The following is a 288,358-nucleotide window of genomic DNA, read 5'->3' on the forward strand; positions in this document are numbered from 1 at the left end:
AGTGAGTCAGACAGAATCTGTGGGGGAAATGGACAGAGTATGTTTTGGGTTGAGACCCTTCCTCTGCATTCCAGGTAAAATGGAAGATGAAGAGCTCTCAAGCTGAAAGTTCATTTCCCTCCTCAGAAGCTACCTGACCTGCTGAGTCCTGACATCAGTTTTCATGCTTGTTTATCAACTGCACCAACCACGCTCCCCACCCTATCCTGCCATTGCTTTACACCATGCTTGTTTGGGAAAACGTCTGACTGCCATTTTCCTTAGTAAATGAGGTAACTCACAAAGCAAACCTCATAATACACTGAACTCACAACAGTATGTGCTGTAGTCGTATGGCTGCAGAAGAGTTGAAAGTTCAATCCAGAATTCCTGGCAAGTGATAATTGGCTAGTGTCCTAATAGGGGTGCAGGAGATAGTAAAGTTTGTAGCATCTGATCGATCCCATATCTTAGGATACATAATGAAATGATAAGCGACTGTGCTAAGCTCACTAATGATGCGAACATTCATTATTAGATCTTCCAATGACTAATGCTTCAGCAAGGAGCTGGAGGGCAATTAACACGTATTTGTAGATCTGTATCCAGCATGAAGTCAGAAGTTTTAGATGGAGGGGTGAAAATGAGGGAAAAGTTTGAAAATAAAGTGTACTTAGTTCACAACTTACTTCTGGCGGTGCAAATGCTAGAATGATGAATACGTACCAGCTGTAAACGTGTTTAGGCTGTAGGTAGTGACTAAGTTTTAGAGAATGATAGAGTATATAGAGCTGATGAGTAATTCCTGTCAAATCAAGGCTACACTGTATTAAGATATTATGATTGATTTTATTTGTACACTTTATGTGTCATTACATTCCAGGCACAGTAATTTTCTCGAAAAATAACCTACCGTTTTAAGGAATTGCTGGAATTTCTATTTCTTTTGTTTTATAAACTGAATTAGTTTTTTAAAAGTAAATTTACATATTTACTATAGAACATGCTCTACTCTATCTAGATCATAGGGTGATGGGATACTGTCAGTAAGTACTCTGATATCTTTAACCTCAAACTACTTGGAATAATTTTTGGGCTGATTTAATAGCAATATGCTTTATAGTTTATTTCTATTTTTTGTAGCTTGTAACCTAAATGTTGTTGGTGTATAAATCATCAACATTTAAATTCTTCTTGTTCACAAATATAGACTTCCAAAATAAAAATGTACTAATTAAATAAAAAATATTTTTGTCTTATTTATAATGTCTGACATAGGCTCTATCTATTACTTATGACACATTTGCAACTTAAATATGTAACTGAAGCAAAAAGTGGATTCAAGCATGTTTTTATCTTCATAGCTTAACAATTGGAAAATATTCAGTGTCAGGATGTACCTTAAGGTGATCAAGAAGTATTTTTGTCTTTTTGGATTGTATTGTACCAATTCTTGCTCTGTGGGGGAAGGGCAGAACTAGTATTGAGCATGTGTTCAACCCATGTTCAAAACCAGCCTGAAATGCAAGCCAAGCCTTACCCAGGCCATGAGATAAGAGCTGATGGAGCGTCAGAAAGCAGTAATTACATCTCCTTCAGAGGAGACCAAGATTCCAGCCTCTACCAACAGCTGCATAAATAGTCCTACATTGAGGAGGAGAATATGGAACAACAAAATGGATGGCCCACCTCAGGGATGTGTGCTTAGCCCACTGCTCTACTCTCTATGTTCACCTGACTGTGTGGCTAGGCATAGCTCAAATACCATCTATAAATTTGCTGATTATACAACCATTGTTGATAGAATCTCAGGTGGTCACGAGAGGGCATACAGGAGTGAGATATGCCAACTAGTGGAGTGGTGCTGCAGCAACAACCTGGCACTCAACGTCAGTAAGCCGAAAGAGCTGATTGTGGACTTCAGGAAGGGTAAGACAGAGGAACACATACCAATCCTCACAGAGGGATCAGAAGTGGAGAGAGTGAGCAGCTTCAAGTTCCTGGGTGTCAAGATCTCTGAGGATCTAACCTGGTCCCAACATATTGATGTAGTCATAAAGAAGGCAAGACAGCAGATATACTTTATTAGGAGTTTGATGAGATTTGGCATGTCAACAAATACTCTTAAAAACTTCTATAGTTGTACCGTGGAGAGCATTCTGACAGGCTGCATCACTGTCTGGTATAGAGGGGCTACTGCACAGGACCGAAAGAAGCTGCAGAAAGTTATAAATCTAGTCAGCTCCACCTTGGGTACTAGCCTACAAAGTACCCAGGATGTCTTCAAGGAGCGGTGTCTCAGAAAGGCAGTGTTCATTATTAAGGACTTCCAGCATCCAGGGCATGCCCTTTTCTCACTGTTACCATCAGATGCAAGGTACAGAAGCCTGAAGGCACACACTGGAACAGCTGTTTCCTTCTGCCATCCGATTCCTAAATGGATATTGAGTCTTTAGACACTACCTCACTTTTTTTTAATATACAGTATTTCTGTTTTTGCATTTTTAAAAATCTATTCAATGTATGTAATTGATTTACTTGTTTATTTATTTTTATTATTTTTAAAATTTTATTTATTTTTCTCTCTCTCTGCTAGATTATGTATCGCATTGAACTGCTGCGGTTAAGTTCACAAAGTTCACATCACATGTCGGTAATAATAAACCTGATTCTGGAGGGATGATTTAATAAATCCTAACAGCCATTAGAGACTCCAAAGGAGCTCAATAGGTTCATTTAATGTCAGAGAAATGTATGCAATATACATCCTGAAATTCTTTTTCTGTTGGAAGGTGATCAATCACAGAGAGGAAGAAGTTGCATGTCTGGAGTTACTGGTGTTCGAGGGGTTATGGGTATTTAGAGACAACTGGACCCACTTTCACTGCATTCACTTTGGTGAGCAGTGGCCTTTCCTCTGTTGATTGTCAAGGAAATCACAATTGAAAGAGTGCAACACGGGGAAACGAAATCCAAAATACACCAAACAATGAAATGTAGAGGCAGCAACCAAATGCTAGGTTCTGATGAAGTGTCTTGGTCCAAAATGTTGACTGTTTACTCTTTTCCATTGATACTGCCTGGCCTGCTGTGTTCCTCCAGCATCTTATGTGCACTGCTGTGTCCCTCCAGCATTTTGTGTGTGTTGCCAGGTACAGCATAGCATCCAGCGTACCCTTGCTCTGATAATTCTGTTTCTCTAACCATGAAGGCATGATCTAAAGGATATAATCTGAAATTCCAATCAGAAACAAAGCAATGCTGCTGACTCCACCACAAACTGAACCCTATATAAAATCACAGCCACTGTCTCAGCCTTGGATAGGTATAGTAGTTCATGCATGCTTTGGGTTTGTTGATATGAGGTAACCAGCTCAACTGATGGCACTTTGAATCATGTATTTACAACATGACAGGTTAAGGACTGCATACATTAATAAGTGCAGTGCAAGAACATTATGCAAAGTGTTGAGACCTTGGGATACCTTAACAAGTTCGAGGTTGACTTGTTGCTTATCCAGTCATGCACAGGTGACAACTGGAAAGTTATATGATCAAATCTGCAGTTAAACAATGCTGCCTCCCTCTCCTTTGTCTTGCTCATGTATTGTAACAAACTTTGCTGAGTTCAAGGAATGGAATTAGGAATTAATTATGAAGGAACGTAGGCTCCAAGCAGGAGGAGCACCCATGCTAAAAATCTCCCTGTAAGTGAACATTGTCATCATCTCCTGCTTGACACACAAAATTCTAGTGGAACACAGCAGGCCAGGCAGCATCTACAGGACCTGCTTGAATCCAGATCTGATTGATGACCATTGATGACCTGTTCCATTTGGCTTCCGAGGCCAGAGTTAATGGCTCCAAAGGTGAGACCAGTGACAACTGATACATGTCATCTCCTGTTCCCTTCATTGTCAGTTCAGATAGAACATATAACTAAGGTGAAGTAGAAACTGGAATTGCAGAAGCAGCACTTACTCTTGCCAGGATTGCCTGGCATTCATATATGATGTTTTGGTGTGACCTATCATTAGCAACTGCCAGCAAAGCTATTTTTTGTTATATCTGGTGCATGAAAATAGACCAGAAGCATTGGGGCACAATGTGCAAGTCTCAAGAGGAGGGGTAAAAATTGTACCCATTGTGGCCTCTTTTCACGCTTGTCTTTGTGTGTAGCTACAATGAGATGTTTAAGTATCATGGGGACATAAACACAAAATGCCACCATTTATTGTGCAACCTACTGTTTTGAAGGGTGGCTCTGGTCATGTGCCATGGCATGGAACATTCCTTGCAGCTGCAACTGCTCTGTGCGCTACCACCTGTCCCTCATTGAAATGTTTGTGCAGAAGAACACCTTTGGTCAATCTTCCTGATCCTTACTGGTGATCCTCAGCAAGATCCAGGACTAGGTGCTCAGGGAGGCTTAGTGCCAACATCACAAAGGATGTTGTGGAAAGGTGATAGTTTATGGTTCTGCCACCATTGCTGACTGAGAAATTCAAAGTTTAAAGTTCAAAAAGGAAATTTATTATCAAAGTACACACTGTATATGAATTGATTTGATTTTAATTGACTTTATTTCTTACATTCTTCACATACACGAGGAGTAAAACTCTTTACGTTACGTCTCTGCCTAAATGTGCAATGTGCAATCATAGTAATTTATAATAATTTGTAATAAATAGAACAGTCAATGTAACATAGAATACACTCAAGTCAGCGTGAGTTAATCAGTCTGATGACCTGGTGGAAGAAGCTGTCCCAGAGCCTGTTGGTCCTGGCATTTACGCTACAGTACCTTTCCCAGATGGTAGCTACTGGAACAGTTAGTGGTTGGGGTGACTTGGGTCACCAATGATCCTTTGAGCCCTTTATTCACACTTGTCTTTGTAAATGTCCTGAATCATGGGAAGTTCACAATTACAGATGCGCTGGGCTGTCTGCACCACTCTCTGCAGAATCCTGCGGTTAAGGGAGGTACAGTTCCCATACTAGGCAGTGATGCAGCCAGTCAGGATGCTCTCAATTATACCCCTGTAGAAAGTTCTTAGGATTTGGGGGCCCATAGTAAACTTTTTCAACCATCTGAGGTGAAAGAGGCGCTGTTGTGCCTTTTTCACCACACAGCTGGTGTGTACAGAACACATGAGGTCCTCAGTGACATGGATGCCGAGTAACTTAAAGCTGTTTACCCTCTCAACCCCAGATCCTTGATGTCAATAGGGGTTAGCCAGTCTCTATTTTGCTTGTAATCTACAACCAGCTCCTTTGTTTTCTCAACATTGAGGGAGAGGTTGTTTTCTTGACACCAACGTGTCAGAGAGATGACTTCTTCACAGTATTGTTTAAGATAATTGTCAGCAAATTAACAGATTAGAGATGTGGGTGGCGACACAGTCATGGTTATACAGGGAGTAAAGGAGGGGACTTAGTACACAGCCCTGAGGGGTTCCTGTGCTGAGAGTCACTGGGTGGGAGCCCATTCTTACCACCTGCCGGCAATCTGACAGGAAGTCCAGGATCCAGCTGCACAAGGCAGGGTCAAGGCCAAGGTCTCTGAGCTTCCTGTTGAGCCCAGAGGGAATTATAGTATTGAATGCTGATCTGTAGTCCAAGAACAGCATTCTCACATAAGCATCCTTCTTCTCCAGATGTGTAAGGACGGTATGTAGAACAGTGGCTATTGAGTCACCATATACAACCCTGAAATTCATTTTTTGTGGGCATATTCAATAAATCCATAACAGAATAATAACCATAATAGAATCAATGAAATTTGGGCATTAAACCAATGTGCAAAAGACTACAAACTATACAAACACACAAAAAATTAATAATAATAATAAAGTAAGCAATAAATATCAAGAACATGAATGAAGAGTCCTTGAAAATGAGCCCATTGATTATGGAAATATTTCAATGATGTGGAAAGTGAGGTTGAGTGAAGTTATCCGCTTTTGTTCAACATCTTGATGGTTGAGAGGTAGTAAGTTCTCCTGAACTTGGTGATGTGGGTCCTATGGCTCCTGTACCTTCTTCCTGATGACAGCAGTGAGAAAGGAGCATATCCCGGTTGGTGGGGTCCATGATGAAGGATGCTGCTTTCCTGTGATAGCATTTCATGCATGTGTGCTTAACGGTGGGGAGGGCTTTTCCGTGATGGACTTGGTCATATCCAGTGCTTTTTGTAGGATTTTCCGTTCAAGGCTGTGGTGTTTTCATATTAGGCTGTGATCCAGCCGGTCAATATACTCTCCACCACATATCTGTAGAAGTTTGCCAAAGTTTTAGATGTCATGCCGAATCTTCACAAACTCCTAAGGAAGCTGAGGCACTGCCGAGCTTTCTTCATAATTGCACTTACGTGCTGGATCCAAGACACGTCCTCCAAAATAATAACACTGAGGAATTTGAAGTTTCTGTCTCTCTCCAGCTCTGATGAGGACTGGCTCATGGGCCTCTGGTTTCCATCTGCTGAAGTCAATAATCAGCTCCGTATTCTTGTTGACATTGAGTAAGAGGTTGTTGTTATGGCACCACCACTCAGCCAGATTTTCAATCTCCCTCCTATATGCTGATTCATCACCCCTACAAAAGTGGAGTCATCAGCGAACGTGAATATGGCATTGGAGCTGTGCTTAGCCACACAGCCGTAAGTGTAAAGTGAGTAGAGCAGGGAACCAAGCACACAGTCTTGTGGTGCACCTGTGCTGGTGGAGATCATGGAGGAGATGTTGTTGACAATCTGAAATGACCGGGGTCTTCAAGTGAGGAAATCCAGGAACCAATTGCACAAGGCGATATTGACGCCAAGGTCCAGGAGCTTATTGATTAGTTTTGAGGGGGTGATGGTATTGAATGTTGAGCTGTAGTCGATAAAGAGCATCAAGATGATGTATGCATCTTGCATGTCAGCCTCAGAGACTCAAATCATAGGATCATTAGGGGCACCTCTTCGATTGTTTGCACAAGAAATATATGTAAAGGAAAATTCCATACTAATGGAATGTAAAATGTAAATGGAATGACTGTTCTGTGAATGGCAAGATTGGAATGGATTGTATTATACATTTGTCACTGATATGTGAAATATACTCCTGAAAGCAAAAATTAACAGTGCCTGCTGTCAGTTATAATTTCCAATACTGGTTTTATTAATAGGAGATACTGATCATTGTATTTTCATTTCTTACTAAGTGTTACGTACCCCGTAACTGGGTTGCCAAACCAGCAGAAATGGATCAGTCAGTTGGAGTCTCGGCTACTAGAATTAAGAAAGTTTTATTAAAGAAACAAGCAACACAGTACTCTAATCAAAAGGATAATAAATGCAACAGTTCAGCAATGATAAACACACATGTACACAGAATTAAGATAACAGGATCAATCAAGCTCTATCATCGTCTAGGGGTAAATGACCAGTTTCAAAGTGACGCAAAGTTCAGTTCAATTGAATTCAGTTCAGTTCGCAGTAATCACTGCCGTGGGAGATGGACAGTGGGGGGAAGGAGAGAGAGAGCAAAACGAATGAATATTCAAACGGCTTCCACACAGACCTTCGATATTCTTCGCAGTCAGCTTTCAGGCGAGCCCTTTGTGATGTCTTCTGAGGTCACCGACCATGACCCCGCCGTTTCCAGATACGATTGTTTTCTCTGCGGTGAACCTGGCACTCAGGCAAGGGCGGACACACACCAGGTTCCCGCTGATCGTGCCTCTCCACCCTGTGCGTCTATGGCTTGCTCCCGCGACCAGCCTTCCAAAACTTCCCACCGACTTGTGGGAGGCGCACCGCTTCCAGGGTCTCGTTACCTCGGGGTGTCGTGTGCGTTGCCTTAGTGAACCTGTCCCTTTTTATCCCCCTGCTGGGGTATCGCCTGTCCATCACTTCAAACAGTTCAGGGTTCAAAGGGGGAGCCGATCTTGACAGCTCTCCTTCCGTTAAACTCTCCCGTCCCTTCATTAACATCTCCAAATGCTGCTCCATTGTTTTCCTTATCTCTCTTTCTCCTGAAGACAGGTGGCAGAACAACTGCTGATCCCACTGGTGCCAGCACAGGCCGGCTAACATCTTAATCTATGTGTATTCTCATCACATCTGCCACTAGATGGCAGGAGGACCCCAGACAAATACTAAAACAGGAAAAAGAGATGACAATGAAGATAAAGAAAGGCAAGCAGGCAACTCCCAAGGACATATGTGCAATGCAAGAGCAAAGTTTAATGACCTACCTCACCCAGTTGAGTTTAGGGAAAAAAATCTTCAAATGTCGTCACCCATCAAACACCCTAAAAACCAAATTTTCTCCATCACTCAATTATCAATATAAAAATCATTGAATTGTTCCAGCATAGAAGGTGGCCATTTAGCCCTGCTTGCATGTGTTGGCTCTCTGCCAGATCATCTCAGCAATTCCATATTCTCTGATCCCTGTTCCTTAAACTTGTGAATTTGCTTACAATCTCCACCAACCAGAGTTCAGACTGAACACTTATGCACCCTATTATACTGTCACTTACACAGTATTAGTCCACACTTCATGCACGCATCTCACTGCATATTGTACCTGCCTACATAGCCAACAATGGCTGGGGCATCAGTCAAACATTTGAATGAGTCTAAGACATACATTCATCTTCTCTGCTGGAAGAGGTGGCACACAACCCATATTGGCAGAAATAATCCTGCAGGGAACACACACATCCAGTGGTCTGCAGGAGGGAGCGCAGGACATTACTGGAGCAATAGTCCACACCTGTGGGAAGCGAAGGAGCAGAGGTGATTGTGAATGATGAAATCTCACAGCCTTCCACTTCCTCATTATCCCAGTCCCTTTTGATGATATGTTGCACATAGTGTAAACAGACTCTCCCACCCATCTCTCCATATGATTACTTCAGTTTGTGTTGTTTCCTTTCAAGTGTGCTCCAACCAGTGGAAATAATGATCAAGGACTACACTTCAGTGATCTATAGGATGCATTTGTGGTTGGCACGATTTCATTGGGTGCAGGTATGTTCCCTTGAAGAAGACCTTTGTACTTGAGTTCAAAACAAAGTAGAGAAAAGGAGTGAACTGATCTGGGAGTGACTACTCTTTAATCAAGCATACTTGTGATGACAAGATGTCAAAGTGGAATGTGGTAAAATTAGAGTTCTGTGGGTGTTACCTGTACATCAGGCAGTGGCCAACACTATCCTTTGGGAATGGTTGTAGACTAGATGTACATTCAAAGAGTGAAATCCCTCCAGCAATATTTCAGAATTTGAATAATGCCCCATGACGGTGATATGATTGCATTTAATGGAACCCTGGACCACTGGAAATCATGCAATCCTCAACGGTTCATGTACGCTTGTTCTGTGAATCTTAATTTTGAAGGAGCAGGTGATGAATTCTTCTCTCCTAAAGTGGGGATTATTTGTGACTTGTGCAACAGCTAATGTATATCAGAAGTGCTATCTGTGTGGATCTTTCAGTGCATATCATTGTTGGCCTTTGAGAAGTAGAGACTTTAGTCTGCCCCTTGCTAAAGTGTGTAGGAGAACTATTTCCAAACATCTCATTATAAGTAGGGTTTCAGGCTGAGAAAACCTTGCTTATTCTTCATTCTTTTTGGCTTGGCTGAAGCCGAGAAGGAAGAGCCAATCACCCTGCAGATTTCAGAAACACTACCAAAACTTCCCCACAGCACTGTACAGACAAATCAATCATCAGCAAACCAGCAAGAAATCGATGATCGTTTTAAATATTGCACGGTTTTCTGGGTAACTTGAAGACATGAAATTTGATGCACTGTTTGTCCACTTTAGCAGTACTGGACTGAATACAGCAGCGCAGGAGAATTTGTATTCTGTTACCACATCTCCACGTACCTAATGGGGCATACAATTAATCATGTGGATCTATACCCTTCCCAGTAGAGCACACAACATATGCTCAAAACAAACCCATGCATTGTCCAGCAGACTTAAAACAAATTAGCATCCATTATGTTCAAAAGGTGACTACCACTAAGCTGGATTTCATATCCATAACATTTGACAGAGGGTATCACAGAATTCTAGGAAAGCTATAACCATACATTGGTCTCATGTGGATTAGCATCAGTGTTGTGCCCTATATAGTACTAATTCTATTTGTTTTTAGTCTTTACTGTAGTCCTTACACAACTATTTACTGTTGTTTATTTATTTATTTCTATGCAACTTCTTTCTAACATGCTCCTTTTATTAGAGAGTTGATTTTGCAAAATATTAACTGGCAGCTTACTTTCTAGCAGCTTACAGACCAGCCACTAAGTGATTGACTTTTGTACTAGGTTTGATAGGCTGAATGGCCTGCAAATGTTTTCAGTTCTTGTAAGAGATAAAAATGAGTTTCTGATGGAACTCTAAGTGAGTGAACATCCAAATTTTAAAAAATGCAAGAAAGTTCTGTTCTAGATTTATTTGATTGAAAGCAGCCTGTATAGTCAATAGGGCCAGGTACCTTACATGTAAGGAAACGAGAAAAAAAATGCTAGGATGGCAATATACAGATAGGCACTTTTTTGAAATATTTATCTTAATCCTAAGCTAGGAAGAAAGTGTTTGTGTAAATGTCATTGCTCTGAACTCAAGTTTGCAAATGATTTCTGATCTTTAGTTTATATTTTTTATCTCTTCTTTACTAGCGAGTTCTTAGTTACTGCTAGGTTTAATTCAGATATTTAAGTTATGGGTGTTATTTACAGAATAACTTTCATTAAGTGTTGTGTGGCATTCGTGGGCGATAGTTTGTATATCTCTGGAAATTGTAAATAAGCTGTATAATCTTTGGTGGCTCCCTATCTGCATTTGGAAACCTTGCTTCGGGCAATTTATTGCTGTCTCACTCACATGGTTCAGGAGAAAAGAAGTATTGTTTATGTAGGGAAGGGGGGAACATTGTATTGACTGTTTGAGAGTTACTCTGCCATACCTATCATTATGGATGTTATAAGAATCTTTTGAGGACTCAGAGAACAATGTAACTGGGGTCCTTAATCTATGGAAACAACAGAAATCTGCCACCTGCAGACTGACCTCTTAAATTCCCATCAAAGAACAATCTCTTAACCTAGGCTGTTTTATTTTATTTAAAATACCAATTAGGTTCATTTTAAAATCCCAAAGTTAAAAAGGACCAGGGAAGAAATGTTGCTAAATTACTTGCTTGTAATTCAATTCAAATATTCAAAGATTAACGTACATTTATCATCAAAGTATGTATGCAGAACACCACCTTAAAATTTGTCGTCCCCACAGACAGCCATGAAACAAACAACCATAGCACCAACCGATTCAAAGAAAAAATATCAAACATCAAACATCAACACCCGCTCCCCAACACACGAAAAAAATCATGCAAACGGTAACAAAATAAAAGGGAAAACACAGAACATAAAACAGAAATTCCGAAGGCATATTTCAGTTCAGTTCAGCTCACTACTCGATATCTACAGGCTGCCCCGATTCAAAAATCACTCAAAAGTATTAACAAAAAGAGCGATCATAACCAGAAGAATTTGAACACATCATAAATCTGAATTCAAGTCCAAATCTACAATCCTTGCTCCAACACCATCCATCGACAGCACTGAGGAAGAGAGAGATCACTCAAACACGGGGAAGCAGCAAGCGAGAGAGAGCGAGAAACCGCCACACGCAGGCATCTTCTCTGGTAGCAGTAAGCATGAGGCTGGTAGATTCTGCATATACCGTACTTCAGGAAGTGAAGGTTATGAAAGCAAAAAAGGCAACTTTTATATGCTGCTTACTTTAAGAGGGAAATTTGCAAGGCAAGCAGCAAACTCCCCTGGTTAATTACACTCCAGTTGATACCAGAATTTACAGAATATAGAGTTTGACTTCTTAAAGGGGAAGAAAGTGTTAAATATGGCTTTTGAAATCAATGTTTTAAAGATTACTGTATATTTGCAGTAATACTTCATGATGTAGATCTTAATATCTATATTATATTCTACTGTGTAGGCTTTAACTTATATGAAGAAAAAGAAAAGCATATTGGACTTTACCACCTTATGCAGGCACATTATGCAGTCCATATACATACACTTAACTATGGCATCTCAGAATCAGGATCAAAATAAAACTTGCAATATTTCAAGAAAATATCTGGGAAAATTCTTCTATGACTCCCCAATGTAATTGAGTAAATCTCAAAGAACGTGCTGCTTCCCAAAGCTGTACACAAACATTACTAAATTATAAATTGCCCTGCAAAAAATTGGAAATGCCAGCAGGCACATGCATTTGAAAACCATATATCACAGTGCTCTTTCAAGCAAAATGTTAGCTTTTTCTCTCAATGACACCAGTTCAAAATAGGTTGTTGGCATGGTATCTAATGGAGCATCACTTTCAATTGAATTAGCTTTCTGCAAACAAGAAATACTCTCTTCCTCAACAACGAAGTTTTCATAAGCTTGCAAAGGTAATTATAAAATGTGCTAAAAATCAGCCTGAGTTGCAGCAGAAATAGTTGGCCACAGGAGGGAGAAAGAGTTTGCCTGAAACTAGGAGAGTTGGTAGTTAACATATTATCAACTATAAGACCAGCAAGTCATAAATGACAGAAGCCTATGATTAAGGTAAGCTATTTACAAAGATGGCATTTCTTTATTTCAAGAGATTGTTACAGTCTTTTAAGATACATATCCTTGAAACACATCAGATGCTGGAAATGGGAGCAAAAGAACTGCTGGAGGAACTGAATGGATCAGTCAGCATTTTTGGAGGCATAAAAAGTTGACATTTCGGGTTGAGATGTTGCATCAGGACATGAAAGTATAGAGAGGAGATAGCCAATAAAAAGGGGTGGGGTGAGGCTTGCAAACGGTAGGTGGAATCAGGCGAGGAGGGTGATGATGGACAGATGGAGCCAAGCAGGTGGTGGGGAGCATGGAGATAGAAATAGTGGAAAGTGGAGACAGCTAAGGACTGCATATTCGAGAATCTAGAATGGACAGATGGAATGACGGGGGAGAGGAAAGCACCAGCCCTTACCACCAATACCACAAACCGCACCCCCTCCCACCACCGCAGCCAGTTCATTTCCCTTCCTCCTTCCCTGGAAGCCACTTCTGGAAACACTGCGCTCTGTTCTGAAATGCTGTCACAGTGGTGTTAAGCAGTGATATAGACCCAGCATTTATTTATGCCGAAGTCAGTAAGGCATGTGTATTGAGGGGGAACTTACAGATAGCAGCTTTCTCATGTGCTTGATATTGTAGCCCGAGATGGTAGAAATCATAGTTTTGGAAATGCTGTTAAATAAACACTGACAAGTTGCTGCAATGTGCATTGTAGATGGAACACAATTATATCATGGTACACTGTCAGAAGAATAACTACAGCATGTAATAACTCTGTGGTAAGTGACACTCTTTCTGACTCACAAGACACTTTGAGCATCTAAAAGGCCACTCATAAGTGTGCGGGAATTAGAGGTGAGTGCAACTCCAGCCATCCTTGCTGCGGTTCCATAAAACTTTGGTTAGACTGCACTTGGAGGACTGCATGCTCCACTTGCATCGTCCCAGCTCAGGAAGGATGTATAGAAACACAAGCATGAGAGAATCTGCAGATGCTGCAAGTACAAGCAACACACACAAAATGCTGAAGGAAATCAGCAGGCCAGGCAGCTCCGATGGAAAAGAGTAAACTGTCGATGTTTTGGGTCAAGACCCTTCAAACTTTGGAGAGGGTTCAGAAGAGGTTTACCAGAATGCTGCCTGGATGAGAGAGGCTGGACACATTTGGATTGCTTCCGCTGGAGCATCAGAGGCTAAGGGAAGACCTGATAGAAGTTTATGAAATGATGACAGGCATAGATAGGGCAGAGGGACAGAATCATTTCCCCCCTTTGCTATTTTCTTCCCCCTTTCGCTGGCTAGCTCTTCTCTATACACTCATGTCCTGATACAGGAACTCAACCTGAAATATCAATGATCTCTATGCTTCCAAAGATACTGACTGATCTGCTCAGCTCCACCAAGAGTTGTTCTTAGCTCTCAATTCCAGCATGTATGACTAATACAACAGGACATAGCTTTAAGGTAAGAGGGGGTAAGTTTAAAGATGTGTAGGGCATGTTGAAGCAGACATGATAGTAGTTTTCAAGAGGTGTTTAGACAGACACATGAATATGCAGGGAATGGAGGGACATGGACCATGTGCAGGGAGAAGGGATTTGTTTCATTTGGCATCATGCTCAGCATAAACACTGTGGGCTGAAGGGCCTGTTCCTGTGCTGTACTGTTCCATGTTCCATATTCTGCTTCTGAATATCAAAGTGATCTGTGACACACCATCCGGCTGAATGGGCACTCCAGATGTGAAGCTGAACTTTTACACCCCTGTCACAGCCAAATTGTGATGGCAATCTATACCTCTTATAAAATGCATTGCACCAAATCACCAAAGTTTCCATGATAGCATCAACCATGCTAATGACCTTTATCAATTGGTCAAAGGCTTGAGCATTTGGGAAAAGGACAATTGCTGCAAGTTTCCCTTCAAGTCATCCCTCCTTGCAAATATACCATTCTTCTTTCATCATCATCAGTTAAAATCCTGAACTCCCGACTTGGTAGAACTTTTGGAGCATTTTAGACATGCAGTCTGAAATAAAACGGGAAATGCTCTCAGCAGGTCAGGTTGCATCTGGGAAAAGAGAAGCACAGTTAAATATTCAATAATAGGTGGCACGATAGCATAGCAGCTGGCGGAATCACTTTACAGTGTCAGCAGTCGATGATTGGAGTTCGAATCCCACCACTGTCTGTAAGGGGTTTGTATGTTCACCCCATGACAATGAGTGTTTCCCCCAGCTGCTCCGGTTTCCTCCCACATTCCAAAGACGTAAGGGCTAGGGCTAGCGAGATTTGGGCATGCTATGTTGTCACACTTGCGGGTTGTCCCCAGTCTAGTCCTCGGACTGTGGTATTCATTGACACAAAGCACGCATTTAAGCGGAATGTTTTGTGATTCAATGCACATGTGACAAATAAAGCTAATCTTAAATATAAATCTTCCATATTAATTTGAGGACCTTTCATCGGACCTGTCTCTCCTGTATTATTTGTTTTTTTTTAGATTTTATCATCAGTTCTAGTTTGAGAAGACTGCTCACCTTCTCATTCTCAAGGATAATTAAAAATAGGAGTTAAATATTGATCTAACCAGCAGGACTTACATCACTTGTTGTTCCTCTGCATCCCTCTGGTGCATTGCTGGCAACCTTGCTGCTTCTGTAGCATTTGTCTGTTTTTTTTTAAATATGAGGCCGAGCTGCTAGCTCGATAGTCAACCCATCATGGATGGAAAGCATGCAAGCAGCCGGCTGGATTCAAACCTGGGCGACTGCATGCCTCGAAGTCCGGTGCGAATGCCATTCACCACCAGCCGTCTTTTACATCACTTGAGAACAGTAAAAATACACTCACTCATTGAGAAAGCACATAATGATCAGACTAATTAATTCAGAAGTTGTACAGTCCAAGGGAAAACACTGTGCATTCACTCTATCTGGACCCCTCATCATATTATACACCTCATTCACTGATACTCTAATGAATAAAGTCCTAGTCTGTTCAACCTTTCCTAATCATAGTTCAAGTTTAATTGTCATTCAATCATACATGAATAAAGTCAAATGAAACAGTGTTATTCCAGGGCCAGGTTGCAAAACACAGTACCAACAGCCACACAGAGCACAAGGCACATATAGAACATATAAGATAGCAAGCACATATAGCGTATCAGTAAAATGCATTCACATGAAAAAAGTACAGTCCAAGACCCTGAATCCATGAATGTTGCAGCAGTCTGCTATCGAACACAATATGGCTTGTCTTCTGCTGAGTGAACACGGTGGCGGGGTGGGGTGGGAGTTGGGCAGCACAGGCTTCAGATTGGGCACTGTGTCACACCACTCCCAGCACTCTGGTGGAGCACACCATCTTGAATGCTTTCCTTCCAGGCAGCTGTAAACAGGCAACACAGTGGCTTGAGGCCTAGTCCTGGCTATAACAGTGGCTACACAGCTTCCCCGCTGTCCACCCTTGCCGTCTGTCAAAAGAACAGTGACTTGGACTTGCAGCATTCCACATTAATAATATCCAACAGGTCCTGTGATCATAAGAAAGGTGACTAAGATGATGACTCGCGGTTAGACTGAGTCCAAAACTCTATAACTTAATCCTTTGAATCCTGGCAAAATCCTCATAAATCTTTTCTGCACTTTTCCCAATTTAATTGCATCTTTCTACAGTAGGAAGACGAAAGTTGAACACAGTACTCCATATATGGCATCACCAATGTCCTGCGCAACTTAAGTGGCTACAGTAATATCTTATGTAACTGAGAGAGGACATGGTTTAATACAGGCAGGTTCAGAGTACTCATTGCTCTTGCCCTGCTGAATTCAGTTAAACTACAGAACTCTCGCTGTCAAATTCAGACAATGCATTGTGCAAACATTTCTCAGTTCGGAGACTGCAGAGCATTAGAGTATTGAGTTAAGGGAATATATTGTGCTCCCACTGCTGAACTCAGAACATGCTAGTCTTTGTCAGTTAAAGCAATGTGCCTGTCAGGACCTGACTCACAGACAATTCAAATCATAAAACTTTCAAACTGAAAATATCTAGAAGGGATGAGTGGAAGAGGAGATCCATATCAGATTGTTTACTCACATTTTTCTCCCTGATGTCTTTTCACAGCCTGAATTAGCCCAAGCTAGTAAATCTAATACATGACACTTCGCATCACTCTCCCCTTGATTTAGTCAGTCCATGAAAAAGGGACTTTCATCCAGTGATATATTTTGTTGAAAGATCTTCACTAAAACATAATGCCATTTCATTTTCTTACTAATCATTGGGGGATCTAATGTATGTTCTCATGACTCATTTTTAGATATCTATACTAATTTACAGAAATACATGTTAACTGAGAAATAGACAACATACTGTTTACTTTAAGGAAAATGATAAGAAAAATTTTAAACAGATGGGAAATTGAGAAGTGAGGTGATATAGAGTTTGTTAAAGTATCGAAGAGATATGAGCTAGTGAGTGAACAATGTGGGAAAAAGAAGTTTTCCGCTTTGGTAAAATGAATATAGACACAGCATATTTTTAAATGCTGGTCGCTAACTAATAAAACAGGTGTTTAAATGGATCTAGCAGGAGATATTGGTTTCGAGTATAGCAAGCCTGAAGGAAAGGGAATGTTAGCCTTCACTGCAAAAAGGGTTGGGATGTAAACATAATACTGAGATTGTAAAGTGCTTTGGTGAGGCCACACCTGGAATTCTGTGTGTAGCTTTTGTCTGTATTTGGAGAAGGATATGCTTATCTTGGATTCAATATATTGCAGATTTATAGTACTGCTTGTTGAATGATAGATTATCCAATAAGGAAGAGGCTGAGAAAGGTAAGTCTACATTCACTAGAGTTTTGTGGAGAGACAGATAACCTCATTGAAACCTACACATTTCTGTTTTATAGGTACTTTATACTTTATACTTTATACATTATTGTCGCCAAACAATTGATACTAGAGCATACAATCATCACAGCAATATTTGATTCTGCTCTTTGTGCTCCCCGGAGTACAAATCGATAGTACATATTAAAAATTTAAATTATAAGTCATAAATAGAAAATAGAAAATGGAAAGTTAGGTAGTGCAAAAAAACAGAGAGGCAGGTCTGGATATTTGGAGGGTATGGTCCAGATCCAGGTCAGGATCCGTTCAGCAGTCTTATCACAGTTGGAAAGAAGCTGTTCCCAAATCTGGCCGTACGAGTCTTCAAGCTCCTGAGCCTTCTCCCGGAGGGAAGAGGGACGAAAAGTGTATTGGCTGGGTGGGTCATGTCCTTGATTATCCTGGCAGCACTGCTCCAACAGCGTGTGGTGTAAAGTGAGTCCAAGGATGGAAGATTGGTTTGTGTGATGTGCTGGGCGGTAAGATGCTGAATGGTGGGTTCCTCCTGTGGAACTGTTCGGACGTGATCTCAGGATAAGGTAATGACTGTTTAGGACCATGATGAGGACAAATTTCTTTTCTCAGAGTCATAAGTCCCTGAAATTCTCTACTTCAGAAGGTTATAATTTTGAATATATCTAAGACCGAGTTCAATATAATTTTGTATTAGGAAATTGAGGCTGTGATGTGAATGGTCTCGATCCATATGTTCAGCCATGATGTTAAAACTAGAACAATCTTGGGAGGATGTATAGTATTAGTGCACTCCTGCTTCAATTTCTAATGCTCTGCTAACAAGTCTGATTCAAGGGCTGGAAGTGCTGGAAATCACAAAGCAGTCACCAGATATCTGAAAATCAGAGCATTTAACATGCCAATGCCACTTTGTTAACTTGTCCTTGGTCTTTACACATGTTGTAGCATCTGTTTTGCTTCTTGTATTTTTGACTATTTCAGCGTCGCAGTGACTGCAGTTATTACCCCTTACTACGTTGAACGGTCTAAACTGAATTTCACCACTTTCTGTTGCATTTATGTTTATCATGATGCGGCAATCAGTACTGCAGAGAAAGAACAGCTTTTACACAGACTCTTTTCTGGGGAGCTTTGCCTCTTTGTTAATGCTGAGCCAAGATCTCTCTAGGTGGCTAACTTCAGCCATTTTGCAACATTAATTAGCCTCCAATGTATGAATGACATCCCATGAATCATCTTATGTGACAAAGCTTTCCACACTCCTCTGGCTGGTAGCACTAAGTGGTTTCTGGTATTCTTCTCCTTTTATATACAAGTCATTAGAAGTTTTATCTTGCAGCTTGTTATGACTGATGAAAGGTCTTGACCTGAAACATCGACTGCTTATTTCCCTATATAGATGCTGCCTGACTAGCTGAGTTCCTCCAGCTTTTTGTGTCTGTTTATGAATGGGAACAAGAGTAGGCCACCTGGTCCCTTAGGAATATCCCTGCGATCTTCACAATTTCTTCTCTAAAAGGTGTTGCATCTCTGCAATTCTCTGCACAGAAAACTTACCGTTTTAATCATTGGAGGCATTTAAAGAGGAAGTAGTTAGATATTTTTTAAATTAACAAATAATTGAGGGCTATGGGGAACGGGCACACAAGAGGAGCTGAGGCCAGATCCAGCCATAATTGTATTGAAAGACAGAGCAGACTTAAGGGGCAAGGTAGTCTACTACTGCTCCTCTTGCATTCTCATGTGTGGTACCTTATCAAAGGCCTTCTGAAAATCCAAATAAACAATAAACAGCGAGTTCCGCGTTCACCATGACGCTGAACTCTTCTTCCGCTGGCTCTGTCCTCGAGCCTACTTCTTCAGCAAGGACTCTCCCACCCCCACCGATGACCCCTTCTCCCATCTTCAACCCTCCTCCTCTTCATGGACACCCTGCTCTGGTCTTCTGCCTGCTCTAGATCTCTTTATTGCTAACTGCCAACGGGACATCAACCATCTCGACTTCACCACACCTTGTTCCAATTCCAAACTCACTCCTTCGGAATGCTCTGCTCTCCACTCCCTCTGCACTAATCCTAACCTTACTATAAAACCCGCCGATAAGAGGGGTGCTGTTGTAGTCTGGCTTACTGACCTCTATCTTGCTGAGGCACAGCGACAACTCACGGATACCTCCTCTTATTTACCCCTGGATCATGACCCCACTAAGGAGCACCAGGCCATTGTCTCCCACACCATCACCAACTTCATCAGCTCTGGGGATCTCCCATCCACTGCTACCAACCTTATAGTTCCCATACCCAACACTTCCCGTTTCTACCTCCTACCCAAGATCCAAAAACCTGCCTGTCCAGGTAGACCCATTGTCTCAGCTTGCTCCTGCCCCACCGAACACATTTCTGCATACCTCAACACAGTTTTATCCCCCCTTGTTCAATCCCTTCCTACCTATGTTCGTGACACTTCTCACGCTCTGAATCTTTTCAATGATTTTAAGTTCCCTGGCCCCCACCGCTTTATTTTCACCATGGATGTCCAGTCCCTATATACCTCCATCCCCTACCAGGAAGGTCTCAAGGCTCTCCGCTTCTTTTTGGATTCCAGACCTAACTAGTTCCCCTCTACTACCACTCTGCTCTGTCGAGCGGAATTAGTCCTTACTCTTAATAATTTCTCCTTTGGCTCTTCCCACTTCCTCCAAACTAAAGGTGTAGCCATGGGCACCCGTATAGGTCCCAGCTATGCCTGCCTTTTTGTTGGCTTTGTGGAACAATCCATGTTCCAAGCCTATACTGGTATCTGTCCCCCACTTTTCCTTCGCTACATCGACAACTGCATTGGCGCTGCTTCCTGCACGCATGCTGAGCTCGTTGACTTCATTAACTTTGCCTCCAACTTTCACCCTGCCCTCAAGTTTACCTGGTCCATTTCCGACACCTCCCTCCCCTTTCTAGATCTTTCTGTCTCTATCTCTGGAGACAACTTATCTACTGATGTCTACTATAAGCCTACGGACTCTCACAGCTACCTGGACTATTCTCCTTCTCACCCTGTCTCTTGCAAAAATACCATCTCCTTCCCACATTTCCTCCACCTCCGCCGCATCTGCTCTCAGGATGAGGCTTTTCATTCCAGGACGAAGATGTCCTCCTTTTTTAAAGAAAGGTGCTTCCCTTCTTCCACCATCAACTCTGCTCTCAAACGCATCTCCCCCATTTCACGCACATCTGCTCTCACCCCATCCTCCCACCACCCCACTAGGAATAGGGTTCCCCTCGTCCTCACCTACCACCCCACCAGCCTCCAGATCCAACATACAATTCTCCATAACTTCCACCACCTCCAATGGGATCCCACCACTAAGCACATCTTTCCCTCCTCTCTTCTTTCTGCTTTCCACAGGGATCGCTCGCTACGCGACTCCCTTGTTCATTCGTCCCCCCCACCCCTTTCCACTGATCTTCCTCCCGGCACTTATCCTTGTAAGCGGAACAAGTGCTACACATGCCCTTACACTTCCTCCCTCACCACCATTCACGGCCGCAGATAGTCCTTCCAGGTGAGGCAACACTTCACCTGTGAGTCGGCTGGGGTGATATACTGCGTCCGGTGCTCCCAATGCGTCCTTCTATATATTGGTGAGACCCGACGCAGACTTGGAGACCGTTTCACTGAACACCTATGCTCTGTCCACCAGAGAAAGCAGGATCTCCTAGTGGCCACACATTTTAATTCCACGTCCCATTCCCATTCTGATAGGTCTATCAACGACCTCGTCTACTGTCAAGATGAAGCCACACTCAGGTTGGAGGAACAACACCTTATATTCCACCAGGGTAGCCTCCAACCTGATGGCATGAACATTGACTTCTCTAACTTCTGTTAATGCCCTACCTCCCCTTCGTACCCCATCCCTTATTTATTTATTTCTGTTTCCCCCCTTTTTTCCCTCTTCTTTCTCCCTGTGTCCCTTTCACTATAACTCCTTGCCCATCCTCTGGTCTTCCCCCCTCCTCCCCCTTTCTTTCTCCCTCAGCCTCCTATCCCATGATCCTCTCCCTTCTCCAGCCTCGTATCCCTTTTGCAAATCAACTTTCCAGTTCTTAGCTCCATCCCTCCCTCTCCTGTCCTCTCCTATCGTTTCGGATCTCCCCCTCCCCCTCCCACTTTCACATCTCTTACTATCTCTTCTTTCAGTTAGTCCTGACGAAGGTCTCGGACCGAAACATCGTCTGTACCTCTTCCTATAGATGCCGCCTGGCCTGCTGCATTCACCAGCACTTTTTGTGGGTGTTGCTTGAATTTCCAGCATCTGCAGATTTCCTCGTGTTTGCATTTTTAACATCCACTGATTCTCCTTTGTCTATCCCGCCTATTGTTTCCTCAAAAAAATTCCACAAATTTGTCGGGCAGTATTTCCCCATAAGGAAACCATGCTGACATTGGCCTATTTTATCACGCGCCTCCAAGTACCCTGAAACCTCATTCTCCAACATCTTTCCAACCACTGAAGTCAAGCTAACTGGCCTTTCCTCTGCCTCCCTCCTTTCATAAAGAGTGGAGTGACATTTTTTTCAGTTTTCCAGTCCTCCAGAGCCTAGTGATTCTTGAAGGACCTTTACTAATGCCCCCACAATCTCCTCAGCTACCTCCTTCTGAACCCTTGGGTATGGTCCATCTGGTCCAGGTGACTTAACTACTTCCAGATGTTTCATCTTCCCAAGCACCTTCTCCTTAGTAATAGCAACATCACTCACTTATGCCCCTGACACTCGCATTTCTGGCATTCTGCTAGTGTCTTCCATAGTGAGGACTGATGCAAAATACTTATTCAGTTCATCTGCTATTTCTTTGTCCCTCATTACTACCTCTCTAACGTAGTTTTCCAGTAGTCCGATATCCACTCTCAACTCTTGTTTACTATTTACATATCTGAGAAAACTTTTTGTATCTTCTTAGATATTATTGGCTAGATTACCTTCATATTTCATCTTTTCTTTCCTTATGGCTTTTTAATTGCCTTCTGTATGTTTTTCAAGAGGAGCATTAGGCAAGGGTTTGTTTTCTCCCCTGATTTATTTAAACAAAGTTGGTGGTGAAAACATCAATATTTTCAGATATGCAGATGACACTGTGTTAATTGCAAGTATGGAGAAGAACTACAAAATTTAATTGATATAGTTGTTGAAGAAAGTGCAAAAATGGGTCTATCTGTCAATTGCAAAAAGACAGAATGAATGGTGATATCCAAAAAGAACGAGAATCCAATCTGCAGGCTGAGAGTAAACAGGGAAGACATTAAACAAGTACAGAACTTTTGCCACTTAGGAAGCTGGGTGACATCAGATGGCAGGTGCGACATGGACATCAAAAGAAGAATAGGGATGGCAAAAGTCACCTTTACGAGAATGAAGAGTATACTGACCAATACTAAACTAGGCATGACAACCCGCCTCAGAGTACTGAAATGTTACATTTATCCAGTTATGTTATATGGCTCAGAATGTTGGACAATATCTAATAACATGAAGAAATGAATTGAAGCAGCAGAGATGTGGTTTTTGAGGAGGATACAAAGAATATCATGGACGAAACAAATATCTAACGAGGATGTCATGAACAGAGCAAACACAAAAAGAGGAATAATGTATGAGATCATGAAAAGGCAACGTAACTTCATTGGACAAGTGATTAGGAAAGAGGAGTTAGAGTGCACGGTAATTATGGGAAAGATTGAAGGGAAGAAAGCAAGAGGAAGACAAAGACAAATGATGATGGAGACAGCAGCCAGAGAACTGGAAATGAATACCAATGAATTGATCCACTTGACCCGAAACAGGAGTGTGTGGGCCATGGCAGTCAAAGCTCAAACTGGGCATGGTACCTGATGATGATGATGATGATGATGCTTTTCAAAGCTTCCCAATCCACTACATCCTCACTAATTTTTGCGATGTTATATGCCCTCTCTTTTGCTTTCATGTTGTCTTTGATTTCCCTGGTCAGCTACTGTTGCCTCATTCACTTTTAAGAACACTTCTTCATCTTTGGGATATACTTTTCCTGTGCCTTCCGAATTGTTCCCAGAAACACCAGCCATTGCTGTTCTACAGTCATCTGTGCTAGTTTCCCCTTCTAATCAACTTTGGCCAGCTCCTCTCTCAAGCCCCTGTCATTCCCTTTACTCCACTGTAATACTGATACATTCAATTTTAACAGCAGGGTGAATTCTATCATATTATTATGATTATGAGGACATGCAGTCCCCTTTTATTGTCGTTTAGTAATGCATGCATTAAGAAATGATAAAATGTTTTTCCAGAATGATATCACGAAAACATATGACAAACCGACTTAAAAACTAACAAAAACCACATAATCATAACATATAGTTACAACAATGCAAAGCAATACTGTAACTTGATAAGAACAGACCATGGCACAGTAAAAGTCAACAAAGTTTCTTGAAAGTCCCATCATCTCATGCAGACGGTAAACCTCCAGCTCCGCCAACTTGCCGGTGCAGCATCATGGAAGCATCCGACTAGAGTCTAACTTCGAGTCCATCCGAAAAACTCCTAGCCTCTGACCCCTGTTCAACGCCGAGCACCGAGCACCATCTCTGCCGAGCGCTTCGACCCTGGCCCCGGGAACAGGTGATACGCAAAGCCGAGGATTTGGGGCCTTCATCTCCGGAGATTCTCGATCGCACAGTAGCAGCGGCAGCGAAGCAGGCATTTCAGAAGTTACTCCAGATGTTCCTCTGCGCTTCTCACGCCTGCCTCCATCAAATCTGGATTGTGCACGGCACCCCTAGTTACACATATCGATATTCATTCGGAACGGCCGCGCGCGCCGTATGATCACTGACTCCTAAGGGCTCCTTTCCCTTAAGCTCCCTCATCAAATCTTGGTTGTTACATAAAATCCAACCCAGAATTGTCATTTCTCTAGTGGGTTCAACCACAAGCTGCTCTAAAGCAGCCATCTTGTAGGCATTCTAAAAATTCTCTTTCTCATGATCCAGCACAAACCTGACTTTCTCAATCTACCTGCATCGTGAAATTCCCCAGGACTATCTCAACATTGCCCTTGTCACATGCCTTTTCTGACTCCCATTGTAATTTGTAGTCCACATCCTGGCTACTGTCAGAGGCCTGTATCAGGGTCTTTTCATTGCTGCAGTTTCTTAATTTTGTTACAAGGATTCTACATCTTCTGATCCAAAGGATTTTATTTCATTTTTTGCCAACAGGGCCACTCCACCCCCTCTAACTGCATATCCTCTCGATACCATGTGCATTCTTGGATGTTAAGCTCCCAACTATGAACTCGTTTCAGCCACAACTCAACGATGCCCACAACATCATACGTACCAGTCTCTAACTGTGTTACAACATCATCTACCTTTTTCTGTATACCATGTGCATTCAATTATAACACTTTCAGTCCTGTATTCATTACCCTTTTCAATTTTGGACCCCTGTTACACTTTAAGTCATCCCACTGACTGCAAATTTGCCCTACCTTTCTCACAGTCTCACCACACACTGCACCTAGTTGTATATTAACTGCCTCTTCCTCAGCCCTATCATTCTGGTTCCATCCCCCCGCCAAATTATTTTAAATCCACCCCAGCAGGTGGAGCAAACCTCAAGCATAAGAATATTGCCCCCCACCTTGAATTCAGGAGTAACCCACCCTTTTTTGTACAGGTCATATCTTCTCCAGAAGAGATCCCAATGATCCAGAAATCTGAAACCCTGACCCCAGCACCAATTCTTCAGCCAGACATTCATCTGCCAATTCATGATAGTCTTACCTTCTTTGGTGCCAGGTACAGGCAGAAATCCAGAGATTACTACCCTGGAAGTCCTGCTTTACAGCTTTCTACCCAACTCCCTGATTTATCTCTTCAGAACATCCTCCCTTTTCATACCTATGTCATTGGTACCAATATGTACCACGACTTCTGGCTGTTCACCCTCCCCTTTTAGAATGCCATGGACCTGAAATGAGATATCCCTGACCCTGACACCTGGAAGGCAACATATCATCTGGGTGCCTCCTTCACATCCACAGAATCTGCTGCCTGCACCTCAAATAACGCTGGACAACAAATTTTTTGCAAGTGCTGCTTCCTCAGAATTATTTTTGTTTATGATAGATCACTTGAAGCGAAATACAAATATAATTTCAGATTACTTACATCACGTACGAATTTGGAGAAACAAGAAATTAACTTTTACTGAATATTTAATTGCATAATGGCACTGATGCTTTGCACTAGTTCAACTGAGCTAAAAATGCTTTGTCGAAGATTTTGATTTGTACTCAGTGTCTGCAGCTTCTCACTTAGGTGCCCAACAATAGTAAGCTAGCATTGATAGATTCCAGTTGCCCAGATACCATTTCTCCATAACTGCAATGTTCTGGTGAAACATTTCACCATGTTCGTCACTGACAGCACCAAGATTTGCAGGGAGAAATTCTAAGTGGGAATGCAGAAAATGAATCTTCAGAGTTATGTTGCACTTAATGGTCTTGTATGCTTGAAGCATGTTGTCAACCAACTGCATGTAGTTTGGTGTTCTGTGGTTGCCAAGAAAATTTTCACCAACATCCTTGAATGCTTTCCTTGCAATTTTCTCCGGTTTTTGAATTGGTTGTCATTGATGAGCCATTTAACTTGTGGACCAACAAAAATGGCTTCATTAATCTTGGCATCAGTTACTCTGGGAAACATCTGTTACAAATATTTTAATCCTTCACAGAAATTTTTGTGTCTGGTGACAGCAGAATCCATCCTTGCAATCTTGAACCCAGTAATTCTGTTCTTGTCTTTGACAAACCCAAATCTCTGACCTGGTCATTTAACTCAGATTGAGTTATCAGATGAGGCTCACTCGACATAAAGGGTTCAAAATGTGTATCAGTATCAATATGTGTATCAGTATCGCAAGATCTTACATCTAGGGACTCCAGAGCCTGCCGGCCCCGACGCTAGCAGGCATGAACTTTCAACTGCGGCCCCTGTCATTGATCTCGGCGGCTCCAACACCTCAGGACATATTCAAAACCCGGACTCCAGCAACGACCATGGACACCTTCACAGCGATTGCGCAACCACCAACTGCAACTCCAGCCTTGAACTCCAGGCCGGGTCTTTATGTGCTGCTGTTGTGACTCCCGTCTCCCCTTCCCCCACCAATACTCTGCAATCCCATCTCCTTCAGATCCCATCGTCAGCTCCTGGGCCCTCAGAGGCTCCATCTTCCTCTCACCCCAACCCTCCCCTCTCCATTGACACCCCCAGCCTCCCCCCTCCCCCCTCTGATCCCAGCTCTCATCCGTGCCGGGTCTTTACCATCCCCTCCGACCTTCAACTGTCAGAGGCAGAACGCTCTGTTCTCAGTAAGGGCCTCACCTTTGTCCCCCTTCGCCCACACCTCAGTGAGTTCCGTGTTCGCCACGATGCGGAACTTTTCTTCCGCCGTCTCCGTCTCCGAGCCTACTTCTTCGGCAAGGACTCTTCCACCCCCACCGATGACCCCTTCTCCCGTCTTCAACCCTCCTCTTCTTCATGGACACCCCGCTCTGGTCTTCTGCCTGCTCTGGATCTCTTTATTGCCAACTGCCGACGGGACATCAACCGTCTCGACTTTACTGCACCTTGTCCCCATTCCAACCTCACTCCTTCGGAACGCTCTGCTCTCCATTCCCTCCGACCTAATCCTAACATTATTATTAAACCCGCTGATAAAGGGGGTGCTGTTGTAGTCTGGCGTACTGACCTCTACCTTGCCGAGGCACAGCGACAACTCGCGGATACCTCCTCTTATTTACCCCTCGATCGTAACCCCACTAAGGAGCACCAGGCCATTGTCTCCCACACTATCAACGACTTTATCCGCTCAGGGGATCTCCCATCCACTGCTACCAACCTTATAGTTCCCACACCCCGCACTTCCCGTTTCTACCTCCTACCCAAGATCCACAAACCTGCCTGTCCTGGCCGACCTATTGTCTCAGCTTGCTCCTGCCCCACCGAACTCGTTTCTGCATACCTCGACACTGTTTTATCACCCCTTGTTCAATCCTTTCCGACCTATGTTCGTGACACTTCGCACGCTCTTAAACTTTTCGATGATTTTAAGTTCCCTGGCCCCCACCGCTTTATTTTCACCATGGATGTCCAGTCCTTATATACTTCCATCCCCCATCAGGAAGGTCTCAAAGCTCTACGCTTCTTTTTGGATTCCAGACCTAATCAGTTCCCCTCTACCACCACTCTGCTCCGTCTAGCGGAATTAGTCCTTACTCTTAATAATTTCTCCTTTTGCTCCTCCCATTTCCTCCAAACTAAAGGTGTAGCTATGGGCACCCGTATGGGTCCTAGCTATGCCTGCCTTTTTGTTGGGTTTGTGGAACAATCTATGTTCCGTGCCTATTCTGGTATCTGTCCCCCACTTTTCCTTCGCTACATCGACGACTGCATTGGCGCTGCTTCCTGCACGCATGCAGAACTCGTTGACTTTATTAACTTTGCCTCCAACTTTCACCCTGCCCTCAAGTTTACCTGGTCCATTTCCGACACCTCCCTCCCTTTTCTAGATCTTTCTGTCTCTGTCTCTGGAGACAGCTTATCCACTGATGTCTACTATAAGCCTACTGACTCTCACAGCTATCTGGACTATTCCTCTTCTCACCCTGTCTCTTGCAAAAACGCCATCCCCTTCTCGCAATTCCTCCGTCTCCGCCGCATCTGCTCTTAGGATGAGGCTTTTCATTCTAGGACGAGGGCGATGTCTTCATTTTTTAAAGAAAGGGGCTTCCCTTCCTCCACTATCAACTCTGCTCTTAAACGCATCTCCCCTATTTCACGTACATCTGCTCTCACTCCATCCTCCCACCACCCCACTAGGAATAGGATTCCCCTGGTCCTCACCTACCACCCCACCAGCCTCCGGGTCCAACATATTATTCTCCGTAACTTCCGCCACCTCCAACGGGATCCCACCACTAAGCACATCTTTCCCTCCCCCCCCTCTCTGCATTCCGCAGGGATCGCTCCCTACACAACTCCCTTGTCCATTCGTCCCCCCCCCCATCCCTCCCCACTGATCTCCCTCCTGGCACTTATCCGTGTAAGCGGAACAAGTGCTACACATGCCCTTACACTTCCTCCCTTACCACCATTCAGGGCCCCAAACAGTCCTTCCAGGTGAGGCATCACTTCACCTGTGAGTCGACTGGGGTGATATACTGCGTCCGGTGCTCACGATGTGGCCTTTTATATATTGGTGAGACCCGACGCAGACTGGGAGACCGCTTTGCTGAACATCTACGCTCTGTCCGCCAGAGAAAGCAGGATCTCCCAGTGGCCACACATTTTACTTCCACATCCCATTCCCATTCTGACATGTCTATCCACGGCCTCCTCTACTGTAAAGATGAAGCCACACTCAGGTTGGAGGAACAACACCTTATATTCCGTCTGGGTAGCCTCCAACCTGATGGCATGAACATTGACTTCTCTAACTTCTGCTAAGGCCCCACCTCCCCCTCGTACCCCATCTGTTACTCATTTTTATGCACACATTCTTTCTCTCACTCTCCTTTTTCTCCCTCTGTCCCTCTGAATATACCTCTTGCCCATCCTCTGGGTCACCCCCCCTCCTTGTCTTTCTTCCCAGACCTCCTGTCCCATGATCCTCTCGTATCCCCTTTTGCCTATCACCTGTCCAGCTCTCGGCTCTATCCCTCCCCCTCCTGTCTTCTCCTATCATTTTGCATCTCCCCCTCCCCCTCCAGCTTTCAAATCCCTTACTCACTCTTCCTTCAGTTAGTCCTGACGAAGGGTCTCGGCCTGAAACGTCGACTGCACCTCTTCCTATAGATGCTGCTTGGCCTGCTGCGTTCACCAGCAACTTTGATGTATGTTGCTTGAATTTCCAGCATCTGCAGAATTCCTGTTGTTTGCATCAGTATCAATGTTGTTTTCTATTCCTGGCTCATGCATCATGGCATCTTCATCTGCCTCCTCTTAAATCCATGTCCTGTTTTTCTGAAACCTGTTCTGCCCTGCAGCATTTGCCCTGTCTAAGCATGCCCAGGCCTGCCTGGACAAGATAGGAAACTTTTCAGCTTACATTTTGAGTAACATTTTAATTGGTTTGAATTATGGATTGAAATAACATATAGGCAATTATTTTAAAAATAGTGTGTGATAGAGAAATTTCATGGTAACTTTCATGATCAGCAGCCCAAATCCATAGGAGGGAGGGAACATCGACTCAGACCATAAGGGGCCTGCTTCGGGCATTTTCATGCCTTACAAGGCGCAGCTTGGAAGTCTGTGTGGGGCGCCACTCCTCGCACAGACACTAGAGCAATGTGTGGTTAAGTGCCTTGCTCAAGGACACAAACATGCTGACACAGCTGAGGCTTGAACTAGCGACCTTCAGATCACTAGACGAATGCCTTAACCACTTGGCCACATACCCAACACAATCCATAAGATACACACAAAAGTATTCAGGAAGCAAAACCTTTGTTGTCTGGTGTCATGGAATCCTCTGTCCCTTAACTATACTGGTAAACTGAAGTGGATTTGGATTTATATGCCACCAATTTATGTCCCCTTTTCTGACATATATAACCCCTAATAGAACAAGCCTGCAGTGAATGGCTGCCATTTGGTCCCACCTGATGTGAACTTTATTTAGTGAATCAAGCTCTCACTGCTGTCTTTTCTTATAAGCTATGATCATATTTAATTGCATAATGGTACTGATGCTTTGCACTAGTTCAACTAAGTCCGGGATGTCACTGACCAGGTGCACGACATTCTGGTACGAGAGGGAAAGCAACCAGAAGTCGTGATACATGTTGGGACCAACGACATAGGCAGGAAGAAGGATGAGGTCCTGAAGTGTGAGTTTCAGGAACTAGGCAGAAGACTGAAGAACAGGACCTCAAGGGTGGCGTTCTCAGGATTGCTGCCAGTGCTACGTGACAGTGATGGTAAGAATTGGAGGAGATGGCAGTTGAATGCGTGGCTGAGGAGTTGGTGCAGGGAGCAGGGTTTTAGATTTTTAGATCATTGGGATCTCTTTGGGGAAGGTGGGACCTATACAGATTGGATGGGTTGCACCTGAACTCGAGGGGGACCAATATCCTTGCAGGTAGGCTTGCTAGCATGGTTCGGGAGGGTTTAAACTAATTTGCAAAGGAGTTGGGACCCAGAGCGATAGAGCAGTGAAGGAAGTGCACGGAGTAAAGCCAGATCTAACATATAGAGGGGCTTTGAGGAAAGAGAAGCAGCATAAACGGTGTAAAGACAGTGAGGTAGAAGGGCTGAAATGTGTGTACCTCAATGCAAGAAGCATCAGGAACAAAGGTGATGAACTGGGAGCTTGGATACATACATGGAATTATGATGTAGTGGCCATTACAGAGACTTAGCTGGCACCAGGCCAGGAATGGATTCTCAATATTCCTGGATTTCAGTGCTTTAAAAGAGATAGAGAGGGCGGAAAAAGGGGAGGAGGCATTACTGGTCAGGGATACTATTACAGCTACAGAAAGGGTGGGTAATGTAGCAGGATCCTCTTTTGAGTCAATATGGGTGGAAGTCAGGAAGTCAGGGAGCAGTTACTCTATTGGGTGTATTCTATAGGCCCCCTGGTATCAGCAGAGATACAGAGGAGCAGATTGGGAGGCAGATTTTGGAAAGGTGCAAAAATAACAGGGTTCTTATCATGGGTGACTTTAACTTCCCTAATATTGAGTGGCATCTGATTAGTTCCAAGGGTTTAGATGGGGCAGAGTTAGTTAAGTGTGTCCAGGACAGATTCCTGTCACAGTATGTGGACAGGCCGACTAGGGGGAATGCCATACTAGATCTAGTACTAGGTAATGAACCGGGTCAGGTCACAGATCTCTCAGTGGGTGAAAATCTGGGGGACAGTGACCACCACTCCCTGGCCTTCAGTATTATCATGGAAAAGGATAGAATCAGAGAGGACAGGAAAATTTTTAATTGGGGAAGGGCAAATTATGAGGCTATAAGGCTAGAACTTGCGGGTGTGAATTGGAATGATGTTTTTGCAGGGAAATGTACTATGGACATGTGGTCGATGTTTAGAGATCTCTTGCAGGATGTTAGGGATAAATTTGTCCCGGTGAGGAAGATAAAGAATGTTAGGGTGAAGGAACCATGGGTTACAAGTGAGGTGGAAAATCTAGTCAGGTGGAAGAAGGCAGCATACATGAGGTTTAGGAAGCAAGGATCAGAGGGGTCTATTGAGGAATATAGGGAAGCAAGAAAGTAGCTTAAGAAGGGGCTGATAAGAGCAAGAAGGGGGCATGAGAAGGCCTTGGCGAGTAGGGTAAAGGAAAACCCCAAGGCATTCTTCAATTACGTGAAGAGAAAAAGGATGACGGGAGTGAAGGTAGGACTGATTAGAGATAAAGGTGGGAAGATGTGCTTGGAGGTTGTGGAAGTGAGCGAGGTCCTTAGTGAATACTTCTCTTCGGTATTCACCAATGAAAGGGAACTTGATGATGGTGAGGACAATATGAATGAGGTTGATGTTCTGGAGCATGTTGATATTAAGGGAGAGGAGGTGTTGGAGTTGTTAAAATACATTAAGACGGATAAGTCCCTGGGGCCTGATGGAATATTCCCCAGGCTGCTCCACGAGGCGAGGGAAGAGATTGCTGAGCCTCTGGCTAGGATCTCATTGTCCACGGGAATGGTACCGGAGGATTAGAGGGAGGCGAATGTTGTCCCCTTGTTCAAAAAAGGTAGTAGGGATAGTCTGGGTAATTATAGAACAGTGAACCTTACCTCTGTGCTGGGAAAGCTGTTGAAAAAGATTCTTAGAGATAGAATCTATGGGCATTTAGAGAATCATGGTCTGATCGGGAACAGTCAGCATAGCTTTGTGAAGGGCAGATCATGTCTAACAAGCCTGATAGAGTTCTTTGTGGAGGTGACCAGGCATATAGATGAGGGTAGTGCAGTGGATGTGATCTATATGGATTTTAGTAAGGCATTTGACAAGGTTCCACATGGTAGGCTTATTCAGAAAGTCAGAAGGCATGGGATCCAAGAAAGTTTGGCCAGGTGGATTCAAAATTGGCTTGCCTGCAGAAGGCAGAGGGTCATGGTGGACGGAGTACATTCAGATTGGAGGATTGTGACTAGTGGTGTCCCACAAGGATCTGTTCTGGGACCCCTACTTTTCGTGATTTTTATTAATGACCTGGATGTGGGGGTAGAAGGGTGGGTTGGCAAGTTTGCAGACGACACAAAGGTTAGTGGTGTTGTAGATAGTGTAGAGGATTGTTAAAGATTGCCGAGAGACATTGATAGGATGCAGAAGTGGGCTGAGAAGTGACAGATGGAGTTCAACCCGGAGAAGTGTGAGGTGGTACACTTTGGAAGGACAAACTCCAAGGCAGAGTACAAAGTAAATGGCAGGATACTTGGTAGTGTGGTGGAGCAGAGGGTCCTGGGGGTACATGTCCACAGATCCCTGAAAGTTGCCTCACAGGTGGATGGGGTAGTTAAGAAAGCTTATGGGGTGTTAGTTTTCATAAGTCGAGGGATAGAGTTTAAGAGTCGCGATGTAAAGATGCAGCTCCATAAAACTCTGGTTAGGCCACACTTGGAGTACTGTGTCCAGTTCTGGTCGACTCACTATAGGAAGGATGTGGAAGCATTGGAAAGGGTACAGAGGAGATTTACCAGGACGCTGTCTGGTTTAGAGAGTATGCATTATGATCAGAGATTAAGGGAGCTAAGGCTTTACTCCTTGGAGAGAAGGAGGATGAGAGGAGACATGATAGAGGTGTACAAGATAATAAGAGGAATAGATAGAGTGGATAGCCAGCGCCTCTTCCCCAGGGCACCACTGCTCAATACAAGAGGACATGGCTTTAAGGTAAGGGGTGGGAAGTTCAAGGGGGATATTGGAGGAAGATTTTTACTCAGAGAGTGGTTGGTGCGTGGAATGCACTGCCTGAGTCAGTAGTGGAGGGAGATACACTAGTGAAGTTTAAGAGACTACTAGACAGGTATATGGATGAATTTAAGGTGGGGGGTTATATGGGAGGGAGGGTTTAAGGGTCGGCACAACATTGTGAGCCGAAGGGCCTGTACTGTACTGTACTATTCTGTGTTCTATATTTATGCCTGGAATTCCTTTTGCAACTTTTCAATACTATTTTCATCAGGGTTAACATTTTACAAGCCAATTCAAACTTACTATTCTGTGTTTTTAACTGATCCACTGGTCTTGTCAGCCACTGACAAATCTGCACCACAGTGCAGGGTTTCAGGGTTCACTGAAGTTGTATGTCAGGATAAACGCTTCAATGCAATAGTCTATTTGCTGACTATTTTTCCTGCTTGTTGAATCCTTGTGCCAATTTCGTCAGAAACTTTACCCTATCCAGTTTCTTTACCCTCTTTTCAGAGTTTGAAGTTTCCACATTCGGTGCTGCCAATCAGTAATTCTCAACAAGTTCTTCCAAAAGTTTCCCTAAAGCACACTGTTTCTAACCTCTCTGATTTTCAGAGTTTTCTTTACTGTCATGGCCATTGTAATATATCAGGAAGTGGCTCCTGAGTCATTATTGCAGAATATATGCCAAAGCTTTATTGAATTCTATTAAGTTACTACCTGGTGTGGTATGAGAAAGAATATTGCTGGAACTTGGACATAAACCCCCCAAACAATCACAATCATGTGGGCCATTGTGTAAGTCAGGAAACTGGAGATGCATGCACGAAGACTATTCCATTAATAAAAGAGAACTTTGTGCACAATGTGTGCAATGGGGTGAGCAATGAATTATTGGAACATATATCTGATGATTTTCTAAATAATTACATTGAGGAACAGATAAAAGAACAGGAGGCTATAGATTTAATATTGTGCACATGAGGCTGCCTAACAAGATAAGGAAAGGTAGTAGCATGGATAGACCATTGGCTGATTGCCAGGGGGCAGAGAGTGGGAATAAAGGGAGCCTTTCCTGATTCGCTACTGGTGTTCTGCAGGGGTCAGTGTTAGGACCTCTTATTTTTATGTTGTACGTCAATGATTTGGATGATGGAATTGATGGCTTTTTAGCCAAGTTTGCAGACTATACGAGGATAGGCAGAGAGGCAGTAAGTGTTAAGGAAACAGGGAGGCCGCAGAAAGACAGAGTAGGAGAAGTGGCAAATGGAATACGATGTCGGGAAGTGCATGATCATGCACTTTCGTAGAAGGAATAGAAGTATAGACTATTTTCTAAACGGGGTGAAAATTCCAACATCTGAGGTGCAAAGGGACTTGGGAGAGCTTATGCAGATCTCCTGAAGGTTAATTTGCAGATTGAGTTGGTGGTGAGGAAGGCAAATGCATTGTTAGCATTCATTTTGAGAGGAATAGAATATAAACAAAGATGCAAGGCTGAGGCTTTATAAGGCAGAAGTGAGGTCTCGCTGAGTATTGTGATCATTTTTGGGGCCCCTTATTTAAGAAAAGATGCACTGAATTTGCAGTGGTTTCAGAAGAGGTTCATGAGAATGATTCCAGGACTAAAAACTTATTGTATGAGGAGTGATTGATGGCTCTGGGCCTTTACTTGGTGGAATTTAGAAGAATGAGGGGGACCTCCCCAAAAGGTCAAGATAGAATGTATGTGGAGAGGATGTTTCCGTATGCTGGGGGAGTCTAGGAACTGAGGACACAGCCCAAGCATTGAAAGGCATACATTAAGAATGGCGATGAGGAGGAATTCCTTTAGCCGGGGGGGGGGGGTGAGGGGTGAATCTGTGGACTTCACTGCCATAGGTGGCAGTGGAGGTCAGGTCATTGTGTGTATTTAAGGTAGAGGTTTATAGATTCTTGAATAGTCATGGTGTGAAAGGTTACAGGGAGAAGACAGGAGATTGGGGTTGAAGGGGAAATAGATTGGCCATGATGAAATGGTACGGCAGAGAGGATGGGCCAAGTGGCCCCAACCTGCTCCTGTCTTATGGTTTAATAGCTCATTGAGGATGTGCAGCTTTTAATGATTATAATGATAGACTATCATCTTAAAATGCTTTAGTTCATTCCAGTCTTAAATGCTGATAGGCACTCTTGGAGGGCACGAGGTGGTAGATCCGATGGATGCCAGAAGTCGTAGAAGATAACATGAACCCATGAGTACTGCCTCATTAGTTTGCTCTCCTTATGCTCTTTATTTTTAAATATATTTCTTATTGTAACTTACGAAGTAATTTATTCATGACAACAAATTGCATGACAAATGATAATAAACCAGATTCTAATATTTTGATTATGATGAATCAAAAGGTAAGACAGTGGAAACAACAATGGTTAATGTTTAAAAATAATATATGCAGTAGTTTACAAGTAATATATACTCCCTTTAAGGCAAAAACAAGCACATGAAGAGTGTTTCACATATGGCTGCCAAGAGGAATTAAAATTAGATTAAAAGCAAAGGCTTAAAATGTTGACAAAAAGAGTAAGGCTGAGAAATGGGAACACTTCAGAAATCAAGAAAGGAAACTAAAATGATAGCAGGTTAATGTGAAACCCAAAACATATTATAGGAACTCCTATAGATTGTTAAAAATTACAGTTTAAATTAATGCACATCACTAACAGATTAAATTGGCAGACATTATATTAAGGCATGAGTAAGCATCAGAGGAAGTATACTCTAGTTTATCTTCAGCTTGCCGATATCCTTTGCCTCAACCTAAAGAAAGAAGCATTTTTTGTCTGTTTTAGGGAAGAAAGCACTGAAAACTTGATGTGAATGGTAGAGCTGTATAGGTCCAGATTAAATGAGGAATTAAAATAATCAGCATTTGTAAGAAACTAGTTTTGGAAACTAATGGACATTAAAAACAATTACTCTCCAGGATCAATTGATCTGCCCTAGTAAAGATACCTGCTAGTGCATTCACTATCTCCACAGGAACCTCTTTTGAAAGTGACCTGTAGAGATAATGAATGCTCTGGCATTCACCTTAAAATTCCACAGATACTTGAACAGTTTCCACAAACCAATAATAAAGAGAGGGGCAGAGGGGCAGAGGGGCAACAAGGACCAATTTTCCTGATGTCAAAAATAGGGAAATTGTTGGAATCTCTTAAGGATGTGGTAATAGAGCATCTAGAAAATAATGACGTGGGAGATAATGAAATTTGTCCAATATTGAGAGTTAACCATAATGACACCTGGGATAGGAAGCTTGTCCTATTAAGTACACTGAAGTTGTATTTAGTTCAGATTTCTTGCTTGGAAGTTTTTTTTTCATATTCCATACGGAGTAGCACAGTGGCCCAGGTTCAATCCTAATCTCCTGGGGGGTGGGTGGGTGGGGGGGAGGAGTGTCTATGTGGACTTTGTGTTCTATGAATGTGTGCATTTGTCAGTATTAAATATAATAAGGGTGGGGTGGGGTGGGGGTGGGGGAGTGGATGGTCATGAGAAGGTTGGGAAAACGAAAAGTGGAACTGAAGGATTTGTGCAAATGCGTGGCAGGTGTAGAGTTGATGGGCCGAAGGGCCTGTTTCCTGCTGTAACTTTCTATGACATTTACCTGATGATGAACAGAGACTAGCACAGCAGACAATGTGCTCTGTCCTCTCTTTTCAAAGGTCACTTACTAATATATGGAAACCTCTCTTCATCTCCATTTTCACCAGTGCTTTAAGAGATTAGAATCTCACAGATTCTTAAGTTAGAATGCTGAAATGGAATTGTATCACTTTACAACAGATACTCAAATGGTCCAATTTTATTTTAATTGTTGTAGAAATAAAATTCTGTGGCCTATTACTCAAACATTAATTGACAGTTTTTAACAGAGACAGGCCATATTTTTTTGAATCGTCCACAATTACTTCAGTATACCACGTGAACATGAGCAAACTCTACCTGACGGAAACAAATAAACATCAGTAACAGAGTCTATACAAAATCAACCAGAGACAGAGTCAATGGGCAATGCTTCAAGTAAAATCCCTGTTGTGCTGCAGTTACTAAGTAAATAAAAAATGTTTTAGAGATGATAGAGTACAGGTATTTTCTTCAAAACAGCATTTGATGCACTACATAGCATGCAATAATAGCTGTACAAACTAGCGAGCCAACATTGCCATTGCTAGAATAAACAGAATTTGGGGAAGACGTAGTTGACATTAGATTTGTAATTTGTGACTTGGTGGGCATTTCTATGTAGGTATCCAGATTGATGCAATAGTCTGGATTAACACAGGTGTCCAGTTCAGTGATATAGTTCGCTATATCAGCAACCGATTCACAAGTCTGCCCTGCATAGCACTGGCAAATAAAATTTTCAGCAAAGAAGATTATATCTTCAAAAGAAGCTTGTCCTATAACTATGTATCCTTTGTTGGTTCTCCTTATCCTGAAGTTCGCAGGGTTCAAATGCAGGTAATGAGCAGAGTCCCAGACCTTCCGCACACACCGCCCTTTGTTGAGGCACAGTATTTTACTGCAGAGCTTGGCTGCAGATGTCACATTAACAATGTAAGGATTCAGGACTTCTTTAACGTAGTTATCAACGGTCAAACACATCAGCTGTAAGATACAATTACAAAAGATTTCTCCCATGTTTAATCATGACAGACTATTCACGTATAGTTACTAAAATAAGCAGAAGCATCTACTTATTCATCATAAATCATTCAGAGAAAAGTTATCCCCTTGTTATACAATAATTTAATCAGACTGAACAAACTATCTATTTGAGTCCTGTCAAAGGGTCTCGGCCTGAAATGTCAGCTGAACTTTTTTTCATAGATGCTGCCTGGCCTGCTGAGTTCCTCCAGCATTTTGTGTGTGTTATTTAAGCTAGCTATTAATTTTGTTGCTATATTGGTTAAGTTTCCTCATATGCTAAAATGCGTGACTTAATTTTTTCCACAATAATATTTAAATCAGCTTACTTCTGGGAACTTTTACTGATGGCATGAATGATACAGAGCACTCATACAGGAACAGTATATTGTAATGAACACAAGACATTTTACAGTGGGACTTAGCAGACGTCTGTTTGGCCTAGTTCAAGGCAATGGAGTCTGGAACATGGAGCTACCTACAAGCAGGTCTCCCTCAAGAACTCTACTCAGCTTTGCTACAAGTTTAGGCTTCCCACTACCAAACCTCAGCCTAATCACCTATCCACTATCCTTTTACAATCCAATCCCTTATCAGAAACTGGCAGTGATTCTTTTAACACCTACTGAAACCAAGCCAACACTCAGGCCTTGTTACTCCATGGTCAAGGTCTTGTTACTCTATGCCATCACAACTGAATATCTGGTCTGCTCTCTTCCATCAGGATCTCACTTGCAATTCTTCTTTTCCCCTCACAAGGGAAGAACAGGTTGAAAGAGGCAAGACCTTTGTGGGCAAGAGGCTGATTCTATTCTATACAAAACCTGTAGCTTGTGAATAATTGAACACTGCGTAGGATATCCAGCTCTTACGACATGTTGGCGTTAGGCTTAGCACTTGGTTCTTGCTTTGGAGCATTTAAGCCAAATGCAATATACCTTCTGCTGTATTAAAAAAAGTATTAATATTGAAGTAGTAGAATAGATTCAGCAGTGGCTGGATGGGAGGTGCCAGAGAGCAGTGATGGATAACCGTTTGCCAGATTGGAGGCCGGTGACTAGCAGTGTGCCTCAGGGATCTGTACTGGGTCCACTGTTATTTGTCATATACATTAATGATCTGGATGATGGGGTGGAAAATTAGATAAGTATGCAAATGATACTAAGATAGGTGGAGTTGTGGATAATGAAGCAGGTTTTTAAAGCTTGCAGAGAGATTTAGGCCAGTTAGAAGAGTGGGCTGAAAGATGGCAGATGGAGTTTAATGCTGATAAATGTGAGGTGCTACATTTTGGTAGGACTAATCAAAATAGGACATACATGGTAAATGGTAGGGCATTGAAGAATGCAGTAGAACAGAGAGATCTAGGAATAATGGTGCATAGTTCCCTGAAGGTGGAATCTCATGTGGATAGGGTGGTGAAGAAAGCTTTTGGTATGCTGGCCTTTATAAATCAGAGCATTGAATATAGGAGTTGGGATGCAAGGTTGAAATTGTACAAGGCATTGGTGAGGCCAAATTTGGAGTACTGTGTACAGTTTTGGCCACCGAATTATAGGAAGGATGTCAACAAAATAGAGAGAGTACAGAGAAGAATCACTAAAATGTTACCTGGGTTTCATCACCTAAGTTACAGAGAAAGGTTGAACAAGTTGGGTCTTTATTCCTTGGAGCGTAGAAGGTTGAGGGGGGACTTGATAGAGGTATTTAAAATTATGAGGGGGATAGATAGAGTTGACATGGATAAGCTTTTTCCATTGAGAGTGGGGGAGATTCAAACAAGAGGACATGAGTTGAGAGTTAAAGGGCAAAAGTTTAGGGGTAACATAAGGGGGAACTTCTTTACTCAGAGTGGTAGCTGTGTGGAACGAGCATTCCAGCAGAAGTGGTTGAGGCAGGTTCGATGTGGTCATTTAAAGTTAAATTGGACAGCTATATGGACAGGAAAGGAATGGAGGGATATGGGCTGAGTGCAGGTCGGTGGGACTAGGTGAGAGTAAGTGTTTGGCATGGACCAGAAGGGCCGAGACGTTCAGCATGGACTAGAAGGGCCGAGATGGCCTGTTTCCGTGCTGTAATTATTATATGGTTATATAGTCCAGCAGAGGCCAGTTTGATGATTCAAAAATGATACCAAGTCCTGTGTAACCGTATTACCACATTAACCCACTGCTGAAATTGGGAAGAAGCCTAATCCCAAATAACTGCAGTACAAATAATGCACCTTCATCTCAAAAATTATCAGACTTCAAATATATTTACCCTTGTTTCTGTCATATTCAAACTGCCCCATACAACAAACCCAGCTGTTCCCAGAGCAGCACTTTCCCCAATAGTGTGGAGAAGATCAATCTGTAAAGAGAAAGTTCAAAAAGAAAAAGTTATGCTTCAAATTCCGTCAAAGAAAATATTTCCATATACATCACCCAGAATACTTTTGTTTTAATCTTTCTGCATTTTGTAACTCATGGCAAATTCTTCCATTTACAAAGCAACTCAAGGCAATTTACAAGGTACATTAACAAATGTAACACCCTGGTAAAGGTTTCACTGCTAACATTATAGGGTATTTCACGTAATAGTCTTTCTGTAGATTATGTATGGTTAGAGATAACGGATGCTTCAGAATGCGAGCCGTCCAATCAGAGGAGTGGCTTTTTTTTGTGTACCTGACAGCGGTCTGACCTTTGGTCTTTGTTCAGCAGGAAATGAAGAGAGAAAACGCTGGAGTGAACCAACTGCTCACACAAACCAGGTTTTGGGTGGGAGAGACGTCCCAATCTCACGGATTTGGCAGGACCGAGTGTGTATTCCCTAGACTTACGCAGCCCAAGAAAACAGGGGTTTCACAAAGAAAACATGCAGACAGATGACCAAATGTTTGGTCAAATGGATTTCCAAGAGGTGTTCGAGAGGAAGGAAAGGTAGAGGTTAAGATTCCGTAGTATTGCAGAGCTTAGGGATTCAGCAGCTGAAGGTACTAACACCAGTGACTAACTCTGGGAATGAATAAGAACAGGTGGTTGTTTTGAAAGGTTCCAGGTCAGAAGGATTTTATAGAAACATGCGAGTCATCTTTGAAAGGTGAAAACAATGAAGGCAATTTTAAAATCAGGAGTTACTATAGGTGGTGAGGGATGACTGAAATGTTGTGGGTGGGATAGGACAGGAAATACCAGATGATCTCATTTACAGAGAATTGAACAAATTGCAGTGGAATAACTTCTTCCCGAGGTAACACGGGTGTGGCAGAATGTTTCAGCAGCAGCTGATCTGAGAAAGGGCTGGACTGTTATGAAGGAGGAAATAAGAGAAATTAATGAAACCAGGAGGGAAAGGAACTTAATTTGCTATTTGTATGGGTGCATCACCGACAATAATGTTTAACCTATATGTAATGACTACATCAGCCACTTTCTTACTGACATGCCACATGCGTTCGGCACAGACTAGATGGGCCAAAGGGCCCATTTCTGTGCTGTACTTTTCTATGATTCCATGACCAGCCCATATGATAAACATACAATGGATGCAAAGTTTAAACTCAACCAGGGGTCACATGTGACATCCAGCTGTGAAAGGTCTTTTTCCATTATTGGACAGTGGCCAGCAAGAGGGAAGGAATCACTCACTTAGGACTGAAGGACTAGCTTTTGATCTTCCCAATGTTTATGTCTGTTCACCCAGTGCTTAATGTATTTTAGTAGTTAATGCTTTGAAATTGGGAATCTTGGATTTACTTTGGTAGGTAACTAAAGATTTGTCTCTTCTCAAAAGCCTGTTTCATCTTACCTCAGATAGATATTCCATGGGAGAATCAGTGAACACAGGGCGGGTGTAAACATACAGAGGAGGAGAGTACTCCTGGGCAGAAAGTACTGCCACACGCTTTGCTTCTTCGATACGGTGACGTACAAACTTAGCAGCAGCGACCGAATCTCGTAGTGTTGTCTGCAGATAGATGGATGGAAAAAGTGCTGTGCTTTCATTCCAAAGCCAGAGAAGTTCATTGTTTCTTGCTATTTCAATATCAGGGCATCTCCCTGTGTAGTTAACAACTGAATCCTTGTAGTTGTAATTATAACACTCTGGGTACAAGTAATATCCCCATAAGTGATTTGGTCTTAATGATTTACCCAACTTTAAAGTTGCTAACATTAATTCTCTTGCATGTTCTTCAAATTCATTCTTGGCAATCTCAGTTGCATCTTTCATATTCATTAAATCATTTTGTTCCATAACCAGCTTGATAGATTTTATTCTGTAAATATCTTTCTGGTCCCAATTTCTTATCCACTGTGGCCTCCAGTTTTCCCAGTTTATCACTGCTAGTCCAGGATTCACATCTGAAGGAATATAGTGCTGAAAATCTTCCTTCGTCTTTAATAGGTGATGGTATAAAGACACCAGCTGAGGTAAGCCACCATTAAAAGCTTCGTTAGTCAACTCATCATAATATGGATAATAGCCAAGTCTGTTGTGGTAGAATATTGTGATCTGTTGTCCTGTAGCGGATTCTAAGGGGCTGCCAACAACTTCAAACAGGCTCAAATCTATTGTTATACCAAATCGACTGTCACATAATTCAGTGGGTGCATTCCACAAAGCAGTGAAGGGGGAGATCTTGTTCAAGAGATGCACAGTTTGAGGTAATGGTTGGCTGAGGCAGCTGGAAGCAAGTAGAGTAAACTGTATAATTGCTATAGAGAGACGGTTGTTGTGGCTGCATTTAAAGTTATGGCATCTCATTATTGCATCAAGGTACTGTACCAAAGAAAACAAAAGATTTTTATTGCTAAGTAATTGTAGCAGCAAACTGTTTGATCTTCCTTAGATATCAACTCTAAAGGCACATTGAAATCCTGTTATTCTAAGGGGAGGAGATTTAACTTATAAAATAGAGAGGCTTTGATGGAACTCTAGATTTGTGATGACTTGAACCATTAACTACTTCTCTCCCCACAGATGCTGCCTGATCTGTGAGCATTTCCAGAATGATCTATTTTCATTCTAGATTCATCATACCTTCTTGCAAGTCCATGCGTCAGCTGATTGATTTATTTTACCTTTGCCATTTCAATCTACTTTTTTTTAAAATGCAAGCTGTGAATATCTTAATACCAGTACACTGACCACTATTGAAAATGATGAAGCCAGTTAAGAAGACCATCACTGTATGGCATGAGGTAAATTCTATACTTCAGGACTGTTTGAATAGACTAACTGGCTAACTAACTTCAAGGCAGCCAGAAACAGAGAAGACAAAGAGCTGGAAGGTTCTGAGGAGTCTGTATAGAGTGAATATTGCCAGGAAACTTCTTACTGGAAATCTTGAACTGAAAATATAAGAATTTGCCCATTTAAGACTGAAATAAAGCAGTTTTTTCCTCTCTTAAGTATTCCTGTATCTTTGGAGCTCCTGATTAATAGAAGCAAGTATTTACGGGGAGGTAAAGTCTTTAAAAAGCAAATGGGAGGAGAAATATTTCAGGAGGAGTACCGAAATACAGGATTGAGATTATAATCAAGTCTATTGAAAGAAAGGACAGGTTAGAGAGGCTGAATACCATCCCCCTCTTCCAAATTCATTTATTGGCATCTAGTGGAGATATTGTGGAGACAGATGCTGTTAAGACCTCAAAGTCAGCAATCAAAAAGTTGAGCATGGTGCAACTTATGTCCTGAGCAAGAAGTATTGTAGCAAAGGCAGATGAGCTCAGGGCATGGATCCACACCCAGAATTATGATATTGCAGCTATTAGTGAGGCATGGTTGAAGAAGGGGCAAGGACTGGCAGCTCAACATTCCAGGGTTCTGTCTGTTGTTTTAGACATGACAGAGTGGGAGGGATTGAAAGAGGAGGGGTGGCATTACTGGTCAAGGAAAATGTCATGGCAGTGGTCAGTCAGGACAGACTGGAGAACTCATCTAGTGAGGCATTATGAGTGTCACTGAATAATAAGAAAGGTATGATCACGTTAATGGGGCTACAGTGTATTGAAGACCATCTAACAGTCTGAGGGATTTAGAGAAACAGATTTGTAGAAATTGCACACTGTTGCAAGAAACACAAGGTTGTTATAGTAGGTGATTTTAACTTTCCACATATTGACTGGACTCCCATACTGTAAAATGACTAGATAGGATAAAGTTTGTCAAATGTGTTCAGAAAAGTTTACTTAATCAGTACATGGAAGTCCCAACAAGGAAGTGAGCGATAATTGATCTGCTATTAGGGAATGAGACAGGGCAGGTGTCAGAAGTTTGTGTAGGTCAGCACTTTGCATCTAGTCATCTCAATGCTATTAGTTTCCAAATATACAAAAAGGTAGGTCTGGTCCTCGGGTTAAGATTCTAAATTGGAGAAAGGCCAATTTCTTTTAATAGTATCAGAAAGGATCTGGCAAGTGTGGACTAGGACAGGCTGTTTTTTGGCAATGGTGTACTTGGTAAGTGGAAGGCCTTCAAAGTGAAATATTGAGAGAACAAAGCTTGTATGTGCCTGTCAGAATAAAAAGTAAACATAACAGCTGCAGGGAAACTTGGTTTTCAAAAGATATTGAGGCCACGGTTAGGAAAAAAAAACAGGTGCATAGCAGGTACAGGCAGGTAGGAACAAATTAGATGATTATGGAGGACAAGAAATGCAACAGAACACTTAAGAAAGAAGAAAGAAATCAGGAGGACAAAAAGGCATGAGGTTGCTCTAGCACGCAAGGTGAAGGAGAATCCCAAGGGATTCTACAGATATATTAAGAGCAAAATGATCACAAGGGACAAAATTGATCCTCTGGAAGTTCAGAATGGTAACCATGCGTTGAGTGAAAAGAGATGGGAAAGATCTTAAATGCATTTTTTGCATCTGTATTTACTCAGGAAATAGACAAAGTCTATAGAAGTGAGGCAAAACAGCATCAACTCCATGGACTATACAGATTACAGAGGAGGGAGAGTTTGCTGTCTAGAAGCAAATTAGAACATAGAACATAGAATAGTACAGCACAGTACCGGCCCTTCAGCCCACAATGTTGTGCTGACCCTCAAACCCTGCCTCCCATATAAGCCCCCACTTTAGATTCCTCCATACACCTGTCTAGTAGTCTCTTAAACTTCACTAGTGTATCTGCCTCCACCACTGACTCAGGCAGTGCATTCCACGCACCAACCACTCTCTGAGTAAAAAACCTTCCTCTAATATACCCCTTGAACTTCCCACCCCTTACCTTAAAGCCATGTCCTCTTGTATTGAGCAGTGGTGCCCTGGGGAAGAGGCGCTGGCTATCAACCCTACCTATTCCTCTTATTATCTTGTACACCTCTATCATGTCTCCTCTCATCCTCCTTCTCTCAAAGGAGTAAAGATCTAGCTCTCTTATTCTCTGATCGTAATGCATACTTTCTAAACCAGGCAGCCTCCTTGTAAATCTCCTCTGTACCCTTTCCAATGCTTCCACATCCTTTCTATAGTGAGGTGACCAGAACTGGACACAATACTCCAAGTGTGGCCTAACCAGAGTTTTATAGTGCTGCATCATTACATCGCGACTCTTAAACTCTATCCCTCGACTTATGGAAGCTAACACCCCATAAGCTTTCTTAACTACCCTATCCACCTGTGAGGCAACTTTCAGGGATCTGTGGACATGTACCCCAAGATCCCTCTGCTCCTCCACACTACCAAGTATCCTGCCATTTACTTTGTACTCTGCCTTGGAGTTTGTCCTTCCAAAGTGTACCACCTCACACTTCTCCGGGCTGAACTCCATCTGTCACTTCTCAGCCCACTTCTGCATCCTATCAATGTCTCTCTGCAATCTTTGACAATCCTCTACACTATCTACAATGCCACCAACCTTTGTGTCGTCTGCAAACTTGCCAACCCACCCTTCTACCCCCACATCCAGGTCGTTAATAAAAATCACAAAAAGTAGAGGTCCCAGAACAGATCCTTGTGGGACACCACTAGTCACAATCCTCCAATCTGAATGTACTCTCTCCACCACCACCCTCTGCCTTCTGCAGGCAATCCAATTCTGAATCCACCTGGCCGAACTTCCCTGGATCCCATGCCTTCTAACTTTCTGAATAAGCCTACCGTGTGGAACCTTGTCAAATGCCTTACTAAAATCCATATAGATCACATCCACTGCACTACCCTCATCTATATGCCTGGTCACCTCTTCAAAGAACTCTATCAGGCTTGTTAGACACGATCTGCCCTTCACAAAGCCATGCTGACTGTCCCTGATCAGAACATGATTCTCTAAATGCCCATAGATCCTATCTCTAAGAATCTTTTCCAACAGCCTTCCCACCACAAAAGTAAGGCTCACTGGTCTATAATTACCCGGACTATCCCTACTACCTTTTTTGAACAAGGGAACAACATTCGCCTCCCTCCAATCCTCCGGTACCATTCCCGTGGACAACGAGGACATAAAGATCCTAGCCAGAGGCTCAGCAATCTCTTCTCTCGCCTCGTGGAGCAGCCTGGGGAATATTCCATCAGGCCCCAGGGACTTATCTGTCTTAATGTATTTTAACAACTCCAACACCTCCTCTCTCTTAATATCAGCATGCTCCAGAACATCAACCTCACTCATATTGTCCTCACCATCATCAAGTTCTCTCTCATTGGTGAATACCGAAGAGAAGTATTCTTTGAGGACCTCGCTCACTTCCACAGCCTCCAGGCACATCTTCCCACCTTTATCTCTAATCGGTCCTACCTTCACTCCTGTCATCCTTTTTTTCTTCACATAATTTAAGAATGCCTTGGGGTTTTCCTTTACCCTACTCACCAAGGCCTTCTCGTGCCCCCTTCTTGCTCTTCTCAGCCCCTTAAGCTCCTTTCTTGCTTCTCTATATTCCTCAATAGACCCATCTGATCCGTGCTTCCTAAACCTCATGTATGCTGCCTTCTTCCACCTGACTAGATTTTCCACCTCACTTGTCACCCATGGCTCCTTCACCCTACCATACTTTATCTTCCTCACCGGGACAAATTTATCCCTTACATCCCACAAGAGATCTCTAAACATCAACCACATGTCCATAGTACATTTCCCTGCAAAAACATCATCCCAATTCACACCTGCAAGTTCTAGCCTTATAGCCTCATAATTAGGGTAGATATATCCCAGTGCTTGACCAGGTGTTCCCTCAGACCCTGTGAGAGGCAATTGCAGAAATTGTTGGGGCCCTAGCAAAGATATTTAAATCATCCTTTGTGACAAATGAGGTACCAGAGGACCAGAGGATAGCCAATGTTGTTCTGCTACTTAAGAAGGGCTATAAAATAAACCAGGAAATTATAGGCTGGTAATTCTGACATCAGTAGTGGGACTGGATATATGTGCATTTAGATAGACATCAACAGATTAAGGAAAGTCAGCATGGCTTCATGCATGGTAGATCGTGTCTAACCAATCTTATAGAGTTTTTCGAGGAAGTTACCAGGAAAGTGGATGAAGGCAAGGCAGTGGGGATTGCCGACATGGACTCTAGCAAGGCATTTACAAGGTCCTACAGGGGAGGTTGGTCAAGAAGGTTCATTCACTCAGCATTGAAGATAGTAAATTGGATTAAACATCGGCTTTGTGGGAAAAGCCAGCGAGTGGTAGTAGATGGTTGCCTCTCTGAGTGGAGTCCTGTGACTAGTGGAGTGCCGCGGGAATTGGTATTGGGTCTGATGTTGTTTGTCATCTATATCAATGATCTGGATAATAATGTGGCAAATCTGTGGATGACATCTGTTGTGTCTGTGCAAAACAACACATCAACTAAATAAAAGCATGCATGCGGGAGGTGGCTTTAACTGGTATGAGAGAGAAACAATGCAGGTACAGACAACAGAACAAAATGCAGAGCTAAGGGGAGAACCATTGCTCTAACAGAAAGAGATCCATACATTACAATACCAAGTTTGGGGGTGTAGTGGAGAGTGAGGAAGACTATCATGGCATGCAGCAGGTTCTGGACCCACTGAAAAAATGGGCAAACAACAGGAATTCTGCAGATGCTGGAAATTCAAGCAACATACATCAAAGTCCTGACGAAGGGTCTCGGCCTGAAATGTCGACTGCACCTCTTCCTACAGATGCTGCTTGGCCTGCTGCTTTCAGCAGCAACTTTGAAAAAATGGGCAGATGGAATTTAATGGAGACAAATGCAAGGTCTTGCACTTTGGCAGGACCAGCCAGGGTATTAATACACAGTGATACCCTAGGTGCGGTAGAACAAAGGGATCTAGGAACACAGGTCCATAATTCATTGAAAGCCGCTTCATAGGTGGATAGGATCGTAAAGAAAGCTTTTGGCACATTGGCCTTCATAAATCAAAGTATTGAGTACAGAAGATGGGATGTTATGTTGAAGTTATATAAGACATTGGTGAGGCCTAATTTGGAGTATTGTGTGCAGTTTTCGTCACCTACTTACAGGAAAGATGTAAATACTTTGAAAGAGTACAGATAAAATGTACAAGGATGTTGGCAGATCTGGAAGACCCAAGAAATAGAGAAAGATTGAAAAGGTTAGGACATTATTCCTTGGAACGTGGAAAACTGAGGGGAGATTTGATAGAGGTATACAAAATTATGAGGGGTATACATAAGGTAAATACCAGCAAGCTTTTCTTCATTGAGGTTGGATGGGACTACCACTAGAGGTCATGGGTGAAAGGTGAAAGTTTAAGGGAAACATGAGGGGAAACTCATTCACTCAGAGTTGAGAGAGTATGGAACAAGCTGACAGTGCAAGTGGTGCACTGGAGTTCAATTTCAAAGTTTTAGATAAGTTTGGGTAGGCATGGATGGTATGGAGCCCTATGGTCCCGGTGTAGGTCGATGGGAGTAGGCAGCTTAAGTGGTTCGGCACTGACTAGATGGGCCGAAAGGCCTGTTTCTGCACTGTATATAACTCTATATACGATATGTGCAAACATAATATTTAAAACACGCGCTTCTCTGCGTTTTGTCAGATCTTCGAACTTGTGAACTTATTAGAAGCCCGAAACCAAAAACGTTTTCTGCGGTTCTCAAACAGCGTGATTTAAAACTACAACCACCAAACAATATTGAAATTCCCTCACTGAATATGTAAAATTCACTCAGGCTACTGACTGGATTATAATTGATGCCAATTTTAATACTTACAGGTTACTGACATTTTTAACATATTGGAACCATCAGGAAATATGCTTGGCCAGTGAAAATGACACGAGCGATTTATGCAACATACATCAAAGTTGCTGGTGAACGCAGCAGGCCAGGCAGCATCTATAGGAAGAGGCGCAGTCGACGTTTCAGGCCGAGACCCTTCGTCAGGACTCGTCTCGGCCTGAAACGTCGACTGCGCCTCTTCCTATAGATGCTGCCTGGCCTGCTGCGTTCACCAGCAACTTTGATGTATGTTGCTTGAATTTCCAGCATCTGCAGAATTCCTGTTGTTTACGAGCGATTTATGCTGTGTTTCGAAAACCTTGCACACATGGGAACCCACACCACATGCTGAGCTTGTGTTTGCATCGGTGGTACACTAGCTACTCTCGTTGCCTTGGCAAAAGCAGTGCGATCACAAGACCGTAAACACATAGGAGCAGAATAAGGCCATTTGGCCCCTCGAGTCTGCTCCGCTATTCCATCATGGCTGATTCATTATCCCTTTAAATCCATTCTCCTGCCTTCTTCCCGTAACCTTTGACGCCCTGACTAATCTGCTGCATTAACTTCACCCTCCACAGCCAACCATGGCAATGAATTCCACAGATTCACCACCCCCTAGCTAAAGAAATTTCTTATCTCCGTTCTAAATAGACATCCCTCTATTCTGAGGCTGTGCCCCTCCACCACTACAGACAAAAATCCTCTCCACGTCTACTTTATCCAGGGCTTTCAATATTCGAAAGGTTTCAATGAGATCCACCCTCATTCTTCTAAACTCCAGCGAGTACAGACCCCGGGCCATCATCGCACCTGGTACGTTAACCCTTTCTTCCCAAAATTATTCTCGTAAACCTCCTCTGGATCCTTTTCAATGCCAGCACGTCTTTTCTTCGATACGTAATAGGCGTAAAACTGCTCACAATACTCCAAATGCAGTCCGACCAGTTTTTCTTTAGAAAGCCTCAGCATTACATCCTTGCTCTTATATCCTAGTCCTCTCAAAATGAATGCTAACATTGTATCAAAGTTGCTGGTGAACGCAGCGGGCCAGGCAGCATCTCTAGGAAGAGGTACAGTCGACGTTTCAGGCCGAGACCCTTCGTCAGGACAGGGTCCTTACCTGTCCTGAAACGTCGACTGTACCTCTTCCTAGAGATGCTGCCTGGCCTGCTGCGTTCACCAGCAACTTTGATGTGTGTTGCTTGAATTTCCAGCATCTGCAGAATTCCTGTTGTTTGCTATCATTGTATTTGCCTTACCACCGACTTAACCTGCAAGGTAACCGTTAGGGAATCCTGCATAAGGACTCCCAGATCCCTTCGCACCTCTGATTTTTGGATTTTCTCCCCGTTGAGAGAATCGTCTGTGCTAGTATTGCTTTGACTAACGTGCATGATCATACACTTCCCAGCACTATATTCCTGCCACTTCTTTGTCCATTCTCCTAATCTAAGATTTTCTGCAGACTCCCTGCTTCCTCGACACTACCAGCGCTTCCACCTATCTTTCTATCACCTGCAAACTTGGCCACACAACCATCAATTCCACCATCCGAAATGTTGATATATATCATGTGAAGCAGTTCGAATATCAGCCAACGAGAGGCGAAGGCACAATAGGTCAAAACCATTCGACAACAAAATCAAATAAGGACCACGAGAGATAATCTCTACAAACATGTTTGGAAATTAATCATTTAGTTCGGGGAGGTCTTTTAGAATCTCACCTACACAAAATTAAAGCTCATATTAAATTTCGCTTCATTGCTGTATTTAGGTCAAAAAAGGAATCTTCCTTCCATCAGAATTATTATAAACTTTTAAAAACTTTTATTTCTGAAACAACTGCCACGCCTTTCAATTTGTTTGCAAAATCGGCACTTACCTTCAGTCGGCAACAGACTCTACAGGTTCTTGGACGGAAATCTCTGCGAGTGCTTCCTGTTTTCTTTTACGAACTCGTGCTTTGATTTCACTTGGTGAGGTTTAATTGTTCACCTGAAATTCACTAGTAGATACACAGTAATTGCCTTTGCGGCATAGCCGCAGAAAAGCTGTTGTAAAGTTAAGTAAAGGTGTGCGCTGCCAACGTAATTCGACGTCGTTTACAAGCTTCGGTAAACCGGAACCATCCTGAAGATTTTTTTAAAGTATCAAATTGTGACCATTTAATGGCACTTCTCCCCGTAGTCATACAATCATTCCAAATTAGGAAACATCTCCCAAATGAATCTAAAAATCTGTGTTTTTTTAAAAAAAAATTCAAATGACCGTTCTTAACTTGGAAAGCATTCCTTGTCCGGTACCTTCATTTAGTTCTGCCCTGGCGGGAGACGAATCGATAGCACTAAACAAGCCTTTTACATCTTATACACAATGATACGGAAGAGGGTGGGGAGGTGAGAGTGGGAAAGAGTCATGAAGAAAAAAAATAGGTGATTATAGAGCCTGACTGTTTCCCCTCCATCGGGAAAGGGCCCTTTGTTTTCCTGCAATGAAAAGTGGTCTATTAACAAGCCGAAAGATTATGAGAAGGTATTTCATTTCCACTCTTCTCAAGATAAGGGCGGTATTAAAGAATACAATATGTTCAAAACTAATTCACAATAGAAGCATTTAAAATAGGTGAAATTGGTTATTAGAGTGTTTTCTTAGTGTTAATTAATGGAAACATGGAATGCAGTCTGTTTAAAATATATTATTAATGTTTTTATTATTGCTTGAGTTTCCACAAGATTTAGGCAACCAACAGATCCAGCACAATCTTGATTATTTTACATGTGAAAACAAAGCAAAAGCATTCCGCATATTTGGCAGAAAGGGTAAGATTTTATAATCTGAACAAATGCTTTGAGCACTTCTAACTTTAAAAATGGTTTGGGTGCTACGGAAGTAGAAATCTTTACTCACAATTTGCACTGTCGATAGACACTCCAGAGCCAGATGATTCTGGGACTGCAGCTGGTAACATAGTATTTTGAAGAGAATGCCATTAACATTTACCTGAGCATTTTTCAGTTTTCATTCATATCTTCAATAAAACATTAAAAAAATATAAAAATATTTACAGATATAAACAAAACCTGAAAAAAAACCCGGTCCAGGTTTTGATAGTGAGCCTGCCTGGGTTCATTTTTTTGAGATTTCATTCATAACTGCAATTTATTTATCTTGCTCCCTTGCATCCTTCATGCAGTTAGCTCACCAAATCTCTCCTGCCTGTTTCCCAGGATTCCTCTGGATGCACTCCTTTCCTCTCACATACCAAAACTGCAGGTTGACAGGTTAATTGGCCTTTGTAGGCACCACTTAATATGTAAGGAAACTGTTTCGCGACTGTGGAAGTAGTTTAGCTAACGCTTAGATCTAACAGACTTCAATTTAAATCATGGCTTTTACCAAGTTTTTAGTATGTTCCAAAGGAATCTGCAGCTCCGCGAAGTACTTTATTGTAGCAAATATGGTGGTCAGTTTATGCATAGCAATCTTCCACAATTTGTTCACAATATAAATTGGACAGCTATATGGACAGGAAAGGAATGGAGGGTTATGGGCTGAGTGCAGGTCGGTGGGACTAGGTGAGAGTAAGAGTTCGGCACCGACTAGAAGGGCCAAGATGGCCTGTTTCCGTGCTGTAATTGTTATATGATTATATATCTGTTTTAAAAATCTTGATGGACTTCCGGGGTCGAGTATGGAGTGAGTTGGTGCGTGTGAGTGTGGCTCCCGATTTTTATTGAAAATCTACCTGTTTATCTTTGCCGTATGCTCGAGATAACTGGATACTTACCATTGTGAACAACGCGGGACATAGCTGGACATTGAAATGGCAAGTAGAATGTACCTTTGAAGTAAAACTGGGGAAAAAGATAGCGAAGCCTCGAGCAAGAAGGCGGATGTTACAGTAATGGCGCCGTTGCACGCTGCTGGAGCTGGTCCCGGACCTGCCCTACCCGATGACTTGGAGAGGCTTCGTTTAGTGCTTATTACTGACATGACGCAAGCGGTGCATTCTGCCCTAAAAAGAGAACTTGAAGATGCTTTATCACCAGTGACTGCTACCATGGAACAAATTATGTCTGCTTACGAGACACACGACGAACGCATTCGTGGGGTTGAAGACGGCCTGAAAGATTACAGTGACCGACTGGTGAGCGCCGAAGCCGCCATTGCAGCGTTGCAGATCGAAAACGCAGTTCTGAAGGGAAAGCTTGATGACCTCGAAAATCGGTCGCGGAGATCCAATTTGAGAGTGGTCGGCATTCCTGAAAATTTGTAAGGTTCGGACCCTGTTAAATTTATGACCGAGTTTTTTGACGAAGCGCTGGGGGCAGATTTTTTCCCAAGTCCTCTCGTACTTTCGCGTGCTCACCGAGTCGGAAGTAAACCATCCGGTGTCTCTGGAGCCAAGCAAACGAGACCAAGGACGTTCCTGGTTTGCTTTCACTCCTTTCAAGATAAGCAACGCATCATCAACAGACGGAAGCAGGAGCTGTATTTCCGCGGACACCGCGTGTTTTTTTATGAAGATTTTAGTGCGGAGCTGGGTAAAAAAACGAGCAGCTTTCAAGGAGGTGAAATCCCTGCTTTACGGGAAAGGGGTCAGGTTCGGCCTCTTGTATCCCGCCCAGCTCCGGATCATGCATGAAGGTAAAAAGCATTATTTCGATACACCAGAGGCGGCCAAAGAGATTTACCATTCGTGCTGGGGAGAAGAAGAACGAGAAGAGCAATGACTTTTTTTTAGGTTATTCGTGCAGCATTGAAGGGGCCTCATGCCGAGGCAAACTGTCAATTTTCACAATCCACTTCTTTGTTCATTTTTTCCAGTTTAATTTGTGGAACGCGATCGGGTCGAACTGCTATGCTGCCGAAAATGATTAACAAAAACTTTCAACCAGCAAAATGTAAATATTTGGGATTTATATCTCGGGTGATTAAGTTGCCCAGTGTGTTTTTTTTTGTTTTTAATGCTTAGCTTGACCTGTGTCATCTTTACCCTATATGTTATATTAAAGGTAGTATAAGTGATAGGATAAATTTTAAGGAGGGGAGCCACCCTAGATTAGATTGAAAGTTGGGTTGTATGGGGAACGCCTTGGAAGTTTTTTGTTGGGTACTGCCTGCGATCATCCTCAATTGGGGAGGTAGATCTAGGCTTCGGGGGTTAATTGGGTTTTTTTGTTTGTGTAAAGGGGTGGGGGAGTGTTTTGGGGGATTACCATGGCAGTTTATTCTTTCGTGTGTTACGGATTGATCAGACTTTCTTTTCATTGTGCGTTATTGTGTGCAATTTATACCCTTGCACTGTTTTGGATTGTAGGCCCTGTGTGTCTTTTGATATGGTTAACGTGAGTGCTGCTGATGGAGGCCACCCTGTGAGGTTTATTTCTTGGAATGTAAAGGGGCTCAATGGTCCGGTTAAAAGAGCTAAAGTTTTCTCTCATCTGAAACAATTAAAAGCAGATATACTATTTCTACAAGAGACACATTTAAGAGTGGAGGACCATGATAGACTTCATAAAGCATGGATTAGTCAGGTTTTTCAGTCCAGGTTTAATTGTAGGTCCGGGTAGGGGGTGGCAATATTAATCACCAAAAGGATGCAGTTCACACCATCTGATGTAATCAGTGACCCTAATGGTCGCTTTATTATAGTCTCTGGCTCTCTCTTTCAGATACCTGTTATTTTGGTAAATGTTTATGCTCCTAATTGGGACGATGTCCAATTTGCAAATAGGGTTTTGTCATTAATACCTAACCTGAATACACATAAGCTAATCTTTTCCGGAGATTTGAACTGTGCTATTGACCCACTGCTTGATAGGTCTTGCCCTAGGGGAACATTTTCTGGTATGGCAAAGGCCTTCTCGATGTTTATGCAACAAAATGGTTATATGGATCCTTGGAGATTTTTGAATCCATCAGTTAGGCAATTCTCTTTCTTCTCTCATGTTCACCACTCCTATTCCAGGCTAGACTATTTCTTTATAGATAATTCCTTGATACCTATGATTAGACAAATTGAATACACTGCTATAGTTATATCTGATCACTCGCCCGTGAAACTGGACCTATGTTTTCCTTTAAACGTTAGAGAACGGCCTCTGTGGAGACTTAACCCCCTTTTGCTTTCAAATGAGAAATTTTGTAGTTATATATCGGCTAACATTGACACATTCTTCGAGACTAACAAAACTGAGTCGGTATCGTACTCTTTACTTTGGGAAACTTTAAAAGCTTACTTGAGGGGTCAAATAATATCTTATACTTCACATGCCAATAAAGAGCGTAGGAAGGAAATGCAAGTGTTATTGAAATCTATTTGGGACCTGGATAGAAAATACTCTGAGGCACCCGCTGCGGAATTATATAAAAGCCGGGTTGATTTGCAAGCGAAGTTTAATCTTCTATCTACAAACCTATCAGAACAATTAATTCTTAAGACACGTGGCCTCTATTATGAATATGGTGACAAGGCGAGCCGGCTTATGGCTCATCAGTTGAAATGTCAAGCTGCATCATGACTTATTCCTCAGGTAAGAGACATGCACCAGAACTTGACAAGCAATCCAAAAGAGATTAATAACATCTTTGCAACTTTTTATTCCTCTCTGTATGCCTCAGAGTTCCCCTCAGATAAAACAAATATGGAACGTTTTTTAGATAATTTGGAAATACCAACTCTTGAACCAGAGGAAGTGGAGAACCTAGGTCGGGCTCTTGGGCAGGAAGAGATTAATAATGCCATTATGGCTATGCAGAGTGGTAAGTCCCCAGGTCCTGATGGTTATCCAATAGAATTTTATAAGAAATTTAAGGATAAGCTCACACCGGTCCTTCTAGAAGTGTTTCAGGAATCTTTGGAGAATGGCTCCTTACCTCCTTCTCCTTCACAGGCAGCTATTTCACTACTTCTTAAAAAGGACAAGGACCCGATTCAATGTGGATCATATCGCCCCATCTCACTTTTGAATGTAGATGTGAAAATTTTGGCTAAAGTGCTTGCATGTCGTTTAGAACATCCCCTTCCCAAGATAATTTCAGATGATCAAACAGGTTTTATTAAAAATCGCTATTTTTTTAATATCCGTCGACTGGCTGATGTGGTTTATTCACTGAGTGATTCTCCAAGTCCAGAGGTTGTTATCGCCTTGGACGCGGAGAAGGCATTTGGTAGAGTGGAATGGGTATACTTATTTAGTGTTTTGGAGAAATTTGGATTTGGCAGAATATTTATAGCTTGGGTTAAGCTATTATACCACTCGCCTTTAGCATGTATACAGACAAATTATTTTCGATCTGACTATTTCCCATTAACACGTGGCACTCGCCAAGGCTGCCCACTGTCCCCTCTTCTTTTTGCAATTGCAATTGAGCCTCTTTCTATTGCAATTAAGTCAACTACATTATTTCAAGGTGTTAGAAGAGGGCACATGGAACACCGTGTTTCCCTATATGCTGATGACCTCTTACTTTATGTTAGCGACCCTATAGGTAGTAGTCCTGCTATTGTGTCATTATTAGGTCAATTTGGAGCCTTCTCTGGCTATAAACTGAACTTTCAAAAAAGCAAATGCTTTCCCATTAATAACTTGGCCCTACAGATCCGACAGGAATCCTTGCCCTTTCCTTTATCTCAAGATGGTTTTGTATACCTAGGAATACATATTACTTGCTCTTTTACATCTCTGTTTGAAGCTAACTACAGGCCTCAGGTTAGCCAAATGAAGGCTGATTTCGAGAGATGGCGCAGTTTACCCCTTACTATAGCTGGGAGAATTCAGTCAGTGAAAATGACTATACTTCCTAGATTTCTCTATTTGTTTCAGTGTTTGCCAGTTTTCTTATCTAAGTTATTTTTTAAATCAGTTGATCAAGCTATAACCTCCTTTATTTGGGAAAATAAGGTCCCAAGGGTTAATAAGCGCATTCTTCAAAGAGGTCGTGACATGGGTGGAATGGGTCTTCCCAGCTTTATTCATTATTACTGGGTATCGAACATTCCAAAAGTATTATTTTGGCTTCACCGGCCAGATATAATCTGGTGCCTGCTTGAGTCACGGTCTTGCCACTCGTCGTCTCTCCCAGCTTTGGTGTATTCTTCCTTACCATTGAAATCCTCTCAATTCACATCTAACCCGGTCGTGCTCTCTACCCTCAAAATTTTTAATCAATTTCGCTGCCACTATAAGTTCATATCAGCTTCAGTTTTGGGCCCCATTCATAAAAACCATTTATTTCCTCCCTCCACATTCGATTCAGCTTTTAGACAATGGGGTTTGAACGGTCTTATGCGCATTAAGGATTTGTATACTAATAACATATTTGATAGTTTTGATAACCTGCGCGGTAAGTATGGCCTTCCGCATAATCATTTTTTTAAATACCTGCAGATTCGCCACTTTGTCAAGGAAAAATTTCCCTCTTTTCCTGTTCTACCACCTGCTATGTTATGGGGAAAAATTCACTCTTAGCTTTAACAATAAGGGGCTGATTTCTGAACTATACTCTCAGCTGATGTCTTTGGGAGTTCAAGATCTAAACAAAACTAAGAGTACGTGGGAGGACGACCTCGGTATGGACCTTGCGGAAGAATATTGGGCAAAAGTATTGAATAGGGTTCAGTTCTCATCATCATGTGCTAGACTGGGGCTCATACAATTCAAAGTTTTACACAGGGTACATTTAAGTAAAGCCAGACTGGCAGACATATACCCTGGGACAGACGCTGGCTGTGACAGGTGTTCCTTCTCTCCGGCTGGTTTAATACATGCATTTTGGTCATGCCCTCGGCTTGATGACTATTGGGCACTGGTTTTTAAAATTATCAGTGAGGTTTTGGGGGTGACACTAAGACCTTGCCCGCTTATAGCTGTATTTGGTGTGGCAGATGATGATTTGGGTTTAAATGCAAGCCAGTCGGATATCATTGCATTTACATCGCTATTGGCCCGTAGGAGAATTTTGCTGGTTTGGAAATCTGCCACTCCCCCAACTGCTGCTGCTTGGTTAGAAGATGTAATGTTTTTTCTGAAATTAGAAAAGATTAAATTCACTTTGAGGGGGTCTGTGAAAAAGTTCTATTCGAAATGGGGACCTTTCTTATCATATTTTGGGAGTCTTAAGGAATTACCTACTAGTTGAGGGCATTTGATTGTACTTAGGAAGTTGCCTCCCATTTAACACACTTATAATTTACCTCACAGGGTGGTTGATGAATTGTAAATATGAGTGTATTTTGGATCATCTGACATGTTGCAGATGTGTATGAGCTGTCGTATTGAAGTAGTGTGGGGGTACGGTTGTGAAATGTCCGTACTTGTATTTGTGAATTGTTGTGTTGTAGATATATTAGCTGCCATGATATGTTCGGGGAGGGCGGGTGGGGGGGAGGTTTGTTTTGGGGGTACGATACTAAAGCAAAATGGAGGAAAATGTAATCCATTATACTGTATTGTGTCATTCCTTCAATAAAAATAAATAAATAAATATTTTTTAAAAAAAATCTTGTGTCAGAGATGCATGTCAACCAGAACACATGGGATAACCCTCCTCCTTCCTTTCAATGTACTGCCACAGGATGCTGTATATCCTCTGAAAGGGAAGACAAATTCCCACCTCATTCTGGCTTCTTTCCCTTTTCTTTCTAGACCTGTTGAAGGGTCTTGGCCTGAAATGTTGGCTCTTTATTCCTTTCCATGGATACTGCCTGACCTGCTGAGTTCCTCCAGCATTTTATGTGTGTTACAAGTTTTCAGGCTGGGGTCTCATCTGGAAGATGGTAGCTCTGACATTGCAGCATAGGAAGAGTTCCAGACTAGATGGTAATACCCAATGTGGAGACTGGCAGCTGGATTATGTCACGTTATGCGTGAGAGACTCCAGGATGGCTACATCATCAGCACCACGACAGCTACTGATGACTGTTGGACCAGCCACTTCCCACTGTTCTCTATAAAGATCAGTGTCAATTGTCACATTTACATTGAAATGTTAAACATACAATGAAGTGCATAGCGTTAACCACCTCAAATCGGCAAGGATTATCAGTCATGATTGAATGGCGGAGCAGACTCGATGGGCCAGACAGCCTAATTCTGCTCTTATGTCTTATGGTTTTTTGGATTGTGCTCGGGGTAGCCGCAACTGTCGCTACCCTTTTGGTGCCAACATAGCGTGCCCACAGCTTACTAACCCTAACTTAACTATATGTTTTTCGACTGTGGGAGGAAACTGGAACACCGAGAGCAACAAATGGGGAGGTTGTGTAAACTCCTTCTGGACAGTGTTGGGAACCGAATCCAGTCGGTGACTTCTGCTGCTGTAAAGTGGTGGCGCTGATCACTATGCCACCATGACAGATCTTCATCGTTCCGGTCCCAATGCAATGGTAAAACTGACATACAGCCATAGTTGAATCCACACTCAAAGTTTCAGGATGTAACAAAGAAAACCTTTCTCAGCCACTCCCGCACAGCTAGTGAGATGACTCCCAGCCAGCAGGAGTCACAGAGTCACATGGTGCCTGGATTATCCTGAGCTCCACATTATTAGCACCTGTAGAGAATCTCTTGACTTCTCCAAAGACACCAGCTGGACTTGTTTAATGACAATAACCAGGAGATCCAGGAATAATTAACGACGAAAGACAGTGTTCATCGATTGGAAGCTCATTTGTACCTGAAGAGAACAGAAGCAGTTTTACAGGCACATCGAGCTAATCATGAACTAGAGTCTATAAGCAAAGTAGTGAGTGGAGAGACCATAGGTGACCCAGCAACTTATTTTATCTGCAGTACTTCTCATCAGGATGATCTATGGCCCAAATGTTAAGTGATTCATGCCACTGAGAGCCAAGAATGGAGGACAGCTTATCAAAAATAAAGTTTGTTGGAAGGAACATTTTAAAAAACACCTCAACTGTAACTCTATCCTTGAAGTGAGTGTCCTTAATTTCACTATCCTACCAGTAACCCCATATGTCAACAGAGAAGCAACAAAGCCTCGAGTGAATGATATTTTCATTGAAGCTCTAAAATTTGGTATCAAACTTTTGACCTTGTCTCCTACATGTGGGAAGATGTGAACAAAAGTGTAGGGAGGAACTTTAGAAACACCAAAATTGTAAACATTTTCAAGAAAATATACAAATCCTGTTCAGGAAACTATGAAGTGGTCTCATTACTCTAGGCCACAGCCAAAGTTATCACCAGTTGCCTCCTCTTTGTGGTTGAAGCCTTGGTCCTGTCCATTAGGAGGCACAATGTATGTGATCTTCACCGTACATGATTTTCTTGATCTCAAAATAGTCTTCAATGATTTAAGGAGATAATGGAGAATACTCCTGAATCTTGGATGACAGAACTTCAGCTGCATGCTCACCTGTTGGATGGAGAAAGGCAAAGCTAAGATTTTATTCAATTTCAGTGTAGACCGGTATCAAGACTGATGTTATTTCTCTTTAACACTTACCACAATCTTTCTCACTACAATATGTTTTCTTTAAATTTTATGGATCCTATATTGTCCTCATCTGGCACTTCAGACTGATGAGAACAGAAGTTATCCTTGTCCCAGAAGGACTGCCTAGGAAGAAGGAACATTTCCTCAATTCTGGACTAGAATATCAGCTCATAGTTTTTTTACGAATAAGATTTTGGAGTGGAATGGGAATCCACAACATCTCTGGTATCTTTGTTTATGCAGTTAATTCAACATGAACATTGTATGGACCAATCAAAAGCTAAGTATTATTGAAAAGTCAAGCTGTGATTATGCCCCAATTATATTCCATGGAATTATTAGAAAAGATCCCTCTTACCAAAAATAACTTACTTGCTCTCAAAATTACTATACGGTGAATTCTGGTTAATTGGACCTTCAGTTTATCAGGGCAGCTGCTTATTTGGGACAATTCTTAAAGAACAAAAACTAATTGAGAAAATTTTTGGGATTCTATTCATTTGTTTGGAACACTGTGCCACTTAATTTGGGCAGGAGACCGTTGCCAAGCAGGTTCTAACTAGCATCAGTCGCACACATTTGTCTGGCCGTTAAATGGTACACTGTGCTTCAAGTGAATAATTTTTAAATTGCATCATTTACATGTGCTTGTGTTTAAAAAGCAGTGATTTTTGTCACTGATAGCTGGCAAGAAATAAGCAGTAAGACAATTCCGAATTGTTTTGCTCACTGCGATTTCAAGCATTCAGGCTTGGAGATGCCAGAAATGGCTGGGAGCGAAAATGAAGCCACTTCACTACCTCAACAGGTTAGGAATTATGAATAAATTGAAGATAATGACAATCATCTTGAATGTTACAATGAAAATGAAGATTTGGAGGATGCAATCATCGATAGCATTGTATGAAGGCAGTTCATTATCTACACTAGATGTCTGCGCTGATTTTGTTCATTGCGTATACTTGATGAATTCCTTCATTGATAACTAATAGAAACCAATACACAGTTTTATAGTACATTAGTAATGTTGGTAATACACTAATTTGTTCCGTATTTCATTTAAATACATAATTTGTACTCAGACTTTTTTTTTATACCTTTTTAGCTACTTTCATGAAACTTCGGTTAGTTGGGACAGCTGCTTAATTGGGCGAAAACGTACTGGCCTCTGATGTGTCCCAATTAACCGGAATCCACTGTATTTATTTTTTATTTCGATTAACTTAGTTGAAAATAACACCAGGGAGGGTTGCTAATGGTCAAGGTTGTACTGAGTGGCTGATACCGCCTAATTCCTGAAAAGGAAGTCAGAATGCCTGCTGAATCCTGAAAGGGTTTGCAGTTGTTCTTGAAGCTATTGAATTGAAGAACTGCATGGAAGTGTGCAGCATATTGAAAGCTGGGCATTCTTTTTAGAGCATTGTAAAGGACATTCCATACTCAAGAGAGGATATAGAAAATATCCTCTACAATTTGCCAAGGTACACTACAGGTGTTTTTATTTCTTAATGTTTATTCAGTCAATGGCAGAGTCATAAAGAAAGTAATATTAGTGGCACTTTTTCATGACTTTTCACTGGAATTTAATGCCCATCCCTAATTGCTGAACTGAGGTGGTAATTAAGAGTCAATCCTGTTTGTGGGTCTGGAATCAGTTATTGAGCCCATAAGACCATCGAGTCTGCTCCACCATTCAAACACGGGCTGATCCACTTCATCCAGTCATCCCACTCCCCTGCTTTCACCCCATATCCTTTGATGCCCTGGCTAATCAAGAAATCAAGAACCTATCTATCTCTGCCTTAAATGCACCCAGCTACTTGGCCTCCAAAACTGCTCGTGGCAACAAATGCTACAGATTTACCACTCTCTGACTAAAGTAATTTCTCCGCATCTCAGTTTTAAAAGGACGTCCTTCAATCCTGAAGTCTTGTCCTAGGATCCCCTACCATGGGAAATGACTTTGCCATATCTAATCTGTTCAGGCCTTCTAACATTTGGAATGTTTCTATGAGATCCCCCCTCATTCTCCTGAACTCCAGGGAATACAGCCCAAGAGCTGCCAGATGTTTCTCATACGGTAACCCTCTCATTCCTGGAATCATTCTCGTGAATCTTCTCTGAACTCTCTCCAATGTCAGTATATCCTTTCTAAAATAAAGAGCCCAAAACTGCACACAGTACTCCAAGTGTGGTCTCATGAGTGCCTTATAGAGCCTCAACATCACATCCTGGTTCTTATATTCTATTCCTCTAGAAATGAATGCCAATATTGCATTCGCCTTCTTCACAACTGACTCAACCTGGAGATTAACCTTTAAGGTATCTTGCACAAGGACTTCCAAGTCTCTTTGTCTCTCTGCATTTTGAATTCTCTCCCCATCTAAATAATAGTCTGCCCATTTACTTCTTCCACCAAAGTGCATGGCAATACACTTTCCAACATTGTAATTCATTTGCCACTTCTTTGCCCATTCCCATAAACTATCTAAGTCTCTCTGTTTCCTCAACACTACTCGCTCCTCCACCTATCTTTCTGTCTTCAGCAAATTTAGCCACAAATCCCTTAATACCATAGTCCAAATCATTGATATAAATTGTAGAAAATAATGGTCCCAACACCGACCCCTGTGGAACTTCACTGGTAACTGGCAGCCAGCCAGAATAGGACCCCTTTATTTCCATTCTCTGTTTTCTGCTGACCAGCCAATGCTCCCCCCACTCTAGTGTAATTCCATGGCTCTTATCTTGCTAAGCAGCCTCATGTGCGGCACCTTATCAAAGGCTTTCTGAAAATCCAAGTGCACCATGTCTACTGCATCTCTTTTGTCTACCCTGCTTGTAATTTCCTCAAAGAATTGCAGTAGGTTTGTCAGGCAGGAAATTCCTTTCAAGAAACCATGCTGGCTTTGGCCTATCTTGTCATGTGCCTCCAGGTACGCCGTAATCTCATCCCTAACAATCAATTCCAACAACTTCCCAACCACTGATGTCAGGCTAACAGGTCTATAGTTTCCTTTCTGCTGCCTCCCACCCTTCTTAAATAGTGGAGTGACATTTGCAATTTTCCAGTCATCCGGTACAATGCCAGAATCCATCGATTCTTGAAAGATCATCATTAATGCCTCTGCAATCTCTCCAGCTACTTCCTTCAGAACCTGAGGGTGCATTTCATCAGGTCCAGGAGATTTATCCACCCTCAAACCATTAAGCTTCTCAGTTGTAATTTTCACTGCTCAAACCTCACTTCCCTGACGCTCTTGAATGTCCGGTACTGCAGACGTCTTCCATTGTGAAGACTGATGCAAAATACGCATTCAGTTCCTCTGCCATCTCTGCATCTCTCATTACAATATCTCCAGCATCATTTTGTATTGGTCCTATACCCTTTTACCCTTTATATACTTAAAAAAGCTTTTAGTATCTTCTTTGATACTAGTTGCCAGCTTACTCTCATAATTCATCTTTTCTTTCTGAATGATCTTCTTAGTTTCCTTCTGCAAGTTTTTAAAAGCTCCCCAATCCTCTATCTTCCCACTGCCACAAGGAATTCTGCAGATGCTGGAAATTCAAGCAACACACATCAAAGTTGCTGGTGAACGCAGCAGGCCAGGCAGCATCTCTAGGAAGGGGTACAGTCGACGTTTCAGGCCGAGACCCTTCGTAAGGACCCTGTCCTGATGATGGGTCTCGGCCTGAAATGTCGACTGTACCTCTTCCTAGAGATGCTGCCTGGCCTGCTGCGTTCACCAGCAACTTTGATCTTCCCTCTAGCTCTGGCTTCCTTGTATGCCCTCTCTTTTGCTTTTACTTTAGCTCTGACTTCACTTGTCAGCCACAGTAGTGTCCTTCTTCCCTTTGAAAATTTCTTCTTATTTGGAATATATCTGTCTTGCACTTCCCTCATTTGTCACAGAAACTCCAGCCATTGCTGCTCTTCTGTCCTTCCTGCAAATGTCGTTTTCCAGTCAACTTTGGCCAGTTCCCCTCTCATGCCATTGTAATTTCCTTTATTCCACTGAAATACCGACACATTAGATTTTATTTTTTCCCTCTCAAATTTCAAAGTGAACTCCATCACTGTACCCTAAGGGTTCCTTAACCTTAAGCTCTCTTATCACCTCCAGCTCATTGCACAACACCCAGTTCAGCACAACCGATCCCCTAGTGGGCTCAACAACAAGCTGTTCTAAAAATCCATCCCTTAGACATTCTACAAATTCTCTCTCTTGAGATTCAGTACTGGCCTGGTTTTCCCAATCCACTTTCATGTTAAACTCCCCAACGATTACCATGACATTGCCTTTCTGACATGCCTTTTCTATCTCCGGCTGTAATTTGTAATCCATATCCCGGCTGCTCTTTGGAGGCCTATATACAATTGCCATTAGGGTCCTTTTACCCTTGTCATTTCTTAACTCAACCCATAGAGACTCTACACCATCTAGTCCTATGTCATCTCTTTCCAATGATTTAATATTATTTCTTATACATAGAGCCACACCACCCCCTCCGCCAACTAACCTATCTTTCCGATACACCATATATCCTTGGACATTCGGCTCCCAATGACAGCCATCCTATAGCGAAGTTTCAGAGATGGCCACAATGTCATACTTGCCAATCTGTAGGTGAATTTCAAGATCATCCATTTTGTTTCTTGTGCTATGTGCATTCAAATACAACACTCTCAGTCCAGTATTTATTGCTTTTCCCCTTCCTCAGCCCCAGTTTCCATCCCCCTGCCAAATTAGTTTAAACCCTCCATAACAGCTCTATTAAATGTGCCCACTAGGATATTGGAACCCTTTGTGTTCAGGTGTAACTCATCCTTTTTGTACAGGTCATACCTCCCCCAGAAAGGGCCCCAATGATCCAGGATTATTAGCTATGTTGGTCGATTTCCTTCTCTGAAGGACACCAAGGAAACAAGTACTGTATGTTTTTGTAATAGTCCATTGTAAACATCACAACCAATAATGAAATAAGTGATCAGATGGTGTACTACCAGTATCGATTCTGGGTTAAATGCTGCCCAGAACATTAAGAAATATCCAGCCTCTTGAATGGTATATGGGAACTTTATTGTCACCTCAGTGAAAATTCAAAATCTGAACCCACGACCAGCTGATTCAAAATACAGGCCAAGGAAGCCCCTCATTGTAGTTGAAATCAAGGTGGCATTAGGTTGTTCACAATAGAATGTTTGAAATTGTTGACTCCAATTCACTCATTAAAACCCTCATCTTGTAGGGCCCACAAATATGGACCCCTTTTTTTTCCAGTCCTGATGAAGGATCTTGGCCCGATATGTTGACTGTTCTGTTTTTTCCATAGATGCTGCCTGATCTGCTGAATTCCTGTGGTATTTTGTGTCTCATCTAAAATAACCTTGATTATCAGTGAGCTAAATTGCAAAATTTGATCAGGCTCTTTCAGATTTCTGTTAAATCTGGTGAACAATGTGAATATTAAATATTGGTGAATCTGGCTTCTATGGGGTCGGACTCAAGTGAAAATGATGTCAGTTTTAGTCACTTAGAGGACACCTGTGATCCTATACACAGTAAGCTATATGGTAGAAAATAAAGACAGAATATTTTTAAAAAATCATTCACTGCTCATTTTTATAGATCTTTATTTTACAAAACAGTACTTCCTTTTTCTGGATAATATCAGTAATTCACTAAAAGTCTTTCACTCTGCCGCAAGGAACTGGGAAATAAAAGGTTTGTGGTTAAGTATGTCATCTGAAAAAAATTCTTATGGTGTGAGCCATACTATCTTACATCCTTCTATCTTAATTGTTTCATTTTTATAGTATTTCTCTTAAACCCAACACCTGCAAATAACCACAATCCTCCCCTAAAGTCATGTGTTGGATCTACAGGTCTTGTATAATTTGACTTGTCAGTATGGCACCACAGACCTCTTATAATTAACATTTTTTCAGACTTGTAATTTCTGAAACAAGTACAGTATGTCATCTGAGTCTACACTCTGAAAGATGACTCTTAAAAAGTATAAATAATGTTGTAAACCTAAAATAAAAATAAAAAAAAGAAGTTCTGGTAATACTAATTAATGTACAAGAGCCACAATGTAAGCACAATCATTTCTCATCAGAAATGTAAAGTGTTGGAGCTTGTGAGGAAGTGCAGAAACTTGGATCCTGATGTATTTTATATTTGATGTATTTTACACAAAATAATTTTATTGTCACTGTTTCATGTCCCTTGATGTATCTTACATGCCATAAGAATGTAAGAAAAAGGAGTGGTCTGTCATTCAATAAGTTTACAACAGTTTGTATGCCTTGACTGCACTTTGCTGGTTGACCCCTGAATGCTGAAATTTCCATCTGTCTCAGCCAGACTATCTCTTGTAAAGAACACCAGGTATTTACAGCCCTCTGAATAAAGAAATCTCCCCTCACCTCAGTCCTAAATGCCCCCTTATCCTGAGACAATGGCCTCCAGCCAAAGAAAACAACCTCTTGGGCATCTAACTGGCAGTTCCTTAGACTTTTAAATTCTCAGTGTGATTTTAATTCTGAATTCAGTAGATATTTGACAGGACTAGACAATCAATTTTGAAATTGATTTAATGGGTCAATACCAACTCCAAGGTAAGTTTATCTTTCCTTATATGCAGACATCAAAATTAAAAAATGATATTCTGAATGAACCATCATAAAAACCTCATCAAGCATTGTGTACTCCAGTTTCTTACAATGAAGGCCAGCATGCCAATTGTTTTTCCTAATGAATTTATATATCTGCATATTTGTTTTTTGCTTACTGTGAATGTGTAGTTTCAAGGATTACAATTAGCAGGATTCAAGGATCACAATTGTATCTTAAGGTCTGTCACAAGTGGGTGTGAGTCCGTAACAAAATTTTTTAAAGAATTCCTCAATTGTTCTTTTATGATTCAGCAGCAAGTAGTGTCTGCAAACAAAGGTGGCATTGTACATGTATTCAAGTTATTAAGGTACTTTATTAGAGTATTATAAAAATACAGAAAGAAAGGAAACTGATTAATAAAGTAGTGAAAAAGACAAAATAATACTTAACAACCAATCACTAGCTCTTAACACTAGATGCAACCCAGCATAAGAGAAGACCCCACCTTACACAAAAAATTGTCCCATTTATACCCTTCAGTAGTTTGTCACGAGACAGTATCAAGCAGTATCTGCACCTGCAGAATGGTTTTCCACCCTTATCTGGTCTCAGAGCTGTGGGCAAGCACTCACACTAAGTTAACAAAACATTGCTGTGAACTGGTTCCTTTATACCAAAGGCTGATAGTTCCATGTTCCCTGTGGAACTCCTGGCTGCCAGTCAGCAAGATCCAGTTTAAACAGTTCATAGGGTCATATGGTCTGCTGCAGCTCTGAATATTTATTCTCATGCTCAACTCTCAAAATATGGTGGTTTATGAAAGTCACACGAAAGAGGGTAACTCCATGTTATCAAAGTCCATGTTATCTGATGGCATTTGTTTTCTCTCCAATAGCAAACAGATCCACCTGAGTGGCATCTGTCTGCTCCTGGTGGCAGGCAGCAGAACATGATTGGGATGTTCTGTGGCCGAACTGAGATGCATAGATGGCAACTGCCTCCCTCTGTGTTTTCATGGCAACAGAAGCTTCTTTCAGCTGTTGAACAAAGGGAGAGTCAACTCAAGGGAAGGCAGGTACTAAAGCGTCCATTCTTTCCTGATCAGAAATGACGTGTTTCTGGCTCCACACAGTCCTGTGAGAGGTTGGAGATGGACTCCACCCCACCCCGCACCACCCATTGACATTTCCCACAGCCAGTCATGTAGCTGGATTAGTGTATCAAACATACTGATGGCATCCAGAGCAATTCTCCTTCTATAGTTCCCTGACAAACTCTTTATCTCAGTCCACCAGAGCAGTAATGATGTGCAACTTTGCCTTCAGGGGAACTTCCCTGTCCTGCCGGCATAGCATATTCTAACTTCTTCAACCCTCGCAGTACCAATATTTACACCAATGCTTGTTGATGATGGAAGCAAATGCAGAACAAATGTATTGCTTCAGTGCTGCTATACATAGGCTGGGGCTGGGATCGGACAGGGGGCATCTCTGCAATGATCTAATCTTCAGTCTGACAGGCAAGTTAGCTGAGAATCAGAACCGGCCTTATTATCACTGACATATGCTGTGAACTTTGTTGTTTTACAGCGGCAGTGCAGTGCAATACATAAAATTGCTGTAAATTGCAATAAAAATACAGTATTTTAAAATAAATTAAATAAGTAGTTCAAAAACAGAGCAAAAATAATGAGGTAGTGTTCATGGGCTCATTGTCCATTCAGAAGCTGTTTCTAAAATATTGAGTGTATGTCTTTAGGCTCATGTACCTCCTCTCTGATGGTAGAAATGAGAAGAGAGGGCATGTTCTGTGTGGTATAGGCCCTTAACAATGGGGGCCTTCACCAGACTGGGCCCTCTTATTCTCTTGGAAAAAGGGCCCGGTCTGGTGAGCCTCTGGGGCAGGAAAAGTCTCTCTTTTCTTTTCTGGGAGAAGAGGCCAGTTTGGACCTGCACAATAAAGGTGAAAGGAAGTTCATATGGAGGAGTTGTTATTGCGTGATAAAAATTTCTACGAGCTTATGTGTGTGGGCGCCTTGTGAGTGCTCATGCGTGTGCACGCTGTAAACAGTAATCTGTATGATTTTTGCTTTTAAGGTCAAAGTTAAGTTTATTGTCATAGCCGTAAGTACATGTATGCACAGGTGCAATGGAAAGCTTACTTGGAGCAGCATCACAGGCACACAGAGCACGTGGTTGCTTTCAGCCCTCTAGTTAGAAATGTCTCTCCCTCGGTAGATTCTTTGTAACTTAAAATGAACTTTTCTCTCTTTAACAATTAGGTTAAACTTGAAACTCGATCCGTGCAGGAAGAAACCTCGATTCTGCTGCTCTTTCCACACGTGCTTCCTGATCTGTTGTGTGTTTCCGGTATTATCTGCATCTAGTTCAGGTTTCGGGCATCTGCAGTATTTTTGCCAAGCCCAGCGAATTTATGATGTATAGTTTCCTGCACTCCTTCGAAGGTCTGGTGAGCTGCTCCCAGCTCTGATCTCGGTGGCCATCTCCTGCTGGTGAACCTTTGTTTCTGGGGTTGCTTGGAGTGTCCCTGATGCAGAGCACATTCCATCCCTCCCCCTCACCGCTATTTGCATCTTCAAGTTGGTCTGTCTATAAGAAAGGGGCAAGGTGATCTCCATCTCCCCAGCAAATCATCCTGTACAACCATTTGCTCTCAGTACTTGTACTCCAGAGACACTTCCAGCAGCACTCTCGTTTAGCGGCCAGGAACTCTTTCAAGGATGTAGCCCTGACTTCAAATTTTAAATGAATGAATCCATTCAGGTGTGTAGTACTGCAGTACCAATAGATGCTAAGTCCATGGGAAGAAAATAAATGTAAATTTATGCATTTGTACTCTTCATTATTTATGAAATATACTTTATTCATGAAAGTAGATAAACAAAACCAAATACAATCTGTTCACATCTTTTTCTAGATTTAACGTGCTGTTGAAATAGAAAAGAAACCCCAATGCCACTTGGGTTTCTCTTTCAGCAGCACACTAATGAAGTATTTGAGAATCTGTTACACAGTACGCAACCCTTCAGTCTTCAGCAGCTGCAGGGTCCTTGACAGTGGTTCTTCTACACAGAGTCCTCTGACCGAGCTTCAGTTCAAATTTCTGCATCTTGGAATATGTCAATCAGCTGGTTTGGTTTATGGATCTTGTATGCATTTATACTTTAACTATGAATATCAAAAAAAAATTGCAAGTGATGGAAATTTTAAATAAAAACATAAATTGCAGCTCAGGACACATCTGTGGGAAGAAGAACAGTTACTGTTTCAGTTTGGGAAACCCAACAAAAGGTTTCAACCTGAAACGTTAACTGTTTCTATTCCCACAGATGCAGCCTAACGTACTGAGTATTTCCAACAATTTCTGTTTTTATGTACTGTACTTGAATTTAGTATCTTATTTGTTCTGGATGAATAAATGTTAATTCCCTTTGCAGGGCCAGTTTACAAGGACTGTTTACGTGATGGTGAACTTCTATGAAGTGTCCTCTAACCTGGACAAACATCATATTTTTTGAGAAGCTGGAGAAAATGCACCAATGAACAAAACACTGGTAGTTATATGAAAAAAAGGTGAGAGGAAGATGACAGAAGAGCAAGCATAGATTTTTTGAGATGAGTGGCCTGCTTCTGTGTTATAAATGCCACATAATACTACATTCTAATTTCCTGAAAAAGAGACAGAAAGGATCAAAATTTATTGATTTGTAGGATAGCACTGAAGTAATATTTGACTCTGAAAAATTGGCAGAGATTAAGACTATGACGTTTCCCAAATTGTATTTTCAATCCTTTTGCGCTTAATTTTGGGGTGTGGTGACAGGAAGTCAACAGGTGGCTTGCATGAGTTCTGGCTGCTCTAGCTATAAAATTGCTTGGGGACATGGCAAAGAACATTCAGTCCCTGTAAGATTAATGGTGCGCAGCAATGTTCAAAAAAGCAAATATGAGACTATCTCACAGTGATTTTGTTTAAAATCTAATAACTTTGTGTATGTAGGTTAAAAAAAACAACAGGTTACACTTGGGTAGAAGATTATTTGAAGTTGGTAGGTGATAAAAATTTTAATAATGTGTTTAATAGCACTTTTGATGGTGATAGACTTCAGGAGAACTAGGGCTCGTACAAGTCATGGGTAACTTAGTGTCCATCTGTGAAGAGGAATGTATTTTGGAAGAAATAAAAAGAGGACCCTAAATGTTTCTGTTTTTAAGGTGGGTGAATATAAGGGGACGTTGTTCTGAGTAAGGCCAGGGAGTCTTCCAATACATGTACTGCAATCATTGAATACAAAAGTGAACGTTGAAAAACTTTTTAAAGGAAGTGTATGGGGTACAGTGCAAACAAATTCGTGCCAAACATGTGCAAGGCTGATAAGAACTTGGCTGAGACACTGAGCACAATTCTGCCTACTACTCTTTAGGAAGAATATCAAGAAGGTAGCAGAGATGAGGGAGCTCGGTAGGATGAGGTAGTGGAGAAATTGACACAGTTTTGCCTGGAACAGAAAAGATATAGCAAAGGGCTAATAAAGTTTTAATAGGGCAAATAGTGAAAATTACATCATCAGCACATCAAAGATCTTCAATTTAAAATGGTAGGCAGAAAGATTGTTGGTGAAATGAAGATTGTGTTTCATGCAGAGGATGATTGAGATCCAATGAAAAGGAGGAATTGAAGTACATTAGAATTTTTGAAACAAAATGGAACAGGCACTTGAGAAGTTATAATTTTATTTGCAAGCTCCCATTCCTCAGCTGGAGGTGAATGAAATGGAATAGACAGCCTTCGTCTTTGGTTCTATATTTGATCTTTGACTTGCAATGATGTGGCTGATGTCCTTTTCCATTCACTGCTCTTGGGAATGGGAAAACTATTTTCAAAGCTGATCTGTGTATGTGTGTGTGTACATGCAATAGCTTTCTGGCTTTACATGTTCGTTCCCCGCACGGCTGAAGACCAATGATTTGTGTGTATGCTCTAAGTAATACTGTACTTTTGAAGTATGGCTCCTGCTGACACGGGTGTGTGGTGATGGCCCAAGTGCAGAGGGAAAGACTCCGAATGAACAGCTCACTGAATTTCAAATAGAATTGTGCAGAGCAAAAGGAAAATAATAAATGCTAGGCCAACGGGGCCACTAACTAAAACTCTCAAACTGAAAGATAATCTGACACTGCAGCTCGGAAGCCATAATACTAAATAAGTTCCGCTCCCCTACAGTGTCGATCTGAACGGTAATCTTCTTTCCCAGAACAAGGACAAAGGTGCATTGCCATCTTTGTGCTTTTGGTCAAGATCTGACAAGATTGAAACAAGAGGAAGGGAGTTAAATACAATCATAATGAAACACTAACTGACCAAAACGTGCATCGTCACGAACCTGATTGCCGATCTTGTTCAGCAGCCCACCTGCGAGGGCACCCAGACTCCACGGCAGAGTGCGTTGTTTGGACAGGGCACCTCTCCGTGGACTCCCGAAGTGCCACAGACCTGTACCTACTGGATGTTCCAGATGAGAGATTTGTCCAGCGTGTTCCTCAGGGCCATACCCTTCCCAGTCTACGAGATACTGGACCCTGCCCCATCCCTGGTGATATGCCCTGAGGCACCACACAGAACAGCCCAGGAACACATTCACCAAGTGGGGAAGAGGAGGAGAGGATGAGGTGAGTAGAGCAAGGGGCGAGGAAGTCATGGGCTTGAGTGGAAAACATAAAAAACTGGGTAAATCCTCATCAATGTTGGTCAGCACAGTCTGTGCGAGACTCTGTTGATAGCCTTCTCGACTACGAATGGTCCCACATAGCGTGGGGCCAACTTGTGGCTCTTAAATTTCAAAGGAAGATTTCTAGACGCCAGGTAAACTTTCTTCCCCGGCTTGAGAGGACTCACCTGTCAGCAGCCTGCCAGGCATATTGTTTCCAGGTACACAGCTGAGAAGGCCTGGCCGTGTCCACGTGCCCTTGTTCAACCAACTATTTGGCAGCAGGACCTGCCTTGTTAATCTCTTGGTCAGTGAAGAGTGGTGACTGGAATAGCCTTTGGGGGACATGCCAGTGGAGGACAATTGGGGGTTATGTTGGCAATCTCTGCCCAAACCAGTTGGGAGCTCTAGGTCGTGGGGTTGGAAGAGATAAGGCAACAGAAGGTTGTCACACCTGAAGGCACACACTCAGCGATTCAGGAACAGCTTCTTCCCCTCTGCCATCCGATTCCTAAATGGACAATGAAACCTTGAACACTACCTTACTTTTTTAATATATCTTATTTCAGTTCTTGCACGATTTTTAATCTAGTCAGTGTACTTATACTGTAATTGATTTACTTATTTATTTATAATTATTATTTTATGTTTTTTTCTTCTATATTATGTATTGCATCGAACTGCTGCTGCTAAGTTAACAAATTTCACGACACACGCTGGTGATAATAAACCTGATTCTGACTCTTTAGCTCCTGAATCACTCTCTTGATTTGGCTGTTGGTTTGGGGGTGGAAAGTTGATGAAGTTCCCAAAAGAGAACAGAAATAGGATATAAACTGTGGTCCTCGAACAGACGCTATGTCCTGGGAGAAGCTGTGCAGTCTAAACACATACTGTACCTGTGGTTGGCAGTTTCGTGAGCTGACAGGAGCTCGGGGAGAGCAATGAAATGCAAAGCATTACAGAATCAGTCCACAGCTCCCAGAAGGGTAGTGTTTCCCTCTGATAGGGGCAGTCTAGTGTTGAGATCCACTGAGAGGTGGGACCAGGGCAGTGAGGCACAGGCAGCGGACAGAGCAGGCCTCCAAGGCGCTGACATGATGTCTTGTTCTGAGCATACGTGGGAAAGACAGACACAAAGTTGTGGACATTTTGGGACATAGGTGGCTACCAAAATCCGTTGTCCAGGGTCCGTTGAATTCTTGGACGGCCAAAGAGATGGGAAAACGGACCACACTCCAACATTCTGGTGTACATAGTGGTAGCGACCAATAGTCTGTTGGGAGGACCCCCACCTGGGCCTGGATCTGACTGTGGTGCAGCTCTCATCTCTGCCTCTATTCCCCAGATCACTGGGGCAGCTCTGCACAAGTGAGGAATAATGGACCCTGGAGTAGCATTGCAATGTCAAATTGGCGGGAGAGAGCATTGGCACTGGTATTCTTACAGCCAGGATAGTAGGTGAAGATGAAATGGAATTGGGCTTGCCCAATGTAGAAGAGAATCTTGTGATCTGTCCACACCAAAAAGGGACGCTCTGTCCCCTCCAGCCTGTGTCACCATGCCAGATATTCTTGGTTCCCAAAATTCTAGTTATACTCTGCAGGAGTCAAGCGATGGGATAGAAAAGCACAGGGGTGTAGCCAATTATCTACAGAGGAGAATTGGGAGAGTACAGCTCCATTGCTGACATCTGATGAACCAACCGTGATAATGAATGGACAGGATAGGTCTGGATGCTGCGGCACTGGGGCAGTGGTGAAGCATTGCTTTAGTTCCGAGAATGTTTAGTCTGCTTCTCTTGACCAAGGGATTCCCACAGAGATCTTGGTGAGGGGGCCACGATGGAACTGAAGCTTCTGATGAAGCAGCAATAAAAGTTTGCAAACCCCATGACGCTTCTCACCTGTTTGACCATAAATGACTCGAGACTCTCTGTGACTACCTGAACTTTATATGGGCCTATTTGAACGGTGGAAGGGGCAAGGATACAGCCCAAGAACAACACCAGCTATTTGTGGAACTCACACTTCTCTGGCTTGGCATTAATGTTGTTCTCAAGGATCTGTGTGAGAACCCTCCAGACGTGATGGACGTGCTCCTGGCAACAGCAGGAATAGATAAGAATGCCATCCAAATACACAAAAATGAACTGATTTAACATCCTAGCGCAGATCATTGACCAGTACCTGAAAAACAGCAGGGGCACTGGCCAGACCAAATGGTATCACGAGGTACTCCATAGTGGCCAGTGGAGGTGTTGAATGCTGTCTTCTATTTGTCCCCTTCTCAGAAGTGAACCAGGTTGTAAGCATTGCACAGATCTACCTTGGAAAATATGGTTGCTCCCTGGAGATGTTCAAACGTAGAGGCAAGGGAAGAGGGTTGCCGTCCTTCACCATGATGTTGTTGCAGGCCCGATAATCAAAGCAGGAATAGAGACTGCCATCCTTCTTGCTCACAAAAATGAAGCCTGCCCCTGCTGGCGGGGTTAACAGGCAGATAAATCTGAAGGCCAATGCTTCCTTGACGTATTCTTCCATGGCCAGTGTTTCAGGACAAGCGAGGGAAAAGAGCTAGCCTTTGGGAGGGCTGGCACCGGGTAAGAGGTCAATAGGACAGCTGTATGGCCAGCGTGAAGGCATGGAGGTGGCCTCCTCTTGCTGAGGACCTCAGCATACTGAGCGGGAGCCCCAGACAGGTCCACCCCAGCAGAGGGCGCAGGAGGGGATACGCTGACAGGGTCTTGAGCCGGACCCAGACAGGTAGACAGGCATTCCAGTCTCTACTCTTGGAGTGCCTTTAAGGACTAAACAACCTGTGGGTTGTGTCAAGATAGCCAGGGAAGGCCAAACTCCAGCATCAGTTCAGGTGAATCAACAAGATATGTAGAAGGAGAGCCTTTCCCTATAGTTACCTTCTGGCACAAGTTGTACTGTGGAGAGGTGGATCTTGCCAGTGCCCAGACACCAACCACCCAGAGCCTTGGTATCAATATTCTCTCGCAAATGTTGAGTTGGAACTCCCTACCTTTGAGCCAGAGAGATATCCATGAGGTTCCTGGCTGCCTTCCTTGCCAAGGAAGGTGAGAGCATTATGCAATTAGGGGAAGATGCTTGCAGGGAGAATTGACCGGTCAGAATTCCCCTTCTTGCTAACTGGTGTCCTCTTTTTCTGAATGCTTGGGACATGATGCCCGGAAGTGTTCTGGAGTGCCACAGCAGAGGTAGCAACTTGTTCTTTGGCACCTATCTCATTCTTTCGGAGATAGGTGCACGCCCCAGCCTCCACCTGCATAGGCTCCTCTGTGAACTGCGTACTAGCTGATGAGAGAGCTGATGAAGACAGGTGGTGTTCTAAGATGTAGGAGGCTCAGGGCAGTCTCTCTCTATGCCACTCAGTTCCCAGTTGCTGATTCGGATGGCCAGGTCTATTAGGTTATCCAGGCTGTCCTGTTTGTCACGCACTGCAAACTTATGCCAAATCCCTGCGCTCAGCCCAAGTTAGAAAGCAGTGATGAGGAATACCTCATTCCACCCCATCTCAACCACAAGCGTGGAGATTTGCGGCATAATTCCTCACTGTCCCTTTCTCCTGACACAGGTCCAGGAGTTGGTGGGCTTCCTCCTGACCCCATACTGGAAGATCAAACACCCTCTTGAACTCAACCATGAATTATTGGAAGGACTGGGCTGCAGGGAAACACCGTTCTCGTAGAGCGTTGAACAGGCTGGTGCGGGGGGGGGGTCCACCTAGTGGCTCAGCATATAAACCAGCTTACGTGCATCATCACTGAACTACCCTGGCTGGACTTAAAAATTGAGCTCACACTGGGTAATGAAGTTCCTGGAACCATCGGGGTCACAAGAGTATCTGCCTGGTGGAGGAATACTCGTTTCTGATCTGGAAACTGCTGAGGGAATCAGGGCATTAGTGGCTGAGTCTGATGAGTCTGTCAAAGAGGAGGCTGTAGCTGATCAACTCACACAAAATGTCAGAGGAGCTCAGCAGGCCATGCAACATCTATGGCAGAGAAAACAGTCGACGTTTCAGGCTGAGACCCTTGGGCGGGTTCTGATGAAGGGTCTTGGCCTGAAACGTCAACTGTTAACTCTTTTCCATGGATGCTGCCTGGTCTTCTGATTTCCTCCAGCATTTTGTGTGTGTTGCTTGGATTTCCAGTAGCGGCAGATTTTCTCTTGTTTGAGGATGTAGCTAATGCTGGGAGTGTGTCTGTCCTGGCTGAACTGTGGCAGTGAGAGAATTAATAGCTGCCATCTGATTCTCGCTGTCTGTGGAGAGTCTCTGAACTGTTGCTGCGAGTGCTGACGCTTTACTTCAAGCTTGGATTGGGCTTACCGCTGTGAATGTAGTTGCCGCACTGCCTGATACACTTCTGTCAATCCAGTCTCTACTGACTCTAATTTCCTCCATAAACTTCAGTTTGGACTGGACTTGATGTTCTGCGAGTGGCTGTCGCACTGTGTGAGCCACATCCATCCTCCACTCTTCTCCTACCTGACCAAAATGTCAGGGCCATGGTCAGCTGTTCTCTCTGCACTGGGTCCATTCTGGAGGTCGCAACTTCCTGACACGGGTGTGCGATGGTGGCTCGAGTGCAGAGGGAGAGACACTGAAGTGGATCGAGCAGTTCATTGGATTTTAATACGAACTTTGCAGAGCAAAAGGAAAATAATAAATGCTAGGCCAATAGAGCCATTGATCAAAATGCTCAAACTAAAAGATAATGCTGACACTGCACCTTGGAAGCAGTATCCAACTTCCAAGTAAATTCCACACCTTTACAGTGTCAATCTAAATTCTAATTTTCTTTCCTGGAACTAGGACTTAAGGTAAACAGAAAGCATTGCCCTTGCTGTCCTTTGGACAAGAATCAACATGTCTAAAATGAAAGGAAGAGAGTGAAAGACAATCACAATGAAAGGCCAATTGGCTGAAACGTGCATACTCACAATCATGATTGCTGACCCCGTTCAGCTTCCCACCTGTGAAGGTGCCCAGACTCCATGGCAGGGTTAGTGGTTGTGACACTTACTGTGTCAAGGCCACAGACAGCACAAGATCTGGTACTTTGCTGGTCCTCTGGATTCATACCATACCGTGAGAGTTGGTCAGGCAGAATAGTAAAGCAGCTGTTGAGTCTGCTGTATTCAACAGAGAAAGATGTAGACTTGAAACTTCTCGAGCTTGACCAGAAATGACCCAGTCCCTTGTACAGTCGGTATTTCCACCTCAGGTCCCTCATTGCAAGCTGGTCATTTGCCATCAAGCGTTTTGTGCAAGTTTGTTACAGATTTCACAGTTGATATCAGTTAGGACTATCTATCTCTAATGCAGTTTAAGTATCTTAAACTACACTACAAAACAGAATTGATAGGGAAGGCAGGAATAAAAGTTGGCAAGACAATATTAAATACTAAAATCTGAGCTCACTGGCACCATCTTGTGTGTACTGTGCAAAGTGCAGGTGAATTTTCTCAGATTTATTTCCCAGACAAGAGGTAAAATCTGACTATTTCTCAATTTAATTTTTAACGGAATACAGTTTTCACTCTACATGACTCATAACTGTATGTAAAGTATAAGTAATGGTTGGGGTACAGGTAGGGAGATAGATATTGTTTTGTGCAGATGTGAGCAAAAGTAACAGAGGAGATATGGGTGGCTAAACTAAAAAGTAGAGCTGCAAGGATAATAATCCTAGATTATTTGTGACCATTGAGACAATTGGTGGAAATTCCCTCATAATCAAAAAGTTAAATGTTTGGCTCAAATATTGTTGTGGGGGAAATAGGTTCAATTCATAGGGACAAGAAATTCTGCAGATACTTGAAATCCAGAGCAACACACGTAAAATGCTGGAGGAACTCAACTGGTCAGGCACCATCTATGGAGGGGGATAAAGAGTCAACATTTCGGGCCAAGACCCTTCAACAGCTCTGGAAAAGAAGGGAAATCACGGAGGGAGAGCAGTGGGAGAGGGTCTCATTGAACTTCCATTGAAGAGAAGATTTAATGTTCTACATTGGAGAGATTTCTCGGAGGAGCAGCAAATCATACAAACAGAGATTCAGAGATTCTGCAGATGCTGGAAACCCGGAGCAACACACACATCGTTAGTGGACTGATTCCCTCCACAGATCCTGCCTGACCTACTGAGATCCTCCAGCATTGTGTGTGTGTTATTTTCAATTCATAGACAATTGAAAGAAGGAACTATTTAACTGGAACAAGCTTTACTTGAATTGAGCAGGGACCCGTGCCTTATCAATCATTCAACAAAGGTTATAGATAAGCAATTAAAATATACATTGTAGTTGGGTGGAGTGTTCTGGTGAGGGGTTATTTATAAAGTTAAATGACAATACAATAGTATAATACAATATAACCTTATAGTTCCCACACCTCGCACTTCCCGTTTCTACCGCCTACCCAAGATCCACAAACCTGCCTGTCCCGGCCGACCTATTGTCTCAGCTTGCTCCTGCCCCACCGAACTCATTTCTGCATACCTCGACACGGTTTTATCCCCCCTTGTTCAATCCCTTCCTACCTATGTTCGTGACACTTTTCACGCTCTTAAACTTTTCGATGTTTTTAAGTTCCCTGGCCCCCACCGCTTTATTTTCACCATGGATGTCCAGTCCCTATATAATTCCACCCCCATCAGGAAGGTCTCAAAGCTCTACGCTTCTTTTTGGATTCCAGACCTAATCAGTTCCCCCCTACCACCACTCTCTGCTCCGTCTAGCGGAATTAGTCCTTACTCTTAATAATTTCTCCTTTGGCTCCTCCGACTTCCTCCAAACTAAAGGTGTAGCTATGGGCACCCGTATGGGTCCTAGCTCTGCCTGCCTTTTCGTTGGCTTTGTGGAACAACCTATGTTCTGTGCCTATTCTGGTATCTGTCCCCCACTTTTCCTTCGCTACATCGACGACTGCATTGGCGCTGCTTCCTGCACGCATGCTGAGCTCGTTGACTTTATTAACTTTGCCTCCAACTTTCACCCTGCCCTCAAGTTTACCTGGTCCATTTCCGACACCTCCCTCCCCTTTCTAGATCTTTCTGTCTCTGTCTCTGGAGACAGGTTATCCACTGATGTCTACTATAAGCCTACTGACTCTCACAGCTATCTGGACTATTCCTCTTCTCACCCTGTCTCTTGCAAAAACGCCATCCCCTTCTCGCAATTCCTCCGTCTCCACCGCATCTGCTCTCAGGATGAGGCTTTTCATTTTAGGATGAGGGAGATGTCCTCCTTTTTTAAAGAAAGGGGCTTCCCGTCCTCCACTATCAACTATGCTCTTAAACACATCTCCCCCATTTCACATACATCTGCTCTCACTCCATCATCCCGCCACCCCACTAGGAATAGGGTTCCCCTGGTCCTCACCTACCACCCCACCAGCCTCCGGGTCCAACATATTATTCTCCGTAACTTCCGCCACCTCCAACGGGATCCCACCACTAAGCACGTCTTTCCCTCCCTCCCCCCCCGCCGCTTTCCGCAGGGATCGCTCCCTACGCGACTCCCTTGTCCATTCGTCCCCCCCATCCCTCCCCACTGATCTCCCTCCTGGCACTTATCTGTGTAAGTGGAACAAGTGCTACACATGCCCTTACACTTCCTCCCTTACCACCATTCAGGGCCCCAAACAGTCCTTCCAGGTGAGGCGACACTTCACCTGTGAGTTGGCTGGGGTGATATACTGTGTCCGGTGCTCCCGATGTGGCCTTTTATATATTGGCGAGACCCGACACAGACTGGGAGACCGCTTTGCTGAACACCTACGCTCTGTCCGCCAGAGAAAGCAGGATCTCCCAGTGGCCACACATTTTAATTCCACATCCCATTCCCATTCTGACATGTCTATCCACGGCCTCCTCTACTGTAAAGATGAAGCCACACTCAGGTTGGAGGAACAGCACCTTATATTCCATCTGGGTAGCCTCCAACCTGATGGCATGAACATTGACTTCTCTAACTTCCACTACTGCTCCACCTCCCCCTCGTACCCCATCTGTTACTTATTTTTTTACACACATTCTTTCTCTCACTCTCCTTTTTCTCCCTCTGTCCCTCTGAATATACCCCTTGCCCATCCTCTGGGTTCCCCCCCTCCCCTTGTCTTTCTTCCCGGACCTCCTGTCCCATGATCCTCTCGTATCCCTTTTGCCAATCACCTGTCCAGCTCTTGACTCCATCCCTCCCCCTCCTGTCTTCTCCTATCATTTTGGATCTCCCCCTCCCACTTTCAAATCTCTTACTCACTCTTCCTTCAGTTAGTCCTGACGAAGGGTCTCGGCCTGAAACGTCGACTGTACCTCTTCCTAGAGATGCTGCCTGGCCTGCTGCGTTCACCAGCAACTTTGATGTGTGTTGAGACAATACAATAGTATTTGGTTTACTATTGTCACATGTACCAAGATATAGTTAAAAGCTTTGTTTTTGCATGCCGTCCAAACTGATCATTCCAAACATAAGCACAACAACATAGTACAAAAGGAAAATCAATGACAGGATGTAAATATGGTCTTACTGTTTCAGGAAGGCAATAATGTGTAAGTTCAAATTCAAGTTTTGTCACAGCTGTGGACACTGCCACAGATTCTGGGTGCTTTTGCAAGTGGGCGGCCAAAATTCAACTGCATGTGAAAACGCACACATTCCAGCCAATTAGGGTTTCTCTGTAATTGTATTTAACTCTCTTCCTCTTTCAAGAAAGAGTTAGATAGAGCTCTTAAGGATAGCCGACTGAAGGGATATGGGGAGAAGGCAGGAAAAGGGTAATGATTGTGGATGATCAGCCATGATCACAGTGAATGGTGGTGCTGGCTCGTAGGGCTGAATGGCCTACTCCTGCACCTATTGTCTATTGTCTATTGTTTTAGTCTTGTAAGGTCTTGATTGAAGCACAGTGACGATGAAGGCGTGTCAAACTTCTGCAGATGTGTGGTGGAAAGTATGCTGACTGGCTGCATTACGGCCTGGTATGGGAACACCAATGCCTTTGGACAGAAAATCCTACAAAAGGTAGTGGATTCAGCCCAGTACATCATGGGTAGAACCCTACCCCCCCCCCCCCCCATTGAGCACATCTACATGAAACATTGCTGTAGAAAAGCAGCACCCATCATCAAAAGTCCTCACCACCAAGACCATGCCCTTCTATCACCGTAGAAGATACAAGAACCTCAGGACTTGCACCACCAGGTTCAAGAACAGTTACTACCCCTCTTGAATACTCACAACTGATGGTCTCAGTTTAAGAACTCCTTATCTTGTCATTTCAGGCTTGATATTTATTGCTTTTTTTAATATTTGCATTTGCACAGTTTGTTGTTCATTGATCTTGTTTAGAGTTAATAGTCTATAGATTTGCAAGGTATGCCCTCAAGAAAAAGAATCTCAGGGTTGTATGTGGTGACATGCAAGTACTCTGATAGTAAATTTTACTTTGAACTTTGAACTTCAAACTTTTTCTTCCTGCTTACCTTAATCCACATTCCAGGAAAGATTAGTGATTTAGATAGTTGCTGATAAAGGAATGGGTATTAGTTTAGTTCCGGGTTACTGCCTTTGAATCACAGTGATGGCATTAGTTTTTAGTTAGTTTGAGCATTTTAGTTTGTGGCCCTGTTGGCCTAGTGTTCATTACTTGCCTTTGCTCTGTACAGTTCTTATTACAGCTCAGTGTATTCCTTGTCTGTGTCTCTCCCTCTGCATGTGGGTCATCACTGAACTCCCAGCAAGTTTATTGTCATTCAAAATTCAAAGTAAATTTACTATGAAAGCACATACAAACAACCATAGGCAACCCGGAGATTAATTACCTTGCTGGCATACACAGTACATCCAAGAAACAGAACAGAATCTATGCAAGACCGCATCCAACAGGACAGACAAATAAATGTACAAAAGACAACCAACAATGCAAATACAAAAAAATGATGAATAAATAAGCAAAGTAAGCAATATAAATGTTGAGAACATGAGATAAAGAGTCCTCGAAAGTGAGTCCATAATTTGTGGAAGAAGTTCAATGATGGGGCAAGTGAAGTTGAGTTAAGTTATGCCATCTGGTTCATGAGCCTGATGGTTGAGGGGTAATAACTGTTACTGTGGTGGCTCCTGTACCTTCTTCCTGATGGCAGAAGTGAGAAGGGAGCATGACCTAGATGGTGTGGGACCTTGATGGGTGCTGCTTTCCAGCAATAGCGCTCTGTCCAGATGTGCTCAATCTTGGGGAGTGTAGTGTACTTGATATATCATTGTAAATATATTGATTGCTTAAGCATTCTTTGTTGTTTACATAATTCATAATTTATATAAAAATATGTGACTAGCATATGTCATTATGCCACCATGTCATATGTGCTGACCTTGACAAAAGTAAAACAAAGAACAGACACGAGTTATCTCCAGCTCGCCATGTTTTTCTTTCAATTAAATTTACGTTTCAGAGTTAAGAAACGTAACAGTGGCGACAAGTAAGTTTCAAAACAAATCCGAGATACTTATCTACCAGTTGAAGTGCAGCGAGATGTTTAAAAAAAATGCACAACATGTGCTTCTTCGGGAAGGGATAGAGATGGCCAAGTTTAAAAAAAAATGGTATAAGACAAAAAAAGTTCATGGGTCCATAAGCAATGAGTAAGAGGTGATATTAATAATATTTTAAAAAAGAAGAAATGGGTGGCTACATCGGAAAGATAGATGCATTTGATTGCAACTGAGTGATGTATACTGAATGAATTGAGCAGTTTTAGAAACATAGAAACATAGAAAACCTACAGCACAGTGCAGGCCCTTCAGCCCACAAAGTTGTGCCGAACATGTCCCTACCTTAGAAATTACTGGGGCTACACATAGCCCTCTATTTTTCTCTATGTACCTATCCAAAAGTCTCTAAAAAGACCCTACCATATCCGCCTCCACCACCATTGCCAGCAGCCCGTTCCACGCACTCACCACTCTCTGCGTAAAAAACTTACCCCTGACATCTCCTCTGTACCTACTCCCCAGCACCTTAAACCTGTGCCCATTTCTTGCAGCCATTTCTGCTCTGGGAAAAAGCCTCTGACTATCAACACAATCAATACCTCTCATCATCTTATACACCTCTATCAGGTCACCTTTAATCCTTCGTTGCTCCAAGGAGAAAAGGCCATGTTCACTCAACCTGCTTTCATAAGGCATGCTCCCCAATCCAGGCAACATCCTTGTAAATCTCCTCTGCACCCTTTCTATGGTTTCCACATCCTTCCTGTAGTGAGGTGACCAGAACTGAGCACAGTACTCTAAGTGGGGTTTGACCAGGGTCCGAAATAGCTGCAACATTACCTCTTGGCTCCTAAATTCAATTCCACGATTGATGAAAGCCAATAAACTGTATGCCTTCTTAACCATAGTCAACCTGCGCAGCTGCTTTGAACGTCCTATGGACTCAGACTCTAAGATCCCTCTGATCCTCCACACTGCCAAGAGTCTGACCATTAATACTATATTCTGCCATCATATTTGACCTACCAAAATGAACCACTTCACACTTATCTGGGTTGAACTCCATCTGCCACTTCACAGTCCAGTTTTGTATCCTTTCGATGTCCCACTGTAACCTCTGACAGCCCTCCACACTATCCACAACAACACCAACCTTTGTGTCATCAGCAAACTTACTAACCCATCCCTCCACTTCTTCATCCAGGTCATTTATAAAAATCACAAAGAGTAAGAGTCCCAGAACAGATCCCTGAGGCACACCACTGGTCACCGACCTCCATGCAGAAGATGACCTATCTACAACCACTCTTTGCCTTCTGTGGGCAAGCCTGTTCTGGATCCACAAAGCAATGTCCCCTTGGATCCCATGCCTCCTTACTGTCTCAATAAGCCTTGCATGGGGTATCTTGTCCATTGCTTTAGGTGTCATAAACAGAATCAAAAGGAAGCAGGGTCAATTTCAGCTTATGTGGCATTATCAGTTCAGTAATGAGTTAAAAAGAAAGAGGAATGATCTCATTGACATATACAAAGTTCTTACGGGTTTGATGCAGGGGTGATGTTTCCCTTGGCTGATGTTCTGGAACCAACCATTAAGCCAACAAGCCATTCAGGACGGAGATCAGAGAAAAATATTCACCCACAAGATGGTGTATCTTTGGAATTATCTACCCAAGAGGTTTATGAAGATGTGTGTGCTCAGTACCTTCAAAACAGAAACTGATAGATTATTAGATATTAATCGAAACAGGCTATCTGAGAATAGAGCAGGAAAGTGATGCAAAGGACGTGGAACATAAGGGTACAGCTTAGGAACAGGTATCACAATGTTGTACCAAACTAAGAGGTGACTTGGTAGAGGTGTAGAAGAAGGTACGAGGCATTAGACAGCCATTGCCCTTTTCCCAGGGTGGCAATGGCTATTAAGAGAGGGCATACCTTTAAGGGGATAGAAGAAAAGTACAGGAACGATGTCAGATATTGGTTTTTTACAGTGGTATTTAAACACATACTGAGGGTGGTGGTAGGGATAGGTGCTTAAGGGACATTTAAGAGAATCTTAGATAGGCACACTGATGAAAGAAGAAAATGGAGAGCTATGTAGGAGGGAAGGGTTTCATTGATCTTGGAGTAGGTTAAGAGATTGGCACAACATCATAGGCCAAAAGGCCTGTATTGCATTGTGTTGTTCAATGTTCTAATTAAACTAGCAATGAAATATGTAACAAAAGTAATACCTTTACCTAGACAATATCCATATTGCTTCATTTTCTACACAGGCAATGCATAGCCCTTAAATGTCTTTAATTGTATTTGGTTGAGGGAGAGCAGCTAGTCATGGAATCAGAGCCAGTGGACAAGCACCAGGTCAATAAATAGTGTTGATTGTGCAACTTAGATACTGAAATTGTGATTACTTTGTGTTCATCCTGCATCAGGTCACAAACTACAGATCTATCATGTTGGCTCTCCCACTGCGACTTCTCCAGGGCTTTTCAATTTATTCCCCAAAACATCTTTATAAGCAAACCACATCAAAGTTGCTGGTGAACGCAGCAGGCCAGGCAGCATCTCTAGGAAGAGGTACAGTCGATGTCTCGGCCCAAAACAAATGTGTGTTGCTTGAAGTTCCAGCATCTGCAGATTTCCTCGTGTTTGCGTTTATAAGCAAAGTCATCTCCTTATTCCTCACGGTGCTTCCCCTTGCTTCTGCAGGACCCATGTTTACTAATCCCTTTTAGACTTTAAAGGTTCTGTACGATTGAAGTTATTGTGGAAAGCTTTGATTTGAATATCAAGGAGTGCTCCACTGGTAGCTTAGCTAACAGCTGATAATGTATCTGATAAGACAGAGGTTCAAATCTGAGGCGTGGAAAGCTGGAGCTCTGAATATTGAACTTACCCTAAAATATGCAGAGGATAGATAACCCAGTGTGTTGCAATGCAAAACATTATTAATGCAAATAATAACTGAGGTGGTGTGAGGGTTAAAAGGCACTCAGGGCCTTTCAAAACTATTTGGCAGGCTGTAAACATTGCAAGCGATCATTTATTTGGCTGAGCGACGTAAGGTTTAAAAAGAGCTTGGGCCTTTCAGAAATTTTTGGTGGGCTGAAATCATAATGATTTATTAGGCTCTTGGTAAAGGACAATAAAAAGAAGTGAGGTAAAGGTGGAGCGGCCATTGTTAGAGTGGGCCAGTGTCAGAGTGGTTAGGCTTTGGCTCAACAGGCTTGGGCAAGAACAAATGTAGGTGCTAAGTAATTTTCTAGTATTTTTCTTTCTTGTTCGTTGCCTTTCAGTACCTGGGTAGTGCGATGAGAATGGGTCCAGGGCTAGTGGTATGTTCACTATATGAGATGTAGGGACTCTGCGATACCCCTTTCTCCCTGATAACTACATCTGCATGAACTACATTCAGCTACAGCTCCTTATAGACAGTGTTAAGGAACTGGAGCTGCAGCTTGATAACCTTCGACTCATTTAGGAGAACGAGAAGATAGTTGTCACCCCTAAGTTGAAGGAGGCAGGTACCTGGGTGACTGTCTGGAGAGGGAAAGGGAATACGCAGCCATTGCAGAATACCCCTGTGGGTAGTTCCCTTCAGTAATAATTTTACCACTTTGGATACTGTTAGCGGGGGGAGGGGGGCAAGGAATCCTACCAGTGGGAAGCTGTAGCGATGGTGTTTCTGGCACTGAGTCTCGGTATTCACTCAGAAGGTAAGGGGGGTGAAGTACAGTAGTGATAGGGATTCCATAGTTAGAAATAGAGACAGGAGATTCTATGGGGACATCCAGATGGTATGTTGCCTCCCAGGTGCTAGGGCTAGGGTTGTCTCAGATTGGATCCACAGCATTCTAAAGGGGTAGGGTGAGCAACTGGAAGTTGTGGTACAGATTGATACCAATGACATGGGTAGGAAAAGCAAGGAGGTCCAGAAGAAAGAATTTAGGGAGTTACATAGAAGGCTGAAGAGCAGGACCCCCAAAGTAATAATCCCTGGATTGCTGCTTGTGCCATGTGCCAGTAAGGGTAAGAATAGGATGATTTGACAGATAAATGTGTGACTGAGGAATTGGTGGAGGAGGCAGGCTTTCAGAATTCTGGATCATTGGGGTCACTACTGAGAAATATATGGCCTGTACAAAAAAAAGGGGTCCAATATCCTTGAGGGGCAGGTTTGTTAGAGCTGTTCGGGAGGGTTTAAACTAATTTGGCGGGGGGGGGGTGGAAACCTGAGTGAAGGGACTCAGGATAGGATGGAAGGTAAAAAAGTAAAGATGGCGTGCAGTCAGATTGTCAGGAAGGGCAGACAGGTGATAGGACTTAGTTGCAGCCAACAGGCTGAGTATCAAATCATAAGGAATGCAGAATCAGAAAGGATAGCAAATACAGTACTCAAGGTGATGTATCTAAATGTGCGTAGTAGAAGAAATAAGGTGGATGACCTTGTTGCAATATTACAGATTGCCAGGTATGATGTTGTGGCCATCACTGAATCGTGGCTGAAGGATGGTTGTAGTTGGGAGCTGAATGTCCAAGCTTACACGTTATATCAGAGAGATAGGAAGGCAGGCAGAGGGGGTGGTGTGGCTCTACTGGTAAAGAATGGCATTAAATCATTAGAAAGATGTGACATTGGGTCGGAAGATGTTGAATCCTTGTGGGTTGAGTTAAGAAACTGCAAGGGTAAAAAGATGTTGATGGCAGTTATATACAGGAGGCCTCCCAACAGTGGCTAGGAGGTAGACCACAGGTTACAATAGGAAATAGAAAAGGTGAGTCAAAAGGGCAATGTGATGGTAGTCATGGGAGATTTTAACATGCAGGTCAATTGGGAAAATCACATTGGTAATGGATCTCAAGAGAGTGAGTTTGTTGAATGCCTAAGAGATAGCCTTTTAGAGCAGTTTGTTGTTGAGCCTACTAGGGGATCAGTTATATTGGATTGGGTATTATGTAATGAACTGAAGGTGATTAGAGAGCTTAAGGTAAAAAACATTTAGGAACCAGTGATCACAACATGATTGTGTTTAACTTGAAATTTGATAAGGAGAAAGTAAAGTTTGATGTAGCAGTATTTCAGTGGAGTAAGGGAAATTATAGTGGTGTGAGAGAGGAGCTGGCCAAAGTAAATTGGAAGGAGCTGCTGACAGGGATGTCAGGAGAGCAGCAATGGCGTGCGTTTCTGGGAAAAATGAAGAAGGTGCTGGACATGTGATTTCCAAAAATGAACAAATACTCAAATGATAAAACAGTACAACCATGGCTGACAAGGGAAGTCAAAGCTATTGTAAAAGCAAAAGAAAGGGCATACAACAAAACAAAAATTAGTGGAAAGACAGAGGATTGGGAAGTTTTTAAAAACCTACAGAAAGCATCTAAAAAAATCGTTAGAAGGGAAAAGATGGAATATGAAAGCAAGCTAGCAAATAATAACAAATTTGATAGTAAAAGTTTTTTCAAGTATGTTAAAAATAAAAGAGAAATGAAAGTGGAAATAGGATCAATAGAAAATGAGAAAGGAGAAATAATAATTGGGACAAAGAGATGGCTGATGACCTAAATGAGTATTTTGCATCATTCTTCACTGTGGAAGACTCTAGCAGTATGCTTGATGTTGTAGTGTGTGAAGGAAGAGAAATGGGTGCAGTTACTGTTACAAGAGAGAAGGTGCTCAAAAAGCTGAAAGACCTAAAGGTACATAAGTCACCCAGTCCAGAGGAACTGCACCCCAGGATTCTGTAAGAGGTAGCGTTAGAGATTGTGGTGGCATTAGAAATGATCTTTCAAAAATCATTGGACTCTGGTATTAGCCTGACCTCAGTAGGAAGATGTTGAAGTCAATTGTTAAGAATAAGATGATGGAGTAGTTGGTGACACAGAACAAGATAGTACAGCGTCAGCATGGTTTCCTTCAGGGAAAATTCTGCCTGACGAACCTGTTGGAATTCTGAGTAGATTACAATAGGATAGATACAGGGAATGCAGTGATCATTATATATTTGGACTTTCAGAAGGCCTTTGACAAGGTGCCACATGTGAGCCTGCTTAGCAAGTTAAGAGCCTATGTATTATAGGGAAGTTACTAACATGGTTCAAACATTGGCGGATTGATAGGAGGTGGTGAGTGCGAATAAAAGGATCCTTTTCTAGTTGGCTGGCAGTGACTAATGGTGTTCTGCAGGGACTGGTGTTGGTACCACTTCTTTCTATGCTGTATATAAATGATTTAGATGATGGAATAGATGGCTTTGTTGCCATGTTTGAAGATGATATGAAGATTGGTGGAAGGGCAGATAGCATTGAGGAAACAGGTAGGATGCAGAAGGACTTAAAGAGATTAGGAGAATGGGCAAAAAAGTGGCAAATGAAATACAATGTTGGAAAATGCATGGTCGTGCACTTTGGTAGTAGAAATACATGTGCAAACTATTTTCTAAATGGGGAGAAAATTCACGAATCTGAGATGCAGAGGGACTTGGAAGTCCTTGTGCAGAGCACACTGAAGTTCACCTTGCAGGTTGAGTCGGTGGTGAGGAAAGCAAATGCCATGTTAGCATTTTCATTTCAAGAAGTTGAGAATACAAGAGCGGGGATGTGATGCTGAGCCTTTATAAGGCACTGGTGAGGACTCACCTTGAGTATTGTGAACTGTTTTGGGTCCCTCATCTTAGAAAAGATGTGCCGGCATTGGAGAGGGTCCAGAGGAGGTTCACAAGGACGATTGCAGGAATGAAAGGGTTATCATACGAGGAAAGTTTGATGGCTCTGGGTCTGCACTTGCTAGAATTCAGAAGGATGAGGGGGGGATCTCATTGAAACCTTTTGCATGTTGAAAGGCCTACACAGAATATATGTGGAAAGGGTGTTTCCCGTGGTGGGAGAGTCTGAGACAAGATGGCACAGCCTCAGGATAGAAGGGTGCCCTATCAAAACAGATGTGGAGAAATTTATTTAACCAATGGGTGGTGAATTTGTGGAATTTGTTGCCATGTGCAGTGTGGAGGCCAGGTTGCTGGGTGTATTTAAGGCAGAGATTGATAGTTTCTTGATTGGGCATGGCATCAAGGGTTATGGGGAGAAGACCGGGAACTGGGGTTGAGGAGGAGATTGAAAAAAAGGATCAGCCATGACTGAATAGCAGAGCAGCCTCACTGGGCCAGATGGCCTAATCCTGTTCCCATATCTTATGGCTGAGGATGGGGCCATTGGTTTATAAGCAGAGGCAGTGTGTAGTGAGGCAGGACGGGCAGATGATAGGATAGAATTACAGTTAAAGCGATGAGTTGAAGTGTAACATGGGGGACAAAATTAAAAAGAGTTATGAATAAAGGATGGCTGATGTTAAATTTGAATGCATGCAGTATACAGAATAAGGTAGTTGATCTTTTAGCATGCTTGCAGATGACTGGTATGATGATGTGGGCATCAAATGTTGTGGCTGAAAGAAGATCATAGTTGGAGGATTAACATCTAAGGGTAGGCATTGTATCAAAAGGACAGACAGGTAGGCAGAGGGGATGGGGTTGCTCTATTGGTAAAAAATGAAATCAAATCCTTCGAAAGAGGTGACATAGGATTGAAAAATATACAATCTATGTGGGTTGAGTTAATAATTTGCAAGGGTAAAAGACTGGTGGGAATCACGTCAGATCTCTGAGCCATGAGGTAGGTTACAAATTACAGAGGGAGATAGAAAAGGTATGCAAAGAGGATAATGTTGTAATAGTCATAGGGGATTTCAATATGCAGATAGCTTGGGAAAATTAGATTGGTGATGGATCTCAAGGTAGGGAATTCATAGAGTGCTTGTGAGATGGCTTTTTAGAGTAGTTCATGGTTGAACCCACCAGGGGAACGCAATTCTAGAATGGGCTTTATGTAATGAACCAGATTTGATTAGGGAGCTTAAGGTAAAAGAACCATTAGGAGAAAGTGATCATCATATGATAGAATTCACCCTGCTATTTGAGAAGGAGAAGCTTAAGTGAGATGTATCATTAAGGGAATTACAGTGCACAATAGAGGAGCTGACCAAAGTTGATTGGAAGGGGACACTAGCAGGGATAACAAAAGAACAGCAATAGCTGGAGATTCTGGGAGCTATTCAGAAAGTGCATGGTAGATATATCTCAAAGATGAAGAATATTCTAAAGGGTGGATGTCACAACCATAGCTGACAAGGGACATCAAAGCCAACATAAAAGCAAAAGAAAGGGCATATAATATAGCAAAACGTAGTGGGGAGTTAGAGGATTGGGAAGCTTTTAAAGACCAACAGAAGTAAACTAAAAAGCCATAAAGAGAGATAGGATGAAATATGAAGCTAAGCTAGCCAATGATACAAAGGAGTATACCAAAACTTTTTTTCAGGTACATAAAGAGTAAAAAGGGAAGCAAGAGTGGATATTGGGCTGCTGGAAAATGATGCTGGAGAGTTAGTGATGGGAGACAAGGAAATAGCAGATGAATTTAATAAGTACCTTGCATTAATCTTCACTATGGAAGACACTAGCAGTCTGTCAAAAATTCAAGAGTATAATAGGCTAAAATGCGTGTAGTTGCTATCACTAAGGAGAAGCTGGAAGGTCTGGATGTAGATAGGTCTCTTAAATTGACTGCACCCCAGGGTTCTGAAAATGGTGGTTGAAGACATTCTGGAGACATTAGTAATGATCTTTCAAAATCAGTAGATTCTGGAATGGTTCCTGAGGGGTGGAAAATTGCAAATGTCACTCCACTCTTTAAGAAGAAAGGAATACAAAAGAAAGAAAATTATAGGCCCGTTAGCCTGACTTCAGTGGTTGGGAGGATGTTGGAGTCGATTGGTAAGAATGTAGCTTTGGGGTACTTGAAGGCACCAGACAGAATAGGTTTCCCTAAGGGGAAATCTTGCCTGACAAATCCATTGGAATTCTTTGATCAAATAACAAGCAGGATAGATAAAGTAAATTTGTAGAATGTTGTTTACAGGATTTTCAGAAGGACTTTGACAAGACGCCATACACGAGGCTGCTTAGCAGGATAAGAACCCATAGTATCACAGGAAAGATATTGGCATCGATAGAAGATTGGCTAACTGGCAGGAGGCAAAGAGTGGGAATGAAGGGGGCCTTTTCTGGTTGGCTGCTGGTCACTAATGGTGTTCTGCATGGGTTAGTGTTTTGGACCACTTCTTTTCATGTTATATGTCAATGATTTGCATGAAGGAATTGATGGCTTTGTGGCCAGGTTTGCAGATGATAAAAGGTAGTTGGATGGGCAGGTAGTGTTGAGGAAGCAGGTGGTCTGCAGAATGACTTAGACAGATTGGAAGTATGAGCAAAGAAGTGGCAGATGGAATGTAATTTAGGGAAGTGTATGGTCATGTATTTTTGGTAGAAGGAATAAAAGTGAAGAATATTTTCTTAGGGAGAACTTTCAAAATCAGAGATGCAAAGGGACTTGGAAGTCCTTGTGCAGCATTCACTAAAGGTTAACCTGCAGGTTGAATTAGTGGTAAGGAAGGTAAATGCAACGTTGGCATTCATTTCATGAGGACTAGAATATAAAAGCAGGAATGTAATGCTGACGTTTTGTAAGGCATTGGTCAGTCTGCACTTGGAGTATTGTAAGTAGTGATATGAGTGATATGTAAGTAGAAAATATATGATGGCATTGGAGAAAGTCCAGAAGAGGTTCACAAGAATGATCCTAGGAATGAAAGGGTTAGCATATGAGGAGCGTTTGATGGCTCTGGGCCTGTATGCGCTGGAGTTTAGAAGGATGAGGGGGGATCTCATCAAACCCTATTGAATATTGAAAGGCCTACACGGAGTGGATGTGGAGAGGATAATTCCTATAGTGGAGGAGCCTAGGACCAGAGGGCACAGCCTCAGAATATAGGATATTCATTTTGAACAAAGATGAGGAGGAATTATTTAGCCAGAGGGTGGTGAATCTGTGGAATTCATTGCCATAGACAGCTATGGAGGCCAAGTCATTCGATATATTTAAAGCAGAGATTACTAGGGTCTTGAATAGTCAGGGTTTATAAGGTTACAGGGAGAGGGCAGGAGAAAAGAGCTGAGAGTAATAATAAATCAGCCATGATCCAATATCAGAGTAAACTTGATGGGCGGAAAGGTGCAATTCTTCTCCTAGATCTTATGATCTTTTGGACTTATCGTCATCTCTTCTATCATTTCCAACGGCTTTCTTCTCTTTTGCTATTTCACATCAAAGATAGGGGAGTCAGTTTACTCTTTATTTTAGAAGCTACAGTTCTGACAGATCAGAATTCCCTTATTACACCTTATACATGTTGGAATCTCAAGGGTAGGACTTCAATCATAATGTTGCGGTTTAGGTGAGAGTGTGATCTGCTAAATGAGAACCAGTACTCCTGTCAGAAAGAACAGTGGGTTATAAGGGCTCAACTTCACATTTCCAGGTGAGTGGATATACATGTATGTATGTATAAAATAACTGCACAGTCCACCACAGATCTCAAGGCTAATTTTTAATCCAGTCTGCTCAATAAGGAATAATACTGAATAGTAAAATGATTCACAAGACTTATTCATCATGATTCTATTTCTTCCCAAATTGGCATAATAAGCAAAGTACTTGGGGCTATGTAAAGGAACGTGCAAGGGAGATTAACATTAATGGACAAAATCATTATAATTGCATATTTTCAACAAGTGAGGTTAGGGCAATATTAGCACTGTAAAAAGATAGTAGCAAAACTATAAATGAAATGGAGGAAATTATAGAGTTCAGAACTGTATTTTCAATGAATTGTGATCGAGAAAGCATACTTGATAAAGTCCCTTGTGTTAAGTTTATAATTAAAAATCACAAACAATGATTTAAAATGTGTTTCAAATACCTTTGTGCTAGTGTTGTCAGCCAGGCTGCCCATTAACTGTCAAGTGACCCTTTTTATCTTCATTTCAATCATTGTCTGTATCGTCGGGGTTTGCTTTCTGTCTTCCTACCACCTGAATCACTAATTCCCTTTTTAACTTTGCCATTCTTGGGGACTTAAGACCATAAGATCATAAGATAGAGGGTGGGGTTAATAGGTAAAAGTGACTGGTGATGCCCCACAGATCTGCATTGGAGTTGGAGTATTCACCATATTTGTAAGTAGCATGAAAAAAGAATAAAAATAAAAATAGAAAACCAACACCTGATGCACAAGAGAAAGAAAAGAAACACAAATTATGCAAACAATTGAAATGAACACCAACATTCCAAACCAAAAATGTTTCCTCAGACCTGAACCCATAGCAGCCAGGAGTAGGCCCAAAGCCTCACTTCTGAGTTCATCATATTAGTGGGCATGGAGCACAGGAGCTAGGGTAGTCTTCCTAGCTTCAGCACCATGGAAACAACCATTGTGGAGACCAAGCGAAAGCGTCTCTCGTCCTGACTGACACACTGCCTTTTCAGTCTGTCTGGGCCGGCATTTAAATTGACCCAATGACAAAGCAGTGAAAGGCTATGGCGCCCTGGAGAGAGGAGTGAAGGTTGCGAAGAGTGAGTGAAATCAGCTCTTGCCTCTAATCTGGGCCAGCATTTAAATTGTCTAAACAGCGTATCGTACCTCACACTAGGACCCAGGGACCACTGCTGCGAAAGGCTTCAGGCCTAGACCAAGCCAGCCAATGTATCGTTCTGGGCCTAGATTCCATTGCCCAGCCTGAAGCCACTCTCAAGCTCTTCAGAGCAAACCAGCCTCACATCCAGGCCAGTTGAATGAGCATTGGAACTTCTCTGCCTGGGTCCCAACTTCTCCTTTCGGTGCCCAGAGTGATTCAACTTCACTCCTGGGACAGCTCTATGGGCATCGGAACTCCATCTTCAACGATTCTACAACACATCATCTCGGCTCAACCCTCGAACTTGCCTCGACATCGCTCGCTCGTTCACTGTTTGCAGCAATAACTTAACACAATTTACCTCAGAAAAGGCATTTTTAGTGATGTTTTTAGTCAGATTTCTTAACTTTTTGATTACCAGAAGCTGTTGCACACGTTCAGTAGCACCACTTTAACTGGAAGTCAAAGAATAGGGCTTATAGTATGTCTGAGTTAGATCACATTTGGATCTCTGTTAGAGATTTTGATTAACGCATCATTGGGTTTTGATTAACACATCTTTAGAAAATGCACTGACAATGGATGAAGTAAACATAGATAAACAGAGATAAACATAGGTTTATCAGGTTGATCTCTGGACTCAAAGCATTAGATAACAAAGAGTGTATTTCATGGAATTTCAGATTAAACAACCATTTGAATGTTTTCCAATATTATGACAAACTCTTGTGGATTATCATGCATGCTTCTTTAAAGGAGTTGATGATGACTTGAAGCGTGTACATTGAACATGTACATAAACTTGCACCTACTGCATATAACATCTTCACTATGGAGGCTGGGGTGATCTTGATTTAAGACTGTACTTGCTGAAAAGTGAGTAGTTTCCCATTGCTTCCATTCCTATAGGAAGATTGTTAGAGGTGAAGGACTGTGGCAATAAAGATTGAAAAAATTATCAGGCAATAGCGCAGCTTTATTTGACATCAGCTTTCACTGAGATTGATGTTGTTGGTTAGGGTCATGCCAACATTAAGCCATAACAAAATGGGGACAAATTTCTGTGGGCTATTGCATTTGTGGAAGTGCCCCACAGTCCCTACTAGCTGCTGGAGTCAATGGCTTTGGTGAGGTTGAGAAATGTCCTGAATGTGCTACTCCCTACACTTCCCATGAAGTTGGTAAGTGGTGAAGATCATATCAGAGATGGATGAAATCCAAACTGAAGCAGCTCTTCAGCCACTCGAAGGTGGTTGATAACTTGGACTGGATATACTTTTTCATTAATCCATATGCAAACTTATTTCTCAGCACTCAATCCAATAACATTCCAAATATGTAAAGCCAGGACAGATCTTTCAGAGCAGCAATCATCTCTCTCAATCTCCGACTGTGGATGCCAAACTTCAACTCTCCACAATCTCTGGTTTTGTTAAAATTACCTTGTAATTTCTCTGTCACTTCTTAAATAGGATATTGATCACTGTATGGGTATATTTGAAATTGTTGCATAAATATATGGTCCAATTTCTGTTCTGAAAGTGACCTTCTTGTATTTACATATATCCTAAATTCAAGCATCTTTTCCTTTGCTCCTTTTCACAGTAGTTATTTAACTGAAGAAACATTTCCATGTACAGATTAAAGGACTCCAGTTTCTGCCTAACTATCAAGGTTTTGGATGTAATAGACCAGTGATTGACTTAATTTTTTCCATTGTCTACCACTTCAACAAAGTCTACTTCCATTTTTAAAAAGATTTCACTCTCATTTTGAATGTTATACCCTTTTCTTTTGAGCTTGAATCTGTATCTCTGCAAATTATAATGAGCTTCACAGACTCACTCTGCCAGGTCAATCTTTAAGAGTTTTAAGAGTTTCTTCAGCTTTAATGGCAATGATGCTTCATTATCCTCATCGCCAGTGTCAACTACATGAGCTCAGTTGGTTCTTAACTTCCAACAAAGTCTTTTGAATTCACCTGGAATATGAAGAGCTGTAAACAAAATCTGGAGCTGGAAACAATGTAGTTTATTCATGGGTTTTCTTCAGACTGTGTCTGGAAACTTTTGTAAAACAATGCTATCACCCAACACAGTCCTTACCGTTCAAAGTTCAAAGTAAAATTTATTATCGAAGTACATATGTGTCACCAGAAACAACCCTGAGATTAATTTTCCTGTGGACATACTCAGCAATTCTGTAGAATAGTAACTATAATAGGATCATTGAAAGATCAGCCAGAGTGCAAACTGTGCAAATGCAAATATAAATAGATAGCAATAAATAATGAGAGCATGAGATAGTGAGATAAAGAGTCCGTAAAGTGAGATCATTGTTTAGGGGAACATCTCAATGAAGGAGCAAATGAGTGTAGTTATCCCCTTTATTCAAAATCCTTATGGCCGAAAGATTGTAACTGTTCTTGAACCTAGTGGTACAAGTCCTGAGGCTTTCTACCATAACACTCTCATTGAGTGAGTGGCTGTTATTATGATACCACTCAACCAAATTTTCAATCTCCCTCTTGTATGCTGATTCATCACTTCAGCCCACAATAATAGTGTCATCAACAAACTTGAGTCTGGTATTGGAGCTGTGCTCAGCCTCACAGTCATAGGTTTAAAATGAGTTGAGCAGGGAGCTAAACACACAGCCCTGTGGTTCACGTGTGCTGGTGGAGATCATTCTGGAGATGTTGTTACCAATCTGAACTGACTGGGATTTACGAGTGAGGAAATCACGGATCCAATTGCACACAGAGGTGCTGAGGCTAAGGTTTTGGAGCTTATTGATTAGTTTTGAGGGGGTGATGATATTCAATGCTGAGTTGTAGTCGATAAGGAGCATCCTGATGTATATATCTTTCTAGATGTTCCAGGATTGAGTGAAGAGTGAATGAAATGGTACCTGCTATGGACCTGCTGCTCCCGTAGGCAAATTAGAGTGGATCCAATTCGCTTCTTAGGCAGGAGATGATATGTTTCAACACCAGTCTCTCAAAGCACTTCATCATTGTGGATGTAAGTGCAACTGGGCGATAATCATTGAGGCAGATCACCACTTCCTTCTTTGGCACCAGTATAATTGAAGCCTCTTTGAAGCAGGTGGGTACCACACACTGCCAAAGCGAGAGGTTAAAGATCTTAGTAAGTGCACCAGCCAGTTGATAAACAAAGGTCTTTACTATTTGGCCAGGTACCCCGGCTGGTCTGGATGCTTTCTGTGGATTTGCCCTCCTGAAGCCACATCAACTTCGGATACTGAGATCCAAGGATCATCCGGAGATGTGAGGGTTCACCATGGTTCCTCCATGTTCTTATAGTCACAGAGAGCATAGAAGCCATTGAGCTCATTTGGTAGCAAAGCTCTGCTCATTTCTATGTCACTTGATCTAAATTTGTAGGAGGTAATATCATTCAAGCCCTGCCACAACTGGTGAGCATCTCTCATTGATTCAAGTTTGGCCCAGAGTCTCCATTTTGCCTGTAAGATAGCTATCCTGTGTTTCACTGGAATGGGGCTGCACGAGGACATACCCGATCAAAACTTTTCCGTGGATGGTTTCCAGACCGTTTGGGCTGACCGGAAGTGCACTGAGAGCGGTAAGCGTAAAGGAGTTGGGTGCTTACTGTTCTGGTTAACAACAGATGGTACAATCTTGGTCATATTACGATCGAGGAATGTGTTTGTAGACCGGATATTGAACTTTTTACTGTTGGACTTTGGCCATATTTCACCGAGATACAACACTGGGCGGCACGGGAGGTCATTCCTGCAGTGGCCATCGAACTTGCGGCTCCTCCCATGGAGAGTCAGACACCCTGAGCCAATAGACTGGTCCTGGACTTATTTTCCATCTGGCATAACTATATAACCATATAACAATTACAGCATGGAAACAGGCCATCTCGGCCCTTCTAGTCCATGCTGAACTCTTACTCTCACCTAGTCCCACCGACCTGCACTCAGCCCATATCCCTTCATTCCTTTCCTGTCCATTTATTTATCCCATTTAACATTAAATGACAACATCAAACCTGCCTCAACCACTTCTGCTGGAAGCTTGTTCCACACAGCTACCACACTCTGAGTAAAGAATTTCTCTCTCATGTTACCCCTAAACTTTTACCCTTTAACTCTCAACTCATGTCCTCTTGTTTGAATATCCCCTACTCTCAATGGAAAAAGCCTATCCACATCAATTCTATCTATCCCCCTCATAATTTTAAATATCTCTATCAAGACCCCCCTCAACATTCTATGCTCCATAGAAAAAAGACCCAACTTGTTCAACCTTTCCCTGTAACTTAGGAGATGAAACCCAGGCAACATTCTAGTAAGTCTCCTCTGTACTCTCTCAATTTTATTGACATCTTTCCTATAATTCAGGGACCAGAACTGTACACAATAGTTCGCATTTTGTTGTTTGGTTGTTTGTGGTTTTTGTACTGCTATATTTATGCTCTATTCTTGGTTAGTGTGGCTGTAACAAAACCCAATTTCCCTCGGGATCAATAAAGTATATCTATCTATCTATCTATCCTGAGATCATACCTGAAACGGGGTCACATCCTGAAAATATTAGTTGTCGTTCAGGGCTAATACAGTACTGCATATATGACACTGCAAATATCATATGAAGCTCCAAAACCAATTTGATGAAGTGACATAAAGACACTTGAAGATAAAAATAAAATTTGTGGGAACGGAAGGCAAATCATCTAACTGGCTGAGATATTAGTTGAGCGATTGGTGTCAGACAGTGGAGATTATTGGCTATATCTGAAAAGCGAAATCTCACCGTGATCTGTGTTGAAACCTGAATTATTCACCACACTTATAAACCAGTTAGATAGTTAGGCAGAAAACTAAAAAAGATGCTTGTGGAAAGTGTAAAGTAGGTAGCACTGTACAGCAGTCCAGGTGGAAACATTCATTTACAAAAAGATGAATAATTGGGCAAATGGGAAAATCTGTGCCAAATGAATTTCAATGGACTCAAATGTAAAGCCATGTACTCTGGACCTAAATAGGATAGAAAAGAGTAAAGATCATGTCAAGCAAAATGGAAAACAGAGAATATCAATTCACCTTAACCATGAAGCTGACACAGCTAGGTAACAAAATTAAATTAATAGGCCAAATGGACTATTGATACACAGTAGAATTTAGAAGGGGACTAGAACATAGGTTGTAGCTATATGCAGTCCTGGCTAAACTACACTGTAATACCACGAGTAGTCCTAGGATACGTTGGCATTGAAGTGTGTGGAGCAAGAATTATTGGAATAATAACTAACAGAGAGGAATGATTTCTGGCTGATTCTGGGTCGAGCGTCATGGGGAAGAATTTAAAAATTGGAGTCACTTTTCAGGAGAAAAATCTATAGGCACGACTGAGTGCAAAGGATAGTAGATGTTTACATACTTGTAGCTGATGTTAGGTCAATTGGTTGATAAATCTGTGTCCTAGAAAATTTTGTTAACTAGAGATACTAAGAGAAACAGAGAAAATCTAGCACATTCAGTTGGATCTCCTTGATTGTGGAAACTGTCTCAGGGGGCTCACTGACCTACTTCTCATCCAATTTACTTAAGCCCCTTATAATACTGGCATGATGTCAGCCAATTTGGTGTTGTTTTATTCACTCAGGAATGGAAATGGACTTCAAGCACTTTGAGCATTCTCAATTGAAAATTAAGAATTGATATGTTGCTCTATGGAGCCTGAATTTTGTGTGGGAGTATATTTTTACTTTCTGATTACTTTTCAAGGTTTTATTACACAATAATAGGTGTACTCACTATATTTGTAGGTTTATGTGCCCCTATTCTTGCTAAATACTGTCTCTGGAGTCTTGCATTTTAAAAATCATGCAGCAGTTCTATAAATAGTTGCTGTGCTTCACACATAGTTTATTAACTTTGTTGTCCTTTGGGGCTTTCTGAGAACATTGATAAAGTCATGATTCAGCTGTGGATAGCTTAAGTATAGCTGTTAATTTTCCCAGTGTACGGTCCTACAAGAAAAAGAATTAGTTTTAATTGAGAAGTACTTTATAAATGACTCCCTTTCTTTCTCCAAATGCCCAGTTCCAAACTACATCCCAAATCTTTATGTAACATTTTTTATTTTTTTATGATGAGTTAACCATTTATGAAATTTATGGATCCATAAAGCTTTAGTGCCACTTCCCAACAAAAGAAAGAGATTCTTGAAATGGGCTACTTAAATTTAATGAGTTTTGTTCTGTTGTGATTTCAAGTTTCAAGGATTTGAATACAAGATAAATAGAACTTCATTGAAAAGGATGTAAGGAAAATTTGCATTATCTGTCTTCCATTTTTTGCTTTAGATAGTGAAATGGTACACGAGATTACTGGCTAATTTTTCTTTTTTTTTCCTTCCAGATGGTTATATTTGGGTCTACAGTAATCAGCTGTCTTTTGAAGCTGATACATATTGAATGGATTTCACAACATGGGCTCAGATGTTGAACATCAGTAAGTTTTATGTTCATGTGAACTTGTTGTACTCAGATTACTGGTAAATAGAGGATTTTCTCCAACAACTTTAAAAGTATCACTTGGTGTCAGTTTAACTTCCATGGTGGGAAAAGTACTGGAATGAGCTCTGAGGGACAGTATAACTTATTATTTGGGAAAACATAGCTTAATGGAGAACAGACAATAAGGATTTGTTACTGAAAATTTCTGGATGGCCAACGTGATTGCAATGCTGTGGAGGGTCAATGAGTGAAACACATTCATGGATTTCTTTCCACAAGATCTGGATGGTAGGCTGAATAAAATTGTAAAGGGCCTGGAGTCCAAGGGAAAATGGCAAATTGGATCCAGATCTGACTCAAATCCAGGTTCAAGTTCAAGTTTAATGTTAATATCACAGACATACATACACAGGGTATAGACACAATGAAAATTAGTTTTTTTCACAGTGGACAGTGCATTACAAATGTGAGAAACACAAGTAGACATAAACTTAAATTAACATAAATTATACGTAACTTACACAACAAGGTAAACAAAATAAACATTACACATTTAGTTCACGTTAAGCGGGAAAGGGAGAAAGATATGTAGTCCGAGGTAGTGTTGGTGTTTTTCAGGTTGGCAGAAGAACCTGATGGCAGTGGGAAGGAAGCTGTTATTGAACCCTGAGGTGTGGGTCTTCAGGGTCTTGTACTTCCTGCCTGATGGCAGCTTCAGGAAGAGTACATGAGTTGGCTGTCGGGAGGAGCGGGATGTCCCTATTGATGGATGATACTGTCTCTTGTAGATGTCCTTGATGAGGAGAAGAGCTGTACTTGTGATGGAACTAGTTCAGCCTACTACTCTCTGCAGACTCTAGAGTTTGCATGCATTGGAGTTTCCATACCAGGTTTTGATGCAAACATTTGGAATTCTTTCCACGGTACATCTATAGAAATTTGTCGTAAACCTTCTTAAACATCTAATAAAGTAGAGACACTGAGCACTTTAATGATTGTATCTATATGGTGGACACAAGATAAATTCTGTAAGGTGTTGACAGCCAAGAACTTGAAGTTGCTCACCCTTTCCAATGCCAACTACTCAATGAAGACTGGTTTATGTTCACCTGACTTCCCCTTCCTAAAGTCCACAATCGGTCCTTGGTTTTGCTGATGTTGAGTGCAAGGTTATTGTTATTGCACCACTCAACTAGCTGACTTATCTTGCACCTTTACACCTCCTAAGCACCATCTGTGATTTTGCCAGCAGCAGTGGGGTCATTAATGAATTAGAATGCAGTGGAGGTGTGGTTAGCCACATAGTGTTGGTGTAGAGATGGTAAAGCAGGGGTCTAATCACATGGGTCCCACTGCAGATGTCTACAACTAATGCTATCATAATAAGGATCAGAATCAGATTTATTATCACTGACATACAGTATTTCGTGAAATTTGTTGCTTTGCAGCAGCAGTACAGGCTATACTTAAAATATATTATAAATTACAATAAGAAATACATAAACAAGAGGTTGAAGACACCTGCAAACACTCCAGCCAGTTGATCAGTGCAGGTTTTTAGCACTCGACCAATTATACAATCAGGCCTGATGATTTGCAAGGCTTCACCCACTTGGCAAATGTTATGGGTGCCAGCATCCAAAGCTGAGGTCACAGTTCGTTATGCATTCTGGAGACCCACACAGGTATTTCAGTAATCTTCCTCTCAGAGTGAGTATAGAAGGCATTAAGCTCATCAGGGTGACGTATCAATGCCACTTATCAAGGCCTCACCTTGAGTATTGTGAACAGTTTTGGGCCCCTCAGAAAATATATGCTGGCTTTGGAGAGGGTCCAGAGGAGGTTCACAAGGATGATTCCAGGAATGAAGGGGTTATCATATGAGGAATGCTTAATGGCTCTGTGTCTGTACTCACTGGAATTCAGAAGGGTGAGGGGGGATCTCATTGAAACCTTTCAAATATTGAGAGGCCTAGACAGCGTAGACATGGAAAGGATGTTTCCCCTGGTGGGAGAGTCTAGGACAAGAAGACACAGCCTCAGGATAGAGGGGTGCCCTTTCAAAACAGAGATGCAGAGAAATTTATTTAGCCAAAGGGTGGTGAATTTGTGAAATTTGTTGCCACGTGCAGTTGTGAAGGCCAGGTCGCTGGGTGTATTTTAGGCATTGATTAATAGGTTCTTGATTGGACATAGCATCAAAGGTTACAGGGAAAAGGCCGGGAACTGGGGTTGAGGAGGAGATAAAAAAAAGGATCAGCTGTGATTGAATGTTGGAGCGGACTCGATGGGCCAGATGGCCTAATTCTGCTCCTATGTCTTATGGTTTTATGTCTTATGCTCTGCCACCAGATTTCTGAATGGACATTGAATCCATGAACCCTACCTCACTACTTCTTTATTTTTATTTTTTGCACTACTTATTAAATATAACTATTATATATATACACTTAATGTAATTCACGTTTCTCTATAATTATGCATTGCATTGTGCTGATGCCACAAAGACAACAAATGGCAGGATATACTCCAGTGATATTAAACCTGATTCTGATTCATTTTCACACTGTAGAAGGTGATGGCATGCAAACCCTGCCACAGCTGTCGAGCATCTGTCTGTGTCTCCAGCTTTGACCAGAAATGCCTCTTCATTCTCACATGTTTGACTGGTGTATTTACAGTTGGACGGGTGTTGCCAATGGGATTCTAAGAGGCTCAGTCTCTTTTAATAGTCTATTTCATTTCTTTTTGTGTGTATGCATATTAATGATTAACACATTAAATGAAGGGGGCATGATTAGGATTTTGCAGATTATATACAAATTAACCAAAGAGGAAAGCTTTCAGGGATGGTATGGTTAGTAGGGCAGAAAAGTGACAAATAGATTTTGGTTCAGAGAAGAATGAGCCAATACATCTGGGGAGGTTAAGGTAATAAGTGGCAGGATATTGAGTAGCGTGGACATCAGTCTGTCTTGCCCTGGTATAGGACATCCACCTTCCCTAGAACTGTCCCGGTGTCTCAGGGATCAAACTCTCTTTCTCTGCACCATCTCTTTAGCCACAAATTCACCAAGCCGATTCTCTTGCTGCCTTACTCACTGACAGGTGGCAATAAAATCAATTCTGTCATTACTACCTTTGAGATCCTGTTCTCCAATTTTTCTTCTCATCACTCAAATTCATCCTCTAGAACCCCTTCTCTTTTTATATGGTCTCACAGGGACACAAGGCACTTAGAAACTGGTGAGGTGATTTTGGAGTCTAGTTGGGAATCTACTGTAGGGTGCACAGCATTCATTCTGTATACAGATCCCATAAAGTAAACTGACGGAGATAGTCTGCTTTTGTGAGATAAATATCAGTCAGGACACATTGGGAACCCCCTTGCAGTTCCTCAGCTATTGGGTAGCAAAGAGATAAAAAAAATCTATACTTTACTGTTGATTTTTCCTGTCTTTGATTTGATTGCATCAGACGCTTTTTTTAATTGGTGCTTACCGTTCTATTTTCATTTTTGGCTTTGCCATTTATCTGAGCAGGCGGTTAAATGTCTTATCCAAACCATGGTGCCTATGACAATGCAGCACCCCCCTTCAGCACCGCTCTGGCCCTGAATCAGATCTCCGGAGTAAAACTTGAGTCCGCAATAATGTTAAGGCAGGGGTGAGATTGTGTACAGTAATTCTTTGTATGTTTGCCAAGGTGTATTTACTGTCCTTTGCATCTGTTTTCTTCCACTGTGGGGTTTAATGCTGCATTAAATCATGCATTTATTAGTCATCTCCTTATTGTCGGCTCTGGGAGTTGACCAATGCAGCTGATACTTGGGTACAGTATCCCCGCCCACGGCGTTGTTGGGCAGCTGATGCGACGCTGCGCTCTCGCTTGACTGTCATATGATCGGTGGTTGCGGAGCTGAAGGGGAGTTAGAGCGCAGCCCGAGAGTCAGCAGAGCACGGGGAGCGAGAGCAGCGGCGTTAGCAGGAGCGGAGCGCGCAGACACACACGGGGATGAGCATGTTGGTGTTGATCAATAAGCTGCTGGACTGGTTCAAGTCTCTGTTCTGGAAGGAGGAGATGGAGCTGACGCTGGTTGGCCTGCAGTACTCGGGCAAGACGACGTTTGTCAACGTGATAGCGGTACAGTCAGTCAGCATCTTGTAATTAACCCGTGCCTTTATTTATTATTCATCGCCCCGACAGCTAGAAAGCGAGCAGCGCCCCCTCCCCCCTCAACCCTTCCTCACCCACCCGGATTTCAGGGCACAGCCACTTCTCTTTGGCCTTTTGATTTCTTTCCCCCCCCCACCCCGCTCCCTGTCATTTAGACCCACTCACTTTGCTTTGCAGCGTTCTGCCCATTTCTGGTTGCCCCTAATTTGTGTGGGAATCACTGGGGTCTGGCGCTGCCACCGGGGTCTGAAGGGTTGGGTACCTGCTGAGTGTTTGGGAGGAGCCCAGCTCTACTGAATCATGTCTCTGCCATGCGAACCTCTCCTGCAAAGGCAGGGTTATCATCATTTCCTGTGCAGTTTCTAGCTTGGCTTTTTATTCCCTTAAAAAAAATCGTTTTTTAAAACTAACTTCATCACTGCGAAAAACATTATAGATGCTTGTGTGTGTGATTTTTTTTGTACACGCACCTGCCATGTGCAGTATGGCTGCACCAGGTCTCCTTGTGTTACCAAAGCCCATCCCCGGGAAATTACAACCTCGATTCAGTCACATTATGTATAAATCACCAGTAACTGATTTTGGCCTACAAGTTCTACAGCTCAAACCATGCACTGGGAATTGATAATTGTATCCATCCTTCCTTTCGTGCCCTTTGACTTGATTCTACATTCATTTAAATTTAATTGTCATATGTTGGTTTGTCTTTTAATTTCCTTTAGTGGTGAAATACCTTCCTGTTTTCCAGCAAGCTGAAATGATTCTTAAATTCTCATAATTAAGCTGGATGTGAGAAATAGAAATCCCCTTTTCACTGATACAGTAAAAGTTTATCTTGCTGCAAAATTGCTCCTGCTCTACTGTAAGATGGCATTCATTACCATTCAAGAAACATGCTGTTCTGGGAAAAAAATTGCCCCCTTCCCTTCTTCCACCCTCTAGTGCTAAGTTTACAGTATAATTGAATAAAGTAATATGTAAAGTTTTGAAAATGTACTGAATCAATTTTTAAAAAGTTTATTTTTAGAATGTTAGTATTGTTGACAGGGCTTGCGATTTTTGGCTGTCTCTAGTTGCTGCTACATTGGTTAGTGACTTGTCACATTCCACTGTTGTTGTTCTTCTCATGATGGCACCCCTGCATTGCTGTTGGGAGATCCAGGTTTTGGACTCGGTAGCAATAAAAGAGCAGCAAAGTACTTACTAAGTCAGGATGGTGTTTGATTTGGAGGAGAATTAGCAGGTGGTGATGTTTGCATGCACCAGCTGCCCTTGACCTTCTTGCTAGGACAGGTTTAAGAGGAGCTGTTATAGTAATAGAGATGGGGTAAGCGTATTTTATGAATGCTATGGTTGTGACGGAATAATTATTCAAGGTAGTGGATAGGGTACAAATCTAGTGACCAATTTCTCCAGGATCATGTCAAGCTGCTTGAGTGTTACTGGAGCTGAAGTCATCCAGGTAGGTGGAGAATATTCCATCATACTCCTGTCTTGTATCTTGTTGATGTCAGAAGATGAGTCAGGATAGCCAGTCTCTGACCTGCTCTTGTTGTGATTGTATTTATTTTTCTGATCCAATTGAGTTTCTAGTTATTGGTGGCACCATGAGTTTGATTTCCTAAAGTGTGATGAGAGTGGCTCTCCTTAACAATAAGGCAATAGTAATGGCATTGAATAGCAAGGACCAGTGCTTAGACAGCCTCTAGCTGGTGATGTTAATTGTTTGGCATTTTACGGTGAAAATGTAGCGTGATAATTATCAGCCTGTGCCTGAATGTTATCCAAGTCATAGAGTCATACAGCACAGAAACAGGCCCCTATGTCCATGCTGACCATCATGTAACTATCTAAACTAACCCCACCTACCAGCACTTGATCTGTAGCCCTCTATAGCCTGGTTATCCAAATACTCATTTTAACTTTTGTAAGAAAAACACCTCCATCACCCTTTCAGGTCTTGGTGCATGCGGGCATGGGCTGCTTCATTTGCTGATGAAATATGAATTCCAGAATTATTGGTGATTATCCACACCTATGATGTTGTGAAGGGCATGTCACTGATGAAACAGCTGCAGATGGTTGGGCCTTGGATACTGCCCTGAGGATCTGCTTGAACCATCTCCTCAGGATGGGAAGATAGACTACTGATAACCAGAAGTATCCTTGTGTGAGGCGTGACTCCAGCTGTTGGAGTGATTTTTCCATGATACTAATTCCCCCCAATTTTACCAAGATTACTTGACGCAGTGGCTGGTCAAATGCTGGTTTATTGTCAGGGGCTCACGCTGATATTACTTCTGGAATTCATCCATTTGATTCGCAGTTGGAACAATCCTGTGAAGTGTTCTGGAGAATCAGAATCAGGTTTATTATCAGTGGCATGTGACGTGGAATTTGTTAACTTAGCAGCAGCAGTAGTTCACTGCGATACATAATCTAGCAGAGAAAATAAATAATAATAATAATGATAAATAAACAAGTAAATCAATTACATATATTGAATAGATTTAAAAAAGTGCAAAACAGAAATACTGTATATTAAAAAAAAGTGAGGTAGTGTCCAAAGATTCAATGTCCGTTTAGGAATTGGATGGCAGAGGGGAAGAAGCTGTTCCTGAATCGCTGAGTGTGTGCCTTCAGGCTTCTGTACCTCCTACCTGATGGTAACAGTGAGAAAAGGGCATGCCCTGGGTGCTGGATATCCTTAATAATGGACCTGATAAAACTCATAGAAATACTTTTTGAGCATATTATTGATTATTGGTGAATGTGTGCTGCTTGGTGGCACTGTTCATTACATCTTCGTTACTTGGGCGATTGTCAGTGTACTGATAAGATGCCACTAATCCAGCCTCGATTTGCTCTGATTTTTGTGAGCAGTATTGTAGATATGACTTATGTAATGTACTACAACTGCCCCGCTAGAGGTGCAGTTAGTTCTAGAATGTATGTCTGCAGTAACAGTCAGGTTTGCTGACATAGATTTAATATTTTAGAATGCATTTTTTATTGCATTTCTGTATTAGAGCTTTGCCAACATATTTTACGCAAACCAGATTAGATTTTAAATTGTTATTGCCTAATCTAAATGAGGTATAAATTTTTCATCAATTTTGACAAAGAAAAATAAAATCCTTGATGTTAATCATCCTGTGCTTTGTCCTTGTGACTTCTCCAATGTTTTCAGGGTTTTTTTTGTGGGAATAATTATTATTCCGTATTAATCTAGCAATAATTTCAGTTTTGCATCTTCTAGAATTTTGCTCAACAGAGTGGGAGAAGAAGAAAAAAAGAAATTGGCTGTCTGGACCTTTTCATTCTGAATTGGCTGTGTCCGTAATGAACTGTAGATTCTGGTACATCTCAAATTGGCTGTCTCCTCCAATGCCTTAGTTCTGGCATTAGCTGACCAAGATTGTCCTCACCTGATTCCATTCCTCATTGTTTTCATGCAGCTGGAGTGAAATCTAGAATCTTCTGAGGGTGTTTAGTTCTGTTTCTGTGTGATGCCTCCACACACACACACAGACACACACACACACACACACACACACACACACACACACACACACACACACACACACACAAAACCAAGGAAGTTTGGAAAAGCTCTTCTGAAACTTAACTTTTCACGTGTATTGTAAGAATGACTTGATGGTTTTCCAGCTTCACCAATCACACAGTTCAAGTCATTCGATTGGTCAGGCCAGTTTGACTGACGGTATTAACCCTTTGCTCCCGGATACCTTTCCTGAGGTTAGCACTATGTAAGCTACCCACTTGTGACGACGAGCAAAAATCAAAAGAAGGAAGGTAGGGAAGTAACAAAAAAACTGCTTTTGCACAGTTGATTGGCAAATGTAGTTTGGTCACCATCGTAGCCAATGATGCTCTCCAACAATGCTACTTTGTCGATACAGTACAATTGTTTTGTGTAGATCAGATTTTTCCCTTTCTCTGCTCCCACGTATATGGCAGTAATGCTAATAGAAGGTAACTATTTAGTGTCTCACTTTTATTTTTAAATTCCTTGTTTGAATTTGATAAATGGTTCACTTTTTTTTCTGGGTCATATCAGAATGAGAATCTGAATCAGGTTTAATATCACTGGCATATGTCAAGAAATTTGTTAATTTTACAGCAGCAGTACAATGAAATAATTGATAAATATTATATATATACATACACCTCTCAATATATATTTATATATTTACACGCACACAAAAATGGATCTATCTATCAATTGCAAAAAGACAGAATGTATGGTGATATCCAAAAAGAAGGAGAATCCTATCTGCAGACTGAGAATAAATGGGGAAGACATAAAACAAGTATAGAACTTTTGCTACTTAGGAAGCTGGGTGACATCAGATGGCAGGTGCGACTTGGACATCAAAAGAAGAATAGGGATGGCAAAAGACACCTTTATGAGAATGAAGAGTATACTGACCAATACTAAACTAGGCATGGCAACCTGCCTCAGAGTACTGAAATGTTACGTTTAACCAGTTATGTTATATGGCTCAGAATGTTGGACAATATCTAGTAACATGAGGAAATGAATTGTAGCAGCAGAGATGTGGTATTTGAGGAGGATGCAAAGAATGTCATGGATGAAATGAATATCTAATAAGGACGTCATGAACAGAGCAAATACAAAAAGAGAAATAATGTATGAGATCATGAAAAGGCAACGTAACTTCATTGGACATGTGATTAGGAAAGAGGAGTTAGAATGCACAGTAATTATGGGAAAGATTGAAGGGAAGAAAGCAAGAGGAAGACAAAAACAAATGATGATGGAGACAGCAGCCAGAGAACTGGAAATGAATATCAATGAATTGATCCACTTGACCCGAAACAGGAGTGTGTGGGCCATGGCAGTCAAAGCTCAAACTGGGCATGGTACCTGATGATGATATATATATTAAACAAATTAAGAAAAGTAGTGAAGGAGTGTTCATGGGTTCAATGTCCATTTAGAAATCGGATGACAGAGGGGAAGGAGCTGTTCCTGAATCACTGAGTGCGTGCTTTCAGACTTCTGTACCTCCTTGCTGATGGTAATAGTAAGAAGGGGGCATGTCCTGGGTAGTGGGGATCCGTAATGATGGACACCACCTTCCTAAGGCACCACTCCTTGAAGATGTCTTGGATACTCCTTGCATGTGAGAGAGATTCTTACAAAAGATGCCATTGAATTATGAATCATCTTCACAGTATAACATTTCTGGATTAACATAATGAGAAAATCATGATTCTAATTTTCTTGCAAACTAAACAATTTGTCCAAACCAATTTTTATTGATAATGTCAAGTGCTTGTTGGTTTTTCTTCTTTATTCATTTACTCACCATCATCAAATTTTCCCTTTTTAACAGGTGATATTGATTTTGAATTCTAACCCCAAAATATCATTGTGTTTACTCAAACCAAATTACAAGCAGACCCTGGGTTATCTATGTGTTCCATTACCTAGAAATGTCCATTAGTGATTTCCTTGTAAATCAGAAACATCTGTTTTTATAGTAGCCTGCATAGTATCACTCTACATGCACTTGCAAAACATTTCATTTAATAATCATCCAACATTCTCCTTAATTAAACTAATACAATACATGCAGCATCCTGTCATTAATGAATACCATGAAACATTTTATTGTTATTATTACTAGCTTAAAAATGTGTAGAAGAATTTGCATAAAAATTGCATTTGTAACCCAGGGAGCCTTAGAGTTCAGTTCTTAGATTGTTTCATTGGACTGAACTTCTTTTATTTGTATTAAAATATCAATCTTCCTATTTCTGTTAGTTTTCTATTTTGTTTGTTGATTTCCCTTTTTAATCACTACCATCACTGCAGTGCTTTTTCAAAAATTGGTTGCTGGAATATAAACAAAGCAGCACCTATTGTCCATAACTTTCTTTTTCTCTGCCTTGGAAATTTCCAATACTGATAGGGTCATAAGACCCTATCTACAAGAGAAGGGGCTGGTCATTTAAAATCCAAGTGCATAAACATTTCTGAGTGAAGAAATTCCTGAAATTCTCTGCCCCTGAAAGTTGTGGAGACTAGCTAATTAGATAGAAGAGGGGTGAATGGTAAGTTCATGGCCTAAGATAGAAGGAGATGAGTTATTAACTTCAAACTTTCTGCACAATCACTCAAAGAGCTGACCTGCATGTGCATGTAATGAGAGCTATATAACTCATCTCCTTCTACCGTAGGCCACAAACTTATCAATCACCCACCTGTGGACACTTTCTGGAGGTCCAAGATCCATATACTCCACGACTGCTGAACTAAGTGTGTAAATGTAGGAGGGGACTATGTTGAAAAATACATGTGCTAGGTTTTCTCAGATTGACCCCTCCTACATTAGGCCTCAAACTTATCAATCACCTCTTGTATTTTAGTTTGAGATAGGTAACTATTTGGAAGATGGAAGAGTTGAGGGTTTTGGGTAACTCACACAGAAGGTGAGTTGAGCCCAGCATAGATCAGTCATGATCTTATTAAATGTGGGCCAGGCTCAAGGGGCCCAGTGGCCTGTTTCTCTTATTTTGTTGCGTTAATGTGTTCTTGTGCTTAAAGTAGCTAGATCATCATTGCAGTTCATGCTGGAGGATTATTTTGGTCTGTACTTGCGTGTGTTTTACCTTTTGTGGTTCAGGTTTCACTCGTGACTTTAATATGTAGTGTGATGTGTGAGAGTTGTATTGATGGCAGTATTGTTCTCAGATGAGATTTCGAACAGATGCTCAGTCTATTTTCTTAGCAACCCATGACTCTGTTTGACATGAGTGTCTTGGTGTTTGTTCCTGTCTGTGCTACCAAATATAAATTTGTTTGCATTTTGCAGTACTTTGGCACATGTGATCTGGTTGCTTTACAAGTGCAAAACTGCTTTCCTGCTTCCTGTGTGAACAATTAGTTGTGTATTCATTCATTTTGCCAAGGTTAGCAGACCTGTATATAATTCCCTTGATGTATGATTTAAAACCTCCAAGTAAGTATATTATTAGAGTATGAATATGTCACCGTATACCACCCTGAGACTCATTTTCTAGCAGGCATTCGCATTAGGTACAAAGTACAATAGAATCAAAAGCTATATAGAAAGACAGACAACCACTGTGCAAAAGAAGACAAACTATGCAAATACAAACAGAAACTACTAATAAATAATATTGACAATGCAAGAGTCAATGATCCATTTCTCACTGCTCTCGTGATTAAAGTGTCGAGGAAGATTGAAGTTATCGAAGGCAAGACTGGAAGCCGAGCGGGTGTTCAGCACTATCCACCTGAGGGTGACCAGTCTCTGTCTCTCTCAAGATTCAATCGATGTGGTTTGTGGATTGCACTCTGTAGTTCACATTATGATCTGTTTCTGGTTTCTGATTGCTCCTCTTTTGTTGCTATTTTGTGCGATTTTTGATCTGGGCAGGCTGGCTCTGCAGCCTGAAGTTAATGAACACAGCATGAGACTGAACTGAACTGCCTGGACTGGGTCAATGATATGTGGTTTGGTGTTTTATATTCTGTATTTTTCACTCATTTTTTTTGCCATTTGCTCTTTGGGGAATTGGTGTTTTTCTTTGAACGGGTTCCATGGTTTTCTTTCTCTGTTCCGTGGCTGTCTGTGGGAAGATGAATCTCAGGGTTGTATACTGCACACATACTTCGATAATAAATGTACATTGAATATTTGAGTCATTGAAAGAGAGTCCATCGGTTGTGAAATCAGCTCAGTGTTGAGAGTGAAGTTATCCACGTTGGTTCCTGAACCTGGTGGTGTGGGACCTAAGGCTGTTGTACCACCACTTCCAATGGCAGTAGTGAGAAGAAAGCATGGCCTCGATGGTAGGGGTCTTTGATGACTGATGCCGCTTTCTTGTGGTAGCAGTCCTTGTAGATGAGCTCAATGGTGGAGAGGGCTTTTCCTGGATGTACTGGGCTGTATCTGCTACTTATTGTAGGTTTTTCCATTCATGGGCATTGCTGTTTCCACACCAGGCCTTGATGTATGTAATCAGTCAGGATACTCTCCACTATACATCTATAGAGGTTAAGAAAGTAAAGGCATTACCGAGCGCCTTCATATGAGCTCTTGTGTGCTGATCCCAGGTCAGAACCTCTGAAATGATAACATCAAGGTATTTCAAGTTACTGACCTTCTCTACCTCTGATCCCCTCATGAGGACTGGCTCATGGAACTCCAGATTCTTCTTCCTGTAGTCAATAATCAGCTCTTTGGTTTGCCTGATGTTGAGTGAGAAGTTGTTGTTGTGGCATCATTCAGCAGGTTTTCAATCTCCCTCCTATATGCTGATTCATCACCACCTTTGATTCAGCCAGCAACAGTGGTGGCAGCATGCAACTTGAAAATGACATTGGAGTTGTACTTGGCCTCACATTCATAAGTAAAAAGCAAGTAGAGCAGGGGATGAGGCACACAGCCTTGTGTTGCACCTGTGCTAATGGTGATTGTGGAGTAGATGTTGTTGCCAGTCTGGACTGACTGGGAGAGAAAATCGAAGATTCAGTTGCACAAGGAATTGTTGAGGCCTAGGTCTGGGAGCTCATCGATTAGTTTTGAAGGGATGTTAGTGTTGAATGCAGAGCTGTAGTCAATGAAGAACATCCTGATGAATGCAACTTCACTGTTCATGTCATGAGTGAAGAGCCAATGAAATGACATCTGCTGTTGACCTGTTGTCACAGTAGTCAAATTGGAGTTGATCCAAGTCCACTTATCTTAAAACATACTAAAATATAGTTGGTCTGGGTTATTACATGGTCTTTTCCTGATTACAACTACATAAAAGGTGTCATGAGTTGAATGGCTCCTGTTTTTTAGTCAACATTTTATAGCCAGTTGAACAGTAAGATCTGCATCGTCAATGGCCGTGGTATTGGAAATGGTGTTAAATTCCAGTCAATATACCCAGATGGTTAGAGAAAAGTGTCAAATTGTAGATTTCTTTTTACTAATGCACTCAAAGTAAAATGCGCCTTGTATGTTGTTAGTAAGAGCTCCAATTATCTATCAACCAGTTTTCTTTTAATTGTGTTTTTCTATTACTGGCTTTCCTTTCATGTTTTTTGATGTTGTTATCAACTTTCAGATCCTGAATGTCAAGCTCTTGAAATATAACTTGACTCATCACAGATTCTGACAGCTTATTTATTTTTTTTCTGCATTATCAAAGCCTAACCTTGTGAAGTATTAATGTGAATCTCTCAAATGCCTCTTGCGTGTCAGACAAAATCTGCTTCACTTTTGTATGTTTTCTTCTGCTTTATTACTTTGTTATTTCAGTCTTTTTTTATACCCACATTTCTTACTGAACTTTGCAATATAATTTCAATTTTTTTCTCTACCATCTGATATAAATAAACTTTGGCACAATTTTAATTTTGGCTTGTTTCAGTTGCCCTATACTGAATCATTTTAACTCAATCCATGTTTAATTAATGGAATTACAATTGTGTAAATAATATGGTATAAATTATTTATTGCAAATCTGAGAATAAGAGAGTATTTCTAAGAGAACTAGATGATCTCTTACTAGAATGCTGTTCTAAACTGATTTACCAGACAGTTGGAATTTCATCATCTGCATTTCTAGATCCTCCAGGATTCTTGTGCTCTTTCCCATTTGAGTAAGGTGTAGACTCATATCAAAATCTGTTATCCCCTGTGGGAAATACCTTGCTGTATAAATGTACCCTGGATTCAGATGGGATTGGGATAACATTTAGACAAATTTGGAAAAGCAGTTAGCTCAAGTCATGCAAATGCAACAGATAGAAGATAGATGGATTATGTTGATCATATTCTATCCATATAGGATGTTCTGTGAATGGCTTTCTGAGTTCCGGTTCTTGAAGCAGAATCAGGTTTAATATCACTGGCATATGTCATGAAATTTGTTAACTTTGAGGCAGAAGTACAATGCTATACATGATAAATATAGAAAAAATGAATTATGGTAAGTATATATGTGTGTATATCTATGTGTGTGCATGTATGTATGTATATACATTATTATGTGAATAATAAGAATGTGTTTTTCATATACAAAATTAGTTTTATATGTGAAAGGAGAAACTAAGACTGCTGCTCACAACTCTAATTCACCAGTTCTGATTTTTGTTGCGCAATCCCACTAAACCATTACCATTGTATTAGAAACAAAAAGCTGTCAGTGATTGCCTGAATAGAAAAGGGATTATTATTTAAGGAATTCAGCCTTGGTGAATTTTAGCATAGGTGAGATGGAGGAAAAGCATGATTTTTTTAAAAAAACGGTGAAATTGAATCTTGTATTTGAGTTTTGGGGTGGTAGCACATCAAGGATCTGGAACATTGACTTTACTTGAAATTGCAGGTCTGTCATCCTTAGCGGATTAAAATATCAAGTGATATCATGTGTATATGTAAAGAATGTTCTATAATTCTGGATGATATTGACTACGGACAGTATTAAAATATAGAGAGAGCCAATGATGCGGCATGGGTCATGCTGGAAGTGAGTTTCTCAAGATATGTTTTTCTGCCAACTTCAACTGACAAGTAATACATTCGTCTGAGTTAAAAACAAACTGCTGGAGGAGTTCAGCGAGTCAGGTGACATCCATGTTGGAGGCAGAGGGATGGTTGATGTTTTGAGTGCTGTTTCTTGGGCATCATTGGAATGGTGTGGGAGTGGGATGGAAAGTTAATGTGACTGCCGACTGGAAATTCAGTCTTGCAGACTAAATAGAGGTGCTTTGCAAAGTGGTCACATAACCTGTTAGGTTTTTACACTATAGGGGAGACTGTATTGCAAGCATTGAATGTAATACACTACATTAGATAATGTGTGGGTGAATTGCTTAGCTCCCTGGATGGTGGGGTAGAAAGACATGAAATGGAAGGAGCTGAATCTTTTGCAGCACTTTGTTTGGCACATGATTGAATATAGTGGATTCTTCATACCATATTTCAAGAAAGAGAATGTTGTTAATAGGATAATTCTCAAGGAAGGTGAAGAAGACAAACAAGGATGGTTATGAAATATGTGTGACTTGCCTTCTGTGAGGTTTGTGTGTCCATTCTATGAAGCTATGGAGAAGCATAGCTTACTGATAACCCATTGGATTTCACTGATTCGATCTTTTATGCTTGTATCAAGTGTTAAGGCTTCATACAATCCAGATGAACACTAGATTCTGAACACAGCAAGCCAGGCAGCATCTCTAGGAAGAGGTGCAGTCGACGTTTCAGGCCGAGACCCTTCGTCAGGACAGACCCTTCGACCTCTTCCTAGAGATGCTGCCTGGCCTGCTGCGTTCACCAGCAACTTTGATGTGTGTTGCTTGAATTTCCAGCATCTGCAGAATTCCTGTTGTGAACACTAGATTCTTCTGGGTTCCATCGTTTGATGATGTGAAAAATATAGAACCCTTTTTGCTGCAGGCAGCAGTCCAGGTGGCAGAAGTCATCCATTTTGCTGTAGATAACCTGCTCGTATTTCACTAAATTTGAAGAGTTGGTGAAACTAGTTGAATAGCATACATGATGGTTCACCTGCATTTCTATTTTTTTTTTAAATAACAGCTAGACTTACCTTCCATTTGAAAGTAATATTCAACTTCTGCTGCTGATTTGTGAAAATTGTTGAATGCGGGTGCATATCTGGAGTGGATATAGTATGATCTCATAGTTTATGCATAATTAGAAGAGGCAGCTTATTGAGAAGAAAAATGAACTCCAAGCAAGCACTTGATCTTGCTCAGGCAATGTATAGAGTGCTCAATAAAGTACAGGGTTTGTACCATCACCGAGTAAAGGTTCAGAGGTATTGACACCTTGGGGCTAGGCTCTTCGGCATCTTCAGGAAGAGGAAAGAACAGCAGGACATAACATTTGAGTTGACGGATGTTGTCACAGAGTCTGCTGTAATTGTATATTCAGTGGACATCTGCCAACAGTTCACTTGAAAGAAAAACAAGACCATGGTAAACTCAAGCAATCAAGCAGTACAAAGCCTTTGAGAAGTAAAGAGCTTTGTACATTTGAGCTGGGTGGAGCTGCTGATCTGGATGGATGGCAATCAATGTTCGTACCAAGAGAGTATACCTTTCTAATATTACCATACTTCTCTGATATTGGTATATGTTGAAGTAAAGGTAGTGTTGGTAGAAGCTATGTGTTTTGAGATAGAGACAAGCTGTGGTGGGTTGGTTAACCATGAGATGGGAGGTTGTGGAAGGCAGATCAAAATTAGATCATTGTTGATGTAAGTTGACACAGGTGCTATAGTTTCGGTGACGTGTGAATAGGAACTTAAGCACCATTGATGCAAAGATCTAATGATGCTCAGGATGTTACTTGCTTTCCTTTGTATCTAGACTGAAGAAAGAATCAAGTTAATCAGTGTGAGGACAGAATGAGAAGGGAGAGTTATGAAGCAAAGCTCTCTCTAGTTGACCAAGTGAGGAATGCAATTTGTCAGGCCATAACCAACGATCATAGATGAGGAGATTAGGAGTGTTTTAAATCGTGTATAAATTTTGTTTAAATGAGCTGTACTTGCACTCCAAAGTACTTCCCTGTTGAATAAAGAAGCAGTCAAAGTATGAAAGTCAAAGTTCATCTGAAGGAGATCAGTGCAGCCTGCTTCTTCCACGTATGACTTGCAGATTATAGCTTGGCTGGGTAGAAGCTGAAGTGACAACAAAGAGCGGGTATCATTGAACCAGGACGAGAGAATGTGCAGATGCTGGAAATCCAAGCAACATACACAAAATGCTGGAGGAACTCAGCAGGTCAGGCAGCATCTGTGGAAAAGTGTATGGAACCATTTCTGAATTTCTGGATTTCTGATGAGGCTGCTTTAATTTTTCCTGCCGCATAGACATGTGGCACCATTAAGATCTGAGGGGATAGAAGGAAATAGAGACAAAAATAAGCAGATGCCATGAACATCCGATTAATTTGTCTGCTTAGTTAGGAGGAGGAAAGTTGCATCGAGGCATATTCACAATGAAACTGGAGGGAAGGGAGCAGAGAAAAGCAGGAAAGGCAGATTCGGGGCCCATCCACCTATACCGAGAGTGAAGTTTGACCAATCTAAGTGCTAGGCCAATTTGGAAGGGTCAGGAACGGGCTGAAACATGGCATTAGGATCCAGACCCAGGTCTTAGAGCAAGGGACAACCCGATGTATCGACGATTTAAACGCCGAGCCAGACAGATTGAAAAGGTAGGGTGTCGGGACCAGATGTGAGGGTCAGTCCAGTTCTGCACCCTGATCCACGATGTTTACTCCACTCTTCGCTGCACTGAGCCTGTGGGGCTGTCACGGGGTTTGTGTCTGCAGGCTCCGTGACGTTTACTCCACTCTTCGCCGCACTGCGCTGAGGCTGAGCCTGTGGGGCTGCTCTGGGGTTTGTGTCTGCAGGCTCCGTGACGTTTACTCCACTCTTCGCCGCACTGCGCTGAGCCTGTGGGGCTGCTCTGGGGTTTGTGTCTGCAGGCTCCGTGACGTTTACTCCACTCTTCGCCGCACTGCGCTGAGGCTGTGGGGCTGCTCTGGGGTTTGTGTCTGCAGGCTCCGTGACGTTTACTCCACTCTTCGCCGCACTGCGCTGAGGCTGTGGGGCTGCTCTGGGGTTTGTGTCTGCAGGCTCCGTGACGTTTACTCCACTCTTCGCCGCACTGCGCTGAGCCTGTGGGGCTGCTCTGGGGTTTGTGTCTGCAGGCTCCGTGACGTTTACTCCACTCTTCGCCGCACTGCGCTGAGGCTGTGGGGCTGCTCTGGGGTTTGTGTCTGCAGGCTCCGTGACGTTTACTCCACTCTTCGCCGCACTGCGCTGAGCCTGTGGGGCTGCTCTGGGGTTTGTGTCTGCAGGCTCCGTGACGTTTACTCCACTCTTCGCCGCACTGCGCTGAGGCTGTGGGGCTGCTCTGGGGTTTGTGTCTGCAGGCTCCGTGACGTTTACTCCACTCTTCGCCGCACTGCGCTGAGCCTGTGGGGCTGCTCTGGGGTTTGTGTCTGCAGGCTCCGTGACGTTTACTCCACTCTTCGCCGCACTGCGCTGAGCTTGTGGGGCTGCTCTGGGGTTTGTGTCTGCAGGCTCCGTGACGTTTACTCCACTCTTCGCCGCACTGCGCTGAGGCTGAGCCTGTGGGGCTGCTCTGGGGTTTGTGTCTGCAGGCTCCGTGACGTTTACTCCACTCTTCGCCGCACTGCGCTGAGGCTGAGCCTGTGGGGCTGCTCTGGGGTTTGTGTCTGCAGGCTCCGTGACGTTTACTCCACTCTTCGCCGCACTGCGCTGAGCCTGTGGGGCTGCTCTGGGGTTTGTGTCTGCAGGCTCCGTGACGTTTACTCCACTCTTCGCCGCACTGCGCTGAGCCTGTGGGGCTGCTCTGGGGTTTGTGTCTGCAGGCTCCGTGACGTTTACTCCACTCTTCGCCGCACTGCGCTGAGGCTGAGCCTGTGCGGCTGCGCTGGGGTTTGTGTCTGCAGGCTCCGTGACGTTTACTCCACTCTTCGCCGCACTGCGCTGAGGCTGAGCCTGGGGGGCTGCTCTGGGGTTTGTGTCTGCAGGCTCCGTGACGTTTACTCCACTCTTCGCCGCACTGCGCTGAGGCTGTGGGGCTGCTCTGGGGTTTGTGTCTGCAGGCTCCGTGACGTTTACTCCACTCTTCGCCGCACTGCGCTGAGCTTGTGGGGCTGCTCTGGGGTTTGTGTCTGCAGGCTCCGTGACGTTTACTCCACTCTTCGCCGCACTGCGCTGAGGCTGAGCCTGTGGGGCTGCTCTGGGGTTTGTGTCTGCAGGCTCCGTGACGTTTACTCCACTCTTCGCCGCACTGCGCTGAGGCTGAGCCTGTGGGGCTGCTCTGGGGTTTGTGTCTGCAGGCTCCGTGACGTTTACTCCACTCTTCGCCGCACTGCGCTGAGCCTGTGGGGCTGCTCTGGGGTTTGTGTCTGCAGGCTCCGTGACGTTTACTCCACTCTTCGCCGCACTGCGCTGAGCCTGTGGGGCTGCTCTGGGGTTTGTGTCTGCAGGCTCCGTGACGTTTACTCCACTCTTCGCCGCACTGCGCTGAGGCTGAGCCTGTGGGGCTGCTCTGGGGTTTGTGTCTGCAGGCTCCGTGACGTTTACTCCACTCTTCGCCGCACTGCGCTGAGGCTGAGCCTGGGGGGCTGCTCTGGGGTTTGTGTCTGCAGGCTCCGTGACGTTTACTCCACTCTTCGCCGCACTGCGCTGAGCCTGTGGGGCTGCTCCGGCTGCTCCAGGCTTCGTGTCTGCAGCCTCCATGACATTTACGCCACTCTTCGCTGCACTAAAATTTGCATTTTACAGACTTAACTGCATCTAAAATTAAACAACAATTCTAAGGACTTCTTGGTGATAAGTACTCAGCTTAGACACTTGCAATACAGCAGATATTTGTGATGTTGCAATACTACAACATTTGGGATAGAAATATAAGAGATTGTAGATACTGGGACTAGGAGCAAAAAATGATCTAAATCCAGATGAAGAGCTGCAAACGTGAAACATGGATTGTCTGTCTCCCCCTGCAGATGCTGCCTGACCTGCCGAGTTTCTCAACTCAAGACACTTTTATTTTTGTTTCATTTGGGATGGGTCAGCTTTGAGTATTTTTTTAGATGTGGATGGTTTGATCCAAGGATTACCTTGCACTCAACATTAGTAAGACCAAAAAGCTGATTGTGGACTTCAGAAGGGGTAAGACCAGGGAGCGCAAACCAATCCTCATGGAGGGATCAGAAGTAGAGAGTGTGAGCAATTTCAGGTTCTTGTATGTCAATATCTCTGAAGTCCAAACCTGGATGCAACATATTGATGCACTTATAGAGAAGGCGAGACAGCAGCTATATTTCATTAGTCTGATGAAATTTGATTTGTCAACTAAAACACTCAAACTTGTACAAACATACTGTGGAGAGTATTCTGACAGGCTGTATCACCATCTTGTATGGGGGGGGGGATGTGGGCATACCACAGAAGATCAAAGTAAGTTGTGGAAACTTGTAAAATTAGTCGGCTCCATCATGGTACTGGCCTCTGTAGAATCCAAGACACCCAAGGCATTCCCTTTTCTCATTGTTACCATCAGGAGGAGATACAGAAGCCTGAAGGCACGCACTCAGTGATTCAGGAACAGCTTCTTCCCCTCTGCCATCTGACTCCTGAATGGACATTGAACCCATGAACAGTCCTCACTACTTTTTTTTATTTCTGTGTTTTTGCTGTACTTATTTTAACTTAACTATTTAATAGATATATATATAGTTCCTGTAAATCAGTGTTTTCTTCTATATTTATCATGTATTGCATTGTATTGCTGCCATAAAGTTAGCAAATTTCAAGGCATTTGCAGGTGATACTAAAACAGATGCTGATATCATAGGTCATCTTAATGAAATGTTGCTGTCTGGAAGGACAGCAGGAACATGAGGAGAATCTAGAGGGAATACTTTGATTACAAGATCCAAGAAAGTGTTTGCAGAATAACAAAGCCCACATTTTCTGCCATGACGTCTTGGTTATAAAATCGCTATTGAAGGACTGATCCATCTTAAGACCTTATTATTGCAGCTTTATATGCACTCTGTCCTGCAAACTTTGTCAGAGACCAATTAGGACTTCTGGACTATATAGGATGTTTCTTCCCACAAGTTATACAATTAGAAAACAAAACAAAAGTGGACAGACAAACGCAAAGCTCCATTGTGAAAATGAAAGCAGTTAACTGCTGAACTCAAAAGTTCTTCAGTGGATTCAACAAAGCAGTGGTCCTGTGTTTCATTTGGCTTTGTAAGGTTCTACCATTGCCATATTGAAAGTGGGGATGCATGATTATGTGCTTGCTTTTGAAAAGGATGTTAATGCAGAACCAAATAAATGTTATTCACAACTGTCATCAATAGAGTTTGACAAAACTTCATAAATGTTATGGACCACAACATCTATGGACCTATCAAAGATATTTTTAATGTATGCAAGGGGAGAGCTAGAGTGCAGAGATTACCATTAGCATTGTCTGTATGTGATTCTATTCTGAAGTCCAAGAACAGATGGTACAGCCAGAATGTGGGGGTGCAGGAGTGCATTTCATGTGAAACAAAAATACTGCAGACTACATCATTGGATTTCTTTTATTGGATAGTTTTCTTTTTCTGATATTTGTCAATTTGCGGCAAGACTTTCTTCAGGCATGCAGCACGTTATTGCTCAGTATAGTGGAGCATCATCTCAACATGCGAAGAAACCCCAAGAAATTGGATCTTTCTTTCCATCCACTTTGACAGTACACCAGTCAGACCAATCATTTTGCTCTTGTGATAAGATGTGACCTCAGCCTGTCCTGAGAACACAACCAGCTTGCAATGGAAGGAGAATGTGAAAATTGCAACCTGTTAACTTCTCACAGTTTAAAAAAAATCAAACACTCAGAATGGTGTGATTTATACCAGGGACCTAGAGTTGTTTCACCTATTATTCTGAAGCATCTCTGTGGATACTCAGGAATATCTTGTTGCCAGAGATTTTGACTGGTGTGCGGGATATGTAAGCATTTGGCAGATGCTATGGAGGAATATAAAAACGTGACCAGTATCAGAAGTGTTGCCGGACTCCTCTGGTAGCTCCTCACAAATTTTCTTCTGGCCAAACAAATCTTGCTCAGGGATACATTTGGATATTGCAAGATAGTTTATGAAAGTAAGATTGTGGCCATTGTCGCTGAATATTCTAAGTGATTGCTTCAGGTACTTTACTGCTTAAGTAACTCCTGCTTAGTTGGAAGACCATGCATAGCAAAGTTCTTTCTCAGAGTTGCTTGTGATGGATCCAACTTTCTAGCTCTGAATTTACAAAATCAAACATGTGTGCAGATCCAAATCTTAACGCCTCAAATAGCTGGTAGGAAAGACACCTCAGTCAGTGAAAGATGGAATGAAAAAAAAAAGTGATGAGAGGTGAAATTAAGACCAAAGTTACATTTTCTTATTTCACCTTTGGAATACAGCACATACCTGCAGAACAAACATAGGTAGAGCTCCCGATGGGCAGGGTTGTCTGGGGACATTCGAATTTGTTGAAACCAGACCTTAGCACTGGCATCCTAAGCAAGTGAGGTAGAAAGAACAGCATGATGCTAAAGCTAATGATCAACTTTTTATAGGATCGTTAATGCTCTGTTATCCAAGTTGTAGAAGGGAGCGTCTCCAAGGAAAATGTTAAAAAAATATAGATAAAGCAATGCATAGTAATTTATTGTTAATTAAACATCAGGTTTCTTTCATTGGACTGCCTTTTTTCTGATATTTGCCAATTTGCAGACCGACTTTTTGCAGGTATGCAGCACCTGTTCCTCAGTATAATGGAGTATCAGCTCAACACATTAAGAAATTCCAAGAAATTGGATCTTCCTTCCCATCCATTTTCACCAAACAATGTCTGTTCCAGTCCATGTGATAAAAATGTTACTCTCAAAACCAACAACCTTGCAAAGTATTCATGTGAATCTCTAAAATTCCTCTTGTGTCCAGACAAGATTATCCAGATTTATAGCAATTAATGTCTAATTTTTTTTGGCAACATTCTCACCCCCATCTGTTTGCTGCATGGCCTGATCTACATAACGGAGTTTACAGTGGGCTCCATTCTCTGATCACTTTATGAATCACACCAAAGATGTTCAAATACTTCCAAAAGGAGTTTGCATAGTTTCCCTCACTAACAACTCAGGTTAATAATTCCATTTAATGTATGCAGCCAATCCCTGGTTCTTGGGTTGGATTAAACAAATACATTTGGTGGTAACATCAACCACTAGGACAGCCTATTTTGATAAGCACATTGTTCACTGGTGTTCCAGGATGTGCAGATCAAAACATTTGTCAAACTAGTCTTCAGAAAAGTCCAACCTTGCTGTTTCTGGTGGAAACACTCCATTCACATATAAGTACTTTCAATTCTACGAGGAATGTTCGATAGCTCTGGTCTGTACTCACTGGTATTTAGTAGGATGAGGGGGAGGGAACCTTGTTGAAAGCTTTCGAATGTTGAAAGGCCTAGACATGGTAGATGTGGAAAGGATGTTTCCCATGGTACGGGAGTCCAGGCCTCAGCCTCAGGATAGAGGGATGTCCATTTAAAACAGAGGTGTGGAGAAATTTCTTTAGGCAGAGGGTGGTGAACTTGTGAAAGTTGTTACCACAGGCAGCTGTGGAGGCCTGGTTGTTGGGTGTATTTAAGGTGGAGCTTGATATGATAGATTCTTGATTGGACAGGCATCAGAGGTTATGGGGAGAACGCTGCGGAGGGGAGGGGAAAAAGGATCAGCCATGATTGAATGGCAGAGCACACTTGATGGGCCAAATGGCCTAATTAAAAAAAAAGAAGAAAAATCCTTTATGTGAATATGTAATTTCCAAACATGCCAATTACATGCAGGATGAGTCAATGTGAGCCAGTTGCATTTACACAGCACTTGGGGATTAACTTGTCTTTATTACTCTTAAGGCACATTATTCCATCTTGAATTGGAAGTGTTTTTGTTAGTAAACCCTTCCAGTTTTATCTGCATTATAAATCTAGTCTGGTTGGCACCTTTTTTCAGTGAGATCTGAGAGTTTTTCATGGAAGGTTTCAAAGGTACACTTAATGTCAGAAAAATATATATAATATACATCTTGAAATGCTTTTTCTTCACAACCATCCATGAAATCAGAGGAATGCCCCCAAAGAATGAACGACAGTTAATTGTTAGAACCCCGAAGTCCGCCGCAGCTTCCCTCCCTCCCATGCGTAAACAGCAGCAAGCAACAATCCCCCCCTCCCCCCACTGGCAAAAAAAAAGCATCGGCACCCGCTACTGAGCACCGCGTTGGCAAGGCAACAACAAAGACACAGACTTGCAGCACTCCAAAGACTACATTGTTCACCCGGTATTCAACATACCACAGGCTCTCTCTCCCAAACAAGGGAGAAAGGGGTGTCTCCGTTTCACAACGAGAGGGAAGACGTAACAAACAACTCGCTGGTTTACGATGTGAAAAGTCAGTTGCGTCACTTTTTCTGAGCTCTGTGCCCAAAGATCTCGGGTCTCTGGGCACACAGCCTTAGAACTTCCATGTCCTACGAGCTGTTTATTGAGCTACTTCAGAACCACTTTTTCTAAATCCTCAAAAATGACCTCATTTTATCATTTTATTTGACACACTATCTCAAAAAGGGCTTAATTGAGTAAGAAATTGATCATGGGCACACAGACAGAAATGGATCCTTCAGCCCAGCTAGTTCATAATTGCCAAAATGCTTATCCAAGCTATTACCATTTGCCAGAGTTTGGCCAACATCTTTCCAATCCATGCGCCTCTCCAGCTGTGCTTTAAAAGTTATTATTGTACCTGCCTCAACCTCTTCCTCTGTTAGTTCATCGCCCATACACACTGCCCTCTGTGTAAAAGAAAATCTGTCTTTCTCGTTCCTATTAATTTTTTCCCCTCTTACTTTAAACCCATGTCTTCTAGTTCTTGATTTTACCAGCCCCAGGGGGAAAAGACTGAGAGGATTCACCCAATTTGTGCCCCACATGATTTTATACATATTTATTAGATCACCTCTCAAACTCCTATGCTCCAAGGATTAAAGTTCTAGCCTGCCCAACCTCTCCCTATAACTCAGCTGCTCAAATCCTGCTAACATTCTTATAATTTTTTCTGCACTCTTTCCAGTTAAATACCACCTGTCCTACAGTACGGTGACCGAGAATGAACACAATTCGCCAATGGAGCCTCACCAGTATGCCGACATCCCAAGCTTTGTACTGCATGCCCTGACCAATGAAGCCCAGTTTGCCAGAAAACTTTTACACCACCCAGTCTGCCTGTCACTCAACTTTCAGGGAACTAGTGCCTAAACTGCAAGGTCCCTCTGCTCTAAAACACTCCGCAGAGCCCTGTTGTTTACTGCGAAATTCTTACTGTGATTTGACTTTCCAGTTGTACTCTGATACACTACATTTTAGCAGTACGTGCATTACCCTTAATGTAATTGTTATGTTTGTTTGCTTATTGAGATGCAGCACAGAATTAAGAGCATGTCCAGAACTCATGACTTGAGGAAAGAGGTTTTCTGAGGGAGTTATGGAATTGAGAAAATGGGGATCAGGCATTTAAACCTGGAGGATTTTGAAAGGCTGAGGCAATTGGTTGGGAATAGAATACAAGCTTAAACAACAGTAAAACAAGAACTATTTGAGAGAAGATGGTTAGTATGTAGATCTAATTATAAAATATATTTATTTAAATAAATTCTGTATTCATGATTTTCAAATCTCCTATGACAGACTGTGTCCATGTCGTATGAACTACTTACATTTTTATGTTGAAATGGAAAAAGTTGTGTCAACATCGAGAACATTTCTTTTTGACCCTCCTAATTACAGACAGCTTATCTAATATACCAAACTTATTAGACTTTTAAATCATTAGAGTATTGTAGCTGACCTCACACAGTGGTTTCTGCTTTGTAAATCTGACTACTCTTCATCATCACTGCTCATTCGTTCATTGCACACTTTAACGCCCTAGTGATACTCTCTTCTCCCCGAGGATAGTTTGAGGTCTTCTTTCTGTCTGCGGGCTAAGTGAAATTTTCTATGCTGGAATCCGCTCTTGGACCCCCTTCTTGTTATTTGTCTGTTTAAACAAATATCTCTGCCTCCTTGAAACTGTAGGTTTGGCTTCAGAAGGTTCATCCATCTTAATTTCATGATATGGATTACATAATTGATTTTTGTATCTCTCATTTCTCTGTCTCATGTCTGTGAAAATTAATGGCTGTGGTGCAGCAGCTGTTAGTGGGTGTAGAGCACTTGGTGCCATATATTTGCAGGATAGAGTGAGCTGCTCCTGTATGCAGTGGGCTGGAACAGACGAAGCTGCTTCCAAAGCATAGCTGGCTGTGCTTCGTCTAGTTCGTACAGTGAGCATGTTCCCTTCTACGTGCACTTTAATGGTTGTTGGGCTGGATTCCATGCACGTGAAGGCTGTGATGCAGAGTTTCGTTGATCAGCACTTTCATGGCCGAAAGATATTGTGGTCCTGAATGTCTGCTTAATTTCCATTGGGATATCAGTTTCATCATGACAAAAGCAAATCAAAAAGCACCAAGGACTGCTGGCTACATCCACCAAGTGAATTTGACATTACTCTCTTTCCTCACTTAACACCAAACCTGGCCTTTTCCACCCAGTAGGCTGTTGGCATCTCAAGCTCCAATATCTTTGCTGAGCCAAGTTGGAATGGCTGGATTGGGGGTCACAATGGCATATGGGTTAGCATTAGAGCTAGTAACTTGAGGGCATGCTATTTTGCTGCCAGAAGCATAGAAACAGTGCAGGCTGTCCCCAGCATATCCTCCGACAATGTTGGCTGTTGACACAAATGACTATTTCACTGTATGCTTTGATGTCTTGATATACATGTGACACATAAAGCTAATCTTTATACAATCTAAATAGTGCAGATCTTCGGCTAGAAATTCTCCAGGGTGTGCAATGACATGATAAATGTGCCACGAGAAGTGAGCCACTGCTTGTATTTTATGAGGGCACACTGCCACTCATGAAGGTGAAGGAGCTGCGTGCAATAGTGCAGGCCACGTATATTTAACACCGTCAAAGTCCTCTTCTCTGTATGCTCTGGTGGGGGGGGGCAGGGTAGGACAGGGTATTATTGATGAGCAGAATCAGAGTACTGGAGAGATGGGATCAGTGATTGAGGGGCTTGAATTTGGCCAATGAACTGACATTGTGGTGGTCACAATCAGATGGGTGAGTTGGTAAGTGTCACGATGTGGTTGGGGCTGGGTTGAGGTCAAAGTCAGATGGGGTACTTCAGAACGAGCAGCAGCTAAAGGTGAATTTTTAACTTGAAGGACACGTTCCTGGATCTGGTTCCAAAGTAATGAACTCCATGGGCTGGGCCCAGCTCAGGTGAAACCCCTCTGTTACACTAACACAGCGCTGTCATTCGTGTGAATTACGTGGGTTCCACATGCAGGAATTGTACTTCTGGAAGTGATGGCCACAAACAGCAATTCTCATTCATGAATGTATCTTGTAGAAAGTCACAAGGCTCCTTGTTTTATATCCCAAAATAAACAGGGTCATTTTGCACTTAGTATGCAGTACTTATACACCTGGTCAAATGGACAAGCACAAACTTGACAGGGTGGAGTGAGCGATGGTTCGTGCCAAGATCCATTATCCAAATCCATTTACCTTTTGACCATTTTAATAGTTGTGCAGAAACTTAATTCGAACGGTTTAGCGTAAATTAGTGTTTCATTTACTCCATGGTTCATCAACCACAGCTTTACTACTTAATTAAATAATTTTCTCACAGTCAAAACTAAATTTATCTTTTAGGTTTGCTTGCGTTAAGGTGAAAAGAGGGAACTTGAGCTTTTTACATTATATTTATTTATCTAAGTGATTTAGTCTCGCCTATCAACGGTCATTGGGTGTCACATCCAATTGTGTTAGTCCCCATCAATAGATGTCCATGGTAAGACACAGGAAAATAGGAACCAGTCGCCATATCCTGGGAGCGATAACTCAGCAAAGATAGTCGTGGCTGATAATATTCCCCCTTGTTCCTAGGGCAGCAGCAGAACCTTTGCTGCCTGAAGAGCCCTCTAAGGTCAAGACTTCAGAGCTTTGTTGTGCAATGATGATACCCACACCCTGTTGTATGCTTCATAGACATATCTACCTACGGCAGGTCCTCAGAGCACTGCGGACTCCCAGTCAATGTTGCTTATCCATTGCCGGGGCAGGTGAACATTAGCGTTGTCTGCAGGAAAACATTGTCAACATCAAGGTGCTAATTGGACCGTATGGACAGGCCATTCCATGCTCTGGGAGTAGGAATTGTGTTCTGAGCTCCATCCAGGCAGGAGATTACTAGGAGGACAGAAAACCAGTCAAGAATGTTGTCTAAGTCTTCCTGGAGAAACGTACAACAACCCTATTGACTTTTAGGAATATTTTAAGTTCAAGTTTAACTGTTATTCAACCATACCTGATTGTCGGTGAATACAGCCAAGCAGAACAGTGTTCCTCCGAGGCTAAGGTACAAAAAAAAGTACCAACAGTCATACACAGCACAGTTCACTTAAAGAATGTGTAAGGTAGCAGCATAGCAGTAAACATATATTGACACACAAAAATATAATATTTCCAAGTCCCTAAGTGTCATGTCTTGTAGATTGATGGTGCATGGATGCTGTCAGCAAGAAGCTCGCAGCAATCCATTTATCAGCTTGTGCAGCTGCAGACAAATGCAATCCAGCTTGTCTTCTACTGAACAAACTGGAGGGCAGCACAGGAGGGGCCAGACCACAACCCAGCATGGACTTCAGCGTGCCTGCCATGCCTTTGCTCTCTCCCATACCACCTGCAACGTTTCTCCCTTGGGTGGCTGCAACAGGTGACCCTGCAGCCTGAGGGCCTTGTCCGGGCTGCAACGGAGGCAACACAGCTCCCGTGCAGTCAGTCTCGCCAATGAACTAGTGAACTGGGCTTGCAGTAACAATGTCATCAGGGTCTTGCAATCACAAGAAAAATGCCCAAGACAATCACTCGCTGAATTTATTAGACTGCACACTGCCTCTGTGCACAGACTCTGCCCCTTCCTATAGCAGGTGGCAGCACAGTCTGCACCAAGTCCAGCTCCTTTGCAAATGAGCAGCTAGCTAGTGGGTTTTTAGGAAAGACATGAAGGACATAAAGTTACACTAGTTGGACCCGGAGTGGCAGCAGTGACCACGTATGCTGCCATGTTACCAGAATATGACCATTTTGATAAAATGAACAATGAAAGTGGAACAAGAGTATCCTAGAAGATGCTGTGAGCTCTCTTTACTTGGAAGCACATGGAAGCCCAGTGAAAATAATGGAAGGAGAGCACCACCTCCCTTATTGCCTAGCAGGGTGGGCACCATTTGTCCCACCTACAGCAGAGACTGAGGATCCAGTTCGCTCTTTAAGAGCAGAAGCATGTTATCTTCAATCCTGAAGGAATGTTTAAGAAGAGAAGAATTATTGTCAGGTCACTTAACAGGGGAAGGATAAATCTCTGTCAGTTTCCTGTCCTCATTCTATAGAGGGATATATGTTTTCCAATGGAGGAAGGGACTGGGACACAGTGATGGTACTGGATACAAAACAATGAAGCAACCCTGTGTCCGATTGGTGTCTCAGCAATGCAGTTTTCAAGTGCGTATAGTTGACTTGGTGAAGTAGAGCATTTGGCTTCTGGGTGAGTTTTCTCAGACATTGGTGCTCACTTGTGTAGCATTTCGAGGAACTTCACAAGAACATTATCAAACAAATAATGGTGCAGCATGAAGGGAGATAGTGAGGCGGTAACCAAGAGTTTTAAGGTAATCTCCCCAAAAGATGTTCTAGCACCTTAGTTTGGGAATGGTCAAGAGGCTGGTTATTTTGGAGAGATCCCTTTTTTAAAATCCACCCATCATAGTCAAGACACCAATCATTTGCTTAGCTCAATCCCATTAACTAAATTAAAGCATTTTTAGATTGATACACATTGGGTTTGTGTTATGGGAAAACCAAATATTTGCGGGTACGCTTCGTGTTTGTTTATGACAGGATCTTCATTGGATCTAAGATTCCATAAACCTGAACATCGTGATTTGTTCTGCTAGAGTCCATGGAATTTCAGCAAAGGAACAGACAACAGGGTGTGTGCTCGTCTGCTGTAATGGATTTATTGATGTACAACCATTTCCCCTACCCTCTCCTCATATTCTTTGATACCCTTGTCTTTACACAATTTTGATTTATTCTTGAACTCTGAAAATCAGCTCAACTGCTTGCCTTCTGTATTTTAATAATCCTCTTGTGAAAGGAATTCTGCCGGACGCTACATGGTGCTGATTTTAGTATACATGTCTACGTTTATTTCATTGATTGCCTAACTGGGAGTAGTTTTATTAAGTGATCAGTGAAACAGCCGTTCTCACTTGTCTGTGCTCAGCTGATACAGTTACACATCATGCTGGAACTGGATGTCTAAATAGCGATATCTTTTATTTTGTATCACTGAGATAAAATTGTAAGAACACAAGGAATATTAGCCAGTCAGCCTACCAGCATGTGATGCCATTCAGTCAGGTAATAGGTAATTTAATCTTTGGTTTCAGTTCAGTTTTCCTCTAATTTTGTCCTATAACTGATTTCTCTGCAGTTCAAGAATGCTTTAAATATAATTAGTGACTCAGCATCCACAATTGCCTGGGATAAACTGTTCTAAAGATCAATAATCCTATAAAATGAAAGATATCGATAAGAAAATTATACATTTTCTTTACAAAAACAAAAGTTTGTGTAAAAGAAAAATTACTTTTAAAGAGCAAAAGAAGTTTAAACATTGTTGATAGTTTTCTTTTTTAAAATATGAATTATTTTCTTTTTTTAAATATGAATTATTTTCTTTTTTTGAACAGTCTGGCCAGTTCACTGAAGATATGATTCCGACAGTGGGTTTCAACATGAGGAAGTTGACTAAGGGAAATGTCACCATAAAGGTAGGTTTATGGAGTACTTTGCCAAATGCTCTTTATTTTGCTCTGCAGCAAAACTAAGTTTTAGTAAGCTCTTGGGTGTATGCTGTTCCTCTGTCACTGAACAATGTACCTTTTTAATTTTGGTTCAGTAATAGATCACCTTTTGTGTGGAATGTGCTTGCTTTTGTCAGGCAAACTTGGGTTAGAATTTTTTTGCTTAGAAGAATGTATTTCTGTGCTACTTGCTTATCTGAAATGTGATTGAGTCTTATCAAAAATGTGAATAGAGCATTGAACAATACAGCACAGGAGCAGGCCCTTTGGCCCATTATGTCTGAGTGAGTACTATCCCAAATTATACTAAACCACTTTCATTTCTATATGATCCCTCCATTCTCTGCATCGTCATGTGTCTATCTAAGAGCCTCTTTTAGTCAGGTTCTGGTGTTAGTTAAAAAGGCTTGTTAGCAGGGAAGACCAAGCAGCTCCTCTTCTTGCAAGTAGATATGCCTTCAGTTACATGATGTTCACTGCCACCATTCATCTTTCTTGTTACTATATCCCAGAAGAAGGAGAAGAAGAAGGAGAAAGCCCTTAACTCCGAGTGGAGTCATTGGGACGCCGTCATGACGGTGTTTTTTATTTTTACGAGGCTGAGTTGCTGGCTCGATGCTCAACCCAGCATGGATGGAAAGCGTGCAAGGGAGCCGGCTGGATTCGAACTCAGGAGCCTTCGCTTCAAAGTCCGGCACTGATGCCACTACACCACCAGCCGGCTTACTATATCCCAGACCCCATCCATATATCTGAAACCCAACCACTTCTCTTTCAAGCCACCACTCTAGCTTGATAAGGTGTCCTCCCCATCTCATCACCACCCAATTATCCGTCTAGCACACTGATGCCTCTTTATTTTCTGGGGTCATTTCTTATATGGCCGCCACTTCTCCTTTACTTCTGACCCTCCATGCTTACCGCTGAATCCTGCCTAACTTTCTCCAGTAGTTGTGAAATTGTAGAGGAAAAGGAGGCAGGGTGCATTCATGACATTTATGAGTTAAAGACAATTACACTTGTTAGCCACTTTAGAGGTATCTCCTGTACCTAATAAAGTGGCCACTCTATGTTCATGGTCTTCTGCTGCTATAACCTATCTACTTCAAGATTTGACATGTTGTGCATTCAGAGATGCTGTTCTGCACACAAAAAAGATTGTACATTTATAGTGAAACTATATTTTTAAATCTTCTTTTGTGGTTGTGATCAATATGTGTTGCTGGATCACATTGTTCCTATTTCCTCCATGCCATCACTTGGCATTTCTATTGCTCTCCAAGAGCAATGCTGGTTACTAGTACTTCACATTCATCAATTTAATGCTACATATCCCTCTTCACTTGCTAACCTTATAGCAAAAGGTATTCTTTTCCAGGGTTCAACCCCACCCCCCTCACTCTCCCTTCTCTTATTTCCTGAAGGCATGACTAGAATGTGATGCCACAGAAATAATTTATCTGATGGGGCCTTGGCCAATTGTCTGCATGTCTTGTGTACATTCCAGAATACTAAACGAGCAGATGAGGAAATAGTGATGAATTAGTTGTCATAAAAATTATGCAACTGTTCCTGCAATCTGGAGGGTGACAGCTATAACCCATCATTTTTTTAAATAACGGAGAATGAGAATGGGTCACTATGATTTATTTGGCTTAATGACAAAAGAAGGGAAAGTTAGAAAGTCAATTATAAAGGATGTGCTGACAGGACACTTAAAAATATCCATGGGATTGGAGAAAGTCAACATGGATTTATGAAAAGGAAGTTGTGTTCCAAGTATCTATTGGAGTTTCTTTTTTGGGAGGATGTAATGAGAAAGAGCTAGCGTATGTGGCGACTTCGCATTTTTCAGAGGTTTTTTGGTAAAGTATCACATAGGAAAATGCACAAAATGAAAGCATATGGAAATGGAGGTAGTAAACAAGCATGGATTGAAAATCGGCTGACAAACACTAGGAAAAATTGCTACCTGACCTGGCCTGCAGAGCTCCTCCAGAAGTTTGTGTGTGTTGTTAGGAATAAATGGGTCTTTTTAGGGATGGCATGCAATGCCAAATGTGTTACTTTAAGGCCCAGTGCTTTAGCCCCAGCTTATGCACAGTATATATCAATGATTTGCATTATTAGATTTTGTTCATTATTTTCCTATGAAATAAAATGCAGTGAAAAGCTATTCTTGCACACTGTTCCTACAGATAGATTGCATTGAGGTAGAACAAGGTAAAACAGTAATAATGTAGAATTAAGTGTAACAGCTATGGAGAAAGTGTAGTGCAGATACACCACAAAATGCAAGATCAGAATGTGATAGATTGAAGTCAAGAGTCTATCTTATTCTACTAGGGAAACATTTAGTAGTCTTATAACAGTAGGGTAGAAGTTGTCCTTGCCTGGTGGCACATACTTTCAGGCTTTTGTATCTTCTGCCCAGTGGAAGAGGTCCAGCTGTATTGTTTCTAAATTAGGTGGGGTTGTGAATCTTGATGATTTTGTGATAATCTGTGTGAGGAAAGATTGGGTTGACTGGGATTGTATTCACTAGGGTTTAGAAGAATGAGAGGCGACCTCACTGAAACAGTTAAAATGCTGATGGCATTCAGCAGATTGGATTCACAGTGTTTTCTCTTGGCTAGAGGAGGGTGCCTAAAGAAACAAAGGTAACAATCTCAGGATATAGGGTACAATGCTTAATGATGGAGATGAGGTGTTGGGGAACCTGAGGCACCCCTGCCAGATGATTGGGTGGCTTTCTGACAATTCTAATAGATTTCAAGAAATACAATATTTTAAAGACAGGAAGATTAGATGACAAATAAAAACATAACTATAAAGATATTTTTAAAGCAAGCCACTTATTAATGAAGTCATCTATCTTCAATACTAGAGTAGGAGTGGGGCTATGTACATACACCAGTCACCCCGCTACAAAGCTGAAGGGTGGGGTGCTTGCATTCATCGCCCTATCAACTTGGCGATGAGTCCATTGATGGACAGGTGTTTGGCATCTGTGGAACCACTGGCCAAAGATTCAAAGTTTAAAGTAAATTTTATTATCAAAGTACACATGTCACCATATAAAACCCTGAGATTCAACTTGTTGTAGGCATACTTAAGAAATCTATAGATAATAACCATAACAAAGTCAGTGAAAGACTGCCGAACTATGGTGTTCAGCCAGAGTGCAGAAGACAACAAACTGTGCAAGTACAAAGAAGGAGAAATAAGTAAGCAATAAATATCAAGAGCCTGAGAAGAAGAGTCCTTGAAAGTGAGTCCATTGGTTGTGGAAACATTTTAATGAAAGGACGAGTGAAGTTATCCCCTTTGGTTCAAGAGCCTGACAATTGAGGGGTCGTATCTGTTCCTGAATCTAGAGGTATGAATCCTGAGGCTCTTGTATCTTCTTTCTGATGACAGCAGTGAGAAGAGAGCATGTACTGGGTGGTGATGATGGATGTTGCCTTTCAGCGATGGCTTTTCATGTAGATGTACTCAATGGTTGGGAGGGCTTTACCTGTGATAGACTGGGCAGTATCCACTACTTTTTGTAGGATTTTCTGTTCAAGGGCATTGGAGTTTCCAGTCCAGGCTGTGATGCAGCCAGGCAATATACTCTCCACTGCACATCTATAGTAGCTACCCAAAGGTTTAGATGCAATACCCAATCTCCACAAACTCCTAAGGAAGTAGAGGTGCTGCTGTGCTTTTTTTTCCCATAATTTGTGTCCTTTGAAATAATAACACCTAGGAATTCAAAGATGATCACCCTCTCCAACTCTAATCCTTCTGTGAGGAGTGGCTCATGGATATCCTGGTTTCCTTTTCCTGAAGTCGATAATCAGCTCCTTGATCTTGCTGATACTGAGTAAGAAGTTGTTGGTATGACACCACTAAGTCAAATTTTCTGTCTCCCTCCTGTATGCTGATTCATCACCACCTTTGATTTGGCCTATGACAGTGGTGTTATCATCAAACTTAAATGTAGCATTGGAGCTGTGCTGAGCCACACAGTTATAAGTGTAAAGCAAGTAGTGCAGGGGACTAAGCACACAGCTCTTGTGGTGAATCTGTGCTGTTGGAGATCATGGAGGAGATGTTGTTGCCCGTCCGAACTGACTGGGGTCTGCAGTCCAGGATCCATTTGCACAAGGAGGTATTGAGGCCATGGTGTTGGAGCTTATTGACTTGTTTTGAGGGGATAATGGTATTGAATGCTGAGCTGTAGTCAGTAGAGAGCATCTTGATGTATGCATCTTTGCTGTCCAGATGTTCCAGCATTGAGTGAAGAGCCAATGAGATAGCATCTGCTGTGGACCAGTTGCTCCTATAGGTAAATCTGAGCAGATAGATCCAAGTCGTTTCTCAGGCAGGAGTTAATATGTTTTATCACTAACCTCTCAAAACAATTCATCACTGTGGATGTAAGTGCAACTGAGTGATAGTCATTGAGGCAGGTCCCCATGTTCTTCTTAGGCACTAGTATAATTGAAGCCTGCTTGAAGCGGGAGGGTACCACACACTGCAGAAGCGAGAGGTCAAAGATCTCAGTGAACACACTAACCAGGTGATCAGCACAGGTCTTTAGTACTTGGCGAGGTACCCCATCTGGGTCGGGTGTTTCTCGTAGGTTCACCCTCCTGAAGGATGCTCACACATCTGCTTTAGTGACTGAAATCACGGGATCATCGGGGGATGTTGGAGTTCACGATGGTCCCTCCATGTCAGGCGTTCCCAATCATTTTATGACGTGGAAGCCGGGTTTGGAACCCCTGCTCCATGTTTTGATGGTCAAAATGAGCACAGAAGGCACATCCATGCCCTGCCATTGCCATGCAAGTAACCTGTGTGATATGCTATTGGTGGGAGGGGGAAATGTCACCTGAGAGGGCTGGTGCCAGAGAAATGCATTTGTCATTAATATAAGTTAAGTTCCCTGCTTTTTATATTATTTTGAGAGTTTTGCATAACAGCTTTTGAAACCTGATTGTGAGAATTTACCTAAATTTCTATTTATTTTTGCTGTGCAAATCCTTTTCCAAAGTCATATCCTCGAACAACCCCCTGATGTATGAATTTATGGCTTTATCCTTCTTCAATCTGTCCCCTTGGCTACTCCTCTTTCATGCTGTGTTCTTTGTAATCCTCTGAGTTTTGAAACTCTGTGTGGCTCTCTTCATTCCTTTGTTTTTTTTAAATATATTTTTATTATATACTTTTATTTGTATCCCCTTGAAGAGCTGGCAAGTGATTGTGTAATGACACAAATTTTTTTTTGCATAAGACGCAGGTGCACTGAACCAGGAAGAGGCCTGTGTCTGTGTGAATTCTACTGGCACAGTTGCCTGTGGTATCAGTGATGTGTATTTAATAAGACAGTGAGACAACTTGAGTTATGATGTGTAGAAGGCATTTGGTTTAAACTGTTTGTGAACACATATGTTTTGCAAAGCCGAGTGTAATTGTTGGGTGACTGCACAATTGAAGGACACTTCTGTTTCAGAGAGATTAGTTCACCTGTAATTTGAGAAAAATCTGAAAACAGAGCAGCTTTGTAAGAATGCACAATAACAGAATGGTTGATTGGACGTAATGACTAAATAAATTTTCAATGACTTGAGAAGGAGAGTGCTCATCTTTCAACACTAAGTTCTAAAAATCACTGTAAAAGCAAATTGAATTGGTTTATTTAGCCATTATATTTTGCAGTATTTCTTAAATTAACTCAATGGCTTCAGGTCCTCAAGACCATGGAGTATCTTGAGTTTTTCTTCCTACCTCCAGTTACATGCTTCTAAAATGATGCAAAGGGTTTTCATTGTTCCTTAATGGCATCATGCACTTCCCTATCCTTAGACTTAGTGATGTCCTGCTCTGTCATCTGCAACCTCTCTTTAAAAACGTCTCAGTAATAGTTTACAATGGGTTTAAAGCAAAACTATTGTACAACTTTGCGGTTATCTCAGAATGGTGGAGCCCTTCTTGGTACTTGATGTGTATTTAAGCTATTAGTAATATTTGAGTAATCTTGTAAATGTGTTGATTAAGCATTCTTTGTTTAAGTAATTCACTACAGCTTATATGTAAAAATATATGAATTGCATACGTCATGACACTACCATGTGATACATATGTGCTTCACTTGTTGTAAACATGAACTAAGTTTGACTCTTATTTCGGACTCCTGTCTTGTCCTGTTTGTTGGTTTAATGTTTTGGAATTACAAACATAGTAGTGGTGAATATTTTTACAACTAACCTGAGACAACTCCCTATCTGTGGAAGTGCAACTAGACATCTGAGTTTTTTTTTTAAAAAGCGATGCAGCACATGTTCTTCAGAAGGGAAGACATGATCAAGTTCTTTTTTTAAAAAATGGCAGAAAGTGGAAGAATTCCTCGGTTTCGTAAATAGTAAGTACTGTGTGATAATAATCATTAAAAAAAAAGGAGCAGAAATGGCTGGCTATATTGGCTAGGTTGGCGTGGTTGATTCCACAACAGATAACTGGATTTTGTATAGTGAATCAATTGAGCACTATTTTAAAGCAAATGGAATAGCCAATGAGAAACCAGTACTAATTTTGCTGAGTGCATTGGATTTGAAGGCACACAAATCCAATGACTGCTCCAACCAAACTGGCAGAAATTGCAGAAAGTTTTAGGTTTCATAAGCAGAACCAAAGGAAGGAGAGTCCATTTCAGCCTACGTGCCTGAATTGAAGAGCATGTCTGAACATTGTCAGTTCAATAATGGGCTTAATGATGCTCGTGAGAGATTGCTTAGTGTGTGGAATCTTACAAGACAACATTCAAAAACTGATATTAACTGAAGCACAACTTGCATTTAAACAGCAGTTGAAATTTTATCAATGGAAACAGCAGAGAGAGACACAGTTGAGTTGCAGTCAGGAATGAAAATGAGTGTTTACAAAATTGCAATGCCTAAACAGAAATCAGCCTGGCTGAACAAATTGTGATACTGTTGTGACAGGGTTCGCATATACCAGACCAATGCACGTTTAAAGGCAAAACTTGCAGAAAATGCAACAAAGTAGGTCACATAGAAAGAGCATGTTGGGCAAGCAAAAATAAATGGACTGCACAGGGAAGGGAAAAAGATAAAATCCCAAGTTGCAGTTTCAGATAGAGCACTAATCTGCATACTGTAGATGAAAAATCTAATAATGATGAGGGTGATGTAGGAATGGGTAGCCTTGAGATTTATAATGCGAAAACAAACAACAGACAAGCAATATGGCTTGCACCAGAAGCGAATGGAAAATTAATTAAAATAGAATTGGATATTGGCTTGCCTGTTTCCGTTATTCCACGACTTGAGTTTTAATAGCCTTTCAAATTGAGGCTTGCAGATATCCAGCTAAGGACTTGTGCTGGAGAAAAGAAAACTCCTGTGATAATGACATTAGTAACAGTGAAAAACAACAACTGACAAGCCACTTTGGGCTTGTATGTGGTAAAAACAGGAAGGACCATCAATGTGGTGTTGTGAGTGGCTGAGATAATTACAACTTGATTGGAGATCCATCTACCGTTTGCATGCCACATCCACTGTAATAAAGTCAACTTAGCGAATTAAGAAAGTTATTGGATGATGCAACAACTGTCTCCATTCTGTATACCATGAATTTTTGCCCACCTCTGTGCCTCTGATTGGAAAGTATATTGGACCAAGGAAGGACTATGCTGCTTAGAGGAATTGTGAAAGTGATGAAAGCAGTGGTCCAACTACAGCAGCTTTTGTCAGAGGCAATATATCTGAGAAAGCTTCTGATAATGTTAATCCTTTATAATTTATACTTTATTGTCGCCAAACAATTGGTACTAGAACGTACAATCATCACAGTGATATTTGATTCTGCGCTTCACACTCCCTGGATTACAAATATTAAATATTAATCACGCAGTTACTTGTGAAATGTGGTTTGGTTTTAAGCTAAAAAGAGTTCAAGGAGCTTCAGGAAAGTTGCAAGCATTTGGCTTTTGTGAGTATATATTTTAAAAAAGCAGATTCTGCTCTGTGTGCATTAAGGTTTTTGCACGGAGTTCAAAAAAAGATGCTTGGAAAGGTAGATGAAAAGACCAAAGCCCATCTTAATGAATAGAAGGCCAAAAAGAAAGGAGTCAATGGAGATACAAAAACGAGAATTTGTTGGGTGATGCACATAAAAAATACTGGAGGAACTCATTAGGCCAGGAAGCATCTATGGCAAAAGGTACAGTCGATGTTTTGGGCCAAAATGTCAGCTGTACTTTTTTCCATGGATGCTGCCTGGTCTGCTGAGTTCCTCCACATTTTGTGTGTGTTGCTCAGATTTCCAGTATCTGCAGATTTTCTCTTGTTTGTGATTTGTTGGGTGTTGTTATGGATGCAGAATCCATGAGGAGAGATCAGATTGCAAAGGGAGCAATAGAAGGATTAATAAAAGAACACTCCAGTGAACTAAAAGCACCTTCCCAAGATCGAGCTGTACAAACTAGAAGAAGAAAAAAGAAGAAGGGTGTCTAGAACTATCAGAACTACTTCCTGCAGTTCCAGAGTCAACTCCTACAGCCACCATTGAATCAGCTCCAGAACCTGAGATTATTTCGCAGCCCAAGTCTCAGCTGGCAAGCAGAGTTATTCCCCCCCTTGTCAGGAAAGATGTTATCCCACAAGAGTATGAAATCCTCAAGAGCAATTAATTCTTTAGGCCTGAATGGGACAACTTAAAATTTACTATGCTGTGGATGTCTTTATATAGTAGTTGTATTATATAATGCTATGCTGTGGATGTCTTTATATTATATTTACTATACTGTGGATGTCTTTATATAGTAGTTGTATTATACTGTTTATATAGCTGACATGTTCTCTCTATTGAGTTGGAGTTTATAGCTAAGCAGGGAGGAGTTTTGCATATTTAAGAAAATTTAAAGCATTGCAAGTGAAATATAAATTGGCTGCCTTATTTGTAGATATAAGAAGTATGATTAATGTGGAAAAGCCAATTAACAATATCTGGAAAAAGGCATTCAAATCTAATAGTGATGAAGAATTGAGATAGTATAGTTATTTTTAGGCCTGATTATCGGATCCTTTCAATGGATCAGCAGTATTCAAATATTTGGGGAAACTGGGAAATACAGATAAGGGAATGTAAAATATTTATGCACTTTTGATGGAAGAAGAGCTCAGTTTCTGGGAATGCTGACTTGCAACTTTGAGTTTTGCATGTTGAATTTTGGAAAATTCAAACTTATAGTGAAGCCATTTGTCCCATTGTACTTTTGTTGGTTTCTTTCTCGAATGTGTGGTCATCTTTACTCCTGAAGTCTTTCCTTTCCATTGATGACCCAGTAAATTTCTTAAATACTCCTGACTTCAAACTTTTTGTGGAATTGCTTCACCAGCTTTTACAGACTGGTCCTGACAATTGTGAGTGAACTAATTACGTACAGGGTACAGTGTTGTGAATGTTGGATTAATTGGCTGCTGGGCTATACTACCAGATTAGAAACATCTCTTCGCCGCAGGAAATGAATAATACTAACTTTATTTATTTTTAAATGGCTGAGCCAAAGAAGAAACGATGAGAATTATCCTCTTAAGATAGTACAGCAATGTTTTGAATTAAGAATCTCTGGATTTCAGTTTTCCAGTTATTGGTGATAATTCATACAAACAACAGAAGAATAGATGCTATAATATTTTAAATACCTCAATCCTTTTCAATTTATCACAGTGACTGAAAAGGCTATTGATTGAAAATTATTTGATAACTAGAATGAGCACTTGGTCAGCAATATAAAGCTTTGAAAATAGACTCAATAGTAGCTGAATGGTAGAAAGGTGCATTGGGACTAATTCTTGAAGTTCTACTAAAATGATTTTTGCAACTTTTGCCTCTACTCAATAAAGTGAAAGGTACCACTGTTTTACCATGTACTATATCTTGTCCATTGCCACAAAAAGAGTTAGTGTGAAGTATGTGCTATAGTCCTCTTCATGGATGGGAATTGGTCAGATGGAAATGTGTGAATCCGAGGGTAGGTAAAACCTTTTCAATCCATGTGGGGGTGGAAGCAAGTTTTTTTTGTTGTTGGTGATGATTATAGTTCGCAAAGATTTCCCATGAAGAGAACTATTTATCTAATTCCTTGTGTGGGCATGCCCTTACACTAGACCTTTCATCACTACACCCTAACCCCTGCCAGGTCCAATCAGCCTTGCATTTTGTCCTTCACTCCTGCTGCTCAGTACAAAGGTCAGGAAAATCTGACTAATTTAATATTTTTAGATCATTAATATGGACTCTTTGTACATTGATGATTGTGTTCTTGCTGAGTAGGGCAAGTGAGAAGTAGCAGTGAAGATGGAGGGGGTATTTGATGAAATGGAGGATGGGTGATGACAGTTGCTTGCTTTAAGTAGAACCACAATAAAATATTATTGTGGCTGTTCAGACTCAGTCCTCATCTTCTGCACCAGTTCCTCCAGCCCTCAGTTCCCTGCTATTTTAAAAATATCTCCTCTTCAAATACTTCCTGTGACATCTTCACAAACCTTTGGGGTAGAAAATGCAGTTTTAAATGACTCATCCCTTATCTTGTGACTGTATTCCCTTACCCAAGAGTCTCTGACTGGTGGAAATATCTCACCCGCTCATGCCCCCCTTAAGATTCGCACATTTAAGTGAGATTGTCTCATTTTCCTAAACTCTACAGAATGTAGATGGATATAGGCTAGAAAGACCAGTGCAAGAGGAATTGAGTTAGAGAAGAAAGGGGAACCTATGAATATGGGAGGTAGTGGTACTCTAAAGGATGGGTGAGTAGAAGAACTGCACGATACATAGGGCAGAGGGAAGGGGTTTGAGGTCTTTCTACCACTGAAGATAAATGAGCAGTAAATGGCTTGATTCAATGGAGGTTTAATTTTTTCATTGAAGCTATTATTCCACATTTTCTAAATTTCGTAGTTGATTAGATGGAATCCTGAAATCAGAAATAAGACATTTTAACATTGTTAAGAGGCAAAATGTCATCGCAATTCCAGTATCTCATTAGTATCCTGTAAGGTAGAGTCTTTTTTAAAGTCAAAAGTTGCATAACAAAGTTAATTATGGAAGGAGCGCCCATTCTGAGCCTGTCACCCCGACTGGAGGGCTGCCTGAGTCATCTATCTTGGGCCAGTCTTTCAAATTGTCCCCAGGTGTAGCCCATTTTCTTAGATCCTTCCTCTCCCAGGGACGAGGTCTTTGGAGCTTCTGTTGGCATTTCTGCAACTCTTTTTTTTCAGGATGGAATTTGCTAGCCCCATGCCCAACCTCTCCTCCTTTTATAGCTGGGCTTGGCACCGTCCATGGTGGAGTTGAGTCTGTGTTACCAGTGTGCAAATTCTGCTGTCTTTTAGAGCCTTACTTTATATCTTTTGTGAGTAAGTTCTGCAAATTGCTTTTCACCCTCAAAGGTTCGTCAAATGAACTCCTGCTTTCTCGTTCAAGCTGCATACCAGCACAATGTTTCATGATATATCGCAGGCAACATTGCCTATGATTTCCCGTTATGATTATAACAAGGTATTTATACATTTACTTTGGTAGGGACATTCAATGTCATTGATATTATATGCAGGAAGACTTTCTAAAATCCCATTGTGGGGCTGGCTGGTGGTGCAATGGCATCGGCGCCGGACCCGAGAGCAGGGGTTCCCGGGTTCGAAAACAGTCGGGTCCGCTCCCGAGTATGCTTTCCATTCATGCCGGGTTGATTGTTGAGATCGCAACTCGACCTCTTAAAATAAAAAAAAGGAAAAATACTGCAAAAAATGTCTTTGTGAGGAGTGGCGTGCCACACAGTCTCTCGCCTGCTCCTCGCCTTGTAAAAGCCATGGAAAAGACGACATCATGGACGCACGCACACACACACACACACACAGACGCACATGCAGAGACTCGCACACATGCAGGCACACGCCAAAAAAAAATCCCATTATTTAGAGTGGAGATCATCATGGAAAGTTACCTTTGAACCTGTCAGTATATATTGAACAATGTAACTCAGTGAGCCACTGAATTCGTCATTAAAATGTACACTTCTAACAGAATGATTTTTCCCAGCACCAAAATGAGTGGAAGTTGGTGATGAATATCTTGATGTTTAACGTGTTATGAACAGGATCCAGTAATGTAAACTCATCCACAGCGCTCAAAAAGATTAAAATTTATTCATAATTGTTAGGAGGGAACTGAATTCTCATTCCCAGAACTGGTCTCTGTGACATGAATAGGAAGCTGGAAGTGTGTAATCCTGTGACTATGAAATTTAATTGAGGAGCATTAAAGAACCAAGAGGTCATTTATCATGAAACAAGTACTGTACTATTTTACAAAATCTTATCAGTGTTAATCTAAATAAGCACGGTTGCCATGTGGACAGTCAGCTTAGTTTGAAAATTCAGATTTTTATCCATGAAACCACTGAATTGTGGAGACACTGGAGTAGAGATGTTAGGACTACATTGTACGTAGCTGATAGGTGGTGTCGTACCCCACCCCCTCTGTTCAGGGATGGGTTTTCCAGTTTGACAAAAATGGCTTTTTTTTTAACCCCTCTTTCAAACGACCTGTCCTCCCTGTCCAACATGTGCACATTGTTATCAAAGCAGTGTCCTTTGTCCTTTAGGTTTAGATATAAAGCCGAGTCTTAAACTGAGGTGTTAGCCCTCCTATGTTGGGCCATCCATATGTGAAGTGGTTGTCTTGTCTTGCCATGCCAATGTACAGATCTGTGCAGTTCTCATTGCATTGGATAGCATATACAATATTGCTCTGTTTATGTTTGGGTGTAAGATCCTTGGGGTGAATGAATTTATGTGTTTGTAGGTTTGAGAAACACAGGGATTTGGTGTTGGTTGAAAATCCTTCTGAGTTTCTCTGAACCTACAGCTACATCTGGGATGACAGATCAGTGAATTTACGGACAGATCAGCCGTGATCTTATTGAATGGCGGGCAGGCTTGATGGGCCGGATGGCCTATTCCTGCTCCTGTTTCTTATGTTCTTATGTTATGACAATGTTTTTCCGTCTGCTTTGCTCCTTACCTCTGTCTGTTGGGCTGATGCCCCCTGCTGGTTTTTGTTGCTACCTTGATGAAGGCCCAGTCAGGGTAGCCGCAAACTTTCAAGGCTTCTCTCAAATACTGTGCTCCTTGTCTTTAGCTGTAATATTGGTGGGCACATTCTTAGTGTGGTGATGTAGTACTCTGAAAACCCCCAACTTGTGTTCTCATGGGTGATGAGAGTCAGACCATAGATACTGATCTGTGTGGGCTGGTTTCCTGTAAACTTTAATATCTAGATGTCCATTTTCTTTGATAAGTACTGCACAGCCTAAAAAGGCCAGTCTTTTGTTCTCAACATCTTTTTGTGGCTTGTTTCTCATGGATTTTGATCTTCACCCAGGTGTTGTCCACATACCTGAACCAATGACTGGGTGATGTTTCATGGGAGGTGTTCAAGGCTGTCCTTTCTACTTCTTCCATGTATAAGTTGGCTACAATAGGAGACGCCGGCATACCCATGGAACATCTGTGTTTCTGCCTGGAGAAGACATCTTTGTTATTAGAAATGGGTGGTGTTGAGACAAAGGTCGAGTAGAGTACGTACCTGATCCGCGTTGAGTTTGGTTCTATTCTCCAGGGTACTATCCTGATGTAGCCATTTTCTTATTGTCTTGATAGCTTCTGAAGTGGGCACCTATCAGCTACTTGCAATACATCTCTACCCTGGCGTCTCCAAACAGTTCACACCTCCATTTATGCAAAGATGAGACTAATGACCCTCTCATTAGCTCTGTGACTTTTAACGACCCTCGTGTAATTACTATACCTTTAAACAACTCAGAGTTTATAAACCAGAAAACTACCCAGCATGGATTAGAGCTGAAGAAGCCTCTCGGATGAGTGGTGAAGTGTCTTACAGACAACACAGCAAGTCCAGTTGCTTTGATTTGCTATTGCTTGCAGATAAAGATTATTCATTATAAGTGACATTCTAAATTCCAAATACAATTAGCTTTTTTTAAAAAAAAATTAAGGGCTGTCATGATTTAAAATTTAATTTGGCAGCAATAAAAAAAATTAGTCATAAAAGATGAGGATCTCAGGGAGGTATTGCAGGGAAATGAATGGTATTTCTTCATCAAGCTTTCTGTTCGTTATCACTGTGCAAAATGTATAAGAGGTTACTAATATTAAGAACAACAGATGGTGCTATTTATGATTTAAGGGATGAAAGTGAAGGTGAAGTGGAAAGCAATTTGCATATGCAACACACAAAATGGTAGAGAAACTCAGCAGGTCAAGCAGAATCTATGGAAAAGAATAAATAGTGAATGTTTCGGGTCGAGACCCTTAATCATGACTGGAGAGAAGGGATGGTATCTTTTTTTTTCTAGTCCTGATGAAGGGTCATGGCCCAAAACGTTGACTGTTAACTCTTTTCCATAGACGCAGCCTGACCTGCTGAGTTTCTCCAGCATTTTGTGTGTGTGTGTTGCTTGGATTTCTGGCATCTGCAGATTTTCTCATGTTAGTAATTTGTGTATAATCAAAGCATGAGATGAAATGGTGAAATGTTAGAAAGAGAATGATATTCAGATTTGCAAATCTTTCCAAGTAGGACTCTTAAATAAAATAATTATCAGATGCTAGCTTTTAAAAGTAAGGAAACAGTACAAAGGAATTGAAACCATCATAGGCTAGGTAACATTCTATGGTTGGAATGCTAATTACTTATTAATAAATTGAATTAATCTAACTTTATCTCAAATACAAAAAAGTTCTTACAATGAGAAAATATACTTATTTGGCACTTTATGCATACAGAAATACTTTGTACAGTATTATGCAAAAGTCTTCAGCACATTTATGTCAAATATATGCATTTATTGATATTATTTTTCTGAGCACAATATTTAGATTGATCAAATATCCCCAAACCCTGATCTCTTGCAATATGACATATTCTCTAAATATCCAAACACATTGTTAAAAAAATCTCATGTTATAAAAGCAATACACACAAAATGCTGGTAGAACGCAGCAGGCCAGGCAGCATCAATAGGAAGAAGTACAGTCAACGTTTCGGGCCGACACCCTTCATCAGGACTAACTGAAAGAAGAGACAGTAAGATTTGAAAGTGCGAGGGGGAGGGAGAGATCCAAAATGATATGAGAAGATAGGAGGGGGAGGGATGAAGCTAAGAGCTGGAAAGTTGATTGGCAAAAGGGATACAGAGCTGGAGAAGGGGGAGTATCATGGGATGGGAGTCCTAGGGAGAAAGAAAGGGGGAGGGGAGCCCAGAGGAAGATGGAGAGCAGGCAAGGAGTGACAGTGGGAGGGACAGAGAGAGAAAAAAGGTGGGGGGAAATAATAAATAAGGGATGGGGTAAGAAGGGGAGGGGGGGTATTAACGAAAGTTAGAGAAGTCATAATGTTCATGCCATCAGGTTGGAGGCTACTCAGACGGAATATAAGGTGTTGTTCCTCCAACCTGAGTGTGACTTCATCTTGACAGTAGAAGAGGCCATGGATTGACATTCATCTTGACAGTAGATTATAAAATCTTGTTTGTATGTAAGCATAAATCACAGAATAATGACTAGTGGCTTCTGTACACCTGTATATTATAGGTTGCTTTCCTCAGTTACATGCTAAACTTGATAATAATTCCTTCAGGTGAATGGAGCAAAAAAAAAGATGTGTATACTTAAATCAGAAACAGAATGTGGGATACATCAGCACACCAGGGGAGATGTATTGGGGAGATATTCTAAATCAATGGTTTGGTTCAAAGCCCTGTCATCAGTGGAAAAGCATGTAGAGCAGTGTGTTTTAAGTTGCAGTGAAGGGGAGTTGAAGAGAACAGAGAGAATGTTACTGATATTGTGCAGACCAACATTCTCAAAGTAAAATTTACTTTAAAAATCACAGTTGGAACAAAATTAATAGAGAAACATTACAATTAAAACAAGAAAGGTATATCCAGATCTGTGAGGGTGGGGGGGGGCTTTTACTTTGTATTAAGTGCTAAAAACTGTAACCTCAGGATCTACATTTCTTGCCTTATTACCCTTTCTCCTTCCACCTTCCAGAGAACCAAACATTCCATTTCTTATTTTTAAAATAAACTTTCTCTTCCTTCCAGTGATTATCTAATATCACTTCTTAAGTTGAATTCCTGCTAGTGGGTCCCTTTAATCATTTTCTATAACAGGATTTATTTCTTAATGCATACTATTGTGGTTCATATGTGAAAATTTTAAGGATCTGGTAAGCAGTTAGGAAACTGAGTACATCTCCTTAAGTTTTAAGATGGCTGTAGATGAGGCTTAATGTGTACCATGTAGGAGAGTATTAAACTGGAGCAGGGCAAATTACAAGTGTATTAGGCAGAGAATAGGGAGAGATAATTTGAGACAGCCATTGTTGGGTAAGTTCACATCTCACATGTGTAAAGACCAAACGCACAGAATACAGGACAGGTATGTTCCAATGAGAAGCAAGGGAGGACAAGGATGGCAAGGTAAGAGAGCCTTAGTGACCAAGGGAGGTGATGAATTTAGTCAAGAAGGAAAAGGAAAAAGAAAAGCTTCCTAAAACTTAGGAAGCTAGAATCAGACAGATCCCTTGAGCATTATAAGAAGCTAGAAAAGAACTCAAGAAGGAAATTAGGAAAGCCATGAGGAGCCATGAAAAGTCCATGTCAAGTAGGATTAAAGAGAATCCCAGGGCATTCCATACCTACATCAGGAGCAGGAGGATAACTAGGGAGAGGGTGGGATCACTGAAGGATAAAGGGGAAACCATTTGCTTGGATGCAGTTTTACATCAGTATTTACCAAGGAGAAGGATGTGGAGGATAGGGAGATCAGTGCCAAGAGTATACTATGCTAGGGCATTTCAAAGTAAAGGAGGAGGTAGCATTGGGTCTCTTAAAGTACATTAAAGTGGACAAGTCCCCAGAGTCTGATGGGATTTACCCCACATTATAAAGGGAGGCAAGTGAAGAGATTGCTGGGGCGTTGACCAATATCTTTGTGTGCTCCCTAGCCACAGGCAAGCTTCCAGAGGTCTGGCAAGTAGCTAACTTTGTTCCATTATTCAAGGAGTGATCCAGGGATAATCCTGGAAACTATAGATTGGTAAGTCTCATATTAGTGGTAGGGAAGTTAATGGAGAGAATTCTTAGGGATAGGATTTATGATCATTTGGAAAACCATGGCCTAATTAGGGAGATCCAGCATGAATTTGTGCGGGTTAGGCTGTGTCTTACTAACTTGATTGAGTTTTTTTTTGATGAAGTGATGAGGGTGACCGATGGAAGTGAGGTAGTAGATGTTGTCTACGTGGATTTTAGTAAAACATTTGACAAGGTCCTCATGGGGAGGTTCATTCAGCAGATTAAGATGCATGGGATCCATAGCGGACTGTTGGATTCAGAACTGGCTTGCCATTGAAGACAGGGAGATGGTCAGAGGGACTTATTTTAGTTGGAGATCTGTGATTAGTGGTGTTCTTCAGATGTCTTTGCTATTTATGATGTATATAAATGACCTGGATGAAAATGTAGATGGGTGAGTCAGTAAGTTTGCAGATGATACAAAGATTAGTGATATTGGGAGAGTATAGAGGACTGACAAATAATACAGTGGGTTGTAGATCAGTTACAGATATGGATAGAGAAATGGCCAATGGAGTTTTACCCCAGCATATGTGAAGTGTTGCACCTGATAGGTCAAATGTAAAGAGACAGTACACTGTTAAGGGCAAGACCCTTTACTGTGATGATGAGCAGAGAGATCTTGGAGTCCAAGTTCACAACTCCCTGAAAGTGGCTACAGAGATTGATAGGGTGGTTGAGAAGGCATTTGGTATGCTTGTCTGTACTAGTTGAGGCATTGAGTTCAAAAGTCAGGAAGTTATGTTGCTGCTTTATAAAGCTCGAGTTAGGCTGCATCTGGAATCGTGCATACAGTTCTGGTCACCCCATTACAGGAAGGATGTTGGGACCTTGGAGAGGGTGTAGAAGATGTTTACCAGGATGCTGCCTGGATTAGAGCGCACTTGCTATAATAAGAGGTTGGACATTGGGTTGTTTTCTCTAGAGTGGCAGTGACTGAGCGGAGATCTGATAAAGATTTATGACTTTGTGAGAGGCATAGATAGAATAGACAGACAGTATCTTTCTCCCAGAGTTGAAATATCTCCTGAAAAAAGGTATGCTTTTAAGATGAGAGGACATAATTTCAAAGATGATGTGAGGGGCAAGTTTTTTTTTACACACAGAGTGGTGAGTGCCATGGAATGCACTCGCCAGGGTGGTGGTAGAAACAGATACAGTCGGGATATCAAAGAGACATTGAGATAGGCACATGAATGTGAGGAAAATGGAAGGATGTGGATGTTGTATAGGTACAAGGGATTAGTTTAGTTGACTAATTGATTATTAATTTGTTTGGTTTAATGTACACTGTGGGCTGAAGAACTTGTTCCCATGCTGTTCAGTGACCCATCCTTGATTGTGTACCATTTGGCACCATAGAATTACAGATTTGTTGCAGCATAGGAGGCAATTTGGCCCATTATGTCCATGTTGGCTGTCTGCCAGAGTAACTGAAGTTCTATCCGTTGGCCTATTCTCCTTGCAGATTTTTTAAAAAATCCCTTTTACATATTTATCAGATTTCTTGGAATCATCCCCCACCGCATTTACAGGTAGTACATTCCAGGTTCCAGCCACGAACTGCATGAAATATTTTTCCTTGTCATTTTAAAAAATCTCTTCATTGTCGTTTACTACCAGTAAATTCTTGTCCTTGGTTCCTTCACCAATGCAATATACTTTTCACTAACCACTCTACATTTTCTTACTGTTTTGTATTACTTCCATCAAATCTCCTTTCAGCCTGCCTTTGCCAAATAAAGCAGTCCCAATATCTATAATCGATCCTTTTAACTGTAATCTCTAATCTCAGGAATTATTCTGATAAATCTTTTCTGGTGCCCTATTAATGCTTTTAAATTCTTCTACAATGTGACAATCAGAATTCAACACAAATACTGCAGATGAAGCTGGATAAGAATTTATAATGCCTCAGCATAACTTTCTGAATTTTACTTTGTGTCTTAATTTATAGAGAAAAACAGTGTGCTTTCAGAATTCAGTTTCAGATTTATTTATTACATGTACATTGAAACATACAGTGAAATGTAATGTTTGCTTTAACAACACACCCAATGATGTGCTGGGGTCAGCCTGTAAGTGTCACCACACTTTCCAGTGCCAAAAAAATATGCCCACCATTCTGTGCAGAGCAACACAAAACAGATCATTGCAATGATTCAAAGTACATTTATTACCAAAATATGTATGTGTGCAGTTTACAGCCCTGGGTGTTGTCTTCCCCACAGACAGCCATGAAACAAAGAAAACCATGGAACCCATTCAAAGAAAAACATCAACCCTTCCCATGTAAATCGCGCAAAGGGCAAAAAAAAAGTGAAAAACACAAAATGTAAAACACAAAATGGGAAGAGCTCAGGCATATTCAGTTCAGTTCAGTGTTCGTTATCTGCAGGCTGCCCTGATTCAAATCACCCAAAATAGCAACAACAGAAGGAGCGACCAGAAACCAGAATCCCATCATAATGTGAACTACAAAGTCCAATACAGTACACAAATCACATTGATTAAACCTCGTGCGAACTCTGGCACCGTTCTCCAGCAGCATCGAGTGAGAGAGACACCATCTGAATGCAGGGACCTTCCTCTGGGAGCAGCGAGCAAGAGGAAGAGAGAGACTATCACACACAGACATCTTCTTTCGGCAGCAGTGAGTGAGAGGGTGGTAGACAGCGATGGATACTTACTCGCCTTCTGCACTTTTCCTCAATGATTTCAATCTTCCTCAGTGCTTTAGACAGAAAGAAATGGAGTCGATCATGGGCTTAATCATTGGAGTCAATAATGGCATTGACCGAGTGACAAAGCAACAACAGCAAAACAAGCAACTTTCCTTCCTCCCTCCCACCCACCTATGTACATACACAGCCCTTCAATCTCAGGTCAGGCCATCTTCTCCTGCCCCCAGTGGACTCAGACTCCTAGACATTGGGCCTTTTACTTCCACAGTGGACTCGCAAAGATTCGCACATTGGGGTTTTGGCCATCAGGCCTCGACTTCTGATCGATCCGGGCTTTGATGCTCTGTATCAATCAAGGACTCGCTGATGATGATGAAGAAGAACTTGTAATCCAGGCCTCAAGCACCGGACTTGGCCTGTCTTAGTGTGTCCTATGACTTTGAATGTTTTGTGCACAGTACCCCAGTGTTCCTTAGTTTCTTCAGCATTTTCAGAAGAGGACGCTCTATTCAACATTGCATCTCCTCATTCATCTTACTAAAAAACACAAATTTTCCAATTTAAATTACATCTATCATGTGCCTGCCTATTCATTCAGCCTTTTTGTATCTGTTAACAGCCTCTAACAGTCCTCTTTACAAGCTCATGACACTACCAAGCTTTGTACCATCTGCATATTTGGAAATTGTGGCTTATCCTTCAAGTCTGTACCACCAGTTTGACTCCTTCCAATTCTGCCAAAGATGAATTAAATCAAAATGCATACATCATAATCGGAAACAATGAGATTATTGGTAGTGAAGTGGGTACAGCTCCTTGAAAATAGGGAAGCAATAAGGAAATGTATGCCTTTCATTATGCAGGTGGTTATTTAAGGTTAAATTTAATCAGAGATGTAGTATTCGGTTTCAATTTAAAACTTGTCATCCTCATGCTTTTAATTTAGGATATTGCAATTTAAGATCCATAGCTCCCCATTTAGCAAAGTTTAAAAGTTAACTTTATTAACCTATAAATGCAATTCAACAATGCCACTAAATTAGTGAAGTTCTCAGATGACTGCTTAACCCTTTCCTTCCTGTTGAATATTTTGAACACCCTGAAGGAAGACCATGGAAGGGTAAATAAGATTATTTGCTAACATAACCCTGGTCTTTAGTAATGGGATTTATCAGAGAGGAAAATGGCTCATTCTCTAAAATATGGAAGGATGAGAAATTTGGGGATCTCAGACGGTAAGTTGAGAAACTGCACATTGGTCAGATTTGGCAAAATGGGAGGGGTGCAGGTTACAAACTTGACGTTATTTCTGAAAGAATGAATGAAGAAATCAGTTTTTTTTGTTAAGCAGATGGTGGTTAAATATTCTAGCAGAAATATGGGTGATGGAGGAATCCATACTATATACCATTTTTTTAACAGTAAGGAAAAGTGTGAGAGGAAATGAGATTATGTATTTATCATCTATCAAAGAGCAGATCTAGAGGAAGAGCAACTACTAAGAAAGCAGTTCTTGCAGTAGTGAAGTGGACAAAATGGACACTATAGCGCCTGATAAGAGTACTATTTGAATTCCAAGCGTACATTGCCAGACATCATTATGGTAATAGGATCACCTTAAAGTTAACAGAACAGGCAGATTGTGTCATCGTTCAGTGTACAGTAGCACCAGTTGTAAGATAGGAGTTCAATTCCTGCCGCTGTCTGTAAGAGTAGGTTGGCTCTCCCCGTGACCGCGTAGGGGTGCTCCTGTTTCTTCCAATGTTCCAAAGATGAATGGTTAAGGTTAGTGAGTTGTGGGCATTCTGTATTAGCACAAGAAGCATGGTGACACTTGCCCAGCACAATCCTTGCTGACTTGATTTGATGCAAATGACACATTTCACTGTATGTTTCGATGTACATGTGACAAATAAAGCTCATCTCTTTACTGTGCTGCCTTTTTTTTCAGAGCTCCAGGCTGTGTTTAACTTGGCATATGGATTCAGCAGCAGGGAGCACCTTTCCACCTACATCCCTCATGTCACTTCCATACCCACTATCATTTTTGTAAAGAAATCAGCAGTTTTGTTTTGTGTGAGGGTAATCTGTTTCTGCAGAAGTCCTGAGATCAGCACTTTAGCACTGTCACCAATTCCCCAAGGATTTTTGACCCTGGTAAGAACAGAATGCCAGTAAGTTATGTAGATTTATAGCAACGACCTTTGAATATTTTTGTCCATTCCATTGTTCTCACAAGTTTTCGATGTCTATAGGGAGTAGTGTGGCAACTAGTAAAACACTTTTGTGCTGATTCCAGTATTTCTGCTCAAACCCCTTGGAATTGAGGATGAGAGGAGAAGACAAAAACGTCAATGTGATATTTGTGGAGTAGATAGCCTACCTGCAGGACATCTGCTTTTCAGAAGGGAGGTAGTCCCGACATCTGCCAGCTACTGCAATCACAGCTCCACCTCTATGGACTATAATGCCCATAACTGTGCTATGTTGAGTTACTATCAAGTCCATACATAATACCTTGATGGTATGCATGTCAACTCTTATAATGCAACTGAATTGAAACAAATTCCACATCTTCAGCTTGTGGGATCATAGGCAGGTCGTGGTTCTGATGAGGGGTCTTGGCCCGATACTTCAACTGTTTACTCTTTCCTATATTGCTGCCTGACCTGTTGAGTTTCTCCAACATTTTGTGTGTGTTGCTTGGATTTCCAGCATCTACAGATTTTCTAATATTGATGGTTAGTATACTTACAATAGCCCTGTTTGCTGGCAGTGTTTCACTTACTGTAGCCAGCCAAAATGTGGCTGGAGCCTGATGAGGGTTGTCTGTGGACTCATAATACCAGCTTGCTGCTCATAGGTATATCACAAGAGATATAATGCTAGTCCAAACTATTGGGGTGCTGAAACAACAATTTCATGGTGACTACCGAAGAGGGTAATTGGCCTTGAGATGGTGCTATAGCACTTATGATACAACCTCAGCATCTTGTGGTGATAGTTTTTGCCATCACCTCTTATAAGACACCGAGGAGATGAGACAAGACTGAAGAGGATGGACAGTCTCAATATAGACTGCTCCTGTCTGCTTGGGTCATATAAAGGGTTAATTGTTAAAACACTATCTCAATTCCAATCCGCTCCCCCCCGCCAAATCATGGTCCCATTGCTACCTTGTCTATGACCGTACCACCATATTTTCTTCCTTTTGCACAGAATGCAGTCTTAACCTAATTCCTAATTAAAAATAAAAGAATGAATGACTTGCTAGATACATGACCCAAACTACTCTTCAGAGAGCTGTTTGTTCTCAGGTGGAGTTGCTCCTCTGAGAAGCCTGTCAGTCAGTTTACTTACAGTAGATGTTCACAAGTTGATAAGAAGATGAAGAGTGAAAGGTGTTCAGGGTGTGGCTGGTGGAGGGCTGCTGACCTGTGGAGCTGACAGCTAGAGGTGAACCTTGAGCAGCTCTAACTGAAGTAACATCTTCAGATTGCACCATTGCAGCAAGTTCAACAGTGGCCTGTTTGACCTGTTCAGTGGACAACAGCAGAGTGCATGTGGGATCACAAATACTGTCATCCTAAGAGAGGTAATGAATTTGTCCTGAGTGGAATTGCTGTTGCTCCCTAGTTACAGATCCTCACAATCCTGGTATCTGGTGAGCAGATTTCCCTATGTAGCCCCATGTCTAAAGGCGAGATAGCACCAGGGTGACCTTCTATTGTTGCACTTGTACTTCTAATGGAAACTGAAACTTCAGTCTTGAACACTGCATCATATTTAACAAACTGCAAGCATTGAGCTTGCCAGTAATACCGAGCTTTGCACAAGACCTTTGACTAAACTGTTTCCCAAAGCCTCCGTGTTCCTTGGGCCTCGTGGAGATACAACAGAAGTTCTGTTATGCCTTTATCAGCTTTCGTCTGTTGCCTGTACATCAAATAGCTCAGCGAAAGGACTTCTGTACAGTCTTGCCCTCCAGTGAGCTGATAAGTGCTTTATTCTTATCTACATTGGCCTGTAGCAGAACTGTATCCTCAGTGAGTGCAGATCTTGATCGTATGCTATCATCCGATGTACATGCTGTGTCACTGCTTTAGTTAGTCACTGCAAATAAACATGATTTTGTGCTATCATCAATTCTCTACTTTCCATCCCTCCACTGCCTGATGATAAAAGAAAAACATCTGCGGTGAGATGAAGGGAAGAAGAGAAGGTGGAAATGCATGCATAATGTCATTTGCCTCTGTGATATTACACGATGAGGGTAGTGACCAGAGCTGTGGTAATAATGCTTCCCAAATTGCTTGTGCCTTATCCTGTATAGCATGCCACTCTTTATCATAGAGCACTCTTCAGAACGATCTTAGCATCTCCAGTAGTCCCAATGTACTGTTTCACCAGACAATAAAGACATCATGCAGTTCCAGCGAGTTTGTAACATCATTAGGGCCACTGTCAGTCATTACAATTGAGCTGTATGGTTATTGATAGTTGTATGCCAGTTGGTTTAAATTTAACAACATAAGAAATGGCCTTACTGACATTGAGTGAGAAGTCATTGCTGTGACACCACTCAGCCAGATTTTCAATCTCCATCCTATTTACTGATTTGTCATAAGAACATAAGAAATAGGAGCAGGAGTAGGCCATCTGGCCCATTGATCCTGCTCTGCCATTCAATAAGATCATGACTGATCTAACCATGGAAACATCTTCACATATCTGCCTTTTCCCCTACTGTGTAAAAATCTGTCCAACCTTGTCTTAAATATATTTACTGAGGTAGCCTCCACTGCTTCATTGGCAGAGAATTCCACATATTCACCACTCTCTGAGGAAGGTAGCTCCTCCTCATTGCCGTCCTAAATCTACTCCCTCGAACCTTGAGGCTATGTCCCCTTTTTAAAGTATTTAAACTTTCATTTAGTTTTTCAGTTAGTGTGTAACTTGAGCTTTTCACCATGCAGTAGTCACTATAATGAGTCCAGAGATGGTGTGTTTCCTGCACGACATGGGGAAGTCGTGCATTATTATTTCTGACGCAGCAGATTTCCGATGCCGTCCAACTGCATTGATGCATGACCAAGAAAGTTCACTTGAACTATCCTCAGGAGGCTAATGAAATTTAGCATGTCCCCTTTGAACCCTCATCTATTTTTATTGATGCACTACAGAAAGCATCCAATCTGAATACATTGCAGTTTGGCCTGTGACCACACGAAACTGCGGAGTGTTGCCAACACAGCTTAGCATATCGTGGAAATCAGCCTCATCTCCACAGACTCTGTCTGCACTCCTCGCTGTCTTGGTAAAACAGTCAGCATAATCAAAGACCCAACCCATCGCAGATATTCTCTGTTCTCCCTTTCCCATCGGGCAATAGATATGAGCAGTTGAGAAGATTGACAGCTTTAAATTCATCAGAGTGAATATCACCAATAGCCCGCTGGATATTATCTCTTCTCCCTTCTTCCAGTGAGCAGAAGGTACAGAAACGTGAAAGCACATATGATCAGGCTCTACTCCACTGTTACAAGGCTATTCCCTAGTACATTTGGCCCTCCTTATCCGCAGGGGACTGGTTCAGGGACTCCCCACGGATACCAAAAAAACACGGATGCTCAAGTCCCCATCCTGTCTCAGTGCGGTGGACTTTAGGACCCGGCGGAGTTCTGAATCTGCAGTGTTTCTCTTCATGAAAATAATCATGGTCACGATTGAAAATAAAGTGGAAATAATAAAGCGATCGGGAAGAGGTGAAATGCCATCGGTCATTGGAAAAGCATTAGGCTACAGTTGGTCAACGATTGGAACAATTTTAAAGGATAAATTGAGAAAGGCCCTGCCCCAATGAAAGCTACAGTTATTATTAAACAACGCAGTGGTTTAATTATTGAAATAGATACGTTTCTTAAGTGTTTTATATGCACAGAAAGGTAAAATATGTACTATATACTAAGACAAACGTTTGACTAACTGACGCTAAATAATATCGGATGTACCTGTTCCGACTTACTTAGTAAGAGAACTTCTGGTTCTTCTTCGAGCTCGATCCGCGGTAACCTGCGCACATCCTCCCATATAATTTAAATGACCTCTAGGTTACTTATAATACCTAATATAATGTAAATGCTATGTAAATAGTTGTTATACTGCATTGTTTAGGGAATAATGACAAGAAAAAGAAGTCTGTACATGCTCAACAAGTGCTGGAGAGAGAGCTTCCGGGTTTTCCTGATCCGCGGTTGGTTGAATCCACGCATGCAGAACCCGCGGATAAGGAGAGCTGACTGTACAATATGGACTCTAGACCTCACTCGTTATTTTTATACCACCTTATGGTTTAACTGCACTGCACCTTCTCGGTAGCTGTTACACTTTATTCCGCATTGTTATTGTTTTGCCTTGTTCTACCTCAATGCACTGTGTAGTAAGTTGATCTCTAGTAACAGTATGCAAGACAAGCTTTTCACTGTATCTTGTTGCATGTGACAATAATAAATCAATTCCAATTCCAAAAGCTCGAAAGGACACCCCACTATGTTCAAGGACAGCTTCTACCCTGCTGTTGTAAGACTATTGAAATGTTCCATTGTACAGTATGATGACTCTTGACTTTGATCTACCTCACGATGACCATGCACCTTAATGACCACATGCAGACCTGCAGTGCACTTCTTCTGTAACAGTAACACTTCATTCTGCACGCTTGTTGTTTTACCTTGTACTACTTCAATACACTATTCGAATGAATTGATCTGTATGAACGGTATACCAGAAGAGAGACCACAATAGCACAGCAGTTAGTGCAAATTTATGTGGTCAATTTCGGACACCTCCCTCCCCTTTCTTGCTCTCTCTATCATTGGAGATAGCTTATCTGCTGATATATTTTATAAACCTATGTATTCTCACAGCTACCTAAACTAAACCTCTTCCCACCTGTCACTTGTAAAAATGCCATCCCCTTCTATCAGTTCCTCTGTCTCCATTACTTCAGCTCTCAGTTCTGGAGAGGCTTTTCACTCCAGAACTAATGAGATGTCCTCCTCCAAAGAAAGGAACTTCCCTTCCTTACCAACAATGGTGCCCTCACCCGCATCTCTTCCATTTTGCGCACGTCTGTCCTCACCCCATCCTCGCACCGTCCCACCAGGGATGGCGTTCTTCTTGTCCTCACCTATAACCCCACTAGCTTCCACATCCAGTGCATAATTCTCCATAACTTCCGCCATCTTCAATGGGATTGCACTACCAAGCATATCTTTCCCTCCCCTCCCCTCCCCCACCCCACTTTCTGCTTTCCACAGGGATCACTCCCTACGTGACTCCCTTGTCCATTCATCCTTCAGCATTTATCTCCCTCTGGTACTTGTCCTTGCAAGCAGAACAAATGTCATACCTTCCCCTACCCCATCTCCCTCACTGCCATTCAGGGGCCCCTAACTGTTCTTCCAGGTGAGGTAACACTTCACCTGTAAGTTTTTTGGGGTTATCTACTGAATCTGGTGCTCTGAGTGTTGGCCTCTTGTATGTTGGTGAGATACAAAGTAGGTTGGGAGACTGCTTCACCGAGTACCTACCAGAAAAAGCGGGATCTCCCAGTGGCCACCCATTTTAATTCTACTTACCATTCTAACATGTCAGTCCATGACTGCCTCCACTGTTGTGATGAAGTCTCACTCAGGCTGGGGGAGCAACACCTTGTTTTCTGCCTGGGTAGCCTCCAACCTGATGGCATGAACATTGATTTCTCAAACTTCCAGTAACTTTTCCCACCATTCCCCATTCCCGTTTCCCTCTCTCACCTTATCTCCTTACTTGTCCATCACCTCCCTCTTGTGCTTCTCCCACTTCCCTTTCTTCCATGGTCTCCTACCCTCTCCTATCAGATTCACCCTTCTCCAGTCCTTTATCTCTTTCACCAATCAGCTTCTCAGCTCTTTACTTCACCCCTCTCCCCGTTCTCCATTTACCACCTTTTCCCCCCACCTTTTACTCTGACTTCTCATCTCTTTCTCCAGTCCTGGTAAAGGGTCTCAGCCTGAAATGTTGGCTGTTTACTCTTCACCAGAGATGCTGCCTGGCCCGCTGAGTTCCTCCAGCGTTTTGTGTGTGTTGGTTTGGAATTCCAGCATCTGCAGATTACCTCTTGTTAGAGGTCATAGATTAATTGGTCATTGTAAGTTGTCCTGGGTGGCTGGGTGGCGTGGCTCATTGAGCCAAAAGGGCCAGTTCTGCACTGTATCTCCAAAAAGGTTTTGAAAACAAATTTATCACTATACCTCAGTACATATGGCAATAGAAAACCAATTTAAATTAGCCCTCCTTTTCTGTTGGCCTGTTGTATTCTAAAGCTGTCAAATGTTGTTTCCAGTGTTCTAATACGCGCTGTCAAGAAATTTGATCCAAAATCTGAATAATAAATGCAAACAGATATTAACACTACACATCTGTGAAAGTGTTGAGTAAGGATGGTCATTTGATGATTCATGAGAAGATGCAGTGTCAGATAATATGTGTAATGTCTATATTTAAAAAGGAGATAGAATGTTAAGTAAATTATGGACCACTCAGTTTCATATCCGTGGTAGAAAAATATAGAATATTTAGAGCATCTAGAAACAAAATGTAATAATAAATAGCAAGCCTTTTGAAAAGGAAGACCTTGCTTCACAAACGTTATTATCCTTTTTATGTTAAACCATCAAAATGCAATGTACGTAATTTACCTAGATTTTTCTAAAGGCCTTCCATAGATATCCCATAACTGTCTAGTAAACATGACGAAGTGCGGAAGCTGGAAGTCTGGATTGGTAGCTATTTTCAAGGTGAAGACAGTAAAACGGGATAGCAAAGGTCAGCTATTTGGAATGGAAAATAAATAATGGTGTTCCTCGGAATCAATGCTATGGCAACAGCTGTTCACAACTTAAATTAATAACTTAGACTTTGGCAACAAAACAATTTCTTAATTGGCAGGTGATGCAAAGTTGGGGTGTTGGTCAGAAACAAGAGGAATGCAACACTGTCTGAGGGACAGACTGAGCAAAAAAAATTGACAGGGGATTCAACAGATATAAAAGCCTGCTGTTAGGTTTTGCTGGGAAAAGCAGGGAAGTCAGTTATTACTTGGAAGATGGAATCTAGGAAGGGAAACAGAGATTTTGAACTCTGTGTGTGTGTGTGTGTGTGTGTGTGTGTGTATAAATAAATAAAAATGTGTGTATAGATGGAGAGAGGTAAACAAGAAAGCAGATCAAGTACATGGGATCATTACTAAAGGTTTAAAATTGGAAAAAGTAAGGAAGTAATGCTAAACCTTCATCTACCCTTGGCTTGACATTTGGGAGATTTGATATGTTTCTAGTTGCTATATTATAAAAATGAATAGATAGATTGGGAAAAAATACACCAAAGATTTACAAGGATGATACCAAGAAGACATAGAGATATACAGTATACGCGCGCGCGCGCGCGCGCGCACACACACACACACACACACACTAGCTTGGGTGCCTTTTCTCTTGAGAAAAGTAAATTTAGAATTTATAGAACTGTTTAAAATGATAATCTTGATGACAGGGACACATTGAGTCTGTTACAGTAGGAAACAATGTAGCTGGGAGCTGACAGCTTAAGAGAATGACCATGAAATGGAACGGGGAGTTACGAAGAGCCTTTTATCTGGAGTGTGTGGAGCTTACCACAGGGCAGCGTTAAAGTGAATAGGACAGATATGTGTATGAGGAGGCCAAATGATCCCTGAATAGTTCCACACTGTGGCAGCAAATACTGAAAAATACTTGTCTTCTTTTTTAAGTTTATTCCTGTACAGTATTTACAATTCTTGCATCATTCTCAGTTCAGTATTTACAAAATTTACATAAAATTTAAACGTTACCATTCTTGTCTTGGATGCTCCTGCACAACCCACCAGTTCCAGACGGCCTTCAGAGCGCCAGTGGACACTATGTGCTCTCTCGCTAGGGCTCTTTTGTCTTCAGAAAAGGTGCGGGGGATAGTGGACAGACAATCAGCTTGGTGTAACACTTGATGGCCTTCTGTGTGGACTTGTGAAGGGCCACCTTGGCCAGACCCAGCATAAGACTGACAACTGACTCCACACTACCTTCTCAAAGGTTAGGAGGTTGAAACAAAAGTACAACCTGAGTGTGAGGAGTGGTCCCTTCACTGTCGGACTGCTCCTCACACTCAAAGTGGGACTTCAGTGTTTCACATGCACATTATCTTGAAGTCAGTGCCCCTTATTGAGAGGCAAAAAGCTCAGTGCATACTATCCAAAAGGATCCCCCCGGTCCAGTCCTTCCTACCATCATCCATGTCACCTCAAACGCTCTTGATCTTTTCAAGGATTTTGGGTTCCCTGACCCCCATGATCTTATTTTTACCATGGATGTCCAGTCCCTATACATCTCTGTCCCTCACCAGGAAGGCATCAAAGCTCTCCGTTTTTTTTTCTGAACACCAGACCTAACCAGTTCCACTCCACCACCACTCTCCTCCACCTAGCAGAACTAGTCCTCACTCTAAGTAATTTCTCCTTTAGCTTCTCCCACTTCCTTCAAACAAAAGGGGTAGCCATGGGCACTCTTTTGGGTCTCAACTATGCCTGCCTGTTTGTCGGCTACATGGAATAGTCTATGTTCCAAGCCTACACTGGTGACCGTCCCGCACTTTTCCTATGCTATATCGATGACTGCATTGGTGCTGCTTCCAACAACCGTGCTGAACTCGTCGATTTCATCCACTTTGCCTCCAAATTCCACCATGCCCTCAAATTTATATGGTCCATTTCTGACACCTCCCTTCCCTTTCTCAATCTCAATCTCACTGTCTATCTCTGGAGACAGCTTATCCACCAATGTCTATTCCAAACCCACGGACCCTCAAAGTTACCTGGACTATACCTCATCACAACCTGCTACTTGTAAAAACATCATCCCCTTCTCTCAATTCCTCTGTCTCCACTGCATCTGCTCTCAGGATGAGGCTTTTCTTTCTAGAATGAAGGAGATGTCCTCCAGTTTCAAAGAAAGGGGCTTCCCTTCCTTCAACATCAACACTGCCCTCAACCGCATCTCTTCCATTCCACACACGTCTGCTCTTACTCCATCCTCCTGCCACCCTACCAGGGATAGGGTTCCTCTTGTCCTCACCTACCACCCCACCAGCCTCCACGTCCAGCACATAAATCTCCGAAACTTCCGCTACCTCCAATGGGATCCCACTACCAAGCACATATTTCCCTTCCCGCTCAATTTCTGCTTTCCGCAGGGATAGCTCCCTACGTGACTCATTTGTCCATTCATCCCTCCCCACTGATCTCCCTCCTGGCACTTATCCTTGCAAGCAGAACAAGTGCTACACCGACCCCTACACTTCCTCTCTCATTACCATTCAGGGCCCTAAACAGTCAGTCCACGTAAGTTTGTTGGTGTCATATACTGTATCCAGTTCGGCCTCATGTATTATCGGTGAGACCCGATGTAGATTGGGAGACCACTTCACTGAGCATCTACACTCTGTCCGCCAGTGGCCACCTATTTTAATTCCACTTCCCATTTCCCATTCCGATATGTCTATCCATGGTCTCCTCCTGTGTGGTGATGAGGCCACACTTAGGTTGGAGGAACAACACCTTGTATTCCTTTTGGGTAGCCTCCAGCCTAATAGCATTAACATCGATTTCTTAAACTTCTGGTAATGCCTCCCACCACCAACCCCCCCGCCCTTCAATAGTTCCCATCCCCTTTACCCTCCCTCACCTTATCTCCTTGCCCCACCCATTGCCTCCCTCTGGTGATCCTCCTCCCCCCCCCCTTTATCTTTCTTCCATGGCCTTCTGTCTCTTTCACCAATCAACTTCCCAGCTCTTTACTTCATCCCTCTCCCTCCAGGTTTCACTTGGTATTTTTCTTTCTCCCCTCCCTCCCACCTTTTGAATCTACTCCTCAGCATTTTTTCTCCTGTCCTGCCAAGGGGTTTCGGCCTGGAACATCGACTACTCTTTTCCATAAATGCTGAGCTCCCCAAGCGTTTCATGTGTGTTGCTCGGATTTCCAGCATCTACAGATTTCTCTTGTTTGTGAGTTGGTTTTCAACATATGCAGTAGATATCTCTGTCTGAATACAGAGATTTGCCACCTGGATTCAGATGCACACCAGCAAATGATCAGCCTGCCTAACCTGGGATACTAAATCTTGTTCATTTGTATGCACAAAATTGATTTATTGTATGGAAAATTTTGGGTTTCATGCAATAGAGTAAGATTCTGGAGGCCAAACATTCAAAAGGTGTGCTGTAACTCTGCCCAAGTTGACTATATGGCTTTACTGTATCTTTTCAGACAAGGTACATTTCCCAAGCCAATATCTTTAAAGTTGTTTTTCATTTCTTGTTTTTAATATTTCCAAATAGTTCATTAATCTGAATTCCATCAGGATATGCTGGTGGAAATGCTTTGGATGATAGCTGAAGAATGCCACGAGTTATCACCAGATTGTTGTGAGATAATTTGTCATGGGTACTGGTAGCTATAAAAATGATTAAGGTCTGCTCAACCTTACTGCAGCTCAGAATGTTTTTTACTCAGAGAAAATTTGATTAATCTCTGTTGCATCTTATTTTCCAATTGGAAGCAGTGTTCTTATTTTACCTTTTTAATAAGGTTGTGCTGAATGCATGTGTATACTCTTTCCCCCTCAGATTTGGGACATTGGTGGTCAGCCAAGATTCCGAAGTATGTGGGAACGTTACTGCCGTGGAGTCAATGCTATTGTGTGAGTTTACAGTCTGTAATTTTTATGATTTCAATATATAGAGCCTCTCCTCCACTTCTACCCTCTCCTAGTCCTCTTCCACTCCACCCTCATCTCCTCTTTGCCTCTTGTACCATCTCTTCAACTTCCTCTCTCCCTCTCCTACCTTCTCTCCTTTCTTCCTCTTATCCCCTCTTACCATAGAACCATAGAACATTACAGCACAGAAACAGGCCTTTTGGCCCTTCGCTATGCCGAACCATTTTTCTGCCTAGTCCCACTGACCTGCACCTGGACCATATCCCTCCATACACCTCTCATCCATGTACCTGTCCAAGTTTTTCTTAAATGTTTAAAGTGAGCCCGCATTTACCACTTCATCTGGCAGCTTATTCCACACTCCCACCACTCTCTGTGTGAAGAATCCCCCTCTAATGTTCCCTTTAAACTTTCCCCTTTCACCCTTAACCCATGTCCTCTGTTTTATTTTCTCCCCTAGCCTCAGTGGAAAAAGCCTGCTTGCATTCACTCTATCTATACCCATCATAATTTTATATACCTCTATCAAATCTCCCTTCATTTTTCTGCGCTCCAGGGAATAAAGTCCTATCCTATTCAACCTTTCTCTGTAACTCGGTTTCTCAAGTCCCGGCAACATCCTTGTAAACCTTCTCTGCACTCTTTCCACCTTATTAATATCCTTCCTGTAATTTGGTGACCAAAACTGCACACAGTACTCCAAATTCGGCCTCATCAATGCCTTATACAATATCACCATAACATTCCAACTCTTATACTCAATACTTTGATTTATAAAGGCCAATGTACCAAAAGCTCTCTTTACGACCCTATCTACCTGTGACACCACTTTTAGGAAATTTTGTATCTGTATTCCCAGATCCCTCTGTTCTACTGCACTCTTCAGTGCTCTACCATTTACCTTGTATATTCTACCTTGGTTTGTCCTTCCAAAGTGCAATACCTCACACTTGTCTGTATTAAACTCCATCTACCATTTTTCAGCCCATTTTTCCAGCTGGTCCAAATCCTTCTGCAAGCTTTGAAATCCTTCCTCACTGCCCACTACACCTCCAATCTTTGTATCATCAGCAAATTTGCTGATCCAATTTACCACATTACATCTTCTTGTCCTTTAGCCCCTTGTTGGTGTACTTCCTTTTCCCCCTTGCTCTCCCTCTCATGCTTTTTAAGGCTTCCTTTCACAGTGTACTTGACCAGTGCTCCTGATGCTTGTTTATAGCTACATGGTGGATGCTGCAGACTTTGAAAAGATTGAAGCTTCAAAGAATGAACTCCACAACTTATTAGATAAGCCACAATTGCAAGGAATTCCTGTAAGTCAACCTTTCTTTTATACTGTATGTTTAAATTGCTTTCCATATTGGCTGAAATGTAACACAGAAGGGCCCACTTGTAAGGTTTCGGAAACCTTGCTGTTGATTTTGGAATACTTGTGTATTTAATATAATTTTGTTCTAACTTTTGTGAAGATATAGACTTTCAGTATATCTTCCTGGAGGGCAGCCTCTTAGACTCAATGTAATTCTGAGCACCTGCAAATTACGGCATGGTGTCCTGTTAGTCCCCTGCACCTGTCTTGAAACCCTGCCCATGTTAGCACTTGCAAAGTGGAGGCTATGTCCCTTTCCACAGACAAAGCACAGGATTAAACAATTGAATAGTAAGCAATTCAAGAGGGATCCTTCAGTTTTTTTAGATTCAATAAGAAAACAGCCTTGAATGGAATTTGGAGAGCAAGGAAAGGAGAGACAGCAATGGTAAAAGAGATACCATCTGAAGTGTAAGCGTCCAGGAGCCACATTAAAGACGGTCGGGCCTTGACTCTGGCACTGATGTACACAAGGACTGTTAATTAGAAAGCCTGTCTTTGTGTAATGGCTTTTAAGACCCTGGACAGAGATAGGGAAGAAATGATAATGTCACCAGATAGTGGTATCATATGCATAAAAACTGGGCTGCACCTGTTTGTGTACTAAGCATTCTCGGCAAAAATCTTTTCGTTCATTAAGATGTCAAATTAGTGAAAAATGAGTGCAGCACAATTAGTACTGATGCTGAGCCCTGCTGAAGGGTCCCGGCCTGAAATGTCGACTGTACTGTTCTTCTCGATGATGTCTGGGCTGCTGAGTTCCTTCAGTATTTTGTGTGTTGCTTTGATTTCCAGCATCTGCAGATGTTCTCTTGCTTGTGCAGCACAATTAGTTTGTTTTCCCAGAAGTTGTGAGAGGCACAGTTTCATCTTGCCACCTTAAGTGCAGCAGAGCTGCTGACACTTAGAGCCGTAGAACACTACAGCACAGAAAACAGGCCATTCGGCCTTTCTAGTCTGTGCCAGAACATTATTCTGCTAGTCCCATTGACCTGCATCCAGTCCATAACCCTCCAGACCTCTCCCGTCCATGTACCTATTCAATTTATTCTTAAAACTTAAGAGTGAGCCCGCATTTACCACGTCAGATGGCAGCTCGTTCCACGCTCCCACCACCCTCTGAGTGAAGAAGTTCCCCCAATGTTCCCCCTAAACCTTTCCCCTTTCACTCTAAAGCCATGTCCTCTCACAATTATCTCTCCTAATCTAAGTGGAAAGAGCTTATTCACATTTACTCTGTCTGTACCCCTCATAATTTTGTAAACCTCTTACCAAAACTCCCCTCATTCTTCTATGCTCCAAGGAATAAAGTCCTAACCTGTTCAATCTTTCCCTATAACTCAACTCCTGAAGACCCGGCAACATCCTAGTAAATCTTCTCTGCACTCTTTCAATCTTATTGATATCCTTCCTATAGTTAGGTGACCGGAACTGTACACCTAACCAGAACTCCAAATTTGGCCTCACCAATGTCTATACAACCTCCCCATAACATCCCGACTCCTATACTCAATACTTCGATTTATGAATGCGAGGATGCCAAAAGCCTCTTTACAACCCTATCTACCTGTGACGCCACTTTTCAGGGAATTATGTATCTGAACTCCCAGATCTCTTTGTTCCTCCGCACTCCTCAGTGCCCTACCATTTACTGCATATGTCCAACCTTGATTTGTCCTTCCAAAATGCAACATCTCACACTTCTCTGCAGTAAATTCCATCTGCCATTTTCTGGCCCATTCTTCCATTTGGTCCAGATCCCTCTGCAAGCTTTGAAAGCCTTGCTCGCTGTCCACAACGCTTCCAATCTTAGTGTCATCAGCAAACTTGCTGATCCAGTTTATCACATTATTATCTAGATCATTGATATAGACAACAAACAACAATGGACCCAGCACAGATCCTTGAGGCACACCACTAGTCACAGGCCTCCAGTCTGATAAGCAATCATCCACTACCACTCTCTGTCTTCTCCCACACAGCCAATTTCGAATCCAGTTTACAACCTCTCCATGGATACCTAGGGTCTGAACCTTCTGAACTAACCTCCCATGTGGGACCTTGTCAAAGGCCTTACTAAAGTCCATGTAGCTGCACCGAGGTCAGGGAGTGGTGTTGGTCCTCTGGCAACCGGACAACAACAACAGCAGCATACAGTGGCTACCAAAGAGGAGAGGGGAGCTTTTCAAAGGGAGAAAGCCCCCAGAAAGTCTGAAGGAGATGTTGAAGCACTGATCCATGAGGGAGGATTCATTTGTCAAGGGAACCAGGGGGCAGCTCTGCGGCATCATGCAAAGGGGTTGGTAGGAGGGGGGCTATGGATTGCCATGTGTACTGCTCTCTCATACACTTGCATTTCCACACACACACTACCCTGTCCTAACCATCCAGCATTTTCACCATCACCATTGACGTTCTCCCGATACTTAGAATCAATCCTCTCAATATAGGGTTATGGAGAAGTAATTTTGTGAGCTGCATCTTCTCCATTTTGGGCTAAAACAGTGAGGAACAGATCACCGGAATGGCAGTGGGTTGGGGGGTGGGTTGGTCGTTCCTTGAGAGCAATGCCTCACTCAGCCGATCGAGGTGAACAAACTACCACAGCACAGGAGGAGTCCACACCAGCCATCAATCATCCACTTCCACCACTCCGACACTCATCCCGTTTTATTCTCTGAAGTTCCCACCAGATCCGCCCGTGAGTGGCATTTTACAATATCTAATTAACCCAGCAGCTTGCAGGTTTTTGAAAGTAGGAGGAAACAGCATCAAGTGGAGGAAATCCCTGCATGGATGAAGGGAAGAATTCCACACACACAGTAGTTGAGGTTGGGAGTGACCAGGGTTACTTGAGCTGAGAGGAAGGAGCAGTATTGCTGCATCACTGTGCCCCCCCCCCGCCCCACCACCCCGGTGGTTTATCACACTTTCTGAGGAGCTTTGAGCTAATCCCAGCAGCAAGAACCAGACCTTTATATTTTGGTCACAATTGTTCCCTTCAAGGACAGGACTTGCCCTGAGGGACAACTGCTTTCACGAGTGGAAGCAATACAAAATCTGCCAGGTATGCTTGTTAGCAGTGCTTCGTTATGATCACTGCACCTGCTTTTTTCTGAGTGATACCATGCGCACTGCTGCAACACTATAAGACTATAAATATGCTTTGAGTGTGACCACTGGAGTCCTCCTGCTCGCCCTTCTGCTGGGAGTGGGAGAGCACAGGGAGATTGGAGGAGCTGAAGGGAAGAGTGGAAAAAGCAGGAGGAGGGTGGGCATAGTGCATTGGCAGATTTCCCTTCCACAGGGCATTAGTAAATCGCCATGCACCTTGTCAGGTCAAATACTTGAGGTGGCCAAGTCTACCAAGGAATAGAGGGGTATAGACCATGCACAAAGAGGTATACGTTTTAAACTGGCGACATAGTTGTCAGAAACATCATAGGCTGAAGGTTCTGAGCCTGTGCAGTACTATTCTGTGTTATTGTGCAACTCCCCCAGGATTCTACTAGTCACCGACACACACAGGGCAATTGACGCTGGTTCATTAGCTTGCCCACTTGCTCATTTTTGGGATGTGGGAAGAAGCAGCATCACTAGAAGGAAACCAGTATGATCACAGGGAGAATGTACAAAGTCTGCACATACCGGACTGGAGGTCAGGATTGATCCTGGGTCTTTGGCAGTGGTTGGTCCAGATGTGGCACTTGGAGCCCCATGACCATTGGGCTGTGAATGCGAACATCTGACGGGTATTATTATTGCAGGATTCTTGCCTGCTTGTCTGTTCTACCACCCCTTTCATAGAGAATCTACAGGGGTTAAGGGGAACAGGCAGAGGAGTGGGTCCAGCTGGTTTGTTCAAAGAGAAGGTACAGGAATGATGGACCAAATGGCCTCCTTCCATACCATAACTTTATTTAAAAACATAATGTCAATCTCTGGTGAAGTGCTTCCCTGAGAATCTTCTGGATATGAATTCTTGCAGAGTGAGGAGCAAGTACTTGGTGCTGTTGCTTCCGTTATGCATGCCACAGGAGAGGGTGCAGAACGGATTCATGTGGACATTCCTAGGATTTGTTATTCAGTTGTGAGGAAAGTCTGAATGGCCTGAGTTTATTGGCCTCGCAGTAGTGGACAGCAAAATTCAATTTTTCCTGCTTATTAAAAGGTATTGGTTCGAGTTGAGGAGCAGGGGATGTATAGGGGATCAGAAGATTGTTTATTCATTGAGAGTGCAGTTGAAATCTGGAACGCACTGTCAAGGAAGTGATTGAAGTAACAGCTCGCACAATATTTAACAAGTATCCAAGGCATGGAACACCATGGACCAAGTGCTGATAAAGCAGGATTAGTACTAATCAGATAGTTGGCATGGACATGACGAGGATGTATGACATTCTGATTCCAGGAAAAATGGGGTTAGTGACAGCTGACAAATATAGTGGTCACATCTAGTTCCTGTGAAAAAGTGAAATGTGTTGCTTCTATTTCCCAAGACATTAGTTCTTTCCATTGTCTATCATGAACATCCACTATTTTCCTAGCCCTCTTGCTCCTTCTGCCTGAGGTTAGTGGTTCTCGAGAGCCTTTCAGTGATGAACATAACAGAAAGAGGAGGTGCAGGGTACTTGGCTCTTCAGTGCTCTCCCGGCGTCGCTTCTGTCTTTGTTTAAATACAATACAGTGAAACCTCCACGTGTTGAGTATATGAACATCTGGGCTGGTGAAGACAGTGAAGTGTCATCATGGGGAAACTAACGGAGGTCTCCATCACAACCTGAAAATCAAATGGAAATTTTTAACAACTGCAGATGCTGGAAATTTGAAATAAAAACAGACAGTTCTGAAAACACTTAGCATGCCAGTCACCACATGTGGAAAGAGAAATAGACTTAACATTTGAAGTCTGAAACCCTTCACTCTTGTATGAGTGCCTTTTGTATTTGGGTATGGTAGAACTGTGGGCAAGAATGAGAAGCCAAAGAAGGAGAGTCTAGCCCTTCTTTCTTAAATCAAAGTAAATGAAATTGTTCCTCCAGGAATACAAAGCTAGGCCAACCTTGCTATGCCTGTGATGACCAGCAAACATGTGGCAGAAATTTGAGACCATGAACTTGAGGGTAAATGTTCTAAAAGCCTTGGGTAAACCTGTACTGCAAAGCTATTGCTGGTAAGAGGGATCTGGGATGCCCCGTCTGTAAAGTCTGTCTGTGTATTTGGTTCTTGGATATGGATACTTCTGTTCCATCATCTCTGACCTTGCTGAGCCTTCTATGGTGACTTTGAAGCCTTCAGTTATGCAGTGGGATCACTGTTAGTTTAAACTGCCCTGTGGACTTTGGAAAGTGATTGCACTGTTAGTTCTGAAACTACCTACTGAGGTGGCCATTTAAGTATTGAGTTAAGCTGGACTATAGCACACTGTTCTGTCAAGCACCTTCACTCTGTCCACCGCGAAAGGCAGGATCTCCCAGTGGATACCCATTTCAGTTTGATTTCCCATTCCTATCCTGACTTGCCTGTCCTTGGCCATCTCAGATGCCGCAACGAGGCCACACTTGGGTTGGAAGAGCAACACCTCATATCACCTACCAGCTTGTACTCCTTCCTCTCTTTCCACCTTCTTTTTCTGACTTCTGGCCCTTTTTTTTTCCAATCCTAACAAATTATTCCATTCATAGATGAGTTCCTCCAGAATTTTGTGTGTGTTGCTCAAAGGTTTCCAGCATCTGCAGAATCTCTTGTGTTTACTTCCTTCTGCTGCTGTTGTGACTAATAATTGACATCATTCTCTTTGTTAAGTGACACTGGAAAAAATGTTAAGGGTGCTCAGTTAAATTTTAATGGAATGTGTCCAGATTAGTTTTACAAAGATCTTATGAGGGAATAATCACTAATACACTTTCCTCCAGATAAAATTGATCTTGGTTCATGTAGTGCTGAAAATTAAAAGAGCAGAATTTTCCAAGTTCATATGGTAGAGAAACATTGCAGATACGGGAAGTGAACACAGCAATAATTTTGAACTTTTGTCAAGTATTAAACGTGGTTTCCTAGAAAGCAAACTTGATAGATGATCCTCATTGATTTTTATTGATGAATATCAGGAATAGCCATTGGTCCCTAGTTTAATGAAGCAGGTCACATAATTGAATTGACTTTATTTCTTGTATCCTTCACATATGTGAGGAGTAAAAATCTTTACGTTACATCCCATCTGAATGTGCAATGCGCAAATTATAGTAGTTTGTAATAAATAGTATGTACAGTAAGATGTACATCAGAACAGTCAATATTAACAGAAATACAGTTGTTTCAGCATGAATTCATCAGTCTGATGGCCTGGTGGAAGAAGCTGTCCGGAACCTGTTGGTCCTGGCTTTAATGCTGCGGTACTGTTTCCTGGATGGTAGCAGCTGGAACAGCTTGTGGTTGGGGGTGACTAATGCCATATTTTATATAATATAGAATAGAGGACCATAGAGCCCCTTTGTGTCTGTCCCACCATTCAGCAGGGCAAGGCTGACTTCTATACCTCAGCACCAGTATCCCTTAATATCACAAAATTTGATTTCCATCGTGAATTCCAAAGATTTACTATCAGCTGAATTAAAAAATATATATGTTCCGCTGTGCCCTTTAGAGCAGCATCTCTGCATCTACCCTGCTCAGCCCCTTAACAATTATGTCTCTGCTGGATGCTGTGGAACTTGCCCGAAGTCATAACCAAGTCAGGTTCTTGAGTACCTTCAGACTGTGAAACAATGATGAATAAAGCTCTCTTGCAGCAAACTCAGTTTGTAACATTAAAATAACTCAGTCTGTGAAAAGTGTCTTTCCCCTCGCACTTTGTAAAGCAGTCATCCCAAGTAGCTGATCCTCATTTGTAGAACTGAATTTGTGCATCTGAAAGTAGATCACTTGCTACAGAGTCTGAAATATACTTTGCAGGCTGAATCTGAAAAGCTTTAAGCATTTTGCTTTGCAAAGTCTGTATCGAAGCAGTGATGAAAATTAGACCTGTCCATCATCAGTATCTTGCATTTCACTTTTGTTTTTATCTGCTTATTATGGCAGAGTCTGAAATGAACACAGTCCTTGAACACAGCAGGAGTCAGGTGGGGGTTAAATAGTGTCTTCCCTTTTTCCACGACAGACTCCTTTTGACAGAAATTTGCTGAATAAAGTTATTACGATTCTAATAGTGACTCATTCAGAGGAAAATTGACACAAGTATAGAAAGTGGCCAGTCAGAAATATTAAAATACGGAGATCATTTACTGGTATCATTCTCCGTTGTGGCAGTCAGTGTACTGATTCGAGTGCCACCCCTCCCCCCCCCAACATACAATAGCGTTATGTTGTTGAAGGGAACAACAAAAGCGATTGAGCATTAGTTTGCTGAGGTAAGTTTTCTGATGACATTTTATATAATATGTATTTATTCATTCTTGCTACGTGGGTATTGTTGGTTCTGTATTCATTTCAATTCCTACCATTAGTTAGACTTTCATCATGGAAAAGCACTGAATCAGACATCCAATTGTAGCTCTGCTTAATTCAACAGATTGAAGGCTTGTGGTGCAAGGAGTGAGAGGTCATTGAAACTGGAGTGGAAAAATTAATTGATAGATAAAACAAAATGTTGGAAGTATCCAGCAAGTCAGTCACCAGCAGAAAATAGAGGCCTGTCTTTCTCCTCTTTGATGCTGGTTGAAACATCATCTCTGTTTCTCCTACCACAGATGCTGCTTGGCCTGCTGAGTTTTTCTGGCATGTTCTATTTTTATTTCAGATTTCTGGCATCTTAAATTTTTTTTTATTTTCATGTGCTTCTTGAAAGTTCACTTAATTATTTCAGCATGTAGCATCAGCTGGAAGTCTTGTCATCTTTTTCTCAGCATCTTGCTTTTTATTTTATTTATCTTCCTTTTACTTGGGGGTGGCTTATGTGCCAACACTTACCTAGCCAAAAAGTATTTTGGATAGAGATTGTGGAGCTGTGATCCATTTCTAATCTCAGAGTTCAGAGTAAGTTTATTACCAAAGCAGATAACACGTCACCCTGTGATTCATTTTCTTGCAGACATTCACAGTCGAACAAAGAAACACAATGGAATCAATGTAAAATGGCACACAGACTGACAAACAATCAAAATGTAAAAGATGACAAACTGTGTGATTACAAGAAAACCCTAATAGTAATAAATAAGTAAATAAATAATATTGAAAACATCAGTTGTAGAGTCCCTGAAAGTAGTCCATAAGCTGTGGAATCAGTTCACTGTTGAGGTGAGTGAAGTTATCCATGCTAGTTCAGAAGCCTGACGATTGAAGGGTATTAACTATTCCTGAAGCTGGTGACATGGTGCCTAAGGCTCCTGTACCTCCTCTGTGATGGGAGCAGCGAGAAGAGAGCATGGTCTTGATGGTGAAGGTCTTTGATGATGGATGCTAGATTCTTGTGGCAGTGCTCCTTGTAGATGTACTCAATTTTGTTGTCCTTTAACACTTACAGTTGAAAACTTACAGTGGAACCAACAAGACCAAAGTCATTATGCCAAAGGGTGACTCCTTGATTTTCTTATTTTAGAAAGAAACGTTTTTATTTTACAGAGACTCATCATCTCAGGACATCTACTTTCACAGTCAACATTCCTTTGCAGCCTGGTCATTGTCGCAATACATTTCTGTATTACTTGTAAGTTTTCCCCACCTTTGGGGGAAAAATGCTCAATCTATTTGAGCACAGCAAGGAGCTTCAAGTAACAATGAGTTTAATGATTGCCCTGGCAACGTCTGGTTTCTGAATAATAAGTTTACAAGCAGAGCAAAACCCAGGGAGATATTAGCATGAAATATTTTTTTTGTCAGATAAAAGAGCACAGAAGACCAGTTTCCTGATGAAACAGGACTCGTGCTGCGCATTTTCAAGTTTTATCCTGAGTTTGTTGAAAGCTGCTTGACATTTTTAATCTGTAATCATATTTTAGGGAAAAAAAATGCACAGTGCTTCTAAAACTTGTGAAAAGTTTATTCTTGTGCAATTGATGCATCATTTGGTGCAGTTCCATGTTTACACAGTAATTCTGTTTTAAGAAGGCTTTTTTTGTTGGTTTTCAATGGTATCCAGTTTTGTCAGATCCACTAACACTCTTCAGCACATCACTCAAGTGGGGTTTCTCCATGGACACAATGGACACATCCGGATGGCATGTTGCCTCCTAGCGGCCAGGGTCAGGGATGTTTCGGATCATGTCCATGGCATTCTAAAGGGGGAAGGTGGGCAGCCAGAGGTCTTGGTACAAATTGGCACTAATGTCATAGGTAGGAATGGTAAGGAGATCCTGAGAAGAGATTTTGGGAAGCTAGGTAGAAAGCTGAAAAGCAGGACTTGCAAGATAGTAATCTCTAGATTGATGCCTGTACCATGCACAAGTGAAGATAAGAATAGGAGAATTTGCCAGGTAAATGCGTGGATGAAGAACTGGTGCAGGGGGCAGGCGTTCAGATTTCTGGATTGTTGAGACCTCTTCTGGGGAATGTATGACCTCTACAAAAGGGACAGGTTACATCTGAACCTGAGGGAGACCAATAAACTTGCGGGCAGATTTGCTAGAACTGATCGGGACGATTTAATCTAATTTGGCAGGAGGATGGGAACAGGAGTGAAAGAGTGAAAGGGTTGAAGGTGGGGTAGTTGGTTTAGTGGCAGTACTTAGTGACACTGTTAGCAAGCGCATCCCTGTATTACGGCTGAAAGAAGATTATAACTGGGAGCTCAACATCTAAGGATAAATATTGTATCAGAGGGGCAAGCAGGTGGGCAGAGGGGATGGAGTGGCTTTGTTGGTTAAAAAATAAAATCAAATCCTTAGAAAGAGGTGACATAGGATCAGAAGGTGAGGAATCGTTGCGGTAGACCTAAGAAGCTGCAAAGGTAAATAGACCATAATGGGAGTTGTATACAGAGCTCTGAACAGTAGCAAAGATGTGAACTACAAATTACAACAGGAGATAGAAAATGCATGTCAAAAGGTCAGTCTTACAATATTCATGGGGGATTTCACAATGCAAGTAGATTGGGAAAATCAGGTTGGTGCTAGTTCCAAAGAGAAGGAATTTGTAGAATGCTTACAAGATGGCTTTTTAAGAGCAGCTCGAGATTGAGCCCACTAGGAGATCAGCTATTCTAGATTGGGTGTTGTGCAATGAGCTTAAATCAATTAGAGAGCTTAAGGTTAAAGGAACCCTTAGGAAACATTAACCATATGATAGAATTCACTTGGCAATTTGAGAGGGAGAAGGTAAATCAGATGTATCAGCATTACAATGAAGAAAAAGGAATCACAGAGGCATGAGAAAAGACATGACCAAATTTTATTGGAAGGGGATACTAGCAGAAATGACTGCAAAAGCTGGAGTTTCTGGCAACAGTTCAGAAGGTGCAGGATAGATACATATCAAAGAAGTAGTATTCCAAAGGCAGGATGACAAGCATGGCTGACAAGGGAAGTGAAAGCCAATGGGAGGGTATATAATGGAGCGAAAATTAGTGGGAAGTTAAGATTTAAAAGCTTTTTAAAAAAAACTACCCGAAGGCAACTTTAAAAAAAAGTTATGAGGAAAAAGATGGAATATGAAGGCATGCTAGCCAGTAATATTCAAGAGGATACCAAAAGTTCCTTCAGATATATAAAGAATAAAAGACAGGCGAGAGTTGATATCAGACTACTAGAAAATGATGCTGGAGGGGTGGTAATGGGGGACAAGGAAATGACAGATGAACTTGAATATCTTGACTCACTCTTCACTGTGGAAGACACTAGTAGTATGCTGGAAGTTCGAAAGTATCAGTGGGCAGAAATGAGTGAAGTTGCCATTATAAAGAAGAAGGTGCTTGGGAAACTGAAAGGTCTGAAAAATATAAGCCACCCAGACCGGATGGTCTACACCCCAGGGTTCTGAAGGAGGTGGCTGAAGAGATTGTGGAGGCATTAATAATGATCTTCCAGGAATCAATAGATTCTGGCATGTTTCCAGAGTAGTGGAAAATTGAAGATGTCACTCCACTCTTCAGGAAGGGAGAGAAGCCAAAAAACAGAAGCCACACTCAGGTTGGAGGAACAACACCTTATATTCCGTCTGGGTAGCCTCCAACCTGATGGCATGAACATTGACTTCTCTAACTTCCGCTAAGGCCCCACCTCCCCCTCGTACCCCATCTGTTACTCATTTTTATGCACACATTCTTTCTCTCACTCTCCTTTTTCTCCCTCTGTCCCTCTGAATATACCTCTTGCCCATCCTCTGGGTCACCCCCACCCCCCTTGTCTTTCTTCCCGGACCTCCTGTCCCATGATCCTCTCGTATCCCCTTTTGCCTATCACCTGTCCAGCTCTCGGCTCTATCCCTCCCCCTCCTGTCTTCTCCTATCATTTTGCATCTTCCCTTCCCCCTCCAGCTTTCAAATCCCTTACTCACTCTTCCTTCAGTTAGTCCTGACGAAGGGTCTCGGCCTGAAACGTCGACTGCGCCTCCTCCTATAGATGCTGCTTGGCCTGCTGCGTTCACCAGCAACTTTGATGTATGTTGCTTAAACAGAAGCTATCGACTGGTTAGTCTGACCTCAGTGGTTGGGAAGGCGTTGGAGTCGATTGCTAATGATGTGATTTTGTGGTGTTGGAGGCACGTGATAAAATAGGGCGAAGTGAGCATGGTTTACTTAAGGGAAAATCTTGCCTGACATATCTGTTGGAATTCTTTAAAGAAATAACAAACAGGAGAGACAAAGGAAAATCAGTGGATGTTGTGTACTTGGATTTTCAGGAGGCCTTTGACAAAGTGCCACACCTGAGGTTGCTTAACAAGTTAAGAGCTTATAACATTACAGGAAAGGTAGTAGCATAGAGAGAGCATTGGCTGATTGGCAGGAGGCAAAAAGTGGGAATAAAGGGAGCCTTTTCTGGTTGGCTGCCCGTGACTAGCGGTGTTCCACAAGGGTCTGCATTGGAACCATTTCTTTTTACATTATACGACATTGATTTGGATGATGAAATGGATGACTTTGTGGCAAGTCTGTGGATGAGATGAAGATAGGTGGAGGGGAAAGTAGTATTGCAGAGATATTGCAGATAGGCTTAGACAGATTAGGAGAATGATCAAAGAAGTGGCAGATGAAATATAGTGAATACAGTGTCAGGAAGTGTATGGTCATGTGCTTTAGTGGAAGAAATAAAGGCAAAGACTATTTTCTAAATGGAGAGAAAATGCTAGAATCTTTATGAGGCACTGAGGAGGCCTCATGGAGTATTGTGAGCAGTTTTGGGCTCATCGATGAAAGGTTCCGCTAATTTTGGGGAGGGTTCAGAGGAGGTTAATGAGAATGATTCTGGAATTGAGAGGCTTATATGAGGAGTGTTTAATGACCATGGGGCCTGTGTTCCCTGGAATTCTGAAGACCGAGGAGTGACCTCATTGAAACTTATCAAATGTTGAATGGCCTCGATAGAGTGGATATGGAGAGGACGTTTCCTATGGTGGGGGAGTCTTAAGACCAGAGTTAAACGGCCCTCAGAATAATGTCTATTTAGAACTGAGATGAAGAATTTCTTTAGCCAGAGAGTGATGAATCTGTGGAATTCACTGCCACAGGCAGCAGTGGAGGCCAAGACATTGGGTGTACTTAAGATGGAGGTTGATAGATTTTTGATTAGTCAGAGAATGATGGGTTATGGGCAGAAGGCAGGCGACTGGGGCTGAAAGAGGAATGGATCAGCCATGATGAAATGGTAGAGCAGAGTCAATTGGCCAAATGGCCTAATTCTGCTCCTATATGTCTGCTCAAAAAAGGTAGTAGGGATAGTCCGGGTAATTATAGACCAGTGAGCCTTACATCTGTGGTGGAAAAGCTGTTGGAAAAGATTCTTAGAGATACGATCTATGGGCATTTAGAGAATTATGGTCTGATCAGGGACAGTCAGCATGGCTTTGTGAAGGGCAGATCATGTCTAACAAGCCTGATAGAGTTCTTTGAGGAGGTGACCAGGCATATAGATGAGGGTAGTGCAGTGGATGTGATCTACATGAACTTTAGTAAGGCATTTGATAAGGTTCCACACGGTAGTCTTATTCAGAAAGTTAGAACGCATGGGATCCAGGGAAGTTTGGCCAGGTGGATTCAGAATTGGCTTGCCTGCAGAAGGCAGAGGGTCGTGGTGGAGGGAGTACATTCAGATTGGAGGGTTGTAACTAGTGGTGTCCCACAAGGATCTGTTCTGGGATCTCTACTTTTCGTGATTTTTATTAACGACCTGGATGTGGGGGTAGAAGGGTGGGTTGGCAAGTTTGCAGACGACACAAAGGTTGGTGGTGTTGCAGATAGTGTAGAGGATTGTCGAAGATTGCAGAGAGACATTGATAGGATGCAGATGTGGGCTGAGAAGTGGCAGATGGAGTTCAACCCGGAGAAGTGTGTACACTTTGGAAGTACAAACTCCAAGGCAGAGTACAAAGTAAATGGCAGGATACTTGGTAGTGTGGAGGAGCAGAGGGATCTGGGGGTACATGTCCACAGATCCCTGAAAGTTGCCTCACAGGTGGATAGGGTAGTTAAGAAAGCTTATGGGGTGTTAGCTTTCATAAGTTGAGGGATAGAGTTTAAGAGTCGCAATGTAATGATGCAGCTCTCTAAAACTCTGGTTAGGCCACACTTGGAGTACTGTGTCCAGTTCTGGTCGCCTCACTATACGAAGGATGTGGAAGCATTGGAAAGGGTACAGAAGAGATTTACCAGGATGCTGCCTGGTTTAGAGAGTATGGATTATGATCAGAGATTAAGGGAGCTAGGGCTTTACTCTTTGGAGAGAAGGAGGATGAGAGGAGACACGATAGAGGTGTACAAGATATTAAGAGGAATAGATAGAGTGGATAGCCAGCGCCTCTTCCCCAGGGCACCACTGCTCAATAGAAGAGGACATGGCTTTAGGGTAAGGGGTGGGAAGTTCAAAGGGGATATTAGAGGAAGGTTTTTTACTCAGAGAGTGGTTGGTGCGTGGAATGCACTGCCTGAGTCAGTGGTGGAGGCAGATACACTAGTGAAGTTTAAGAGACTACTAGACAGGTATGTGGAGGAATTTAAGATGGGGGGTTATATGGGAGGCAGAGTTTGAGGGTCGGCACAACATGGTAGGCCGAAGGGCCTGTAATGTGTTATGCTATTCTATGTTCTATATCCTATGGTCTTAATGGGCAAAATACCACAATCTGTAAATAAAAATAATACTGAGAGCATGAGTTGTAAAGAGTCCATGAAAGCGGGTCTGTAGGTCATAGATCTTGATGACTGTAGGGTAATAATTGTTGCTGAATTTAGTGGTGTAGGAACCAAGACTTCCCTGCATCCTGCCCAGTGGTAGTAGTGAGAAGAAGATTTGGCCTAGTTGCTCATGGAGGTACCAAGGTCCAGGTTTCGGAGCTTAATGATGAGATTTGAGGGTATAATGGTGTTGAATGCTGAGCTGTAGTCAATGAAGAACATCCTGATGTATGCACCTTCATTGTTCATGCATTCCTGAGCTGAGTGAAGAGCCAATGAAATGGCATCTACTCTTGACCTTTTGCAACCATAGGCAAATTGTAACAGATCCAGGTCACTTGTTTTATGACCAACCTCTCGAAGCACTTCATCACAGTGGATGTAAGTGCTACTGGACAATAGTCATTGAAGGAAGTTACACATTCTTCTTAGTTGGTTGATGCCTGTTTGAAGCAGGTGGGTACCTCAGTCTGCCAAGAGAGAGGTTGATTAGCACAGGTCTTCAATACTTTGTTCTTTGCTCCTGGGAGGGCCTTCTGGAGACCATACCTGAACCTCTTGTATTTCTTCTGGATTGTCAATTCTAAATGCCACCGATTTAACCCTCAGCAGATTGTGAATCTCTTAATTCATCCACGGCTTCTGGTTGGGGAGACTTGGAATGATTTTATGGGGACACACTCATTCCTATGTGTCTTTGTAAAGTTGGTGGTAACCTTGGCTTACTAATTCAGGTCCTCTGAGTCTTTAAACTTGGCCCCGTCTACACAGTAGTCCAGTAGCCACTCCCCTGCCTTCTGTGACAATCCCTTTGTTGGCCTTGCCTCTAGTGCCTTACCATCGGTGGTAAAGCTGCTGTTTGTCGAAGTTATTCTGGTCTCTACTCCAATTCATATGGACATGTTAAAATAAAAATAATATTGCCTACAATGATTCATTGTTGATAAAAATCAAACTTAATTTCACTTACTATTTCCTGGGTAGTTTTGCAACTGCATTATATGATTAGCAGATATTGTCCATGGAAAAAGGATAGTGGGTGATTTGAGAATACTGTGTATATCCAATTTTTTTTCAGTCTGTATTGAGAAAACCTAAACATACAGTACAATAATGAGCAAACAGTGTATCCTTAACATCCGTGTAAGCGGAACAAGTGCTACACATGCCCTTACACTTCCTCCCTTACCACCATTCAGGGCCCCAAACAGTCCTTCCAGGTGAGGCGACACTTCACCTGTGAGTCGGCTGGGGTGATATACTGCGTCCGGTGCTCCCGATGTGACCTTTTATATATTGGCGTGACCCAACGCAGACTGGGAGACCGCTTTGCTGAACACCTATGCTCTGTCCGCCAGAGAAAGCAGGATCTCCCAGTGGCCACACGTTTTAATTCCACATCCCATTCCCATTCTGACATGTCTATCCACAGCCCCCTCTACTGTAAAGATGAAGCCACACTCAGGTTGGAGGAACAACACCTTATATTCCGTCTGGGTAGCCTCCAACCTGATGGCATGAACATCGACTTCTCTAACTTCCGCTAATGCCCCACCTCCCCCTCGTACCCCATCTGTTACTTACTTTTATACACACATTCTTTCTCTCACTCTCCTTTTTCTCCCTCTGTCCCTCTGATTATACCCCTTGCCCATCCTCTGGGTTCCCCCCCCTTGTCTTTCTTCCCGGACCTCCTGTCCCATGATCTTCTCGTATCCCCTTTTACCTATCACCTGTCCAGCTCTCGGCTCTATCCCTCCCCCTCCTGTCTTCTCCTATCATTTTGCATCTCCCCCTCCCCCTCCAACTTTCAAATCTCTTACTCACTCTTCCTTCAGTTAGTCCTGACGAAGGGTCTCGGCCTGAAATGTCGACTGCACCTCTTCCTACAGATGCTGCCTGGCCTGCTGCATTCACCAGCAACTTTGATGTGTGATCCTTAACACATTTTTTTTTATTATTGCTCCTGTGCTGAGAACTTCAACAGATGGCTTTAGAAGATGCATGTTTAGGGAACTTTCATATGGGGAGCTATCCAATGTTTTTCTTTATCTCTGCAATTTGTGTGCTTTGTCCTTATTTTCTAATTTATTCCCTTTTACCCACCCCAATTTCCTTCTAAACACAAGAAATTCTGCAGAAACTGAAAATCCAAACCAATACACACAAAATGCTGGAAGAACAGCAGGTCAGGCAGCATCCATAGAAATTAATAAACAGTCAATGTTTCGAGTTTCTTCAGGACTCGGTCTCAGTTAAAATCAGCGACTGCTTGCTCATTTCCCTGGATGCACTCTGACCTGCTGAGTCCCTCCAGCATTTTGTGTGTGTTGCTTCTAACTTGCTTCTGTTTTATTCCCATTCTTCTTCTTCTTCTGTTTATTTCACAGACTTTACTGATGCAACTTTTTTTTAGTCTCGCACTCCTACATTTTGATTTGTTTTTTTTTGCTTCTTCGGGTTCCTGCGGAGTTCAGGCTGCTAGCTGGCCCGGCTCAGGGCACGTGAAGCAACCCGATTTATACATTCTACATTTGTACGTATAGTATTGCTGACAGCCCTTTGTTAGCTGGGGTTGTTTTGCCCTCTGAACTTAGGTACATGAAGTGAAGAGAAGTGTTTCAGCCAGGTAGGTTTTCGTCATGTGTGAATGCAGACATTGGATGTGTTTCAAGAAATAAAGGAGGAAGTAGAGAACTGTAGCTAAAATAATGATTCAAATGCATCAAAAAATTATCCAGCAGGTCATCAAAAATATTAAGATCATAACGTGATATGAACAGTCAGATAGCTGTCTGAAGAATCTCAAGTGTGTATATTTGCAGTCACTAGAAATTAGTTGTGATATCTCTGCCTTGTGTAACATACTAGTGTGTATGTAATTAGAGGCTCTCTGCAGATTCATTTTCGAGGGTCAATTCACAAAACAAATATCATGGGGCCTGCAAAACCTATTTTGGGCTAGTGTTTGTAATCTGTGTTGATCTAAAGCTATTTTTAGAACAGTTTTAATGTCTTAGTCATCTCACCAAATAAGATCCCGTGGAGAGGATATGTAGAGGGGTTTCTGTTTGCTGGGGAATCTAGAATTAAGGATTATTGTTTCAAAATAAGGGTCACTTATTTAAGAACAGGATTTTTTTTTCTCTCCTGAGTGTAACACATCTTTGGAACTCTCTTCCTTAACTGAGATTGGGCACAGAATCACCGGATATTTTTAAGGCAGAAGTACAGATTCTTAAGAAGCAAAGGAATAGAAGGTTACTGCAAGTGGACACAGCTAGATGTGGTTTCAGTATCGAGCCATAATCTTACTGGAGAGTGATGCAGGTTTCAGAAGCTGAGTAGTCCACTCCTGGTTCTAGTTTTTTTTAGATCTTTGCTTTAAAATACCCATGATCTCAATTTCAATTTGAATATTGATTTTTTTTGGGGGCTAGTTAAAAAGATATTAAATTCTAAAATGTTAAAACTTAGCACCTATTAAACAATAAGACGAAAACTGAATGGCACCAACAGATGAGAGCTGAGGTGCCAGACTGGCCCTAAGGATAGTAGGATCTGACAGGTGAGAATTTGGACAGGTGCAAAGTGCTGTTCTCAGGGTTACTCTACGCATGTTAAACTTTAGTGAAACTTGGTAGTATTCTCTTTTAAAAAAAAAGAACAGTTGAAATGAACCTTAAAACGTGGACACCTGGGAAGTAAGTAACTTTAGTTTGAAGCATGCTTCAAGAAGGTGGTGTCCATTGGTAAGGGCCCTCATCGCGCCCGTCGGTAAGGGCCCTCATCATCTGGGATGTGCCCTCTTCTCATTACTATCATCGAGGAGGAGGTACCGGAGCCTGACTACCCAGAATCATTGACTTAGATATATCTTCTAAAGGAGCGATTACTTGATTACTTGTTTTACTCAAACTAAGCAAGTAATGTGGCAGGGAAATTCAAATGTTTAATGTTTCTGTTGTTTATATCCATGTATGACATTTCATAGAACTAATATCTCTTTTGTGTGAGTCATAAAACAGCAGCACACTCCTTCTGAAATCTAATTTATCCACTATCACTATCTATCATCACACTAGCTTCTCAAAAGATGTTCTTTTTGTCACAATCTAGCTCAGTCACTGACATGTAGGGAGACCACAGCTATCACAGCATGTTTGCTGTTTAATCTCATAATATTTCACTTTCTCTATTAGCTGGCCAAATTAAATTAATAGGAAATAACAAAGTTGCTAATCTAATTGTATTGAAGCCATGTGGGAAGATTATACTGGATATGCAAGTTTTAAAAAAACAGAATCTGGAACATTCCCTTTGCCAATCACCTGTCCAGCTCTTGGCTCCATCCCTCCCCCTCCTGTCTTCTCCTATCATTTTGGATCTCCCCCTCCCCCTCCCACTTTCAAATCTCTTACTAACTCTTCCTTCAGTTAGTCCTGACAAAGGGTCTCAGCTTGAAATGTCGACTGTACCTCTTCCTATAGATGCTGCCTGGCCTGTTGCGTTCACCAGCAACTTTGATGTGTGTTGCTGGAACCTGGAACATTGTAAGGGTTTACAGTGTGTAACCATTATGTCCACTGTCCTTTTTTGCCTGATTGCTGCCACACAAATATATGTTAAAAAGAAGCAACAGTTCAACTGTTCTTCCTTTCAGAAGCATACCACCAAATTTCACTAATCATTAAAAGTTAATTGTGTGCAAAGCTGCCGTGAGAGCAGCTCTTCACACCTGTCCAAACTCTCACCTGCCAGATCCTACTGTCCTTGGGTTCTGTCTGACACCTCAGCTCACATCTGTTGGCTCCATTCTGTCATTTGTCCGTTTGTTTAGTGGGTGCTAAATCCTTAAATTTTAGAATTTAAGCTTGATAGGTTCTTGATTAAAAAGGGCGCATCAAAGGTTATGGGGAGGTGAACAATTAGAATAAGGTTGAGGGGGCTTTTATGTCATATTTTCTGTAGAATTTGAAGTAGGAAAGACTCAGAAATTTGAAGCTTGTCTGATAGAATATGCTCTGAATACTGAATTGCTCAAAACTTAGTCCTTGGACTCATAACCTAAGTATATTAAGAGAACTACACTTACTACAGAGGGAGGAAAACCTCATTGTAACGTCAGATGTTGGAGTGCTGGAAATCATAATCAGTGAAAAGCCTAACAGTTTTGGTCCTGGTAGCTTCTTGATTGATCCACTCAACAAGTAGTGCAATTCTGAATCATGAATGGGGCAAAAACTTCTTTCAGTTTTAAAAAAAATGAATGCTCATGTGTTTATTAAAGGATAATGCAGCATACTTAGTGATGGTAGAGGAACCGAGAGAACCCCAATGAATGGGAGAGCAGAGATCATGACAGCACAGGGCCGATCTCTGTTCCATGATGTGTCAAATATGCCAAATTAAATCCTTTCTCCCTGCACATGTATCTGTTTGCACTACTACATTTGACAGCACATTTGTTTTTTTAACTTGTCCTGCAAAAACATTGAACAATATACTCAGTGTGGAACGAGCTTCCAGCAGAAGTGGTTGAGGCAGGGTCGATGTTGTCATTTAAAGTTAAATTGGATAGATATATGGACAGGAAAGCAATGGAGGGTTATGGGCTGAGTGCAGGTTGGTGGGACTAGGTGAGAGTAAGAGTTTGGCACGGACTAGAAGGGCTGAGATGGCCTGTTTCCGTGCTGTAATTGTTATGTGGTTATAGTATTTAGTAAAGTGTATGTCTATGTAAACTATTTTAGGGTCAGAAATAGAGTCACAGGGTTGTACAAGATGGAAGCCATCCCTTTAGCCTTAACCCATCCATGTTGAGTTGGGTACCTACCTGATCTAGTGTTATTTTGCCTGCGTTTGGTCCATACCCTTCTAAACCTTTCCTATCTGTGAACCTGACTTTTGAATGTTGTAACTGTACCTACCTCTAATACTTCTGGCAGCTTGTTCCATATACCTACCAGCCTCTGTATGAAATATTTTCTCTTCAAATCCTCTTTAAATCTTTCCTCTTTCACCTTCAAGCTTTGCCCTATAGTTTTAGACCCCTTTACTTTGTGAAGAATACTGTGACCATCCATTGTGTTCCTCATGGTTTTATAAACCTCTAAGAGAAAACTGCCTCAGCCTGTCTAGTCTTTCCTTATAACACAAGCCCTCCTAGCAACTTCCTTATCAATCTTTTCTGCATCTTCTAGAACTTAATTTTATCCTTCCTGTAGTGTGGTGACCAGAAATGTACAGAATACTCCAGATGCAGTCTCATCTACATCTTGTACATCTGCGAAATGATGCCCTAACTCCTCTATTCAGTGCTTTGATGAAAACGAGCATCCCAGGCACCTCCTTCACTACTCTGTATAGCAGTGTTGCCACTTTCGGTGAACTATGTACTTGTGCCCTTTAATCATTCTCCAAGATCCTGCCTTTCCATAGAACCATAGAACCATAGAAACTACAGCACAGAAACAGGCCTTTTGGCCCTTCTTGGCTGTGCCGAACCATTTTCTGCCTAGTCCCACTGAATTCGTTGTTTGCCTTGATTTATCTTTCCAAAATGCATAATTTTCACTTGTCTGTCTGCAACTTCTTTGTACACTTTCCCAGTTGATCCAGATCCTACTGTAAACTTGGACAACATTCTTCCCTGTCCACTACACAACCAGTTCTGACATCATCTACAAACTTCTTTACTCTTTCTCCAAGGTTGTCAGTGTTGGTAGGTACAACTGCTCATTAGGCACATTTTAGTGCCTCTGTCGTCATGTTGTAAGCATATTTTAGGTGCGTCTGCTGTGGGACGTTCAGAAAGGACCTGGGAAAGCTGCACCAAGTAAACTGGGAAGGAACAATTGTATATGGTAGTGGGGAGCTGTTTGGATAGTGTCAGCTGCAGATATTTGGATCTTGCACATTTTGCTCATAGGGGTTTGATTTCAGAGTTGGATCATTCATTGGAATGATCTGAGTCTGAATAGCACACAGGTGAGCTTTCACTGGAAAAGTGGATGGATTTTGACAGCATTTACAAGACGGTTTCGCACAGGAGGTGACAATTGTATGTGCTTCCAAAGGTGAAACCTCACTTACAGAGGTGTCAGCAAAAGTTAAGTATTTGACTGCAATTACTGGCTGAATTTCCATCCATCCCAGGACACACATTTGGTAAACCAGCCTCCCCATAATGCTCTTATTTAGGAGCTGCAGGTGCATTACATTTGGCTTTGTATATGACTCGCCGAGACTTAGTCACAGCAGGACTAAAAGTGTTCAACAACCAGTATGCCAGTTATCTGTCCTGGAATTCGAACTTTCACAATGCTGTGGAAAGACTAAGTCTCAAAGCTAGTGAAGAGCTAAACCTCTCTTTAAGTGGCTTGATGGAGATCGCTGCAATGTGTAAGAAGGGTTACAAATGCTGTCTCCAGAGGCCATTGAAGAGTCTCTGTAGCAGATTCTATAACTTTCCAAAGCTCTCACTCAAGGAACTGGGGCTTGCAGATCTGTTGTTGGAACTGCAAGCCGCAAGTAATGAGTGTTACCTATTAGAACTGAGTTTGGATACAGCAAGGGGAACAAACCCTACAGTGGATAAACTATCGAATAATGTGCAAAAACAGTGGCTAACTGAAGAGTTCAAGTATAAAATGAAGCATCATGCCCACTATCTGCCATTTTCATTCTTTGTGGAGTTCGTCTGCCACCACGCAGAAATCCAAAATGACCCTAGTTTTATGCTTTCAAATTCCAGCAGCACCTCATTCAAAGAGAGATCTCCAGCAAAAGCATGGAAGGACCAAAACCCCTATCATGGTCAACAAAATCAAAATAGAAAACTCTATCATGAATCCGGATGATGATATTATCCGGTTCATAAGAACCCTCACCCCTGAAGGTAACATAGAGGATTCAGAAACACACTGCTTGCAGACCGGAAGTGCTTTCTGAAGGAACGCTCAATATGTTTCAAGTGTGGTGCTTCAAAAGCACAACAGAAAAACTATGAGGTTACCATACCTAGTGACTAGCACATATCAGCACTTCATCCTGGGCCAGCACCTTAGGCTATGACTGGTTCCAGCACACGCGCAGCAGAGCCCGGCAGGGAGCCAGCTGAGCCTCCATTAGATGTAGCCACTTTCTCAGGTACAGAGGTAAGTGGGATAGGGTTCCAAGGCAAATTCTGCTCTAAGGTATGTCCAGCCAACATCTACCTTAAAGGACATACTGAGCAAAAAATAAAGGTATATGTGATATTGGATGACCTGAGCAATGTGTCATTAGCAAAGCTGACATTCTTTGACACATTCAGAATTCAAAGTTCTCTTTCCCCAAACATGCTAAAGGCATATTCTGAAACCTCGGAAGTTGCTGGAAGAAGAGTCAGTGAATTTGTCATGGAGTCAATAGGAGGGGAGGGCATTTTACCCTTGCCAAGCCTCATTGAGTATGATCATATTCCCAACAACAGGGACAAATCTCGACTCCTGAATGTGCATGCAGTCATTCACATCTTAAGGCCATAGCTGGCAAGATTCCCCCACTTGTCTCTTCTGCAGAGGTTCTTTCATTTGGCTGAGATACCATCCATGCACATAAGGTCTGTGAACAGCACAATGGCTGGCACAATGCACCTTACACCCAACAACTGGACCTGGGTTGGATCATAGTGGGTGAAGTCACTGTGTCAAACGCCCAAGTCATTTCAGACCCTGTGAGAGTAGATTGTGTATGAAAGAGAAGATTGTACGAAAGCAAACCAAGCACCGTGGTATACTTGTTTCTGCTGAACCAGATTTAGGCAAGCACTTGGGCAATGATTATAAACTGGCACCTTCCAGCGAAGATGGGGTCTTCCTTCAAATCATGAACAAACAGTTGGGTAGCTCCCCTTCCTTTCTGCTCTCCACTACATTTCCTACCAAATAACAGAAAGCAGGTCCTCAGTCAACTTGTGTCACCCAGTCATACATTGAGAAGGAAACCAGAAATTAAAGATCATCACATGGAATTCATGGAGAGACTCTTCAGGAGTAATCATGCTGAGTGAGCTCCTCCACCAGATCCCAACTAAGAAAACTGGTATTTGCCTACCTCTGGTGTTTACTACCCCCAAGAAACAAATGTGAATTGTGTTTGATGTAAGTGCGCATTTCCCCAAAGGCGTATCATTGAACGATGTGCTTTTCCAGGGTACAGACCTCAACAACTATCTGTTCGGAGTCATCACGCACTTCAGAACTCAGAATGCAGTGAAGGCAGAAGTCAAACAAATGTTCCAGAGCTTCCTAGTGAGAGAGGATCATTGAGACTACCTTAGATTCTCGTGTCTTTAGGACCACCATGGCCTTAAGAGAATAGCTATTGAGAGAGAAAGGTAATTCGGGATTGAAGTATGGAAATAGAACATAGAACATAGAAACATAGAAAACCTACAGCACAATACAGACCCTTCGGCCCACAATGCTGTGCCCAACATGTCCTTATCTTAGAAATTATCTAGGGTTACCCATAGCCCTCTATTTTTCTAAGCTCCATGTAACTATCCAGGAGTCTCTTAAAAAACCCTATTGTATCCGCCTGCAGCCCATTCCAGGCACTCACCACTCTCTGCGTTTTTAAAAAAAAACTTGCCCCTGGCATCTCCTCTGCACCTATTTCCAAGCACCTTTAAACTGTGCCCTCTTGTGTGCTGGACATTTCAGCCCTGGGAAAAAGCCTCTGACTATCCACCTGATCAACGTCTCTCATCATCTTGTACACCTCTATCAGGTCACCTCTCATCCTCCGTCGCTCCGAAAAAAGGCCGAGTTCACTCAACCTATTCTCATAAGGCATGGTCCCCAATCCAGGCACCATCCTTGTAAATCTCCTCTGAACCCTTTCTGTGGTTTCCACATTCTTCCTGTAGTGGGAACTGAGCACAGTACTCCAAGTTGGGTCTGACCAGGGTTCTATATAACTGCAACAGTACCTCTCAGCTTCTAAATTCAATCCCACAATTGATGAAGGCCTTCTTAACCACAGAGTCAACCTGTGCAGTAGCTTTGAGTGTCCTATGGACTTGGACCCCAAGATCCCTCTGATCCTCCACACTGCGAAGAGTCTTACCGTTAATACTATATTCTGCCTTCATATTTGACCTATCAAAATGAACCTCACACATATCTGGGTTGAACTCCATCTGCCACTTCTCAGCCCAGTTTTGCATCCTATCAATGTCCTGCTGTAACCTTTGACAGCTCTGCACACTATCCAAAACGCCCCCAACCTTTGTGTCATCAACAAATTTACTAACTCATGGAGAGCTTTTAAATACTTAGAGAGCTTTTTCTAAGTCGATGGTCTTGCATCATTTTCTACCGCAATAGAAGCAGTCAGCATGCTGAAAGTGGCGCAAGATGCATTGGTACAATCTAATCTCAGACCGCATGAGATTGCATTCAATAGTGCTGAGGTCAGAAATGTTTCCCATCTGAAGTTCTGGCCAAAGGTCCACAGAATTTTGATTGTGGACAGGACCTCACTCCTGTATAGTGCAGTCGGGGCATTGGAAGGGATCTGGTTTACCAACACCTTTACTTTCCAGGTTGCTTATACTGAAAGACCCTTTGCATATTGTGGTGTGCTATCGACTATCAGCAGCCTATTTGACCCTCTTGGATTTGATGCTTCATTCAATATCCAGGGATACTTCGTGTTAAGAGAGTTAACCTCAGACAGTTTAGATAGGATGTCCCTCACTCTAAAGAGAAACGTGAGCAATGGCAGCACTGCTGGTCTTCTTTTCAGGATCTTAAAGGTTTGAAGATTCCACAAACCTACCCAACTTTTCCACGATCTACAACCCTGAAGAGCCCATGGAACTGCATTGCTATTGATTTTATCTCATCTGATCATGCCACAAGAGGGCTCCAGCTCACCTTCTGCTCATGGTTAACTGGCCCAGCATTTCTTCCTGATCTCCACCAAGAACATCATCAAGGCTAGTATTTTCGACATGGGAGCAGATAAAGTCTATATAGTAAGGCTGTTTTCAAGACCAGTCTCTGAGACTGCCCTTCTTTTACCAGTTTGTGAAATGGTGTGTGAAATAATAATTTGACTTTTAGTTTCAGTAGTCAAGTGATTAGATTTGATAATTCCTTGGATTATCAATTTGGGTTTGACATCCTATGGTGTTCTGACTTCTAGAGGTACAGTTCATTTTGAACGGACAACATTTCCTTGCAGAGGTTAATTTGAATTTTGTTGCAAGCAGGTAGAAAGCCATCTATCTCCAGCCACTCTTTAACTGCCTTTGAAACAACAATATCTTTTCACAAGTAAGATCTCATTTAAAAACGCTGAAGAAAGTTTCCATCTGGGGTGATTTTTTTTTTGACAAGGAGTTTAACTCCCTGCATAGCACTATATATCCACACTACGAAAGCAGTAGATGTACTTTTTATGTAAATTACAGAGAACAATCATTAGTGAGGCTGAATAGAAAGAGGCTGCTGGCCAGTTCTGTGGAAAAATGGGAAAGGTTTTTGGTTGGTCACCAGTAATCCTCAAAAGCAAATTGATTAATGATTTTAGTCTACAGGCTTGCTCTTATTGCATCAATGAATGCTCATCTGTTTTAGGCTACTGATTTTAAAAAAATCTCTCTCCGCATCATTTCTGTTTGTTTTCTAATCCAGTATTTTCACCACTGGAGTAAAATAAATTAAAGCATGTGTCTGAAATATAATATTCAGTTCCTTGCTGAAGGATAGAGTTATAGGGATGACATAACATATCAGTAGTGGGCTAACGCACAATAGTTGTGTTAATGGACCTTTACCTCACATAGGCTGTGTTAAGAAAATGTAATTACCACACAGTTTTTCAGGATGTCTTTATTATGAGTTAATGCAAGGAAGAAGATTGGCAAAAGACACTTTTCTACCTCTAGCTCCAAGTCGTATTCCAGAAATCTAGTTGGGACAAGGAGCTGGATATGTTGCAATATCAATAGTTCCTGACTCTTCGCATCTGTTAACACTGATTTGTGAGATGTAGATTGAGTGCAACAGAATTTTAATAAAGTATAACTGAATTTTGATATTCTGCCACTAAAAATTGAAGCTGGAAAATGTTTTGTGGGCCTCAATGTGGAGTTTCCTTGCTATTTTCTATTAAAAAAAATGCTATTCCTTTTTCTCAGTTTCCAAGACACTGCTGCATCTGTTCCCAGGATGCAGCATTCCTTCCCAGACCATCAGAGTTCTCCTCCTTCAAAGAACAGGGTTGCCCTTCCTCCATCATTAATGCTGCCCTCATCCACATCTCCTCCATTTCCTGACCAAGGGACCTCACCAGTACAGAGGAGGCCACATTGGGAACGCCAGACACAATAGACAACCTCAACAGATTCACAGGTGAAGGGACTGCTTGGGGCCCCTAATGGAGGTGAGGCGAGGAAGGAGATGAATGGGCAGGTATAGCACTTGGCTGCTTGCAGCAGTAAATGCCTGGAGGAGGATTAGTGGGGAGGGACAAATGTACAAGGGAATGGCGGAGGGAGTGATTCCCTGCAAAAGGCCAGGTGGGGGGAGGATCCCTTTGGAGGTGGCGGAAGTTGCGGAGGATGATGTGTTAGATGTGGAGGATGATGGAGTAGTAGGTAAAGACGAGGAACATTAACATGCGCAACTTCTGCCATCTCCAAAGGGATCCTACCACTAAACGTATTTTGCTCTCCTCCCCCACCTGACTTTTTACAGGGAATCACTCCCTCCGCCATTCCCCACTACATTTGTCCCTCCCCACTAATCTCCCTCCAGGCATTTATCGCTGCAAGCAGCTCGAGTGCTATACCTGCCTATTCCACCTCCTCAATCGCCTCACCTCCATTAGGGGCCCCAAGCAGTCCCTCCAGGTGAGGCAACACTCCACCTGTGAATCTGTTGGGGTTGTCTATTGTGTCTGGCGTTCCCAATGTGGCCTCCTCTATATTGGTGAGGCCCGTTGTAAATTCAGGGACCGCTTTGTTGAGCACCTCCGCTCCATCTGCCAACAGTGTATTTTCCCAGTGGCCAAACATTTAAATTCCCATTCCAATTCCTGTTCCAAGATGTCAGTTCATAGCCTCCTCTTGTGCTAAGATGAGGCCACCCTTGGAGTGGAGGAGCAGCACTTCGTTATTCCATCTGGGTAGCCTCCAACCTGATGGTATGAATATCGATCTCTCCTTCCAGTTTAAAAAAAACCCTCCCACTCCCCTCTTCTTCGATTTCCCCATTCTAGCCTTTTACTCCTCACCTGCCTATCACTTCCCCTGGGTCCCCTCCTCCTTCCCTTTCTCCTGTGGTCCACTCTCCTCTCCTATCAGATTTCTTCTTCCCCCAGCCCTTTGCCTTTCCCACCCACTTGGCTTCACTAATCATCTTCTAACTAGCCTCCTTCCCCTCCCCCCCCACCTTTTTATTCTGCCATCTTCCACCTTCCTTTTCACTCCTGTAAAAGGGTCTCAGACTGAAAAGTCGATTGTCTTTTCATTTCCCTAGATTCTACCAAGTCTGCTAAGTTCCTCCAGCAATTTGTGTTGCTTTGGATTTCCAGCATCTGCAGACTTTCTTGTGTCAATGTTGAGTTCTGTTCATTTGGGAGATTCCAGTTACTACCCTGAAAATGCAGAGGTTTAGAGAGAAACATCATTGTTGGAGACTATTGACAGTCAAACTGGGTAGCTATTGTCATGTTGATCAGAATCAAGTTTAATATTTCTGGCACATGATGAAATTTGTTGTTTGTGGCAGCAGTGCATTGTAATACACACAAAAATCTGTAATTTACGAGAAATGTATTTTAAAAATTAAATAAGTAGCACAAAGAGAGAGCAAAAATAGTAAGGAAATGTTCCTGGGTTGGTTTCATTGTCCCTTCAGAAATCTGATAGTGGAGGGAAAGAAGCTATTTGTAAAATGTTGAGTGAGTGTCTTCAGACTCCTATACCTCTTTGGTAGTAATAAGAAGAGAGAATGCCCTTGGTGATGGGGGTCCTTAATGATGGATGCCAACTTTTTGCGGTATTGTCTTTTAAAAATGTCATCAATGCCAGGGAGACTAGTGCCTATGATGGAACTGGCTGAGTTTGCAATCCTCTGCAGGTTATGCCAATTCTGTGTAGTAGCCCTTCATACCAGACGGTGATGCAACCAGCAAGAATGCTCTTCACAGTACATCTGTAGAAATTTACTTCTCTTTGGAGACATATCAAATCTCTTCAATCTCCTAGTGAAATCTATCCACCCTTTCCACTGCTGATCCCTCAGTAAGGACAGATGTGCTAAGTCTGAGTCAGAACTAGATATTGCCCACATAACTATTAGAGCAAACCGTAAAGCGGATGTTGCATGGCAGCACACTAATGAGAGATATGGCGAAGTTTTTTTTAACAGTTTAAAAAGTACCAACTGTTGGTTAAACTTGTGCTGAGAATTATAGTACAGTATTGTATGTTTGATTTAAAGCTGCTGATCTAACAAAAGGTACTTTATGGTTAATGGCAAAACAAAGTATTCCTCTCCCATTATTCTTGCTGAGTTCAGAGTTGAAAGACAGTATTCCACATTACTAACCATAGGCTTCCACTGGTGTACGTGCTGTTTGTTAGATGTTAGAAATGACAGTCCGAATAGAACAAAGTCATGTTGCTAACTTTTCATTTCCGTTAGTTAACACTTGAATTAATCACTGAATGGATTAGCCATAGATACAACAGTGTAAGGCCTTATTGTAGGGATGATATACAGTAAATGATACAACATCCAGTGAATATAGTCCTTCCTGTTTTCCTACCAGAGAAAAAGAAAACAACTGCTGCATTAGAATTGCAAATTAGTTCATTAATGAATGCAGGTTTCGATATCAAACCCAGCATAGTCTGTTTGGAAAACTGAACCAGTCGTGTCTTCAGTCAAACAATCAGTTTGAGTTTTTTTGTTTTTTTTAATAGGTATTAGTCTTGGGCAACAAGAGAGACCTTTCCAATGCTTTGGATGAGAAACAGCTGATTGAGAAAATGTAAGTCATTGTGTTTCCCTATATGAATGAAATAGCAGCAATATTGTGAACTTTAGTGATAAATAGCTCTATTTCAGCACTTAGGCTAATGTTTTATGTTACTAGAATGGCAGGATGATGAGTTCTACCCCAGTTTCCTTTTGATTTTTCTAAGAGCCACATAATATTGGGTAGGTATCTTGACCTCTTCTAGAGCAAAATATCTGTTGTCACCACACTGTCAAGGAAAGAGTTGTAGGGGGTTTGGGATTCACCGGACTCTGTTTATTTTTACCTGACAAAGCTGAGTTACTCAGCAAAGCATATCTGTTTAAATTGCTCTAAAGCAAGCAAGTTACAGAAGAAAATTATTTCAGTGAGCTACATAAAATAAAACCAAAATAAGGTGATTTATCAAGCATGAAGTAATAATGAGAGGATAGATAGTTAATATGTGTAATATTAATTCTGTTCACGACTGTGGAGAATTCTTCAATCATCCCCATTCTGGCTACAAGAGTGATAACTTTCTCTATTGGACAGCAGAGTGGAAAGTATACCCAGGATGATTCCCAAAAATTTCTTGGACATTAGCCACAGGTTAGATGAGCCAGCAATTTCCAGAGCTGCGCGAGAAGATATTTGGAAATAAATTAATAATAGATTTTCTGCATGCACTCATTCAAGCTTAATGGTTGTTAGAAATGTCAGGCCAAATTCCCAATATTATGTAAATACAAATGAATAAGTCTGGTGTTGCATTTTGTTTAATTAAATTCATTTACATTTTGCCTGTCCATATTGGATTGGTTGTATTGGATGCCAGACAAAGTTAGTGAGCATGGGGTAGCTCTTGCGAAGTAACCACTTAGAGGGTAGGGGTCTTGTACAAAAACTAAACCATGTAGTTAGTAGCAGCCTGTCTGGCTCCCTCTCAATACTTAATGGATTCAGGTGGAGAAGTTTAAAGTAGTAACTAATGTGACTGACATTGGAATACATTTTCCTGCATTTTTGAGTTGTAAACCAGTGTTTGTGATGTGCATTTATTTATTCTGCAGGAACCTATCTGCCATCCAGGATCGAGAAATCTGTTGTTACTCAGTGTCCTGCAAAGAGAAGGATAACATAGGTGAGAACATCCAGATTCTTATCTACAAAATGCTGAATATATTGGAATTCTGAAGTGTAAACAGAAATTTCTGGACTTACAAAGGAGCCCAGTGTAAGGGAGGGAGGGAGAGAGAGAGTTAACATTTCAGGTCAATGACCATTCTTCAGAGCTGCGTAGTATATTTCTATTCCAAGTCTATATTTAACTTCTGACATAGAGTAGACTCTTCAGTACCACAGACAGTTCTTTTCGATGATGCTAATTACAGTAAGACAAAGCCATTCCAGAGAATTTTGTGACACGCTGTTCTGCCAACCCTTTCCATTATTCCTAGATTATTCTTAAAAGCAAAATTGACCAGAGATGAGGAGGAATTTCTTTAGCTAGAGGATGGTGCATCTGTGGAACTCATTGCCCTAGATGGTAGTTGTAAGGTTGTTTGTAAGGTCATAAATGATTATGGGGAGAAGCCAGGAGAATGGGGTTGAGCGGGATAATAAATAAACCATGATTGAATGGTGGAGCTGATTCAATGGACCAAACGGCCTAATTCTGCTCCTATGTCTGATGGTCTTTGTCTCTTTTTCTCCAGCAGATTCTTAAACACCTGAATCCTTTTTCTTTCATGTATGTCAGACTGACTTCTTCGTAACCAGAACTATGGTGATTCATTCAGTGGCTTCTGTTGCTTCATCATACAACTCCGCTTCCACCTTCCCCTTGTCCACTAAGATACTCCTTTCTTTCAATTCTATCTCTATATCCATGCTCCCTTGAGACTAATTTTCACTAAATTTTTGACTACCAATTTGCTTCGTAGCAGCTCTGTGAACTGATATGTGAATGCTTCCATTACCCAGGGTCTCTATCTTTCAAAACTGCAATCATCAGCTTCTGTTTAAAATGCCCCCTCCTTCCAAACTGCTGTTCAATGGTCACTCTCAGATGTATGCAGCTTTGTGCTTGAATCTCTCTGGTCAAATTTCTTCCTCCAGCAAAGTGCCAAAAGGGTCCAGAATTAGAGTCTTGAAGCACAATCTTCTTGATTGAGGTTCTGGTGCGTTATTTCTCCTCTTTGTCTGCTCTGCAATTTCCATCTTTCAATTTATTGAAGTTTTATTCAAGTAGTTAACTAACTGGAGCCAGAGCTTCAGGTTTCATCTCAGCATCGTCACTGTTCACTGTCACTAAGGAGCCACCATTGTTCACTCCGGTAGATTTAAGACCTAAATCTTTAAGGTTAGCATTACTTGTCACATATACATTGAAACATACAGTGAAATGTGTTGTTTGAGTCAATGACCAACACATTCTGGAAATGTGCTGGGGGCAGCCTGCAAATATCGGCATGATTCTGGCACCAACATAGTATGCCCACAACTTACTAAACATACCCCATACCTCTTTTTGGAATGTGGTTGGAAATGCAGGTAGTCACAGGGTGAATGTACAATTTTCTTACGGACAGCTTGCTCATTACAGATAGATTAGTGATCTATCTCTACTCCTTGCTTTCATCCTTTACAGAAAGGGAAGGTAGTGGCATAATGACATATGTCATTTGTGTGTACTATTTACATATAATACATAATAAATTATTTAAGGAAACTAAGAATGCTTAATCAAACAATATATTTACAATATTACACTGCAGTTGGTTCCTCCACATATTGCTCTAATGAAGCTTCCTGAGCATACGCTATGAACTCATCTACATGGTGACCCTTGTCAATTTGAATTGAATTGACTTTATTACTTGCATCTTTCAAATACATGAGTAAAAATTTTTATGTTGCGTCTCCATTCAAATGTGCAATTATAATAATTTATAATAAATGTTACGTACAACAGGATAGCCAATATAACAGAAATACAGTAGCATCAGCATGAATTAATCAGTCTGATAGCCTGGTGGAAGAAGCTGTCCTGGAGCCTGTTGGTCCTGGCTTTTATGCTGCAGTACTGTTTTCCGGATGGTAGCAGCTGAACAGTTTCTGGTTGGGGTGACTCGGGTCTCCAATGATCCTTCGGGCCCCTTTTACACACCTGTCTTTGTAGATGTCTTGAACAGTGGGAAGTTCACATCTACAGATGGGCCGGGCTGTCCACACCACTCTCTGCAGAGTCCTGCAGTTGTTGGAAGTACAGTTCCCATACCAGGCAGTGATGCAGCCAGTCAGGATGCTCTCAATTGTGCCCCTGTAGAAAGTTCTTAGAAGTTTGGGTGGTGGGGGCATACCAAACTTCAACTGTCTGAGGTGAAAGAGGCGCTGTTGTGCCTTTTTCACCACCCAGCCAGTACGTACAGACCACGTGAGATCCTCGGTAATGTTTATGCTGAGGAACTTTTTATATGATAATTAAAATCATGCATGATTATTGCAGTACCTTACACACAGGTTCCTATTACTTATTGATTTATGCAGTAGGCTACACCTGTTATGCAGCTCATTTACTATTCCCACCAGTAATTTCTTCCATAGTATTTGAGATACTGAGCCCGTATCACCACTCCTCACTGTACTGACCTCAGCCTCAACTCAGCTACACACTTTCTTTTCCTTTCTGTCCTTTTGAATAGCAAAGATCATTTGAATATCTAGTTTCCAGGTTTTGACACTTCACTGTAACAACTGCACGTCAATCGTTCCCAGTTGTTTCAACTTATAAGGGTGATTTGCAGGCTGAGGGTGATTTTGCTCCCACTTCAATTCCAAGCAGTAGTACATGCTTAATTCTTTAGCATGGACGGCTATTGCACGTCACCTGTCATTCACACTTGACAGAGCGAGGCCTTCATTGAAAGGTAAAAAAAAAATCGAAAATGTTTAGAGACAGCATCTGTTGGATGGAGCGCACGCGCACGCACACATACATACACACACACACACACGCGTATATTTGCATATATGCATCTTAAAGCCTGGAGCATAATGATGTGAATTGCCTAAAGGTTGTACATGGGCAGTGGTAGCACAAGAACTGAAGGTAATTAACTAAATGAAAGATAACCCCTTAGGTCGGGATCCCAGTGCTGACTGGTGAAAACTGTTGAATCTGGTGAACCTCACAACACTGTGACTCATTTTCCCTACAATGTTCCAGGGATAGCAAATAATATCTTTAGGTCTGAATCTCATGGGGAAAATCAGTCACTGATGAAAGCTCAAGTTGCATCCACTGGGTTTCTAGTGTAGAGTGATTTCATGTGTGGCTTTCTATTCTGGATACAAAAGTCAATTTATATGCAAGTAATGCTTTAAGAAAATCAAGCAAATTCTGTATGTTAATACAGGGTTTAGAATTACAGAAACATTAGGCAGAGTTAAAGTGGGCTCGGCCAGCACCTGGGGTGGGAACCACAGTCTTTCAGCAGTGTGCTACCTGAGGAACCCATTTGTGACAGATATTTGAGGATCTAGTAGCAGGTGTGCTACTAGATCCTCAAATATCTGTCACAGATGGGTTCCCTAGGGTGGGTGGCCAGCTTATTTAGCCCTCCATATTGACCCCAGGCAAGTGTGTGTGTGGGCAAAGTGCATGAACAGCCGTACTGGCCAGAAGGCAGATTTGAGACGTGCTCAGAAAGTCCTGGGTTTCTGTGTGACACTGACACCAACTATCAAGAAGTCTATTGTATCTGTAATCTTTTTTACTAACTTTCAATAAACTGTGGTCACTTCATGATTCAGAACAATTAAAAGTTGATATATGAGCATAAATTAATATTTAAATTCAAAGGTTCACTTAGTATACAAAGTATACTCGCTGAGTAGCCATGAAACCAAGAAAGAAAAGGCAGTATGACCATCAACTTCCAAAATGTCCCCTCCCCACACAAAAAAACAAAGCAGAACAGGCATATTGACCCCCAAATCCTTCCTCTCGCTCAGAAAACCGAACAAAATCAAACAGAATGCTTAATGGCCTTTTTAGTATTGTGTGTGTCTGACAAAATGAAACAATGCTTAATGGTCATTTTAGTATTTTATGTGTGTGTGTGCACGCACATGAGAAAGCTCCTGGCTTGTTCTGTATCTCTCTACAATTGTGATGTCTCAGGGGGGACTAACTGTGATCTACAGGGAGAAAATGGAAACTAATGGAAGGCTTTTATTCCACCCCAATGCTTTTCTTTCCAAACATTTTTGACTAAAAAATTAATTTGCTTCATTTATGTACCATTAAAACAATAATGTCTCTTCTAAATATCTCCTAAAAAGATGGTGATAATTTACAGTGCCACGTGGCTGGGCTTATTTAATGAAATGCCATTCTGCATTGGAAACAGGTGGCCTTACTGAGAAGCTCTTGCTGGATTTCTCCCCACTGCCAATGGTTAGCTACTCAGCTGAGACTTAATTAGCAAACCTTATGAGTACCCATGCACAAGATCACCAGTATGCTTACGGTCGCTGTTTATTTGCTGGTGATCTCTAAGGCAGAGAATGTGCGCTCAGGTGTAGTGAGAGGTCCCCGAAGAGGCAGGTAGATCACAGCATCCATTTGAGGGCTATTTTCATTTCAAGGGGTCAGGGCCATCTGTAGATGACGCTGCTTAGGTTGTGGAGGAAGTTTCCAGTAGAAGCAACACCCATCATATCACTGACCAGCACTGCAAAAACATCACAGTGCCACGGTAGTGTAGTACTTAGCACTAAGCTATTACAGCTTGGGGCATCGGAGTAGAGAGTTTAATCCCGACACCATCTGTAAGGAGTTTATACGTTCCTCCCCATGAGTGTCCTCTGCATGCTCCAGTTTCCTCCCACGTTCAAAAGACATACTGGTTAGTAGGCTAGTTGGTCATTGTAAATTGTATTGTGATTAGACTGGGTTTAAATGGGTGGGTTGCTGGATGGTGCAACTCAATAGGAAGGCCTATTCCACACTGTGTGTCTTGATAAATAAAAATCACCTCAGAGTCAATCATTGTAAGTCCTTGCAGCTTAGGACTTCTTCATTATATCTATGTATACTGTATGTTTTGTTTCAACTCCATTCACATCTGTTTAAAAACATCCCAGAATGCTCATAAATTTAAGACCATGCCACATGATACAGGATGAACAAATGCTGAGGTATTTCAATAGAAGTGTAACATTTATCTGCCGTATGCAGACTCATTATATCATTGAAGACTACAACCAACCTTGTTATAGAAACATAAAATTCAGTGGAGTATATATATAAAACAAAGAAAACATAAGTGTGAGAAGAACTCTGCAGCTTGCTGAATACCTTGTCAAATGCAAGCCATGTGGTGCTCTTGAGCTCCTTGTATCAGAATAGGCAGTTTCCGTTCTAAGTTTGTCTTGTGTGAGAAAGTTTTAGCTGTGGTACCGATTGGATGCCATGAAGTGCTTTTGTGCAGAGCATATTAACGTACTTTTGAATAGCCATAGCTGTGCTCATTTGTCAAGGGTGTTTATGAAGAAAGGCTGTTTTGATGAAGTATTAGGAAGCTACTGGTGACATCTGGAAAGTGCTTCAGCAATGGTTACCAGTTATGGGGAAAACTGGAAATGGAAGAAGGTTGGAAATGTACTTGCTATCTTCATGTAGAAAAAAAGATCTGATAAACTTTTTTTATTTATTCCCCTAAGAGCTTGTAGATAATCCAAGTAAGAGCTATGTATTCAAAGTAATAGTTTACACTCAAAGTTAACTGCATTTTGAGAGGATATTATTCAAAGGCTAGAAAGATGATTTAGTTGTACTGTGATTAACGATTTACAAAAATTCCAAATTCCTCTTTTGCTTTTTCCGTTTTTTGCTGGGTTTTGGGCACTCCCTAAGTATTGAGTGGTGGAAATTAACTTTGTGTGGTAGTACAGAACAGTTGATAAACGGTCAGCCAAATGTTGCATTCAATTTCACTTGCCTCAGTGGCAAGCAGGGCGCATCATGAATGGCCGGTGTAATATTAGCCATTATATACTCCTGTTCAAAATTGTTTTTTTTAACCCAATATTTTTAAAATATTAGATTTGTGTCTGTATTCAATGAACAAATTTAAAAGACATCCCTACCTATTTTCTCAATACTTTGGCAGACCAAATTTTTCATAGACAAAAAAAACCCCACCAGTTTCGGCTCATTTGGCAGTGTTCTTGCACTAGGACTTGGAAGCTCTAGGGACACATATTTCTGGAAGTGACTCCATAATCTGGAATAAATTGACTTTGCATTGTCAATGTGCTGGCCTTTGACAAAGATGGTGTACTGTAATACTGCTTCCTCCCAATTTACTTGGATAGGTGGCAGATTTTCTGTGGCACCATTTGAAAAATAGCGTGAAGTTCCCCCATCATCCTGGACAGCATTCCTCCATCACCAAACACTGTCGAAACAAATTCAAACACCTTCCCCACCCACACCCCTGGATTATTGGGTCATTCATTTGCAATTTATGGATTATTGCATTACAAAAGCAATCTACTCTGGAGTGACAGGTGAAGGAGAAATAGCAAGTATATGAATATACACCAACATTTGAATCACGGGAAAAATTCAATATGTGTGGTTTTAAGTTAACCTTTAAATCTTTTTGAAAAACGTTCTTTGGGGATTTAATTTGAAACATTAAACACACACTAGTTCATGTGCCATAGGAAGCTACAGGCTTCCTTCATTTGCCAAGGTCCAGTACCTGCACTGGAGGGTTGACAAAGCTCTAAATTTCACCAGGTGATTACCCTGAACCCATGGTTGAGGAAAACTGTAAATATGCAGTAGTCTGGCTGCTCTGGCAGGATGAAGCAGGGGTGCAAAAATCTACTTGGAGCATATGACTTTAAAACTGGCTACATTGCATACCCATAAGGATAATGGTGGTCCAGGTGAATGCAAGCAAAAGCAAGTGGAAGGGATTAGTGCAAGATGAACTATTTTACACCTTTCTGTACTAATATTATGGGGAAAGGTTTAAACTAACATGAGAGCAGGAGTAATTAGAGAGTCGATAAAAGATGATCAGAGAACTGGGAAAGAGTAAACATTAGAGTAAAGAGTCATTCAGAAAGTGTAGGATCCTTATACATGACTAGGTAAATCTGAAATCAAATGGGGAAGGAATGTGTTTATTTGTTGAGACTCAACACAGAATAGGCCCTTGCAGCTCTTCGAGCCACTCTGCTTAGCAATCCCCGGATTTTATGCTCACCTAATCACAGGACAATTTACAATGACCAATTAGCCTACCAACCGGTACATCTTTGGACTGTGGGAAGAAACCGGAGCACTCGAAGGAAACCCACATGGTCATGTGGAGAATGTACAAACTCCTTATAGGCAGTGTGAGGAATTGAACCAGCTCACCTGTACTGTAAAGTCTTGTGCTAATCTCTACGCTACCGTGCCACCCCAGATGTAAAAATGGGTTTGGAGTTTTTCTATATAAACACACAGAATCAGACGTACAAAGTGTATTTGCAAGTGGAAGTAAAATTAAGATTACACTAGAGGTAGCTACACAGTTGGCCTAAACAAGATAGGGATGGACACTTGATACTTTTGACTGCAATGTATAGGGAAGGAATTAAAGGAGGTTGATTTAAGTATTGACTACAGGTACTGCTACAGTGTTTGAAAAAATGATGTTCCCATAAGCTTCAAGTTGGCAGAGTTATCAGACCACTGGCTTTGTAGAACAGATTGCCAGATAGTAGGAAGGTAAATTGCTGTCAGACGCAAGAACAGTGAGTGTGAGGGAGATTTTAATAATGCTAAATTAGGTTGGGAAAATATCTGTGTAAAGGTCAAGGTTTGGTGGGTGGGTGGAATTCCAAATATAAAGAACTTACTTATTCAGCATTTCCCAGTCCAGCGAGGAAGAAAGACGTTTTAGTTCTAGTTCTGGAAAATGAAGAGAATGACCTGGAACTTGGATTGTGAAGCTTTGTTTGTTTCACTGCTATGTTTGTTTATTTATTTATTGAGATGCAGTGTGGAACAGGCCCTTCCTGCCCTTTGAGCCGTGCCACCCAGCAGTCCCCCAACTTAATCCTAGCATGATCACGGGACAGGTCACAGTGACCAATTAACTTAACAACCGGTACAACCTTGGACTGTGGGAGGAAACCCGCGTGGTCATGGGGAGAACGTACAAACTCCTTACAGGCAGTATACTTGAAATATACTTACTGTTAATTAGGAAATTAACAATAAATATTTCAATGTTGATTGACATCCAGAAATCAACAATACTTGTAGGAACCTTAACGAAGTGTTTGATTATGGAGAGAGGGCAGGAGAATGGGGTTGAGAGGGATAAATGATCAGATGTGATGGAACAGCAGAGCAGACTCGATGGGCCAATTGGCTTAATTCTGCTACGATGACTTATGGTCGCAGAAACAAAGTACTTCTCTAAACTCGGTTAAATCAATGGATGATAATGATGTAATACTTTGGTTAATTGCTGCTCTTTCTCTGTTTGATCTAACCTGGGGCACTTCTGTGGGTGGATTCCCTGGTGAGAGAGAAGTGGATATTTGCCACAACTTCTCATTCCGATTCTTGTCCCCATGAGCAGTCTGACATTGATGTACATTCAAGGAAAAGGCTGGGAAATACTAATCACGTATGGAAAATTGGTATCAGTATGAGCATATGTGACAATTCTGAATGGGTGGCTTTGTCTAATAAAACAAAGTATTTGTGTTGATATGAATTTATTCTTGTAAAAGTGATCCAGACATTTAATCTGAATGCCAGAGAAACCCATTACTTTGTATGGTTTATTGCTTAGTGGGAAGTAGTAACAGTTGACGATTTTTGTAAAAATGATACCTCTCCTAGCAAACGATGTATTTGGTATTGGGGAGAATGGACCTCTTATCAATCCGTATTGTTGATGTCTGTATCTAACACATATAAACAATGAAGGACTGCGGAGTAACAGTACAAGCTGAAAGGGTGAAGAAATTAACCTACTTTCAATTTGAGTGCTGTCCTATGTGACAGAGGGCGATGTCACTGAGAACCCAGTAACAAGTGAAGGGAACGGACTCTATATCCAACACAGTAATTTTGTATGATGGTGCTCCAATGTACTATACCATTGCTTCTTTACTAGAAAGTTTTAAATTTGCTGGATTTTTCCTGTTCATGGTGCATTTAAAATGTAAATCCAAAATAAGTAACTCATAAATTAAACAAAACATTTCAAGTCTTTGCACTGACTGATGTATGGAAATGCACTAAGAGATATTCCAGCTAATTCTCCAGGTCTTTTTCATTTATTACACTAATGCACTTGTTGCTGAAGTTGGAAAATGAGGGTTAGTTTTAAATCAGCAAAAAATGGAAAATGTGTGTTTGTAATCCTAACAGAATTCCATTTGACTACTTGTTAGAAAAAGCATTTAAAATGTATATCTACATTGACTTCAAACAACAAACAACAGGAATTCTGCAGATGCTGGAAATTCAATCAGATTTTCGGCCTGAAACGTCGACTGCACCTCTTCCTAGAGATGCTGCCTGGCCTGCTGCGTTCACCAGCAACTTTGATGTGTGTTGGTCTACATTGACTTTATGCTTTTCATTTAATGTTTAATTTTTTTATTCCATTGAATAGTTTTGTGATACATTATTTTGTACTGAGTTAAAGAGAGTAACATAGAAAATAGTTGCAGGAGTAGGCCATTCAGCCCTTCGAGCCTGCACCGCCATTTATTATGATCATGGCTGATCATCCAACTCAGAACCCCGCCCCAGCGGTCAAAGAGCAGCCATTACTTGCCTTTCCCACTCAATTTACAAATGATACTTATTTGACGTTGTCTTCACAACCAACTTAAGAGGATGTATTAATGAATGGAAATGTGCAACTGAGAAGCAATTCACCTTGCTGCACACTCATGTTCATTAGTGCTTGTTTGTGTATCATTTCGGAGGTAGAACAGATGTTCTATGTGTATAGTATCTAAGTCTGGGATCGCATTTAGCTTGCTAAATTTCATTGCACAGTTCTACTATAGTAAACTCACCCTAGGTTTGCTTAGATATTAAAATAGTTTTCATGCCTGTAAAAAGAAAATAAGTTACTGCAATTGCTGTCAGCAATTTACTCAATATTTCTATTGTGTTGGGATGCTATGTTTTATTTGATCTGAGTGTGAAACAGCCCGATAGTTTTCCATGTGCTTTTTCATATTAAGGAATTTCAAGGGTAAAATCCTTCTATGGATTATTGTACTTTTTGTTCATGAATGTAAAAATAGTGACATGATGCTGTAATTCACATCTTAAATTGTGTCATTGCAGACATTACACTACAGTGGCTTATTCAGCACTCCAAGTCGAGGCGTTGCTGAGAATGGTCTTGCTTAGCAGAAGATTATAAACAGCTTGTCCATCCTACATACCTTGGAAGAAAGTTTGGAAGAGCAAAACCTAACTCAGCTGGGACTGAGTCTTTCAACACCCCTCTCCCCCACCCCCAGTTCCTGTTATTATGGACCTCAAAGATTTCTCCTTTTGGTTTCCTCTGACTTCAGGCCATTTTCTACATTTAAAAGGAAAATTGATTTGTGCCGTTCAACAGTAATGCAGAGTAATCACAAACCACCTATGTAAGCCCCAGACATGTGGCTTCATTATTTGAATTATGTCTCTGTTTTAAAAAAAATGCAAATTGCCTATACCCTATTTAACAGGGTGCTTATTCTGGGTGTGTATTTTTCATTTTGCATGTGATGTTTTCATACAATGCATTATTTCTGTGAAGGATTACTGATCAAAACTGCTCAGCTCTATTTAAAATAACTTTGGATTATTTGAATACCAGTGAAGATAATGCTGCTACTATAGTAAGAATAATCATATTGTGAGAGTGGATTTTGGAGCAGGCTGGTAAGTTTTTGTTGATTGGGAGAAACAGCTTCACTTCCCCATTTTGACAGCAATATGGATTGCACTCTTAATATAGACACTGGAAATAGCTCTAAAATGCTTTTATTCCTGTCAAGCACTGTTTGAATATTCAGCTCTGCAGGATATCCTCAGTTTTTTTTTCATATTTAAATTTCTCTCAACTATTTGCTTTTGTAAACATGTAAAAAGAAATCAGTTGATATTGATTTGATGGAAATTGGAGATTGATTTAAATTCATGTAATGATATACACCACTCCCAGTTCCATCTTGTATTCTTCAGATGCCTTTGCGAGTGCAGCACATGATAGACCTACTATTAATGTTTTAATAGCTACAGGACACTTCGTAACTAAATATAGGGTGGGTCACATCAGTTATATCAGAAAAAGAACAAATTTGAACAGTCTTCAATCACAGTCAATCAGCTCCAGAGTGGTGTAGTATTTACGGAGTAGGATTTTTTTTGATACATTTTGAATGAGGAAACACTACATTATTTAAACAAGATTGTTCTTCTGTAGTAATAAATTTCTGCCACTTTCACATTTCTCTCCCTTTTTTTCATTCCCTGATAAATTTTGAAAGTACATTTAATTAATGTAACATTGTCTAGTACATATGAGTTGCCTAGCACTTGAACTTGGTGCCCATGAAGTTAAGCATTTCCTAACAGATGCTGATGATCAAAACAAGGAACACAGCAGGTTAAGAAGCATCTTTGGAGGGAAAGGAATTGTTGACATTTTGGGTCAAAATTCTGCATCAGGACTACTACACAGGTGCTGCTCAACCCACTGAGTTCACTCAGCACCATAATTTTCATCAAAGTTGCTGGTGAATGCAGCAGGCCAAGCAGCATCTATAGGAAGAGGCGCAGTCGACGTTTCAGGCCGAGACCCTTCGTCAGGACTAACTGAAGGAAGAGTGAGTAAGGGATTTGAAAGGGGGAGGGGGAGATGCAAAATGATAGGAGAAGACAGAAGGGGGAGGGATAGAGCCGAGAGCTGGACAGGTGATAGGCAAAAGGGGATACGAGAGGATAATGGGACAGGAGGTCCGGGAAGAAAGACGGGGGGGCTGACCCAGAGGATGGGCAAGAGGTATATTCAGAGGGACAGAGGGAGAAAAAGGAGAGTGAGAGAAAGAATGTGTGCATAAAAATGAGTAACAGATGGGGTACGAGGGGGAGGTGGGGCCTTAGCGGAAGTTAGAGAAGTCGATGTTCATGCCATCAGGTTGGAGGCTACCCAGACGGAACATAAGGTGTTGTTCCTCCAACCTGAGTGTGGCTTCATCTTTACAGTAGAGGAGGCCGTGGATAGACATGTCAGAATGATCATTGAATGTCATTTTGCATCTCCCCCTCCCCCTCCAGCTTTCAAATCCCTTACTCACTCTTCCTTCAGTTAGTCCTGACGAAGGGTCTCGGCCTGAAACGTCGACTGCGCCTCTTCCTATAGATGCTGCTTGGCCTGCTGCGTTCACCAGCAACTTTGATGTATGTTGCTTGAATTTCCAGCATCTGCAGAATTCCTGTTGTTTGACCATAATTTTCACTCCAGATTTCAGTTTTTGCTGTCTCTTATATCACCAGACTTAAGAACGTTTTTGCCAATGTAAAAATTGTTTATTGCAGTATTAGTAGGACAATCATCTGTTGACCTACAATGAAATATGTCAGTTCAATACTTACAAAATCTTTGTTTCATTCCATTCTGTCTTACTGATTCCTTTCAACAAAGACATTTAATTTGAGTTTAGTTATGCTAGTTGAGGGAAAATTAATGGTTTGGGCTCAGGAGAATGCCCTCATTCATTAAACAGCTGCGATCTTGATTCTTGACGGAGTGCCTTGGTTAGTCTCATCCAAAATATAAGACCTGTGACAATCTAGCACTTACTTAGCATTCCACTGATATCAAACTGGATTGTGTTTGGTTGGAATGGCTTTTGAATTTGTAGCATACAAGCTGATGTTTGATGTTTACTGAACACAATATCTCAACTAAGTGAAAGGTGCTTACCATTTTAGAAAGACGGGAGGGAAAGTTTACTGAAAATGGATAACATTTCTAGTGCCAGAATTTCCTGTTCTGAAAGCTGAATAGTTTTCTGTTCAATAAGATTTCTTCATTCCTTTTCAATAGTAAAACAAATAATTGCCAACATTTTTAAAACAATTAAATTACTTTATGCTTAAATCACCGTAACAGTTTAAGGCACTGTTTTATATTTTATAGATTTTTATTTAATGCATCCTTAAAAGTTTTTAAATGAACATTCTGATTTATTAAAGAGGATAAAGTCTCAATAAATGTGCAAAATCTGAGGTGTTGAAATTTCAAAATAACTGCAGTTAATGTTGAGAATGAATTTCCTTTTTTTTAAGGGTTAGAAGCTCATTTTCAGGACCCAAGCAGCAAGTTGCAGTTCATGTCACTTACTGGAGTTCCCAACCTGGAGTTCATAGACCCCTCGGTTAATGGTAGAGGTCCATGGCATGAAAATGGTTGGGAACCCCTTCTACAAGGTGCAGATGCAATGTGTTTAACTTGCTTTATACAATTTGTCAATTACATTTTTCAGTTTAGTAATTAAATAAATTTGATGATTTGATTGAACCATTACAACAATTCCATGAAGCCTGGAACATCTCCAATTCTTCAGTAAAATTACTTGTTGTAATTGAAATTTAACTTTATTACTAAGTGCTGTGGCATGTAAATTTTAAACTGGATACATCAGTAAAATGCTGGGTTTATTGCTCATGTTCTTCTTTCATGCCTGCAAGTTGCTTCTGCAGGAACACCACCTATTCAACCGACTCTCATATCTATATAGAACATATTTTAGATCATATTCACAATAACTGGATAAAGATGGACCTCTAAGCTCTTCTTGTTCAGCATATTTATATTAAAACATCAGTAAATTTGCATTGTAACTACTGTGATAATATGCTTATACTCAATTTTAAATGGTGAACTTCGTATTTCTCTACTACCAGAATCATGCTTTCAATCTGATCTATTATAGTTGCGTAACACTTTCAGTCCAATGCATTGTTACAGTCATTCTGCAAAATACAATTTCAATTTCCAATCACTTTTTGAATATTTTTCTGAAATAATTTTAATGTACATTTCATTTTGCCGGTTTATGCACTATGTATTCTCTCAAATTATGCTGCAGTATGTATCATATAATCTTGTATTAACTAAAATGTCAAAGTATTTCGAAACAAGCAGCATTTGATGAGAGAGAAAGAAATAGAATGCTAATACAAGGAGACTTAGGAGTAGTAGGGTTTGAGGTGGCCCATTGGGAGTACAAGATCCAAACATGGATCAGTTGGACTTTGTAGTCTCGTTTGTTCTCTATTGTTTGTCCAGCACTGGGGACTTGAACCAATTGGTAGTTCTTTCAAGAGTCCCCATGATCAGAATCAATCAAAGTGTTTCCTTCCATGGTGTATAATTCTAACCAAGAATCTAACATACTAGCAATCAATAGGCCCTATTCTTGATCAGCTTTTATATTGAAAGGATGACCTTGTATTGCTCAATATTCCACCTAACGTTTATGTGCATCTGCCACTGCAATATGTCTGGGTATTTCACACTGTTGCTGACTGGAACAACTTGTTTTTTAAAGTTCAGTAATTTTTATTTCCTTGATAGTCGTGGTAGAAAAGTTTGTGTATATTTACAGACTAAACTTATAAATTCTATGATAACATAATGAAATGTAATGCTATTAAAAAAAACTGAGATGAATCTTAAGTACTGTTATTTCAAGTAGAGACTGGATTCTTGTGGTTGATTGCTTCAGTTCTGAAAATCTGTATATTTTTACAGGATTAAGCAAATACAGAAGACAATTTTTTAGTTAATGGGAACAAACACGTTCAAAATGAGGTGATGAATTTGTGGAACAGTGGATTAGGTGCAAATTTATTCTGTTATTTTCAGGGTTTGCTATGTGTTACAGAATTAGTTTTATCCAATACTGATGTTTAACATCATCCACTCACTAACCTGATTTTGTAAGGACAGGTTGACTGTTCATTTACAGTTTGGTAATGCAGCCTTTTTATTCAGATGACATCGTTTTTTTTTGTCAAGGAGACTGAGAACTCTGCAAAGAGGTCAGCAGTCATCAGCAAATTCAGATTTCTGATCGGCGTGGTCAATATATATATTTTGACCACAGGTTAAATTTATATTCTGCCTATTTTAAAATTGAAATAGTTATTATAGAATGTTATATGAACCAAATAGCTTGCATGTTGAATATTTACAATCTAGGATCTATAAGCCAACCAAACCTTTCAAATTCCTAAAAATAAGAAACAGGAGAACATGATATGACTCTCTAAACCTGCTCCTCCATTCAAGGAAACACATCTGACTTAATCTCAGCTCCACTCTCTCATCTGTAGATTTAACCTTGACTCCACTGTAAATCAGAAATCAAAGTGGACCTTGAATATGATTGAGTGAATCAGACTCCATAGATCTCTCAGGTAAAGAATTCCAAAGATTTGAAATCTCCCTTGACAATAAATTTCTCCTGTTCTTTGTAGGAACTGGATAGCTCCTTATTCTGAAGTTTAATCTCTCTTTCTCCCCACCCCCACAATTTTAGATTTCCCCTTGAAGGAGTACATCATGCCAAATCCCATCAGGATATTATATACTTCAGTGATATTATCGGTCTTTTTAAACCAATGGGTATAGGCTCTAGCTATTCAGACTTCGCTCAGAAACCAATGCCCTCATCTCAGAAATTAACCAAGTGAACCTGTGAGGTACCTCCAATGCAAGTGTGTGTCTCCAATAACAAGGTGACCTGAGGTAAACAGTGTCAATTACTTGTAAACAGTACAGTTACATTCAAGATATTTATAAACTGGCCTTAATTATACAGAGGTTAGCATTGTACTTCCTTTTGCAGCTTGTATCTATATGCTTAAGTTGTGCTTCATGAATGAAGACACCCAGATATCTCTCTATTGCAGCTTTGAGTAGAACTATTTAAAGAGCACATTTTCCTATTCTCCTAACAAAATGGATATCCCTTCTGCAAATTTTACCCATTCTCTGGCTTATTTACATATTTCTGTCTGTCACATTTTACCACTTCACATCATCATAAACCCCGACTACAGCGACTACACTCTGTTCCTTCAGCCAAGTCATTAAAATTGATTACAAGTCTTTCTTCTTAATCAAACCTTTGGAATGAAGAATGATTAGCCATCATTCCAATGTTGTTTTAACACAGGATTACTGTTACATCAGTTAACACATGTTCTTAACAGCAAGTTCTCAGTTTCTGACAAGGAAGCCCAGGATAATTGTAGAACAGGCTCTGTATGTACCATCAAAGGACATATCCATGCACTTTTGCCGGTCTGAGTAGTTATGATCCTACCATTGATCCTTACAATATCCCAATTGTTGAAGCTCATCAACCTGAAAATAACAAGCCTATACTCTCTTATCCTAGTATCTTAACAGGCTCCATCATTACCAAACACCAATCCACCCTACCCCCTCCCCCCAAACTTTGAGTTTTTGCCTTCTCCAGTCCTTTTGGTGTGGCACCTTATCAAATGCCTTTGTAAAGTTTACAATATCTACTGAATTTGACTTGAAAAAAAAACATCCCTGATGTCTGTGAATTGTAGATTTATCAGCCTTGCATATTTCCTTGTATTAAAAAAAAACTGGATATAATCAGAGGCATGAGGAGGAAATCTGAGGTTTGAGACTTCTGTTGGTCAAAGTTGACCATGGATATTGTCTTAGCTGTCTGGATATGCAAGCCTGGGTAGTACAATTTGGAGAGCAAGCTGTTGCCCATGTAGCAAGCTCCCCCTCTCCACGCATCTGATGAACTCAAAGGAATGGCAGAGACAGACAAAGTTTAGTACCAGTAGCATCGCAGGAGTTTCCAGTAGGACTGCCTTTGGGACTCTAGCTCTGGATATTTCCCTCTGGGTTTACTCCCGAAGCCTTCCCCATGAGTGTGTATAGCCAGAAGGCAGCGGAGGTTTGAGATGAGTTTTCCTTCTCCTAAATGAGCTGTCAATCACAGCTCACAAGCCCCATCTACCTGAAGCGACTGGTTTTAAGGTGCCAGTAACCTGCCTTTGCCCCTTCTCCTGTCAGTAGAAACAGTTCTGCTGGGCTTAGTAGCTAAGCCACATGTGAAGGCCAGGAGCTGGACTTGGTTGTGAGAGCCTATTTGAGGCACACGCCATTGGGAGCATTTAATCGGTGGTGGGGAGCTTGTCCCCATTGTCACCCTGGTTATAACAACCTTAAGGAACCGAAAGAGGAAATAAAGCATTATATTGGGCAGTGTGAAATCATGCTGGAATATTTAATGCACAAATCTCTAATTAATCCATTGGAATTCCCAAACTGACTGAATATGGAAGTCCTGGATGCTCTGCAATGATGAGTGTGGCGGCACCCGCAGAATACAAACTTCACACTATTTCAGCTATGAATAACAATGTTTTAATAAGAAATAAATATATGGATTAATTTCTGTTTATGCTTCCTGACACAAATGTACAGATTTAAACTGTGGCCTTAGCATGTTTACAGTCTCATATATATTTGTTTTATTCTCTGTACTGAAGCCAAAATTGTAGAGATTTTTTAACTTAAGTATTGTAATAACACAGTGACATATGGTTGTTATCAAACAATATTGCAAAAAAAGATATATGTATCCTTCAAATAAATCCACAAAAGTACAGTACTAAAGTATAGTTGGTGTGGTTAACATCTGTTAGAGAAACAATATTGATGTCTATAGACCAATACAAAAACAGTGATTTGAGGAAGTTTTCAGCTGAGGTGGAGATTTCACAATCTACCTTCAATTATGTTTAATAAAATTAGCCTAAGAACAATCAAACATTTAAAAATTAATATACATACAATTCTTTTGTTTGGAATTACAAATTGTAGCATTTAGAGTATTAGAATAAAGGTGTGGCTCTCAAAGGGATTGGGTTTCATTGCCTTAAAAAAAACTCATCTGTAGCCCCCTAAATGTGGCTGATTACAAATACCGTCAAGTGTATAAAACACATGGTACAGTCATAGGAAATAGTGCTTCCATTATTCACTGGAGAACGTCCCAAATTCACCTAAATGTGCACCCTACGCATCCAAGTTGGGTTGGATTGGTCATTTTGGATCCAGTTGGGATTCACTTCGCCTCATCCATGAGGTGTTAAGAAAGTCTCTCGTAGCACCATTCTGATTGACTAACTACTGATCTGTTTTTTAAAAATATTTTTAGCAATTCTTTGTGCTGTTAATCAATATGGCAGGGAATAAATGATTTTCAAATTGGGTTTCAATGCCCCAGGCAGCTTGGCTGGCAAAGATCTTCCCCGGTTGCTATTTTTTAAACTAAACCTACTCAACGTGAGATTTACAACACTACTGCAAGCAATGTCTGATGTTGAACGCATGATAATGTGATGGTTATACTGTAAGTACAGAACTCAGCAGATTCTGGAATTATAGCCACAACACGCACACCTTGAACACCGTGGGCCGTGAGAGTATGGACGGACAATTACAATTGGAGAGTTGCTACCAATGGAAGGGAACATGCGTCCGCTGGAAGCCGGCTTGCAATCAATTTGATGATCGTTAATATTTATCAGTCTTATGCAAAGCTAAATATTTAATCATAACTCTCCGCCGTTTATTAAAATATATCCCAATCGTTATCAAAACTCCCGTTAGTTTCAGATGTACTAAAAAATCAGCTTCTTGCTTGAGTCAGGATTCTTTGCTTTTGCCATTGCTGCAGACTGTCTTGGAGCTTTTGCTCTTGGCACACTGCACACGTAGTAACACGTTAGACAACACGTCCTGGTAGTAACTGAGCACGATCCAACCAGGCAGGTACATTAGGGTGACGAGGCCCATGAAGTTGAGCGGATAGTGAGAGTAATCCCAGGAACAAGCGTCGTAGTGGCGGAGCCCCAGTCCCCAGGTGAATTCCCAGGTGTAGATGAAGAGGATGTACACGGGCAACCTCTGCCAAGTGGTCCAGCCGAGGCGGTAGTACAGATAGAAGTAGAGCTTCTCCACCACGAAGCTGCAGCTGCCGTACATGAGGAAGGACCAGAGCGACGTGTGACCCGATAGCCTGCGGTCCGAGTTCTCCACCAGGTTGAACATGGACGTGAAGAAGATCTCGTCCAAGAATCCGTGCATCCCGTAAAAGACAAAGCGCAGGGAGCCGGGGAGACCCCGGGGCGAGGGCAAACGTTCGGGCAGCCGAGCTCGGCGGCAGCAACACTGTAGGCGGAGGAAGCCCTTGAGGAAGAGCTGCGAGTCGTAGAGGGCGAGGAGATAGTGCAGCAGGAGGGTGAGCAGCGAGGAGCCCGAGCCCTCCGCCAGCGTGGACAACAGACTCTGCAAGCCCACGTAGACCGAGGGGTAGAGCAGCAGGTGAAAGACCACGGGCCGCCCTTGGAAGTTCCTTCCCTGCAGGTAGAGTTTCTCCAGGGCCAGGTGGGAGAGCGAGTGGAGCACAGCGAGGTAGGGCGACGAGTAACCCAGCATCTTCGGATCGCTGGTCCGCGCGAAGCGCTGCACGGAGGACAGCAGGACGTCCAGCGTGATCCCGTGCATCCCGTAGAAATACAGGCGCATCCAAGTAGGAAGAGTGGAGCTGGCGCGGCCGCCGCTTTCAGCACCGGACAGGTCCCTGAGCCGGGGGGAGGATGACGCGCCCAGCCGGCTCCGTTTGCTGCTCTGCTGGGCGCGCTCCGCTGACAGCAGTCGCTGACCCTCGCGGCGTTTGCTGCTCATTATCTCCTAGCTCTTTTTTTCGGCGCTTCCTCCCCTCCGCACCCCTCAAATGAAGGCCTGCAGCCCGCGGAGTTGCACTTCAGAACAAAAACCTGCAAAAGCAAGCGGCCAAGGTTAAGGACGAACTCACCTCCCTCCTTTTCCCGCCCCACCCCCCACCACCCCGCCTCTCTCACTCTCTCTCTGCCCTCGCTGGAAAGGTTAGCAGTTTTGATTGTGTATCCAATCCCGGTTACCTGGCAGCAGACGTAGCAAGCTCACCCTACGCAGCCGGGCCGGCAAATACAGACGTAAAAATAAACGTCTCCACACAGCAAGCCCATACTCGCCACCTCAAACGCAGCCATCCTTAAAGCTGCATGCATACAGCGTCCCACCCCCGAAAATCCAAATGATGGTCTTCCCAATAAGGCCGAATTTATTTAAGACTGCTAGTGTCATCACATTTCGTTTAGACATTAATAAAGTATTCTACCACAGTTTGCAAGGTTCATGTATTCCATCCCAACAATCTTCCACCTCTCTACCGATACCCCCATTCAATAGCAGAAGCTTCAAAATTACGTGGCTGAGGAATAAATCCCTAGGAGCGCGGAAAGGTATACTTCAACCCTTCCTCCCCCCAAATTCCTAAAGATTTAAATTCACCTTTTCGGTCTTCAGAGGTTCACGATTTTCGGGAGTACGCTGGAAAGCGAAACAGTGCCACAAGTATTACATTGCACGGACGTTTAATTATATAAATATGCAAGGCAGGAATTGTGGTGGGTGATATTAGCTATTGCATGCTGAACATTTATCTGTTAATTGAACTCAGATATCCACTGTTCCAGAAGCTTTTTATTTAAATTGCCCAGTGTTATAAAACAAGTTTACGAATATACTTTTTTTTCAGCTGTTTTTTCCCCCGCACAGTTTGGAGAGCACAAAAATCCTTTTAAAAGCCGGCTTGGTAACTCAGCCAAGTGCTTTCAGAAAACTGTTTTGGTTGTGAGTCACGAAACACATGGTACGGCAGTAAACCATCAGTGGGGACATTTTGTCAACTTCCCGTACCTGCTGACTTTATCTTAATTCAACTATTAATAAAATATGAATTTGCACTGTAAAATGACTAAGAAGTTAAATTGTTATTGGTTCTGTAAACATAAGTGATTCTGTGGAAAGTAGCTGGAATACCAAGGAGGGTAGAGGAGAAAAAGTACAAACAGAAACATGCCCTTTGGCCCATCTAGTCCATGCAGAACCATTTAATCTGCTTAGATCCATCCAACTGCACCCAGACCACAGCCTTCCATACCCCTCCCATTCATGTACCTATCTAAACTTCAGTGTCCTCATAATCTAAATCTAAATCCAAACTTCTCTTAAAGGTTGAAATCGAAAATGCATCCACCACTTGTGCTGGCGGCTCATTCCACACTCTCTCCACCCTCCGAGTGAAGAAGCTTCCCCTCATGGTCCCCTTAAACATTTCACCTTTTATCCTTAACCCATGACCTCCAGCTGTAGTCTCACCCAACCTCAGTGGTAAAAGCCTGCTTGCATTTACACTACCTATACCCCTCTTAATTCTGTATACCTCTATCAAATCTCCCCTCAATCTTCTATGTTGAGGGAATAAAGTTCTAACCTACTCAAACTCTCCTTATAACTCAGGTCCTTCAGTCCCAAAACATCCCTGAAAATATTTTCTGTACTCTCTCAACCTTCTTAACATCTTCCCTGTAGGTAGGTGACCAAAACTGCATACAATGCTTCAAATTAGGCACTACCAACATCCTACAACTTCAGTATAACATCCTAATTCCTGTACTCAGTACTTTAAGGCCAATATGCCATAAGTTTTCTTTATGAACCTATCTATCTGTAATATATAAGTTATGGACCTATATTCCCAGATCTCTTTGTTTCACTGCAACCCTCAGTGCCCTACCATTCACTGTATCAGACCTACACTGGTTGATCCTACCAAAGTGCAAAACTTCGCACTTGTCTGCATTAAATTCCATCTGCCATTTTTCAGCCCATTTTTCCAGCTGATGCAGATCCCCCTGCAAGCTTTGATAATCTTCCTCACTGTCGACTACACCTCAATCTTGGTGTCATCCACAAATTTGCTGATCCAGTTTACCACACTATCGTTCAGATCATTGATATAGATGACAAACATCAATGGACCTGGCACTTGTTTCTGTGGCAATCCACTTGTCACAGGCTTCCAGTCAGAGAGGCGACCATCTACTACCACTCTCTGGCTTCTCCCGCAAAGCCAATGTTAATCCAATTTACTATCTCATCTTGAATACCAAGCGACTGAACCTTCTTGACCAACCTCCTATTTGGGACCTTGTCAAATGCCTTGTTGAAAAGTCCATGTAGCAGACATCCACTGCCTTACTTTCACCCACTTTCCTGGTAACTTCCTCTAAAGATTCTATAAGTTTGGTCAGGCATGATTTACCATACACAAATTATACTGACTATCCCTGGTCAGTCCCTGTCTCTCCAAACACTCATATATCTGGTCCCCTAGAATACCTTCCAATAATTTTCCCACTACTGATGTCATGCTCATTGGCCTATAATTTCCTAGTTTATTCTTAAACAGCGGAGCAATATTAGCTATCCTCCAATCCTCCAGTACCTCACATGTCGCTAAAGAAGATTTAAGTATCTCTGCATTGTGGGCCTAAGGGTCTGTATTGTGCTGTAGGTTTTCTATGTTTCTATGTTTCTATGGATCTTGCAGTTCCTGCACTTGTCTCCCACAGGGTTTGAGGGAACACCTTGTCAGGACCAGGGGATATATCCACCCCAATTTTCCTCTAGCCAGCAAACTCCTCCTCCTCTGTCATCTGTATAGGGTCCATTGTCATGGATTATCATTGAGATAGGCATAGGACTGTCACTGTATACACAGGGATGCAGTACTGGTGGACACAGAAATGTTATTGCATCATAATGGGTTACGTTACTTGTGAGCACCAGGCTTTCACTGAATAAAACTGGGGTATAATATTGTATGCATTACTAGTACTTAGAACACCAAGATACGGTTCTGATCTCTTTCTGGCAGAAAAGGCAGTTTCGGAGAGTTCTTTTGACAAGTGGATAAAGGACACAACGAGTCATAAGATTCTTTGAATTACATTCCCTGCCTTGGCCTCCATCCCAGGGTTTACATTTGTAAGTCCGAGCATATGACCATCAACCTGAATTGCAATATTATTGAAACTGGACAGTGAGGAAATTAGATGAATCAGGCCTCTGAGAGTAAGGTGCAAGCAGCTAGATTTAATACGTACACTTAAGAAAGGTGGAAAAGGTAAAGGGCTGGAGAAGAAGAAATCAGATAGGAGAGGAGAGTGGACCATGGGAGAAAGGAGAGAAGTGGGGGGGGGACACCCAGCGGGAGTTGATGGGGCGTGAGAAGAAGAGGAGAGTTGAGATGGGTGAGACCTGATGTAAATTGAAGGCCCACTGTGTCGAGCACCGCTGCAAGAGGTAGAATTTACCAGTGACAAGCCACTTTAATTCCTATCCCCCTTCCCGTTTTGACATGTTGGTCCATGACCTCCTCTTCTGCCATGATGAGGGCACTCTCAAGGTGGAGGAGCAATACCTCATATTCCATCCAGGTAGCCTCCAACCTGATGGCATGAACATTAATTTCAACTTCTGGTAAATTTTTTCCATCTCCCATCCCTCTTCTTCTATTCCCCATTCTGGCCTCTTATCTACTTTCACCTGCCTATTACCTCCCCTTGGTTCCCCTCCTCCTTTCCTTTCTCCCATGGTTTACTCTCCTCCCCTATCAGATTCCTTCTTCTCCAGCCCTTTGCCTTTTCCAATTATCATCTCACAGCCTCCTACTTCAACCCCCCCCCCCACAACACACCTAGCTTCACCTATCTCCTTCTAGCTTCTTCCCTTTCCCCTCCCCCATCTTTTTATTCTGGCATCTTCCCCCCTTCCTTCCCAGTCCTGATGAAGTGTCTTGGCCTGAAACATAGGCTGTTTATTCATTTCTGTAGATGCTGCCTGACCTGCTGAGTTCCTTCCAGCATTTTGTGTTACTTAAGATATTATGTGGCCCTTACAAAATAAAATGTGTTTCTCATCAGGAAATGGTTTCGATTGCTAGTCTGGCTCTACCAACAAAAAAAAAGGCTGTTCGTCCTGTTTTGCTGGAGAAGTAGCAGTGAAGAATGTTGAAGTTAAACAGGATTTTACTTGTTAATCAGGGTTACTCCCATAAAAACATTAAAATCTTAAACTCATATATGTCTGTTCTGACAGAAGGCCATCAACCCAAAACATGAATTCTTTTTCACACATAGTTCTTCACAAGCTAGTCTTTTCAGAACTTGTAGGTTTTGTTTCAGAAATCTATGGCACTTTGCATTCATCCAGGAAGAATAAGCGTTGTCACCATCCCACTGTGCATGAGTTCCAGTTGACCCATGTCTGCTCTCTCCCATGGCTTTGGTTGATGGACTCAAGTTCTACCTGTTGTCATAATTAATATTTAACTCAACCAATATCACCAAAACTGGTTGGAGGGTGTTTATCACCACACTCTCTGTGGCCTTTTACAGTGTGCAAATTGAATGCAATGTAATTTGCATTGCAAAATAGTGACTACAAATCAAAACATAATTGGCCAAAAAGTACTTTGGACATATGGTGAGACTGTGAGAGACACTTCATAAATTCAAGTCCTTTTATATGTATCCGTCATAAATAAAAGAAAACAAGTCGGTAATAGAAGCATCTCACACTGAACAGAATACATCACTTCATAAGGATACTTCCTCTCACTTGGATTACCTAGTTGTCAATTATGTCAGGAGAAGCAAATTTAGTCCACATTTCTCCGGCAGCAGTACTTGGGAGAAAGCAATTTAATCAAAAAAGGCCTTTTGTTACGAGAATACACATAAAATTAAGATGTTTGCTGGCCTGGGTTAGCATCAGTGACATCAGCAGTTGGTCTGCCACCTGTCCTCAGGGGAAGGAGAGATAAGGAACAATGGAGCAGCGTCTGGAGATGTGTAATGAAGGGACGTGGGAGAGAGAGAGCTGTCTGGAGCGGCTCCCCCTTTGAACCCTGAACTGTTTGAAGTGATGGACAGGCGATACCCCAGCAGGGGGATAAAAAGGGACAGGTTCGCTAAGACAGACACACGCCACCCGTGGTAACGAGACCCTGGAAGCGGTGCGCCTCTCACGAGTGGGTGAGAAGTACCAGACAACGACAAGGGTGGAAAGGTACGATCAGCGGGAACCCGGTGTGTGTCCACCCTCGCTTGGGTGCCGGGTTCACTGCAGAGGATCGACCGCATCTGGAGGAGGAGTCACAGTCGGTGACCTCAGGTGACATCACCAAGGACCCGCCCAAAAGTTGCTTGTGAGCAATCTCGCCGGTCTGTGAGTGAAGCCGTTCTGAATGATCAGTTGTTCCTGTTCTCTCTGTCTCTTCCCCCACCTTGTCCATCGCCATGGCAACGATTACTGCGAACTGAACTGGACTGAACTTTGAGTCATTTTGAAATTTGGTCATTTACCCCTAGACAACGATAGAGCTTGATTGATGCTGTTATCTTAATTCTGTGCACATGTGTGTCTATCATCGCTGAACTGTTGCATTTATTATCCTTTCGATTACTGTGTTGCTTGTTTCTTTAATAAAACTTTCTTAGTTCTAGTACTCCAGACTCCAACTGAGTGATCCATTTCTGCTGGTTTGGCAACCCAGTTACGGGGTACGTAACACTTTATATACAAGGAAAGCTTTTTGCCAAATTCGAGATTTCAGAAATGCAAAAACAAAAGCTGATGTCTGAATGTCAGTTCAATGAGGCTTGTCTACTCTTTTCAATGACAAAATCCTGAAAAGCTCTTCCACTGGAATTCTTCCAGATTCTTGAAGTAAATCCTTCAAAGACACTGTCTATGGAAGTGGGATGAACTGGAGTTCTGCTTCTACTGACTAGAGACATTTAAATGTCGAGCTTTAGGAAGAACTTCAAATGTTGGCAGAAAACCTGTTTAAAAAAATTTTCATTTTATAACATTGGCTTCAAATGTCTGTAGAACATATAAATATCTTTAATCTTTTCAGAGTCCAAAGTAAATTTATTATCAAAGAACATATACATCACCATGTCCAACCCTGAGATTCCTCCTCTTGTGGGCATACCCAAAAAATACAATAATCGTAATAGAATCAATGAAAGACTGCACCAACATGGCGGGCAAGCAGTGTGCAAAAGAACAACTTTGCAAATTCATAAAGAATGAAATAAATATTGAGACCATGAAATTAAGAGTCCTTGAAAGTGAGTCCTTAGGTTGAGGGAACATTTCTTTGATGGAGCAAGTGAAGATGAATGAAGTTGTATCCTTTGATTCAGGTTGAGGGGTAAAAACTTTTCCTGAACCAGGTGGTGTGAGTCCTGAAACTCCTGTACCTTCTTCCTGATGGCAGCAGCGAGAAGAGAGCATGACCTGGTTGGGGGTGGGAGTGGGTGCCTAATGATGGATGCTGCCTTCCTGTGACAGCGCTCCGTGCAGATATGCACAATAGTGCCAAGGCTTTACCTGTGATGGACTGACCCATATCCCCTAATTGTTATCGGCTATTCCATTCGAGCACACTGGTCTTTCCATACTAGGCTGTGATGCAACCAGTTAATATACTCTTCACCACATGTTTATAGAAGTTTGTCAAAGTTTTCTGCAACATTTAAGGGCATGTCTTTAAATATCCGAAGAATTTTTAAAAAATTTACAACAATCTTCTTTCCTGTGTTTAATCTTACTTCATACAATAAGATCAGTGCTTGTGGTCATGTCCGACTTATCTGTTGCTATGGCAACAACTTAGATTGCTAACTGTTGCCGAAATTGTACTGACAACTGTCACCTCTTCCCCTGTCCTTGAGGGGCATTAGAGAAGTCTGTTGATTGCTGTGGGTAACTGGAATATTATCATTGGCAGCATTTTGGAAAGGGGAATGAGAGGAATGGAGCCACAGGGTTAATCATAATTGGCTGTCTGCACAGTTGGCTTCAGGCCTTTCATCATTCTTATTTGGGAAAAGATTTCAGTAAAAACAACAAAGCCCGAATTTCATTCATACCCTGTAACAATGGCTTATTTAATTTACCATCTGAAGGATGGTCACTTTGGACTTGCAATCATCAACTGTTCTGCATGCTTGACTTTGTGAATAGTTTTGAATATTGGCTATATTATTATCATCATGTTCACAAGATTGTCATTTTTAAAGACAATTGTAAACTGATTATTTACAAGATGATAGAAGCTGTTGTCTTATATCGTTGACGTTAAACAATTCTTCTAAGCATTCCTTCATTAGGAGGTCTATATACTAGCAAACTCAGCAGACAATTTTAGGTTTGTGATATTTTAATTATGCAAATAAAACTCCCATTGGTTTTCCTCAAACTAAGTGACACATTAAATTGTTCTGTAAGGACAGGAGAACTGTAATACATAAAGAACAGCTTGTAATTCTGTTGCTAAAGTACAGCTGTGCAAAAATTAATGTGTCCCTTTAATAGATAATATGTAATTATATTGCCTTCCCACATCAGTTAGAACCTAATTGTTTCTAAATACTGCTCGGGTCAATAGACGTTGAACTAGCTTTCTTTCTGTACAAATTGTATGACTTCTGAAGTAAATTAGAACTTCTGTCATAGGTAAAACTTCTCCATGTCCCGAAAATGAACAGTTTGCTCTTACTCCTTTGTATATGTTTTTTGACAGTGTGACTCAAGTTTATGGATATGAGAATTCATTGGTGATCTTTGCATCTAACTATTACAGGTAGAAGAAATCACACATGACGTTCATCCTGTTAAGCCCATATGTTGAGGTGCAGTGAATTATGAGGTAAATCTTGATCAAATTATACAGGAACATTTGATAAGGTCCCATAATGGATGCTGGTCAAGAAAGTTCAGTCACCCAGCATTCAGGATGAGGTAGTAAATTGGATTAGACATTGTCTTTGTGGGAGAAGCCAAAGAGTGGTAGTAGAGGGTTGCTTCTCTGACCGGAGGCCTGTGACCAGTGGAGTGCCACAGGGATCGGTGCTGGGTCCTTCATTATTTGTCATCTATATCAGTGATCTGGATGATGTGGTTAACTTGATCAGCAGATTTGTGGATGACACCAAGACTGGGGGTGTAGTGGACAGTGAGGAAGGTTATCAAGTGATTGCATCAGCTGGAAAAATGAGCTAAAAAAAATGGCAGATGGAATTTAAGGCACACAAGTGTGAAGTTTTACACATTGATAGGACCAACCAAGGTAGGCCTTACACCGTGAAAGGTAGGGCACTGTGGAGTGTGGTAGAACAAAGGTATCTGGAAATACAGGTCCATAATTCATTGAAAGTGGCATCACAGGTAGATTTGGCACATTGGCTCTAAATGATAATGGCATGTGGAAAATATTTTAGGTGTGCTAGCTGGCGCGCAAGTCTAGAAGCAATGGAGTTTGGAAGGGAAGTTGATGCTGGGCTTTGAGCATAATAGGGAAGGAGCTCCTTTCAACTCAGATTAATAGGACACATTTCCTGTTTCCCAGGTGATAAGAATGAAGACTAATAATGCTGCAATTGTAGTCTTTCTTTCATAGCACTGAAACTGCCTCCATTCTCTCAGCTGTTGGGCTGGCAATTTGGGAACAATGAAAGATGGAAGGCTTGGTTTGAGAATGCTATCAAAGTTTGGTTCCAGAAGCACTGAGGAAGAGATAATTAGGATTGAGGTTACTGGAGGAGGGTTCATAGGATCCAAGCCATTTATCAGTGTATGGTATATGTAGAGGGTGAAGAATTTAAACTAATTGGGGAACATGGATGCCTGGAGAGTTCAGGAACTATTGAGGGGTGGAATATAATGTGGTTCAAGTATTGAATCTAGTAGTACGTTTGAGTAGATTAGAATGAAGAATAATAGATTCTGTCAATTTTCATGAATCCTCCTATATGTGAAAACCATCATTTGAGAAAGGTGCCCTAAAATGGCAGTTGTGAATCTCAATCTCATTTAATTGGCAATCTCCACAATCATTTTATATTGCCAGACATTTACAAGACACTTCTCTCCCCTTTGTCATCCAGCAATACTTACAGATCTTCCACTCACTAATGCAGCAAAAGGCCTTCATCCTCCAGAGTGAACTTGTGCTGGTATGCAGGACCTCACCCCTATTAATCTAATTCCCAGAACCGGTAGGGATGCCTCGGAACATTTTTTCCTGGGATACTCAAACAGTGTAGACGCATTCTCTCGGTACTTTCAAAACTCTCTGTGCTGGTGGAGTCCAAGCCCAACTCTATATTCATAGAGCTGATGTATGACTCCTTTCTCAGAGCTGTTTGAGCTCCCCACCCTATGTCAATATGTTGCTTATGTGATGTAATACCATTTCACCAATAGTAAATCTGTGGGAAATCATTTAGCATTCAATTATGAAGGTAAATACCAAATGTTGACAAAACCTTTGTCAACACTTGGTTTCATTTCTTTGCTATCACACTTTGCCTTATGACCATGAAACCCCCTTTTACTGGAAGTGCGGCTCATTAGCCCCTTATTAACAGCCACTGGATTCTGCAGCAAGAACACACCTTTCTCTGGCTTCATATGTCTTGGGAATATGGATCTTTTGGTCCCACCAAATCCTTGGGGTTGGGATGTCTCGCCCACCCTGACCCTGGTTTGTGTGAATACTGTGTGATTTACTGTCTACTATAACCAGTCAGCATGAAATAAAAGAACGCACACTGCATAAAATTATAAAGCCTTTATATTTGTGAGCATTAACTTAACCAAAGAGTTAGCAAAGAAAGAAAGAAAAACAAAAGGGCCCATTATATTTAAACAGTCAAATGTGAACAGATTGGAGCTCAAATCTTCCGAAAGCTATATTCACCAATCCTCAGCAGACTTCCACACCTGGGCGCCACTGAGTCATGTTTCTCTACTGGATCGAATCCCATGACTGATTCTCTGCAGCATTTTCTCTCTTTATCTCCTGCCGAAAAAAAAAACAAAGACCCACCACTGGTGTCAGTCACAAAACCACTCCCCCAGCCTTCTCCAGAAACTTCTCCCCATTCCACTCTCCTGATTGGATGGCCCACATTCCTAGGCATCCCTTATTCTCAACAGCAACCCAAACACTGCTTCCACAGAAAGATCATTACATGAAATATCCTACAACATTAGCAGTAAAACCTTTACCAAGGTGTTACACTCTCCCCCCATCAAAATAGTCATGTCCTCATGACCTGAAATAATTCATCATTCCCTCATTAATAACATAGTTTTCAAAAGAATTTCCTGATGTCAGAACCTCTGATCTATTTGTAAATGGTAGTGGCATATCTCACTAGTGGCATAGACGCAACACTCTGCTCCCCTGGTGCGACATAGGTCAGTCTACCTGGGGGTTTCCTGACTCTATGAGGCCTCCTTATCCCATTATCTACTTCTTCAGTTTCGGACACTCTCTGGGATCTTTCCTGTCTACATGGAGAGACTTGTCCCCGTCTATTACTCGTGCCTTCCGGCAACTCGGGGCCCCTGTCACTTGGCTGAGCTCAGCCTCATTCCCAGTTACTTTAGAGCTCAGTCTCCCTTCATTGTCCAGATGCAAGCCTGCCTGTCCACTGGTAGTGTTCCCCCTCCCCCGATTTCATCTGCATCACAGTGGCAGAGTGGGGAGGTTTGGAAATCTCTTTGTCCATAACTGGAGAGTTTGCATAGGGTAACATATACCATATTCCCATTTCCTCATACTCTGAGTCCGTACCATATTCAGTGGTTAAGTCCCTTCCGGGCCTTTCCAGCATTTGTCCTTCTGTTCTGCCACATCATCGCAATGTCCTCTTATTAGGTGTTGGGTCCAGGTCAGGCTCTGGGTCACATGTACCCTCTCTTGTCCCAGAGGTAGAAGATGGTTCCAATGAAGTACCTTGTCAGGTCCATTCCCATCCTCTGGTTTCACCCAGAAAACAGGTAAGTTTGGCATCTGACTCTCCACTACGTAAGACGTAGCCACCCGGCAGTCAGCCAATTTCTGCTTCCCTAGTAGCCCCAAATTCCTCATGAAAACTCTGTCTCCAGGCATCATTTGGGAGAACCTAATCTCTTGATCACATCTCTTCTTATTTCTTTGATTCTGTTTGGTAGCAGAGACCTCTGCTAGTTCATAAACCTTCTGCAATTCCCTCCTCATGTTAGACACATACTTCAGATATGTCTTCTATGGTAAATCTTTCCCATCAGTTACAAAACACAGGTCTACAGGCAATATTGCCTTGCGCCCAAACAAATAATATGGTGAGTATCCAGTAGCTTTATTCCGTGTACAGTTGTAGCAGAGGACCAGATGCCCAATATGCTGACTCCATTTGTTCTTCCTGCTGATCTCTAGGATTCCAAGCATGTCCAGCAATGTCTGGTTGAACCTCTCAGACTGGGGATCACCCTCAGGGCAATAAGGCATAGTCCTCAACTTCTCAACTCCAAGCATGCTCAGTAACTCATGTATGAGCCTTCTCTCAAAATCCCTTCCCTAATCACTACTTATCCATTTGGGAAGCCATAATGAACAAAATATTTCTCCCATAACACTTCGGCCATGGTGGCCTCCCTCATATCCTTTGTAGGATATCTGGGGTAGTGATCAGTAATTCGTGGGCATGTGGCCAAGTGGTTAAGGCATTGGACTAGTGACCTGAAGGTCGTGTGTTCGAGCCCCAGCCGAGGCAACGTGTTGTGTCCTTGAGCAAGGCACTTAACCACACAGTGCTCTGCGACAACACTGGTGCCAGGCTGTATTGGCCCTTGCCCTTCCCTTGGACAACATTGGTGTCGTGGAAAGGGGAGACTTGCAGCATGGGCAACTGCCTGTCTTCCATACAACCTTGCCCAGGCCTGTGCCCTGGAGAGTGAAAACTTTCCAGGCGCAGATCCATGGTCTTGCAAGACTAACGGATGCCTTAAAAAAAAAGATCAGTAATTACCAAGATATTCGCCAGTTGCTGGAATCAGGCTCAGATATTTGCCGGTTGTTGGAATCAGGCTCTATGGATTGGAAATCCATACATACTAAAACTAGTGGCCCTGCACTCGTAAGAGGGATAAAGGAGCAGTCCTCACAGGCAGCGTCCTCCTCCGAAAACATCGAATGCATGTCTTGCAGTACTCTTCGAACTCAGGCTTCATTCGGGGCCAGTAGAGCTGACCTCAGACCAATCCATAGGTCTTGTCAAACCCCAAATGACCTCAACTTCTCAGGCAGAACCAACTGGGATCACCAAGGCCTGCCTGGAGGAGACGTGAACCTGGTTCTTCAACTCCAGTTCATTCCAGTCTCTCAGCAGTAGAGAAATGGCAGGGTGTTTCACCTTTTCAGCTTAGGGCCTATCCGCTTCCACAACAGCTGACCAAATGGTACCTACACAATGGTCATCTCACTGAGCGGAGGCCACTTCCCCTGGACTCCACTCAGGAAACTGCTTTGTATTCAGAGCAGTCAGATTGCAGTAAGCCTATAGAATGGCACAGCCAGAAGCTCCCAAATGATCCACTGCTCGATCCTGCCCTTGCCTTCCCTGTGGCAGAAAACTGGCACGTTGCTTTAACTCCAGGTGCAGGAACGCTCTCCCACTCTCCATCCATTTCCATCTCTTCATGTGCACAACGGGACAATGCATCTGCATCAGTGTTCCGGCTTCCCGGCTGGTACTTCAGGCTGAAATCATAGGCAGACAACACCGCCAACCAACAATGGCTTGTGGCATTCAACTTCACTGAGGTCAGGATATAAGTCAATGGATTGTTGTCTGTCTTCACCTTGGACTTGGCACCATATAGGTAGTCACTTAACTGATCCCCATGGCTAATTTCGATGTCAGGAACTCCTATTTGTGCATAGGGTTGTTTCGCTTGGAGGGTGACGGACTCTGGCTGATGAAAGCGACTAGTCTCACTCTGGTTGGTGTCTGTGTGCAATATTTATGGCAATTAGGGGTCTGCAAAAGCCACAACAGGCACTTTTGTCAGCAGCTCCATCAGCAACTGAAAGACCTCTTCACATTTTGCTCCAAAAGGCTCCATCTTTTTCATTTTCTCCTTTTGTCCTCCCTCCGTTCTTCCCCAGGGGAGGGTAACCACACAGAATGTGATTCAAAAGGTGACTCACTTTAGAATAGTCCTTCATGAACCTCTGACAGTACCCACAGAATCTAAGGAATGAGCATAGGACACTCACATTCTTGAGCCTTGGCCATGTGGTCGCTGCCTCTATTTTTGGCTGATATATAGCTACTCCATTCTGTGACACTATGCGCCCAACGTAGTTGACAGATGTTTTGCAGAATTGGTACTTGTCCAGTGACAGCTTTAACTCTTCACCTTTCAGGTGGCCTAACACCTTCAGGTACCTCGCCTTGTACTCTTCCAGGGTGGACCTGAACACTACACTATGAGATCATCCAGCTACACCAGTACCTCAATCAAGTTCATATCCCCAACAGTTTTCTCCATGACAAGTTAGAAAGTAGCCGGAGCTCCAGATATGCCCTGGGGCATCCTTTCAAATTGAAAGAATCCAAGTGGACATATGAATGCGTCTTCTCCTTGTCAGCCTCACTCATGAGTATCTGATAATACGCACTCCTTAGGTCCAGTGCACTGAACCACTTCACTTCACTCAGGCAAGCCAGTGTGTCCTTGATCCTCAGAACAGTACACACTTCAGGTACTGTGTGTCAGTTCAGAGTCCAATAGTCAACACATACTCAGACCTTCCCATTTTGTTCCTCACCACCACAATGGGGGATGCATATGGACTCCTGGCCTCAGTGATAACCCAAGCTTTCTTCAGCTTCCACAGATGCTGCTGCATGTCCTCTACCTCGGCGAGTACCAGTCGCTGAGACCTTTCTCTGAAAAGGGTGTCCTCTGTCACTCGGGTGTTATGATCAGTACACTTGGAACAACCTACATCAAACTGGTCAGTGGAAAAGACACCTTCAAATTTCAACATCTTCTTGGTCAACCTCCACTTCCAACCTCCAGGTACTGGAAGTCACCAAAGTTGAATGACTTGGCTGTCATCTTCCCCTTTCCTTGAGCTGGTTTCTCTTCTGTTTGTCTCACTGGAAAACTAGACATTACCGTCACTGGAAAAAGGTGTGCCTTTGGCATTCCAGGAAATTCCAGGAAGTTTCCCATCATTCTAGCTATTTCCCCAGGTCGTAGCATGATGGGTTTTGGTGGGGTGTACCACACAGTTCCTCGTTTGGGCTTATCATCCAGCCTAGGACAGGTGCACACCTCCTCAAAAGCAGCTTTGAACACAGGGTGAATGGACAAGGTTTTCAGATAGCTCTCTCTAATTTTCTCCTTGCAGGCTCCCACTAGCACCTTATAATTGGACTATTTGTTCCCACAAGAATTGAAGTTTCACCCTTCTCAACCGGGTCCAGACAAACCAACACTAACATATCAAGGACCTCAGCTACACTCACGTCTACCTCCGAAAACTCCAGCTTCAACGACAAGTAACCATCATGTGGTTAGTTATCAGTACTAAGGCCCCAGAGCTCTAGGACAATGAGTTGCGTCAATGGTAAACGCGTCAAATACCAGCTTTAGAACAAATGGTACAGCAGAGTAACCTGAGAGTCGGTGTCAAGTATGGCTCTTGCATAAATACCCTCAATCCATAGGGATACACTGGAGCTTCCCGCCCCTCAAGCCCTTGGGAATAGGGTTTTTCACTTCAGTGTCAGCCTTGAAACTTTGATTAGAATGTGACTCCCCCTCCCCCCCCCCACCACCACTGAGGCTTCAGGCCATTCCCTCACTGGGTTTCTCCAAAGTTTTCCAACTTCCCTTTCTGCTTAAGGAACTGTAGGCTCACCTTCTGAAGGTTTCCCATCCTTCACAATCTTGCCTGAAGTGTCCCTCCTCACGACAATTGTAACAGACAATACCGGTCGCTCCCTTTTTCAAGGGACCCCATTCAAGAGCAGCCCTCTGCTTAGTATGTCCCCTCAGTGGGTCTGACTCCCTACTGGCTTTGTTATGCTTGGTGGCAGCACCTGCTGATAATAACCAGGATACCTCAGCTCTAAGATCTGCCACGAACTCCTGTAACACCCCTGTTTGTGGGATATCAGGGATCACTTCAGCAACAGAGGTACTACCAAGGACTGTACCCTGCTGATAGAGGCCTCAGACACATCCATCGCAATTACCTCCTCTTTTACTTCTCTGATCAGGGAGGCGGAGCGTATCTTCAGATTCAGAGACTGAAAGCAATCATGTCCTGTGATTGTGCACCCTTCGCCACTTGGTCCATCCTTAATTGATTCACCTCAGCCACCTGGATGGCACCTCTAAGCCACAAGCAGCACAGCTGCCTCTCTAGCCGAAAGATGTAGGCGGACAGTTTCTCCCCTTTCTCCTGAATCTTGCTCCTAGGTCCTGTCATAAGCTCCATTGGGCTTCCTGCCATGCCAAAAATGTTTTCTAGCACTTGCATGTAGCCTGCGGACGTAGCTTAGGGGTTCTCTGCCTTTAAGAACCTCATGATTTCAGCAGCCAGACCTTTTAGACTCTCTACCAGTCGCTGTCTTTTCACTTTATCAGAGAACTGTCACTCATCCAGCATCTGAGAGGTCTGCTCCGCCCAAGTCTCATGTTCCTTCTCCCCTCGAGAATATCCTCAGCCTACGATATCTTTGACTCTCTGCCAGTGCACTTTACCATTTACCTGCCAGGGATATACGGGCCGATACCAACTCAGAATTTTCACCTCTCACTGGAGGACTCATTAGACCTTCCACATCAGACCACTCCTTCCCCTCACTCCGCAGAAACAACAGCAACTTGTCTTTAAAGTTTCCGCCCCCAGCTACAGGAAACTCAGCTTCCAATCTGGCACTCTTGTCTACGCTCCCCTTTCATTGGAAAGTATGGATGGCCCATGACCCTGCCTTTCCCAGGACCCCAATGGTACCAGGCAGATTCACTCCCATTACCTCAGTGCTAGTCTGAACTAACAGTACATCTTTCCCCACAGTTCAGTCAAGTTGCCACTCCATGATCGTAACTTTTCCTAATGATTTAACAGTGCTTAAAAGTCTAATCAACAATTTTCTGGGCTGTGGATATCCACCCTGATTAGAACACAAGCATTAGCGACAGCTAATCTCTTTGAATTGCACCAACGCTTAGCCCCTGAAGCATCCATAACCAAGTATCTTAGTTATTTTCATAGACAATAGTTTAACACACTCTTAACCACAAACTCACTTAATCAATTCCTAGGGCAATCACACAGCATTCAATGAATTCACTCCCGGACAAGCCCCCACAATGAAGACCCCCTTTTCCCGGCCGTCTCTGCAAATGCGACTTGTTAGCCCCTCACTCATTAAACTGGATTCTTCAGTGAGAACCCACCTTTCTCCGGCTTCGTATGTCTATGGAGTATATGACTTTAGTCCCACCAAATCCATGGGGTTGGGATGTCTTGCCCACACCGACCCCAGTTTGTGTGGATGCTGTGTGATTTACTGCCCAGCAATAGCCCAACAGCATGAAATAACAGATTGCACACTGCATACAATTATAAAGAAGTATATTTGTGAACGTCAACTTAATCAAAGAGTTAATAAAGAATAGAAACAAAAGAAACAAAAGGGCCCATTATATTTAAACAGTCAAATATGCACAGGTTTGAGCTCAAATCTTCTGAAAGGCATATTCACCGATCCTCGGCATATCTCCATGTCTGAGCGCCATTGAATCACGTTTCCTCCCTGGATTGAATCCTATGACTGGTTCTCTCCAGCGTCTTCTCTTTTCATCTCCTGCCGAAAAAGACAAATACTGCTTCTGCAGAAAGACCATTACATGAAATACCCTACAACATTAGCAGTAACACATTTACTAGGGTGTTACACTTAAATTAGAACAGCAACAAATCAAGCTGAATGGAATGGAATGCAGCCAAAAGAATGGCTATAAAAACGCAAACATGAGAAAATCTGCAGATGCTGGAATTTCAAGCAACAGACATAAAAATTGCTGGTGAACGCAGCAGGCCAGGCAGCATCTATATAACATCGACTGTACCTCTTCCTATAGATGCTGCCTGGCCTGCTGCGTTCACCAGCAATTTTTATGTGTGTTGCTTAAAAGAATGGCTATAATATGGCAACAGAAATCTGTGAAACTAACAAAGCCTGAATGATGAATTAGGAGAAATGACCATTAAAAGTGACCTTAAAAAGATTAGGCCAATCGATCTCTTAAAATGCATTTTGTTAAAGAAGGCTGCACAGCATCTATGACAGGACCACCAAACTCAAAAGTAATTACATTCCCCAAGCAGTAAGGCTGGTCAACATCTCCACCCACCAACCAAACCGCCCACAATCCACCATCCCCCAACTCCCGTACTTTTATCATTTCTTGTTGGAGTCACCCCATGTACAGACACTCCTGCGCCTAATGGCACTTTATGGACATACAGAGCAATCAATTTTAAGTATTTATATTGTTATATTTGTTGTGGTTTTGTATTACTGTGCTCTTTAACTTATTGTGTTTTACTGTGCTGCACTGTGTCTGGAGTAATAATTAGTCCGTTCTCTGTACTGGAAATTTATGTACTGGAAATGGCATTAAACAACCTTGAACTTGAAATGTAATTAATATTAACATACCAAATTAATTATAATATACCAAATTTATATTGAAAAAATGAAATGATCAATTATTATAATTTTATAATAATATAACGGAAGATGATAAAATACATATTAGTTGTCATAACAACCCAACTGATTGACAAATGTCCTTCCAGGAATGAAATCTGATAATCTGATCTAGACTGGCTCCTTTGTGCTTATAGTGACATGCTCATAACTTCCCTCTGGAATAGCTCAGTCGTATTGAAACTGTTGCATAATATGGGTGTACCTCAACCATAAGGGCTGATACGATTCAAGAGGATGGTTTATCAAAACCATCTTAAAGAGTGTGAAATGCTGCCCTTACTATCAGCACCTACATATTGCCAATAACAAAATAGCAAAATGATGTATCCACTTAAGTATGACGTGTCATTTCATACCCTCATTTAAACATTAAATAAAGGCCTTGTCCTTCCAAAATTCTCTTTTATTCTGTAATTATTAACTGGAACTGGAACCTCCAGGTAAGCTTCTTAACTACCTCCTGTACCTAATGATGTGGTCATTGAGTACATGATTCTGGTCTTCTGCTACTGTAGTCCATCCACTTCAAGGTTCGACATGCTATGCATTTAGAGATGCTCTTCTGCAAACCCAGGATGCATGCTCTACTCTCTCTACATCCATGGTTGTGTAGCCATGCAGTTCAAACACCATCTATAAATTTGTCGATGACACAACTATTGTTGGCTGAATTTCAGATGGTGATGAGGAAGTGTACAGGAGTGAAATAAATCAGCTGGTTCAGTGGTGCCGCAGCAACAACCTTGCACTCAGCGTCAGTAAGACCAAGGAGTTGATTGCAGACTTCAGGAAGGAGAAGTTGAGGGACCTTACACCAGTCCTCACCTAGGGATCAGAAGTGGAAAGGGTGAGCAGTTTCAAGTTCTTCGGTATCAACATCCCTGAGGATCTATCCTGGGCCCAACATATTGATGCAATGACAAATAACACATGACAATGGCTGTATTTTATTAGGAGTTTGAGGAGAATTGGCCTGTCACCAAAGACGCTCACAAATTTCTACAGATGTACCATGGAGAGCATTCTAACTGGTTGCATCACTGTCTGGTATGGAGAGGCTACTGCACAGGATCAGAAAAGGTTGCAGAAGGTTGTAAGCTCTGACAGCTCCATTATGGGCACTAGCCTCCCCAGCATCAAGGACACCTTCAAAAGGCGATGCCTCGAAAAGGCAGCATCCATCAAGGACTTCCATCATGCAGAACATGCCCTCTTCTCATTGTTATCATTGAGGAGGAGGTAGAGGAGCCTAAAGATACGCACAGAGTTTCAGGAACAGCTTCTTCCCCTCCACCATCAGGTTTCTGAATGGACAATGAACTCATGAACACTACCTCAGTATTTTTATTCCCTCTCTTTTTGCACTATTTATTTAATTTGTTTTTCTTTGTTTATATATCCTTATTGTAATTTATAGTTTTTGTTTTTATGTATTGCAATGTACTGCTGCCACAAAACAACAAATTTCATGACATGTGCTGGTGACACTAAACCTGATTCTAAAACCACTGTTTTAACAAGTGGTTATTTGAATTACCATTGCCTTCCAGTCAGCTTGAACCAGTCTTGCCATTTTCCTCTGACCTCCATCATTAACAAAGCATTTTCACCCACAAAACTGCTGCTCAAGGGTAGTATTTTTGTCTTTCTCAATTCTCTATAAACTCTAGAAACTGTTGTGGATGAAAATCCCAGGAGATCAACAGTTTCTAAGATACTTAAACTACTCCATCTGGCACCAACATGCAGTCTACGGTGAAAGTCACTTACATTATATTTCTGCCACATTGGTCTGCATAATAACTGAGCCTCTTGACCATTTCTGCATGCTTTTATGCATTGACTTGCTGCCATATGATTGGCTGATTAGATACCTGCATCAATGAGCAATTGTACAAATGTACCTAATAAAGTAGCCACTGGGTGTATAGTTCTAGGCAAATTCATCACAAAAAAAAAACCATCCTGGGAGTCAATGTCTCCCTCTGCAACTGGATCCTCCTCTTACTGACCACTAGAATGCAATCCGTAAGGATAGGCAGCAACATCGCAGCCACAATTATTCTGAACAGCAGTGCTCCACAAGGTTGTGTTCTCAGCTCCCTACCCTACTCTCTGAACACACATATCTGCATGCCGAGATTCTGCTCCAACCCTACCTATGTTTGCACTGTAATCGGACAGATCTCAAATAATGATCAGTTGAAGGGCAGATAGGAGATAGAGTCCTTAGTGACATGTTGTCATGCCAACACCTTCCCTAAAACCAACTAAACAAAAGAGCTGGTCATTGACTTCAGAAAAGGGAGGAGTGCTCATGCTCCTGTCTACATTAACAGTGCTGAAGTTGAGAGGGTTGAGGGTTTTAAGTTCCGAGGAGTGAATATCATCCAAAACCTGTCCTGGTCCAACCACTTTTATGTCACAGTCAAGAAAGCTCATCAAGGCCTTTACTTCCTCAGGAAGCTAGTGAAATTTGGCATGTTCCCATTAATTCTCAGCAATTCTTATCAATGCACCATAGAAAGAATTCTGTCGAGATGCATATCAGATGGAATAGCAACTGCTCTCCATGTGACCACAAGAAATTCCCGAGAGTTATGGCTACAGCTCAGCACATCAAGCAGAACAGCATCCCCTCTATGGAAGCTGTGACTCTGTCTATACCTGCTGCCTCAGTAGAGTCAGGTTTGATATTACAGTATTGGTGTATGTCATGAAATCTGTTGTTTTGTGATGGCAGTACATTGCTATAAATAATAATAAAAGCTATAAATTACAATAGGTATATATATATAAAACTAATTGAATTAAGTAGTACAGAAAAGTGGAAATAATACTGATGGAAATTTGAAACTGCTTACCCTTTCCAGTTCTGATCCCTCGATAAGGACTGGTTTGTGTTTCCTCGATTTCCCCTTCCTGAATTCTATAATTAATTCTTTAGTCTTACTGACATCGATTGAAAGGTTGTTTCTGTGACATCACTCATTCAGATGATCTATCTTGCTTCTATATGACTCCTCATCACCATCTAAAATTCTGTGAATAATGGTTGTGTCATTGGCAAAGTCATAGATGGAGCTTGAGCTGTGCATACATACACAGTCAAAGTTGTACAGAGAATCCAGTAGTGGGCTAAGCATACATCCTGGAGGTGCACGAGTGTTGACTGTCAGCAAGGAGATGTTATCTCCGATCTGCACAGACTGTGGTATCCCGGTGAGGAAGTCAACGGTCCAGTTGCAGAGGGATGTACAGTGGCCCAGGTTTTGGAGCTTGTTGATTAGAACTGAGGATATGATTGTATTGAAGGCTGAGCTATTGTAAATAAACTGCAGCCTGACGTGTGTATTACTATAGTCCAGATGACCCGAGGCTGAGTGGGGAGCCAGAGAGATTGCATTTGCTGTATCTATTGTGCCGATAGGCAAATTGCAGCCAGTCCAGGTCATTGTTTAGGTAGGAGATGAGTCTACCTAACATAATCAAAGATTCCACCCACCCTAGACATTCTTTCTTCTCCTCTCTCCTATTAGACAGAAGATAGAAAAGCCTAAAAGTACATAACACCTAACTCAAGGACAATTTCTACCCCTTGTATGATAAGACGGAATCTTGACCTCACAATCTACTTCTTTATTATCTTGCACTTCGTTGTTTACCTGCACTGCAGTTTCCCTGTAGGTTTTACACTTTATTCTGCATTGTTATTGTTTTACTTTGTTCTATCTCAATGCGCTATGCAATAATTTTGGTCTGTAGGAGCAGTATACGAGACAAGCTTTTCAAGGTATCTTGGTACATGTACTAATACCAACTTACGCTCATAACTTCATTAGATTCAATTAGAGAAATACAAATGAGTGATAGATACTGGTAAAGTCTCAGTTATAAACTGTGGAAACAAGTGTTACAAGTTTGGATCCCTTCTGCTCTCCTCAGGTAGTAATTTCAGTTCTGTGGTCTGTCCATCACCTTCTTGACCAACACTGGAAAAAATGAAAGTGAAAGTGATCACAGAATATTTTGTCTTCTGAGTGATTACATCTTCCCAGTATTCACAAGAGAATCCATTAGTATCTTGATATTTGCAAACAGAGATAACCTAAGTGAAATCATTGAAGTGTTACAGTTTGGGATGACAAGATTGGAGTATTTTCACAGTGAATGGAAAGGCCCAAGAGAATGTTGTAGAACAAAGGGACTTGGGGGTATGAGTACATATTTCCTGACATGACGTTATAGGTAGACAGTGTGGTGAGAAGTCTTTTGACATATTGTACTTCTTCAGTCAGGACTCTGACAATAGATAGTGTGATGTTATGTTGCAGTTGCGCAAGGCATTGGTGAGGCTGTATTTGGAATGTAATATGCAGTTTTGGTCACTCTGCTATAAGAAAGATACCATTAAGCTGGAAAGAGGGCAGAGGAGATTTGCGAAGATGTTGCCTGGACTTATGACACTGGGTTATGGAGAGAGATTGAGCAGATTAGGACTACTTTTATTGCATAGAAGATTGAGGGCTATAGGTAGGGTTAATGCATAGTCTTTTTCCCAGTGTTACTGAATCCAGAATTATAGATCTATATTGGTTTAATGTAAGAGGGGAGAGATTTAGTTGGGATCTGAAGGGCAATTTTTCACCCAGAGATGATTAGTATGTGGAAAGACTTGCCAGAAGAAATGCTTGAAGCAGGTACATTAACAACATTTTAAAGGAACTTGGACAGGTACATGGATAGGGAAGGTCTGGAGTGAAATGAGACAAACACAGCTAAATGGGTCTAGCTTAGATAGGAATCTTGGTTGTCGTGGACTGTAGGGCCTGGCTCTACATTGCATGATTCTATGACTTTAAGTTAAAGACCATCTAAAAGTTTTCAAAACAGATAAATCACCATGGATATATTTTGCATTTATGTGATCAAGAATTCAAAGTAAACAGATTTACTGTGAAGGTGTAGTGGGAGTGACTGAGAGCGTGAATAAAATTGGATAAAATATATAAGGTCCTAAACATAATAGATCAGATTTAGTGCACAAAGCTACTCATTAGAAGAAATTAAGAAGTTATATAAAGATGCTGAAATATCTATGAGCAAGTTCTACCTTAGATCCCCAGATCTTACAGAACCCAGTCTGGGTTACTGCTATAATGGAGGACCAGGACATGAACCCCACCTGCACCAAGTACGATAACACTGAGAACACTTCACACCTGATGACCAGATGTTATTTATTTATTTATTGGGGTATGGCACTTCCAGCCCTTGGAGCCACACTGCACAGTAATCACCGGATTTAATCCTAGACTACTTACGGAACAATTGACAATTACCAATTAACCTATCATCCAGTACTTCTTTGGACTTTGGGAGGAAATCAGAGCACACAGAGGAATCCCACATGGTAATGGGGAGAAAGTACAAACTTACAGTCAGCAGCGGTGGAGTTGAGCCCAGGTCACTATACTGTAAGCTTTGTGCTAACATTATGCTACCATGTCACCCTGCCTGTCCTCAAGAGGGTGTTTCATTCTCACTGCTCCAGATTTCCTTTAACCTTGCTTGTCCTTTCCAGCCAACTATTGTTACACACCTTAGATTGCAGCTTAATGGCAGTGCAAGGATATATGGTGGGGTGAGTCCAGAGGCACTCTGCTTCTCCAGTTGGCACAAGCGGTAGTTGGTGTAAGAATGAAGACACCACTCATTTTAATGAGATCACACGTGGAAACAGGTAAGTGCACATATGTGTCTATTTAATTGTTTGCTAGAATTTTATCATTTATTTATTTTTTAAACAATATCACTTTTTCTTAAACTAGTCATAGTACCTTTCAGGAAACATTTACAGTTTAAAGGCCTTTACCTGTAACAGAAGCCTATTGCTACCAGGACCTCTCTCCCTCTTGTGGATATAGAACTTCAGCTCACGTGGCCCATTAAAACCAGAATGTAAATCCATATTGTATCTAGCACAAATGCAGCCCGTCATTTAAGTACAATCACCTCTCGTTCTTCTAAATCAGAAAACATAGACTCAGTCTGCTCAATCTTTCCTCATTTGACTGCACTCCCATTTCAGAAATCAATCTAGTAAACCTACAGTACACTGATTCCAAAACAAATTCATTCTTACCGAGAGAAGCAGACCAAAATTGTGTAGAGGTGGCCTTCTCAAAGCTCAAATCAAATTAGGCTAGGATATCTTAACCTTGTGCTTCCATGTCTTCATAGTACAGGGCAAGAGTTGTTTGCTTTCTTCATTACTTGTTGCATTGGTACATTATCTTTTTATAATTTGATTGAGTTTTTTGAGGAGATAGTGGGGGTGATTGATTCAAGATTCCAAATTTCTTATTGTCATTTTTCAGTGACAAGTGTAAAGGATAATGAAATGAGTGTTACTCTGGATCTGATGCAGCTTAAAACGCACAGTAAGCATAAAGAACATAATAACTATTAAAGCATAACATTAGTTTATATACCTAGATTGTATGTGCATAAAGAAACACTAGGTACGGGAGTATCTGTACATAAGGTGACTGACAAGAAATCATAAAATAGTGGTGGGTGGGTTAATGGGTGGATGTGTTAATCAGCCTTACGGCTTGGAATAGTAACTTGATGAAGGTAGAGCTGTGAATTTTGTTTCCATGGTTTTTAGTACAGTTTTTGCCAAGGTTCCACATGGTAGGCTCATCCAGGAGATTGAGATGCATAGTATCCACAGTGATTTGGCCGTTTAGATTCAGAACTGGCTTGTCCATAGAGGACAGAGTAGTGGTTAATGGGGCGCATTCTGGCCGGAGTTGTGACAGGTATTGTTCTACAGGGACCTATACTTGGACCTCTGCTGTTTGTGAAATACAGTGTATAAATGACATAGATCAGAATCAGGTTTATTATCACCGGCATGTGACGTGAAATTTGTTAAATTAGCAGCAGCAGTTCAATGCAATGTAAAATATAGAAGAGAAAAAAAATAAACAAAATAAAACTAACAATAATAAATAAATAAATAAATCGGTTGCGGTATACATATATTGAATAGATTTAAAAACGTGCAGAAAACAGAAATACTGTATATTAAAAAAGTGAGGTAGTGTCCAAGAGTTCAATGTCCATTTAGGAATCAGATGGCAGAGGGGAAGAAGCTGTTCTTGAATCACTGAATGTGTGCCTTCAGGCTTCTGTATCTCCTACCTGATGGTAACAGTGAGAAAAGGACATGCCCTGGATGCTGGAGATCCTTAATAATGGATGCTGCCTTTCTGAGACACCGCTCCTTGAAGATGTCCTGGGTAATTTGTAGGCTAGTACCCAAGATGGAGCTGACTAGATTTACAACCCTCCACAGCTTCTTTTGGTCCTGTGCAGTAGCATCACCCCACCTACCCCCGCCGACAGTGATGCCGCCTGTCTGAATGCTCTCCACGGTACATCTATAGAAGTTTTTGACTGTATTTGTTGACATGCCAGATCTCCTCAGAATCATAATGAAGTATAGCCACTGTCTTGCCTTCTTTATAACTGCATTGATATGTTGGGACCAGGTTAAATCCTCAGAGATCTTGACACCCAGGAACTTAATAATGTGGATGGTTGGTTTAGTACATTGCAGAAGGCACAAAGGTTGGTGGTATTGCGCATAGTGAGGAGAGTTTCCAAAGAATACGGTGGGATACAGGTCAGCAGCAGGTATGGGCAGAGAAATAGCAGATGGAGTTTAATCTGAGCAAGTGTGAGGGGTTCCTTAGTACTGATGTACAGAGGGATCTTAGAGTTCAAGTCTATAGTTCACTGAAAGTGGCTGTGCAAGTTGGTAGTTATGTGGTAGATTTATAAAACTCTAATTAGGCTACATCTGGAGCATTACCTTCAATTCAGGTGACTCCATTATAGATAGGATGTGAATGCAAAATAAGTTTACCAGGATATTGCCTGGATTAGAGGGCATATCTATGAGGAAAGGTTGGACAGATTTAAATTGCTTTCTCTGGAGCAGCAGAGGCTGAGGGGAGATCTAATAAAAAGTTTATAAAATTATTAGAAGCATAGAAAGTGTAGACAGCCAGTATCTTTTCCCCTAGGGTTGAAATGTCTAATTCCGTGCATTTAAGGAGCAAGGAGATACATTCAAAGGATAACTGCAGGGAGTAGTGGGTTTCTGGACCCTCCAGGGGTGGTAGTAGAGTCATTTAAGAGGCTTTCAGATAAGGACATGAATATGCTGAGAATGGAGGGATATGGACATTGTGTTGGCAAAAGCTTAGTTCAGCATTTAATTACTAGATTAATTTGTTCCACAACATTGTGTCAAAGGGCATCTACCTGTGCCACACAGACCTCTGTCCTGTGTTCTAATTCACGTGTGCATGAAGACACCCAAATTACTCCAAGCACTAATATTTAATGGCAGCTGTCCATTAAAAAAATGTTTTCTACCTAATAAAGTGAATAATTTCACATTCTCCCACTCCTTTTTGTTCCTCTCAATTAACCTCTCCATATCCCTTTTCAATTTCCTTCCCATAGCTCACTTTCCCACATCACTTAACATCATCAGCAAACTTGATTACAATCAACCCCTTTTTTCCAAGTCATTTATATACCATTAGCTGCTGGCGTCCATCCACTCATCCATTTGGAACTTCACTGATTACAATCCGCAGACTTCAAAGCCATCTATTTATCTCCATGTCTGTTAATCAATATGACATCCATACCAGTGTTTTAACTCGCAAATATAAGGCCCTGCTTTAAATCTTTTACAAGACATCTTGTCTATTGCCTTTTGAAAATCTAATTGTAAGTTGTGTGTATCACAAAGCAAGATGATGGCAGATGGAACTGGAGTAACATACTGGCATAGAGGTTAGTTAATGCACAGTAAAAGTATAGGAATGAACAGGTCATATTCCAGTTGCTTAGCTGTGACTAATAGGACCATAGGACCCCAGATGTTCACAATTTATATCAATGATTTTAATGAGAGAACCAAGTTTGCTGGTGATACTAAACTGGGGTGGGAGGCGGGGTGGACAGTATGGGTTGTGAGGTGGACGTGCAGAGGTTTCAAGGAAATACAGGGAAAATAGGAAGATCAATTGTTTCACAACAGATGAAATATAACTTGGAAATAAAATGAGGTCATCTGTCTTGTTAGCTAAAGGCTAAATGGTGATAGATTGAAAGAAGTGAGTATTCAGAAGAACCTGGGTGTGTATTTACATAAATCAATGAAAGTTAGTCTGCAGGTACAACAAGTAATTATGAAGACAATTAAGATGTATTCCTTTTGCAAGGGGATTTGAGTGCAAATTAATGGTATTTTAATCCAGTTATATGGGCCCCTGGGTGAGATTACATCTGGGGTATAGGAATTTAAAGGTCTACACTTTCTGAATTAGGAACAGCTTCTTCCCCTCTGTAATAAGATTTCTGGATGGCCATGAACACTACTTCATTCTTTTTATTTGCATTGTTTATTTATTTTGTAATTTAGAGTACTTTTATGTTTTTGCATTGTACCGCTGCCACAAAGCATCATATTTCTCAACACATAAGTCAGTGATAATAAACCTGAATCAGATTCTGAATATAAAACTAGTTTCCCTTGCTTAAGGAAAGATATACTTGCAACAGAGGGAGTGTTATGAAGATGAACTGCATGTTTCCTGGGATAGTACTATATCAAGTGATTGAAGGGATGAAATAGATTCCCCTAAAAATTGGTATTTAGGACAGGGTCAGGGAAAAATAATAAGATCCAGGGATGGGAGTAGGGGCTGTGAAGAACCTACTTTATTTAGATTCTAGGTTCTAAATTCTAGAGGGTAGTGAACCTTTTGAGTTCTTTACCTAAGAGGTTCAGCTGCTGAGTATCTTTAAAACAGAGATTAATTCAATAGATGTTTGTATATCAAATGAATCAATGAATGTTGGCTTAGTGCAGAAAAGTGAAGCTGAGGGAAAAGATATACTGATTGAATGATCCATACGGTAAACAATGTGACACATGGCAATAATAAGCCATTTTACCGTTGAACCTATTGAATGCTGGAGCAGGTGCGAGGGACCAGATGGCCTACTCGTGCTTCTATTTCTCACATTCTTCTGAACTTTATTCACACAGCTACTCTGACTCTGTAACAGTTCTTATGGGTCCATGTCCATGTTTGGGTTGAGGAAAACGAGGTGGCCGACACACCAGCCAAGCAATCCCTTAAACTTAGTGATGTAAATGCCGTGGTGCCTTTGCTTACAAGGGAGCTGAAAGCCATATTTAACAAGTCTATTTGATGACTGTGGCAATGAAGTCAGGATAAGGAAAAAGAAAAGATGGCATTTATATAAAATGCAGAGGGTGGTGGAACTCAACTGGGAGATGGGTATAAAAGTAGGGAAGAAGTTATACTTGCACATTTATACTTTATACTTTATACTTTATTGTCGCCAAACAATTGGTACTAGAAAGTACAATCATCACAGCGATATTTGATTCTGCGCTTCCAACTCCATGGAGTACAAATATTAAATAATAAAAATAGTTAAAATTAGTAAATATTAAAAATTTAAGTTATAAATCATAAATAGAAAATAGAAAAATGGGAAGTAAGGTAATGCAAAAAAAACCGAGAGGCAGGTCCGGATATTTGGAGGGTACGGCCCAGATCTGGGTCAGGATCCGTTCAGCAGTCATATCACAGTTGGAAAGAAGCTATTCCCAAATCTGGCCATACGAGTCTTCAAGCTCCTGAACCTTCTCCCGGAGGGAAGAGGGATGAAAAGTGTGTTGGCTGGGTGGGTCGTGTCCTTAATTATCCTGGCAGCACTGCTCCGACAGCGTGCGGTGTAGAGTCCACAGATGGAAGATTGGTTTGTGTGATGTGCTGCGCCGTGTTCACGATCTTCTGCAGCTTCTTTTGGTCTTGGACAGGACAACTTCCATACCAGGTTGTGATGCACCCTAGAAGAATGCTTTCTACGGTGCATCTATAAAAATTAGTGAGGGTTTTAGGGGACAGGACAAATTTCTTTCGTTTTCTCAGGCAGTAAAGGCACTGGTGGGCCTTCTTGGCAGTGAACTCTGCTTGGTTGGACCAAGTAAGGTCATTTGTGATATTGACCCCGAGAAACTTAAAGCTTTTGACCTGTTCCACTAGTGCACCACCGATGTAAATTGAATCGTGCAGTCCGTTACTCCTTCTGAAGTCAGCAACCAATTCCTTCGTCTTGCTGACGTCGAGGGATAGGTTATTGTCTTCGCACCATGCCACCAGGTTCATAACTTCCTCTCTGTACTCAAACTATAATGGACATAAACAAGAGAGAATCTGCAGATGCTGGAAATCTGAGCAACACACACAAAAAGCTGGAGGAACTCAGCAAGCCAGGCAGCATCTGTGGAAAAAAGTCCAGTCGATGTTTCAGTCCGAAACTTCAACTGTAATTTTTACAGAGATGCTGCCTGGCCTGCTGAGTTCCTCCAGCATTTTGTGTGTGTTGCTATGTAATGTACATACTAGGCTGAATAAATCCTTGTTCCAAATTAACATACATGATACAGACATTTGTAGGGAATGCATTTGTCAAGAAAAAGTGCAGCATACTGTATATTGTTTGAATACCAGTTCCTATGAAGTGCACAGAAAATATCTAATTGCTAAATCAAGATCTTTGGGACAGATACAGTTTAACGTGGAAAGTTGGTTAGGATATCACTGTCATTATATACAGGTGTGCATTTGACTTTCTGTAAAGCATTAGACTTTTTGATATTATTTGAGTTTATTTTGGGGGAATTTAGTAGGTACACTTCCTGTCACTTTGCTCCACACTCCAACACAGTAGGCAGCGGTAATGCACCTTATGTTGGTCTCCCAATTGTCATGAAACTGTGCAAGAAGAAGAGGAAGAACATTTTGCCAAACAGTGTTCCCATTCTATATGTTGGTACTGCCTAATATTGTGCTTCACTAAGTGCCCTGTTATCTCCCAGCATTTTCCTGGCAATTTATAGCAGACTATTTAGTAAATAGTTCCCATTTCTCTCCCCTTTCTTCTATGAAATTAAATTTGTTTTCAGAAACACAAAGCACAGCAAAGAAGATTGACCTTGAAGTGCTCCAAATGAATTAACTATCAATTGGATGTTATACTGCAGGAACTTCCCTCTGTATTAGACTGAAATGTCAGCCTAGATTTTCAGCTTAACTGTTTGGAATGGACCCAAAGAATGTGATGTCATAAATCTGAACAACTAAGTTTGACAAATCTGAAGTGTTTGAAAAGATCTGACCATTTCATTCAGTAACTGTGTGTGAAATTGGACTATGTTTGAATGTGAGGCATGTCTATTATTAGTTGTTATTTTACTTCGGTGATTAACTTCACATTTTTAACATTTTGCAAGATACAAGAGCCTATTCACTACAATGTGAAGAACAATGCAGGAAATGCGTGTTCTCCATTCATCACTGCAGCGTTGTGGGATTCAACTCCTTTTAGAAACAAACAAGAAGATTGTATTACTGTTATTTATAAGAACAGTTAATCCATCAAATAGACTAGCATAAGGAGCTCATGGTTCCCACACGAAGTTTACAAGTTGAAAAATTGTGGACGTTGCCAACTGCACCATTCATTTGAAATGTTATTCAATGTTGCTTATGGATATGTGCAGTGCTTGACAGGAACCACTTTGCTGATTGGTGCTGCTGCCCAAGTTGTGATTGGGAAAAGGCATAAAGATTAATTCTCTATGATATTTTAAAATGTTCTGAAGACACTTTCCAACATCTAATTTTCTGTTCATTGTGCTGATTCCGCCTCTACCTTTTACTAGAGATGAAAGTGTCCTGTCCTCTTACTAATCTTGGCCTCAATACCTCCTTGTGCAATTGGATCCTCGATTTGCTCCCTTGTAGATGCCAGTCAGTTCGGCTCCTCCGTAATTTCCATGAACACAGGTACATCACAAATCTGTGTGCTTAACCCCCTGCTCTATTCACTTTATATTTATGACTGAGTGGCTAAGCACAGCTCCAATGCCATCTTCAAGTTTGCTGATGATGCCATTGTCGCAGACAGAATCAAAGGTGGTGAGGAATCGTCATCATATAGGAAGGAGTTTGAGTGGTGCCACAACAACAAACACTTACTCAAGGTCAGCCGTTCCAAAGAACTAATTATCGAGTTTAGGAGGAGGAAACCGGAGGTCCATGAACCAGTCCTCATGTAGGGATCAGAGGTGGAGAGCGTCAGCAAATTTAAACTCATCAGTGCTATTATTTCGGAGGACCTGTCCTGGGCCCAGCATATAAATGTATTTACAAAGAAAGTATGGCAGAGCCTCTACTTCCTTAGGGGTTTGTAAAGATTCAGCATGACATCTAAAACATTCACAAACCTCTACAGATGTGCGGTGGAGAGTATGTTGACTGGTTGCATGATAGCCTGGTATGGAGACACCTTTGCCCTTGAACGGAAAATCCTACAAAAGGTAATGGATATGGTCCCCACCATCGAACAGCATCCATCATCAGGGACCCCCAACCCCCACACCATCCAGGCCATGCTCTCTTCTCGCTGCTGCCATCTGGAAGAAGGTACAGGAGCTTCAGGACTCACACCACCAGGTTCAGGAAAAGTTATTACCCTTCAACCATCAGTCTCTTGAACCAAAGGGAAAAACTTTACTTCTCCCATCACTGAACTGTTCCCACAACCTATGGACTTGCTTGCAAAGACTCTTCATCTCATGTTCTTGATATTTATTGATTATTATTATTTCATGTATCTTCTATTTGCGGTGTTTGTTGTCTTTTGCACATTGCTTGTCCACCCTGTTGGTACGGTCTCTCATTGATTATATTAGGTTTATTGGATTTATTGAGTACACCCTCAAGAAAATGAATCTCAGGATTATATATGGTGACATAAATGTACTTTGATAATAAATTTACTTTGAACTTTGCTGGGGAATCGATGCTTCCTTTTAAAATAATTACATAATGTTTTATTCAAATATGCGTTATTCCAAAAATGAATCAATCTCTTCACAAGCTATAAACAAAAAATGAAAGGATTCTCTATGTTTCTGTCACAACTATATCCATCCATCCATCCATCCTCATGCTAAAGTACACCACAATAGTGGATTGGTTGGCAGGCATTTTGTTGCTGAGTTCTGAATCTGTCCAGCAGAAATTAGCAAATGGAATGGAAATAATTCCCAATGATGTTTTAAAATGTTTCGAAGACTGTTGCCAACATCCAGTTTCCTGTACATTGTGCATATGCAACCTTTTACCCGGTGATGTAAATATCCTTGATTTGTGAGTCCATTTTTCGCCATATTTCTGCTCTTTACCCACAGAAATATACAATGCAAACATTGTCCCACCTTTGTGATGTATGAAAGTACACTTGCAAAATATTTTCCAGGTACGGATCCTCTTTGCTCCGAAACAGCTGCATAGAACAGTTTAATGTAGCACTAATGAGATTTTCAAACGAACATATTTTTTCCCTTCTGTTGTGCAAACATATTTCTAGGTCGGTGTTTTGTGTTTGTGATAAGCAAGGCACTGTTGAAGACCCTGTAAGGGGCAAGAGAATTTTTATGGTCCTATTATTGTCAATGCACCCTATTGGACGAGTGAATTGTCATGTTTCATAATGAGCTTAGAGGTATTCAAGGTATGAAAGCTGAGAACTGCCTTAACTAAAATACTACACTTTCATTCATCAGAGCTTAGCCTCTGCTTAAAGTCTGAAGGTAAAGATAGAGGAAGATCTGAGGTGACCACAGGAAACAGGGATCAATGATTCTAATTGGACTATTTCATTCAGTGTAGTAAAGACTGATTTGTGGAGATTTCAATATAATAATCAACAACAAAGTAAAGGTGGACAGATAATCCTTATCTTTAATTGATACTTCTTTGCTCTACTGGGATGAGTATAGATCTTCCAGGAAGTACTCCACAATAATGCTAACTTTGGTCAGTCCCAATCCAGTGGACTTGCATTTGGAATAGTATTGGCTCGGATTATTTTTCCAGAGGGCAGTGATAATTTGGTCTGACGACTGCTGGATGTTATGGGTTACGTAGAAGACACTTTGGTATCTGGAAAGACACAATACAAACACAAGCAATTGTCAGACTTTAAAGTCATGCTTCAAAAATGCCAAGAAGCAGGAGCATCACTAAGGAAAGAATTCTAGGATTATAATCTAAATGCTGATGGACTCCATACAGTTGAAGATTAAGATAAAGGAATATTGTATACTCATAGTCCAAGTAACTTAAATAGAATGAGGGCTGGCTAAGACTCTTCAACTAGGATGGGCATTTCTTGCCACCTTAAGTAGAGTGTTAGGAACTGTATACTAATTATGGTCACCAGGTTTATTATCACGGACATACTCTGTGATGTGCAAAACATAAAAATTACTATAAAAATAAATAAATAGTGTAAAAGAGGAGTAGAGAGGTGGTATTCAAGGACTGTTCAGAAATCTGATTGCAAAGTAAATGAGTTTGTTCTTAAAGTGCCTTTACTCCCCTGTATCAGACAATCCATAGCACCACCGAACCTCAGGGTGTATTTATGATAGATAAATTTGTCATCAAGTAATTGGACCAGATTTTGCATTGAGAAGAAAGATAAAGCCATTAGCACAGGATAAAGTGGAATGAATTGGATAGCAGCTTCTGGAAAATTCACATGAAGAGATAAAGGTAAATCCAGAAATGGTATTTAAGGCAACCTGATCATCCACAGGCATCTTGGTGATAGACTCAGCTTTGATATCAAGGCAAGAGAACAAATTTCTTGATTAGCACCTCTTTAAATCAAAATGATGGATTGTACATTCGGGTGTTTGAATTTTTAACAATGTGGTATATTATTACATAATAAACAAATCCTCTGACACTTAATTTTCCATTTAGGGAACTTTGTTCCTTCAGAATTTAATTAGGGTTGTATATTTTAGCTTTCTATTTTTCTTTCTTTTTTAGTTTCAAGTTCAAGTTTATTATCATGGACATCTGCACATGTTGTATAAATGCCGCAAAATTTAACTATTTAAGGCAGCAGTACAGTACATGGAAAATAACAATTACAGAAACTTAATTTAGCATATTTCATAATTCAATTTTTCTGTAAAAATTTCTTATTTAAATTCCTGCAAAGTAATACTATCTAATTACTACCTTTTTTGTTTATAAACATATCACAAAAAAGCTTCTTCCGTCAGTTTAGGTTAGGTTAGGTTTAGGTTAGTAGAGTACTTCCTATTTACTAATGTGGAGTGGATCAAATTTTTAATGATTACAAATCTCTCCTAAGCTGGCAAAAATTTTATGGGCAGTTGGTTCTTTGCTTCTGATTGCAAAATCCGATCATTATCATTTCCATCTGCATGTTAGCAGATAGATACCAAACCTTTGCATGTTGAAAAAACCATGAAGCTTCATTGATACAATCGCATATTTCAGTGCTGAGTAAGGATTGAACCTGGGATCATCGGGATCTAGATGGTTTAGCTGTGTACTGTCTGGGCAACATGGGATTCCGAAGGATTTATACACTTTCTGTCAAAAAAAACAGCTGTTAATCTGATTGAGCTTCCTTCTGAACACAAACAGATCATTAGATTCTAATGCCTGTGTACCATCTGCATCATGGTTATTTCCATCAGCCAGACTTTGACTTTACCTACTGTTGATTTAATGTCATTGATACATTGTATAAGGATTACTTCAACCAGGCACTACTGAAGTCCAGTTTTGTTGTGAATTACCCACCCAGATGGTGGTGTTGAAAGGTGCACTGCATACTCTGGCTCATTGCAGTCTGTTTGCTAAATATTGAAATCAAAACACACAAAATGCTGGAGGGATTCAGCAAGTCAGGCAGCAAATAAAGAGTTGGCATTTCAGTCCGAGACTCTTCAGCAGTCCTGAGTTCCTGCAGCATTTCAAAGTTCAAAGTAAATTTATTATCGAAGTATGTATATTTTACCATATACGACCTTGAGATTCATCTCCTTATAGGCCTTTACATGAAAGAAATACAGCAGAATTTTATGAAAAAATTATACATAATCAAAGACTGACAAATGCCAATGTGCAAAAGAAGACAAACTCTGCAAATAGAAATAATACTGAGAACATGAATTGTAGAGTCCTTGAAAGTGTGAGTGTTAGTTCAAAGTTCAAAGTAAATTTTATTGTCAGAGTACATACGCGTCTCTCCACATACAGGCCTGAGATTCTTTTTCCTACGGATATACTCAGCAAATCTATAGAATAGTAAGCAGGATCAATGAAAGAGCAAGAGCATAGAAAAAAAAAATAAACTGGCCAAATGGAAATATAAATAAATAGCAATAAATTACGAGAGCATGGAATAACAAGATAAAGAGCTCTTAAAGTGAAATTATTGTTTGTGGGAACATCTCAAAAGATGAGCGTAGTTATCTTCTTTTGTTCAAGAGCCTGATGGAGTGTTGCAGAATTTGTTCAGAGTTTTGTGAGTGAACTTATCTACATCATTGATCCAGATTTCCAGCATCTGCAGAATCTCTTGTGTCTCCTTTGTGCTGAATGCTCATGTTTGCTGGATTATTATACTATAAAATACCAACTGTTTTCTCCATATTTATCATTACTTAGTATTGACAATGATTATTTAATCTCCCTACTTCCTAAATTACATTCGCAAACAGGAGGAAATCTGCAGATGCTGGAATTTCAAGCAACACACATCAAAGTTGCTGGTGAACGCAGCAGGCCAGGCAGCATCTCTAGGAAGAGGTGCAGTCGACGTTTCGAGCTGAGACCCTTTGTCAGGACTAACTGAAAGAAGAGCCCAACCCTCCCCTCTCCACTGACACCACTAGCTCCCCTCCCCCTCCCCCCTCTGATCCCAGTTCTCATCCGTGCCGAGTCTTCAACTTCCCCCCCGACCTTCAACTGTCTGAGGCAGAATGCTCTGTCCTCAGTAAGGGCCTCACCTTTGTCCCCCTTCGCCCACACCTCAGCAAGTTCCTCATTCACCATGATGCAGAACTGTTCTTCCACCGTCTCTGTCTCCAAGCCTACTTCTTCGGTAAGGACTCTCCCACCCCCACCGATGACCCATTCTCCTGTCTTCAACACTCCTCCTCTTCATGGACACCCCACTCTGGTCTTCTGCCCGCTCTGGATCTCTTTATTGCTCACTACCGACAGGACATCAACCGTCTCGACTTCACCACACCTTGTTCCCATTCCAACCTCACTCCTTCCAAACGCTCTGCTCCCCACTCCCTCCGCGCTAATCCTAACCTTACTATAAAACCCGCCGATAAGGGGGTTGCTGTTGTAGTCTGGCGTACTGACCTCTACCTTGCCGAGGTGCAGCGACAACTCGCGGATACCTCCTCTTATTTACCCCTCGATCGTGACCCCACTAAGGAGCACCAGGCCATTGTCTCCCACACCATCACCAACTTTATCCGCTCAGGGGATCTCCTATCCACTGCTACCAACCTTATAGTTCCCACACCCCGCACTTCCCGTTTCTACTACCCAAGGTCCACAAACTTGCCTGTCCAGGTAGACCTATTGTCTCAGCTTGCTCCTGCCCCACCAAACTCATTTCTGCATACCTCGACACCTCGACACAGTTTTATCCCCCCTTGTTCAATCCCTTCCTACCTATGTTCCTGACACTTCTCACGCTCTGAGACTTTTCGATGATTTTAAGTTCCCTGACCCCCACCACTTTATTTTCACCATGGATGTCCAGTCCCTATATACTTCCATCCCCCATCAGGAAGGTCTCAAAGCTCTACGCTTCTTTTTGGATTCCATACCTAACCAGTTCCCCTCTACCACCACTCTGCTCCATCCAGCGGAATTAGTCCTTACTCTTAATAATTTCTCTTTTGGCTCCTCCCACTTCCTCCAAACTAAAGGTATAGCCATGGTCACCCGTATGGGTCCTAGCTATGCCTGCTTTTTTGTTGGCTTTGAGGAACAATCTATGTTCCAAACCTATTCTGGTATCTGTCCCCCACTTTTCCTCCGCTACATCAACGACTGCATTGGTGCTGCTTCCTGCACGCATGCTGAGCTCGTTGACTTCATTAACTTTGCCTCCAACTTTCACCCTGCCCTCAAGTTTACTTGGTCCATTTCCGACACCTCTCTCCCCTTTCTAGATCTTTCTGTCTCTATCTCTGGAGACAGCTTATCTACTGATGTCTACTATAAGCCTACTGACTCTCACAGCTATCTGGACTATTCCTCTTTTCACCCTGTCTCTTGCAAAAATGCCATCCCCTTCTCGCAATTCCTCCATCTCTGCCGCATCTGCTCTCAGGATGAGGCTTTTCATTCCAGGACGAGGGAGATGTCCTCCTTTTTTAAAGAAAGGGGCTTCCCTTCCTCCACCATCAACTCTGCTCTCAAACGCATCTCCCCCATTTCACGCACATCTGCTCTCACTCCATCCTCCCGCCACCCCACTAGGAATAGGGTTCCCCTGGTCCTCACCTACCACCCCACCAGCCTCCGGGTCCAACATATTATTCTCCGTAACTTCCGCCAGCTCCAACGGGATCCCACCACTAACCTCATCTTTCCCTCCCCCCCCCACTTTCTGCAGGGATCGCTCCCTATGCAACTCCCTTGTCCATTCGTCCCCCCATCCCTCCCCACCGATCTCCCTCCTGGCACTTATCCTTGTAAGCGGAACAAGTGCTACACATGCCCTTACACTTCCTCCCTCAGCACCATTCAGGGCCCCAGACAGTCCTTCCAGGTGAGGTGACACTTCACCTGTGAATCGGCTGGGGTGATATACTGCGTCCGGTTCTCCCAATGTGGCCTTCTATATATTGGCGAGACCCGACGCAGACTGGGAGACCGTTTCGCTGAACACCTACGCTTTGTCTGCCAGAGAAAGCAGGATCTCCCGGTGGCCACACATTTTAATTCCACATCCCATTCCCATTCTGATATGTCTATCCACGGCCTCCTCTACTGTAAAGATGAAGCCACACTCAGGTTGGAGGAACAACACCTTATATTCCGTCTGGGTAGCCTCCAACCTGATGGCATGAACATTGACTTCTCTAACTTCTGCTAATGCCCCTCCTCCCCCTCATACCCCATCTGTTATTAATTTATATACACACATTCTTTTTCTCACTCTCCTTTTTCTCCCTCTGTCCGTCTCACTATACCCCTTGCCCATCCTCTGGGATTTTTTCCCCCTCCCCCTTTTCTTTCTCCCTGGGCCTCCTGTCGCATGATCCTATCATATCCTTTTTGTCAATTAACTGTCCAGCTCTTGGCTCCATCCCTCCCCCTCCTGTCTTCTCCTGTCATTTTGGATCTCCCCTTTCCCCTCACACTTTCAAATCTCTTACTAGCTCTTCTTTCAGCTAGTCCTGACGAAGGGTCTCGGCCCAAAACGTCGACTGTTCCTCTCCCGAGAGATGCTGCCTGGCCTGCTGCGTTCACCAGCGACTTTTATGTGTGTCCTAAATTACATTGGTAATAATGGCTCAATAATAGTACTTCCCTAACTGTAGAATGCACATGTCCACCCTGAGGCTGTGAAAGGGGTTAAGTAAGTGTCATCTTTTATCAAAATAAACTTCACAATAAAAATTATTTACACGAATAAACCCACTCTTTTTCTTTCCCATGTTTTCTTCCTCTGTTGAGGCTTAGGCAAACAAATAGCAATGTTGAAAGTTCTCACCTTGTCACTTAAATCATTCATATCAATCAGTCTGTTATCTTTAGTGTGTCACTGCAAGTCTATACTTAAATACTTATATTATTGTAGCAACACATGTTGAGGCGCTTCCCAGGAAGGTAATGAAACAAGAATTTCTTCAAGCCGGAGGAAGAGTTTAGGACATTATCAAAGGTTTGCTGGTAGTGATACCATCAAAGAAAACAAAGCAATATTTCACTAAACAAAACTGTCTTTGTCACCTTCACCGACCTCATCAACTCCAAGGAACTCCCATCCACTACCACCAAACTCATAGTTCCCGTACCTCACACTGCTCGCGTCAATCTCCCACCCAAGATCCACGAACCTGATTGTCTGGGTAGGCCCATTGTCTCTACCGTCTCCTGCTCCACTGAACTCGTGTCTTCATACCTTGACTCCATTCTATCCCTGTTGGTTCAGACCCTTCCCATCTATATCCGCAACACTTCTCATGCTCTCGATCTCACTAACTTTCACTTCTTTGGCCCCGACTGATTCATTTACACCATGGATGTCCAGTTCCTAGACACTTCTATTCCCCATCAAGAAGGCCTTAAAACTCTCCACTTCTTTCTTAATAAAAGAACCAACTAGGTCCTCTCCACCACCACCCTACTCCATCTGGCAGAACTAGTCCTCACCCTCAACAATTTTTGCTTTGGCTCATAAGGCCATAAGACCTTAAGACATAGGAGCAGAATTAAGCTACTTAGCCCATCATGTCTGCTCTGCTATTCCATCATGGCTGATCCTGGATCCTACTCAATCCCATATACCTGTTTTCTCGCCATATCCTTTGATGCCCTGACTGATCGGGAAACATCAATCTCCATCTCAAATATACCCATGGCCTCCACCGCTCCAAATGCGGCCTGACTAGTGTCTTATAAAGCCTCAGCAATATCTCCTTGCTTTTATATTCTATTCCCCTTGAAATAAATGCCAACGCTGCATCTGCCTTTTTTACCACGGACTCAACCTGCAAATTAACCTTCTGGGACTCCTAAGTCACTCTGCACCTCTCATGTTTCAACCTTCTCCCCATTTAGATAATGGTCTCCAGACTCGAGGGGTAGCCATGGGCACCCACAGGCGCCCAGCTATGCCTGCAATTTCATTGGCTATGGAGAAAAGCCCATGATCCAAGCTTTCCCCAGTAATGGTCCCCAACATCTCCCCCACTACATTGATGACTTCATTGGTGCTGCTTCATGCATCCATGCTGAGCTCGTCAATTACATCAACTTTGCCTTTAACTTCCACTCTGCCCTTAAATTCACTCGGTCCATTTCGGACACCACCCTCCCATTTCTCGCTCTTTCTGTCTCCATCTCTGGAAACAAACTGTCAACCAACATCTTTTATAAACCTACAGATTCCCACTGTTATTTTGACTATTCCTCTTCCCATCCTGTTGCTGTAAAAATGCTGTTTCCTTTACTCAGTTTCTCCATCTCTGCCGTATCTGTTCCCAGGATGCATCTTTCCTTTCCAGGACATCAGAAATGTTCTCCTTCAAAGAACGGGAATTCCCTTTCTCTGCCATTGATGCTGCCCTCACCCGCATACCCTCCATTTCCTGAACATCTGCGTTCGCCCCTCCTTCCCTCCTACTTAACAGTGATAGCTCCTCTTGTCCTTACCACCTACCCCGCCCCCCATGAGCCTCCGCATCCAACACATTGTTCTCCGCAACCTCTGCCATCTCCATAGGAATCCCTACCACCAAGGTATTTCTACCTCCACCACCCCCCCCGCATTCTGCAGTGATTGCTCCCTCCTTCAGTACATTGTACATTTGTCCCTCTCCACTAATTTCCCCCCGGCACTTATTCCTGCAACCGGCCAAAGTGCTACACCTGCCCATTCACCTCCTCTGTCCAGGGCCCCAAATAGTCCTTCCAGGTGAGGCAATAATTCACCAGCGAATCTGCTAGGGTTGCCTATTGTGTCCAGTGGTCCCTTTGTGGCCTCCTCTACATCAGTGAGACCCATCATAAATTGAGGGACCACTTCATTGAGCACCTCTGCCAAAAACGAAGCTTCCCAGTGGCCAAACATTATAATTCTGATTCCCATTCGGACATGTTGGTACAGGACCTCCTCGTGCCATGGTGAGGCCACCCTCAGGGTTGAGGAGCAACACGTTATAATATATCTTTGTAGCTTCCAATCTGATGGCATGAATATTGATTTCTCCTTCTGGTAAAAAATATCCTCCACCACTCTGACCTCTTACATCTTCTCACCTGCCTATCATCTCCCTCTGGGTACACTCCCCCCTCTCTTTCTCCTATGATCCACCCTCCTCTCCTATCACATTCCTTCCTCTCCTGCCCTTTACCTTTCCCACCCACCTGGCTTCACCTATCACCTTCTAGCTCTCCTCCTTCCCTTCCCTGAACCTTTTCATTCTGTCGTCTTTCTCCTTCCTTTCCAGTCCTGAAAAAGACTCTTGGCCGAAAATGTCAACTCTTCATTCATTTCCATAGATGCTGCCTGACACGCTGAGTTCCTCCAGCATTTTGTGTGTGTCATTTTAAAGGAGAGCTTCAAACGTAGATCAGGCTTGTGTGCAAATATAATTGTTGAAACACCCATCAGGATCATTTGCCGCTACAATCTAATTGATGAGCCTTTTGTAAGGCACACCAATTCGGGAGGAACGCAGCAGATCAGGCAGCATCTATGGAGAGGAATTAATGGTTCACATTTCAGGTCAAGACCCTCATCTGGTCTTGGCCCAAAACATAGACTGTTTATTCCTACTCTAAAGATTTGCCTGAGCCATTGAATTTCACCAGCAGTTTTGGCATTTTACTCTAGATTTCCGGCATGTGCAGAATCTCTTGTGTTTATGCTGAATATTTTATTTTATGACATCGTGAGCACCCAGTCAGACATTCAGTGAAATTATACATTTCTTTAGATGAACATCATTTTATAAGAGTAAGTATTTTCATTGTTGAAAGTGTTTTGTGAGACTGATAAATCTATCTTTCAATAGGCAACTGTGGATCATGGTTTAACAAGAGAAAATGAAACAGTTAAAATTGACAAGTAATTGACTAGTCTGGTTAGTCAATTTCCATTTCCATCACGAGTGAAAAGGGAAAAAAGGATGGAGTTAAGCCAGTCAAGCTAGTTTATCTTGGTGTGTCCTGAATGATAGAAGTAACTTGAATTATTAGATCTCATCAATTTAATAACAAATGTATATTACAGATCTTTGGGAATTTTCAAGAATTTAACAAGTTCACCACAGTCAAGTAGGACAAGTATATTCCAAGAGACATAAGTTAAAATCCATCCTGGCAGCTGGAGGACATAAATTTAAGTTAATGAAGAATTATAAGGATCTTCTATCACATATGATGCAATTAATATTAATGGATTTCTGTAAAACCTCCACCTGGTTTTCTTTTGTGTCTCCAAGGGAAGGAGCACCTCTATAGTCACGATGAAACCCAATGCAAATAGTAGGAACAACACATCAAATTCCTCCTGGGTAGTCTGCTACACAATGGCATGAATATTGAGTTCTCAAATTTCACATAAGCCCCATTTTCTCCCCCCTTTTCCTGCCAAATTCTTTTCTAGTCCTCCCTTTTTGTCCCCTTTTCCTTTTACCCCTCCACTGCACCGCATCCATATTTGTCTTCCATCTACCCCCCCCTCCGACACATGCATCCACCCACTACACCCACAATTCACCCACAGGTTTCAACACCCCCCCATCCCAATAGTTTTGGTTATAAACATACATTCACTCTTCCCTAATCACACCCATTTTCATTGTCCTTTGCTTATCAGAACCCTGCACTGCTAGTCGCCCTTTGTGTTCCTGCTCATTTCCCTCCCACAACTGTCTCGCATCTCCATGCTTCCCATCCCCCAACTGTTCCTCCATCTGTTTGTCTTTCCCTTTTCCTATTTTCCTCTCTTGATTTGTTTGCCTCATCTATCATTCACCTGGCACTGATTCTTGTCTCTAATCTTGCTGTAACCTTTAGCTGGCACTTCCTGGTTGTCATATTCTACCCCTTACACCTCACAGGAGTCTCAGGACCCACACCACCAGGTTCAGGAACAGTTACTACAACCTCAACTATCAGGCTTTTGAACTAGACAGGATAACTTCTCTCAACTTCACTTGCCCCATCACTGAACTGTTCACAACCTATGGATTCACTTTCAAGGACTCTTCATATCATGTCCTTGATACTTATTGCATATTTATTATTATTATTTTCTTTTTTTATTTGTACAGTTTGTTGTACAAGTTGTTGTTTGTCTGTTCTGCTGGGTTGGTCTTTCATTGATTCTGTTGTGTTTATTCATTTACTGTGTATGCCCGCAAGAAAATGGATCTCAGGGTTATATATGATGCCATATATGTGCTATGATAATAAATTCACTTTGAACTTTGAACTTTTGAACTCCAGTTCACCGTCACCTCAGATCTCTTTCTCGCTACTTCCCTTCTCTTACATGGGCCATATTCCTTCTCCACTCTCAGTCTCAATTCAGGGCTTTGACCCAAAATGTCATAAATACCTCTCCTCCCACAGATGCAGCATGACCTGCTGAGTTCCTCCAGAAGATCATGCACTGCTCCAGATTCCAGCATTTGCGGTTTCCTGTGTCTCCAAGGAGAGGAGCTTTCTGTGCTTACTGAGTGTGGACCACATTTGACATCGGACTTGGGCAATATGGTTGGCTCCTAACTAACTTCTGCAATGACCTATCAAGAAGCCAGAAGGATTGGTCACAATAGACAGGAGTATGATTGTAATGATGAAATGTGGACCAACATGCAATCTGCTGAAGGAACTCTGTGGGTTGAAGAACATCAGTGGGGAGTGGGTGGTGGGGGGGGGGAAGAATTGTTGATGTTTTGGGTCAAAACCCTGCATCAGGACTGGCCACGGGCAGCTGGAGCAGGTAGTAGTTCTGTTGCAGGATTTAAATCTTTTGTGTTAACAGTTCATTTCTATGGGCATAATAAATATGGTTTTAACCTGAAACCTTACTTTCTGTGAATGAACACACAGCCCAGATGCTCTCTGCTTCTTAGTGTCTCTTCATATGACTGGAGAAATTAAAAGTGAAGAAATACCCTTAAGGCAGTTTGAGGTAATTTTCTTCCACAAAGGAATTTCAATGGTGATTACAGTATAATTCCTTCACATCAAGCAATGGGATTATTCATTAACACTGTGAATCTTTTCAGGGCTTGCAGCTTTATTTTCATTGAATGAGAGATTAGAAATCCCACATGCAAAATCAGGCTCATTTCATGCTTTGATCTTATGGAGAACATCACCAATACTTACAAAGCCTGACGTCAAGTTGTGAACTGTTGTGTCTATAATGGACACATTTTAATATGCTTATTATAGTAGGCAGCCATTGATCCCAGAGGATCATGGGTCTATGCCCTGGTGGACTATGTCCTCTTTAGGACACAAGCCTGGGTGGGAAGATTTGAAGAACTGGCTGTTGCTCATGCAGTGGGACCCCTTTCTGATGTAGTCCAAGCGAAGGGCAAGTGCCGATACAGCTTGGCACCAGTATCTTCGCAGAGGCTGCCGTAGTGAAGTTGTAAACAACATCAAACTGCCTTAGGGACCCGGGCTCCGGATTTCTTCCTTGGGGTTTTATTCCCAAAGCCTTTTGCATGGGTGGGTATGGGCGCAAGGCAGCAGAGATTTAAAATCAGAATTTTCCTTCTCCCAGGGGGGTTGCCATCTAAGGCTGACATGCTCCACCTGGCTGAAATGTTCATCATAATAGGCAAATTTAAAGCTTTTGTGAAAAATATATTTGTATAGTCTCTTTAAGATAGCAAAAGTTTTCAATGGTTTTCATAGAAGCTATATTATACAAAATTTGACTGAACTCTTTCAGGAGATAGCAGAATAGATGGCAAGGCCACAGTTTGGTCAAAGAGAATGGTTTTAGGGATAGAACTGTGGTAGAGAGGCAGAGATTTTTAAAAGGGAATTCCAGAGTTTGCATTTTGGAATAGTCTTTGATTGGGGAATTGAAAAATGCGGTGTTGAAGAGGACAAGGTGGACGAGTGCCGATGAATAGAGGAATGCAATTAATTACCATGTATAATGTCAGACTGTAGTTCATTGACCAGCTACTTCACTGACAGCACAGATTTCCACACTTTCACATATGTGAGCAAACTGTCCCAGTGGATAAGGGTCAATGCTTTTGCATACTTTTCCTCAGAATATGTACAAACATTGAACAGCAGGTGACTACAATGTGAAGAACCATAAAAATGTCAGGCAGTACATTAGTTCTGGAGACCTGGAGCTACTAATGATGTGGCATGTCTTAAATGGCATGACTTTAAAATAAGGATCCCAATATCTGGTGTGAAATCCCCATTATGTGACATTCATGGAAGCTTTTTATCACAGTGATGTTGGTCAGGTTGAAATGTGTGTGACAACGTTCCAGTGTTTACTAACTCGCATCAAAGGTTACCAACCTAGACACAACCTGCTTGTTTATTTCAGTGAGAAAAAGCTCTCTTCAACTTTATAGAAACATAATGCTTAAAAGAAAATCTGTTTAGAAATCTCAGGTTAAAATGCAAAATGTTACATTTTGGGAATATTACAGGCAGTAATTTCTAAAATTTCATTTAAATTATAAAAAGCACGTATTGGTTATTGATCACGTGGCAGCAACACAGAGAAATATTCAGCCAGAATTGCAGCATCTGCCTTTATCCAGGGAAAGAAGTATGAATTGTAAACAGGTGTAGCCCCCCTGGCCACCCTCAGGGTCGCTCGGCTCGCTGTCGTCTAGGGAAACAGCCTCGGCTCTGCCAAACTGGGTAATTAGTTTGTGTGGATGCTGTGTGATGTACCCCACCCCGCCCAAATAACAGACAATACACCAGATGCGATTAAATGATTTACAGTTTATAGATGTTACTGGAACTAAATAACTAAGAGAGAATAAAATATAAAAGGACAATAAAAGGCGCCACACTTATCAAAGTTCAATCTCTTCGTGCACAAAAACTGTTGGAGCTCAAGGACCTTCTTCTTCACCCTGCGACCCCCTCGGACCACCTCGACCGGCCGCCTGGGACCAACAATGGTGGTCGACCAGATGCTCCACACGAGTCCATCTCCGTCTCCTCGCCGAACGCCCTCCTCGGGGTCCGACCCAGTTAGTGGACATCACAGCACCTGGTCCACCCTCGGTCTCGCTCTCCCGCCTTCTCCCTCAAAACCCCGCGCATACAAATCTTCCTGTTTCACCAAAGTCATAACAACTATCCCAATTGGTTTGTAACATCCTCTTATCACCCTTTAACCCACAGCAAGCTGCTAGCACAAAGCTTTCTCAGCGTTTAACATAACAAAGAAGCATTCCCGATTATAACATAACAAAGAAGCCATTTTAAATTTAACATACAATAAAAGAAAGACCCCGTACACTGGTTTTTGGAATAAATATAAATATGAAGGGATATAATTTTATTCATTATGATGTACAGTGTACCATCAGTAATGCATGGATGCATTAATATTAAATGCCAGGCAAATAATCAACTTGGTCAATATGAGCAATAACTCTGCACAATCATCTCTCATCATTGTTTTACAATAGTTTCTAAAGTCTGTTTGCCAAAAGGCAGCATACGATAGCAAGTTAAAGCTAGTCTAAATGGAGGTGATTAAGTAATTATCTTGCAATTCCAGTGTGGTTACAATGCTACTAAAAGTGTCAGAAATTGCTTTTATGCACATAATATATAATTAACTATCCTCCACTTATTACAGAGTTCTGGAGAAATTAACCCATTTCCATCATTGAAGTTGCTGCTGATTTTGCTTTCAAATATACTTGGCAACAAATTAGTCTTCGTCCTTCTTTGTTTCATTAAACTGTGCTGTATTTAAAATCAACACTCCCCAGCCAAAAAAAAATCCAAAATATATTAGAAGGGCGTCAGATAAAAAACCCAAAAAAATCTGTGTATGCTGGATCTCTGGAACAGAAACAGATAATGCTGGAAGCACTCAACAGGTGGGAAAACATCTGGGGACATGGAAACAGAGTTAATATTTCAAGCTGGAGATGTTGTTCAGAAACATGCTGAAATGGGGTCTTCATGGTTCTCTATGAATGAAATGTTTTACATGTTCACTTTTGATAAGCTCACGTATCTGAGAAGATTATCATCCTTAGAATGACACTTCACATGGTATTCAGAGATGGGGAATATACAACACCAGGGCAGTTATGAACAGTCAAAGGCTACATAAGAATGGGAGAGATCTCTAAGATTTGTTGGAGCAGACATGGATATTCACATCATTGAAGTAATTCTCTAAACCTGTAACAGAATCAGGTTTATTATTGCTGGCATGTGCTATGAAATTTGTTGGGCTCTTGGAGACCCACCAAGGTCACAATAGGAACAGCCTGGTAGAAAGTGGCTGCAGATGTCTCCTCCAGCTTGAGAATCACCATGCAAGTGAATAATTTGAAATAAGCTTCATACTTTCACAAGGTATGTCAAAGAGAGCTCCTGCCCTGTAAGAGTTATGGTAAATCAGTTCAGTATTTAGATCATGGATTTATGCTTGCTATTGTGATCAGTGCAAGTGATCTTCAAAAAGAGATATATAATCTGGGTTGTTTTGTCTGGTAACCGTTGAACTGTGATATTATGAAGGATTAAAGTATGGAGAGGCTCACATAGTTTACAATCTTGCCTGCTCTTTTGAAAATTTGCCTCCTTATCTGGGGATCTGTTATGGCCCATGTGGTCAACACCCCCACCCCCAACCTTCCACTGCTGAACAGAGAGATGAGTGTAGTGGCATTGAACTGAGATCTTCCCCTACTATCTGTACTTCCCTGTTGCTGATGTTTGACAGACTTGTTTCATGTCCCTCAAGCTCTGGATTTCCTTGCTGCACTTCCTCTTGCACCTCTTACTGTATTTTGTGATGGTATTGGATTTGATGACCACTAAGTTCTAAACTTGATTGAAAACCTTAATCCCTAAAGGATAAAAATAGCCAGGAGTAGTGTCACTAAAGGGAGATTATGTGGAAACTAGCCAATCTTATAAGACAAGTTTACCTCCATTTTTATTCTCCACAGTGAGTTTTGCTGCCAGTTGCCACTATTTGAGTGGTGGGTCCCCTGTCCTGACCAGTGAGAGTATAATTCCAGCTAACTAAATAGTTTAAAACAGTTCATTTATTTTCAGTGATTCACAATTAAATCTGAACAACATTACTAAAACAGATTTAAAACTCACAGAAGATTTCTATCTTAAACATTTCCAAATTACAAACCTTTTTCAAAACACAAACCATTTCTAAAACAAACAGCATTTATAAAACATAAAGGATTTCCAAATAATAGGTAAAACTCCTATAACTAAAAAAAGTGAACAAATTGTCCATTGTGTTTCTTCCATAGCTTTTTGATGTTCCCATTGCCATATACTTGAAATTCGCTCTACATTTATTGTTTCTCTACTACTTAGATAACTTCACATGCATATGATGTTTCCTCAGATACCTCTTTAACACAAAAGGTCTAAAAGCACCTTGGAGACACAGATCTCAGCTAATGTCGTAAAGATAACTTCCTTAAGTACATAAAACACCCAACATTAATAAAACAGTTATTGATATGCTAAATTATATTATTCATCTGGTCTGAAAGCATCCATGAACTAAACAGCTTAGAGCCAGCTTTTCTTGTTGAAAAAACGCGAAATTAAACTTGTCTTAGTCTGTCTCCTTGAACAGCTATAAACCAAGTGTTGTGAACAAGTCTCTGCTTCTACAGACAGTGTTTCTTATATACAGAGATTGTTTGCAAAGCTGTGTTTTTTAAACTTGAAGCTGATTACTGCTTTCCATTTCCATTTTACGAATTGAAGACTGACTCCTAATTACAAGTAGAAGCTAAACCACTGTTAGTTGGAAATTTACTTACAATTGTTTGTGATCTTACAAGTGTCAGCTTCTCTGTTTAGAAAATGAGCTTTACAAAAACGTTAAGCAACCCACTGGCCAAGAAGTGAATTTCCGCCACAATTTGGATTGCTACATTTTGCAGTGTACATGATAATCAGCCTTACATACCTTTTGGGCATGTATTAGAGGGCACCCCTAGCTGAATAATGGCATTTATTGAAAGCATTTTGGTATTTGTGGGGCTCTCATTCTGTTTTGAAAGAGAGTCTCCATCTCTTACTTTATCTAATATTAAGATAACCCTATAGTTACGAAAGAACAGGATGTCACAAGCCAGGAAAGTAAAGGGCATCTCTTCCCTCACTGTGAATCCATCCATCAGATTAGGGCTGGCCAATAGAAATATCTGATGTCACACATCATCCCCTATCAGATTCCTTCTTCTTCAGCCCTTTTCCTTTTCCACCTATCACCTCCCAGCTTCTCACTTCATCTCCCTCCATGCCCATCTACCTTCCCCCTCATCTGGCTTCACTTATCATCTTCTAGCTTGCAGTCTTTCCCCACCCACCACCACCTTATTCTGGCTTCATCTCCCTTCCTTTTCACTACTAATGAAGGCTCTCGGCCTGAAATATTGCCTGTTTATTCCTTTTCATAATGCTGCCTGACCTGCAGATTTCTTCCAGCATTCCGTGTTTCACATGACACTAAAATTTCTCTGTGGATAGGTCCTAGGTGCATATTATTCATGATCAATAATTATTTGAACTTTGATGAAGAATCAGTAAAAATAGTCTGGGTTATTAAGAGGAGCTGAGTGCAGTGAATGGCAATTTGCTCTCATGGGAAACCAACAAAACTGGCAATTTCCACTTTGAAATCAGTTGATTTTGACTGTTCAACAGTATCTGCCTGTCAATCTACAGCTGTGAAGAGCAGCAATTTGTGGGACACCTGCAATGGCAGCTTGGCAAGGTTCTATAGGAAAGTTGAAATTCAAGGTTCCTTTGATCCCCACTATCATCTAGTTCACCTCTGCAGTGAATAATTAATTCTTCCCCATTCTAACTCACTGTTCAACACAGTCAATAAATACATTGGCTCCGAGAACAAGAACTCTTGCTTCCTTACGTGCACTGAGATAGTCATCTTTGTTCATTAGACTGTATGCTGTTTCATCCTTTTCGCTGAAATGTCTGTTTTAAACGTAAGAGGATTAGGGAACAGAAAGCTGAATAAACATGCAACTTTGTGTGTTTGCGTGCGCATGTGGGAGATGAGATGGGGGCTATTGGGGAGGAGGAGGTTTGTTGTGGAGGGAGGGAAGGGTTCCCATGTTATGAATGACTTTTCTAATCTTCTGATGTCGTGACTAGTGTCTGAAAAAAGAGGACTAAAATATTCTTGAAATATATTCAAATCACTTTCCAACCCACACAGAATGATGAAAAGATGTTCCTACTCCAACAATTTTGAACATTTTCTCTTGAAGCCTCTTGAGCTGTCAGTGCGAAAATGATAAAATGAGAGGGCACATTTTGATCTCTATCATTTTGTCAGCTCCAATAAAAATCAAAGCAATAATATCCGAAAGCTGCAGATTACTTTCGGTGGACAAATCCATTTCTTCTTGCATATGCGAAAGTTCAGGAAATAAATCCCAATGTCAGCATCTTTCAGGGAATTTGATTTGTTTTGTTAATCAGATATATTTTTTCTATGCTTCATAGTTTGCATTGCTTGGCCTTGCATGCATCTTTCCTTTAAGGGGGAGATATACTCATTGATCCATTGATGTTGCGATACTCGGATGTCTGAGTGATGTTAAAGACAGGAAGTTCAGTGCTTGAACCTTGGTTTATTTTCTTTTTTTCATTGCATTTGCTAACATTTTCCACATTTAGATGACATTCTAAGGGAGAGTGAAAAATGATGAATTAATGTCTACACTTTTGTAGAGTGATCAGCCTGACAGAAGGCCCTGTTTCTTTAACTCGGGCAAACTTTTGAGATCAAGCTTCCATCACAGTTTTGTGGGCATAAACCTGTTATTGGTAGGATTGTCCATGGGAATTGTGTATTATAATATTCAGAGGGGTTGGTGAACGTGAGTCCTGCATGTTGTTTTGCATTCCTCTTGTCAAGGTAGGATAATGTGCAAGGGTGAAAGAAAACAGGAGGTACACTTTGTGTTAGAAAAAATAACATTAGAGGGGAACAGATTTAAGTTGCAATCATTAGCTTCAGCTAATGAGCAAAACAAATTATAGAATGGAGTGGAGCTTTCTCATTGCTCATTACTAATAAGAAGAGAAGTGGTGAGAAAAAAGATGAATCCCTGGCTGGAGAAGTGATGAGAGCAGTAAATTCAGACTCAAGAATATTAGGAGATGCTTATGAGCGCTTAAGGCCAACAAAAGTAAGGGTAATTTCACAGCAGTAGGGCAATGACCACGGATTTCTGAATGCAGTATGTATTTCCAGTGGATCATGAAATTGTTGCTTAAATATTGGCCATTATTTATCTATTGGTAAAGCATTAATCGAATTTTCTGATCTAGTACAAGAAATTTTAAACTGAGTAGTTTCAGTAATGACATCCATGAAACTATTGGGTTTGTTTTTAAGAACTCATCTAGTTCAGTAATATCCAACTAGGGAGCAATCCTGTCACACTTACCCAGTCTCAGCTACATGGAAGAATCTGAATCTGATTTGTTATCATTGACCTAAGTCATGCAGTTTGTTGTTCTTGCATCTTGCTTTTGTGACGTAAAAATTGCTATAAGTTGCAAAAACAAACAGACAAACAAGTAAACAAATAGACCATCAGCTCATAAGATATAGGAGCAGAATTAGGCGATATGGCCCATCGAACTTGCTCCACCATTTCATGAGAGCCAATCCAATTTTCCCATAATTAAATGTAAATAAATGAATAACCAGTGCAAAAGAGAACTGAGGAGATAGAGTTCATGGGTTCATGAGTTTACTGACTGTTCAGTATCTGTTGGTGGAGGAAAGAAGCTGTTCCCAAAAAGTTGAGTGTGGATCTTTGCGTTTCTCTATTTTCTCCCTGATGGTAGTAATGAGAAGAGGAGATGTCCCATATGTTGAGGGTCCTCATTGATGAATGCCACCTTCTTGAGGCATCAGCTCTTGAAAATGTGCTCAGCAGTGGGGAGGGTTGTGCCTGTGATGGAGCTGGGTGGGTCTTCAATATTGCAGCCTCTTTCAACCCTGCACTTTGCCATCTCCATACCAGGCAGTGATGAAAGCATTCAGAGTGCTCTCCATCATACGTCCATAAAATTTGCATGACTTTGGTGACACATATGATCTCCTCAAGCTCCTAATGAAGTATAGCTGTTACTACGCCTTCTCGTGATTGCATCAAGATGTCGGGCCTGGCGATTGTGTTTCGTAGCTGTGCTGAATTGACGGGGATTTGGAGGGGGGGGGTGTTGAGCACAAAGTCTCTCTTTACGCTGATGATCTTTTACTTTTTATATCAAAACCGACTACCTCCTTATTCCCAATGTTTTCACTCCTTAACAAATTTAGCCTGCTTTCTGGACACAAACTTAATTTACATAAGAGCGAACTCTTTCCAATAAACAGAGAAGCACAAGTATTAGAATTTCATAACCTTCCTTTTAAAGTAGTAAATAATCAAATTACTTACCTTGGCATTATAGTAACAAGGAATTATAAGTGTCTTTTTGGAGAAAATTTCACTAATCTTTTAAACCACACAAAACAGAGTCTAGTATAGTGGTCACCCCTGTCTATGTCTCTGATAGATCGGATTAATGTTGTTAAAATGTATATCCTTCCTAAATTTTTATACTTATTTCAATCTTTACCAATTTTCATTTCTTAAGCGTTTTTTGATTCGTTAGATTCTATTATTTCATCCTATCTATGGAAGGGCAATTGTCCCAGTCTAAATAAAGCTCACCTTCAAAAACCTAAAAGGGTAGGTGGTATGGCCTTGCCCAATTTTCGTTTATATTACTGGGCAGCCAACATACATTGTCTTATCTTTTGGTCTTACTTTTATAATCAGTCTAACTGCCCGATATGGGTGGCAATGGAGTTGAACTCTTATAAGAATCTCTCCATTCCCCCCACTTCTTGGATCCGCACTTCCTTGCCATCTGCCTAAATCAATTGTTAATCCTGTCATCAAACACGCTCTGAGAATATGGGCTCAGTTCAGAAAATATAATGGTCTTCACGGTTTCTCTCTCTCGAGTCCTATTCTACATAATCATCTTTTTCAGCCTCCTATGCAGGATTTCACATTTCAAGACTGGCACAGAAAGGGCATTAGGTGCATTGAAGATCTTTTCATAGACAATAGCTTTGCAACTTTTGAACAACTGTCTATAACGTTCAACCTACCCATTTCTTCAGATATCTCCAAATTAGACATTTTATCAACCCTTTAATACCAAACTTTCCTGAGGTGAGGCATATAGATGAGGGTAGTGCAGTGGATGTGATCTATATGGATTTTAGTAAGGCATTTGACAAGGTTCCACATGGTAGGTTTATTCAGAAATTTAGAAGGCATGGGATCCAGGGAAGTTTGGCCAGGTGGATTCAGAATTGGCTTGCCTGCAGAAGGCAGAGGGTTGTGGTGGTGGGAGTACATTCAGATTGGAGGATGTCCCACAAGCGGTGTCCCACAAGGATCTGTTCTGGGACCTCTACTTTTCATGATTTTTATTAACGACCTGGATGTGGGGGTAGAAGGGTGGGTTGGCAAGTTTGCAGATGACACAAAGGTTGGTGGTGTTGTAGATAGTGTTGAGGATTGTCGAAGATTGCAGAGAGACATTGATAGGCTGCAGAAGTGGGCTGAGAAGTGGCAGATGGAGTTCAACCTGAAGAAGTGTGAGGTGGTACACTTTGGAAGGACAAACTCCAAAGCATAGTACAAAGTAAATGGCAGGATACTTGGTAGTGTGGAGGAGCAGAGGGATCTGGCGGTACATGTCCACAGATCCCTGAAAGTTGCCTCACAGGTGGATAGGGTAGTTAAGAAAGCTTATGGGGTGTTAGCTTTCATAAGTCGAGGGATAGAGTTTAAGAGTCGCGATGTAATGATGAAGCTCTATAAAACTCTAGTTAGGCCATACTTGGAGTACTGTATCCAGTTCTGGTCGCCTCACTATAGGAAGGATGTGGAAACATTGGAAAGGCTACAGAGGAGATTTACTAGGATGCTGCCTGGTTTAGAGAGTATGCATTATGATCAGAGATTAAGGGAGCTAGGGCTTTACTCTTTGGAGAGAAGGAGGATGAGAGGAGACATGATAGAGGTGTACAAGATAATAAGAGGAATAGATAGAGTGGATAGCCAGCGCCTCTTCCCCAGGGCACCACTGCTCAATGCAAGAGGACATGGCTTTAAGGTAAGGGGTGGGAAGTACAAAGGGGATAGCAGAGGAAGGTTTTTTACTCAGAGAGTGGTTGGTGCATGGAATGCACATGCCATCTTGGTCAATGTCTCCCATCCACTACATAATGTACTGGGTGGGCATAGGAGTACGTTCAGCCAGAGACTCATTCCTCCGAGATGCAGCACAGAGCGTCATAGGAAGTCATTCCTGCCCATGGCCATCAAACTTTACAACTCCTCCCTTGGAAGGTCAGACACCCTGAGCCGATAGGCTGGTCCTAGACTTATTTCATAATTTACTGGCATAATTTACATATTACTATGTAACTATTTATGGTTCTATTACCATTTATTATTTATGGTGCAACTGTAATGAAAATCAATTTCCCCTGGGATCAATAAAGTATGACTATGACTATGACTATGACTATGACTGAGTCAGTGGTGGAGGCAGATACACTAGTGAAGTTTAAGAGACTACTAGACAGGTATATGGAGGAATTTAAGATGGGGACTTACATGGGAGGCAGGGTTTGAGGGTTGGCACAACATTGTGGGCCGAAGGGCCTGTACTGTGCTGTGCTATTCTATGTTCTATGTTCTATGTTCTATGTACCTGATAAAAATGTTGTGGACTTGTTTCTTCGTACGAACCCATTGGGTAAAGCTTTAATATCCACTATTCGAGATATGTTAGTGATTTTGAGGCGAGCACCCTTTGACAAAATTAAAACTGCCTGGGAGCATGACTTAAATTTTTCTCTGTCCGACAAGGTTTGGGATTCAATTCTCAAGTCAGTTAATTCAACTTCTTTGTGCTCGCTGCTGCCTTTTACAGCTCAAGGTTGTACACAGGACTCACATGTCTAAAACTAAATTATTGCGGTTCTATCCTGATATTAGTCCCTGTTGTGACAAGTGTAAAGGGGGCGAAGCTTCCCTTATTCATACGTGCAGGGCTTGTCCTAGCTTGGCAAAATTCCGGAAAAATGTCTTTTTAACTTTATCCCATATACTTAATTGCTATTTGGAACCTAACCCTCTGATTGCTCTTTTCGGCACCTCGGGAGAAGTTGGACACGCATCTGAGTCTGACTAAATGTCGTACATTGTGTTTTGCCTCTCTTTTGGCCTGACGTGCAGTCCTGCTTAAGTGCAGAGATGTTGCCCCACCCATTCATTCTCAATGGCTCAGAGACATTATGTCCTGCTTAGACCTTGAAAGACTCATTATTCACTTCTTAATTCGGACATAATGTTCCAAAAGATGTGGGGACCTTTTCTTGAATATTTTCATAATTCCCGTTTCGATTAAGGGTTTATCTCTCCTTTTTTTCTTTTGCATTTAAATCCCTTGCTTCCAGCTTCTTTTGGTTAAGACTTACATTTTTTTTTGATGTGTAAACATATTATAGCTCAGATAGTAGGCAATATATCTTCTTTTTTTTAAATACAGCTCTGTGGTGATGAAAGTTCTGATCAACTTTTCTATATATCGTAAGGAGTTGGGTAGTGGGAGGGTGGGGTGGTAACTAACTTTATACGATTCTACTACGGGTGCTTTTCCTTAACTTTTATGAACTGTACATTTGACATGTTTGTTTTGCACTGTATAAACCTCTTTTTTATTGTTTTTTTGTTGTTGCATTCTATAAACTTATATATAAAAAAAACTGAAAAAAAGATGTCGGGCACAGGGTTGATCCACTGGATGCTGACACCCAGGAATTTGAAGCTGCTCCCTCTTTCCACTCAATGAGGACTCGTGTGTGTTTTCCCTACTTCCTCTTCTTCGGTCTTTCTGAAGCAAGGATGTTGTTGCAACACCACAACTAGTTAGTCTATCTTGGTTCTGTACACCTCCTTGTCACCATCTGAAATTCTTTCAACAATAGTGGTGTCATTGGCAAATTTATAGATGGCAATTGAGTTGGGCTTAGCCACATTGTCATGAGCGTAGAGAGAAAGGAGTAGTGTTCTAAGCATGCAACGTTTTGAGATGTGCATGTTTTGATTGTTAATGAAGAGAAGATATTATTTCCTGATCTGCCTTGACTATGGCCTTCTGATAAGGAAAACAAGGAGACAGTTACAGATGAGGTAAAGATTTTGAAGCTTGTTGATTAGTATTGATGGGATGATGGTGTTGCATTCTGTTCAATGAACAATGAACAGCAGCCTGATAAATTCATGGTCTAAAGCTAACTGGAAAGACAATGAGATTGCATTTGCTGTAGACATAGAAACATAGAAAACCTACAGCACAATACAGGCCCTTTGGCCCACAAAGCTGTGCCAATCATGTCCTTACCTTAGAACTTACCTAGGCTTACCCATAGACCTCTATTTTTCTAAGCTCCATAGACCTGTTATGGCAGCAGGCAATTTGCAGTGGGTCCAGGACCTAGCTCAGGGAAGAGTTAACTCTAGCTATGACCAACCTCTCAAAGCACTTCATTACAATAGATATGAATGCTACTGTGCAATAATTGTTCAGATCCATCAGAGTAGTTAGCTCCTAATCCCCCTTCATGAGGGTCGTAGATGCTGACCCTGCCAGTAATATCCGCATTCCATGAAAGAAAAATAAAATTTGAAAAAAGAATGTATTTCCTGCTGTTCTTCACCACCTACCCTGTGAACATTCTTCTAGCACTGCATTCCAACGTGGCAGCATCCACTCATTCAGTAGCTGGGCGAGGTCATCTTGTGTGTCCCTTCAGAGTGATACCATAGCTTCAGAGATCAGAGTCATGTAATATCATGACAATTGCAAGAACCTGCAGGATATCATTAATGAATTATGCATTAAAATGGAAAATGTGAAGTTCAGTGTAATGTTATACAGCATAGTCCAGTAATATTGTACTGACTGTCACACTGAAGATCTCAAGCTGTTAGTTACTTTCATAAACAAATGTTAGGGTGACCTGCTTCCCATTCTTTCATAGATCTTCCTTTTTCTTCTTCTCTTCCATCCTCTTTTCTTGTTCCTATCACACATTTAAACCCAATTTCATCTCAAATGTATTTCAGTCCTTAGGTAAAGTTAACGGCCTGAAACATTAACCTTTTTACTCACAACCCTGATACAATACTACCTGTTGAGTATTCCTCGCATTTTGCTTTTTAAAAGTGTTTTGCTTTTTGCAGGAATAACTTCTATCAGCTCTTGGACAAGAAAGGCCTGTTACTGTGACATATAAATAAATAAATAAATAAATAAATACACAAATAAATAAATAAAAGCTCTAGTTCTGTTGGTATTAATTTAATTGCAAAATGATTATGTGTTTTCATAGAGAGGAATGGAATAGGTGAGATCAAATTTAAAATAAAAACAGTTTGCATATTGGAATTTCAAATCTGAGCTCAGAGACACAAGAAATAAAAGTATGGCTGATTATTTCTAATTTCGGGTATGAAATTGCAACATAATTGTTACTAGTTTATAACATGACAAATGATCTATCCAAAATAGGTAACTAGGCAGATGAAGTAAGTTTTAACATTCTCAGTCCCTTAATTACATGACTCCTCCCTGCGTAATTTCACCTTTTCTCCAGTGCTTTAGGATTGCTGCTCTATTGCAATTCTGTCCTCTTGCGTCATCCCAATTTTAATGATTCTGCCTTACTGTCTAAACCATCAATTATTTCAGAGCTAAGGTCTGGAATGTGTTCAATAAATCTCTCCATCTGTTTTCTGCCTTAAGGCTCTTTGATTATGTGCCTGCCGGAATATCTCATGTTATAGCTTCACTCTTGTGAAATGTCTTGCAAAGTTTATTTGTGTTAAGAGCTATAACAGCAAGTTATTAACACTTGCTATCAACAGCAAGTGTTGTATAAGATAGAACACTTCGCCTTTAAAAAATTTTGACTGAGATTTAAATTCTGCCGTATATAAAGTATCTTGATCAGTTGTTTATTTGCAATAATTCAGATAGCTGTAATGATATACTTTGATCTCTCCATTGGCTTCTCAGACTTCTGAACTTAATATTAGAAAATTGCTTCCTACTAGTTAGCTTATTATCTTAAATTGCAGTTACCAAGGTATTTTAATTTCTTTTATTTATTTATCTAGATATACAACACAGTAACAGGCCAATCTGGTCTCACAGCTCCTGCTGCCCAACGACACTCATGTTACCAATTAAGCTACAAACCTGTATATTTTTGGAATGTGGGAGGAAACCAGAGCACCCAGAGGAATCCCATGTGATCCTGAGGAGAGTGTACAGTCTCCTTACGGAGACCGGTGGAGTTCAGCCTGGGTTACTAAGGTTGTAATAGTGTTATTGCAAGCTGTGGCACAGTTGAAGCTTAACCTCAAAGAATGGATGTATACACAGAATACCTGGCTGATCGCTCACGTGGTTCATGGTGAGCGTTATTTTAAAGTTGCACTTCCCCTCGTTCACCTCAGATGCATCATAATGAACAAAGTTCAAACACTGTGTGCGCCTCAAATGATATATTGTGTACATAATTAAAGAATAATCACCAGGGAGATATTCCTCCATTATGACTAAAAGCAAGAAAATTAATAGTTATGAAAGTAACAACGTTACATTGTTCGATATGATCACCACTATCGCACCAATATGTTCATAACATAACTGGCTCAGTTGATGGCGTTTTGCCTCTGAATTATATGGTGTTGCTCTTTTTTCCTATTCCAGAGGTATCAGGCCCTATTTTGTATGAGATGTCAAGGTGAGACCCCCATCTGTTTAATTGGACTTACGGTATTATTTGATGAAGTTTAGAGGAGTGATTCTGGCTATTCTGGGCAACATTTATCCTCATCAACATTACTAAAATGGATTGTGATTGTCTTTTCAGAATGTTGCTGCTGGAGTATAACACATCCTATATCATTGGTAAACAACAGGAATTCTGCAGATGCTGGAAATTCAAGCAACACACATCAAAGTTGCTGGTGAACGCAGCAGGCCAGGCAGCATCTATAGGAAGAGGCGCAGTCGACGTTTCAGGCCGAGACCCTTCCTGACGAAGGGTCTCGGCCTGAAACGTCGACTGCGCCTCTTCCTATAGATGCTGCCTGGCCTGCTGCGTTCACCAGCAACTTTGATGTGTGTTGCTATATCATTGGTAATGCCTTTCTATTACAAGGTTTCCTTAAGGAGAAATCTTGCCTGAAAACTGCGTCAGCATTTACTCAGGAGACAAACACAGAGTCTATAGATGAGAGGAAATGCAGCAGCAACTTCATGGATGCTGTACAGATTACAGAGGAGGTGCCTGTTGTCTTGAGGCAAATTAGGGTGGATAAATCCCCAGGGCTTAACAAGGTATTCCCTTGGACCCTGTGGTAGTGCACAACTTGCAGGGGCACCAGCAAAGATATTTATTACATCCTTAGCCACAGGAGAGGTGCTGGAGGATTAGATGATAGTTAATGCTGTTCCATTGTTTACAAAATGCTCAAACAGTAAAGGCTGGTTTATACTAGTGCGTACGGGCTACGCCGTAGGCCTGATTTATACTTTTGCGTAGCCATACGCCGTAGCAAGCATGTGTAGTTATGTCTGCATCGCTCTGCAATTCACTGCCAAAACGCTAGTTGGCGGTGGGGTTTCTATGCCTCTGTGTTGAGCTTCTTCATGAGAGACATGGATGAGGAAATGCATTTCAAATATTTTTGGATGTCGGCAGGTAGATTTGACGATTTGGTTCATCGTCTCCAACCATTTATTTCACATCAGCGTACAGACATGGCAAAGAAAAGCAACCGGAAATGCGTATGTGGAAATGCGATGCTACCAAGAGGACCAATCACAGTTACTGTAGTCTGCGTCGCCGTGACGCGTGAGTTACATTTTTGGGGAGGTGCACATCACCCTATGGCGTAGGGTATGTGGTACCTACGGTGTACATTTGACGCACAAGTATAAATCAGCCTTAAGCCAGTAAATTATAGGCCAGTGAGTCTGGCATCAGTCGTGGGAAAGCTTTTGGTGGATATTCTAAGGGACTGGATATATGAGTATTTTGATAGACAGGAACGGTTTAGGGATAGTCAGCATGGCTTTGTGCGTAATTGGTCACATCTAACTAATCTTACAGAGTTTTTTGTGGAAGTTACCAGGAAAGTTGATGAAGACAAGGCGGTGGATGTTGTCTACATGGACTTTAGCAAGGCCTTTGACAAGGTCCTCATAGGAGGTTGGTCAAGAAGGTTCAGTCACTTGGCATTCAAGATGAGGTAGTAAATTGAATTAGACATTGGCTTCATGAAAGAAACCAGAGAATGGTTGTAGATAGTTGCTTTCTGACTGGAGGCCTTTGATTAGTTGAGTGCCACAGGGATCGGTGCTGGGTCCTTTTTTGTTTGTCATCTTTATCAACGATCTGGATGATAATGTGGTAGACTGGATCAGCAAATTTGTGGATGACAAGAAGTTTGGGGGTGTATAGTGAATAGCGAGGAAGGCTATCAAAACTTGCAGTGGGATCTAGACCGCTGGAAAATGGGCTGAAAAATTGCAGATGGAACTTAACCCAGACAAGTACTGGGCAGCACGGTAGTGTAGTGGTTACCACAACACTTTACAGTTCCAGCGACCCGAGTTCAATTTCTACAGCTGCCTGTAAGGGGTTTGTATGTTCTTCCTATGACCACGTGGATTTCCTCCAGGAGCTCTGGTTTCCTCCTGCAGTCCAAAGACGTACTAGTTGGTAGGTTAATTGATCATTGTAAATTGTCCCATGAAAGGCTAGTGTTAAACTGGGGGTTACTGGGCAGTGCAGCTCGATGGGCTGGAAGGGCCTATTCCACACAGTATGTCAATAAAAGTAAAAATAAAAGTATGAAGTGTTGCATTTGAGAGGATAAACCAGGGTAGGTCTTACATGGTGAGAGGTAGGGCACTGAGGAGTGCAGTAGAACAGAGGGGCCTGGGAACACAGATACATAATTCCTTGAAAGCAGCATCACAGGTAGATGGGGTCATAAAGAAAGCTCTTGGCATGTAGACCTTCATAAATCAATATATGAATTTGGATGCTGCAGGAATTTGGATGCTATGTTGAAACTGGCTAAGACGCTGGTGAGGCTTAATTTGGAGTATTATGTGCAGTCTTGGTCACCGACCTACAGGAAAGAAATAAATAAGATTGAAAGAGTACAGAGAAAATTTACAAGGATGTTGCTGGGATTTGAGGACCTGAGGTATAGGGAAGATTTGAATAGATTATGACTTGATTCCCTAAAGCATAGAAGATTGTGAGGAGATTTCATAGAGGTATACAAAATTATGAGGAATTTAGACAGAGTAAATACAAATAAGCTTTTTCTATTGAGATTGGATGAGATTACAACTAAGGTTAAGGGTGAAAGGTGAAATGTTTAAGGGGAACGTGACAGGGAACTTCTTCACTCAGAGAGTGGTGGGAGTGTGGAACGAGCTGTCTACGCGAGTGGTTGTTGCTGGGTCAGTCAATTTCAACACTTAAGGGGAATTTGGATAGGTACATTGATAGGAGAACTATGGAGGGCCATGGTACAGGTGCAGGTCAGTGGGACTAGGCTGATTAATGGTTTGGCACAGACTAGATAGGCTGAAGGGCCTGTTTCTGTGTTGTAGTGTTCTATTACAATGACTAAGACCATTATTTTAAATTGTTTATACCACAAAATCTTAAATTTCTGTGCTGAGGTTTATTCTTAAATGAATTAACAGAGCAAAGTGCTCCTCTGCAAGTCTCTAATCCCACTTTGCTCAAATAGGTCCATGAAATGTGTAAGACTGGAAAGCACATTGTTCAGATTCATTAATTTATCAGATGTACATGGAAACATACAGTCAATGTGTCATTTGTGCTAATAACCAACACAACCCAAGGATGTGCTGGGGCCAACATTCCCACACCAATATAGCATTTGCATTATGTTCGACACAAGGATCAACAACAACAGCAGCAGCAATAAAACAAGCCCCTTTCACACCCTCTCACCCTCCCACTCACCCACCCAGCCATTCACACATACAGGCTAGCTGCCAACCCCAGGACAGGCCATCTCCGGGCATCTGGCCTTCGGTGCTTGGTTGCAGACTCTCAGACTTGCAGACAATGGGCCTTCAACTTTCAGATCTAACATACAGAGAGGCTTTGAGGAAAGAGAAGCAGAATAAACGGTGTAAAGACAGTAAGGTAGAAGGGCTGAAATGTGTGTACCTCAATGCAAGAAGCATCAGGAACAAAGGTGATGAACTGAGTGCTTGGATACATACATGGAATTATGATGTAGTGGCCATTACAGAGACTTGGCTGGCACCAGGGCAGGAATGGATTCTAAATATTCCTGGATTTCAGTGCTTTAAAAGGGATAGAGAGGGCGGGAAAAGGGGAGGAGGGGTGGCATTACTGGTCAGGGATACTATTACAGCTACAGAAAGGGTGTGTAATGTAGCAGGATCCTCTTTTGAGTCAATATGGGTGGAAGTCAGGAACAGGAAGGGAGCAGTTACTCTACTGGGGGTATTCTACAGGCCCCCTGGTAGCAGCAGAGATACAGAGGAGCAGATTGGGAGGCAGATTTTGGAAAGGTGCAAAAATAACAAGGTTGTTATCATGGGTGACTTTAACTTCCCCAATATTGATTGGCACCTGATTAGTTCCAAGGGTTTAGATGGGGCAGAGTTTGTTAGGTGTGTCCAGGAAGGATTCCTGTCACAGTATGAGGACAGGCCGACCAGGGGGAATGCCATACTAGATCTAATACTAGGTAATGAACCAGGTCAGGTTACAGATCTCTCAGTGGGTGAGCATCTGGGGGACAGTGACCACCGCTCCCTGGGCTTTAGCATTATCATGGAAAAGGATAGAATCAGAGAGGACAGGAAAATTTTTAATTGGGGAAAGGCAAATTATGAGGCTATAAGGCTAGAACTTGCGGGTGTGAATTGGGATGATGTTTTTACAGGGAAATGTACTATGGACATGTGGTCGATGTTTAGAGATCTCTTGTGGGATGTAAGGGATAAATTTGTCCCGGTGAGGAAGATAAAGAATGGTAGGGTGAAGGAACCATGGGTGACAAGTGAGGTGGAAAATCTAGTCAGGTAGAAGAAGGCAGCATACATGAGGTTTAGGAAGCAAGGATCAGAGGGGTCTATTGAGGAATATAGGGAAGCAAGAAAGGAGCTTAAGAAGGGGCTGAGAAGAGCAAGAAGGGGGCATGAGAAGGCCTTGGCGAGTAGGGTAAAGGAAAACCCCAAGGCATTCTTCAATTATGTGAAGAAAAAAAGGATGACAGGTGTGAAGGTAGGACCAATTAGAGATAAAGGTGGGAAGATGTGTCTGGAGGCTGTGGAAGTGAGCGAGGTACTCAATGAATACTTCTCTTCGGTATTCACCAATGAGAGGGAACTTGATGATGGTGAGGACGATGTGAGTGAGGTTGATGTTTTGGAGCATGTTGATATTAAGGGAGAGGAGGTGTTGGAGTTGTTAAAATACATTAGGACAGATAAGTCCCCGGGACCTGACGGAATATTCCCCAGGTTGCTCCACAAGGCGAGAGAAGAGATGGCTGAGCCTCTGGCTAGGATCTTTATGTCCTCATTGTCCACGGGAATGGTACCGGAGGACTGGAGGGAGGCGAATGTTGTCCCCTTGTTCAAAAAAGTTAGTAGGGATAGTCCGGGTAATTATAGACCAGTGAGCCTTACGTCTGTGCTGGGAAAGCTGTCGGAAAAGATTCTTAGAGATAGGATCTATAGACATTTAGAGAATCATGGTCTGATCAGGGACAGTCAGCATGGCTTTGTGAAGGGCAGATCGTGTCTAACAAGCCTGATAGAGTTCTTTGAGGAGGTGACCAGGCATATAGATGAGGGTAGTGCAGTGGATGTGATCTATATGGATTTTAGTAAGACATTTGACAAGGTTCCACACGGTAGGCTTATTCAGAAAGTTAAAAGGCATGGGATCCAGGGAAGTTTGGCCAGGTGGATTCAGAATTGGCTTGCCTGCAAAAGGCAGAGGGTGGTGGTGGAGGGAGTACATTCAGATTGGAGGATTGTGACTAGTGGTGTCCCACAAGGATCTGTTCTGGGACCTCTACTTTTCGTGATTTTTATTAACGACCTGGATGTGGGGGTAGAAGGGTGGGTTGGCCAGTTTGCAGTCGACACAAAGGTTGGTGGTGTTGTAGATAGTGTAGAGGATTGTCAAAGATTGCAGAGAGACATCGATAGGATGCAGAAGTGGGCTGAGAAGTGGCAGATGGAGTTCAACCCGGAGAAGTGTGAGGTGGTACACTTTGGAAGGACAAACTCCAAAGCATAGTACAAAGTAAATGGCAGGATACTTGGTAGTGTGGAGGAGCAGAGGGATCTCGGGGTACATGTCCATGGATCCCTGAAAGTTGCCTCACAGGTGGATAGGGTAGTTAAGAAAGCTTATGGAGTGTTGGCTTTCATAAGTCGAGGGATAGAGTTTAAGAGTCGCGATGTAATGATGCAGCTCTATAAAACTCTGGTTAGGCCACACTTGGAGTACTGTGTCCAGTTCTGGTCACCTCACTATAGGAAGGATGTGGAAGCATTGGAAAGGGTACAAAGGAGATTTACCAGGAAGCTGCCCGGTTTAGAAAGTATGGATTATGATCAGAGATTAAGGGAGCTAGGGGTTTACTCTTTGGAGAGAAGGAGGATGAGAGGAGACGCGATAGAGGTGTACAAGATAATAAGAGGAATAGATGGAGTGGATAGCCAGCGCCTCTTCCCCAGGGCACCACTGCTCAATAGAAGAGGACATGGCTTTAAGGTAAGGGGTGGGAAGTTCAAGGGGGATATTAGAGGAAGGTTTTTTACTCAGAGTGGTTGGTGCGTGGAATGCACTGCCTGAGTCAGTGGTGGGGGCAGATACACTAGTGAAGTTTAAGAGACTACTAGACAGGTATATGGAGGAATTTAAGTTGGGGGCTTATATGGGAGGCAGGGTTTGAGGGTTGGCACAACATTGTGGGCTGAAGGGCCTGTACTGTGCTGTACTATTCTATGTTCTATGTTCAGTCCCTGGCCCCAGACTCGCAGCCATCGTGCCTCTGACTTCTTCACTTCGGGCTTCCACCTCGGGTATTGACCTCAAAACTTCCCGATCATGGGACTCTGAACTCTGGATAGTGGTTTCAAATTACCAGGCTTCAGGCATTCAGCCACAGTATGAAACTCCCTAGCTTTAATTTTTGGTACTTTTTTTAAAATCTGTGAATTAGAATAAAGTCTCACTGAACATTTGTGTGATGTGCAAAATCGTTAGATTTTATGTGGGTTAGAATTTGCATTAAGCATTGAATGAATTGGCCCTCATGGTTTATTATGTGTGCAGTTGACCTTTGATGTTTCAAGAGCTTGCTGATGGGAGATCTCTAGTGTTCAGACATCCAACCCAATGCACTGTCCCTAAACAGAGATCCATGTCATTAATGAACAACAGCATACCTCTTGAATCAATTAGACTGATAAACCTTTGAGCAATGTAGGGCATAAATCCTTACCAATCAAAATTGGTGAGCAGACTACTCCAAATGAATGAGACTAACTCATTTGTGATGCAACTATTCTAGAAATACTCCAATTTTCTGGAGAAACCACCTTGCTTTAACTTGGAGAAGCTGCTGCCGATTATATCTTCAATTGTTGCATTAGACCAAGGAACTTGACTTTGCTGTACAATAGACCATTTGCCATGAATCATACTGCCCTCAAACCTTCAATTTATTAACTGACATAGATTTGGCAACAATTAAAAATAATGCCATTAGTTTCCTGCTGAGGGCATGAGCACATTTGTAAAACTCTTTTCCTAGAGTTAGAGTGCTTGATCAGCAATTATTATTATCCAAATGACATAATTAAAAGCTTACCCACCTCTGACTGAATGGGCCCAGTTATTTTTGATCAAACCTTGCTACAAAAGCAAAAGTACTCTTACATATGTGCAGAACTTTATTGACAGACAAGAGAATTCATTTCCAAAGGCAGTGATAGTGAAACCTATAGCAAACAGGTTTCTCATAGTCAGCAACATGTAGACTTGCACGATTATATCAATGCACACTATCTACTGATTTACACTATCAAAGCAACTAGTCAAAAAGCAAAAAAAAAAGGAAAAGGAAAGGAAAAGCAAAAATGATATAATGTGGTTATGAAGCACTTAAGATCTAAGCTTCTTTATTGCACATTGAAGTTCTGTCTAGAATTTTATTGCATCAGGCTGTTAACTCTAAGAAAATGGCCAAGGAGAAAACAATGCAATTAAAATTTGTTTGTCTTTAGATTAGATTAGATTAGATTATGAGGACACACAGTCCTCTTTTATTGTCATTTAGTGATGCATGCATTAAGAAATGATACAATGTTCCTCCAGTGTGATATCACAGAAACATAAGACAGACCAAGACTGAAAAACTGACAAAAACCACATAATTATAACATATGGTTATAACAGTGCAAGCAATACCGTAATTTGATAGAAGAACAGACCATGGGCACGGTAAAAAAAAGTCTCAAAGTCTCTCGAAAGTCCCAACATCTCACGCAGACGGTAAAAGGAAGAAAACTCTCCCTGCCATGAGCTTCCAGTGCCGCAAACTTGCTGATGCAACATCCTGGAAGCACCCGACCACAGTCTGACTCTCAGTCCGTCCGAAAACTTCAAGCCTCCGACCAGCCCTCTGACACCGAGCACCGAGCACCATCTCTGCTGAGCACTTCGACCCCAACCCCGGCTGCCAGCAACAGGCAAAGCCGAGGATTTGGGGCCTACCCCTCCAGAAATTCTCAATTGCACAGTACCAGCGGCAGCAAACCGGGCATTTCAGAAGTTTCTCCAGATGTTCCTCCATGCTTCTCACGTCTGTCTCCATCAAATCAGAATTGTGCACGGCATCCTACTTACAAATACGATATCATTTCGTATTGATTAGAAGTTTTCGTAGAAATAGAGAGAGAGCTTCAAACATTTGAGTCTGTTCTGCAAATCTACCATCTCCCTTGGTCAACCTTCATTTGTTGCAAGCTATCATTTTGCTGCGTTTGTTCCTCCATTTCCTTCTTAAATATCAGCTGCCGAACATGAATGATGAAAGGGTTTTTACCTCAGCACCCGGGTTAAACTCTCATCTGCTGAAGAAACCAGTATCCTCTACTGTTGAGCAGCAAATGCAAACTCTTGTGAAAATAAACAAGAGTAACTTATAATAGGCAGAAAATGCTGCAATTGAATTTTTAGAAGTTCAATCTTGGGCAATGGCTTTACTGGTAATGCCAATATTTCTCACTTATCCCAACAACATTGAGACAGTGTTGGTGAGCCTCTTGAGCATCACTCCATCATCAAGCTGGAATATTGTGTTAAAATCCAGGGACAATATCTTAATAAAGAAATAAAAGTGTAGGAGACAATCTAGAGAAGGTGTTATTGGAATGAGGATAACTCCTGGAGTGATGAGAAGAATGAAAGAGGTTGAGGACATATGCAACAGAAAGCTTGAAAAGTCTGCAAGAGTTGATAATGGAACACTGTTTCCATTGACAACTAATGCATAAAAATAATTAGCAAAAAGTTCCATTGAGAAGAATTAGAGAAATTATTTTATTTAGTGTTAATTATGTTCTGGAAAGCTCTGACAGTAAGGCTGGTGGAAGCAGAAACAATATTTAGAAGTGGTGGAGGGCCAATTGGCTTTTCATCCTCGCCCTCCTATCTACTTGGAACTTTGAACTCCTATTAGAGTTATAGAGTCATAAGGCACTTCAAAACAGAAACAGGCCTTCTGGTCCATCCAGTCCGTGCTGAACTATTGTTCTGCCTAGTCCAACTGACCTGCACCAGGTTCATGGTTGTCTATATTCCTCTCACCTATGTACTTATCCAAACCTCTCTTTAATATTGAAATTAAACCCACATCTACCACTTCCGCTGGCAGCTCATTCCACATTCTCATCACCCACTGAGTGAAGGAGTTGCCCCTCATGCTCCCCTTAAACATTTCACCTTTTACATTTAACTTAAGACTTCTAGTTCCAGTATCATCCAACCTCAGTAAAAAAAAAGCCTCTTTATATTCATCCTATCTATAGCCCTCATAACTTTGTACACTCCTATCAAATCTCCCTTCATTCTCCTATGCTGCAGGGTAAAAAGTCCTAACGTATTCAACCTTTCCCCATAACTCAGTCCTCAATACCCGGCAACATCCTTGTAAATTTTCTCTGCACTCTTTCAATCTTATTGCTATGTTCCTGCAAGTAGGCAATCGGAACTGCACACAATACTTCAAATTAAGCCTCAACAACGTATTATATGACTTCAGCATACCATCCCAACTTCTGTAAATACTTGGATATATATAGGCCAACATGCAAAAGCTTTCTTTACAACCCTATCCAGCTGTGATGGACTTTCAGGGAATTATGGATCTGTATTCCCAGATCCCTCTGTTCTACTGCGTTTCACAGTGCCCTACCATTCACAGAGTAAGACCTGTCCTTGTTGGTCCTCCTAAAGTGCAACACTTCACACGTATCTGCATCAAATTCCATCTGCCATTTTTTAGCCTATTTTTCCATCTAGTCCAGATCCTGCTGATAGACTTCCTCTCTGTCTACTACACTCCCAGCTTTGGTGTCACCCATAAAGTTACAGATCCAGTTTACCACATTATTATCCAGATCATTGATATAGATGATGAACGGTAATGGACCCAGCAACAATCCCCCTGGCACATACCTTCAGTCAGAGAGGCCAACCATTTACTAGCACTCTCTGGCTTCTAATTTAAATCTAATTTACTACCTTATCCTAAATGCCAAGCAACTGATCCTTCTTGACCAGCCTCCCATATGGGACCTTGTTAATTGTCCTGCTAAGTCCATGTAGACAACATCCATTGCCTTTCCTTCGTCAACTTTCCTGGTAACTTGCTCAAAAATCTCTATAAGTTTGGTTAGAAATTTCCTACCATGCACAAAACTATGTTGATTATCCACAATCAGGTCATATCTATCCAAATACTGGTCCCTTAGACTACATTCCAATAATTTATTCAATTAAACTATTGTTAGTCTTTTACCTTGGCACCACCACTTTCCTGTAGTAACTTCATATTCTTTGATTCCCTTTAAATCCAAAAATCTACAGTGATCATTCATTTTCTTGGGTATACTGTGACTGAGCCTCTACAGTGAATTCCAAAGGCTCACCACTATCTAGGCAGAGGAATTTCTGTTCTTATCTGTCCTAATGTTCTGCACTGCTCCCTGTTAGGATTGATGGAGAGGATATGGATGTGGTTAGGACCTACAAGTACCTGGGGGTGCACCTGGATAACAGACTTGAGTGGAGCACCAACACAGAGGCAGTGTACAAGAAGGGTCAGAATCATTTCTACTTCATGGGGAGACAGAGGTTCTTTGGAATATGCAGGCCTCCTTCACACATTCTACCAGTCTGTTGTCACGAGTACAATTTTCTACGTGGTGGTGTGCTGGGGCAATGGCATCAACACGAGTGATGCCAACAGGCTCAATAAACTGATTAGAAAGGCTGGCTCTGTTGTAGGAGTCAAATTGGACACACTGAAGGCTGGGGTAGAATGAAGGACCCTACAGAAAATGCTGGCAATTCTGGACAATGTTTCTCACCATCTACATGCCACCTTGGCTGAACAGAGGAACACTTTTAGTCATAGACTAAGATAACCTCACTGCTCCAAGGACTGCTATATGAGGTCATTTTTACAATCAGCTCAGTAGTGAGTCAACCTACAGCCTGGGAAGTGATGACCCCTTCCTGTTAGGTAACTTATTTTTTATTCTTTCTTACTTCTCTTCTAATATTTATATATCTGTATATCACTGCCTGTGTAATGCTACTGTAACACTAATTTCCTTTGGGATCAATAAAGTATCCATGTATCTATCTAGTTTTAGACTGTAACCCTAGTTCTGGATACTCAAGGCAATGAACCTTGATGGTTTTAAAGCTATACACCTGTTTACTGAATCTACCCTCTCAAGCACCATATCAATTTTGTTTCACCGAGAGTTTTTCCTAATTTCTCTGAACTCTAGAGAGTACAGACCCAGTCATAGTGCAACATCTCCCTCCTAAAACTTTGCAGGTAGATCTTGTTTATCAAGGAGACCTTACCTATCCCTAATATTCCAGGGCCTTATTTAAATTTAAATAAGACATCTTTAGCTTTATTCTCAAAACATCATGAAATAAAGGCTAACCTACTGTTGGATTTCGTAATTGATTTAGGTACCTGTTTTCTCATTTGAAATGATTAATATAGAAGTTTATTGAGGTCCCTCCGAACCACGAATTTTATTGTTGCCATTCTATATTTTGTAGTTCAATTTTTATTAGGAATTTGAATACATGACTACTTTCCTAATGATATTCCACTTGTGGTATTTTCTACCACTCACTTATTATATCTCCTATCCCTTAAAGCCTCTCTGTATCCTCCTCAAACCCAACTTGCTATCAACTGCAAAAGTGGATGTAGCACTCCCAGTCCTCTCATGCATGTCACTGATACAGGGAATTTTAAGAAAGATACTGGATCTCTACTTCAAAAATTCTTATGGTGCAGAGTGTTGAAATTTAATGTTGAAATTGTACAAGGCATTGGTGAATAAGGACCTCCTGTGATTTATGATTATATATGGTTGGAAATATTTCTTGCCACACAGAAGGGAGCCAGTTTGCTTTGCTAGGACTCAGAGGATATCCAATAGTGGTATTCCCACTCCTGTGACCACTTACACCAGGGATAATGTATAATAACCAATTAACTAACCAGCCAATAACAAAGAATTGAGAATATATGTCCAATTCTGAATGTAAATGTATTCAAGGGATTAAAATGGGATTCCATTTGCTACCTTATTTGTTCTTGTAGGCAATGGAGTTTTTGTGTGTTTGGAGATTGGCAAATTTGTACATGGAAACTGTGTTATCTATGTAATGCACTTTCTTACAGAACAGAAGTTTGTAGAATTCAGAGGAAATAGATATCCGTAAGTAATTAATGGTATGATGACACCCTCAAAAACGCAGCTATAACCAGAATGAAATGGGCCCAAGGATCGCTGTGAACATGGTGCCTGATCGGCTGTTACCATGTGAATGACATCAGTCAGATCTAATAATCCTGGTGTGGAGATAGATAGAAACTCTGCCTGTTTATTTAATTGCTTTTGGGATTGGGGGAATTTTATTCAGAAGTTATTCTCAGAAGATTAAGTGGAACGAGATCTATTT

At 41.8% G+C, this 288,358-nt stretch overlaps 3 protein-coding genes across 3 annotated transcripts; 1 reads left to right on the forward strand and 2 right to left on the reverse strand.

Annotated features, from left to right (window-relative positions):
- Positions 1-35,736: 35,736 nt before the first annotated feature.
- LOC134352370 (hyaluronidase-5-like) lies at positions 35,737-52,292 on the reverse strand. The gene is made up of 5 exons (XM_063059690.1): positions 52,241-52,292; positions 51,216-51,463; positions 41,959-42,930; positions 40,429-40,518; positions 35,737-38,127 (listed from the first exon to the last, which is right to left on the reverse strand). Exons 3-5 carry the CDS (start codon positions 42,913-42,915, stop codon positions 37,615-37,617), a joined length of 1,560 nt encoding a protein of 519 aa, XP_062915760.1. The 5' UTR covers positions 42,916-42,930; positions 51,216-51,463; positions 52,241-52,292; the 3' UTR covers positions 35,737-37,614.
- Positions 52,293-105,690: 53,398 nt separating this feature from the next.
- On the forward strand, positions 105,691-209,017 carry LOC134351676 (ADP-ribosylation factor-like protein 8B-A). Its single transcript, XM_063058158.1, has 7 exons — positions 105,691-105,925; positions 132,536-132,616; positions 165,318-165,391; positions 166,632-166,725; positions 196,091-196,158; positions 197,199-197,269; positions 207,524-209,017. The coding sequence occupies exons 1-7, from the start codon at positions 105,797-105,799 to the stop codon at positions 207,571-207,573; spliced, it is 567 nt and encodes a 188-aa protein (XP_062914228.1). The 5' UTR covers positions 105,691-105,796; the 3' UTR covers positions 207,574-209,017.
- Positions 209,018-209,549: 532 nt separating this feature from the next.
- On the reverse strand, positions 209,550-217,322 carry tmem229a (transmembrane protein 229A). Its single transcript, XM_063058157.1, has 2 exons — positions 217,229-217,322; positions 209,550-217,084 (listed from the first exon to the last, which is right to left on the reverse strand). Exon 2 carries the CDS (start codon positions 216,990-216,992, stop codon positions 215,952-215,954), a length of 1,041 nt encoding a protein of 346 aa, XP_062914227.1. The 5' UTR covers positions 216,993-217,084; positions 217,229-217,322; the 3' UTR covers positions 209,550-215,951.
- Between the last annotated feature and the right edge of the window lie 71,036 nt (positions 217,323-288,358).

This window comes from Mobula hypostoma, chromosome 9 (assembly GCF_963921235.1).
Source record: "Mobula hypostoma chromosome 9, sMobHyp1.1, whole genome shotgun sequence".
In the NCBI taxonomy this organism is placed as follows: domain Eukaryota; kingdom Metazoa; phylum Chordata; class Chondrichthyes; order Myliobatiformes; family Myliobatidae; genus Mobula; species Mobula hypostoma.

Coding starts and splice junctions, on each gene's coding strand:
- LOC134352370 (XM_063059690.1), bottom strand. CDS start 42,915: ATGAGATGCCATAACTTTAAATGCAGCCACAACAACCGTCTCTCTATA. Junction 40,519..41,958: donor CCATGGAATATCTATCTGAG/GTAAGATGAAAC, acceptor TTCTCTTTACAG/ATTGATCTTCTCCACACTAT. Junction 38,128..40,428: donor TGAATATGACAGAAACAAGG/GTAAATATATTT, acceptor TGTATCTTACAG/CTGATGTGTTTGACCGTTGA.
- LOC134351676 (XM_063058158.1), top strand. CDS start 105,797: ATGAGCATGTTGGTGTTGATCAATAAGCTGCTGGACTGGTTCAAGTCT. Junction 105,926..132,535: donor CGTTTGTCAACGTGATAGCG/GTACAGTCAGTC, acceptor TTTTTTGAACAG/TCTGGCCAGTTCACTGAAGA. Junction 196,159..197,198: donor AAACAGCTGATTGAGAAAAT/GTAAGTCATTGT, acceptor TTTATTCTGCAG/GAACCTATCTGCCATCCAGG.
- tmem229a (XM_063058157.1), bottom strand. CDS start 216,992: ATGAGCAGCAAACGCCGCGAGGGTCAGCGACTGCTGTCAGCGGAGCGC.